Source organism: Mastigoproctus giganteus, chromosome 8, assembly GCF_048544385.1.
Source record: "Mastigoproctus giganteus isolate SK-2022 chromosome 8, ASM4854438v1, whole genome shotgun sequence".
NCBI lineage: Eukaryota > Metazoa > Arthropoda > Arachnida > Uropygi > Thelyphonidae > Mastigoproctus > Mastigoproctus giganteus.
Window position 1 is genome coordinate 167,407,862 of NC_143582.1, and position 246,254 is coordinate 167,654,115.

At 37.2% G+C, this 246,254-nt stretch overlaps 1 protein-coding gene across 1 annotated transcript; it reads right to left on the bottom strand.

Annotated features, from left to right (window-relative positions):
* Nucleotides 1-22,416: 22,416 nt before the first annotated feature.
* Nucleotides 22,417-230,303, bottom strand: wcd (U3 small nucleolar RNA-associated protein 18 homolog wicked). The gene is made up of 14 exons (XM_090379888.1): nucleotides 230,216-230,303; nucleotides 226,076-226,122; nucleotides 224,578-224,785; nucleotides 201,335-201,462; nucleotides 188,508-188,597; nucleotides 167,174-167,235; nucleotides 142,345-142,484; nucleotides 114,687-114,770; nucleotides 94,387-94,561; nucleotides 54,027-54,127; nucleotides 41,411-41,501; nucleotides 30,180-30,303; nucleotides 26,206-26,380; nucleotides 22,417-22,560 (listed from the first exon to the last, which is right to left on the bottom strand). The coding sequence occupies exons 2-14, from the start codon at nucleotides 226,105-226,107 to the stop codon at nucleotides 22,417-22,419; spliced, it is 1,554 nt and encodes a 517-aa protein (XP_090236014.1). The 5' UTR covers nucleotides 226,108-226,122; nucleotides 230,216-230,303.
* Between the last annotated feature and the right edge of the window lie 15,951 nt (nucleotides 230,304-246,254).

A 246,254-nucleotide genomic window follows, 5' to 3' on the forward strand; every position in this document is an offset into this window, starting at 1 on the left:
ACTATATGGCTCCGAGACATGGACACTGGGAGAGAAGATTAGACATCTAGAAGCTTTCGAGATGTGGTGTGGAAGAGAATGGAAAGGGTGAAATGAGAAATGAGGTTTTGCGGAAAGTAGAAAAGAGAACGTTTGCAAAGAATTAAGGGAACAAAATAACTTTATAGGACATGTATTGAGAAGAGAAAGCATGCTGAGGAAGGAGATTGAGGGGTAGATGTGTGGGAGGAGAACTGCTGGGAGGAGAATTGGAATAATGGATTGGGCGGTAAGAGGAAATTATGCAGGAATTAAAAAGTATAGCACAAAATAGAGAAGCATGCGTCAATGAAGCCCTGAACCTGCCTGAGGGCAGAGAACTTGAAGAAAAAGATTTTATAGCTGCAATATATAAATATGAAACACAGATCCAGATAAGCAAATTAATGTGCCTGGAATTTCATGTACTGTATTTTCAAATGAATTATTTGCATGTCATGTTGAATACTGGTAAACGATGGAAGTCGTGTTGATTGTATAAAACCAATCAGATGAGCAGTGTGACTTCTGGGTATGTGGGACAAGCGGTTGAATAGGTTTTAAGAGGTAACAGTAAGCTGTAGAATGGTAATCCCTTTGGCTCTTAATTCATGCTTAGCAGCAGCACTAATTGGCTCAATAGCCTCAACTGAATAAATGCGAGCAATGCGTTCCCAGTAGTCTCTCATAATCCATCCGTTATATAAAATTTTCTTCATTCTACTGAAACTATTATAAATGTAATTACCCACGGGAATTAAAAAAATTGGAAATAACAAATTTCTCTATAAAGAAGTTTGTTAATCAGAAGTCCAACTTGTATACGTCAAATTTTTTTGGTTCCCTCCTGATCTGCCGCCTGTGATGCTCACCTCGCCTACTCACTTGTGGTAGCCCTGCCTCTACTGTCTTGACCATACATTAAACTTTTTAGGCTCAAAAAACATCCTAATTATGGCTGACGTTAATGCAAAGTCCCATTTCTGGCACAGCCAAGTTCCTGATCCCCGAGGACTGTTGCTGGAAGATCTTATCCTCACCAGGAATTTAACCATCCAGAATCTACCAAACCAACTACCTACATATTGCAGTTCAATAGAACAGTCAAATATTGATGTAACCATTACTATCAATGATCTCAGAACACACATACAGGCCTGGACAACCATCCCAGACTGGATGATTAGTGACCACAGGGTCATATGTTTCCACATTACCAACCGCCAGTCCCTCTCCATGAACAACTGCCTGGCTTTGTCCGATTCTCCATGAAAAAGGTAGATTCGGCAACATTTGAGGAATCCATTAAACAGGACTTTCCGGAATCAGACTCCTCTCATCTCAGTGCTTTTGCCTTAAGAACTGGCAGATACCATCTAAATAGCCATTACCAAGGCATCCTACAGGTCGGCAAGTAAGAAGAGAGTTTGCACCAGACCCTGTTGCTTGGTAAACAATGGAATTGTCCAATCTTAGGAGAGATGTCCACAGAGAGCAAAAGCAATATGACTCAAAGAGACTAGCCAGCTCCTGATGTCACCTGGCTCTATAGAGACTACACAAATAATAAGAAAAATACATTTACCAGGAAAATAGCAAAAAGAAAAACAGGATCTTGTTCAACTTTGTAAAAGAATCAGGTAATGCGAATCCATGAGGATTACTATAAAAGTTAACACGAGACAAGACTGTTGCAACTGACATCTTTCGAACCATCAAAGCTGGTCAGCAGGAAACCTCTAACTGGGCTGACTCAATCAACACCATTCTCAACAAACTCTTTACTGATGATAACCCCCTGGAAGACCTTCCAGATCACAGTACAATCAGAAGAGACAATGAAAAATGCCAAACTTCAGTGCAAACTGACCCATTCACAAAACAGGAACTTGAAGTAGTTCTTAAGATTAACATCAAACAATGTCCAGGCCTAGACAGTGGAATATGTTTTCATCATTATGTTACATTAAATTAAACCTGAGCTCCTGCTACTGTTATACAACAAATGTCTCTCACTCTTGTTTCCCACAAATCTGTAAGACTAACTGCCAAGCCCAATAAACCAATTACAGAGCCAAGCTCCTTCAAACCCATGGAATTTATGGCCAACTTGGGGAAAAATCCTAGAACAGTTAATAGCTCTACATATTACAAATCTGTTTCTTGGAATCTGATTTCACCTACACAATACTGATTTACCCCAGGTAGGTCTTGAGGCCCTCTTGGTCCTGGTCCTGCATCTGGAGATGTCCAATTACAAGTACGACATGGCCCTGTTCATTGATTTTGAGGGGGCTTTTGACAATGTGTAGCGGGAAAGCACCCTGGAAAGCCTCAGATCGGCAGAATGCCCTCACAATCTCTACTGGTTAATCCAAAGCTACTTTTCAGGGCGATTGATCATCATAAAATCTAAATAACAACAGATCCAGAGGTTTACCGGGAGTGTCCACAAGGGTCAGTTCTGGGATCCCTGGTCTGGAATATGGTGCTTCAAAACTCACTACACAAAATATTTGAATATACTAAAGTCACTGCATTTGCTGATGATTTGACTGTCATCACCTCAGGTCATTCAAGATGTCCTTGATAGCCTCACCTCACTAGCGTAGCTACCCTTTTTTTGGGCCCGGAGGCAAAGAACATGTTCGGGCCCCTACTTAATTAATGAAAATTGCAAAAACAGGAGACAGCCAGACGCCGGGGCCCCTAAAGGGCCCGGAGGCAATTGCCTTGCCTGCCTACATGGTAGCTACGCCACTGCCTCACCTACGAACAAACTTCAGATTAATCCCACTGAAAACAAATATGATTTTTAAAACCAAACTTGACATAAGAACGTCTCCCCATGTCAAAATTAATGGTATCCAGCTCCCACTGATTGTGCAGGCCAGAGTCTTGGGCACGATCATAGCCCACAGGCTATCATTCCTACTTCACCTTTGTGAAAAAACCAGGACATTTACAGCCTCCATCATTAGAATTTCAAGAAATGAGAGGGACCTGTCCAGGCAGACCCTGCTCCTCTACTATAAAGTGGTATTCCTTCCCGTAGTCACATTCAGCGCTGGAACTTGGTTCCACAGAGTGGTAACCAAGAGTCTCTGCACTCGCTCTCCCACAGACATACTGTTTCTGCTGCATGCCTTTTCTACAGATACTTCCATGGGCAGTGTTCTTCTAAATTCACTTCTACAATTCCCACTCTCTCTTTCAAAATAGTTCAAACACGTGCCGCCAACATCCATTTACTGTCCAATTTCAAACTCACAGAACCAACTTTTCATCTTCCTCACTTATTTATTCAACTGCCGTTTTCTGGAACATCCTTCGTACGTATTTCTTGAAAATTAGTCTACAGAAGTTTAAATGTAATGTCAACAAATATTTTCTTTCATCTTCTCGACCTCCAACCAAAGCATGCTACTAAGCACTATAGGTTCTAATACCTCTCGTGTTTGGGGTTTTCATAAAAAAAAAAATATATATGTTATCTAGTCTTGTAAAATAATTTTGTGGGAAAATCATTTTTCAGATATTTTTACCTGATGCAATGACTTACAGGTATGCATTGATTACACAACTCGTAATATATGTCCGAAAAATGAAGGTGTACGATGAGTGCTTAACTTGGTACTGTCATTTTGAAAGGACTAACTTGTTAGCATTTTGCTGCAAGGCAAATTCTGAATTTTCCACTACTAAATTGAACACAGGACTCAACAGATAACATCTAATTTGTGAAATGTTTCAATTGTATACAAACATTTATAGGTGCATGTGAAAGTTATAAAAAAGTTAATGTATGAAGATTTATTAGAAAAACCTCTGAGTGGGAGATTAATGATTTCATTTCCCTTCATTTTCTTTTTTCTCTTTCTCTCTTCTTTGAGGGAATAAAATGTCACTCAAGACTATTAAATTATCCTCAAGAATTGAGAAAATAAGTCCTGAGTGAAAGTAAAGAAACACTAATAAGCAGTTATCAAACCTTTTTATTTGAGTTAAACAACATATATACAGATATAATATAATGAATATATACATCATTTACAGTTGACATCAGTAATGAGAGTAATGGTTCAGCCTGAAAAAAAAAAAATTAAAAACAAATATATAAAATAAAAGCAGTTAAAAAATAAAATATTCATTCACACTAATATTTCATAATACTTGTATATCGTGACAGTCAGTCTGAACATTTCTATAACGAAAGCCTATATTCCAACTTGATCTATAATACTGTCTCAAGAATTAATTGGGCTTGCAAAAATATGCTAACACGGAATACAGAGAACATGGAAATAGAAATACAGCAGTACCGAATCAGAAATACCAACCTTACTAAATTTGTTCACAATTATTTCTGACTTTTCTGCAAATGCTATTCTATATTTGTCCCATCCAAATGATATCTATAAGGATTGTTCAAAAGAAAACTAAGCATAGTGCAGAGTCATTCATTTTCCCAAAGGTGAATAAATTATGAGAAATGTCTTCTGCAGTAAAGGTTATATTAATCACATTTTTTTTTGACAAAATATGATTATTGTGGAGAGTTACACAAAGAGATGTACAATTGTCAAGAGTGCTTTATACTGAAAATACGTTTATAAGTCATCTGAGCCTTTAATCAGGACTAGCTCTCATGGTTTGATCACAAAAGGTATTTGTTTACAACATGACAATACCCATCAAAACAGTGTCTACTGCTAAGTGCTATCACACTCTCCTTAGTTCCTTAGCAGCTTCAACTGATGGTCATTATTTAGGCCAACTCAAATGGGCACTGGGAAAAAGCACTTCTACTAAGTTGAGAAAGCAACCAAAGAATTCAGGAATTAGTTTTATAATGGAAGACATGAAAAAGGGAGATAATGAAAAATAATGAGGTTCCTTACTAAAGGACAGTTTTGGTATAAGATCTCCTACTAAAGAGTGAAAAGAACTGGTTAATTTGGGTGCATCGACTTTATTCTGTAGGATACCAGAGTACCAATTGCTGTCTTATATAAAATAGCATAACCTTTGGCATGCAATATACACACATATTACATGATGGGTTTGCCATAATCAGGCTGGAATCTCTCCCCCTCTCTCTCTCTCTCTCTCTCTCTCTCTCTCTCTCTCTCTCTCTCTCTCTCTCTCCCCCCCCACACACACACACACACACACACACACACACACACACACACACACACACACACACACACACACACACACACACACACACACACTAAACTGAAGACGTGTGAAAAGCTGCTAAGGGAATATGAATAGCCTCTAATGGCTAGGGCTAAGCCAAATTAACATCTGATGTTCTGTAATCAAGTTCAGATCTCAAGAGTGCTCTAAACAGTTCAACTTCAAACTTCAACAATGAGAGGAATTTTAGAATGGTTATCTTCTTTTGACAAAACAGTCTCAGCTGTTTAATGTGTGCCAAAACAGTTTATGTTGGTGATCAAAAATGGGTGTCAGACAATGGATGCTATTTTGAACTGGAATAAACTGTTCATTTAATTAGGAATGAGTGGAGGTTATATTTGAGATAGAAATTAATGCAATTTATTTTTCTGGTGGGGGGGGGTGAGATCTGGAAACCACTGTCTCTAGGTACAGACTTATTGATCGATGGTAGCTGTCTTTCATTCGTACACTTTTTTGTTTACTGATACAATGAACAGCACTAAAGGTTGATCCTTATGGGACAACTTGAACAAAAACACCTGAGAGTAAGAGTTTTATATGTACCTGGAATGTATGAGGGCTGACCAAAAATTTTCAAGACTATTTATTTTAAAAAAAAGCCATGGAGATAGAAGGCCAAGATGATTAGTAAGTGAAGAGGAGGGGTTGCCACATTACCATTTCAAGCCATTTATTACTCCACCAAACCTGCAATTTGCAGACGTATTGTAGTTCAGACATGTTTTAGGCATCTATCTGTGAGTATGAAAATGGAATGATGAGTGTACACATCATTCTATTTTCCCACATAAGTTTTGCAAAGTAAGGGAGAAACAAAAAAATTCCTCCAAATGTTAAGAATGGTATTTAATGATTCCAACTGAAGTAAGAGTTATGTTTATCAGTGGATGAAATGTTTGCAAATAGCTAATAATCTGTCATAGAAGAACAGAGTTCAACTTCAAGCAGTCATGAGCGATGAAATGGTTGCTAAAGTGTGTGAAAAAAAAATTCATTCTGATCAGCAATTAACTGTCAAATTGGGAATTTCCTTTGAATCATGCCAGGGAATGTTGATTAAAAACCTTAGGCATATATTGGGTATCAACAAAGTTTGAAGATTGTTGAATGATGATCAAAAGGTTCATCATGTATTATTAAATGTTTTGGTTCTGTAACAGTGTACCTGAACTGCTGGTAAAAGTTATGTAAAAAATTAAGGTAGGTCAACCAAATTGAGAAATCTTAAATCAGGACATAAGAAGGAAAGCTGTTTCAGAGAATGGGAGTAGAAGGAACAAATGAAAAGTTAAGTTTGGCAAGTCTGGAGTTGCCTATGAATGAATGATGCTTATTTGATGTTCATATATGGACTTTAAGAAAGAGGTTGAATTACAGATGCTAATTCAGAAGAACAGTACCCATTAATATAGTTGTAAAATAGGCATACAGCAGAAACATAACATCTGTGTGACTGCAAATGAAGTGAGTCTGTAAGTGAGGAATCAATGATTAACCTGACTTTCCCTCTTTTTGAGAGAGCCCGGGAATTTAAGAGAGGTTTTGTGGGCACCACCCAGATTTGGGAATAATATTCTGTGGTACAGTGGACTTGAGATTTGTACAGAGTTAGTGTGTGCGTGCGCGCACACACAGTCCTAGGTAAAACCGCTATTTCATTCGAATCTTGCAGTCATTGCTTTTGTACATAGTGGTAAGGAATTCAAATTTTTAATTGAGGTAGCTAGGTAGCTCTAATGTATAATTATATAGAGTAATATGCTTCACTGTTTCTATTAGATAGCGCAGTATTGACATTTAATTAATTTAATTCATCGATCTTATTAATTTAAAGTATCATGCCCCAAACTAGAGCAGTAAACAATGGGCACAAAGTGGCAAGAGTGCTGTGACTCGGGGGAGAACTGAGGGGGCAATTCTCCAACGCATCACAGCCTAAAAAAATGTGCAACTTGTGAAATGTTTGCTGAACTCTCTGGAACGGAACATGATATTGCCATGGGGGATGTCTTTGTGTGTGTGCGTGCGATGTAAGGAGTGTAAGGAAATCAGGCGACAACTCAGCATTGTTATGGGCCTATATGAGAGTTTGAAGGACAATGTGGATGCCCTCGAAATATTTAAATTGAGGGGCCCATCAGGCTCTCAGCTGCCCACATCAACGCCAGAGCTTGCACTTGGTCATCACGCAACACAGCGGCAATCCCCAAGGCAGAATGCGCTGGTCCCACAGGAACTAGTAGTTGTTGGTGACTATTGTCAGGGAAACGAGAAACATGCTTTGTAAAAAGGATAGGTGGAACAGAACCAGGGTATGTCTGTCAGGGGCAAAGGTTGATGACGTTGTAGAGCGGATATCATCTTTTAAGGGCACAAAAGGTGATATAGTTGTACACATTGGCACTAATGATATTAAGAGTAGGAGAACGGCAGAATTACTTAACAAGTACAGGTTACTGTTAAACAAAAGCCGAGAATTAGGGTTGAATTTGAAAATGCCTGCAATTCTTCCCGGACATGATAGAAGGGAGTATATGATGAGAGCCTTGTCAATCGATTCGGCCCTGGAAAGATTGTGCAAGGCTCAAGGGATAGAATTTTTTTTCAGCCTGGACTGTACTTGTTAACAGAAGAGACTGCTTCTATAGGGATGGGATACACTTAAATAGAAAGGGTGCAAGAATATTTGCTGATGCTATCGAGGCAGTGTTAGGTGGGTCGGAAAACTGATAGCTTGGGGGGATACAAGGACTAATAGTTTAACAGTAGCCGTAGGCAGAGGTGAAGGTGATTCTTGCACAACTTCTATAAGAATAAGTAGCAACCTGGAGTGAGGGATGTTGGGAGTTTCAAGGACGGATGGCAGTCATCCTGAAATAGGTGGGTATATGGGATGTGTTAGGGTAACTAGGAATAGAAATAGGAGCATGTATGCTTGCATGTATACCAATGTTAGAAGTATAGTAAATAAATTTGATGAATTTGAAGTGCTGGTCAAGACATCAAAGGCGGATATTGTTGGGATAGCAGAGACGTGGTGTCACACAGATATAAGGAATGCTGAACTGGAATTTGGGGAGTACAATGTGTACAGAAAGGATAGACAGGACAGAAAGGGGGGAGGTGTTATGCTGTTAAGTCAGTTTGGTGTGACATAAGCACTGCGAAAGCAAAAATAAGAGGAGTGTGTTATAGGCCTAATGACTCGAATGAGTACAATGAACAATTGTACAGAGAAATAGAGTGGGCTATCGGAATGTCTTATAATGGGGGATTTTAACTTCCCAGATATTGACTGGAACTTGTGGGTTGGTCACTCACACACTAGTCAGACTTTTGTGAATTTATTGGATGATTGTTTTCTGCAGCAGCAGCATGTTTGAGAGGCAACCAGAGAAAGTAATACTCTTGATCTGGTTATCAGCAGTGATCACAGTGTACTGATGTGGGATTTTTTTTGCTTCTGTAAAGGTGAGTAACAGTGGTCTCCGACAGTTTTTAAATTCTGTACAGTGGGATCAACTGACGATGTTACCAACAGTAAATTCTAAGTGGGAAGCATTCAAGGAATTAATCGCGAAAACTACTAAAAGTTTCACACCTATTAAGAAATATTGTTCAAGGTTTAGGCCTAAATGGTCATCAAATGAACTAATGAGACTCGTGGCAGAGAAGAAGGATGCATATAAATTATCAAGCGACTCAGATGCCTATGGCAGATATAAGTTGGTCTATAATCAGGTCACAAAAGAGGTTAGGCAGGTGAAGGCAGATTACGAAAAATCCTTTGCAAAAGATGCTAAGAAAAACAGCTAGGATTTCTTTACTTATATAAACTCTAAAAGGAAGGGGGTGAATCTGATTGGTCCACTTGACATCGATGGTTCGACTGTTGATAATCCTGCTCAGATAGCAAACAAACTGAATGAGTATTTTGCATCTACATTCACACATGAGGAATTATTAAGGTTTGAAAATGGCAGAAGGTTATCAAATTGTAGCAGGATACTTAATGATTTTGTAATAACTGAAAGCAAAGTGGAGGAGAAATTGTTGAAGTTAAACATAAGAAAAGCACCTGGGGTGGATGGGATCTATCCAGTTATATTAAAGGAGGCGGCAAAGCAACTAACCAAACCCTTAGCCATAATTATGAGAGCATCCTTTGACTCAGGGGAGGTTCCCACGGACTGGAGATGTGCAAATGTATCCCCAAATCACAAAGGGGGATCGAAGGGTGACACGAGTAATTACAGACCAGTTAGTTTAACTTCTGTTCCAGGTAAAATAATGGAGTCACTGGTTAAAGATGCATTGCAGGATCATCTAGACAAGACTGTAGCAATAATTTAGACACAGCATGGGTTTGTTAAGGGAAAGTCTTGTCTGACAAATTTGATAGGATATTATGATGTGGTTACAAAGGAACTGGATGCAAAAAATAATTTTGATATCATATATTTGGATTTCAGGAAAGCTTTTGATACTGTTGCGCATGGAAGACTATTGTACAAATTGGAGGAGAATGGTATTAAGGGTAAGTTGCTACAATGTTTAAAAGGATGGTTAAGTGGGAGAAGACAGAGGGTGGTAATCAATGGGTGCTGCTCTTTGTGGACTAATGTTATTAGTGGAGTCCCACAGGGTTCGGTGTTAGGTCCACTGTTGTTTTGTATATTTATCAATGATATTGATGAAGGTATATCAGGCTTAATGTCGAAGTTTGCAGATGATTCAAAGGTTGGCAGGGTTGGTGAGGGTTGTTAATGACAGTAATGGCAGTGTGCTACTGCAACAGGATCTAGATAATTTGGGCAGGCAGATGGTGTAAGAAGTGGCAACTGAAGTTTAACCTTGACAAATGGAAAGTACTGCATATGGGTAGAAGTAACCACAGTGAAACGTACCAACTGTGCTGTACTGCACTTAAGGTGGTAGAAAATGAAAAAGACCTGGGAGTAATTGTGCAGTCAGATATGAAGTTTTCTGAGCAATGCAGATAGGCTGCCAGGGCAGGTCATGGGGTTTTGTCAATGATATATAGGAATTTTGCTAGCAGGGAGAAGGAGGTTATTGTTCCTCTGTATAAGGCAATGGTCAGGCCACGCCTTGAGTACTGCGTACAGGTCTGGAGGCCTCATTTTAGGAAGGATGTAGATTTACTTGAGCGTGTACAGAGAAGGGCAACAAGATTGGTGAGGGGAATGAAGGGATCCTCTTACCAAGAGAGGCTTAAGTTCTGCAAATTGCAGTGGCTGGAGACTAGGCACTTGCGCGGTGATCTGATTGAGGTGTATAAGGCCTTGAATGGGGTGAGCATGCTGAATTCTGATGGGATGCTTCCACTTGTTCAGATTACGAACCTAAGGGGGCATAAATTCAAATTAAGAAAGGACAGATGTAGAATAGATGTGTGGCCTTTAGCCAGCGGGTGGTTAATTGCTGGAACAAACTTCCATCTGTCGTTGTGGAAGTTGATAGGTTGAATAAATTTAAGGAGGAACTGGACAGGCATTTGGAGGGAATGGTGTGATTTTTTTTTTTTTTTTTTGGCTGATGCTGCATAAGCTCATACACTTGCTTTCTTGCATCACATGCCACTACTACTACTACATGTATGTGTGTGTGTGTGTGTGTGTGTGTGAGAGAGAGAGAGAGAGAGAGAGAGAGAGAGAGAGAGAGAGAGAGAGAGAGAGAGAGAGGAAGAGAGAGAGAGAGAGAGAGAGAGAGAGAGGGGCATCAACCATAACGCAGTGAGGGTAAAAGGGGAACAGGATACCAATTTTACAAAAAGCTAAAGGTAGTCTGTAAGGTGGATCTAAGGCTTTTGACCATGTTCAGCATAAAGTCCTTCTTAGAAGGAGTTTATGCTAATCATGGTCAAATGCCTTAGAAATATCAAGGGCAAATGCTTGAGTTTCTCCAAAATTTTATAGGGGACTCTGTCCGCAGATGAATAACATAAATCATAAATAAATCAGTAATGGAATTCATACTGGTGATGGTTAATCATATGGAGGGTTTCAAGATAATGTAAGGGCTGGTGGTTGATGGATTTCTTTACTCTGAAAAAGAGTTAAGTGCAATAGGATGATAGTTGCAAGGGATATATTTGTCACTTATTTATTATTTTTTTTTTCTTTTTAGGAATTCGCTAGATATGAGCAATTTCCATACAAAAGGGAAAACACTACTGGAACAAGAGTGTAAAAAAGAAAACAGAAACATGAAGTTACTCTGGCACACTGGCTTTAAGAACAGGTGAAGAAATGCCATCCGAACCTAAAGGCTTCTTATCCTTGAACAATTCTGATAGATTGTTCCGGTTTCTTCTAATAGTCGTCTGCAAGGAAACCAAGGGAGACTCTAATGAGATATATTTAATATGGTAGGAGATATACTGAGTATTAGAGAAATAATTTGTTTAACTGCAGTAAGCTTTAGTAGGCAGAAATTAAAATGGAACATTTCAATGTAAGCCAATTTTAATATGTTCTATTCTTACATAAAACAGCCTCAGCAACTTTGTTGGAGAACCGAGCTTTAGATCAAGGATGAGAGTTTATGACAGAATGAGGAATAAAAGACTTTTCTTTCTTTTTTCTATAAGGATAAAATCATTGACATTACCTGAATAAATATTAGGAGATTTAATACAGCAATCCCAACATGGAAAATAAATTATGCAGATAATTCCATTTACCACTGTAACACCAAACAGTGCAAGGTGGTGAATGAGCACGAGACAGGTATTAGAGGTAACTATTCCCAAGTTGTGATCTGAAGTATACAGAGGGCAGGTAATATTAACTATAATTTCAAGGGTAGTCAGTGGGATAATAAAAAATAATAATAAATAAATAAATAAAATAAAATAAAATAAAATTTTTTTTTTTAGTTGTCTAGTATTCCAGTAGGTAAAAAACTAAGTTGCATAAGATCATTGATAATAAAATAAGCATCTCTACTATATAGGATCACACAACTACAAACCTGAAGCAGAAGGGGCTAGGAAACATTAAAATCATCAAGGAAACTTATTTTACTCCTAAGAAAGTGATACCGAAAAAATTATTTCAAACAGAAAAAATCAAAAAGGTTGAGTTGTAAGGGAAAATATAAGACAAATAAATGAATTTACACAATGAAGAAAAGGAGATTTTAAGCCAAAGCACATAAAAAAAAAAAAAAAAGAAGTAAAATTCTAGATTGGTAATTCTCTGACACGAAATAGAAGAGTAGACATATGTACAAGTAATCAGCTATATCACCTGGCGGGAGGAGGGTGGGGAGAGAGAGAGGGAGAGAGAGATCATATTTTATAGAATTCAGACCAAAAGTTCACGATATCAAGTGATACATAAATAAGTTTCTTCCAAGCACAGAAACTTTTCTGGAAATCATCTTCTATAAGAGCTTTTAACACTTCAGTCATTTTTTTCTGAATATCTTAAATCAGGTCAAATAATTTATATATTTAGTTTATTTATTTGATAAAAAAATAACAAACAAAATATGTATTTTTTTTTTTTTTTGATAATACATAGACATATGCTGAACAAGCCAAGAAAGGGCATTTTTAGATTTTCAGTTTCCTTTCTTAAATTATTAATATAAAAATCTTCTTTCAATAAATGAATTAAAGCTTAGGCTGTCATTATGGTTCCACAAAACTCTTTTTGCTTTCTTTAAATTTATATAACAAAATGCTACCTCACCTGAGTTCAATTCAAAATTGAACATTCCATCAATATAAAACATGTTTATAGGTTATGCACAATTTTTTTTCTTCAAACAGAAGAATGTCTTTTTTTCCCCTTTCCAGGAAATGTAAGGAGCATATTTTTTGCTTTTACTTTTACCTACTAGTATTCTAGTAGGTAAAAGTCAAAGAAATGGAATTATAACTTTGATTATGTTATGAGTTTATGGAAAATAACAGAGCACTAAACACAAAAAAAAGAAAAAAAAAAAGCCATGCTGAGGCCCAGTTCCATTTTCAACATTTTCCTTGTAATCATTGTTTTCTTTTGCTTCCATATGTTACACTCAAAAGTTCTTATTGGCAGGAAATCATTATCTCCATTAATATTTTTGGAGAGATAATCATTTACTGGCTGCCATTTTGTGAATAGTGATTCCTGGTGTTTTTTCCCCTATAATAGTAAAACTGCAAAATTTCTATAAACTTGGTATATTAAACTTTAATATCCTATACAGTCAGTCCTCGTATAACACGTGTTTACACTACATGAATTTGATCATACACGATTTATAAATAGGGGAACGATATCTCATATAACACGAACCGAATTCGCTTATGCACGATTCGCCCTTGTGTTTACAAGAAATGGCCGTCGAATGCAGAATCACCCCAATAGAAAGCAACTCGATAGGAATGAAGAGAAGATTCTGAAAATGTATTTGTTTTTTTATTTCAGTGAAGAGGAAACACATTTCACCATAATAACCTAAAAACCAACACAATTCCAGCTATCGGTATAATCGCAAATGCAATTAGATCGAATTTACTACCAGTTTATAACAGATTCCACTCGCAGAAACGCAACTAGAAATTGTTTTTATTGTTTTATGGTAATAACCCCTAGAAATGTGCTTTAGTAAAATGTGAGGTGTTAATAGTGTATCTCTGGCTTTACGGTGTTGTTTGTTCAGTTGCTACGCGTGCAGCTTTGTTTATGTGTGTCAGATGTGCCTCCTCGTTTTGTAATTGTGCTTTATTCCCTAAAAATGAGTAAAATACTTAAACAGTGTGAAAATGAAGCGTCCTGGTGAAGACACTGCAGATTCAGAGAGAAAAAGAAAAGCAACATCGATAAACAGGGGCGGACTGGATCAAAAATTCTTACCCGGGAAAATTTATAGTGGCCTCATACTATGGTTTATGGCCAAAATCACACCGGCCTCTGACCCTGGGGTTTCCCAGTAAGGCTTATGGCCAGTCTGCCTCTGTCAATAGAGAAAAAATATGAAATTGTGAAACGCTTTGAGCGAAATGAAAGACCACGTGATATTGCACGTGCTACAGACCTAAATAGGGCAACCCCGAGAATTACAAAGAATGCAGAGAAAATAAAAACAACTTTCATAGCAGGAACAACTCAAAGTGTAATTAAAATCCATTAGATCAAGACACAAAGAACTGGAAGAGATGCAACGGCTGTCAACTGTTTGGATAGAAAATCAAACAAAAAACAAGTTTGCTTACGATAGAAGCAAAAGCATTAGCAATATTTTATTACGTAATAGTCGTAATAAAATGCGTAAGTATTTTATTCTTAAAAAATACTTACGTTTTATTTATTATATTATAATAAAATATAATATAATAATAATAAAAATATTATAAAAAATTATATTATTATTTTTTATTACGATTATTTATTGTGTTTGGTAACGTTTTGGTTACAAATGTGTGATCAATCTTGGGTGGTCGGCACCTAACCCTATTTTTCCCATAGGGCCTGTTGTTTATATTGCACGATTTTGCATTGCATGAGGGTTTCTAGGAACACAACTATCGTGCTATACGAGGACTGACTGTACTATAATTTGAACATAATGGACATACAGCGTAGGTTGGGTTAGTTTTGGGCCCAGCTTTGAAGAGTTCCTGTGGCCTTCCCATCGGCTGAACATATAAGGTGACAGTTGTCATGGCATTCCCAGGAAATTACTTAATTTTGACATATTTTTGTGACACCCTTTGTCTTATAGTTATTTTTAAGGGGGGGGGGAAGAAATTTGGCAAATTTTATTTTGCCTTCAACATTGTCCAGATTTAATAACATGGCCACTACTGGCAAATTTTATTTTGCCTTCAACATTGTCCAGATTTAATAACATGGCCACTACTGTATCTTCTAATAATATACAAACTGTATATAACAATTAAGGTGTTACCTCAAACCTTAGGTCTTTGAGGTCTTGAGGTTGTCACAGACATTCTCTCAGATATGACAGACAAGCTGTACTTCCTACCTGGGAGTATAAAATGCTGATGAAATTGATATTCGGGTGACATTCAAGTCAAGTGGACCCAATTTCGGTGAAGTCTGGATGGTCTGTGACAGCAAAATCCTCTGCTTGCACCTTCACGATGGTGGGACTGTTAGTAATCCTGGGTATAACCTCCATGCACAAGCACAAGCACATGGTGGGTGACCACCCAGGTGTGTAACCAGGGGTTGAGGTGTGACGCCCATGCCACTCCTCGGTGTTACGAGGCAATACGAGGTGGTAGATGACTCCCATCAACCAGTGCAATAACACCACTTTGCTTATTGGAGGCTTGAAGTGGTGGAACCCATGTTAAGTCACCAGAGCTAAGTTCCGGTCAACCCCTCCCCATCTCTTCCATCATGCAGTATGACTGATGACTTTTGAGGTTATGATGAACATCATGGCGAGATCCAATCTTCCTTACATTTCGAGGGTACAGCTCTAAAACGGTGTTTGTCGGCCGGCTGCTAGTTAGTACACCGGACTGAACCTATTGGTAACTCTTTAGAAGGCGTCCGGATCAGCTAGTGTATAATCTTGCTAATCCCACTCCTCTGCCAGATAGTGACTGGAGGGAGTCCGAGTAGTGCGTATGTGTGTGTGTGTGTGGTCACACACACACATACGAGGCCACATTATGTCAAGGATCTGGGTATATTCTTACGATGTGTACGCCGTATCCAAAAATTCCACTACTTCATATAGCATGCCCCCCCCCCCACCTTTTTTCTTACTATTGAGAACACCACGAATTGTCAAACTAATAGAGTAAGCTTATCTGTGAAAAGATCTTAACCGCCGAAACTCTTGCTAGTTCATTTCACATATATATGTGGCCTCAATTCTAATCTCAACGATTTCCATTTCCACTTGCAGTCTGCCAAACCCATTTACTTTTTCTTACAGAATCTCAGTTATCGGTTGATTCAACTACTGCTCATCTTAGTTGGCCAAACTATTTGCTGTATGATTCCTTTCGCCTCAAAGGTGGTACTTGTGCTTATGTCCATTCCAATATTCCCTGTCAGAGACTTGGTAATTTGGAATCTCCTCTTTTCGTTCTTCTCTGGCTTAAAATCTCTCTACCTCATTGTGTAAAATTCATCTGTTGTCTCTACTGTTCTCCCAACTCCACTAATCACTTGGAGCTCTTTGACTTCCTCTCTTTGCAACTTGACTTTCTCCAGTCCAACTTTCCTAACAGTGAGGTAATTTTCCTTGGCGATTTTAATGTTCACAACTCCAGCTGGCTTCCATTTTCTAGTCACACCGACTCAGCTGGTCGAGATGCTGAGGCTTTTGCAATTACTAATGACCTTGCACCAGATTGTTCATTTACCTACAAGAACCATACAGCCAACACGCTTGATCTTTTTCTCACAAACAACTCTTCTAATTACACAGTCAAAGTGAGTGGTCCTTTAGGCACCTCAGATCACAACTTGGTGATTGTCTCTTCTCCAATAGAGCCTTTATCTCATGGCTATTCCCAAACTCGTGTTGTTTGGCATTACAAGAATGGAAAATGGGATGACCTGCGAGATTTATTTTTTTCTTTCCCTTGGTCAGATTACCGTTTCAAAACTTCTGATGTCAACGTTTGCCCAGATCGTGAGTGAAATTATACTTGTAGGAATGGAATCCATATCTCACACTCCACTTTAAAATCTCGTCCTTTATCTAAACATTGGTTTTCGAAGAAATGTGCTAAGGTTGTTCAAGAGAAGAACAGTGCATATCGTAATTGGTTTGTTTCCAATTCTTCAATTTTATTTTCTGCCTACACCAAAGCTTGCAACAATTGTAAAGCAGTTATTAATCAGTCCAAAATAGATTTTGAACAGGCTAAGAGTAGAAAACTTGCTTCTTGCTCTAATGGTAGCCGAGCAAACTGGTCTCTTGCCAAAGCTACTCGCCGCAACTTTTGCCCATCTCTGCTCCCACCTTTGTCAAAACCAGATGGTTCTGTTGCCACTTCAGCCAAGGATAAAGCTGACCTGCTAGCACCCCCCCTTTTTTCTTCCAGCTCATGTATTAATGATCTTGGTAAAACACCTCCCACCATTCCCAACACGTTCCATTCAACGCCTCCTGTGGTCTTCAGTTAAAAGGATTTTGATGAATCTTGATGCTAAGAAAGCTCCAGGTCCTGATGGTATTTCTCCACTTGTTCTCAAAAACTGTGCTCCTGAACTTACTCCTATTCTTTGCCGCCTATTTTCATATTCCAAAGGTGTTTTTCCTTCTGCTTGGAAATTTGCTCATATCCAGCCAGTTCCTAAAAAGGGTGACAAATCCCTCCTATCCAATTATCATCCCATTGCAATTACTTCTACTCTTTCTAAAGTAATGGAGAAATCAATTAACTGCCAACTCTTAAACTACCTAGAAACCTTCCGTCTAATCAACAATCGCCAGTATGGATTCCGTCAGTGTCGATCCACTGGTGATATTCTGGCTTACATTACCCATTTATGGACAAATTCAATGGTAAAGTTCGGTGAAACACAAGCAGTTGCTCTTGACATCTCAAAGGCTTTCAATCATGTTTGGCATAAAGGTCTTCTAAACAAACTTCCATCTTATGGTTTGCCAACTGTTTTTGTAATTAGTTATCCAGTTTTCTCTCTGATCGCTCACTGAGAGTGATGGTAGATGGCTCTGTCTTCTAACTTTTCCACTAATGTTGGTGTCCCACAAGGTTCATTTCTTTCCCCCACTCTTTTCCTCTTGTATATTAATGACCCTTCTTCCACTGATTGGAAATCCTATCCATAGTTTTGCCGTTGATAGCACATTGCATTCCACTTTCCATTTTGAGAAACATTGCCCTGCTCAATCAGCTTCAACTTCTTGAATATCTGATACCAATTCCTTAAATGCCGATCTCCAGATAATTCTCCAGTGGAGCAAAGACAACTTAGTTGATTTCAATCCTTCTAAAACTCAGTCTTGTCTTATATCTCGCAAAAAGGATTCTTCTGCTCCTATGCTTATCTTTGGTGACACTCTGATTTCTAGGCAAAACGATATCTCTTTTGGGGATTACCCTAACTTCTAATCTCTCTTGACACAAGCATATTACAAATATTGCTTCCTCTGCATCTAAAAAACTTGGTTTTCTCTTTTGCTCTCGGTGTTCCTTTTCTTCCAAACAGCTGTTCGCTCTGTACAAATAGCAAATCTGCCCTACCATGGAATACTGTTCCCACATCTGGGGCAGTGTCCCAAAAACCTCTCTCTCTCAGGCTTCTAGATTCCATTCAGAAGAGGGCAGTTAGGTTAATTAATGACTCCTGTCTAACAGTGTCACCACTCGCTGTCTCATAGATGTACTGTTTCTGCTGCATGCCTTTTCTACAGATACCCATGGGCACTGTTCTTCTGAATTGGCTTCTATAATTCCTGCTCTCTCTTTCAGAACAGTCTGAACATGTGCCGCCACCAGCCACCATCCATTTACTGTCCAACTTCAAACTCACAGAACCAACTTTTCATCTACCTCGTTTATTCATTCAACTGCCGTTTTCTGGAACAACCTTCCTTCATGTCTATTTCCTGAAAATTACAGTCTACAGAAGTTCAAGTCCAATGTCAACAAACATCTTCTTTCGTCTCCTGAACCTCCAACCCAAGCACGGTACTGAGCACTATAGGTTCTAATACCTCTTGTGTTGGGGGTCCCATAAAAAAAATCCATTTTTTTTTTCTGTAAATAATGACACGTTAAACCTGGTCATTATGTTATCTTTTTGAAACCAAAACCAAATATGCTAAATTTAGTTCATACAGTTACATTTACAAAGCAATGTAGATAAAATCACTTCCAAAAAATAATAATTACAATCGATTTGAGTATAACTTTGTATTTCACTAAACTACTTTTTAGCATTATATTACAGCAATCTATAATATTTACAAGAATTTGGTTGCCATTTTGTGCTACCACTTTTATTACTACTTTCAACATAGCATAGGGAATTTTGGCAGAATCTTTGAAAGATTTGGTAGGGTAGGTGGATGCTCTAATACTGTTATTCCATGTTAGAAGGTACTGAAAGTGAAAAGGTTAATCACTTTAATTAAAAATGGCAGCCACTATATAGTAGCTGCCATTTTTACTTTCAAAAACCTAGAAACCTGGCAACTGTAGGCAGGAAAAAAGCACATGATTTTTTAAAATTTAGACTATGTCAGTGAAAAGTGAAATTAAATTTCACTTTTCACTGACAAGACATGTATTTTATATTAAGATATGCCACAATGTTGTTTCCCAGTACAGTAAGCTTTTAAACATTAGGATTTCTTACCTAAGATTTTTAATTCTGTCCTGTGGATTTCTGTATGGATTTTCCCTTAGCCTTGTCTTTTTTCAAAACTTCTTTTGGATAATGAAATGAATTCATATGAGTTAGTGCTACTAACTAGTGAATACTTGTTATATTTTTCAGTTTATGCTTCAGATATAACTTTCAAAAGTAAACTTTTTTTTTTTTTTTTTTTTTTTTTTTGTATTAGTTGTTGGCGCATCAGCTTCTATGGCCATATTGCACCTCCCAAAGTTTTTGCATTTTTTTTTTACTGTGATGCAAGCCCGAGGCGGGAATTGAACCCGCGACCTTTGGGTTGCCAGGCAGGCACTTTACCTACCCGGCTAGCCCGGTCGGCAAAAGTAAACGTATGGCTTTTCTCACCACTTCTAACATCTTTATACAGACTTGTCAGAGATTACCACTGTTCTACCAAGTTAGTTAAACATTTACCCATACATGCTTCAAAACATTTTTCACTTCAGTGGCATGCATTAATTGATAGTTTCAATTTGCCTTTCCTTTCAGCACTTATTTCTACATAGCAGTAAATATCCACCAAATATTCATCCAATTTCAGAAGAAAGAATGCAGTATGATTTTCAGCAGACAAATAAATGAGGTGACAAGAACAACCTATTTCTACCAAGTGCTTAATCTTCTCTTTTAATATCCTTGCCGGTTTATAGGCTTACCATAACAGGGGCATTATCAACACTGAGGGCAAAACTTTTCTACAAAGGAATTTCATACGCATTCAGGTTGTTGTTCAAAAGACGATGCCCAATGTTCTGCCTTGTAGAGTTATCTTATTACTGACAAGTCCTCAATGACTGTTTAGTCGACATGACACATCTACTGCTTTTTTGGAGAGTTCTGGGTTCAATTCCTGTTGACTGACTGAAGGAATTTTTAAATCCTCTTCAATCAAAGCTGTAGTAGTCAATCTCAGGAAGATGGAATATGGATGGTCCTCCCCTGCAAGTTATTGAGGTTTTTCAGCCCATACAACATTTGCCAGAAAACACACACTTGTACAAATATAATACACATATCATAAGTGTATGCTTTGGGCCATTATGCTAATATTTATTTATTTACTATTATTATTATTTTATTTATTATTACTGCAATCTGCAGTATTTGAAAATGGTACATTTTTTGAAGCCCTCACTACCTCTTATTTCCCTCTCTGTTCAAATTTACTAATTATCTGCTGCTTTTGTTCTCCCACATCCACATTTTCTTGCTATTTCACTAAAGGGAAGCATATTTCTGAGCAATGCACCTGCATGATTATCACAACTAAGAGGAAGATTATGCCCAATGATAAATAATGTTCAGCATGTATCACACTATCATACATGCTAAAATGCTAAATCTATTTGTTCTCATGCATATTTGTTTGCAAATTTCTATTTACATTGCATTTATCATATACATGGAAAATCTTGCATATATTGTCTTCCAAAATGTTGTGATGTTTCTTTGGCATCTTACTGAAGGACATTATTAATTAGCTTCACACCACTCACAAAAAATTACAGTGAATGCTATATGTAACACAGAGGAATAAAGCATGCTGTTTCATGAATTCCACATAATTTATGCAAGGTAGGTAGTCCAGCACGCACACTTGACAGCCAATTTCTTAACTACACAAAGTTAGCCAATTTGTTAACAAAAATTAGCAGAAGTTTGGAGAATCTGTTAATTTCATTTAACAATTTAAAAATTTAACAGCAAAGCCATAATTTTATTACTTTTTTTTTTTTGTGAAACAGATGGAGAAAAACTATGTTGTGATGGTAAGATGGAGATGGGATCAAAATGAGTCAAAAAGTGGAATTTCCATCATAAATGTGGAGAGTTGCAGATGTACCACATATGTAGGTAAAAGTTATCATGCAACAAATCCACTCCCATTTCTCCCATCACTTTCTGCTGATTTCATTTCTCAGATAACAAACAACTTCAACATACATTCCTTTAGTCACTATGTTGCCTTCTCGTACAAATTTGAAGAGAAAATACTTTGTAGTCAATAGAAATCTTCCAACATATTACTTTGCTTTCAATTCCATCCAGAATTTCTTAATCCTCAAATCCATACTATATGGTTACTATAATAATTTAAATGTTTTGAAGCATACCAGGCATGTGGTCTAAGACACCCTGGTTTTTTTTAAGGAGGAAAAAAATTATTAGAAGGGATGCTTAAAACAGTGGGTAAAATTTATTTATTTTACATTATAGAATTATTCTTTTTGCCCAGTCCTTCTAAAAATTGGTCCACTTCTTCTTTAACCTTTACTGGTCAACATCGGTTAATTAGAAATTTTTTGTGTCCAGTTATGGGTTAACATGTAATATTTTTTAACAGAACATAATTTACTTGTATACACTTTTTAATCATCAATATTTTCTCACTATTGGTAATTAAATGTAACAATGTGAAAACCAAAATGCAATGTGTTGCTTCATACATTGGGCATGGGCAACAATACTAACCAATCCATCAATATCTAAATGTTTTATGAACTTTTATGCTATTTCTAGATAAGTGCCTTGAATATGAGGGGATATGTATCATGTTTTCCCATCTCCAAAAGATTCATTATAATATATTTCTAGAAACTTTTATGAATGCATCTTTTAAAAGTAATAGGAAAAAAAATTATCATAAAGATGACTTATTAATAAAACAACATAAAAAGACTAAGCAGTCGCCCTGAAAATGGAAATGAAACTAAATTTGTTTCAAATAAACTTCTCACAAGTATTTTTATAATTCCTGTTAATAAGCAGATAAAAAAAATATTCAGTTTACTTTTTAAGTTTTATTTGCATATACTTACCGAAAGAGATAAGCTCTTCCAATATTGTTGCCAACAGCAAAATAGCCACTATTTAATGAAAAATCCATGCAATGTGCACGACGCAGATTCTGGTACAAAACAGGGAAGTTTGAAAACACGGTCATGCTTGGAAAATGGACCTAAGTAAATAGTGCATATAAAAACAATGAACAACATTGAAAATTCATTTTATTAATTATTTCTTCAATTACGATCATCCATTTCCTTAAACATTTCAGGGACATGCACTACTGTTCACTCTCTAAAGAAGAATAAGAATAAGTTAATTGAATAAATCAGATGGACAGTGTCCATATCTATAAAATCATATTTTTAGTGCCACATATAATATATGATTTGCATTTAAGGAATTATTTTACGTGACATGTAGCAAAGACGGTAGAAGAATGAAAGAAGTTACTGAATTTGAGACTAATTACATCAGCATTTGAGTAACTTTGTCCAACAGTTTCTGCTATCACTGGAAACCACACAGCTCTTTCTTTTCAGGCATTGGAAAGTCTAGTATATAAATATATTTCTTGAGCTTGAGAGAAATTTTGTGTGTGTAGTACAAGTACCATTAGTACTTGTACTTCTGTGCCACTTTTTTTTTGGAATTATAAAATCTTTATTGCATATACACATATATATACACAAAAAAATGTTTTTTAAGTTTTAATAATTTAAAAGGAGTAAAATAAATGTAACTAATGAATTTTGTCACATAATCTGTTCCATGGCAAAAGACCCCTGCTTTGCTCAGTTTCGATGGTTGGAAGAATTTCTAAAGTTCTCATTAATTGGGGATTTATCAGCCCATCTCAGGTTGGGCTGGGTAAATAGGGTTCTTCCTCTGCACATTATTTTGTGTTTTTTAGCTTACACAACACACATATGGGTCTGTGAGTAAATACTTTTACAGACAAATGCATATATATGTTATGAGTGAGTGCCATACCATATATATATAGTAATTAAGCTCCGATACTGTTAAAATAGTTTAGTAACTAATCATTTGAATTGGTCTTCCAGATATGTAACTTTTTTTCAGTTAAGATGCAGTTTTCAGTATCAATAAACAAAGTTGAAAGGTTTCTATTTTTAACTTTTTTTTTTCTTTTGATTAAGAGGTATCAATTTTACAGTTTCAATTTCAATATGATAATCTCACTTCTTTCTAATTAATGAACTTATATCAGAAACAGCTCATGCTCTAGAAATAAATAACCTTGTCTAATTTAATAACCAAACAAAACATTTTTTAGAAAAATACAGAAGTAAATAAACTCATTCATAAGCCACAGCTTATGCTTTAAGACAGCAATCTTTTTTCTTTTTTTTTATGAAACCCCCAAACACGAGAGGTATTACAACCTATAGTACTTAGTACCATGCTTGGGTTAGAGGTTGAGAAGATGAAAGGAGATATTTGTTGTCATTAGACTTGAACTTCCATAGACTGTAATTTTCAGGAAATACATATGAAGGAAGGTTGTTCCAGAAAACTGCAGTTGAATGAATAAACGAGGAAGATGAAAAGTTGGTTCTGTGAGTTTGAAGTTGGGCAATAAAGGATGTTGGCTGGTGGCAGCATGTGTTCGGACTGTTTTGAAAGAGAGAGCGAGAATTATAGAAGCCAATTCAGAAGAACAGTGCCCATGGAAGTATCTGTAGAAAGGGCATGCAGCAGAAACAGTACGTCTATGAGACAGCAAGTGGAGAGATTCTGTTAGAGAGGAGTCATTAATTAACCTAGCTGCCCTCTTCTGAATGGAATCTAGAAGCCCGAGAGAGGTTTTCGGGGCACTGCTCCAGATGTTGGAACAATATTCCATGGTAGGGTGGATTTGCAATTTGTACAGAGTGAACAGCTGTTTGAAAGAAAAGTAACGCTGACAGCAAAAGAGAAAACCAAGTTTTTTAGATGCAGAGGAAGCAATATTTGTAATGTGCTTTTGTCAATAGAGATTAGAAGTCAGGGTAATCCTCAAAAGAGATATCATTTTGCCTAGAAATCGAAGTGTCACCAAAGATAAGCATAGGAGTGGAAGAATCCTTTTTTTGAGATATAAGACAAGAATGAGTTTTAGAAGGAAGGATTGAAATCAACTAAGTTGTTTTTTCCCCATTGGAGAATTACCTGGAGATCGGCATTTAAGGAATTGGTAGTGGATATTTGAGAAATTGAAGCTGATTGAGCAGAGCAAGGATTCTCAAACTGGAATGCAATGTGCTATCATCGGCAAAACTATGGATAGGATTTCCAGTCAATGGAAGAAGGTCATTAATATATAAGAGGAGAGAGTGGGGGAAAGAAATGAACCTTGGGGAACACCAGCATTAGTGGATAAGTTAGCAGACAGAGAGCCATCTACCATCACCCTCAGTGAGCGAAATTTGTTTTGGATTATATATTGTTTACTTTTTTGAATGGTCCTTGTAAGATGAGTTATCATCAGCTGTTTCATTAAATGTATAGTGAGAGAAGGGTTGTGTGAAGTGGAATTTGATTATATTATGGGCATATAAGTGAAAAGATGGAAATCAGAGCAACACAAATTAAGGAGTACTTTTGTATATGTGTATTTTTTTTTTAGTTATCGGCGCATCTGTGGCCATAATGCACCTCCCAAAGTTTTTGAATTTACTCTGATCCAAGTCATGGGATTTGAACCCGTGACCTTTGGGTTGCCAAGCAGGCACTTTACCCACCCGGCTAGCCCGGTCGGCATATGTGTAATCATTTTTAGCATAAATACTCTATAAGTAGTTATTAATAATTATTGTAAATCATGACCTTTTATTTTTTTTTATAAGTGAAATATATGGCTAATCAAAAACAATGCTATCAACAATGGTCCATCAATGAAGACTAGCCATTGTTCTGCCACTTCAATCCACAGAAAATTGCCTCAAATTTGAAAGAAAAAAAAAAAAAAAAAATTTGCAATTTGCATGATTAATATCCACAGATGGTTAAAGCATTTCAAAAGGAATTATGATTTAAAAAAATAATCTAGATCAGGAAAACCAACACTAATATGCATCACTGAAAATGAATAGCTTATTGGTGAAATGATCAGATATGAATATTCCCATCACAGCAAGTTCCCAGAAATATCATTACACTTGGAATATCAAGAGGAAATCTACTAAATATTACAGACACACTAGGCTACAGGAAAGTTTGTGTCTATCTCAAAGCTTCTAACACATGAAATGAAAACATCAAGGCTTGAGCCCTTGCAACAAACAGTTGAATACTGTGTTAAAACTTACAATGAACTATGGCTAAATCATCATGACCCTAAATCAAAATTCCAAGTCATGGAATGTATCCAAAACTATTCAACAATAAAGAATTAACTAGACATTTGCAACCCTTCCAAAAAAAAAATAAAATAATAAAATAAAATAATAGCTACTGCCATTTGCGATAAACATGGGTTAATTTTTGTTCATTTATTTGATAAAGAAATGAACATCAACAAAGGGGGATACATTTTATCATAAAAAAATTTCAGAGTTACAAAAACTAAAAGATCCTTTGTAGAGGAGCATCCAATCAGTTTGCACCAAGATTGTACACAGCGCAGGAAACATTACACTTTGTTAGTTTACTTTATGAATAACTCATGTATTCATTATAAAATTTGGTGTAAAATGGAGTAACTTTATAATCAGACACAATCACAAAGAAATTATTCTAAAATTAGTGGATGGTAGGCAAATAATTTTTCTCCTCCTGCATAAATACCACTCAAACAATTTTTATTGCTTACCAATTTCACAGCATTATCTTTAAAGCTTGAGGACACTGCAAGGATCTCTGATGTGTTATTGAATTTTAAAGATGATACTTCTGTGGTAAGATTCATAATGCATTTTAGAGGCAATGGAGATACACTGTTTAACACTGATGAAGTATCATATATGTTTACTACACCTGTGTCTGACCTGAAAAATAAATTTTTCAAAAAGCATTGCATTAAGAAAAACTCAACTTTATAGAAATTTAAAACATCCTTAAAGTAGGTTATAATAAACAAATCAAATTTACAATTATCTTGTAGATACTTGTATAAAGTATTATGAATGAAATAAGGAGAAATAAGCATTTTTCCTGGTATCGGTAAGGGTATCCAATCCATGTGTTTTACAAGTTTTGCAGCTCCGGCGAATGGAAAGATTTTAGCTATATTTAGCTGCTTTATTGACTTAATTGTTATATTAAATTATTTTCTATAAGTAGCTTATAGACCTAGTCAAGATCCTTGGTTTATTCTGAATTTAGATAGCGAGATTTTGGAAGTTAATTAATACTTAGTGTCCGTAGATTTACCGTTCGTAACTTCCCACCATTGTTATACGATACAACATTATATCTCATACTAGACAGCGTTAGCTTAGTATAGTATAGTATATATATATTATCAATTAATTAGTAAAATTTATTAATCTTGTTAAACTTCATTGTCAATTAAATTGTACTTTTTTAACTAAATACATATAACGACTTAGATTTTACAAATGTAACATTATTAATTAACACAACTTGATACGGAAGTTATATAACGAAACTCGAAGATAATACTCGATACTAAAAAAAATATATATATAGTGTTATAACTGCATTGGGATATAAGTTTAGGGTTATAATTTTGTACTGAAATTGAAATTGAATCAAAATCATGACTCAGACCAGAGCAGCAAAGAAAAAGGCTAAAGCTAATGGGAGTGCTATGGTTCAGGGGAAGAACTGAGGGGGCAGTTGCCCTCTGAATCACAGCCTTTTTAAAATGCACTGTTTGTTTAATGTTTGTGGAGCGATCCGGTACAAGACATGATATTGCCAAGGGGAATGTCTTTGTGTGTGTGTGCGATGTAAGGAAATCAGATGGCAACTCAGCATTGTTATGGGGACTATATGAGAGCTAGAAGGACAAGGTGGATGTCCTCAAAGGATCTAAATTGAGGGGCCCATCATGCTCTCAGCTGCCAACATCAATGTTATTTGTTAGTTTGTTATTTGGTTTTTAGGAGCATTAGCAACTAAGGCCATATTGCTCCGGGAATATGCAGTAGTCATTCCCTTGACCTTTCCACATCCTCCGTATTTGTTGGTGACGGGCTCGAACCCTGGTCTAATCAAGAAGGATGTGCTATGCACTACTGCTCTTTCCCACCTGGCTACGGAGGCGCCCCAACGTCAATGCCAGAGCTTGCACTTGTTCATCACGAAACACAGCAGCAACCCCCAAGGCAGAATGCGCTTGTCCCACAGGAACTAGTAGATGTTGGTGACTCTATTGTCAGGGAAACAGGGAACATATTGTGCAAAACGGATAGATGGAACAGGATCAGGGTATGTCTGCCAGGGGCAAAGGTTGATGATGTTGATATCTAGAGCAGATATCTTTTAAAGGCACAAAGGGTGATATTGTGACAGGTCACTGTTGAAAAAAAGCAGTGAATTAAGATTGAATTTGAAAGTGTCTGCAATTCTGCCCAGACACAATAGGAGGGAGTATATGATGAGAGCCTTGTCAATCAATTTTTTTCAGCCTGGTCTGTATTATTAACAGGAGAGACTGCTTCTACAGGGATGGGATACACTTAAATAGAAAAGGTGCAAGAATATTTGCTGATGCTATCGAGGCAATGTTAGGTGGATTGGAAAACTGCTAGCTTGGGGGGGGGGGATACAAGGTCTAATAGAATAACAGTAGTCACAGGCAGAGGCAAAAGCAATTCTTGCACTGCTTCGATTGTAAGGAGCAGCAGCCCAGAGAGCAAGTTGCTGGGAACTTCAAGAGCTGCTGGGAGTCACTGCGGTACAAGTAAATAAATGGGTTGTGTTAGGGTAGCTAGGAATAGGAACAGGTGCATGTATACTTGCATATACAACAATGCTAGGAGTTTGGTAAATAAATTTGATGAATCTGTGGGGTTGGTCAAAACATCAAAGGCACATATTGTTGAGATATCAGAGACGTGGTGTCACACAGATATAAGGAATGCAGAACTGGAATTTGGGGAGTACAATGTGTACAGGAAGGATAGACAGGATAGGATTTTTTATTTTTATTTATTTTTTAAGTATATGCGGTTCAGTCTAGTCTCTTTAGACAAAATAACCTAAAAATTATGGCTCCCCTTCGTGCAGATCATGTGAGTGTGTATAGAGGAGAATGCCAGATTTATAAATATAGAAATAGGTGTGCCAATTTATTTTTAAAAATATGCACTTAGTATGTATTTAGAGGCTCTAAAAATAAGGTTACGGGTGCCCTGGACAACATTAATTGCATTGGGGTACTCATGACCTTTGGGGACTCTAGTGCCACTGCACTCACTAGCATTATTAATATAGGCATATTATGCAAGAAAGCAAGCTTATATAGCATCAGCCAAAAAAAAAAAAAAAAAAAAAAAGAACTTTCCATTTCATCCATCCATTCACTCCAAATGCTTATCTAGTTCTGCCTTGAACTTATTTAAGTTTTCAATTTCCACTATGACAGATGGAAGTTTGGTCTAACCATCAATCACCCGCTGGCTAAAGGCAAGTTTCCACACATCTATTTTACAACTGTCTTTCCTCAATTTGAATTTATGTCCCCTCAGGTGAGTAATCTGAGCAAGAGGAAGAACCCCATCAGCATTGAGCTTGCTCAAACCATTCAAGGCCTTATACACCTCAATTAGATCACCTCGCAGGTGCCTAGTCTCCAGAATCTGCAATTTGCAGAACTTAAGTCTTTCTTGGTAAAGCAATCATTTGTTCCACTCACCAATCTAATCTTATTGGCCCTCTCTGTACTCATTCCAGCAACTCTACATCCTTCCTAAAATGAGGCCTCCAGACCAGTATGCCGTACTCAAGGTGTGGCCTGACCATTACAATGGGACAATCACCTCCTTATCCCTGCTAGCAAACTTTCTGTATTTCACTGACAAGACACCATGAGCTACTCTTGCAGTCTGTCTGCACTGCTCAAAAAACTTCATATCTGACTGCACAATTACCTCCATATAATTTTCATTCTCTACTACCTTGAATGTAGTAGCACACAGCTGGTGCGTTAATCTGGGGTTACTGCTACCAATATGCAGTACTTAATAAATCCATCATGCTAGTGCAGAGGGAATGGATTTGTTTATTTTTGTCCCTCTCAGTGACACACTTAATAGTATGATATATACCAGGGGCTGCCAATTAATTTTCATCCTGGTCCATATCAGAAAACATGTAACTCACTATGGTCCGAATATATGGAATTCATCACAGTCTGTATTAGTCAGTAAAAATGTAATGTAATGCGATTCGTATTAATAAAAATTTATTCATAATGCTTTGAAGATTACACTGTTTATTATATAATAATGTAAATGAACATTTATTTTATCCTTTATATTATGTTCTCTAAACATTCAGAGAGTGCTGGAAAGTGGATGTGTGTTCGTCTTGTTTTTCTTATTGTATTGTCAACTTTTATCACATTTTTTATGTTGTATAAATGGAAAATGAAATTTGCTGTTTTCTTCATATATTTTATTTGTATAATTGCTTTTCCTCAACCTTCCATTTTCTATAGGACTTTATGTATTGCCAAACATGATACTTTCCAAGAATTTATTCCTTGCTATTGGGCAAGGAATACCTATATTTATCTTTAGAAAATTTACTAATGTAACCAGTAAATTTCTCCCACATTCCAAACTATTACAAACAAAATAAATAATTTCTGCTTACCCTGTAGCAAGATACTGGCCACTGGGGGAGACTGCCAAAGATGACCCATGAACACATCCTTCATCAGAAAATCTATGAAGGCACTTCCTTGCTACCATATCCCAAATGTAAACTTGCCCAGAATCTTGATAAAGAAATAGTTAGGTTATCACTAATTAATATAATTTTGGTGGAATCTAAATTAACATTCCAGACTAAGATTGTCTCTTGTATATTTGTATAAAAAATTTAATCATGCTTAATATACGTGCTGAATAAATGTGCTTCAACACATTTCAATTCAGCATAACTGAATAAATGTGTTGAAATAAAAATCTAATTGTGAAATAAGGTTCCAAATAAACAGAAGCCGACATGTTATTTATTATCAACAATCTATAAGAACCTACAGTAAAATAGTTACAAAAGACTATCAAGAATATGACTCATATTCAATTCATAATAGAGTTGGTGCTGACCTATGTGTTACTTTCACAATTGTCCTTATAGATGCAGCATGCACTGTGCAAGCACTGACACAGGCATTGACTGTATTTAGTATTAGCCATATAATGCAAGGAAGCCATGGGTTTTTGCTGCACCAGCCAAAAAAAAAAAAAAAAAAAAAAATATATATATATATATACATTGGTGTTCAAAGAAAGTGCATTGCCCCTTAAAATTGTAATTTTCATCTGGATAACATAAATATAATGCAATATTTCTTACAGATTGCATCAGATAAGATTGAAATGCATGGGTGATGAATTACGTATCAGATGAATTACGTATATTGCATCAGCTGTTACTTTCAGCGATGTAAGCACGCTCTGCTAGAGTTGCAGTCATTCCTTGCTTGTGTCAGGATGGTGAGTTACATGAGGAAGGATGTTTTTCCTATCATACTGCTTGCTTATAAAGTGTCTTGTAATCAGTCGACAGTGAGTAGATTTCTTTCCAAACTCAAGAATACTGGTTCTGCTGATAGGAAAAAAGGAACCGGATGCAAATGAGTCTCTACACCAAAACAGGACTGTGTGTCAAAGTGCTTATGTCTTAAAAACCGTAAAGCTTCATTGTCTGAGCTGAAAAGAGAATGGGAAGAACATACAGGAGTGGTAGCAAGTGCAGTAACAGTCAGAAGATTCCGCTTCAAAAATGGACTTGTAACCCGTCGTTCTAAGAAGAAGCAGCCCCTCTTCACACAAAAATGAAAAAAGGCCTGATTAATTTGGTGTAAGGAGCATGTCAAATGGACCCCCGAGCAGTGGAAGTTAGCTATTTTCTCAGATGAGAAGAAATTCAAACTGCATGGCTCTGATGGGAGACAAATGATTCGTTGTAGATGTGGTGAAGAATACCATCTAGACCAGGGGTGGGCAACAGCCGGCCCGCGACGATGTTGAATCCGGCCCCCTCGGTAAATGCATAAATATAGAAAATCCATACCTGACTACACTCGCCGTAAGCGTTCGGCTTAATTCGGTTCAATCAGGAATTGCAGCCAGTACAACAGTAACCAAGTGATTCTACGCAGCGTCAAAGAGTTATTTCCTAATTATTATTGTAGCATCAATCGAACGAAGTTCCTTTGGGTTTGACTTCTTATTGAAAAAAATAATATTGGTGCGAGATATTTTATGTTTTATGCCTTTTCTAATTATTACAATTTTTAATTTAATATAATTTATAGCCCATAAAATGAGCCAATTAAAAAAAAAAGAAAAATTGATGCCGAATGCCACATTTTCAATGATAATTGGACATTCAGATATTTAATTGCAAATATAGACAATAAAGCTGTTTGTTTGGTTTGTAACGAAACTATTTCCGTTTTTAAAGAATATAATCTAAAAAGGCATTTTTCAAAAAAAACATTTCGTAAAATATAAGCTATTTTCACCGGAACAAATGAAAATTGAAGCAGAAAATTTGAAATGTGGTTTGCGTAAGCAACAAAATACTTTGAAAATTTTGTCAAAACAGATAGAACTCTGACAAATTTAAATATTGTATTTACCTTTTTTTAAAAATACATTAATAATTTGGTAATTCAAGTAATATAACATTTTTTAGGTTCTGATTTTTTTTTATTAAATCGTTCAATCTATTCCGGCCCGCATCATGATGCGAAAATTTCATTCGGCCCGCATCATGATACGAAAATTTCAATCGGCCCGCTGACGAAAAAAGTTGCCCACCCGTGATCTAGACTGTATGGTGTCTATAGTGAAATTCTTTACCAGCCAAATGATATGGGGGATGCATTTCGTATCGCGGAGAAGGTCACTTGCAGTTTATAAAAGGTTCCGCAAATGCCAATGGATACCTGGCTATATTGGAAGGCAAATTGCTGCCAACCATTTCAACCTATCAAGTAACTGCATCTTTCAGGATGACTCTGCTCCTTGTCATCGGGCAAAAAGTGTAAGTTACTTTAGCTTCATTTCTGCATTACAGGTTGGACTGTAATGCGTTTACATTTGTTACAGGTGAAAAAATGGTCCATTACAACTCTTAGCTGGCAAGGAAACAGCCTGGACGTGAATCCCATAGAGAACTGTTGGCATTGTTTAGAATCTGCACATCTCCAGTCCACGGGGACTTCCCGCGAGTCCAAGGAAGTTTTCATAATTTTTTTTTTTTTTTTTTTTTTATGAAAACCCCAAACACGAGAGGTATTAGAACTTGCTTGAGGAATTTGCTGGATACAGCAAATTTTCAAGCAGAAGAAAAAACATCAGTAGAATAAGCCACTGTAAAAAGTTGGCACAGAACAGGAGCAAGCTTGGGAGCAGAGGTTTTGAGAACAAGTGGAAAAATGCCACCAGGACTTAGAGCTTTCTTGGCATGAAGATTGTGCAAAATTCTTCTGACATCCTTTTGATGGAAGACCAGGACATTGCGTGGAGTGTACAGGGAATGGCAGGAAATGGTTTACCAAGACTGTCAATATAAGAGTTAGAAGAAAAGTAGGACTAGTAAGACTGCTTTATCTTTAGCCAAGGGGGCAATACAGGTAGCCCTCAGTTTAGGATGGGGTTCCTTCCTGAAGCAACTCTTGCAAAAAAAAAAAAAAATTGGTGCAAAATGAACCTAATTATATAATGTAAGTCAATGAGTTAATGTTTCAGGTCTGTCTCAAAATTGACATAAGTAATATAATATTATTATACAGTTGTACCTCCATATAACGAAATTGATCATTCACCTGAAAAAATTCGTTATACAGAAATTTCGTTATAAAGAAATATGAACTTTTAAACAATGAAAAACACTGTAATTCAACTCAGAAATACAGCAAAATATGGGAAATAAATCAGAAATAATCGGGAATGAAAAATTTTTCTAACATTTTAAAACAATTAATTCATTAATACACACATATTAAGAAATGACTACTTACATGATGAGCACAATATGTTAGTACACTTAAGAATTATGTCATAAAATATTTGTTTTTTTTTTGTTGTACACTAGATTTTACTGTACATTGTTCAGAAAATGTTCGCATTTGTTTAAGCACTCAAATATATTTTCTGGCACATTTTCTTCCCACTGAAGGCCTCAACGCAGTTTCAAATGCTGCCAACATTTCATGTTTGGAAGGTTTAATATTGCCTTTCCTGCCTTCAATTTCATACAACTCATTGTCGCTATTCTCACTAGTTCTTTGAATATTCTCCAAAATGTTGGAGTCACTCGGATATTCAGCTACTATGACAGCATTATCTCCTAAAAATTCTTCAAGAACAATTTCTCCGCTGATCAAACCTCACGCTTGGAGTTCTTCCCAAGATTGCTCAATGTGCTTAATCCTTGCCAACAACTGTGGACACATAGATAGCAGTTGACCAGCACGACTTCTTGGTACAGTAAATGCTTTACAGGCAACACTAAATTGTGGAATGCTCTTAAGGATTAAATCCTTTAGCTATAAAAGCTAAAGTGATTAATTCTTAATCCTTTTAGCTCTTAATTTATGCTTTCTACAGGGTGAGCTCTATTGCCTGAAGGCCAGAGGTGCGAACAATGCATACCCAAGTCTCTCGAAATTAGTTAGTTATATAGAAATTTTCTTCGTTACAGAAACTATTTTCAATGTAATGACCGAGGGGAAATCAAAGGTGCACTACATAAAAAAATTTGCTGTATGGGAGTTTATTAAAGAGAGGTCTGACTGTTTAAAGCTCTGAAATAAATGCCATGAATGTAGAAACAGTATTTTTATGAATATAAATCAATTAAATATAATATAGTATAAAATAACAAAACTAAATATAATTATATAAAAAATTTAATTTTGTATAGTTACTTTGGTATGTTTGAAGGCCAGACCGAAAGTTTCTGTAAGCGCCACTCTAAGGCCCCATGCACTGATCTTTTTTGACAGTGCACAATTCACAGATTTTACTTCTCTGATGAAGTCCCTGGTTGAGGATCTCCCCTTTTTTTGAAGAAAGCATGCAGAGTTGACTCGAGATTTCCTCTTTTTTTTCTTTCAGAATATGGGCCAATGGATACAATTATGCTCCTTTTCACTTTCACACTTTGCTCCCAGTAGTGGTCAATCTCACAAAGATCATCAGCGAGGGTCTCCCTGGCTGAAGGATGCGCTGTAGATTGTTTGTATGCATATTCAACAATGTTTGCAAAAAAGTTTGCACCACACTCCATTCAAATAGTTTACTGACACTTCCTCCCAAGCTGCATCGATGTTATTAATGCCCTTCAAAATTTCAAATGAGTGTCAATAATCCTTGATAATTTTGTCTGACCAGTCCAAAACTCTCACCATTTCAATGAAGGTTTGACAGACATAGGCTTTAAAGGTTGCTACCACCCCCTGGTCAATTAGTTGCAAAACTGAAGTGGTGTTTGTTGGCATGTAAACAACATTGACATTCAGAGATGTTATGACTTCAGCAAGGTTTGCAGAATGGCCAGAAGCATTGTGCAAGAGAAGATGATCCTTGGCTGGTAACTCATTCTATTGATAAAAACAGAGCATAGTAGGGCAAAAATAGTTTGTGTACCAATCCAAGAAGATTTCTTACATCACCCAAGCCCTCCTGTTCCATTTCCAGTAGACCGGCAACATGGCTTTGTTTAGGCCCTTGAGAATGGTACACCGACATTGGTTTTAATTTTAAAGTGCCAGAGACATCGACACCCAGCAGAAGCGTTAGCATGTCTTTTGCAGACTGCTTTTTTTAAGTATTTTTAATTATGATACTACTCTCAGTTTATCGAGGCAATTTCATACTTCTACACACATTGGGATGTGTCTCACCATCTTCCATTCATCCAACGTGATAGATCCACGTGACTTTTCAGCAACATTAAACATCACATTCACTTGGCTTTACTGCACTTCTCTTACTAGACATGGTGGGTCTTATTTTATTAATTTAATCAACAATTTTTATTTAAATCTCACAAACTGACACTGTAGAACAGTAGTCCAACAAGCAAATTGAGGGTTCCTCTCCTATTATCTCTGGCCACCTCATGTGTGATTGGCTTAGATGGTAGAAGGGGACGCTGTTCATATCTGGTATTTATAGTTGCACATTTTTTATAGTTTTCGATATTTTTAACCTTCTGGTTTTCAAAACCGTCGCAAAACAAACTATCATAAACCGAGGGCTATCTGCAGAAACTTCAGGTTTTAACAGGAGGGGGAATGTACGTAAGCAAAAGTTGTGACCAATTGCTTGGCAAGGGACTGGAATACCCAGATACCATTTGAATAAGAAGCAAGTTTTCTGATCTAAGCCAGTTCAAAATCTAGTTTGGATTGATTTATAATTGCTTTACAATTGTTGTGAGCTTTAGTTTAGGCAGAAAATGAACCTAGAGATTCAGATACAAGCTAATTATGTTATGCAACATTTTTATCTCGAACAGCCTTAGCATATTTATTGGAAAATCAAGGTTGAGATAAAGGATGAAGATTCCAGGTGGAGTATGGAGATAAAGGATTTTCCCTAAAAGAATAATTTCACTTACATAATCTGAGAAAACATTGATTTCATAAGATTTAAAACAGTAATCCAACCAAGAAAAAGGAGTATAAATGTCTTGCAGATAATTCCATTTTACATCCTTGTAAAGCCAAACATGATGGAAACAACTATCACCAAGTTGTGATATGAGGTGCCTAGAGGACCACTCACCTCAACCATGTAATTTGAAGGGTTGTTTGTGAGAAAATAATCAAGAGTGTTGGGGATGGTATACAATCGTACGGTGTACTGACAGTGACTTGTGACATTTGGATGCAGTACACATCAAAATTTGTAATATTCCGTAATTCCAAAAAATATTGGAATTTGGTAAATTTTTTTCACATTTACCTGCTATTCAAATAAGCTTAACGTTATTTAACTAAATTTGCATTTTTTGCTGGCTATTGTTAAGATATTTTTAATATAAAACTTTATAACCATGTTTAGAATTCTAAATTACTCAGTCAAACCTCTGTTTTACAAACACCTTTTATAGTGAATTTTTTTGAATTCACATTTAAAATACAGTAGTTTCCATTGAGTGCCATGCTGGTCAACAGTGAGCAGATCAAGGGGTATTTCCAATGCTGACAATGGGCTTTGGTCAACCATCTACTGCAGTGGTGTCCAACCTTTTCCTGTACAGGGGCCATATTCAAAAAAATTCAAAGTGAGATTTCTTTTGTGGGCTGCACTGAGTGATTCGAGAAAAATTAGTGTGTTACATTTTCCATACCTTGTTACATGTAAAAGTAAAATTGAAAATATTCGAAAATTTTTATTAAGTACAATACACAATTACACTTACTGAAAAAACATTTAATGAGAAAATTTTTTTTGATAATTAACAAAATTTAAAATGCTGTTTCGGTTCACTTTCTGCACAGACCATAGATTGTACACAGTGGTGTACAAGATACACTGAATCAACTGTAAGCACTGTGAATCAACCCTGTTCAAGAATTAGGAGAGAGCAATTTTCTTTTACCCCGACAAATAATCATGTGTTGTTTCATTATCCACATTTTCCCATCTCTGTTTACATAGTCACAGTACCTGAATATCCAAATGACAGACATTTTGAACAGTAAAAAAAAAAAAAAAAAAGTTCAAATTTAAGAACTAGTGACAATATCAATGATGAGAGAAGGAAAATGAGGGCAACGAAGGTATTAATTAAACCTTCTAAACATGAAATGTTGGCATTTGGTGAAAATGAAATTAGAAAATTGTCAATTAAGTTACAGTTAAATGAAAAATATGGTTGGAAAGATGGTTTCGGAAGAATAGAAGCATTTGATGAATGCTCCGAGTATGATACCAACTTCATTAAGTGAATGAGGATTATTTTTTCAAATGAATTTGATCGTCAGCACAACCAGAGCTTTGTTGATGACAAAAACATTTCTTTACTACTATTTCTTAAAATTGTAGGTCCACCGGTGACACACTTCGATCCAGCAAATATGTCAATTCGTGGCTGCTTCGGAAATGTCATTTAGCAACAGAAAAAACAGAAGTCAGTATAGTGTCAGATGAGAACTTAATAAAAATTTGGAATATTCTACAAAAACTTTATTATGAAATTATTTTTACTTATTACTTATTTTACTCACATTATATTTATTTTTTTATATACTTGAATAATAAATTTACGCTTAATAAACCGTGTGTTAATATACTTAATTTGTTGTTCTTAATCCAAAAACATTACTACTTTTATAAAGTAACAATATCAGGAAAAAAATTTTTTGAGTACTTCTCATATCCTTTTAATTTTCAATTTTTCCTGATAGCAAAGAATGAGTATTGGCACCTATTTTTTTACAAAAAATAGCACAGAGTAAATGAATAATTTGTGCAAGGTGATTAGTAATTGCAAAAGCCACAGCATCTTGCTCAGCTGGGTCTCTGTGACCAGAAAACTGAAGTCAGCTAGGGTTGTGGATATTAAAATTGCTATGGAAAATTTCCTTACTGTTAGGAAAGTTGGACTGGAGAAATGAAGTTAAAGAGTTTTGAGTGATTAGCGGAGCTGGGAGAACGATAGAGGCAACAGATAAATTAAGCCAGAAAAGATCAAAAAGAAGAGATTCCAAATCACTTAGTCTTTGACAGGGAATATCAGAGCAGACATATGCACAAATATTTCCTTTGAAGTAAAAGGAATTGTACAGTGAATAATTAGGACAACTGAGATGAGCAGTGGTTGAGCTGACCAATAATTGGGATTATGTCAAAAAAGTAAGTGAAGTTCAGCAGACTGTAAGTGGAAATGGATACCACTGAGATCACACATTTGTGAAATGAATAAACAAGTGTTTGGGAGGTTAAGATCCTTTTGCAAATAATTTGTTTTATTAGTTTAACTATTCAGTAAAATAAAAGTAGAGTGGGGGGACATGTCAAAAGTAATGCAATTTTTGGTTATGGTGTACACACATTGAGAATATACCTAGCTCCTATGACATAACATGGTCTCAACAATGCCTCTGCATACATGTATTTGGATTCCCTTCAGTCACTATTTGGCAGAGAAGAGGCAGCAAGATTAGACGTTAGTTGATAAGGATGCCTCCTAGAGAGTTATCAATAAGTTTAGTGTGGGGGACTATTTAGCAGTTGGCCTGCAAACACCATTTTAGAGCTGTACCCTTGAAATGTAAGGAAGATTGGACCTTGCCATGATGCCTTCATAACCTCAAAAGACATCAATCATACATCATAGAAGATAAGGGGTTTCCGCAGTTTTTCTCTGGAGACTAAACATGAGTTTCATCACTTCATGCCTCCAATATGCAAAGTGGTGGTACTGCCTAGTTAATGAGAGTCAATCACTCAGTACTACCTGGTGACAGGTAGTACTTTGTACTAGGTGACTGACAATTTACATTGGTTCACAATGAGTGATCATCTCCAGTGTACTAGGTGTAGTGCTTCTGAACTTGAACATGGAAGAGGGAGTATATCCAGGGTTACTAACAGTCCCATTCTCACCATTGTGAAGGTGAAGAGCAGAGGATTTGGTTTGGAATGCCTGGACTTTGAAGTTGAGACTGCTTGGCCAATATCTTCTCACCTTATGGTGTAACCTGTTAGTAGGTGACCAGCTATATGGTTTTGGAATGAATGAGGATAAGCTGATAAGCCTGTCCTTGTTCATTTAGCAATATGAGGCTAAACTGACCAAATCAGATAAATAATTAGACTATAATGGTAGAACGAAGCAATAAAAGCTCATACTAGCTGATATATCATTGGGGTCAACAAGGTCCCTTCTTCATTTATTAGGTAATCATAATGCATAGTGGCTAAATTGCTATTGGAACAACAATCAATGTACATGCCAACAATGCTAGAAGTATAAATGACAATGGGGGTTCAAAGGTGAGAACACAAAGGGGTTTCAAAGGTGAGACAAATAATCATATACTTGTTAGTTTAATTTCTGTTCCAGTAAAAATAATGGATTCACTGGTTAAAGGAGCGATGCAGGATCACTGACAAGACTGCAGTAATAGTTCAGACACAGCATGGATTTGTTAAGGGGAAGTCTTATTTGACCAATCTAACTCGATACTACAATGTGGTCACAAAGGAACTGGATGCAAAAAATAATTTTGATATCATACACTTGGATTTTCAGAAAGCTTTTGATACTGTCGCACATTGAAGACTACTGTACAAATTGGAGCAGTATGGTATTAAGGGTAAGTTGCTACAATCTTTAAAAAGGTGGTTGAGTGGGAGAAGACAGAGAGTGGTAATCAATGGACACAGCTTTTCGTGGACTAATGTTATTAGTGGAGTCCCCCAGGGTTCAGTGTTGGGCCCATTGATGTTTTGTGTATTTATCAATGATATGATGAAGGTATATCAGGCTTAATGTCCAAGTTTGCAGATGATACAAAGGTTGGCAGGGTAATGACAGTAAAGACAGTACGCTACTGCAACAAGATCTAGAAAAGTTAGGCAGACGGACTGACAAAAGGCAACTAAAGTTTAAAATTGACAAATGCAAAGTACTGCAAATGGGTAGCAATAACTCAAGAAAAACGTACCCCCTTTTTGCTACTACACTCAGGGAGGTGGAGAATGAAAAAGATCTGGGGGTAATTGTGAAGTCAGATATGAAGTTCTCTGACCAGCGCAGGTGGGCTGCCAGAGCAGGTCATGGAGTTTTGTCAATGATATATAGGAATTTTGCTAGCAGAGACAGATGATACAAAGGTTGGCAGGGTTGTTGTTAATGACAGTAAAGACAGTATGCTACTGCAACAGGATCTAGAAAAGCTAGGCAGATGGGCTGACAAATGGCAACTAAAGTTTAAAATTGACATGGAGGTGATTATTCCCTTGTATAAGGCAATGGCAATGGTCACTGTAAATACTGCGTACAGGTCTGGAGGCCTCATTTTAGGAAGGATGTAGAGTGACTAGAACGAGTACAGAGAAGGGCAGCAAGATTGGTGAGAGGAACAAGGGGGTTCTCCTATCAAGAGAGACTTAAGTTCTGTAAGTTGCAGCATCTGGAGACTAGGCACCTGCGAGGTGATCTGACTGAGGTGTATAAGGGGGCCTTAAATGCTTTGAGCAGGCTCAACGCTAATGGGATTCTTCCACTTGCTCAGATTACGAATCTGACAGCTCATAAATTCAAGTTGAAGAAAGACAGTTGTAGAACAGATATACAGAATTTTGCTTTTAGCCAGAGGGTAATTGATTGCTGGAACAGACCTCCAAATGTTGTTGTGGAAGATAGCTTAAATAAATTTAAGGCTGAAGTGGACAAACATTTGGCATGACTGAATGGGTATTTTTTTTTGGCTGATGCATATAAGCTTGCTTTTTTGCATCATACGCCTCAAACTAATGCTAATGCTAAAATTAGTTTAAGTCAATTAAAAAGAAAGGAATGGGCTGGAGAAGAAAAGGTATTTTTGCTATAAATGACAACTGTGTTAGTAAGCAAGGAGGGAAAGGAATACAAAGAAGAGGAAGAATTAAGGGGTGATATCATGGTTAATAATTAGAGGGAAGTGATAAGGATGTTGAGGAAGAGGGGCATTTATCCACCTCATGCAGCATAAATGATTCAAAAACAAGATGTATCTGCATGCCATTGTGAAATTGTGCATACACACCCTATTTTTAACTTCTGATCTTAGTTACGCACAGGAAAATTACACTTTAAATAAATCAACATACAAGAGCTTATTTCTAAAATTGTGGATTGCTAACCTCCATGAGAATACATATAGGTTCCATCGGCATTAAATGCTACTCCAGTTACTTCACCATTCATTTTTAGTGTTGTCACCCATTCTTTTGTCTGAAAACAGATAGTTGAAAGGATAAAATAGTTAGTAAAGGTTAAAAAACATTTATAATCATGCTTATAACTTTCATTGACAATACAAAGAATACAGGACTCATTATTTAATTACTACAAAAAGTAAATAACAATATTAAGTATTACAATAAATTCTTTCACCATAAGGAATACCAATTTCAATTATCAGATGGAAATTTTCAAAATAAAGTATGAATTTTAAAATGAATTTTAGAATTATATTATTTACCATGGCTATTCACTGCATGATGTGATGGATAGCATAGCAGTGGGATCATATCAGTTCTTTTCTTTTTTTCTTTTTTTTTTTTTTTTTATGAAAACCCCAAACACGAAAGGTATCAAAACCTATAGTACTTAGTACCGTGCATGGGTTGAAGGAGAAGTATTGGGGGAGGGGGATGCCGGAAACTTTGCTCTAGAGACTAAACATGGATTTGGGAGATGTAGTACAGATGCAAGGGTTACGGGTTAACTTGTCATCATTAAATAAGGTACAGAGGTCCAGATAAATATACTTAATAAGTTCTGAAGCCTCTGAAAAGATTGTAACTGCTGTTCCAAATTTATTGCAACATTTAGCTGCAGCTTGGTATGGGGGAGTTGCCATTTAGGACTAACTGTGATTCCACTGGGAGGAATGTGGAAGATACCAACAAAATATAGGTTGAAAATTTGGTATCGATATGACTTTTTCCTCTTAGGTAATGCTCCACATCTAATACTAATACAGATTTCTATAAATGCTACTAAAATCTTCCAAAGGAAAGATATTTCATATTCTAAAAACATGCCATCAATCCAACTTTTCCTTGTAGAGCATTGACTGATCATATGAAACAAATTTAAATTTACATGCAGAGAAAATTTGAAATTTTTTGAAAAAAAAAAATTGCTAAATTTTTATTTGTCTGATTTCAATGAAATTTGGGAAGCTTCAACAAATCTAAAACACCCAAAATATAAAATTTCATTGAAATCTGTCCACCACAGAGAGCTGAGCTGTTAAATGCAAACAGTGATGAATACAAAAGATGCTTTATGCACGTGCAAATATGACAAAAAAATAAAGTTAAGTAACATATTCAGGTGTATTCAATTATTAAACTGGCAGTGGTGGCCTCATTTGTAGCAGACAGTTTTCATTTTTGGGTTTTCTTTTTTAATTCGGTTAAACAATGCCAATATTTCATCTTTTCTTAATGAATTGCAATACTCATTGAATATAACTTTTTAAGTATTAAAAAATATATAAATATTTTTAAACATGTCTGTGTTTTACACTTTGTATTTTAAAAAAAATATATAACTTTCTTTTATTGTTATTTCTGGAACTGCACATGTGTGACTATAATTTAAGGTTCTTGAACTTGTAACACTGACCACGCAGGGCACTTCTATTATCTCAACATGTAACTCAAATTTCTGACATAACATTTCATGTAAGGGGAATTAATGAGAGCTAACAATAATAACAAGTTTACGATGTATTAAAGCCTATTAGCATTAGTTGAGGCATATGATGCAAGAAAGCAAGCTTATAGAGCATCGTCAAAAGAAAAAAAAACCTTCCCATTTCACCCATCCGGTCACTCCAAATGTCTGTCTAATTCAGCCTTTAATTTATTTAAGCTATCAACTTTCACAACAACAGATGGAAGTCTGTTCCAGTAATTAACCACCTGCTGGCTAAAGGCAAATTTCTGCACATCAGTATCCCATCGGCACTGAGTCTGCTCAAACCAATCAAATCCTTGTACACCTCAATCAGTTCACTCTGCAGGTGCCTAGTCTCCAGATGCTGCAAATGACAGAATTTAAGCCTCTCCTGGTAAGCGAACCCCTTTGTTCCTCACACCAATCTTGTTGTCTTCTCTGTACTCGTTCTAGCAACTCTACAGCCTTCCTAAAAATGAGGCTCCAGACCTATAGCATTAGCATTAGTAGAGGCATTTGATGCAAGAAAGCAAGCTTATGCAGCATCAGACAAAAAAAAAAAAATAAATAAAGTAAAACAGATAAATAAAAAATAACCACTTCCACTTCACCCCTCTGTTCGTTCGAAATACCTGTCCAGCTGAGCCTTAAACTTATTTAGGCTATCAACTTCCACGACAAGGATGGAAGTCTGTTCCACCTACCAACTACTCGCTGGCTAAAGGCAAATTTCCGCACATCTATCCTACATCTGTCTTTCCTGAATTTGAACTTATGCCCTCTCAGGTGATTATTCTGAGCAAGAGGAAGAATCCCATCAGCATTGAGCATGCTCAAACCATTCAAGGCTTTGTACACCTCTATCAGATCACCTCGCTGGTGCCTAATCTCCAGACACTGTAATTCGCAAAACTTAAGCCTTTCTTCGTAAGAGCACCTATTTGTTCCATTCACTAATCTTGTCGCCCTTCTCTGTACTCGTTCCAGCAGCTCTACATCCTTTTTGAAATGGGGCCTCCAGACCTGTATACAGTACTCTAGGTGTGGCCTGACCATTGCCTTATACAAGGGAATAATCACCTCCTTATTTCTGCTAGAAAAATTCCTATATATCACTGACAATACACCATGAGCTACTCTTGCAGCCCGTCTGCACAGCTCAGAGAACTTCATATCTGCCTGCACAACCACCCCCAGGTCCCTTTCATTCTCTACCACTGTCAGTGTAGTACACAGAGTTGATATGTTGCTCTGGGGTTGCTGTTTCCCATATGTAGTACTTTACATTTGTCAATGTTAAACTTCATTTGCCACCTCTCAGCCCATCTGCTCAACCTTTCCAGATCCTGTTGCAGCAGCATAGTGTCAGTAGTGTCCTTGACAACCCTGCCAACCTTCATATCGTCTGCAAACTTGGACATTAAGCTTGATATGCCATCATCAATATCATTTATAAATACAGAGAACAATAAAGGACCCAATACTGAACCCTGAGGGGCTTCACTAATAACATTAGTCCACGATGAGCAGTGTCCATTGATTACCACTCTCTGTCCTCTCCCCCTCAACCACCCCTTTATCCATAGCAGCAATTTGCCTCCAATGCCACACTGCTCCAATTTGTGCAGCAGTCTTCCATGTGCAACAGTATCAAAAGCCTTTCTAAGATCCAAGTATATAATATCAAAGTTATTCCCTGCATCCAGTTCTTTTGTGACTGCATCATAGTATCCAATCAAATTGGTCAGGCAAGACTTCCCCTTAACAAAACCATGCTGTGTCTGAGCTATAACTGAAGTCTTGTCTAGATGATCCTGCAGTGCTTCTTTAACCAGTGCCTCCATTAATTTTCCGGGAACAGAAGTTAAACTCACAGGTCTATAATTACTTGTGTCAGCCTTTGATCCTCCCTTGTGAATTGGGGTCACATTTGCACATCTCCAGTCCATGGGTACCTCCCCTGAGTCCAAGGAAGCTCTCATAATTATGGCTAAGGGTTTGCTTACTTCCTTTGCTGCCTCCTTTAATATAACTGCATAGATCCCATCCACCCCAGGTGCCTTTCTTGTGTTAATCTTCAACAATTTCTCCTCCACTTTACTCTCAGTTATTACAAGATTCTCTAGCTTACTGCTAGAGTTGAATACACCTCTGGCATTCCCCTCCCTGAATAACTCCTCATGTGTGAATGTCGATGCAAAATATTCATTTAGTTTGTTAGCTACCTGAGCAGGATCATCAACAGTTGACCCATCGATATCAAGTGGACCAATCTGATTCATTCCCTTCCTTCTAGAGTTTACATAAGTAAAGAACTCTTTGCTGTTTTTCTTCGCATCCCTTGCCAAGGATCTCTCATAATCTGACTTCGCCTGCCTAACCTCCTTTGTAACTTGGTTACAGATCAACTTGTATCTATCACAGGCTTCTGTGTCACGTGTTAATTTGCATGTATCCCATGCATTTTTCTTCTCTGCCATATGCCTCATAAGTTCATCTGACATCCATTTAGGCCTAAACCTTGAACAATATTTCTTAGTTGGTATGTAAAGCCTAGTAGCTTCTAAGATGTTCTTTGAATGCTTCCCATTTTGAATTTGCTGTTGGTAACATCATCAGTTGATCCCACTGTATAGAATTTAAATACTGTCTCAGTCCATCGTAGTCACCTTTTTGAAAGCAATACCCCATCCCTTTACCGCTAATGGTAGTTACCTCTTTGAGTAACTCCCACTTCAGAACACTGTGATCACTGCCACCTAGTGGTTCATTTATCTGCAGATTCTTAATGCATGAAGAATCACTACTGATAATCAAATCAAGAGAATTACTCAATCTAGTTGCCTCCCGAACATGCTGATGTAGAAAACAATCATCCAATAAATCCACAAAAGCCTTGCTAGTGTGTGAGTGACCAGCCCCCAAATTCCAGTCAATATCTGGGAAATTAAAATCCCCCATTATAAGACTTTCTGATTTACTGGCCCACTCTATTTCTCTGTACAGTTTCTTATTATATTCATCAGAGTCATTAGGCCTATAGCACACTCCTACTCTCAATTTTGATCTCCCAATGCTTATGTCACACCAAACTGACTCGACACTGCACTGTATAGCGATGTCGCCTGGCTTCATTTACTTGGATTTTATGTGTTTCTTAACTAATAGCATAACCCCTCCTCCTTTCCTATCCTCTCTATAGACATTGTACTCCCCAAATTCCAGTTCTGCATTCCTTATATCTGTGTGACACCACGTCTCTGAAATCCCAACAATATCTGCCTTTGATGTTTTGAGCAATAACTCAAATTCATCAAATTTATTTACTAACCTAGCATTGGTGTACACGCAAGTATACATGCACCTGCTCTTCCTCTTAGCCGCCCTAACACAACCCATGTGTTTACTTGTACCCACATGATTCCCGGCAGTCTTTGTAATATCCTGCATCTTATTTTCCAGGCTGCTGCTCATTCCAATAAAAGCAGTGCAAGAATCACTTTCTCCTCTGCCAGTGGCTACTGTTAATCTATTAGTCCTTGTATCCTGCCAATCTAGCAGTTTTCCGACCCACCTAACACTGCCTCGATAGCATCAGCAAACATTCTTGCACCCTTTCTATTTAAGTGTATCCCATCCCTGTAGAAGCAGTCTCTCCTGTTAACAAGTACAGACCAGGCTGAAAAAAATTCTACCCCTTGAGCCCTGCACAATCTTTCCAGGGCCGAATTGATCGACAGGGCTCTCATCGTATACTCCCTCCTATCGTGTCTGGGCAGAATTGCAGACACTTTCAAATTCAACCCTAATTCACGGCTTTTTTTCATCAGTGACCTGTACTTGTTAAGTAATTCTGCCGGTCTCCTACTCTTAATATCATTAGTGCCAACGTGTACAACTATATCACCTTTTGTGCCCTTAAAAGATGATATCCACTCTACAACGTCATCAACCTTTGCCCCTGGCAGACATACCCTGGTCCTGTTCCACCTATCCTTTTTACAAAGCATGTTTCCCGTTTCCCTGACAATAGAGCCACCAACAACTACTAGTTCCTTTGGGACCAGCGCTTTCTGCCTTTGGGGTTGCCGCTGTGTTGCGCGATGACCAAGTGCAAGCTCTGGCATTAGTGTGGGCAGCTGAGAGCTTGATGGGGCCCTCACTTGTAATCCTTCGAGGGCATCCACCCTGTCCTTCAAGCTCTCATATAGGCCCATAACAACGCTGAGTTGTCGCCTGATTTCCTTACACTCCTTGCATCGCGCACATACAAAGACATCCCCCATGGCAGTATCATGTCCCATACCTGACTGCTCTGCAAACATCAAGCAAATAGTGCATCTTAAAAGGCTGTGATTCAGAGGGCAACTGCCCCCCTCAGTTCTCCCCTGAACCACAGCATTCCCATTAGCTTGAGCCTTTTGCTTTGCTGCTCTGGTTTGAGTCATGATTTCGATTTACTTTCAATAAAATTTCAATTTCAGTATAAAATTAAATCCTAAACTTGTATCCCAACACAGTTATAACGCTATATTTATGTTTCAGTAACGAGTGTTATCTATGAAATATTTATGTTTCAGTAACGAGTGTTATCTACGAAATATTTGTTTCAGTAACGAGTGTTATCTACGAAATCCATTTATATAACTTCCGTATCAAGTTATGTATTAATTATTTATTTTTGCTAATTATTTATGTTACATAACCTATGTGGTTATATGTATAGTTAAAAGTACAATTTAATTGCCAATGAAGTTCGACAAGATTAATAGATTTTACTGATTAATTTTCCCGTAACAATGGCGGCTATTTACGAACGGTAAACACGTGGATTTGATACCCTTTCCAATACTAAGTAATACCTACAAAATCTCTATCTAAGTTATTTTAAATTTAAGTACCGTAAATAGGAATATAAAGCTACTCTAGAAAATAAGTTAATATGTCAATTTAAACTAATAAAGCAGAAAATAAATCAGAAAAAACTTCTCTGTTCCAAGAGCGGCAGAAAGGCACGTCGCACCGGTAACTCTCATCCTCAGACTTGTCCTTATACGCAGTACTCAAGGTTCACTCTCGTCCTTATACGCACTACACAACCCGAACACAGCTTCATACAAAGGTATAATCACCTCTGTGTCTCTGCTAGCAAAATACCTTCATTGATATCATTAATAAATACACAAAACAACAATGGGCCCAGCACCGAATTGTGGGTACTCCATTAATAACGTTAGTCCACAAAGAGCAGTGTCCATTGATTACCACTCTGTCTTCTCCCACTCAACCATCCTTTTATCTACTGCAGCAACTTGTCCTTAATGCCATACTGCTCCAATTTGTACAGCAGTCTTCCCATGCAACAGTATCAAAAGCTTTCTTGAAATCCTAGTATATGTTATAAAAATTATTTTTTGCATCCAGTTTCTTTGTGACCACTTTGCAGTATCCAATCGAATTGGTCAGACAAGACTTTCCCCTTAACAAACCCATGCTGTGTCCAAATGTTAGCAATGATTTCTCTATATAACAACTACTTCTTTTTATTTTTCTCATATTGCTGTAAATAAAGACTGACTAGAGCACAGGAATTATTTGTCCCATTGCTTTCCCTGTTATGAATGAACAATGACCAAAATATTATTATATATTGATATGGGCACGACTTACTTATTATTAATCAACTGAATTTTAAAGAACAAATTGCAAATATATAACTGCCTGACTTAGTTCTGAATGTACTAATACAAATTCCTTGAGACTCCATATTTGGACTTATTTCTAAATTACATGGCAATATCAGTGCCAAAAAGAGAAGCATTCAACTTTCAAGGGATTTTTTTTCCAAAATGACTAACATTTCTAAACAGATTCATGGCAATATCATAAAAAACAAAGCAGGAAGACTATCAAAATTTGTAACAATGTTTGTATTAAAGATGAAACGATAAACTTGATAGAAAATTAAAGTATAGTAATACATGCATGATTTATAAATTTTCAACTTGGAAGAATACTTTCCATGGAGACATGGGCAGGTAACTGCTTCTTTTTTTTTTCTTTTATGGTAGTTATTGGTGCATCGGTTTTTGTGGCCATAATGCGCCTCCCAAGGTTTTTGCAGTACTTTGATCCAAGCCCGAGGCGGGATTCGAACCCGTGACCTTTGGATTGCCAGGCAGGCACTTTACCCACCCAGCTAGCCTAGTCAGCAGGGTAACTGCACGACCGGTCCAAAGGTAATATGTACTTCAATCACAAAGTGTTCGGTTTCTTCAGTTTCGCTAATAGAATAATTTCTACTAGAGATAATTTTTTTATTAATTATTTCTTTGAATCTAATAACTTCTATTAATTTCTATAGTAGTAGTAGCTATTTTAATTAACAGCTTTCCTATGAAGGCAACATTTATGCAATTCGAACATTCAGTGTTCAGTTTCTACAATGGAACTAGTGACCACTAACAGAATAACTTCTATCACATTTGATAACATATAATAGCTATAATGCTATAATTACATTATATATATATGTGACCAAAGTTATCATTCAATTTAACTTAACTAGAAATCTTATCTGAACTATACTCATGTGTCACAACGAGTCTATCAACTCTAAATGTCATTACCTATGTGGCCAACATTTCAGTGTGACTAAACAGCTCTACCATTTTTGTTTATTCTAAAATCAAGGAAACAGATTAATCACTGTTAAAGTATGCTTATAGTATCCTCATTATCAGATCTGCTTTCACATGTAAATTGCCATAACTAGACAAATTAAGACACACCTTTCTAAAAAGGAAAAGAACTGATATTTATTTTTCAAGTTCTTATATGTTTACAAGTGTATGATGTATTGAATATAAATAACTGGAATACAGCATAATGCTGGGGGTTTGAAGCCTTGCTGTGGGTTGTTGTGGAACAAGGAAGTATACAGCTGTGTTAAGGTAATTAAGAGTAAACACATGTGCATGTAATTGCATGTACACTAATGTTAGGAGCATTGTAAATAAATTTGATGAATTTGAAGTAGTGATTAAATCATCAAATGCAGACATTGTGGGGATATCAGAGACTTGGTGTCACTCAGATAGAAGGGATGCAAAATTTGAATATGAGGAGTGCAATGTATACAGAAAGGACAGGCAAGATTGGGGAGATGCCATTGTTTAAGAAGCACAAAAACTAAGGTAGCGCATCCAACTAACACAGATGGCTAGTGCAATGTTCAGTCAGTTTGGTGTGACATAAGCACTGGAAAAACGAAAACGAGAGTAGGAGTGTGTTATATGCCAAATGACTGTAAATTGTACAATGAACAACTGTACAGAGAAATAAAGAGTAGCCCACTAAATCAGAATATCTCATAATTCTTATAGCGGGGACATTAACTTTCCAGATGTTGATTTGAATTTGTAGATTGATCACTTCCACACTAGAAAGACTTTTGTACATTTATTGGATGACTACTTTCTACAACAGCATGTTAGAGAGACAAAAGGAGGAAGCAATGTTCTTGATTTGGTTTCAGCAGCAATTCTTCATGCATTAAAAATCTGCAAGTAAAGGACCCACTGGGTGGCAGTGATCACAGTGTACTAATGTGGAATTTAATTAAAGACATAACTACTGCAGATAGTAAAGGGAAAGGATTTTGCTTTTGTAAGAATGACTACAGTGGTCTCAGGCAGTTTTTAAATTCTATGCAGTGGGACCAAATGATGTTACCAACAGAAAATTCTAAATGGGAAGCATTCAGGGAAGTAATCACATAAGAAGTAATCATACTGTTCACGGCTTAGATCTAAATGGATGTCAGATAATGTAATGAGACATGCAGAAGAGATGAAAAATGCATGGGATGCATAAAAATTATCAGGTGATACAGAAGACTACGATAAATATTTGATTAGTCTATAACCAAGTCACAAAGAAGGCTAGACAAACTAAGACAGATTATGAAAAATCTCTGGCAAAGAATGCAAAGAACTGCAGCAGAGATTTCCATGCTTATATTAACAGTAGAAGGAAGGGGTTGTATCACATTGGGTCACTTAGTGTCAATGGGTTAACTGTTGATGACCCTGCTCAGGTTGCTGTGAAATTGAATAGGTATTTTGAATCTACATTCACACACAAAAAATTGTTTAGGGAAGTGGATGCCAGCAGTTTATCAAACTCTAACAGGAAGCTAAATGATTTTGTTAACTGAAAGGAAAGTGGAAGAGACATTGTTGAATTTAAACATAAGGTACCTGGGGTGAATGGAATCCATCCAATCATATTAAGGGAAGCAAATCCTTAGCCATAATCATGAGAGACTTGATTCAGAAGAGGTCCCTATGGACTAGAGATGTGTAAATGAATCATCAATTCACAAAGGGAGATCAACTGGTAACATAAATAATTAGATCTGTTAACTTAACATCTGTTCTAGGGAAAATAATGGAATCACTGGTTAAAGAAGTGAGGCAGGACCATCTAGACAGAAGTACAGTTATATACTTCAGTCACAGTATGGGTTTCTTGTCTGACCAATTTTATTGGATACTATGATGCAGTGACAAAGGAACTGGATGCAAAAAATAATTTTGATATCACATGCTTGAATTTCAGGGCTGGTATGGGTGCAGAGAAGGGCAATAAAAGGGTGCTCTTACCAGTTTCAGTTCTGCAAATTGTAACATTTGTAAACTAGGAACCTGCGGGGAGATGGGAAATCTGATTGAGGTGTGTAAGGCCTTGAATGGATTGAGAGCTAAATGCTGATGGCATTGTTCTTCTTACTGAGCCTACACATGGGGGAAAGGGACATTCAAGTTGATGAAAGATGGATGCAGGAAATATGTGTGGAAGTTTGTCTTCCGATGGCTGATGGATTGAAACAAATGGTTGAAAGAAACTTCCATTTGTTGTTGTGGAAGTGGGTGGTTTGAATAAATTCAAGCAAGAACTATACAAACTATTGGAGGGGATGGATAGTTTTTTCCCTTTTTTTTCGAATGCTTTATAAGCTTGCTTTCTTGCATCATTTGCCACTACTATTACTAATAACATAATGCAAATAACACAAGTATACAATCAAATTTAGTGATTCAAATTTATTTCAAGATGGCTAAATAGCAAATTGTTCCTGATTTGTAGACTTTGCAGAGAATTATGAAGAATTCTCTGAACTATAAAGAATTAATTTGTGCATATTTGTGAATGTGGATTTTTATGCTGAAATATTTATACAGCCTTGCTATGCTTTGACAGAAATGTTCTATGAAGCTAGCATAATTAATTTATTATGGACCCTTTTGCTCCTAATTTTTGAAACAGATATCTGATTAGTTCTAGCATTTTCTGAGCAACCTGTCAGTAATTTCCTATTATTTTTTTTTCACAGTGCACAGTCAATTTCAGTTTTCATTGCATTAGTATTATAATAATTCCCAGAAGATTACCTCTACCATTTTCCCAGTTATTGTTTAACTGAACAGGACAGTCTGAAATATTGCAAGAATCATGGTCTATGTCACTAATACATATTTTTCCAATCTAATTTCTCCTAATTCCTCCCACATTAGCAGTTTCCCTGAACTCCTTAAGGCTTTCTCTATGACATCAGCAAAGATTCTTGAAATTCCTCTGTTTAATTGAACTCCATTGTTACTAAAAAAAATTCCTCCTATCAATTAGTAAAGGCTAAGCAAAGAAAAATCTCTCACAGGCCTTTTAAAATTTAGAATGAAGGATAATTTAGCCCACAAATGTCTGGTTTTCTAGGAGAATATTCCTAGAAAACTTTCTATGCGACCCTTATTTGTTTTTCCCCAGTATCCTTCAATTATTGTTCATGCATTTTACTCTACATATAACTATTGTTCTCATCATAAATTATATAAAAATTTTTAAAAAATTATACTATAAAATTTTATGTAATATACATTGCCTTCCCACTTTATTAGGACCAAGAGCTAATTAGCATGTTGGACCACCATTAGTCCAAATCACTGTTGTGACATGACACTGGTTTGCTGCATGGCTAGATGATTCATGCAGAAAAACTGTCCTTAACAACTAAAGTGAAGCAGCAGAGGATTGTGCCTTTCCAAGAGTGGATGCTTCCTTTTCTTCTCCAAGCCACTCTTTTTAAACATTTTGTGCAGATAGCTGCACTGTTATCTTAGACCTCTATTCATATGGGTAAACAACCAGTATTGCCTGATCAGCTATGATTATTCAGATATGCTCTGGCTTTCAAAATGTCTTCCAATGAGGTCAAGAGACCAACGATATGCCACCAGAACATGCTTCACGCCATTTCACTTTCTCTAGTGGCTTGTGCTATTAGTACACAGCAGGATGGTTCCCATACCTTATCTGGCTTCCTCCATATGTCACACTTCCACTGGTGCTAAAAAAAAAATGCATAAATTGAGACTCATTGGGCTATGTGACTTGTGTCCAGTCTCCCATGTCCATGTTTTCCATTCTTGGATCCAACATAGTAATCTTTTCAGGCTGGTGTCAGTGGCTGCCACAAAAGTCTCCCTGCTCTCATAGTGAATTCTTTGCATAGCACAGGTACTGATGTTCCTGTATTAAATGCACTGGTTAAGTGTTTTGTTTGATAATGATTACACTTAATAATCTGCTCCAGATAAAACACACCTTGCTCTGTAACCTTATAATTTTGGGTATAGTTGCAGCTGTTTTCCATTAGTCAGAGACTCAAATGGTGCCAGTCTTTCCAAACTTACCAAGTCAAGCTGTCCTCACTGATATATCACCTACTAAATGCACATTGATAATTATATCTCTCTCTGGAAGCCTGTGACATCCTATCCATTTCTGATTATGTGAACTCATTTGGGCACTAGACAGGTCATACTGGTTTTATGGCACTTTCCTGCACAAGTCACACATTGTGTGACCTCTTCAATTTCATATTTTCACATAGACTGTTACACATAATCCAAACTTTCATGGTCCTAATAAGGCAAATGAGCACTGTATATTCAGACTATTGCTTATTACAATATAATCATAATAAATATTATGAAAAATATATACCTTGGAAGCAAGAAGATGAATATTTCCATACTTTCCAAATACAGTCATAAACTTTCCATCAGGGGATAACTGAAATCTCTGCATGTTTGCCTGTTCCAAACCTTAACAATATCATAAATGAACAGGAAATTTTAATTATCATAACATAGTAAAATCAACTGAAGCATCATGCTCTATGACAGTGGTTTTCAACCGGGGTGCCGCAATAACATTCCAGGGGTGCCACGTAATTTGGGTTTAAGTTACTTAAACTTATTATTATTTTTTAATTTATATGTTTATTTCATTATAAAAGGGTGTACAGTATCTTTTTAATTTTTTGGTGATCTATAATTTATGTTTACTTAGTACCTCTATATAAAGAATAAAATTATATACAGTACTATATATATATAATTTGTATTATGAAATGTAATTTTTATAATTATATTATTGTAATAAATATCAAATAACATATATATTTTTTAATATTATATATATATATATTCCACATATATATATATATATATATATATATATATATATATATATGAAGAATCGGATCTAACAGGCAGAAAATTGAGTAGGGGTGCCGCAAAATAAAATAAATTACTTAGGGGTGCCATTGCCATTATTAAAAAAAGGTTGAAAACCACTGCTCTATAATATCTAGAATAGTGCTGCAATTTTATTTTTAACTGTTTATACTCTAGATGAAAATTTCTAACAACTGTACTCAAAGTGAAAACTTTGATAGCCAGACTCTTCTGAGAAGCAACACAATAATATAAATGAAAATCCTATAACTCTATTTAAAGGCTAGGACATCACAAAACAGGGAGTCATTATATTACATTAATCTTCTTCACAATACTATCTTGGCTATTATTATCTAAAAATTACTCCATAAATAACACACAATTAATGAATCTGGCTTTAAATAAAGTAGTTATTCTTGTGAAGAAAAACACTTCCAGTGTGAAAAGTAATAAAAACATTTTATGTAAAATTAATTAAATCCTCAACCAATCTTCAAATACTGTGTTATACAATGTTTATTTGCACAAGCTTTTTGAGACAGCAGACACCTTCCATGTGCATTGCATTGCAAGGATGTTGCATATAGGTGGGTAGGGGAATCTGAATATGATTTTAACCTGCAGTTAGATGAAACCACCTAACAGGTTATTAGCTGGTTTACTTAACACTCCTTTTTATGTTTTCCTATATTATAATGGAAAGAAAGTTATAAAAAAAAAAAAAAACCAATAATGCAAATATAATAAAGGTCGATAGGCTGAGAAATGGCAGTCAAAGTTTAACATTCACAGATGCAAAGTACTTCATACGGGTAGCAGTAATCTCAGAGTAACTTATCAACTGTGTGGAAATACACTCAGGGTAGTTGTTGTTTGGTTTTTAGGAGCATTAGCAACTAAGGCCATATTGCTCCAGGAATATGCGGTGATCATTCCCTGATAAGTTGCAGGACAGCCGTGCAGAAGTTTGCCTACAGCCGGCAAGTGGCTGATTGTTAGAATAGGCTTCTATCTGTTGTGGAAGTGGATGGTTTGAATAAATTCAAGGAAGAACTAGACAAATTTTAGGAAGGAAATGATGGGTGACGTGTTTTTTTTTTTTGGAATGATGCTATATAAGCTTGCTTTCTTTCATTTGCCACTAATGCTAAGGCATAATAATTCTTGATAAGAACAGAAACTCATAAATTATTATATTCCGTTATAAAACAGAAATGTTTTAAATCATTATATTCCCAACTATATGCTCAAATTATTGTTGTATTCATATAAGCATTTAGTTCAGAATTTAAAAAAAATAATAATAATAAGAGTTACTGTTGCTCAACATGTCTGTACTTAGATAAATATTTCTGCCCATTGTAATAATGCTTGCACTGTTCTTTCTATCACGGGTTGATCATTTCAAATGTAGTCTGCAGCATCCAAAATTCTCTAATGCAGTGCATCTCTATCATTCAAATTTGTGTGCACATGATGCTATAAAGAATAAAATTATATACAGTACTGCATATATATAATTTGTATTATGAAATGTAATTTTTACATTTCATAATACAAATAGCAATAGTCTAAAGCAGAGGTCCCCAAACTTTCTCAGTTCATGGTGCCCATAGGCCAAAAGAGATACCTACCAGTTCCATTTATTATGTAGTTAGATCCAAACAACTTAATAAGTAATGTTGAAACTATGAGATAATGTTCAAACTACCTCGAGCTAGTAGTTTGCATGGTGTCCGACATTTGTTGAGTATCACTGTGTTTCCCTCGAAAAATCGAAATATCCTGCGGCGCCCTGTGGCACAGTTTGGAAACAACTGGTCTAGAGGAATAAGGTAGTAGTAAAGGCATGTGATGCAAGTAAGCAAGCATCTGCCAAAAAAAAAAAAAAAAAAAATCCCACATCCATTCCCACTAAATGTTTGTCCAGTTCCTCCTTGAATTTATTTAAACTATCAACTTCCACAACAACAACAGATGGAAATTTGTTCCAGCAATCAACTACCCGCTGGCTAAAGGCAAATTTCTGCACATCTATTCTACAACTGCCTTTCCTCAATTTGAATTTATGCCCCCTCAGATTCATAATCTGAGAAAGTGGAACAATCCCATCAGAATTGAGCCTACTAACCTATTCAAGACCTTATACACCTTGCAAAGTTCTTAGTCTCCAGACGATGCAATATTCAGAACTTAGGCCTTTCTAGGTAAGAGGCCCACTTTGTTCCACTCACCAATCTTGTTTCCGTCTCTGTACTCACTCAAACAACTATATTATTCCTAAAATGAGGCCTCCAGAATGTAGGCAGTACTCAAGGCATTGCGTGACCATTGCCATATACAAAGAGCACAATCACCTCCTTTTCCCTACAAGCAAAATTCCTGTATATCATTGGCAACACCCCATGACCTGCTCTGGCAGCCAGCCTGCACTGCTCAGAAAACTTCACATCTGGCAGTACAATTACTCCCAGATATTTTTTCATTCTTCACTTCTCTGAGTATACCACACAGTTGGTACATTTTTCTGGGGTTACTTCTACCCATACAGAGTATTTTGCATTTATCAATGTTAAATTTCAGTTGCCACTTCTCAGCCGATCTTCTCAACTTTTCTAGATCCTGTTGCAGCAGTGTACTGTCATTAGTGTCCTTAACAATCCTGCCAACCTTCGTATTGTCTGCAAACTTGGACATTAAGCCTGATATACTATCGCAATATCATTTATAAATATAGAAAACAACAATGGACGCAACACTGAACCCTGAGGGATTCCACTAATAACATTAGTCCATGAAGAGCAGTGTTCATTGATTTGATTACCACACTGTCTTCTCTCACTCAACCAGCCCTTTATTTATAGCAGCAATTTGCCTCCAATGCCACACTGCTCAAATCTGAGCAGCAGTCTTCGATGTGCAACAGTATCAAAGGCCTTTCTAAGATCCAAATATATGAAATCAAAGTTATTCTTTGCCTCCAGTTCCTTTGTGACTACATCATAGTATCCAATCAAATTGGTCAGACAAGGGTGTTCCCCTTAACAAACCCATGCTGTGTCTGAGCTATAACTGAAGTCTTGTCTAAATGATCCTGCAATGCTTCTTTAACCAGTGCCTCCATTAATTTCCCTGGAACAGAAGTAAAACTAACAGTTCTGTAATTACCTGTCTCCCCCTTTGATCCTCGTTTGTGGATTGGGGTCATATTTGCACATCTCCAGTCCATGGGTATCTCCCCTGAGTCCAGGGAAACTCTCATAATTATGGCTAAGGGTTTGCTTATTTCCTTTGCCGCCTCCATTAATATAACTGGATAGATTCCATCCACCCCAGGTGCCTTTCTTATGTTTATCTTCAACAATTTCTCTTCCAATTTACTCAGTTATTACAAGGTTATCTAGCTTATTGGCAGAGTTTAATACACCTCTGGCATTCCCCTCCCTGAATAACTCCATGTGTGAATGAAGATGCAAAATATTCATTTAGTTTGTTAGCTACTTGAGCAGGATCATCAACAGTTGAAGAATCGATATGAAGTGGAGCAATCTGATTCATCCCCTTCCTTCTAGAGTTTACATAAGTAAAGAACTCTTTGTTTTTTTTTCTTTGCATCCTTTGCCAAAGATTTCTCGTATTATGCCTTCGCCTGCCTAACCTTTGTGACTTGGTTACAGACCAGCTTATATCTATCATAGGTTTCTGTGTTGCCTGTTATTTTATACGTATCCCATGCATTTTATTTCTCTGTCACATGTCTAAGTAGTTCATCTGACATCCATTTAGGCCTAAATCTTGAACAATATTTCTTAGTTGGTATGAGAAGCTTCCAAGATTAATTCTTTTAATGCTTCCCATTTTGAATTTGCTGTTGGTAACATCATCAGTTGGTCCAACCATATAGAATTTAAATACTGTCTCAGACCACTGTAGTCACCTTTACGAAAGCAAAAATCCTTTCCTTTACCCTTAATGGTAGTTACCTCTTTGAGTAAATCCCACTTCAGCACACTGTGACACCTAGCGGTTCCTTTATCTGCAGATTCTTAATGCATGAAAAATCATTACTGATAATCAGATCAAGAGTATTACTCCCTCTAGTTGCCTCCCTAACATGCTGCTATAGAAAACAATCATCCAATAAATCCACAAAAGTCTTGCTAGTGTGTGAGTGACCAACCCACAAATTCAAGTCAATCTCTGGGAAAATAAAATCCCCCATTATAAGACACTATGATTTACTGGCCCACTCTATTTCTCTGCACAATTGCTCATTATACTCATCAGATTCATTAAGCCTATAACACACACACCTACTCTCATTTTTCCTTTCCCAGTGCTTATGTCACACCAAACAGACTCAAAATTGCATTGTCCCCCAACATTAATTGGATGCACTTCCTTAGATTTTGTGTGTTTCTTAAATAATAAAATAACCCCTCCTCCCTTCCTGTGCTGTCTATCCTTTCTGTACACATTGTACTCTCCAAATTACAATTCTGCACTGCTTATGTCTGTGTGATACCACCTCTCTCTGATATTCCAACAATATCTGCCTTTGATGTCTTGACTAGTACTTTAAGCTCATCTAATTTATTAACTATACTCCTAGCATTGGCACCTGTTTCTACTCTTAGTTACCTAACACAGCCCATGTATTTACTTGTTCCGCTATAACTCCCAGCAGTCCTTGGAATCCCCATTGCCTTGCTTTCCAGGCTGCTGCTCAATTGAATTTCAATAGAAGCAGTGCAAGAATCTCTTTCACCTCTGCCATCGGCTACTGTTAATCTATTAGTCCATGTATTCCCCCCCCCAAGCTAGCAGTTTTCCGACACACCTAACTCTGCCTCAATAGCATCAGCAAATATTCTTGCACCCTTTCTATTTAAGTGTATCCCATCCCTGTAGAAGCAATCTCTCCTGTTAACAAACACAGACCAGGTTGAGAAAACTTCTACCCCGTGAGCCTTGCACAATCTTTCCAGGGTCGCATTGATCAAGAAGGCTCTCATCATATACTCCCTCCTATCATATCAGGGCAGAATTGCAGAACTCACGGCTTTTTTTCAGCATTGACTTGTACCTGTTAAGTAATTCCGCCAGACTCCTACTGTTAATATCATTAGTGCCAATGTGTACAACAATATCACCCTTTGTGCCCTTAAAAGATGATATCTGCTCTACAACGTCATCAACATTTGCCTCTGGCAGACATACCCTGGTCCTGTTCCACCTATCCTTTTTGCATACCATGTTCCCCGTTTCCCTGACAATAGCGTCACTGACAACTACTAGTTCCTGTGTGACCAACGCATTCTTCCTTGGGGGTTGCCGATCAAGTGATCAGAGCTTGCACTTGATCACATGATGATCAAGTGCAAGCTCTGGCATTGATGTGGGCAGCCGAGAGCTTGATGGGCCCTCAATTTAAATCCTTCGAGGGCATCCACCCTGTCCTTCAAGCTCTCATATAGCCCTATAACAATGCTGAGTTACTGTCTGATTTCCTCACACTCCTTACATCGCGCATGCACAAAGACATTCCCCTTGGCAATATCATGTCCCGTTCCTGATTGCTCCAGAAACATCAAACAAGCAGTGCATTTCAATAGACTGTGATTCAGAGGACAACAGCAACCCCCTCAGTTCTCCCCTGAGCCACAGCACTTCCATTAGTTTGAGCCTTTTGCTTTGCTGCTCTGGTCTGAGTCATGATTTCTATTCAAGTTCAATAAAATTCCAATACGAAATATAACCCTAAACTTATATCCCAATGCAGTTATAACACTATATTTATGTATTTCGGTATCGAATATTATCTCCGAGTTACGTTATATGACTTTCTTATCCCCCTGTCAACTTATATGTATTAATTTATGATGTTACATTTGTAAAAACTAGGTCGCTATATTTATTTAGTTAAAAAAGTACAATTCAATTGACAATGAAATTTAATAACATTAATAAATTTTACTGATTAATTGATACTACTATATATTCGCTATCTAGTTTTCCGTCAAACCTTATGCTATCTAGTTTGATGAACACGTATTGTATAACAATGGCATCAAGTTACGAATGGTTAATCTACGGACACGAGGTATTATTTACTTTCCAAATCGTGCTACCTAAATTCAAAATAAACCATGGAGCTTGACTAGGTCTATAAGCTACTTATGTTGTTGTTGGTATAGAGCTTAATGACCCAAGGGCTACTGAGACCAAATTGTGTCTATTCCTGTTTATTTACAGGCAATGTATAGTTATAGATGTTAAATTATATGCTTCTGTACAGGTCAATATATTTTAGGAACATCAAAAGTTCTTCTACGTTTGCTTTTGTTTCCTATGAAGTGCGATAAATCATGAGAAATATTCAATGTGGAGAGAGAGATTTGAAAGTATTAGAGCGGATGGTTGAATGTAAGGGACAATCAACCAGAAAATGACAGACCGTAAATTGTGCCTGACGGGATGAACACTGAGGTGCATTTTCTCCCAATAGCAGAAAGAGTGTGTCCAATTCTGAGTCGTGTCAATACCACTTCCTCTCTTCTGTTTGGTTGGAAGCTAGAGAGTCACAGCTTTGGATCTTGTTTTATCTGGTAAAGTTTAAAGTTCGCGTTACTTTTCCAGATCTGTGACCAGTTGTTGTAGCACGTTTTGCGAATGATAGGCTTACAGTCGCTGTAAGGAACCTGTGGGTGTTGTGAGAAAGAGGGTTGAGGATGTTTAGCGGCAAAGTCAACACTTTCATTTCCTGGAATGCCAGAATGACCAGGTATCCAGCAAAAACTGATTGACTGATTGGACAATTTGCAGGAGATTAACTGGGAATGAATGTATTTCAAGACTGGATGGGAAGATGGGAAATTCTTTCTTATGGCAGATACAGCACTGAGGGAGTCTGTGTAAATTATGGCAGGTGAGATGGATAGTTCAATAATTTTACCAAGTGCTAATTTGATAGCATATAATTCAGCAGTGAAGATGCTGCAGGCTAATGGTAATGAGGCTGTAGCAGTAAATGAAGGAAAAACTGCAGCAGCAGCACCTACCGTACTTGCAGTTTTTGATCCGTCAGTATAGATTTTACAGGCACGGGAGTTCAGAGTAGCGTAAGATGAGTGCAACTGCCTGATATTGCAAGGTGGTATGACATTTTTCCCTCACTGAAGAAAATGTACATTGTAAGATGCAGAAACATATGTCCAAGGTGGAACAGGAGCAGTTGTGTCCTGAAAGATATCACTTAAATCAATATTCCAATTCTGAACCAGCTCTAATTCTCAGCGAAGCAGGTCTATTTTCATTTAGTTTGCTCTCGTAGAATAAATCTCACTGAGCATTATAAAGATACTTGCAACTGGGGTGAGATGGTATACTCTGGATTTTAACAGCGTATTGGAGCAACAATGTTTTCCCAAAGATGTAATGGAGGATCATGTGCTTCGATATAAAGATTTTGGATTGGAGAAATCCTGAAGGAGCCCAACATAGTCCACAGAGCAATGTGCTAAATGATATTTAGACGTTGTAAAGTAGTGCTTCTAGCAGAGTCATATACTAGACAACCATAATCTAAATGTGAACGAATTAAAGTGTATCGATCAGTTCCCCAAGACATGGACGAGACTAACCGAAGTATGTTCATATGTTTTAGACAGACATTCTTAATTGATTGATGTGAGCTGGGAAATTAAGCTTGCTGTCTAATATCAGACCAAGAAATCTGACATTAGTAGCAAGTGGGATTGCAATATTGTTGATATGTAATTCAGTATCAGGATGGAGAGCTCAACGCTTGCAAAAGTGGGTGGCAGTGCATTTCTTTTCTGATAGTCGATGACCATTCCTTAAAGTCCATAATTCAATTTTGGTTATGGCAAGTTGGAGTTCAATGGTACTGACACTTCAACTCTGACAGGAAATGGTAAGATCGTCTGCATACATATAAGTTCCGACAGTTTTTGGGATTTCACGTGTCATGGTGCTAACTGCAAAAAGTGTTGAACTAAGTATCGATCCCTGCGGGACTCCTCCTTCCTGAATGTGAGAATCAGAGAGTATGCTTTTATACCGGACCTGAAAAGTGCGCAATTGCAGGAAATTTTTTAATTATTTCAGACAAATGGCCCCTAAATCCTAGATAGTAAAGATCCATAAGAATACCATGATGCCAGGTAGTGTCAAATGACTTTTCAAGATCTAAATTGACCATAACCAGATGTTGTTTCCTGACAAAGGCATTGTGGATATTAGATTTGGCTTTGATGAGCACATCTAGGCTTGATCTATTTTTTAGAAAGCCATACTGATGTCTGGGAGGAGATTCTGTGACTCCAAGATGTAGGTGAGCCTATTATGAACCATCCTTACGAAAATTTTACCTAAGCAGCTCGTGAGAGATACGGGCCTATAATTTTGAACCAGGGTAGGATCTTTTCCTGGTTTTGGTATGGCAATAATAAAAGAATGGTGCCAGGAAGAAGGATAAGCATGTTCATAGAAAATTCGATTGTAGAAGATCAACAGAGTTAGCAATTCCTTTTCAGGTAAATGCTTCAGCATAATGTAATGAATACCATCTGGGTCTGCGGCACTATTGGATGATCTATTTAATGATTCTTTGAGTTCTGTTAACGTAAAAGGTTGGTTGTACGGGAAAGAGCGGCGTACAAAGAAGTTGATTTTATGCCGTTCTACAGCTACTTTGATATTTTGGAAGGTGGAAGCATAAGAAGCAGAAGCAGAGATTGTGGCAAACGATTCTGCTGGTGCATTAGCAACTTCTTCAGGAGTAGACATGCCTTTCCCTTTCCAATTAAGTATGGAGAGGGCATCCGAGCAAATTTGTCATTTAGGGCCTGTATCTTTCTCCAGATAAGCCGGGTGTCAGAGTCTTTGGTGATGGTTGCAAAACTCGCGTTTTGCTATCCATCTAATTTGCCTTGCTTTAGCTTTAAGTCTCTTATAAGTGATTAAGTTAGTTGTGGTAGGATACTTTCGGAAATTATTCCACGCACGGTTTTTCTCTTTTTTGGCACGAAGGCAGTCTGTATTCCACCAGTGATTCCGGTGAATGTGATATGCCTTGGATTTTGGAATAGATCCATCGGATGCTGTCAGAATCTGATTGGTTATGTATGCAGTTACATCATTAATAGGTTGTTTTCGAACATAAAGTCTGTCTAGATATATTTGGGCAGAATAGCCATCCCAGTTTGCCTTTCTAAACTTCCAAGAGGATAGTTGGTCTAGATTTATAGTTACCCTTGTTTGTAATGTGCAAATGATTGCTGTTAAAGGGATCGGTTAACACTGACCATGTCATGATTGGAAAAATTGACAAGTCAATTATTGAAGTGGATCCTGTAGGTAGGTGGATGTATTGGAAGATCCAGAGTTTAGTAAATTTAGATCATTGTTATTCAAAAACTTCTCAATCAATTTGCTTCTTGCATCCATTGTAGTGGATCCCAACAATGAATGGTGGCCATTAAAATCACCGAAAATGCAAATTGGTGCTGGGAGTTGTGTGAGGAGATTATCCATTTCTGATTGAGGAAATGGCAGAGATGGTGGAATATAATAGAAACAAGGGTAATTGAATTATCAACTTCAATATGAGCTGCTACAACTTCTAGGGAGGTTTGTAACTAGATGAGCCTTGATAGAATATTGGAATTAATAAGAACTACTCCTCCACGTGCATGAGATTTTGATATTCTATCTCGTCTGTACATGACATAATTTGAAAATTTTGGTAAGATTTGTGGTGACAGGAATATGCCTACGGGATTAAATTGCGTGACTAAATCCTACAAGTCATCTGAATGGCTTCTTAGTCCTCTGCAGTTCCACTGTATGATGTTTTGCATTATTTGGGTTGAGTTGAGGAAGATGCATCTGATTGTTTTTTTTGTACGGGGCATTTCTTCCGGTCTTTTTTTGGGGAACATGGGGCATTCAGTATCCATTGTGTTGTTGGCATGAAGTTCCAGGATGGGTTCCTCATAACCTTGGTGGTCATCCACTTCCATACTGTTAGTGGATGCTTCAGTTTTCTTAGTCTTTAGGAGTTTTCAATTTTTCTGTCTTTCGAGACCATTGGAGTATCAGTTGGAATACTGATTGGAGTGTTAGTGGCTTCACTGGTTCTAGTTTTAGGAGCGTCTTTTGCAGATGTTGATAGGGTAGCATTAACCCAGTTAGCAAGAGAAGTGCTAGGTGGAATTGACACATCCGTTTGAACTGCAGTTGATGAATATCTCCAGGTGTGAGACGCATACATTCGACTAGGCATGGTCAATGTAATCTGTCTGTGTGCCTCAGGATATGTGACTTTATGTTCAATTTTGTATTTTTGAATTTTTTTCCCAGTTTTCCACATTTCACGTGATTTGGAAAAAGCAGGGTGGCTTCCTTTGTAGTTGGGGCAAATGGGAGTTGAGGCTGCACAATCTGTTTGTGTATGGTTCTTTGATCCACAAATTGGACAGATGACATCCCCTCTGCACGCCTGCTGAGAGGGTCCATATTTCTGGCATTTAAAACATCAAATCGGGTTAGGGATGTAAGGGCGAATTCGACAATTTAAATAGCCAGCTTTTACTGCAGATGGCAATTCTGGAGTGCTAAATGTTAAGATGAGTTGGAACGAGATTTCAATCTTTTTTTGTCATTATTCGTTCAGCACTGATCACTTTTTGACTGCTAAGTTCTTGAACTATTTCTTCCTCAGAAACTGTAAGTAGGTCCACACTCTGTGATGACACCTTTAGATGAATTTAAGTTGTGGGGAGTGACAGATACTGGCAGTCCGCCAAATGTTTTTGTTTTTAACAGCCATTCAGAATGTTTAGAGGATGCTGTTTCAATCAGGAAGTCTCCCGATTGGAGTTGTTGCACCATTTTTGGTAATCCGGCGATGGATTCCAAATATCTTTGGATTAGAAATGGTGATAACTTTCCCACAGGCTGGGTGGATAGGGAGTGAATTACCAAAAAATTTGGCAAGTCATGGCATTGTGCTTCCCTACGAAGCCTTTTGGGTTGGTTCAGTTCATTATAGGTGATGTCTCTGGCTTTGAGCTTGAGGGCTCTAAAGGTGGATATTCATTTATATCCATGGCTGCTCCTTTTTGCCCCGGAGGATACCTTTCCCTCCAGTTTACCGGCCCCGCCACGTGGAGGCAGGAGCTGTGCCACCTAATGACCAAGCGGCTGGAAAAATTAGTTTGTTAGTGAAAATTGATATATATACTAAGAAAAAGAAAGGTGATTTCCCTTTCTGGGTTCTTACTTAATATCTGCTTATAATAAACTGAAATTTTGAAAAGTATTAGAAATTAAACAGAATGAGATCGCTGGGAAAATCATTCAATATATCGCTCAGGAAAAATCGCTTGGACACTAACGCTTGGCACTCGGGGCCTAAGCTACTTATAGAACATAATTTAATCTAACAATTAAGTCAATAAAGCGGCTAAATATAATTAAAAACTTTGCATTCGCCAGAGCTGCAAAACTTGTCCAACACATGGATTTGATACCCTTACTGATACTAAGTAATAACCTATGCCAATAAAAAAGCAAAAACTTCTCTATTGGCTGGAGCCGTAAAAACTTCACCTGTTCACATGTACTCTCGCACCATCTTCCCTCAGTGAAGGTGGTGCGAGTTAATCTTATCCCTAAAAAAAGACTGATCCCCAAGTCTTTTTTTGTTCTCTGCCACTTTGAGTGTGGTATCATCCAACTGACATGTTATTCTATTGCTCCTCATATGCAGGCTCTTCACAATTTTTATTTATGTTAAATCTCAGTTGCTACATCTCTCCAATTTTTATAGATCTTGTTCTAGCAGTACACCTGCAAACTTAGACATCAAGCTTGACATGTCTTCATCAGTATCATTAATAACTACTGAAAACACCAATGGACCCAGCATTGAACCCTAGGGTAATCCACTAATAACATTAGTCCAAGAAGAGCAGTGCACTTTGATAACTACTCTATCTTCTCCCATTCTACTATTCCTTTATCCACGACAGTAGCTTACCTATCCATAATGCCACACTGCTCCAATTTGTACAGTAGTCTTTCATATGGATTTCATTTCATTTCGTAGGGTACTCCACTAATAACATTAGTCCAAGAAGGACAGTGCACTTTGATAACTACTCTATCTTCTTCTTCCATTCTACCATTCCTTTATCCACGACAGTAGCTTACCTACCCATAATGCCACATTGCTCCAATTTGTACAGTAGCCTTTCATATGAATTTGGATAAAGCTGTTTGTTTGTTTGTTATTTGGTTTTTAGGAGCATTAGCAACTAAGGCCATATTGCTCCGGGAATATGCGGTGGTCATTCCCTTGACCTTTCCGCATCCTCCGTATTTGGTGGTGACGGGCTCAAACCCCGGTCTAATCAAGAAGCGTGTGCTACGCACTGCTGCTCCTTCCCACCTGGCTACGGAGACGCCTTTGGATAAAGCTTCGAAAGCTTTAGCAAAATCTAAGTTATATGATTATATATATAATTTATATGACATTAACATAACAAATTATGGATTTTATATGCAGACAAAGACACGATAATTGAAGCTGGATGGAAAAATAACTACCAGGATTTGTCAAGAATCAAGGTTCTTACGATTAAAAAGGAAGGAATCATCTTTAAAAATAAGTGAGGAGGTAGTTATATGGAAAATGAAAGGCAGGCTAAAGATCATCAGAGTGTAGCAACTAAAAAAGATAGAGAACCAGAGCATAACTGTAGAGACAGAAACATAAGTTGGAAATGATTAGGTACAATGTGAAAAATGTGATAGATGGTGAAGGTTGGGTGTCAGTTTCTCAAGATGAAAATGACCAGGCCTGAAAATAATACTTTACAGTGCGGAAAGAGAAATAACTAAGAAAGAGATGCTACAAGTTTTATAACAAAAGCTTAATTCACATGGATCTTAATAGAGCAGAAATGAATTCAGAAGTAACTGCGAGGTTTTTGAATGAGAATAAAACAAAGATAGGACTCAATACTGAGGTATCTAAATTCATCAAGAGCTTGCTACAATCATAAAGAATTTTCATTGGCTGGACATCATAACATATTAAGGAATTTTACTTAGTGATAAATCACTATAACTGTCAGGGCTTTGGGCATATGGCTAAGACTTGTAGAACTTCAGACTTGCAGAGCTCAAATGTTTGTTTGTTCGTTTCGGATTTATTAGGTGCATCGGCAACTATAGCCATAGTGTACCAGCTTCAAATGTAGTCATTGTGCTGAACAAGTACACAATTTTAGTGCCACTCACACTTGATAAAAAGCTGAATTGTTTGTACGGCTGTGATAGAAATCTGGATGTTAGCCATTTCATGAGGGACAAAAAATGTCTCAAAAATGTACGGATATTGAAATTAATAAAAGAAAGAAAGAATGCAAAACACTGTAATGGGTTCTAGTTCCTTAAGCTATATTCCCTCATCAATATGAGAGAGAGAGAGAACATTGCATGTCTCCAGGAACCACATGTAATCAATTCATAGCCAGGAGCTACCCCCTCAACTCATCCAACACACAATATCCATCGTTAAAAACAGTATTAATAACCCCACCAGACACAGTCACAAGACAAATACTTGCATAGTTCTCCCTTACCATAGTGAACTCGCAGCACAATTTCGACGTACATTCAAAGATACCGACATCTCCCTCACCTTCACCTTCTCCACTTACAATAAACTAGGTTCCCTATTTAATTCTTATAAAGATACACACAAATATCCCATCAATGATCTCAATAACATAATATATCTCATAAAATGCCAACCAAACTGCGACACCTGTTATATTGGCAGCACTACCACCAAATTCGGTTCCTCCACAACTTCCAATACCCGCGCATACTACCACTTTAACAGTTTCAAGATAAGTCAATCCTGCACTGAGTTAACAACCCATGCTCAAACCCACAACCACACCCCCCCCCTTGTTAACTTTGCCATCACTATTATTAAACTTAGATCGAGCTACGGAATTCTTCAATACGAAGCCCTCACCATCGAATGGTACCGACACCATTCCGATCTCAACATTATTAACGCTAAACTTCCCTTCAACCTTTCACTGGCTTGGAACCTCTCACGGCTAAAGTTCCCACGTGTCAAAAAGAGCATCATGGGAGTTTAGATAAACTTTAAATACAACACGCGCTTACTTCTCTTCCATTTGCCAACTGATGACGGTTTACTTATGAAAGTCCCTCGTAAGGGACTATTCCTTGTGCTCATTTTAAAATCTGTTTAAAATATTTTCACCCCATTCCCCGCCTTAGTTCTTTTTAATGCTTCTTCCAACCTAAATTTAACCACCATCTACCAAAAAAATTTATTGCAGATTTATACAAGGTGAGTACCGTTTTCTAAGCATTTGCTATTCATTTTTTTAGTCAGATTTATCATGGTATTATAAGGTTACTATAATTTCACTATGTAATGAAGGCTAAATTAATTGGTTTTCTGTTATCTCTCTGTATTCTTTCTGTTAATGACTGAAAAACTGATTTAAAATAACTTTATACAGTGAAACTTCCCTTTAACGGACAGCCATGGGGAACGAGAATTTGTCCGTTAGAGAGAAGTGTCCGCTAACAAGAAGTCTGAGGGAGAAAAAAAAAAGAAAGAAAGAAAAATCGTTAAACATTTAATGTAAAATTAAATTATATACAGATTTTGAACAATATTTTTGTAAATAATATACAATTACATACACAAGAGATAAAGAAAAATCGTTAAACGTTTAATGTAAAATTAAATTAAATTATATACAGATTTTGCACAATATTTTTGTAAATAATATACATACAATTGTGCTATGCATATTATGACTTTATCTTAAGAAAAATACATACAGTAATCACTTATTTTCTTCTGCACCTTCTTCCGGCTGATAATTTTGTTTTCAACATTTGTTTGGAGTGAAGAAACCGTCAAAAGTCCTTCAGTATCTTCTTCAGCGGCGAAAAACATTTTTAAACGATTGATTTGTATGGGCGCTTCTTCTATTTTCATCAGTGGTTCGTTATTAATATGTTCTTCGACAGAAGAAACTCCTTCCATTTCTTCATCCTCATGAGGAACATCTTGAAAAATATCGATGATAATGTTGTTGATATCTAGAGTACCATCTTCTGTAGTGAGGTTCGAGTCTATATCATTGTAGCCAGGGTCACTTGTAGCGGAAGTATCGTACATTATCAATAGATGTTGAAGTTCTTGTTCTTCTTGGTGCTCCACATTGCTGTTCACAACTTCAATTTTTGCGTTTGAGAAGCCAGACTTTACAAAACAGTTCACGACAGTTTGTTTTCTAATTGTGTTTACTGAAAAGGAAATCCATTGAATCGCATCTAGGATGCTGAGTTTCTTTGCAAGGCCACTCGCACGTGTTACATCGTTCATGTTTGCAATGAGATGTCTTAAAACACGTTTTCTGTAGTGAAGTTTAAAATTTTTTATTATCCCTTGATCCAAGGGCTGACACTCTGCAGATGTGTTTGGTGGCAGAAAAACGATTTGAATGTTGGACAATTCAATGTGCGGGTGAGATGCAGCATTATCCATGAAAAGAATAATTTTTCTGTTTTGACGAATCATGTTTTGGTTAAAGTGACTTATCCATTCGCTCATGATATCTCGTGTCATACACGCTTTTTTATTAGACTTCCAGTCAACATTCAAAAGATTCAACTTTATGCCCTTGAAACAACGAGGATTTTGTGGTTTTCCTATAACAAGAGATTGTTTAAAGTCTTCCAGCATATTTGTACACAATAGTACAGTCAAGCGTTCCTTAGAAATTTTTCCTGCCCTGGCACTTTTCGTTTTTTAGACTCATTGTTTTTTCAGGAAGAGCTTTAAAAAACAACCCTGTTTCATCACAGCTGTAAATATACTTAGCTTCAAAATCACAACATAAATCTTCCAATTTGACACTTCACTCTGTTACAACCCCAGTATCAACAGATCCACCTTCACCACTTACGGTTTTACAAGAAATTTTATGCCAAGTTTTGAACTTGTCTAGCCATCCCACAGAAGCTTTGAACTCATTTACTCCCATAGATTTCGCAACCTCCAAAGCCTTTTCCCTAATAATAGGCCCATTAATGGGAATTTTTTTAGCACATGCGCGAAAAAACCACTCATACGTAACATTGTCAATTTGAAGTCCAACAGTTTTCGGGAATGATTTTTGAATCTGATCATTTACATGTTGCCAAAATTGTTTGAGCAGTTCATTTTTTTCCTTTAAGATGTTGCTTACGTGTGTCTTCCCGATTTTGAATTTTGCAGTGAGATTGCGAACATTATTTTTTGCCAATCATACGCATTAATGAGTTCGACTTTATCTTTTAAAGTTAAATGTTTACGAGAAGACATTGTGCACTTCACACAACACTGAACAAAACTGAAAACTGAAACTCAAAAGACAAAAGGCCGACAAATTCCCCCCCCACCCCCACCGAATTCATCAGAAGTTTTACACGTGCCTTAAAATTCTTGAAAAGGGGTTTAGAACCGCGACGTAAACCTTGATAAAATTCAGAGAAACGGAAATAGAAAATAAACACACAATTGAGGCAATACGTGGAAGAAACGTTCCTAGAAAAAGGGCTGTGAGCTCACCTGCTGTCCGTTATGGGGAGATCAAATTAAGTGCTAATCTAAACGAAACAGTGCAGATTGCCTGTCCGCGTCCATTACAGAGAATGTCCGCTAGACAGAAGCTGAAAACACGTTAAAACCAATAGAGGAGAGTTGGGGAATTTGAAAATGTCCGTTGTAGAGAGATGTCCGTTAAAGAGAGGAGTCCATTAGGAGAAGTTTCACAGCAATATATAAAATGATAAAAATATAATAGCTTTCGGGGCAAGGTGTCCCTTCTTCAGCTCTAGCAGAAGATATGCAACCAAAAGCAAAAGACCTGTTTTCTAATTTCTGTTATCTGTTAGAACAGTGTAAAGAATGATGCCAATTTAAGAGGTGCAATCCCAGTGTTCAAGACAGACTTGGTATTTATGGTGATCAATGCACTTTGTGCATCATATGTACATTTGCCTTAATGCTGAATCGAATACAGGGTGCTTTTATTTACTGTTGATATACTGTAAGCATGGTGAAGATACTGAATTGTGCTTAAATTACACAGAACATTAAACAACCCGTCTTTATTTGTACAGATTCTAATGTGGAGTCAGTTGTTGTATAGTGGAATCAAAAATTAAAAACGCGGCCTCTCCAGATGAGCTAACATTAGTCGAAGAACTAGAGGTTCTCAACAAAGAGGGGGCAAGAACATACATCTGGACTGTCAATGAAGCATCAAATTCTATTGGAATGAGCAGCAGCCTGGAAAACAAGATGCAGGGTATTTCAGAGACTGCTGGGAGGTAAACAGGTAAACACATGGGTTGTGTTACGGTAGCTAAGAATAGGAACAGGTGAATGTATATTTGTGTGTACACCAATGCTAGGAGTTTGGAAAATAATTTGATGAATTTGAGGTGTTTGACAAAACATCAAAGGCAGATATTGTTGGGATATCAGAGACGTGGTGTCACACTGATATTAGGAATGCAGAACTGGAAATATGGTGAGTACAATGTGTACAGGAAGGATAGACAAGATAGAAGGGGAGGAGGGATTATGCTGTTAGTTAAGAAACACAAAATCCAAGGAAGTGCAGCCAGACGACATTGCTGGACAGTGCAGTGTCGAGTCAGTTTGGTGTAACATAAGCACTGGGAGATCAAAATTGAGGATAGGAGTGTGTTATAGGCCTAATGACTCTGACGAGTATAATAAAAACAAAACTGTACAGGGAAATAGAGTGGGCCAGTAAAATCCTCCATTATGTCTTATAATGGAGGATTTTAATATGCCGGATACTGAGTGGAATTTGTGGGTTGGTCACTCACACACTAGCAAGGCTTTTGTGGATTTATTGGATGATTGTTTTCTACATCAGCATGTTAGGGAGGCAACTAGAGGGAGTAATACTCTTGATCTGATTATGAGTAGTCATTCTTCATGCATTAAGAATCTGCAGATAAAGGAACCACTAGGTGGCAGCGATCAGTGTGCTCAAGTGGGATTTACTCAAAGAGGTAACTAACATCAGGGGTAAAGGGAAGGGTTTTTGCTTTCGTAAAGCCAACTACGGAGGTCTGAGACAGTATTTAAATTCTATACAGTGGGACCAACTGATGATGATACCAACAGAAAATTAAAAATGGAAAGCATTCAAAGAATTAATCTTGGAAGCTACTAGGCTTTACATACCAACTAAGAAATATTGTTCAAGGTTTAGGCCTAAATGAATGTCAGATGAACTAATGAGACATGTAGCAGAGAAGAAAAATGTATTGGATTCATATAAATTAATGGGTGGCATGGAAGCCTATGATAGATATAAGCTAGTCTGTATCCAAGTCACAAAGGAGATTAAGCAAGGAAAGGGAGATTACGAAAAATCTTTTGCAAAGGATGCAAAGAAAAACAGCAAAGAGTTCTTTACCTATGTAAACTCTAAAAGGAAAGGGATGAATCAGATTGGTCCACTGAATATTGTTGGTTCATCAACTGTTGATGATTCTGCTCAAGTGGCTAACAAACTAAATGAGTATTTTGCATCTACATTCAAACATGAGGAGTTATTCAGGGAGGGGAATGCAGAGATGAATTAAACTCTGGCAGTGAGCTAGATGATTTTGTAATAACTGAGAGCAAAGTGGAGGAGAAATTGTTGAAGATAAACATAAAAAAGGCACCCGGAGTGGATGGGATCTATCCAGTTATATTAAAGGAGGCAGAAAGGAAGTAAGCAAACCCTTAGCCATAATTATGAGAACTTCCCTGGACTCAGGAGAGGTACCCATGGAATGGAGAGTGCAAATGTCACCCCAATTCACAAAGGAGGATCAAAAGGTGGCACAAGTAATTATAGACCTGTTAGTTTAATTTCTGTTCCAGGGAAATTAATGGAGGCACTGGTTATTGAAGCACTGCAGGATCATCTAGACAAGACTTCAGTTATAGCTCAGACACAGCATGGTTTTGTTAAGGGGAAGTCTTGTCTGACTAATTTGATTGGATCCTATGATGTGGCCACAAAGCAAATGGATGCGGGGAATAATTTTGATATCATATATTTGGATCTTAGAAAGGCTTTTGATACTGTTGAACATAGAAGACTGCTGCAAAAATTGGAGCAGTGTGGCATTGGAGGCAAATTGCTGCTATGATTAAAGGGATGGTTGAGTGGGAGAAGTGGAGTCCCTCAGGGTTCAGTGTTGCGCCCATTGTTGTTTTCTGTATTTATAAATGATATTGATGATGGTATACCAGGCTTAATGTCCAAGTTTGCAGACAATATGAAGGTTGGCAGGGTTATTAAGGACAATAGTGACAGTATGCTGCTGCAACAGGATCTAGAAAAGTTGAGCAAATGGCTGAGAGGTGGCAAATGAAGTTTAACATTGACAAATGTAAAGTACTACATATGGGAAGCAATAACCCCAGAATAAAGTATCAACCCTGTGGTACTACACTGACAATGGTAGAGAATGAAAAGGACCTAGGGGTAATTGTGCAGGCAGATATGAAGTTTTCTGAGCAGTGCACACGGTCTGCAAGAGTAGCTCATGGTATCTTGTCAATGATATACAAGAATTTTTCTAGCAGGGATAAGGTGGTGATTATCCCTTTGTATAAGGCAATGGTCAGGCCACACATTGAGTACTGTATACAGGTCTGGAGGCCTAATTTTAAGAAGGATGTAGAGCTGTTGGAATGAGTACAGAGAAGGGCAACAAGATTAGTGAATACAACGAAGGGTTGCTCTTACGAAGAAAGAGCTTAAGTTTTGCAGATTACAGTGTCTGGAGACTAGGCACCTGCGAGGTGATCTGATTGAGGTGTATAAAGCTTGAATGGTTTGAGCATGCTCAATGCTGATGGATTCTTCCTCTTGCTCAGAATAATCACCTGGAATAGACTACCATCTTTTGTTCTGGAAGTTGATAGCCTAAATAAATTTAAGGCTGAACTGGATAGGTATTTGGAACGAACGGAGGGGTGAAATAGGAACGGTTTTTTTGGCTGATGCTGCATAATACGATGCAAGAAAGCTTGCTTTCTTGCATCATATGCCTCTACTAATGCTAAATAGTGACATTACTTTGTCTAACTCACTTGGACTGAAAATGATAGCATTTTCCTTTACAAATGACTGCTGGAACAAACTTCCATCTGTTATTGTGGAATTTGATAGCTTACATAAATTCAAGGAAGAATTAGACCAGGGATGCCAACCGTATGGCCTACAGGCACCAAGCTGCCTGTGTGAAAAATCAAAACAATTGCACCATAGATTCCCGGACCGTTTTGGATTGTAGGGTCACCACTAACCTGGGGTACACTCGGATAGGACTTTACATTTATGTTTTGCAGCAACGGCCTCCAAGTGTAATAAGCAAAGCGGTTGTAAAATGTTTTCTTTGGGGCTTTTCCAATTGTTTTAGTGTTTTTTCAGTTTTCTTTATTGCTATTTCCTCAGGTTTTCTAACCTAACCTTCCAGGTCCCAAAGTTAGGAATTCCAAAGAGAACCTGTAAATCCAGTAATTTTGTGACGTAAATATTTCAGTTTGGTAGTTTAAATCTTCATATGCATCAATGGAGGAAGCAGTGTAGGGTATCAAATTTAAGAGTTACCATTAGTATGGTAAGGTTGCAGGAAAGTGACCCAAACTTAATAGGATAACAGCCGGAAGAAACGTTAATGAGAAAAGATCACGGTTGAGTCTTCGCTTTGTCTTCATGAAAAGGGTGAATAAAGATGACCTTTAGTCTCCAGATGTAGAAGTTTTACAGAATAATGACAGTGTTTCGAGGAAATGTTTTTCTAAGAATTTTTCAAAACAGCCTGAAAAGTAAAGTATCCTTTCTGGACAGTTCCACTAAGATTTTCGTCAAAACAAGACCACTAATAAGAGTGCTGATAGTTTCAGGGTCCTTTTTGGATACAAGTGTATATGTGGGTAGCGGAAGAGATTTATTTTGTGTTTAATTGGGTGCTTTTGTGAAATTTTGACAATTTTATGTGTTAAAATAAAATCAAAAGTACATAATTCCTCGGTATAATTTTATATTATATGTTTATTTTTAGGTGGACCCCCTTCAAAAGTAACTTAATATCAGTCGAAAAAAGACAAAACCATATCATTTCAACAGTGAATGGGAAGAAAAATTCTGCTTTATCATGTGTAATGAAATGTGTTTGTTTATTGTGTTGTAATTTTGTGGCAGTAGCTAAGAAGCATAACATTGACAGGCATTTTAAATGAATCACAGAACCTTTGACACAGACTATCCACATAACTCTGCTATAGGGAAAAACAAAGTCAGTGCATTAAAATCTGAATATTCAATTCAACAGTTCCTTTTCACTAAGCATACTATTAGGCCAGCCTTCAAATGCAACAATATCAACTTTCAAAGTTGCATATGCTCTTGCAAAAAGAAAAAAGCCATTCGAGGATGGCGAACTAGTTAAGGAAGCAATGCTGTCTGTTGTAGGTTCCATTTTCACAGATTTCAGTAATAAGTCAGCCATTATTTCGTTGATTAAAGATTTACAACTATCTGCTAACACTATAAAAAGGAGGATAGAGGGAATTTCAAAAAATTTATAAAGTCACAGTTGATGATGGGTGACCTTCACACTGTGCCTACTATTCATTACAACTTGAGTCAACAGACATAACAGATACAGCACAAATAGCAGTCATAGTTTGAATGGTTTTTTTTTTGATAATTTGGTCAAAGAAGAACTTCTAACAATTCTTTCGTCGAAAGGCAATTTATCAAGCATTTAAAGATTATGCTTCCGAAAACAAAATTCCTCTTCAAAAACTAGTAGTCATTGGCAGTCAATGACCACACCGATGGTGCCCCTGCAATGGTAGATATCAGAAACAGTTTCATTACTCAGTGTAAGAAAGATACTTCATTTCCAGCCCTAATTACATACCATTGTATTATCCACCAGGAAATACTCTGTGCAAAAGTGATTAGTTTTAAGAATGTGATGACTGTAGTAACAAAAATTATAAATTCCATTCGTTCAAGTTTGCAGCATAGGCTATTTAGATTTTTCTTGAAAGATTTGACATTGCACACCACAGTATGATGGTTAAGTAGAGGGAAGATTCTGGAAAGATTCTGCGAGTTACTTCCCGAAGTTCAAGTATTTCTCGAATCCAGAAATGAGGAATATCAACAACTTAATGACCACAATTGGTTGCTAGATTTAGCATTTCTCACAGATAAGAATCTGAAACTTAATGTAGTAAATCTAAAACTTCAGGGAAAAGGCAACAATATTGCTGAAATGATTAGTTTAATCAGCGCATTCAAAGGTAAACTAAACTTGTGGGAATATGACATAAGAAAAAAGTCACTGTTACACTTCCCTTATTTGAAAAAGTTTATTATTGAAACTGCAGCTGAGAAGAGTTTTAATATTCAGCCTTTTGTGGAACATCTTGAAGAGCTAAAGCAAGAATTCAGATGGCATTTCCAGGATTTCAAGAAAATTGAACGAGTTGTGAAATATGTTCTAAATCCTTAAATAATGTAGATATTTCTGAGATTTCAATATTAATTGGAAACTTATTTAAAACAGATATGGAAGTAACTGAACTAGAAATTGTTAACCTTCAAAGTGACATGGTTTTACAATCATATAAAAAAGATAACTTCTAGAATTGGGTTTACAAGAATAAGTATCCTTTGTTAAAAATGTAGTGCTAATGGTGAATTCCTGCTTTTTGGTTCAGCATACCTCTGTGAGTCATTATTTTCTAGCATGAAGTTCATAATATATTAATTTTCTAGTTCACATCTTTCAATGATTAAACAGTTAATAAATGCATTATTCTTTTGTGCACGCGACCATTTTATATCAAAAGTAGCCTGCCATCATGTAAAGGTTGGCGACCCCTGAACTAGACTATTGGAGGAAATGAAAATGTGAAATGGGAGGTGTCGGTTTTTTTTTTTTTTTTTTTTTTTTGGGCTGATTCTGTATAAGCTTCCATTCTTGGAACATATGCCACTACTAATGCTAATATTGATGAAGATATATCAGGCTTAATGTCTAAGTTTGCAGATGATACAAAGGTTGGCAGGATGGTTAATGAAGTAATAAAGGTATGCTGTTGCAACAAGATCAAGAAAAATTAAGTAAATGGGCTGAGATATGGGAACTGAAGTTTAACATTGAGAAATGTTAAACAGAGACAGCTGTAGAAGAGATGTGCAGAAATTTGACTTTATGCAGCGGGTGGTTGATTGCTGGAACAAACTTTCACCTGTCACTGTGAAAGTTGATAGCTTAAATATATTCAAGAAAGAACTGGACAAACTTTTGGAGCGAATATAGGATGAAACAAAGTTTTTTGGTTTTTTTTTGGCTGATGCTGCATAAGCTTGCTTTCTTACATCATACGAGTCTATTAATGCACTAATGCTGAAATGCAAGTGATGCATATAGGTAGCAGTGATCCCAGAGTAACATATCAACTGTATGGTACTACACTCAGGGTAGCAAAACTGAAAAGGACCTGGGGGTAATTGTGCACACAGATTGTGAAGTTCTCTGAGCATTGCAGAAAGGCTGCCAGGACAGCCCATGGGGTTTTGTCAATGATATACTGGAACTTTGCTAGCAGGGAAAGGAGGTGATTATCCCATTTCATAATGTGGTGAAGACACATTTTCAGTACTGCACACAGGTTTGGAGGCCTTATTTTAGGAGGGATACAGAACTGCTGGAAAGGGTAAGAAGGGCACTGAGATTTGTGCAAGTAAAAAAGGCTTCAGGTCTGTAAATTGCAGCATCTGGTGACTAGCAAACCCAATGCTGATGAGATTCTTTCTCTTGCTCAGACTATGCACATGTGGGAGCATAAATTCAAATTGAGGAAGGATGGTTGCAGAATAGACGTGCGGCCTTCAGCCAACAGGTGGTTGATTTTGTTGGAACAAGCTTCCATCCATTATTGTGGAAGTGGATAGTTTGGGTAAATTCAAGGAAAAACTGGACAACTATTTGAGATGATGGAGAGGGGAAATGCCCCCCACCCCGGTTGATGTTGCATCATTTATCACTATTAATACTATTAATAGGTGAAACGTGTTTTTTATTTTGTTTTGTTGGTGCTGTATAAGCGTGTTTTCTTGCATTATTTGTCACTATTAATATTAATATGAGATCACCTCAGACATTCCAAATAAACTAGTGGCGCTTTATTGCACTCAGGATCTTGGCCATACAGTAAGAATACAGGAACTGATGGGAATGACTTCCCATTTTGTTTAATCTTGAAGCATAAATATATATATATACATCATTCTATAGGACAGCATTCAATGCTCATTTCATTCAGAAAATCACTAATATCTTTACAGAAATACATAGCATCTTCCATAACAAAATATTCTGAAAACAGTGTGCGATTTTTGATATACTGTAATTTTAGTTCCTGCTACAAGAAACTTCCACTGTTGTAACTTTGTGCCAAGGAGTTTGCTGCTCTTTACATAATTTTAAATCACAAATAAAATTATTCAACTCTTCTTGCTTAGTTAAGTGTTGCACTTTAAAATTTTGTGGTTGGTAGTCTAAATGTGTTGAAGTGGATAGTCCAGCAAAATCTGCAACAAAAGAATCCTCAATACATTCACTGCTGCTTCCTTTATCCCATGATTTTGGGGGATATGATATTGGTAGGGCATTATTTGTGGAACAGACCTTATTGAAGAAGATATATTAGGATATTTTGATGCTCTCCTTGCTCTTTCTGGACATTGTCGATATTTTTGCAATCTTCAATGTGATTCTGCAGTTCTCACCATACCATAGAAACAACAAAAGCATACTTTTTAATTTTCACAGGTAATACAGCACATATGTGGAGCCCAAGTTTTCTCCTGATTACCAGTCATGCCAACCAAAGTACAAATAATATGTGTATGTTTAGAAATACTGTAGATTTTCTAGCTCTGAGTTTTTGTTGTAAAATATTTACATATAGCAGAAATTTTCAGGATGATTCAGACACTTCCTTTGCTTTTGCTTAAATATTTTAACAATATAATGCTAAGCAAAAAACAGAAGAAACAAACAATATGCAATAGTATACAAAAAACTGTACACATAGTCACACTACAATTGTCTTTCCATTACTGAATGAGAGAGGTGGGAGGCAAACAAATAAGGTTGAACATGTTAAGCTTTCTCAACATTATGGCCATCTATGAATAAGTGCAAACATTATTATTTGCGGTAATACAACAGATCAGTGTCATATTTACTTCCCTAGACTGTCGTAAGATGTACGTATTATGGGTAAACACAAAAAGCTGTATATGTAGAAATTATGATGTGGTGTGAAATTTTTAAAATTACAGTAAAACCTCATTAATCTGGATTAACCAAGAGAGAGCGAGATCATCTGATTAAGCAATAATCTGGAGTAGTGAAGCAAAAGATGACCCTAGCTAAAGACGAAAAACTGAGAACACAAACAAATGGAAAATTTAATACTATACAAAAGTATATTTAGAGTATAAAAAAAATACCATTGTTAAGTCTTTATATAAAAACTAAAAAAAAAAAAAAAAAGGGCACAGCACATTTATTCATTGACAGAACTTGTTTGCTGAATGTAGTAATGCAGATTTGAAGAAACCATCAAGCTTTGTCTAAACAGATCTCTGCTGCTGTCCTTTAAGATTTCCTTCACAGCTCTTAGGTTTTCATAATATGCCTGCAATTCTTGATTTCATGAAGAGCCTAGAGAATTGATTACTGCATCAGTAACATCTCTTGCAGTGCTGAGATGCTTCTTAATTACAGATCCTTTTGGTTTATCTGTTTCATTTAGTTTATTATCTGATCCTTCTTCCGTAGCAGAAGCCTTAACATCTGCAGAAATTTCTTCCTCTGTAAACTGCTGAAATCCAGAGTGTGCTTCATATCAAAACAGAGTTCAAGCCAATCCTGGACATTTTTTTGCACTGTCTCAGTCTCTCCAGTTGTCCTGAGCACAATCTGAAAGTTCCCTGTTTCAAATCCTTCAAAATCAAAGTTTTCTTCAATGCAAGAGTTTTCTTTCCAGCAATTGACCAAAGTTTCCATTTTAATCTTTCTCTATGCACTGGCATAGTTGAAAATAGTATACTTGATATATTGTATGATTTGATATTTTCCACAGTTCTTCCTCTGGTGTCGTCTTCTTCATCCACTTTGTTCTCCAATACTACCACCACTTCATCAAGAAACTTGCACTTCTAGAGCCTCTTTCAGACCATAATTATGCTTTGGTCCATGGGCTGTATTAAGGCAATTGTGTTGGGCAGCAAAGCCAAGCACTTTATTTTACCATCCTTGCTGAACAGCTTTTCAACATCTGGATGCACATGGCATTGCCAAGGATTAGAAGTGCTTTAATCCAATCATCTGAATTCAACCCTTTTTTCTAATGCCTCTTGACTTTGGGTACAAAGTGGTTATGGAACCAGTTTTGTAATTTATTGCATGAACCAAGCATTTTGGGTGTTGCAGTAGACAACAGGCAATATATGCATGCAATCATTCAGTGCTCTTGGATTCTTAGCCTTGCCGATGACAACAGACATTAGCCAATGAGTTCCATCTGCACTGGCACAGCAAAGTCTGAAAACTTCTCCTTTCTCTTTTTCCGCCCTGGTGTTGACTGCTCTGTACAAGAGGCTTGTGTATTTTCTGACAGAAGATGCCAAAACAGTCCCATTTCATCAGCATTATATATTTGAGAATAACAAAGACCTGATTGTATTATTATTTCACTTAATTATTTTATAAATGGCTCAACATCTTCAATATCCACTTAGGGCTTCACCACAAATTTTTCAATTAGTGATGATTGTGCCTTTTTCTAAAATCACCACAGCCATCTTGAACTGTAAGTAAAATTGTGCAACTCCAAACATTTTGTAAACTTTTCTGTTACTGCCTGCAGCTCAACACCACACACCCCAATGCCACTTGTTCATTGCTGCATATACCCTTAAAATGCAGCTTCTTTAAGCAAAACTTCCTTTGGCTTTTTTAATATCTGCCTATTTGATATTCCTCTTTTAAGTCCCCACATCAAGTTTTAAAGCAAATACTTTTATTGCTTCTTTTTTGTTTTTTAATGTCTGAACACAGTCTGTTAGGCTATACCAAATTCTTTAGCAATTTTTTTCCCAGAAATACCATTTTCAAGTTGGTCTACACTTTTAACTTGTTAATGTATTTTTATTTTAAATCCACTTTGCAATTTTTAGAACCCATAATTATATAAAATATTTTAAATTATATAGACGAGTGCAAATGAAGCATTATAAGTACTGGAAGCGATCATCTTCAAGCGTTCACTGCCGCCTATGCAAATAGTATATAGAGTAAAAGTAATTTGTGATCAAGGTCACATTTTTTTGACATACAGTGCATTTATTAGAAAGAATTAGCATCGTAAGTCAAGGACCTACTGTACATGTGTATACACATGTATACCTGCCAAGAACAGTGACCTATAATACCCGCCTGTCCTGCCAATCCGCATTAACCAACATCTGGATTTAATTGTATTTGGACTAGTGGAGGATTTACTGTATTTCTGAAATCTATGCATAAAAATCAACTGCAAACAGCTGATATATTAGCGGAGGTAAAAAATCATGTTGGCCAGCATTATTAGGTAGACAATATGAATTCACAAGGGGATGAAAACAGATAATACTTTGCAGTGTTTTATGAAGAAAATTCAAAGCCAAAGCTTGCTGTTTATAATGTCGTAAAGGACTTTCAAACACAAAACAGCGAGTGTGAGAAGCTCATAATGACTTCAAGGTTTTGCATTTGGTTCCTCCACCAGCAATATGGAACCTCTTATTGGAGAATTGGCTATGGAGGTGTTTCTTCAAGAGCTGTTCCTCAAAGCTCCATATTTCGCTCCCTAAAGTGGAACCTTATGTTGGAGGACTGGCTATGGAAGAGTTTTGATCATACAGATATTTTAGCATACGCTGATCACTTGGTAATACTTGCTGAAGGAGCCATACAGCGACTACTGTAAAACAGAATGAATGCATAAACTCAGAGTGCCTAGACCTAAAATGAAGACCATGTTATTAAAGGGGATTTTAAAAAGACATCCACACTTCATGATTAAGGGCATGAAGTGTGGAAGCCTCAAGTTGGTTAAAAGTCTGAAGTATTTAGGAATACATCTGGATATAAATTTGAAATTCGTCAGCCATATCAATTACATTTCAGAAAGGATAAAGAACTTCATTAGAATGATCTTGTGAATTATTAGGAAGGAGATGAGGATCAAAGGTAAAGCTTTGAATTTATTATACAACTGTATTTTCTTTCCAATAGCATCTTATGGCACACCAACTTGGGTTTACACTGAAAAAAGAAACACAGAAGATACTGTCAGTACAATATTTAATGCTTTTGAAATTAGTAATTGCATGTAGAATAATCTCAACTGAGGTTCTGCAGACAATATTAGGGCACTTGCCCTTGGATCATTATCTGACATATAGAGGTAAGTGCTATCATCTTTGTTGCATGAATGCTTGTTTATCAATGAACACTGAAATCAACATGCATAACAATCCATGGGAAGAGATGAAAATTTCAAAGTTACTGGTTTTAATGGCAGCATCAGTGGGCAAGGTGGACTTGCCATGGACAAATTCCTGAAGTGAATGAGATCAGAGAGAGACAAACGGTACATGTGGCTTGTACCAACATTTGCAGCACATATTTCTGTTGAGGGGTACGAGTCCTTTACTAAATTCCATGCACTGAGAATTTCAGAGAGTGAGTGAGTGAGGTGTTGATGAAAGACAGAACTATGCCTTCTGTGTGCACAAAGAGAATGTAGATTTGTGGAAGGACTTGGAGGAATCAGCAAGCACAAAGCTTGGGTTAGAAGCTGAAATGAGGATGTGGGCATTTTTAGTAACAACACCAGTAAGTTTAAGTAAGAATAACAATACACATGCATCAGATCTTTAGAAGGTGATGATTTTTGCTGGAATGTGAAGAAAAAGAGTCTCTTCTATGAGGGACTTCAGCAATTAGAACAAATATTTTTATCAAGGCATGGGGAGACATGATTATGAGGTAATTTGTAATAATAATGGTGGGTGCTTGCTCTGTGACCAAGAACCCAAGGTCTTATACATGTGGGTCTACTGTCTTGGGAATGTCAACATGTTGCTGCCATGGACTGGACTTACGATTATACCAGATACAAGCTAATAACCTATGTGGCTCTTTCAGCTATTTAACTGACTGACTGTCAGGCAGTTCCTCGTGCTGACAACTTCATTTTCTCAGATTGGACAATATTAAGTGGAAAATTAAATGGTTATTAAGATCTTGCAGTTTTCAAGACTAAATTACCTGTTATCATATGTGTGCTTGGTTTGGTTTGATTTGATTTGGTTTTTTATGGCACATTGGCAGCTAAGGCCATAATGCGCCAAGTCAAATTTTAAAATGCTATTAAACATTTTGGTAGCCAAGGCTACCACGTCAAACAATTATTGTGTTAAAAAGGTATAAAAGTAAAAGCATAAAACTTAGATCTTTGTATAAAAATTAATAAATTGTAAAAAGTTAAAAACGTCAGACATATTGTGTCTGTCACCTATACTGAGTGTAAATGGCTCAGTCAAATTATTAAAAGCGGTAAAATACAAGCGTCGTGCGTCTATAAAAGCAGGACATTCTATTAAAATATGACGGACGATTAAAATAACATTACACATCTCGCACATAGGTGGGTCATCCGCCCTCAGCAAGTAGGAATGGGTTAGATGACTATGACCTATGCGGAGCCGAGCAAGAACAACTTCCTCTCTTTGGACCCTGCATAGACTGGACTGCCATTGCATAATTACAGGCTTGATGTGATGTAATTTATTTGTGGCCTGTCCATGCCAAGAATCTTGCCATTGGGAAAGCAGTTTAGAACGTATTATTTGCCTGTAGTCTGTATAGGGGACTGACAGGCAATGATTATCCAGGGAAATGGCTGATTTGGCAGCAGCATCAGCCGATGCATTTCCCCGGATCCCAATGTAGCTTGGGATCCAGCAAAAGCGAATATCGAATTCTAATTTCTTGAGAGAAAAAAGAATCTGCCGGATCCTGGACAGGATTGGATGAGGGTTAAAACCCACCGATACCAGAGCCTGTAAACACGCTCGATGAATCGCAATAAATCATATACCTCTGGTAGTCGCGATTTTTAATGTGATCTAGGGTTGTTTGTATTGCATGCAATTCTGCAGTATAAATGCTAGTTTCTTGTGGGATCTTATAGGATAATGTTTTGTGAGGGAGCACAACAGCAGATCTCACATGACATTCTAACTTTGAGCCATCTGTATAGATTGGCAGAAAGTCAGAATACTGCTGTCTATGTGATGCAAAGGGTTGCTTGGTAGACAGATGGCGGTGTAGTAGCCTTCTCCCAGATCTTAAAGGAGAAGTCGCAAGTTGGAAAATGAGCATGCCAGGGTGGAAAGAATTGCCTTGGTGACTGGGCAACGTTGTCTACCGTCAAGTTCAGCTCATTCAGCAGCCCTTGAATGCGAATACCAAAAGGTTTATTGGCAGTCCAACGGGTGTTGTAGAGGTTTTCCCAGTGCGGATCAAAAACGGATGGCCACGTGGGATGATCGGGCAGGGATTTTAATTTGAAGGCGTACTGTAAGGACAACTGCTTACGTTGAAGGGACAGAGAGAGAGATGGTTCATTTGCTTCAACGTAAAGGCTTTGGACAGGAGATGTGCGAAATGCTCCAGTGGCTGTCCGGATGGCTTGATGGTGGATTGGATCTAACCACCGAAGTGCACTATCTCTAGCAGAACCATAGACCTGAGACCCATAGTCGAGTTTGGAACGATCTGCGCCCCCATGAGGTTGATGAAAGGGCACGAAGGATGTTAAGCCCTTTGACACATCTTGTCCTCAGCTGACGAATATGTTGTAAGAATGTCAGCTTTTTGTCGAAAATAAGTCCAAGGAATTTGAATTCTGCTACAACTGGGATGTTATTTTGCCCAAGCCTTAATTCTGGGTCAGGATGAAGATTACGTTTGCGACAGAAGTGTACACAAACACTCTTCTGTGATGAAAATCTGAACCCATTAGCCAAAGACCAAGCTGTAAGATGGTCAATGGTTTTCTGCAGTTGCCTTTCAATGACCCTCATATTGCATGAATGACAAAATATAGCAAAGTCATCAACATAAAGGGCATTGTTTACAGTGGGTGGAAGTTGTTCTGCGATAGAGTTTATTTTGATTGCGAAAAGCGTGATACTTAGAACGGATCCTTGTGGGACTCCCTCTTCCTGAGAGAAAACTCGAGAGAGGGTGGATCCTAAACGGATTTGAAACTGGCGATTCGAAAGAAAGTTTTTAATAAAAAGAGGAAGGTTACCTCTAAGACCAAAGTTATAGAGGTCTTTTAAAATCCCAAATCGCCAGGCTGTGTCGTACGCTTTTTCAATATCAAAGAAAACTGCTACCAAATGCTCGGACGAATGGATGTTTCCAATCGGATTAAACGATCCAGAGTGGATCGATTTCTTCGGAAGCCGCACTGTGTCCTGGAAAGCAGACCATTTGTTTCTAAATACCATACGAGGTGTGCATTAACCATTCTTTCCAGGACTTTGCACAACAGCTTGTTAGAGCAATAGGATGATAGTTACTTGGATTGCTAGGGTCTTTTCCTGGTTTTGGGAAAGCAAGGACGATAGCCCTTTGCCAGGAATCCGGAAATTGTTTGTGAATAAAAATTCTGTTAAACAGAATTAAAAGGTGATCCTTAGATTGTGGTGAGAGGTGTTTTAGCATTTCGTAGTGGATGTCATCGGGCCCCCACAGCACTTGCATGCATGAGAGCGAGTGCTGCATTTAACTCTTCCTGTAAAAAGGGCTTGTTATACGATTCAAGCCCTTTTGAAGAGAAGTTCGGTGGGTTTTTCTCAATTTTCTTTTTCAGGGCCAAAAACTGCGGGAAAAGATGTTGTTGCAGAGATTTTTGCAAATGTTTCCCCTAGACTATTTGCAACTGCAGTTCGATCTGCAATTGGACATCCGTTCTGCTCGAGGATCACTGAAGGGCATGGTGGATATTTTCCCTTCATTTTCCGGATCTTATCCCAGACTACTTTTGAGCTAGCAGCCTGAGTTATGGAAGATGTAAAACGAATCCAAGATTTCCTTTGGCTCTGACGTCGTACATAACATGCTTTTGCACGTGCACGTTTGAATGATATTAAATTTTCAGTGGTGGGATATCGGCGGAATATCCCCCACGCTTTGTTTTGTGCTTTTTTTGCTGCCGTGCATTCTGAATTCCACCAAGGTTTGGGAAATAGTGGGAACCGGCTGGATGATTTTGGGATATTGCAATTGCAGCTGCTTGGACAATCGTTTCTGTGACATACATGACTGCTTCATTGATTGGTTCCTGACTGACTGTAGCAATGTCAAAATTTGCCAGATATTGAAAGGCATTCCAGTCAGCCTGATCAATCTTCCACCGCGGTAAACTAAATGGCAGACAGGGTCTACCACTAGTTAGGGTTGTTATCACAGGGAAGTGATCGCTTCCATATGGATTTTCTTCTACCTCCCAAGTAAGTGAAGGAAGGAGAGAAGGGGAGCAGATAGAAAGATCAATGGCAGAGAATGTACGGGTAGGCATGTGGAAGAAGGTGTTTGTTCCCACATTTAAGAGGGAAAGGTCATTGTCAGTGAGCATATGCTCTATGACTCGTCCCCTTCCATTGGTGTTAGTACTACCCCACAGAGTGTTATGTCCATTGAAATCCCCAAGAATTAAACATGGGGAAGGCAATTGCTTGATAACATCATTAAGGTCTGTCTGAGGGATGTCTATCCCAGGTGGCAAATAGACAGAGCAGACAGTTAATAAGAACCCCACTGAAAGGCGAATTGCTACAGCCTCAATGCTAGTTGTAAGCTGCAAAGGCTGAAATGGGATCTGGTTGCCGATGAGGATTGCGACTCCTCCGTGAGCAGGACCATCCACAATTCTATCCTTACGAATGATGGTAATGTTATGCATAGTGGGGTCGTCATTTGCCTTTAAATAAGTCTCCTGTATGCAAAAGCAAGCTGGTTTGTGCTTTTGCAGGAGTGCCTTGATGTCTTCAGTATTTTGCCGGAATCCACGACAGTTCCACTGTAGGAATTTAGCCATTATTTTGGCTTGGTGGGTCCATCAGGCGGCTTCCGAGGTGCTGAGGGCTTACCTTTTTCAGTTCTGGCCTTCTCCTTCCTGGGGAAGTATGGACGCTGTCCAGTGTCCATTTCCTCCTCAGCAAAGAGCTCCAAAACTGAGTCTTCTTGTACCTCCTTCTGCTCGACATCCATGTTTTCTTGGGTACTAGGTGGTATTTCACCTTTCTTATTCTTTTCTTTTGCATTTGCTTTTGTTATTTGTGGAGCATTAGGAGGTACCGATATAGGAGTGGCAGCTGATTGGTCCTTCTGTGCAGGTTTTTGGGAGCTTAAAAGATAACGTGCAATGGGAGTAAATGATTCTTTTGGAGGGACGGACATGTCCGTCTGAGTCCCAATCGAACACCTCCCTGCTACCTTCTGGGCGTAGGTAGGTTTTTTGATGTTAAGAGGTTTCACTGCTTTCCTTGCCTCCTGGTACAATGTGTTTAGCTCTGCCTTCAGCCGTTGAATTTCTTTTTCTTCTTTCCACCTCTGGCATGCTCGTGAGTAGGCCGGGCGTTCGCCTTCACAGTTAATGCAGGTGGGTTTCGTGGCTGAACATGCTGTTGTTTCGTGGTCCTTTGCACCACATCGAGCGCATGCAAGGACTCCACGGCAGGCCATTTGACAATGTTCATATTTCTGGCATTTAAAACACCGTAAAGGTCAGGATAACTCCTGGTTTTAACAATTTTTCCATCCCTTTGCGCAGTGATTCTCTTGATGGCAGTAACTCCCTGTGGTTTTAATTCGGAGCAGATTTCCTCCTCGGTGACGTCGAGAAGGTCCCACTCCGAAATGACACCTCTCGATGAATTTAGTGTTCTGTGTGGTGTCACTGTTATGGGTATTCCTCCGATTGATGTTACTCGGAGTAGATATTCAGACTGCCTGTCACTTTTTGTTTCAATCAAGAGGTCCCCAGAACGGAGCCTCTTAACTGACTTGGGTGTACCTGCTAACCCATCCAACCCTTTTTGTATAAAAAAGGGTGACATTTTACCAATCGGTGTTTCGTTGGTGGAATGCATTATTAAGAACCTTGGGACAGGCCCTGATGGTAGTTCGGTTTGCTGCCTCTTTGTAGCAATAATGCTATCTGCCTCTCCGTCAATATTTTCAGATAGGGAGCGGGTTGGGACCCCTGAAGGAATATGTTTATCAGGATTCATGAAGTTTTTTAAATTGTTCAGTGCCCGGGCTCCCCACCCTCCACGGAGCCCAAAGGGACGCCCACTACCCGGCATGCAATAAAAGCGCTCGGGAGTGGAACGCCAGGGCTACCCAGACACTATACCCGCACCGCCGCCAGCCTGAATCCTGTCCCTCGGACCATGAGGATAGGGGCGTGGCATTGACACGGTTGACTCTCGCAGGCGAGCCTACTAGCCGATTGATCCTAGCCGGGCCTTCCAGGACCACCCGTCTTGTCGAAGCAGAGGCCAAAGTGGTGTATTGAAGCTGGGCCCCTCAACCACCAGGATCCCCCTTTCCGAATTTCCACGGGTCGCAGCACACGGCAAACATGCCGGATTCCATTGATGTAAGCCTGGAACCTAGGCTGTGAGCGTTGGATCCCAGTGATGCTATTCTGGAAGTCCAGCAGCGTCACTGGGAGGTCCCCTCACCACGTACAGGTGCCCACGTCGAGGGGCCTTATATGTGTGCAAGGTGCTGAATTTTCAAGTAATCTGACCTTTGAGGAGAAGCAACCAAATTGACATACTTGGTAATTTGACTGCTTGTGCATATACTTGTGCATCCTATCCCAATTAGGGCAGGATGGCTGATACCTGAACTAAGTCGAAAGTGTAGGATCAGCCCTTAATCTCTTAACTCTACTCTGAGAAAAATGGAGCAGTCCTATTAGGAAGAGCAGAATGAGCACAATTAAAGATGGTAGACTAGTCTAGCTCCATGTGACAATGAAGGTAACCAAATGGCTGCAGTTTCTGTGGCCATTTGGGCTAAGTGACCATCACTCAACATGAGAAATATAACTCTACAGGACACACACAACTCTACACTGACTGGCTTTTATCTACATGGTATCTTCACACAATACACAGCAGAATTGACATAGTTTGAGCAGGGCCACATATACAATAAATAAAATTTAAAAAATGTCCTTTCTGTATACATTGTATTCACTAAATTCAAATTCTGCATCCCTTATGTCTGAGTAGCACCATGTTTCCAATATTCCAACAATGTCTACATTTGGTGACTTAACAAATACTTCAAATTCAAATTTGTTTACTATATTTCTAGCACTGGTGTACAGAAAAGTACAGCAATACTTCGCACAGTGCGGTTAATGCGTTGGAAAAAACTACCAAACTGACTGAATTAGCACTAAAAGGGGAACACGTAATCAGCCGCATATTATAAACTGCACTATAGGGAATCCCCGTACTGATTGATTCTTCCTGTGTGAGGTGTTGCTGTATATGCATGCCTGTTTTTACTTTTAGTAGCCCTGCCACAGCCCACAAGGATTTGTAATCCCATACTTTCCAGGCTGCTTCACGTACTAATAAAAGCAACAAAAGAATCAAATCACTTTCACCTCTGATTGCAGCTACTGTTGATCTATTAGTCTTAAGCATATTTGCAAATATTAAGATAAGTAAATATCCAATGAGAAAAGTTCACCCACAACTCATAATGTGCCTCTTCAAGGAGCTATACTTATTGCAAATGTAAAGAAGTAAACACTCTTCACTTAGCATCCTTCAAACACTCGTTTAGGAACTCCAAAGTGTGTTGATATTTCAAGAATATTTCTAACAGGACTGCACTGTTTACGCAAATTACATTATTCTGAACTTTGTGATTAATGTTACATCCAGATGCAACACCAAACAATCCAGTTTATGGCACATGTCATACATATTGATAAGAACCTGTTCATTAGGGACAATATGGTTGCAAATTTCCATCAGTATTCCTCAACAGTTGTTTTTAAATTACTGTTACAAAAACCATAAATAAAGCAGATGTTGATGCACTTATTTGAAAGCTTAGCTAGCATCTTTGTTAGTAAAACGATACAATTAAAAACAGTCAACTCAGTAACACACAACCAAACAATGTTTACATGTTCTTACATGCTATATAGAACTAGACTACATAATGCCACTAGATTACAACATATACACAGTCCGGTAGTGCTGCAGTTGCTACTGGAAAAATCATGAAATGGTGAGGAATAAAAAAATCATTTCATGATTTTTTTATTCCTCACCTATCTGAAATTTGATCTATGTTGATACATAGATCCTTTTTTTTTTTTTTTTTTTTTTTTGTTTAAAATCGTTCAAGGAATCATCCCCTGAAGTTTGGCTGGGACACTGTATACAGGGTGTTTCAAAAATACATACAAAAACATTCTGGGATCTGATTGATAGATAGAGAGATGGGAGACATGCAAACATGTCCTAAAATGCTTTATTTCTGAAATATTACATTAATGTTTCAAAAAGACATAAAAACACAGCAATCCTTAATTTTTAAGTTTTAGACTGACTTTGTAATATCCATTCAAGATTACATCCTTGCACTTGAATACAGACCTCAGCTACTGAATTATTGGCTACCAAATATGCTCAAACATTCCTGCTGTGGTGTGCATTGTGAAAGGAAGACTGTGACAGCTAAGCAACAGGGCCTTTCTAGCCTGTCCACCTGAGTAGATAGGTAACATCTAGGTGAAAGACTTGAGTCTCATAAAAGCCACATGACTGTTAATTGCTGATTTTCCATTAGGTGCTGCAATGTTGTTTGTTTTTGTGCAATAGTAATTAAGGCTATGGTGGTATCAGTATACTGTAACAGTGAATTGTGTGTGGCCTATAGCCAGTTTGTCTGTTTTGCCAAAAGAGAAATTTGAGATGGGGGTTGGGGGGGATGCAATCCTCACTCAAGACCAACTAAATTGTCCACTTCATTATGCAACAAATGCTATAACAGATTTTTTGAAATGCTTTAACACAACATATGTATACCTAAGAATACTACATCATCATCAGCCATTTTCAATCCACTGCAGGATGAAGGCCTCTCCAGCAACTTTCCAGTTTTTTCTGTTTTGTGCAATGGCCATCCATTTACTACCCATGAACTCGTGAATTACATCTGTCCATCTCCATTGTTGACTTTCAGGTTTTCTTTTAGGTCCTCCTGAGTACCATTTTTCTTGGTCCATCTGTCATCATGTCTTTGAGCTATGTGTCCTGCCCAAGTCCATTTCAGTTCTTTAGTTCTGATAAGAATGTCCTTTATTTGTGTTTGCTGATTAATCCATGTGTTTCTCTTCTTATCTAACAGTCTGATTCCTAATATAATTCATTACATCCTTCGTTGTGTAGTTTTCAGCTTCTCTTCCATTCTATCAATGTGCCCAAGTTTCACTTCCATATGTCATGGTAAGGAGTATACAGGAGTATACATTGGTTCATTATTTTACATTTCAGACAAATTGGGATATTGCACCTCAGTATGTGACTATATTTCCTGAATGCTATACCTTCCCTTGACTTCCAGCCATTTATCATTATTACAGCTAATGACTTGGTCCCAGATAGGTATATGAACCCACCTTTTCAATTACTGCTCCTTCAATGATTATATCCCTTCCTGTGGCATACTTGTTCATCATTACTTTTGTTTCAGACATATTCATCTTTAGTCTGAAATCCTTACTATCTCTGCATAACTGATTTAAGATTTTCCTCTAATTCTTTGAGATCGTGGCTTATGATCACAATGTCATCTGCAAATCATAAATGGTTTATGTACTCTCCATTCACATTTACTCCTTCATGCAACCAGTCTAATCTTCTGAAAGCTTCAAGGGCGGCAGTAAACAACTTCAGAGATATTGTCTCCTTGTCAAACTCCTTTCTCAATTTTAAATTTGCTACTGTCTTTGTCTAGGCTAATAAAGGAGGTAGTGTTTTCATATATTTTCTTCAATATCATGATGTATGGGGTATCTCTGCCTTGTCTTTCCAGTGTTTGAAACATTGCCTTATGCTGTATTGAGTCAAATGCATTTTCATAATCCACAAATGCCAGACATAATGGTGTTTTATATTCATTTGCTTTCTCCATTAGCTGTGATATTATGCGAAGGTGATCCACAGTTGAGAATCCTATCCTAAGCTGGCTTGCTCTTTTGGCTAATTCTTATCAAGTATTCTTTCTAATCTGTTAGTAATAACTCTTGTGAACAACTTGTAGATATGGTACAACAAGCTAATTGGTCTATAATTTCCAATTTCTGATTTATCTCCCTTCTTATGCAGCAAAATTATGACTGCATTATTCCACTCCTTCGGCATTTCCTAAAGTATTTTTTGTGAAGAGTCTTGCCAGTTTCTGCATCATGTCTCTTCCTCCAAATTTTACCAACTCTATAGTAACTTCATCTTTGCCCAGGGATTTCTGATTCTTCATTTTCTTCAATGCATGTTCTACCTCATCAGGAAGGATATTAGGTATGTCGTATGTTGCTAATTTGTGATCCAGTTTCCCCACTGCTGGTATTATTCCCTTGCTCCTTATATAATTCTTTATAGTAGTCTCCTGCTATTTGATTATGCTTTCTCTGCTATTTATAAGTACACCATCACCACCATTCTTCAGTTTCATATCATTCGTCTTTTCTGTATTACTGCTCATGACTGCTGATTTAAGTCCTTTGTTTTCCCTTAATGATTGTTCTACTTCTCTTGTGTTAAATCTTCTTATGTCCTCTCTCAGTATCTTTTTAATGGCTTTGCATAACTCAGTATACTCAATTTTATTCTTGTGCATGTTTATATTGCCCTTAATTTACATATATGTTGAGAATACAGATGTTGTATACATACATAGAAGAATATGTAGAAGAGTATGTAGAAATATATATGTAGGCTGTAGAAATACATACATAGAAGAATATGTAGAAGAGTATGTAGGATGTAGAAATACATATGTAGAAGAGTATGTAGGATGTAGAAATACATACGTAGGCTGTAGAAATACATGCGTAGAAGAGTACGTAGGATGTAAAAATACATATGTAGGCTGTAGAAATACATACGTAGAAGAATACGTAGGATGTAGAAATACATATGTAGGCTGTAGAAATACATGCGTAGAAGAATATGTAGGATGTAGAAATACATATGTAGAAGAATAGATATGTTGTATCAAAGCTTTTTTTTTTTTTTTTTAATTTCTACTTTTTTTTTATATAAACATTTAAAAACAGCACTAAAATATTATACATGTATGGAAATTTTGGGAAATAATATAACTGCAAATTTTTTCATTCCAGATGCATATTATATTTTAAATAAATGGACTAATGGACTGATTTTGTAGTGTAACTTTACCTCTGTCCCAAGGGACCTTTATAATCTTTCCAACTATCATATCATAATAAAAAAAATGTCCACGCTCTTTGGATCCAACTATTATTTGATCACCATCCAGTGTAAAGTGGGCACAATGAATTGGGAACCGATCAAAGTGCACAGACTGAATTTTAGCATTAACCTTTCCATCTACCTAATTTTGGGAGAAAGGGGGGGGGGGGGAAACAGTTTGAAGTTTTAGTCATTTTAATCAATCAATCAATATACTGCTGAAACACTGAGTATGAACAGTAACATACACAGCTGCACAAGTGACAGCTGTGTATGTTACTGTTAGAGTTGGAACAGGTTGGGTTGAAGAGCATAACAACCCAAGTATTCCTAGAGTAAATCACAAGTACAACTGGATGTGTACCATAACCAGTAGCAAAAGGCACACTCCAAAAACAGCTGAATTGCCAGAAGGGCTTACAGCATTAAAGTTGACAGTAAAAGGATTAGAAGAAAAAAATAAATACATAAAATAAAACAAAATCACCAATAATAATAATAAAATAAAATAAGATGATTAATAATTATTATAATAAAATATTTAGAATAAACATTAATGACAAAAACACGTACAGCAATATAAAACTAATTCAATAAAATGACAAATAAGTATTGTCACAAACATTAAATCTGGAGAGGAATATTCAATATAAAAATAGAGAAAAACAAAGTATAAGAGTAAATTAATATGGTATCCTATACCATATTAATTTACTTTTAATTATTAAATTAAAAGTAAATTAAATTTTACATTATTAAATATCCCTTTGTTAACATTAACTAATAGTTAATGTTAACAAAGAGATTGCTTTTGGGAGATGACTCTATACAATAAGACTGGATTACGAGTGCATTTCAACAATTCTTTTACATGTCGGGTTAAAATAAGTCCAATCAGAAGTAAGAAGGATAGGACCAATGTTTGAAGAATCAGGCAGAGCAGAAAGTGCATATTAATTTGAAAGTCTGTTAAGTAGAGAAATTAATTTATGCTTCAAACTTGTGAGATCAGTGGAGAATTTGCTGCCCAATTACTTCTCCCAGAAAAAAAAAAAAAGTCAATATTTGAGTTCTAGTTTGATGAGAGGGATATATTTGACTTCACAATTTCAAAATCTAATGAAGAGTAATTTAAGCATTTGACCATAATCGTTTTCGAGATGATATTCTCAAAATTGGCTTTGAAAAGGTCCATTTGAGAAGCCAATATTTAAGTGAGGAGAGTCTCTTAAAATTGGATTTGAAAACTCCAACCCAAACAGGGGAAGACAAAGACGGTTGGTTTTATGATCAGATTAAAATATTCAATAATTAAAATGTGCTTAGGCTATAAGCACATTTCCAGTAAACCAAGAAAATGTCAAATGACTTTTTCTTGGTTAATTACAAAAATGTTTATTACAAAATTATTTTGTAGTTAATGTTGTTTGACACTAAACCCTTGATATAATTAATATTAAATATCCCTAGCATGATTTTTTCTTAAACCTCAACATCAGTTAAAACATGAATGAGTGAAGTGAACATGAAATTTTTTTATAGTTATATATGTGATAAAAATAATAAATAAATAAATCTTTATATTGTAGATATACGTTGGGTATGATTGCAATAATACCCAATATGGCATGTAGACAAAAGGTCAACAGCTTGAAGAAAGCATGCAATGTCATGCAATGTCCAGTGAAAACATTATGATTATCTAACAAATAGTGGGTATGTCCTCCCCTTTCTGCCAGTAATATCACCACATGGTACTGCATCACAAGGTTTGTGTTCCACAGATCTGCAGTAGTCTATGGTGCAACAGCTAAATGCCAGATCTGCCAATTCATATAATCCCACAGATGTTCTATGAAATTCATAATGATGATTTCAGTGGCCAAGGTAGCACCTGGAAGTCACTTTCAAGTTTGGTAAACCATATTAGCAAAGTGTTAGAGTGCACTGTCCTGCAGGAACACACTGTGCCATCTAGGAAGACAGCCACCATCGAAGTATACATGATCAGTCACAATGGATAGGTAGTTTTTAGCATTCAGAGTGTGGTCTAGAGGTATGGGGGCTCCAAGAGGTTCCCAGAAACACATCCCCATACTAAAACACTACTGTCACCTGTCTGTTTCTGTTGGACCAGGACATTGGAGTGATTTCTCTTTGCAGCATGCCACTGTACCTCCATTTACCATCCATGTGGCATAGCAGAAAATGTGATTCATTGGAAAAGCAACCTTTTCCCAGTCATCAACAGTATGACTGGGAAAAGGTTGCATGATCTTACCACTGGTGACTGGAAAAATGGCACTGCCAGAGGCAAACTTTAGGCATCATTGGCATGATCACAGTACCTTGACTGGAGGAGGGTCCACTGGATCATGGTCTTGGAAACACTGTTGGTCATACCCAGGTTAAAGTCTACCATCAGGTGTTCCACCATTTTCAGTCTATTTACTTGCAAAAGACAGGACAGCCTTATTCACCACAACCATTGATGAGGCATGGGTGCTCACTGCTAGAGTGGTTACTGCTGCTCTGTCCACTATCCTTTAATTCTTGGATCCTTTAATCCTTTAATAAAAAGGATCCTTTAATCCTTTAATACAGCAATCTATGAACAGCTTACAAAACTTGTGGTTTCAGTAATACTTGCCACCCTTCAACCTGTACCTGACAATCATCCCTTTTTCAAAGTCTGCGAGATCACGTCCCTTGTCTATTTTGATCAGGCACTTCATATGGACTGAAAGCCACGAATCTGCCGTACCACATTTACTGGTTCTCACAGTGACACGTGTGACAAAGAGGAGAGGAACAGCTGATTGCTGAAACATGGGGGTGATCATAATATTTTGGCTGGACAGCATAAACAAATAATAAGTGAATACATGAACATAAATAATGGAATTGCAATAATATGTGATGACAATTGGACAGACTAGTGAATATCCAGTGCAAGACAGAAGCACAGTACCTGATTCACTCAGACATTGGTTCTTGCATGGATTTCCTATAGAGTAGGCCTCTAAATATTTATAATTAACTGGTTCCTTAAGAATGATGGATAATAGACTAGCAGGTTATAATAATAAATGGTTGATGCAGGGAAGTGATAAACTCAGTTTTCAGATAAATAAACACTGTTAAAAACTAGTTTAATGATAATCACTTAAAGGGTTAGTAACTTTCAATCTTCATGCCAGGAACTTAGAATCCAGTTGTTGAGGATAGAAACCAATTTTCACTGCTATAAAGAAGGTCTCTCTCTGCAATAGGGGCATCTTATGAGGCACTGGAAGATTTCTCTGCATACAGGTGCCTATGTCCTTTCATCCCTACTGATAAAATTTTTGAGAAAAGGGTTATGCCAAAGGCAAATTTACAGAATATGGATTAGATGCAGCAACATACTTGTGTTTTGGTAATAAAAAAAATTAAGATGACATCAGTTGAGCAAGTAGGTTGGCCATCAAAGCTATAAATCAATGGTTGGGATTAATAACACACACACAGAACATTTCCTCAAATTATAAATGACAATTTTTTCCTTTAAATTCGCAATTGTCACACCCAGTAAATGATTATTTCGGATAATGCTGCAAATAAAACTGTATTTGTAAGTTATAAATAAAAATTTGTTCATTAGTTGTGAATAAAAAAATTATTTGAATAATGAATAATTTATCCTTCTTAACAGAATAAATTTCATTTCAAATAACAAATTTATTTTTATTTGATTCGCAACTAACTACTTTTTATTCTTATTCATCATTTTGAATAAATTTTTCTCAGTACTGTGTGCAACTAACAATACTTCACCATATAGGTCTCCAATTTCAAACTGAACAATTCTTCCCTATACTTTTCAATTACGGCTTCTTGGGATACATGGAAAACGGTGATGTATTTAGGCCATAACTTCCCTCACACAGCATTCATACAGTAGGAACTGACTTCATGGCTAACTGCAATGTTTTCTATTGCATTCTTGAAATTGAAGAATTGCTAACATTCCCTTAAAGTGAGTGCTTTTCTCCATCAGTGGTTTCCAAAAACTTAGTGAATGTGATAATATGGTAATATTACTTCATTTAGCAATAATGTTCTGGTCCAAGATCTGTAAGATTGATTTCGTATTGGGAAAAGACACTTATCATTTCGTCTCCTTCACCCCATCACTAATTCATCTCATCAAGCTTGTCTAGGTGACCTGTAACATTGTTGAAAATACACAATGACTCTTCTGCTAAGCTGTGGTAAATCTTTACTGAAGGAAGAAATGATGGCAGAACCACTCTTGAAATAAGCCCCCAGTAACCCAATCTCTCTTATTTGACTCCAAAACCTCAAGAAGCTGAAGTCTTTCAACATTCTTGAATTCTCATAGTGGTATAGCAGTGTTGATTTCAACTTTAAATCTCAAGAGACATTGTATCGCAGTTCCCTGACAAAAGCCCACACGAAAATTCTGCACAGAAAAAACCCCACTGTCATAAATGCTCACAAGAAAAATACCCACATGGAAAATTGCTCACACGGATAAATGCTCACATTATTTTTAGTTTACAAAAAACAAATTATTTCATATATCAAAACACAACAAAACGTTGAATTTATATAGCTTATTTCTACTTCTATATGATGTATTTTAATATAACTTTTGATATAAAACTTTTATTTTAATATAAAATAGAATATTTGGATGTAAATGTTTGTAAGGGAAATTGTAGGAAATAAAATGCTCTGGTTTTACTGTAATTAAAGCCTTTTATTTTATTTATAAAAATATACATTTTTTTTTTTCTGTCTTACAAAGTGAATAGTCCACACTTTTTGGTTTTTTATCAACAAACAACTAATTCAGACATATTTCAGTGATTTATTTATTTGTCAAGGATTTGAATAAAATTTTCATTACTGTAAGTTAGCCAATCTCTAAGTATTTCAGTTTGTTTTCTACCTGCTGATATTCCTGCACAAAAGTGGCAACCAAGACATGCAGTGCATCATATCTTCTCTTTTTCACCTCTAGATTGACACTGGCTAATAGATGGACCTGCCTATGCATTAGCACAGGCAAGTCCATCTATTAGCCAGTGTCAATCTGTGGCAAGCCACGTCCCTCTTCAGTCCATCAAACAAAAACCACACGCTGGGATGACTGCAGTAGAATAGGGAATTAAGTGCAGTGTGAAATCCCTCGCAACAGTTTGTTGTTTCAGGCAACCGTTCACGAGCTGCATCATGATGATTCCATATTCTTATTGGAAACAGAGGATCTCTACCTGCTGCACCCTCAATTGTCGTTCAGTTATGAAGACAAAAGATGGCAATGTAGTACAACAACGAACCGAACATTGTAATGATTCCTGTCCTCAAAAAGCAGAAGCCAACGTTGCCAGAAGCAAAATGAGGCAACACGAGAGTAGTTAGTTCTACTCCTTGCAATGTGATGGGGAATGTGATTTCAGAGTTGAGTAACGAAGTACTGGCCCATATGCCTAAACAATCATCCACTGAGAGAAATCTTCTCAATTACAAAAAAGATAGTCATTTGTCTAATCCAACAACGATAAAATTTGACATTTCTGAGAAGTACCGTCAACTGATACTTCATGATTCAGGTGTGGATGATCCAGACAGAATTCTGGTTTTAGGTATAAAGAACTCTTGGCTGAATTGAACAAAGATACAATTTATGGAGATGGCACCTTTGATAAAGTTCCAAACATATTTTACCAACTGTATACATAGCATGCCAAGGTGGGTACTCATATCTGCCATGTATTTCTATTTTTTTTACAGAAAAAGAACTTGGATACTTATGATAGAATGTTTGAAATCATGAAGCTGTTGGTTCCAAATCTGGTGCCTCAAAAGGTTTTAGTGGATTTTGAAAAGGCTTGCATGAATGCATTGAGGATTGCCTTTCCACATGCTGAAGTCAAATGGCGCTATTTCCATCGGTGTCAGAGTCTCATCAGGAAACTCAGCAGCAATGTTGGCTTGAAGACTGAATTTTATTTTAAACTGATATAAATACAAAAACTCAAGTTGAAGTCTCTTGCAGCATTAACTTTTGTCCCAGTCCATGATGTAAGAAGTGTCTTTGATGAGCTGGCTGCCACATTTCCAGATGAAGATAGCTATAATGAGGTGCTCATGTACTTCTTTTCCACATACATTGAGGGTGCAATAGGTAGAGATCCCCAGTTTCCAATAAGAATATGGAATAATCATGATGCAGCTCTTGAATGGTCTCCTAAAACTACAAACTGTTGTGAGGGATTTCACAATGTACTTAATTTCCTATTCCACTGCAGTCATCCCAGCGTGTGGCTTTTGTTTGATGGACCGAAGAGGGACCTGGTTTGCCACAGATTGACACTGGCTAATGCACAGGCAGGTCCATCTAGAGGTGAAAAAGAGAAGGTATGATGCACTTCATGATTTGGTTGCCACTTTTGTGCAGGAATATCAGCAGATAGAAAACAAACTGAAATACTTGTAGAGATTGGCTAACTTACGGTAATGAAAATTCTATTCAAATCCTTAACAAATAAATAAATCACTGAAATATGTCTGGATTAGTTGTTTGTTGATAAAAAATAATTTATTTTTATAAATAAAATTTAATAATAGAGAGCTGTTAAGTGCTCAATAATTCCCATATTCTATTATATTGTGAAATCAACAGAGATTACCTTTATTTTTGATACTGCTATTTCAACCAACTCTCCTAGTCCAATGCTTTAAAATTTAATTGTAATGACAATATAAAACTTATAAAAAATATTAAATATCTTCCCTCACTGTGAATCAAACCCCACAGTCTCAATATTCAGCGCTCAACACAACCCCGGTTTGTAACCACCATACACCTCTGCCAGTAAGGAAAATATTACATCTATCAACATTAAATTTAAAATTTTTAAATTTCGATAATCTTAAAAGCTTAGCTGTACATGGAGCACTTTTTCTCTTCTTTCCTTAAGTTGGACTAAAACTTTTCGAAACTACATGTTCACAGGAATAAGAGCAACACAAAAATCAACCAGAAGCATTTGTCTTATGTAGTCATTTTTGTTCTTCATGCATGCACATAAATGACCAATCGTTCAATAATAAGAGTGGTCTATGGATATCAACTGAATTATTACATAACTTCATCTCTAGGGTTTCCTCAATAAGTAATTTATAGTAGTTATGTTGAATATTTATAATTTTTATTTCCTTAAAGCTGAATGAATATTGTTCATTTATTGCATGATATGATTTTTTTTTTTTTTTTTTTTTTTGATTTGGTAGTTGTTGGCGCATCGGCTTCTGTGGTCATATTGCACCTCCCAAGGTTTTTGCAGTACTTTGATCCAAGCCCAAGGCGGGAATCGAACCCGCGACCTTTGGGTTGCCGGGCAGGTACTTTACCCACTCGGCTAGCCCGGTCGGCTCCCATGATATGAAAGTTCCGAAGCATTTGCCTGACCCACCCGAACTGAAGCTTCGTGTTCTTTTGCTTGAAACTGTGCCACCCCCATGGTAGATCCTACATAAACGGTGTCGCAGTTTTTACACGCGATGCTGTCTACGAGGTTATGTTGTAAGTGGAATGTAGTAGTGTTTAGCGATCGATTTCTAAAAAACCTGTATAATTTGTTCATGGGTTTGGCTATAATTTTCATGTCAGTACGCTTGCATATTTGATTAAGTTTATTGTACCAATGCGCGACATATGGGATGGTAATGAAATGTTTTTTGTCCAATTCCGATTTTCATACAATGTGTGTTGAGAAGTTATTGTTTATTTTTTCCCCGTGCTAATGCTTTAACTTTATTTATAGAGGCTAAAGGATAACCCCTATTTCTGAATCTTCTGGTTAATTCATTTATCTCTGTTGTTAATGAAATCTGAGAGGAGGAATATTTAAAAGCGTTAAGAAATTGATTCAACATGACTGATTTTTTATACGAATAGTGGTGATAACTATGGAAATATAAAAGCATTCTCTTATTAGTTGGTTTTCTGTATATACTAAAATTTAGTTTATGATCTAATCTGTATACAGTAAATTAAGAAAATTAATGGAGTGTGTTTCTGCTTCAATTTCCAGTGTAAATTTTAATCTTGAATGGATATTATTAAAAACCGGTAGAACATTGTTTATGGTCAAATGATCTATAATAATCAGGATGTCATCCAGATATCTTCCATAATATGTGATCTGTGGTATAAATGGATCAAGATGAATCTTCTCTAATTTATCTAAGTATAGCTCAGCAATGAGTTCGCTGATGTTTAGACCGATTGGAAGGCCAAAAATCTGTCTATATATTTTTTCTTGAAAGAGAATGTAATTGGCATTTATTAATAATTTCTTATATTTCCTTACACAAAGCAGGGTACCCTGCTTTGTGTAAGGAAATATAAGCAATTTATTTATATAATCTCCTTTATCAAGAATAACTACTGTGTCACCCTTGTCGGCCTTCTGAATAATGATATCACAATTTTGTTTAAGTGTATGTAATGCATTAGCTTCTCTGTTTATTTTAGAAGATCTTGAAGGGATAGTTTGGTTTATGATGCGATTAGTCTGTTGGATCAATGTGTTTTTTTGGAGTAAATCTCTAAGTGCGAACTCAAGATTAATAATCATTTGTTTCTTAGGGAGGGTTTGTGGGGGTAAATTATAATTTAAACCTTTATTTAATAGTGCTATTTGTTGAGAAGTTCCCAATGGATATCACAACACTTGAAACGCGGATAAAAATTCTAACACCTTTCACAGTAAAATATGCCTCATATTAATGATACCTCTGTGAACAACCAAACTAATAATGTCTATTTGCACAATGGTTCATATGACGACCTTACCATATTAGATAATGTAAAGAACTGATTTGTTATGCTTACATCTCAACAAATAATGCTATTAAATAAAGGTTTAAATTATAATTGCAGAAACCCTAGAGATGAAAAGTTATGTAATAATTCAATTAATATCCATAGACCATTCTTATTATCGGACGATTAGTCATTTATGCGCATGCGCAAAGAACAAAAATGACTACATAAGACAAATGCTTCTGGCTGATTTTTGTGTTGCTCTTATTCCTGTGAACATGTAGTTTCAAAAAGTTTTAGTCTAACTTAAGGAAAGAAGAGAAAAAAATGTCCCATATGCAGCTAAGCTTTTTAGACTATCTAAATTTAAAAATTTTAAATTTAATGTTGATAGACGTAATATTTTCCTTACTGGCAGAGGTATGGTGGTTGAAGAGTGGGGTTGTGTTGAGCACTCAATATTGAGACTGTGGAGTTTGATTCACTGTTGTTCTGACAGTGGGGAAGATGTTTAATATTTTTGATAAGTTTTATATCATCATTACAATTAAATTTTGAAGCGTTGGACTAGGAGAGTTGGTTGAAATAGAAGCAATCCTATATCAAAAATAAAGGTAATCCCTACTGATTTCACAATATAAATAAAATAAAAGGCTTTAGTTGCAATAAAACCAGAGCATTTCATTCCCTGTAATTTCCCTTGCAAACATTTACATCCAAATATAAATGTTTTTGTTTATACTCCGGCATGACTACCAGGTCAGTGGAGTTTACAATAAATCATATTTAGCAGTCACAGGCTTCAACCCTGGCCCACCCAAAGAGCATGTGCTACTGCACTCGCAACCACTCGGTTACGTCAGGCCTATTCTATTTTATATTAAAATCAAAGTTTTATATCAAAAGTTATATTAAAATACACCATATAGAAGTAAAATTAAATATATAAATACAACATTTGTTGTGTTTTGAAATATGAAATAATTTGTTTTTTGTAAACTAAAAATAACGTGAGCATTCTTCCATGTGGGTATTTTTCATGTGAGCATTTATGACAGTGGGGTTTTTTCTGTGCAGAATTTTTGTGTGGGCTTTTTTTCATGTGCACGTTCATCTGGTCACCTTGTATCGCATATGAAGTCAGTTGAGTCTCAGAACTAACAGGTCTGTAATTACTCTTGTCACCATTTGATATCCCTTTGTGAATTAGAGAACATTAGCACATATCCAGTCTGTGGGGACCTCCCTTGAGTCTAAGGATACTCTGATAATCATGGCTAAGGGTTTGCTTAATTCCTTTGCTGCTTCCTTTAAAATAACTGGATAGATCCTATCGACCCCAGGTGTTTTTCTTATGTTTAACTTCAACAATTTCTCCTCCTCTGCTCTCAGTTATTACAAAATCCTTTAGTGCCCTGTTACAATTTGATAAACGTCTCCTTAATAACTCCTCATCTGTGAATGTAGTTGCAAAATATTCATTCAGTTTGTTGGCCACCTGGGCAGGATCATCAACAGTTGAACCATCGATATCAAGCTGACCAATCTGATTCATCCCCTTCTTTCTAGAGGTAACATAAGTAAAGAAGTCTCGGCTGTTCCTCTTTGCATCCTTTGCCAAAGATTTCTCATAATCTGCATTTGTTTGGCAGACCTCCTTTGTTATTTGATTACAGACTAGCTTATCTCTACCATAGGCTTCTGTGTCTCCTGATAATTTATATGCATCCCATGCACTTTTTTTTTTTCTGCCACAAGTCTCATTAGTTCATGAGCTAGATTCTTTTCTTTCTTGGTGATTCCTTTCTACTTCTGTCCCTTGTTCTCTCTTATTTATTTATTTTTTTTTTTTTGGCTGGTGCAGCATAAGCCTCAGGCTTCCTTGCACCATATGGCTAATAATAATAATAATCTGAGATCTATTTGGGCCTAAACCTTGAACATTATTTCTTAGCTGGTATGAAATAGACTCCAAGATAACTTCCGTGAATGCTTCCCATTTAGAATTTGCTGCTGGTAATATCAGTTGGTTCTACTGTATAGAAGTTAAAAACTATCTGAGACCACTCTAGTCACCTCTACGAAAGCAAAAACCCTTCCCTTTACCCCTGATGGTGGTTACATCTTTGAGTAAATCTCACATCAATACACTGTAATTAATGCCACTTAGTGGTCCCTTTATCTGAAGATTCTTAATGCATGAAGAATCACTGCTGATAATCAGATCAAGTGTATTACTCCCCCCCCACCCCCACCTCTTGATCATTATTATTGTTACATATCATTTTAAGAAACTCTTTTGGATCATCACTACTAATATTTACAGGCATACCTCGAATAACGAATAGGATGCGTTCCACGAAATTACTTCGTTAAGCGAAACTTTGTTTTCAGAGGTAAAAATACTATGGCCAGAATAGGGATACGTTCTTACGTAAAGAAAATGAAAAGCTTTTTTTTTTTGGACAAAGAAAAGTTTTATTAAATAAACAGTCAACTTACATACAAAGTGAAATCACATTTTAAAATACGAGTCTAAAGTTGATTGTATATGCTCTTTTTCTCTTTCATTTAACAATTGCCTATACGGAGTTGCATTTAACACTGATCGCTTAACAATAATACTTCTTCCTAAATCAGGATCATTTTCACTAAAAAAATTTAAAACGTTTTCAATGTCATTTAAGAACCTTTTTAAATCTTTGGTTGTTAACACTTTTTCGGCAGGAACTTCTTTAACTTCGTCTTCATTGCTAACAAGGTTTTCTAAATCTTCCACTGAAAAACCATTATCTTCTGCGTTCAATAAATTTCTAACATCCTCTTCATCGACATTTTCGAAACCTATTGATTGAGCCATCTGGATAACTTCATTTCTAATTTCTTGGATGTTATTTTCTTCTTCTAGTACAACTTCTGGCCATATTTTGCGCCAAACTCCATTTAAGCATTTCTTAGTGACTTCTTTCCAAGAACTATCAATGTTTTCAATTGCGTTTTTAATGGTGTAGTTTTTCCAAAAAGTTTTAACTGTCATTTCCTCTTTATCCTCTAGTTCAGTTAAACTGCTTAATGTTCGACGCAGATAATAAGCTTTAAATGATGCTATTACTCCCTGATCCAATGGTTGAATCAGGGAAGTTGTGTTTGCTGGAAGAAACACAACTTTGACAGGAATGCACGTATCCAACGTGTTAAGATCAGTAGGATGTCCCAGAGCATTGTCTAACAACAAAAGAGCTTTTTCTTCAAAGTTGTTTTTTTGACAATACCGTTTTACTTCAGGACAAAAGTGGTTAACAAACTAATCAGTAAATAACTCCTTGGTAACCCACGCTTTTCTATTTGCTTTCCATATTACAGGTAAAATCATTTTTATGTTACCTTTTAACGCCCTCGGATTTTCTGAATAGTAAACTAATAACAATTTTAATTTATAATCGCCAGAGGCATTTGATCCAAAGAGTAACGTTAAACGGTCTTTGGCTGCTTTGAACCCAGCAGCTGATTTTTCTTCAATAGATATGAAGCTTTTTGTTGGTAGCCGTTTACAGAACAAACCGCTTTCGTCAACATTGAACACCAAATTTGGAAAATTTTCACGTTCAATTATTTCCTTTAGTTTTTCTGGAAACTTATTTGCAGCTTCTCCTGTTAATTTTACACTATGAATCCTGGCCCGTTTTTTAAATTTCTCGAACCAACCACGAGAAGCCCCAAAGGTTACCGTAATTTCTTCAGTTTGTTTAGATTTCAGGTGATTAAACTGGAATATTTTTTTTATGTTAAATGGGGCTTGAAATTGACGACTTCGTTATATCGAAGCTTCGTTATCAGAGGTAACGTTAACCGAGGTATGCCTGTAATACTTTAATGATTTCAGCACTTCAGAAAGTTCATTGTGGTTTATATGCATCCTTTGATCATTCGTGACGAGCCACCTGCATCATTTAATCATTTGTAGTGAGCAGATGTGCTTTGTGGAACTTTTCATAGCGACCACAAATAACTATAGATAAGAGGGGATTGGTAGACCACAGGAGGAGTTCAGAGGTTATTTAGCATATTGAAAATTTTATTGTGATAAGTTTTTTTTTTCTGTAATAGTTTGATTTTTATAATATTTTAAATATAGATATTTAGTAAATTTTACAATGGTTGTTACAAGATCTGCCTTGAACACTTCGTCAGAGGGTACCATGATTTTATCCTTTGCAGAACCTGTGGCATGTATTCCAAGGTCGACCTAGTGGATAATCATAGCTCACCTGGTGATTATTTTCGTTGTTTACATTGTAAGGAGTGTACCCATTTTAAGTTAAAATTTGGTGCATTGCTAGAACAATCTGAGTCAATGAAAAAACAGGTGATTCTTCAAATAGGCCTCCGGGGTTGGGAATGTTCTGATTCATAATAACTGCAATAATACACCAACTGTATAACTGAAACTTTATTAAAATAGGAATAATATAGTATAAGACGGGATCATATTAAACTGAGAGAATAAAATATACTGACTGTACAATAAAAGCAATAAGATAAAATTAAAATAAAATATAAAGAATAGCAATTACACTATATGAAATAAAAGCAATAAAAAACAATCATAGCTTTCAGAGGCGACTGCCTCCTTTATCAATAGTAAGACTTAACTTGTCATAGTATATCCTTAAATAACTGCAGGATCACGGCTCGGATCACTTGTTACCCTAGGAGCATGGGCAGTATTTTCCACACGTGCACCGAAACCGGAAATGGCTCGGGAATGTGCTAGGCAGAACCGTTCATCCCGTCCCAGAATTACAGTTTCAAAGGGGAGGATGAATATAGATTCCCCTATTTCTATTAATGGTATTATGCTCAGAACAGCAAATCCACAAATTCTCGAGCCATTCACAGTTCCAAAATCTGTGTGAATGGTTGACTATAATGGCATCGTCAGGTGAAGTTTGGTGGTTCTCCTCCCAAAAATGTTCGGCCACATCAGATTTTCCATAATCTGCAGCCTTTATTACATTAATATGCTCTCCCATATGATCTTTAAAACGACGTTTTGTCTCACCAACATACCACTCACTACAATCCGGGCATTTAATCTCGTATATGACCCCACTTGTACCTTCCATGGGCACAGGATCTTTAACCTTTGACACTATTGGGTGCAATCTTTGCCCCGGTAGTTGCACACAGCATGTCTGACAAGCATGTAATACTCAAGCAATTCACTTAGTTAAGCCCAAATACTAGGGGATGTATGTGGTGGCAATAGGTGCAAACAGCTCTCTTCATCTGTGTTCCGCTTCCCAAACATATTTATCCAAGGGGGTACCTGCATTTCCTGAGATCTGCTGTGACATGTTTAATCTCCTCCTTTCTATCCCTGGAGGCACTACAGTGGGACCCAGTCCTATCCAACAAAGCCCTAACAACACTATCCTTGTGATTGTTGGCTTGTGCCATGTTATAATGCGTATATTGCCCCAGCACACATGGGTTTTCTATATACACTCGTTTTTATTCTTGGGCCATCTCTATACACTAACACATCAAGGAAAGGGAGGGTGGCATCCATTTCCACCTCCAAGATAAAATGAATAAAATTGTCAGACACGCTGTGTGCAACTACCAGGGTGAAAATTGCACACAGTCGTGTCAAAGGTTAAAGATCCCGTATCCATGCAAGGTACAAGTGGGGTTATATACGAGATTAAATGCCCAGATTGTGGGGAATGCTATGCTGGTGAGACAAAACATTGTTTCAGAGATTGTAAAAGATTTTGGAACTGTGAATGGCTCAAGAGTTTGCGGATTTGCTCTTCTGAACATACCATTAACAGAGGCAGGGGAATCCGTATTCATCCCCTCTTTGAAACTATAATTCTGGGACGGGATGAACAGTTTTGTCCAGCACGCTCCAGAGCTATTTCCAGTTTCAGTGCAAGTGTGGAGCATACTGTCCGTGCTTCTAGGATAACATGTGCTGCAAGCCACGACCCTGCAGTTATTTAAGGATGTACCATGACAAGTTAAGTCTTACTGTTGATAAAGGAGGCAGTCGCCTCTGAAAGCTCCAGCTGTTTTTTTGTTTTTTTATCACTTTTATTCCATATAGTGTAATTTCTGTTTTTTTTTATTTTATTCTTATTTTATCTTATTGCTTTTATTGTACTATCAGTATATTTTATAATTTTAATTTGATCTGATCTTATTTTTAATAAAGTTTCAGTTATATGGTTGGTGTATTATTGCAGTTATTATGAATAGGAAAAACGGGTGCTTGCCCTCAAGAATAATGTAACAGGGAGCTAGTTAGGGACTCTGGCAGCCTACCAAGTGATGCACTCCCGATTCGGGCCCCAGAACAGAATAACCAAGTGCAAACTACTCTGGTTCAAAAGGACTTCATTCTATTAGGAGACTTCATTCTCAGGGAAATAGGAAATATTTTTTGTAATAAGGATTGGTGGAATAGAACCAGGGTATGTCTGCCTGGAGCAACCATTAATGATGTCACAAACAGACTATCGGATTTTAACCGGGGGGGGATTAAAGAGAATATTATTATTATTTATTATTCAAGTGGGGAATTAGTTCTGTTTTATGCTTTTAAATTATAAGTTTTGATATGTTCCATTCTTGAAAATATTTGTAAAATAATAAGAGATGTTTACCTCAATATAGTACGTAGAACACTTCCGTATGATACTCTCCAGAAATTAAAACGAAAAAATTGAAAAACTTACATTAGAGTAACAAGACAGTAAGAATTAACTAGAGTAACAAAAAATCAATTTAACACAATTAAAAATCAATATAACGCAATTTAAAAATAAGAAAACTAATTAAAATAATTTAACGAAAAAAATTGCAAAACGATTCTTCTTCCTGACGCGTTGTCAGCTTCGGGAAGGAGAATCGTTTTGCAATTTTTTTCTTTAAAATATTTTAATTAATTTTCTTATTTTTAATTGTGTTATATTGATTTTTAATTGTGTTAAATTGAGTTTTAATTGTTTTTAAACTATTTGTTACTCTTATGTAAGTTTTTCGATTTTTTCGTTTTAATTTCTGGAGAGTATCATATGGAAGTGTTCTACGTACTATATTGAGGTAAACTTCTCTTATTATTTTACAAATACTGATATCAATAGAACGTATTGAGTATTACAGCTCTGGTTCATACTATCTAATTGTTGAAAATAATACTGCTTGTTGTGTTACCAGCATAGTTGTTCTAAATTTTTTTCTGTTGTAAATTATCTTTAGCATTTGATCTTATCATGAGCATAGCTTCCTGCCATTTATGGAGAGCATTTCCCTCTTGGCTTGGATTACTCTCTTCCCTGTTTTCTCTCTTATTTCTAGAAGCAAAATTCATTCAGTATTTCATCAGCAACTCTGAAATCTATGTGCAAACAGCAAACATAAGCCTATTATAAAATATGTGAATATCATAATTCACCATTCATCCTTTGTTTTCTGACATTTCTAAAAAAAAAAAGTAATAACAGACAGATAAGTAACAAGAAAACAACAGATTAATTGCATCTTTTTCAAGTTCTGGAAGCACATAGGCGCCTCCGTAGCCAGGTGGGCAGGAGCAGCAGTGCATAGCACATGCTTCTTGATTAGACCGGGGTTCGAGCCAGTGACCACCAAATACGGAGGATGTGGAAAGGTCAGGGAACGACCACCGCATATCCCCGGAGCAATATGGCCTTAGTTGCTAATGCTCCTAAAAACCAAACAACAACAACAGCTGGAAGCACTAAGCTCGCCTATTTTTAATTGTCATTTATTCTTAAGGGAGTAAAATGATCATTTATTAAAATAAGTGACGTACTGAGTTAACACAAATCAAGACAACCAGAAGACAGCTTTGAACATTGTGTTAGCTAAATGCGTACCACTCACTTATTCTATATAAATAAAACACTCACCATTGAAAAATGGTTATTATATAAAAGTAGTGGTGAATGTGAAAAATGTATACATTCAAGTTGACATTTTTATTTAGAATTATTGGTGTGATTATTAAAACTCATCATCATCAGCCATTTTCAATCCACTGCAGGACGAAGGCCTCTCCAGCAGCTTTCCAGTTCCTTCTGTTTTGAGCACTGGCCATCCATTTACTAACCACAAACTCATGAATTTCATCTATCCATCTCAGCCTTTGTCTTCCAGGTTTTCTTCTAGCTCCTCTTGGGTACCATTCTGTTATTTTCTTAGTCCATCTGTCATCATGTCTTCGAGCTATGTGTCCTGCCACTATCCATTTCAGTTCTTTAGTTTTGATAAGAATGTCCTTTACTTGAGTTTGCTGCCTAATCCACGTGTTGCTCTTCTTATCTAACAACAGTCTGATTCCCAATAAAATTCGTTCCATTCTTCGCTGTGTAGTTCTCAGCTTCTCTTCCATTTTTTTGGTGAGTGCCCAAGTTTCTTCAGTATGTGACTATATTTCCTGAATGCTATCCATCCAGAATTTATTCTTCTCTTGACTTCTAGCCATTTATCATTATTACATCTAATAACTTGTCCCAGATAAGTATATGACTCCACCTTTTCAATTACTGCTCCTTCAATCATTATTTCCCTTTCTGTGGCATACTTGTTCATCATTACTTTTGTTTTAGCCATATCCATCTTTAGTCCAAAATCCTTACTAACTGTGCATAACTGATTAAGATTTTCCTCTAATTCTTTGGGATTGTGGGTTATAACCACAATGTCATCTGCAAATCATAAATGGTTTAGGTACTCACCGTTCACATAGACTCCTTTCGTACCAGTCTAATCTTCTGAAAGCTTATTCAAGGGCAGCAGTAAACAGCTTCGGAGATAATGTGTCTCCTTGTCGAACTCCTTTCTCGATTTTAAAGTTCCTACAGTCTTTGTCTAGTCTAATAAAGGAGGTAGAATTCTCATATATTTTCTTCAAAATCATAATATGTGGGGTATCTATGACTTGTCTTTCCAGTGCCCGAAACATTGCCTTATGCTGTATGGAGTCAAATCCCTTTTCATAATCCACAAATGCCAGGCATAATGGTGTTTTATACTCATTTGCTTTCTCCATTAGCTGTGATATTACGTGAAGGTGATCCATAGTTGAGAATCCTGTCCTAAAGCCAGCTTGCTCTTTCCGTTGATTCTCATCAAGTATTCTTTCTAATCTGTTAGTAATGACCCTTGTGAACAACTTGTAGATGTGGGATAACAAGCTAATTGGTCTATAATTTCCAATTTCTGATTTATCTCCTTTCTTATGCAGCAAAACTATGATTGCATTATTCCACTGCTTAGGCATCACACCTTTTCTAATGCACTTTGTGAAGAGCCTTGCCAGTTTTTATGTTATGTCTCTTTCTCCCAATTTTAACAACTCTACAATAACTTTATCTTCCCCCGAGGCTTTCTGATTCTACATTTTCTTCAATGCATGTTCTACCTCATCAGGAAGAATATCGTTTATGTCGTATGTGTTGCTAATTTGTAATCCATCTTCCCCACTGCTGGCATCATTTCCTTGGTCCTTGTATTATTCTCTATAGTAGTCTTCTGCTATTTCAATTATGCCTTCTCGGCTGTTTATAAGTACACCATCGCTATTCTTCAGTTTCGGTATCATTTTGTCTTTCTGTATTACTGCTCATGGCTGCTGATTTAAATCCTTTGTTTCCCCTTAATGCTTGTTCTACTTTTCTTGTGTTAAATCTTCTTATGTCCTCTCTGAGTCTCTTTCTAATGGCTTTGCATAAATTTGTATACTCAATTTTCTCCATGTCAGTGTTTATCTTGCTCTTAATTTTTCACCTTTGGTTCATCATAACAAGTGTTTCTTGACAAATTTTTTCTTCTTTGGATTTCTTTTTCCTTATAGGTTTCTTGGGCTTTATCACTTTCAGAAAGTTGTAATATTCCTCATCAATAAACTTGGTCCTGAGCAGTCTGCAGAAGCTCAAACTTGTTCTTAAGTTCCAGCACATACTGCTTTTTCTCCTCTTCTGTTATCTCAAAGACCTTTGTATTATTTACTCGAGTCAGTTTTTTTCTTTCCTTTCCTTCATCTATATCAAGTGTACATCTTACCATTCTGTGATCACTTCCAACATTTACCTTATTCAGGACGGTAACATCATTCACAGTATATCTTCTGTGAGTGAGGATGAAGTCCATTTCATTAGTTGTTAATCCATTTGGACTCTTCCATGTCCACTTTCTGTTCACCCTTTTCTTGAAAAAAAGTGTTCATTACTGACAATCCTTGAGATTCTGCAAATTCCACAAGTCTTTCGCCTCTTTCATTTCTTTCACCAATTCCAAAATTTCCTATAGTTCCCCTTTCTGCGCTGTTTTGTCTTTTTCCAACCTTAGCATTGAAGTCCCCCATAATAATAGCGTAGTGGGTTTTCTGCTCATCTAGAAGACTCTCAATTTCAGTGTACATTTCTTCAACCTCTTCATCATCATGGCTCGATGTTGGTGCATAAATCATTATAAACTTTATGCTTGTACCGCTTAGAAATCTTGAGTATTAGTCTTGACACCCTTGGTGATGTACTTTTGAATTCCAAAACTCAGCATATCAGGTACTTTCACTGTAACATACAAGAGATGATGAAAAAGTTCAGGGTCTAAATGGGAAGACCGAAAGTTTGGAGACTAATGTTTGAGAAATTATGAAGCTTACTGGCTATTTGATTGGATCTCCTTCAAAGTAGTCTTCCTGACACTATTCACACCATTTCCAATGTTTCTGAAACTTCTGGAAGCATTTCTGATAGGCTTCTTTTGGAACTGCTAATATTTAATGTTGCATCCTGAATAATTTCCTTAGTTGTTGCAAATCTGTTTCCTGAATAATCATCCCAAATGATTTCCTTAGTTGTCGCAAGCTTAAAGCCACCTTTAAAGGTGGCTTTAAGCTTGCGACAACTAAGGAAATTATTGCTTAAAGCCACTTTAAAGGTGGTTTTAAGCTTCGAAAAAAAATTGAAATCACAGGGAGCTAAATCTGGTGAGTATAGCAGATGGGGACCACTCTGATGGAGTGCTTTGCAAAATATTCTTGTGAGGAAAGTGATGAGTGTGCAGGGACAGTGTCAATTAGCAAGTATGAACTGCTTAAAGTCCACTTTTTCATCCATTTTCTATGAACAGTATGCGATTGCCTCAGAACTGTTTTGCAATATTTCTGGTTCACTGTTTGACCATTTTGGGCAAATTCACAAAGAAAAATATCTTGTGGGGCAAAAAATACAATGAGCATTATTATTCATTTGATCAAGATTGGCTTGTTTTCTTGAGCCTTGGAGAAAACAGTCTTTTGCAAGGACTAAATACATCAATTCAAATTTTAAAAATTGAGAGTAAATTGATGAATGGAAGAAAGTTATGGTCACTTATAAATTGGCCCTACCTGAAATATTGTTGTTGTCCCACTAAAACCAGCAACAAGAGCAATTTGGGACCTTGGATGAAATTCGATGCTTTTAATTATAGTCTACAAAATAATAAAATACCAAAATAAGCAATAAAATTCATATTAACACACTTTCTTATTTCTTTAAGCTTCATGTCTGAGTTATTCTATAAGAACTGCTATTTTAATTTTTAAAGTGACAAATTTTTATATACACTCATGAGCCAAAAGTGTATGCATTCCACAGCATTCAGGAGTGACATCACCAAACAGTGCAGCATAGTGACAACGTAGGTAGTCTCTTTCAGTTCATCAGTATAAAGTCCACACAATGGGAAAAGGAAAAGACCTGAAAGAGTTTGAACAGGGAATAATTTGCAGCACTACGAAAGCAGAAGCCGGCATCTCAGCAACCATAGGCACTGTCGGCTGTTCGAGGGCTGCCTGCTTTAGTTAAGTTGTTGCAGAAATGGTCTAAAGGGGAACACAAAACTGCCCAACAAGGAGATCACCACTGCAGCTGCCTTGTATTGCCGGTGGTATAATACCTCACACGTTTTTAGGCTAGCTTTGTAGAGGTTCTACGCCAAAATAGATGATTGTTATTGTTATTTGGTTTTTAGGGGCATTAGCAACTAAGGCCATATTGCTCCGGGGATATGCAGTGGTCATTCCCTGACCTTTCCGCATCCTCCGTATTTGGTGGTCACGGGCTCGAACCCCGGTCTAATCAAGAAGAGTATGCTGTGCACTGCCGCTCCTGCCCACCTGGCTAAGGAGGTGCCCCAAAATAGATGAACTAAGTGGAGATGGGCTTTTGCCTAGGAGCCACCCATGATTCTGGGATACACAAACGCAATGCACCAGGAGGTCAAATATAAATGCTTATGTAAAAATGCTTATATGTGTAATGAGAATGTTAATGTATATAAAATTGTATATATATCTTCTTGTAAGTATTGTATATATATATATATGTAATAATTGTGTGTACAAATAAATGGAAAAATGACTGACAATCATGGTGAACGGTGGTTGGCACATGCTATCCAGGACAACTGATGGTTCATGCTACCTAAATTAACAGCAGACTATAACTAGGACACAGAGAGAAAGTTTCCAGGCACACCATCCAGCATATGCTTTTGCAGATAGGCTTATGGAGTAGACAACTTGTTCATGTGCCGATGACGACTAACCATCAGACATTTCCACTTGCAATGGACATGGGAGCACTGTTCCTGAACAGCGGCCAACTGGAAGAGACATCTGGTCTGATGAATCAAGCTCCATCACACTGATGAATAGATGGATGTGTATTCAGCAGTAAGAAGGTGAAGATATGCAACCTAACTGCATGACTGGATGAAAGGAGAATGCATTCATGGATACCACTGGGTATCTCCCCACTACTGAACACTCTTCACTGCCAGATTCTACTTCTGAATTGTTTAGTACTAAATTTTGCCTTACATGGTGGTCATGTATCCAGATGGCAGTGAACTCTTTCAACAAGTCAACACCCTGAGTCACAAGGGCAGTATTGGGTAGGAATGGTATGAGCAACATAACCAAGCATTTTGCATGTTCCCCAGCTGGTATGTGGTCATAATGTTTTGGCTCATGAGTGTATATCTCACAACAGCAGTTACAAATTTTTAAACTAGTATCACAATACCTTATTCCTTAAAATTTAACTCAAATAATTGAAATATTTTTATCTTAACTTTAGCTGATTTATATACTTAGCCAGATGAAGTGCATCACTTTTCTTTCAAAAGGCTGTATTACGGTGGCAGAGAAGAAAAATGTATGGGAGGCATAAAAATTATCATGTTATACAGATGCCTATGATAAATATACACTAGCCTGTAATCAAGTCACAAAGGAGGTTAGGCAGCGTACGGCTGGTTAAAAGAAGTCCCCGGCAAAGAATGCAAAGAACAGCGGCAAAGACTGCTATTCTTTATATTAACAGTAGAAGAAAGGGTTTGATTCATACTGGGCTATTTGATGTCAATGGGTTAACTGCTGATGAATGTAGATGCAAAATACCTGTTCAGTTCTGAAAAACTGAACAGGTATTTTGCATGTCCTTTCACATATGAGGAATTCTTCAGGGAAGCAGATGTCAGAAGTTTGTCAAACTCAAACAGATCTAAATGATTTTGTGACAATTGAAAGCAAAGTGGAAGAGACCAATAAAAAAGGAACCTGGGGTGGATGGGAACTATCCAATTATATTAAGGGAAGCAAATTCTTAGCAATAATTATGACATCATCCTTGGATTCAAGGGAGATATGCAAATGTATATCTCCCTTGGATCCTGGAGATATGCAAATGTATCCCGAATTCACAAAGGAGGATCAAAAGGTGACAAATAATTATTAGCATTAGTAGAGGCACATGATGCAAGAAAGCAAGCTTATACAGCATCAGCCAAAAAAAAAAACCTTCCCATTTCACTGATCCATTCATTCCAAATGTTTGTCCAGTTCTGCCTTGAATTTATTTAAGCTATCAACTTCCAAAACAACAGATGGAAGTTTGTTCCAGCAATCAACCACCTGCTGGCTAAAGGCAAACTTTCACACATCTTTTCTACAACTGTCTTTCTTCAGTTTGAATCTAAGCAAGAGGAAGTATCCCCTCAGCATTAAGCCTGCTCAATCCATTCAAGGCTTTATACACCTCAATCAGATCATTTTGCAGGTGCCTAGTCTCCAGAAGCTGTAATTTGCAGAACTTAAAACTTTCTTCATAAGAGCACTCCTTTGTTCTCTTCTCTGCCCATTCTAGCAACTCTGCAGCCTTACTAAAATGAGGCCTCCAGACCTGTACGCAGTACTCAAGGTGTGGCCTGACCATTGCCTTATACAAGGGGATAATCACCTCCTTATCAATGCTCGCAAAATTCCTGTATATCACTGACAAGACCCCCATGACCTACTCTGGCAGCCTGTCTGCACTGTTCAGAAACCTTCATACCGGACTGCACAATTTCCCCAAAGGTCTCTTTCATTCTCCACTATCCTGAGTGTAACACCACATAGTTGGTACATTTCTCTGGGGTTACTGCTACCCATATGCAGTACTTTGCATTTGTCAATGTTAAACTTCACTGCCACTTCCCAGCTCACCTACCCAACTTTTCCAGATCCTGTTGCAGCAGCAGCAGCATACTGCCATTACTGTTATTAACAACTCTGCCAACCTTTGTATCTTTTACAAACTTTGATTAAGCTTGATATATCTTCTTCAATATCATTGATAAATATATACAAAATAACAATGGGCCAAACACATAATCCTCTGGGATACCACTAATAATATTAGTCTATGTAGAGAAGTACCCACTGATCACCACTCTTGTTTTCTCCCACTCAATCATCCTTTTATCCATTGTAGCAACTTGTCCTTAATGCCATACTGCTCCAATTTGTAGTAGTCTTCCATGTGCAACAGTATCCAAAGCCTTCTTGAAATCCAAGTGTATGATATCAAAATTATTTTTTGCATCCAGTTCCTTTGTGACCAAATTATAGTATCCAATCAAATTGGTCAGACAAGACTTCCCCTTGACAAACCTATGCTGTGTAGGAATTATTGCTGCAATCTTGTCTAAATGATCCTGCAATGCTACTTTAACCAGTGACGCCATTATTTTCCCTGGAAGAGAAGTTAAACTAACAGGTCTGTAATTATTTGTGTTGCCCTTTGATCCCCCTTTGTGAATTGGAGATATATTTGCACATCTCCAGTCCATGGGGACTTACCCCCTTGAGTCCAAGGATGCTCTCATAATTATGGTTAAGGGTTTGCTTACTTCCTTTGCTGTCTCCTTTAATATAACTGGATAGATCCCATCCACCCCAGGTGTCTTTCTTATGTTTAACTTCAACAATTTCTCCTCCACTTTGCTCTCAGTTATTACAAAATCATTTAACTCTCTGTTAGAGTTTGATAAACATCTGGCCCTATCCTCCTTGAATAACTCCTCATGTGTGAATATAGATGAAAAATACTCATTTAGTTCGGCAACTATCTGAGAATGATCACCTACAGTCAAACCACTGATATCAAGTGGACCAATCTGATTCATCCCCTTCTTTTTGGAGTTTATATAAGTAAAGAGTAAAGAAGTCTTTACTTATATAAACTCTAAAAGGAAGGTGATGAATCAGATTATAGACCTGTTAACTTAATATCTTTTCCAGGGGAAAATAATGGACCACTGGTTACAGAAGTAATGCAGGGCCATCTAGCCAGAAATGCAATTATATATGCAGTCACATGAATTTGTTAACGGGACAGTCTTGTTTGACCAATCTGATTGGATACTATGATGTGGTAACAAAGGAACTGGATTGCAAAAAATAATTTTTATATCATATACTTGGATTTCAGAAAGGCCTTTGATACTGTTGTGCATAAAAGACTGCTGTACAAACTGTAGCAATGTGGAACTGTAGTAATGACACTTTCCTCTCAGCTATCCCTTTATCTGTAGCAGTAACTACAGATAGAGGGAAAGACAGATTGGGGTTATCAACTGGCATTGCTCTTTGTGGACTAATGTTATTAGTGGAGGCCCCCAGTGTTCAGTGCTGGGCCCATTCAGTATTTATTAATTATATTTATGAAGGTTTATCAGGAATAATGTCTAAGTATGCAGATGATACAAAGGTTGGCAGGGTGGTTAATGACAGTAATCAAGATATGCTACTGTAACAAGATCCAGAAAAATTGGGAAGGTGTGCTGAGAAGTGGAAATTGAAATTTAACATTGATGTGTGTAAGTCACTACATATGGGCAGCAGTAATTCTACAATATACTGTGTGGTGCTACCATTTGGGTAATGGAAAATGAAAAAGACCTGGTAGTAACAGTGCAGTCAGATATGAAATTCTCTGAGCAGTGAAGGCAGGCTGCCCAGACAGATCATGGGGTTTTGTTAATGATATACAACTTTACTAACAGGAGGTTTGGTTTGGATTTTATTGGCGCATTAGCAACTAAGGCTATAATGTGCCAGGACAATGGAATTAAGTGATTATCCCTTTGTACAAGAGCCATCGTTAGGTTACATCTTGAGTACTGAATACAAGTCTGTAAGGCCTCAATTTAGGAAGTATGTAGACCTGCTAGAATGGGTGAAGAGAAGGATAATGAGAATGGCAAAGGGAACAAAAGGGTGTTCTTACCAAGAAAGATTTCAGTTCTACAAATTGCAGTGCCGGGAGACTAAGCACCTGTAAAGAGATCTTACTGATGTCTTTAAGGCCTTCAATGGATTGAGGAATCTCTCCAGAGATGCCCTCATAATTAATTCAGTGATTCAAAATTACTGGGTATATGCCATCAACTCCAGGAGCCTTGCTTGCCTTTATTGTTCGAATGTTTATTAGAAAAAGTTTATATAATAAACAGTCAACTGTAATTTTGAAATCACTAATTTCATATGGCTTATCCTCACTCACACAGCTTCTTCTCAGCATGAAGGGTCTTTCTTCAGTAAAGCCATATGCAAAGTATATTCAGTTCATCCACAGCATCAGCTGGGTCTAAGATTTGATAAATATACAAAACAACAATGGATCCAGCAAACAAGGGTCCAATCTGATTCACTTTCTTCTTCATTGTATTCAGGTATGTAAAAAATTCCTTATCACCATTCTTTACTCTCTTAGCTAGTGCTTTCTCATATGAAAGCTTGTCCACCCTAACCTTATTTGTGGTACTATTACAAATCAACTTAACAGATATTTATTTAAAGTATACCCAGTAAAATAAAATAAAATAAAATATTTCCAGAAGCTTTCGGAACTCGTGTCCCTTTCTCAACTGACAGAATTTTTGAATACATTACAAGCAAAGTGTGGCACGTTACTCATTCGTCATTGTTGTAGCACGGACGTGTGCTGCCTTGCGCCAGTGATCATCCATCAATAAAACGGTTGTCTCCAGGATTGGATGTATACGCATGCCTTTCTGGCGATTTAATGCCTTAGGGTTGTTCATTATGTTTAGTGACTCTAGCCATAGGCGGTGGCGAAAGTGTCGCGCGTGGTCCACTATCTCAAAGTCGCGCTTGGGGTCAAGATCGTGGTTGGTAGCCCAAAAATGTTCTGCAAGCGCGGACTGGTCAGTTTCGGCAAGCCGGATTGCTCTGTCGTGTTCCGTGAGGCGATCCTGGAGACGTCTCGATGTCTCACCTACGTAGCAACTGTTACAGGCCCTACAGGTGATACGGTACACTACATTGCTGCGTAAGACAGGTGTGACAGGGGTCTTCACACTGGAGACAAGTGAACGTAGGTTCCTACCTGGTAATTGTACACATTTGATGTTGTAACTTCTCAGGATCTTCGAGATACGTCCTGACACTCCTGGATAGTACGGAATGTAGGCGGATGATATGCCGACTTGCTTCGGAGGTCTTGGGTTGGAAGTAAGTTCTTGTGCCTGTAACAAGCATCTGTTTAGTACATGGGATGGATAACCGCATCTGGTTAGGTCCGCCTTCACACGGGAGATCTCGTTACGTCTAATTGTGTCGGTGCTGGAATGGCTCCAGGCCCTGGAGAACAGGGTGCGGGCAGTGCTATTGAGATGGCTTGGAGCGTGGCCGGACCCGTAGTTGGTGAATTGACCGCACCACATGGGTTTGCGGTATACTGAGGTCTCTAGATGTGGGCCTACGCGATGCACTAGCACGTCCAGAAACGGGAGCGAACCGTCCACCTCTGATTCTACGGTAAACTTGATGAAATTGGATAGAGAGTTGAGGTATTCTAGTAGTACCGTTTCAGAACCACGTGGTATTATGGTAAAAATATCGTCGACATATCTACACCACGTTGTAATAGGTGTAGGTGGGTTCTGGTGTATCTGCTTCTCCAGATCTTCCATGGCATCGCGTAGGCCCACATCTAGAGACCTCAGTATACCGCAAACCCATGTGGTGCGGTCAATTCACCAACTACGGGTCCGGCCACGCTCCAAGCCATCTCAATAGCACTGCCCGCACCCTGTTCTCCAGGGCCTGGAGCCATTCCAGCACCGACACAATTAGACGTAACGAGATCTTCCGTGTGAAGGCGGACTTAACCAGATGCGGTTATCCATCCCATGTACTAAACAGATGCTTGTTACAGGCACAAGAACTTACTTCCAACCCAAGACCTCCGAAGCAAGTCGGCATATCATCCGCCTACATTCCGTACTATCCAGGAGTGTCAGGACGTATCTCGAAGATCCTGAGAAGTTACAACATAAAATGTGTACAATTACCAGGTAGGAACCTACGTTCACTTGTCTCCAGTGTGAAGACCCCTGTCACACCTGTCTTACGCAGCAATGTAGTGTACCGTATCACCTGTAGGGCCTGTAACAGTTGCTACGTAGGTGAGACATCGAGACGTCTCCAGGATCGCCTCACGGAACACGACAGAGCAATCCGGCTTGCCGAAACTGACCAGTCCGCGCTTGCAGAACATTTTTGGGCTACCAACCACGATCTTGACCCCAAGCGCGACTTTGAGATAGTGGACCACGCGCGACACTTTCGCCACCGCCTATGGCTAGAGTCACTAAACATAATGAACAACCCTAAGGCATTAAATCGCCAGAAAGGCATGCGTATACATCCAATCCTGGAGACAACCGTTTTATTGATGGATGATCACTGGCGCAAGGCAGCACACGTCCGTGCTACAACAATGACAAATGAGTAACGTGCCACACTTTGCTTGTAATGTATTCAAAAATTCTGTCAGTTGAGAAAGGGACACGAGTCCCGAAAGCTTCTGGAAATATTTTATTTTATTTTATTTTACTGGGTATACTTTAAATAAATATCTGTTAAACTATGGACCCCAGTACTCCAGGCCCATTTGTCACAAATCAACTTATAGGCTTATGTTCTTCTCGTCACTGTGTAACTATCCCATGCTATCTTTTTCTGCTATATTTGCCAGACAGCTCTGCATTCGTCCATTTCGGTATCCTTCTCTTGCAATATTTTCTTAATGGTATGTATGTGTTCATGGCTTCTGTGATTTTTGCTTTAAAGCTATTCCATAATTCAAATGTATTTGCTCACACTCTGCAATTCACCCAATTAATAGATGTCATATAGTGTCAGTCCCCTCTTCTGAAATTAAAACCTGTGCCTTTAACTACTGCAACATCTTTCTTCATTTTACAGTCAGTGATCATGTGATCATTACCTGACAATGGTTCCTGTACTTTAAGCCCTGTGATGTCATCTGATTCATGAGTAAATTAATTAATGACATATCTTAAGTTAATTAATGATCCATCTCTTACAAAGTCTCTCCACTCTCTATCTCATAGACATTCATCCCCTGTTGCATGCCTTTTCTTGTAGACACTTGCATGGGAACAATTCTCCCACTCTCTGCCAAACCACTCTGAACAAATACTTTTTCCTCTTCCTAATTTATCCCTTCTACTTCTATTTTCTGGCACAACTTTCCTTCATATATACTTCCTGAAAATTACAATTTACAGAAATTCAAGTTTTCTGTCTTTCTTCTCAGTCTAAAATCCATACTTGGCACTGAGTATTATAGGTTCTAATACCTTTCACAAAATGTTTCTGTGCACAGTAAAATCAAACAGAAGTGGTTAAAGAGCACATCAACATCACATTCATTACATCAGTTCACAAGTTGTGATCTCTTGTCAGTAAGTTGCAAGTTCAATATACTTAAAGTTGCACTAATTCTGCATGTTTAGAATGAACTACTCAGAAGTTTCTGAGCATTACATAAAGAACGAAGTTGCAGTCTTGTACATATATACAGAAATTGTGTGTTGGCACAGTGATAATGCTCTACCGACAGACAGTTGTCTTTTCAGCCTCCAGTGAAGCCACTGCTTTTTTTTTGTTTTTTCATTTATTTGTGGTCTGAATTTTATTTCATCTAGTATTACTTGATGCAAGATGCATGTCCCTTTTTTGTTTACATGACATGCAGTCATATTGATTGCTAGCAAAATTTATTATTCAAATCAAGCAAGTATTTCAGAAGGTATACTTCTTTGAATTAATAGCTATTGCTAGTGGTGATCTTTAGCATCAAAACCCGATATTGTAAGTACAGGTGACTCCTGCTTAATGCTAATAATTCGTTCCGGAAAAACAGCACTAAACGAGTGCCGTATTCCCATAATGTAATATACGTATTTGTGAGTCGTGGTCTATACCACACTGCAACTCACAGATAATAAACAGTAGTGAAAAGATGCCAAATGTCGGTCAAAATATTTAATATTAAAAATCTGTACATATAAAATATTCTCCGATATGTATATAATTATGTGGTAAGTAACTACATTATGCATCAAAATTAAACTTAAAATGCCAATTAATATCATGAATCTATTAATCTGATGGCCTGGGCTGTTGAGTTTTCATATCTTTGGTCAATTCTGGGTTGTATTTTGGCCTTCTTCCTAGTAAACTAAAAGGGGTTTTACTTTAAAATTCCCCGCAGAGTTACCACTCAACAATAAAGTCAACCGATCCTTCGTCACTTTGAAGCCTGGCATGTTTTTTTTCTCTTTCGATATGAAACTTCTTTTAGGCATTTGTTTCCAAAAAAGACCTGTTTCATCTATGTTAAAAACTCATTGAGAAGTATAACATCTTCCTTCAATAATTTTAAGTTCATTTTTGAATGTTTTGGCTCTTCCTTGATCTACACTTATGGCTTCTCCCTGAAATTTAAATCTATCGAACCAGCCCTTACCAGCTTTAAGTGGTTCTACATTTTTTTTTTTTTTTTTTTTAAGGTGAACTTTCTTCAGATCATCATATAGGCTAATCGCTTTTTAGTTAATAAAATTTAACTTAACGGAACTGTGCATTGGATATTCAATAAAATTATTTAGAAATCTCTCCATTTCAATTATAATAGCCAGCCTAGCCATAACTAATTTAGTTGCTTGTAGTGGAACAGCTGTCTTTCCCATTGCAAAAATTAATTCTTTATTTTTTATAATTGTTCTTACAGTTGAATCTGCCAGTCTTAAATGATTGCACACATCCACTTTCGTTTAACAGATTCGGTTTGCTTCAAAATATATAATTTAATTTTCAAATTCAATCTTTTTCTCACCTTAATAGGCTTCATACCGACTCCAGACATTGTTGCTTTTTAATTCTTATCTGCCATTATTCATTGTTCGAAAATGTAACTGTGCTGCATTAATTATTAGACCATGTTCAAGTAAACTGTCCTGAGTGATGACTAAACGTTGGATAAATGCATATAACTCAAATATTACAAGCAATATACTTGATAATTTTTTAAAATGTTGATCTAGGAACTACGTAACAAGCCACTGTATTCAAATTAAATTAGTTTGGAAGAAAATTTCACTAAGTGTGGGAAAAATTTTGCAAGTTGGCGTAGGAAGCTTTTTAATGCTGTTTTTCTATCAACTACATCAGATGAAATGTTTTTGTTAAACATGCCAAAAATTGAATCTGTATGCTGATAAAAGAGCATTATAGTAAGTTGTGGCAGCGTTAAAGCTATTGCTTTAATGCTGGGTTATGGGTTATAATATAAGAAAAGCATTATAGCGAATCAGCGTAGAGTGAACTGCGTTATAACAAGGGCCTGCTGCAGCACTTCTTTGTGTAATTATGAATAATATATTTAGCTGAATATAAATAGTATTGTTTCTATTTTGTAGACTGGTAGTTTACAAAACAGACTATAGTTTAGTAGTACTTTAGTAGTAATTGAAACCATTAATCAGGGTAGTAGAAGTAGTGGCAAATGATGCAAGGAAGCAAGCTTATATAGCATCAATTAAAAAAAAAAAACTGCACACTTCACCCATCCATACCTTCCAAGAATTTGTCTGTCTTCCCTGAATTTATTCAAACCATCCACTTCCACACATCTCTCCTGCAACCATCATTCCTCAACTTAAGTTTATGCCCCATCGTGTGTGTGTGTGTGTGTGTGGGTGTGTGGTGTGTGGGTGTGTGTAGCCTCAGTAAGTGGAAGAATGCCATTAACATTCACCTTACTCATTTTTTTACTAGGTGGTAGATGACTCTCATCAACCGGTGAAATACCACCACTTTGCTTATTGGAGGCTTGAAGTGGTGGAACCCATGTTTAGTCTCTAGAGCTAAGTTCCGGTCAACCCTTCCCTATCTCTTCCATCATGCAGTATGATTGATGATTTTTGAGGTTATGATGAATGTCGTGGCAAGATCCAATATTCCTTACATTTCAAGGGTACAGCTCTAAAACGGTGTTCGCAGGACGGCCGCCAGTTAGTACACCGGACTGAACCTATTGGTAACTCTCTAGGAAGCTTCCGGATCAGCTAGTGTATAATCTTGCTACCTCTACTCTGCCAGATAGTGACTGGAGGGAGTCCGAGTAGTGTATATGCGGGGAGCATTGTCGAGGCCACGTTATGTCAAGGATCTGGGTATATTCTTACCACATGTACGCCATATCCAAAAATTTCATTACTTCATACAGCATGTCCCACCCACTTTTTCTTACTATTGCATACACCATGAATTGTCAAAATAATAGAGCAAGCTTATCTGCGAAAAGATCTAAACCTCCCAAGGACTTCCTAATTCATTTCACAAATATACGTGGTCTCAATTCTAATCTCAACGATGTCCATTTCCACTTGCAGTCTTCCAAACCCCATGCACTTTTTCTGACTGAATCTCAGTTATCAGTTGAATCAACTACTGCTCATCTCAGATGTCCAAATTATTTGCTGTATGATTCCTTTTGCCTCAAAGGTGGTACTTGTGCATATGTCCGTTCTGATATTCCCTGTCAGAGACTTGGCAATTTGGAATCTCCTCTTTTTGATCTTCTCTGGCTTAAAATCTCTCTACCTCATTGTGTAAAATTCATCTGTTGTCTCTACCGTTCTCCCAACTGCACTAATCACTTGGAGCTCTTTGACTTCCTCTCTTTGCAACTTGACTTTCTCCGGTCCAACTTTCCTAACAGTGAGGTAATTTTCCTTGGTGATTTTAACGTTCACAACTCCAGCTGGCTTCCGTTTTCTAGTCACACCGACCCAGCAGGTCGAGATGCTGAGGCTTTTGCAATTACTAATGACCTAGCACAGATTGTTCATTTACCTACAAGAATACCGGACAATCCTAATCATACAGCCAATACGCTTGATCTTTTTCTCACAAACAACCCTTCTAAGTACAAGGTTGAAGTGAGAGGTCCTTTAGGCACTTCAGATCACAACTTGGTGATTGTCTCTTCTCCAATGGAACCTTTATCTCATGGCTATTCCCAACCTCGTATTGTTTGGCATTACAAGAATGCAAAATGGGATGACCTGCGAGACTTCTTTTCTTCTTTTCCCTGGTCTGATTACTGTTTCAAAACTTCTGATGTCAACGTTTGCTCAGATCGTGTCAGTGAAATTATTCTTGCAGGAATGGAATCCTTTATCCCACACTCCACTTTAAAATCTCGTCCTTTATCTAAACCTTGGTTTTCCAATAAATGTGCTAAGGCTGTCCAAGAGAAGAATGTTGCATATCGTAATTGGCTTGTTTCTAATTCTTCAGTTTCATTTTCTGTCTACACCAAAGCTCGCAACAATTGTAAAGCAGTTATTAATCAGTCCAAACTAGAGTTTGAACAGGCTAAGAGTAGAAAACTTGCTTCTTGCCCTAATGGTAGCCGAGCATTCTGGTCTCTTGCCAAAGCTATTGGCCGCAACTTTTGCCCATCTCTGCTCCCACCTCTGTCCAAACCAGATGGTTCTGTTGTCACTTCAGCCAAGGATAAAGCTGACCTGCTAGCATCCCATTTTTCTTCGAACTCATGTATTTGTGATCTTGGTAAAACACCTCCCACCATTCCTAACACGCTCCATTCAATGCCTCATGTGGTCTTCCGTCAAAAGGATATCAGAAGGATTTTGATGAATCTTGATGCTAAGAAAGCTCCATGTCCTGATGGTATTTCTCCACTTGTTCTCAAAACCTGTGCTCCTGAACTTACTCCTATTCTTTGCCGCCTTTTTTCACTTTCTTATTCCAAAGGTGTTTTTCCTTCTGCCTGGAAATTTGCTCATATCCAGCCAGTTCCTAAAAAGGGTGACAAATCCCTCCCATCCAATTATCGTCCCATTGCAATTACTTCTACTCTTTCTAAAGTAATGGAGAAATCAATTAACCGCCAACTCTTAAACTACCTAGAAACCTTCCGTCTGATCAACGATCGCCAGTATGGATTCCGTCAGTGTCGATCCACTGGTGATATTCTGGCTTATGTTACCCACTTATGGACTAATTCAATGGAAAGGTTTGGTGAAACACAAGTAGTTGCTCTTGACATCTCAAAGGCTTTTGATCGTGTTTGGCATAAAGGTCTTCTAAACAAGCTTCCATCTTATGGTTTGCCAACTGTTTTTAGTAATTGGTTATCCAGTTTTCTCTCTGATCGCTCACTGAGGGTGATGGTAGATGGTTCTCTGTCTTCTAACTTCTCCACTAATGCCGGTGTCCCCCAAGGTTCAGTTCTTTCCCCCACTCTTTTCCTCTTGTATATCAATGACCTTCTTCCATTGACTGGAAATCCTATCCATAGTTTTGCCGATGATAGCACATTGCATTCAACTTTCCATTTTGAGAAACCTTGTCCAGCTCAATCTGCTTCAAGTTCTCGAAAATCTGCTGCCAATTCCTTAAATGCCGATCTTCAGGTAATTCTCCAGTGGGGCAAAGACAACTTAGTTGATTTCAACCCTTCTAAAACTCAATCTTGTCTTATATCTCGGAAAAAGGATTCTTCTGCTCCTATGCTTGTCTTTAGTGACACTCCGATTTCTAGGCAAAATGATATATCTCTTTTGGGGATTACCCTGACTTCTAATCTCTCTTGGCACAAGCACATTACAAATATTGCTTTCTCTGCATCTAAAAAACTTGGTTTTCTCTTTCGCTCTCGGCGTTACTTTTCTCCCAAACAGCTGCTCACTCTGTATAAATCGCAAATCCGCCCTGCCATGGAATATTGTTCCCACATCTGGGGTGGTGCCCCCAAAACCTCTCTCAGGCTTCTTGATTCCATTCAGAAGAGGGCAGTTAGGTTAATTAATGATTCATCTCTAACAGCGTCTCTCCACTCGCTTTCTCATAGACACACTGTTTCTGCTGCATGCCTCTTCTACAGATACTTCCATGGGCACTGTTCTTCTGAATTGGCTTCTATAATTCCCACTCTCTCTTTCAAAACAGTCCGTACACGTGCCGCCACCAGCCAACATCCATTTACTGTCCAACTTCAAACCCACAGAACCAACTTTTCATCTTCCTCATTTATTCATTCAACTGCCGTTTTCTGGAACAACCTTCCTTCATACGTATTTCCTGAAAATTACAATCTACAGAAGTTCAAGTCCAATATCAACAAATATCTTCTTTCGTCTTCTCAACCTCCAACCCAAGCACGGTACTAAGTACTATAGGTTATAATACCTCTCGTGTTTGGGGTTCTCATAAAAAAAAAAAAAATCCTTTCAAGGCTTTAAACATCATAATCAGATCTCCAGGTAGGCCTAGTTTCAAGATGCTGCAGTTTGCAGAACTGAAGTCCTTCTAGGTAAGAGCACCCTTTTGTTCCCTTCACCAATCTCGTTGGCCCTTCTCTGCACTCATTCCAGCAGATTTACATCCTTCCTAAAGTAAGGCCTCCAGATCTGTATGCAGCCTAACCATGGCCTTGTACATAGGAAGAATCATCTCCTTATCCCTGCTAGTAAAGTTTCTGTATAACATTAACTAAACCCCATGAGCTGTCCTCGCTGCACGCCTGTACTGCTCAGATAATTGCATATCTGACTGCACAATTACCTTCCCCCCTAGGTCTTTTTAATTTTTCACTACCCTCTGGGATTACTGCTACCCATATGCAATACCTTGCATTTGTCAGTGTTAAACTTTGGTTGCCATTTCTCAGCTAATCAGCCCAATTTTCTTAGATTTTGTTGCAGTAGCTCACTTTGATTACTGTTGTTAACAACCCTGCCAACCTTTGTATCATCTGCAAACTTAGACATTAAGCCTCATATACCTTCAGCAATGTCATTAATAAATACCGAAAACAACAGTGGACCCAGCACCGAACCCTGGAGACTCCACTAATAATATTAGTCCATGAAGAGCAGTGCCCACTGAAAACCACTGTTTCTTCTTTCACTTAACCAGACCTGTATCCACAACAGTAACTGGCCCATAATGTCACATTGCTCCAGTTTGTATAAGTCATTTTATGTGCAACAATATCAAAAGCTTTTCTAAAATCCAAGTATATGATATCAAAATTATTTTTTGAATCCAGTTCTTCGGTAATTGCATTATAATAACCTATCAGACTGGTTAGACAAGACCATCCCTTAACAAATCCATGCTGTGATTGCAGTATAATTGAATTCCTGTCCAGATAGCCCTTCATTACTTCTTTAAACAGCAATTCCATTATTTTCCCTGGAGAAGACATTAAGTTAACAGGCCTGTAATTATTCGTGTCACCTATAGATGCCCCATTATGAACTGGGAATACATTCGCACATCATCTTACAATAATCTACAACAGGATATTCAAATTACTATAAAAAACTCTACAACTTTTTAAAAAAATATTCGCAAATCGTTCGATACAAAATTTTAAAATAGGATATTATACTGTAAGACACTTTGTTAAAACTCTTTAAAATCATTCCAACTTTCAGATTTAATGATGAAGAATCTGCTTTTTTTGACTTTATGTGACCCCATTTCACTGTCATGACCTAGTTTTTCTCTGTCTTTTTCTTTTCATAAACAGTAACACTGCATTAAAATCAAAATTTTATAAAAATGATATAAATTTCTGCTTATTTTCATTAACAACTTGACAATTAGCTGTGCTAATCTACATTGTAAAATAGGAACTTAGGAAAACCGCATTGTTCTTGTAATATGTGGCCAAATAGTAGTAGTAGTAGTAGTAGTGGTGGTGGCACATGATGCAAGAAAGCAAGTGTAGGAGCTTATGCAGCATCAGCCAAAAAAAAAAAAAAAAAAAAAATCACACCATTCCCTCCAAATGCCTGTCCAGTTCCTCCTTAAATTTATTTAACCTATCAACTTCCACAACGACAGATGGAAGTTTGTTCCAGCAATTAACCACCCGCTGGCTAAAGGCAAATTTTCGCACATCTATTCTACATCTGTCCTTTCTTAATTTGAACTTATGTCCCCGTAGGTTCGTAATCTGAACAAGTGGAAGGATCCCATCAGAATTCAGCGTGCTCAACCCATTCAAGGCCTTATAGACCTCAATCAAATCACCGCGCAGGTGCCTAGTCTCCAGCCACTGCAATTTGGAGAACTTAAGCCTCTCTTGGTAAGAGAATCCCTTCATTCCCCTCACCAATCGTGTTGCTCTTCTCTGTACACGCTCAAGCAAATCTACATCCTTCCTAAAATGAGGCCTCCAGACCTGTACGCAGTACTCAAGGCATGGCCTGACCATTGCCTTATACAGAGGGACAATCACCTCCTTTTCCCTGCTAGCAAAATTCCTATATATCATTGACAAAACCCCATGACCTGCCCTAGCAGCCTGTCTGCATTGCTCAGAAAACTTCATATCTGACTGCACAATTACTCCCAGGTCTTTTTCATTTTCTACCACCTTAAGTGTAGTACCACACAGTTGGTACGTTTCTCTGGGGTTACTTCTACCCATATGCAGTACTTTGCATTTGTCAAGGTTGAACTTCAGTTGCCACTTCTTAGCCCATCTGCCCAAATTATCTAGATCCTGTTGCAGTAGCACACTGCCATTACTGTCATTAACAACCCTGCCAACCTTTGTGTCATCTGCAAACTTCGACATTAAGCCTGATATACCTTCATCAATATCATTGATAAATACACAAAACAACAGTGGACCCAACACCGAACCCTGTGGGACTCCACTAATAACATTAGTCCACGAAGAGCAGCACCCATTGATTACCACCCTCTGTCTTCTCCCACTTAACCATCCTTTTATCCATTGTAGCAACTTACCCTTAATACCATTCTGCTCCAATTTGTACAATAGTCTTCCATAGTGTCAAAAGCTTTCCTGAAATCCAAATATATGATATCAAAATTATTTTTTGCATCCAGTTCCTTTGTAACCACATCATAATATCCTATCAAATTTGTCAGACAAGACTTTCCCTTAACAAACCCATGCTGTGTCTAAATTATTGCTACAGTCTTGTCTAGATGATCCTGCAATGCATCTTTAACCAGTGACTCCATTATTTTACCCGGAACAGAAGTTAAACTAACTGGTCTGTAATTACTCGTGTCACCCTTCGATCCACCTTTGTGAATTGGGGACACATTTGCACATCTCCAGTCCGTGGGAACCTCCCCTGAGTCCAAGGATGCTCTCATAATTATGGCTAAGGGTTTGCTTAGTTGCTTTGCCGCCTCCTTTAAAATAACTGGATAGATCCCATCCACCCCAGGTGCCTTTCTTATGTTTAACTTCAACAATTTCTCCTCCACTTTGCTCTCAGTTATTACAAAATCATTAAGCACACTGCTACAATTTGATAACCTTCTTCCATTTTCAAACTGTAATAATTCCTCACGTGTGAATGTAGATGCAAAATACTCATTCAGTTTGTTTGCTATCTGAGCAGGATCATCAACAGTCGAACCATCGATGTCAAGTGGACCAATCATATTCATCCCCTTCCTTTTAGAGTTTATATAAGTAAAGAAATCCTTGCTGTTTTTCTTAGCATCTTTTGCCAAAGATTTCTCGTAATCCGCCTTCGCCTGCCGAACCTCCTTTGTGACCTGATTACAGACTAGCTTATATCTGCCACAGGCTTCTGCATCACCTGATAATTTATATGCATCCCATGCATTTTTCTTCTCTGTCACGAGTCTCATTAGTTCATTTGATAACCATTTAGGCCTAAACCTTGAACGATATTTCTTAATCGGTATATAAAATCTAGCAGCTTCCACGATTAATTCCTTGAATGCTTCCCACTTAGAATTTACTGTTTGTAACATCGTCAGTTGATCCCACTGTACAGAATTTAAAAACTGTCTGAGACCACTGTACTCCCCATTACGGAAGCAAAAACCCTTTCCTTTACCCCTGACGGTAGTTACCTCTTTGAGTAAATCCCACTTCAGCACACTGTGATCACTGCCACCTAGTGGTTCCTTTATCTGCAAATTCTTAATACACGAATGATCACTGCTGATAACCAGATCAAGAGTGTTACTTTCTCTGGTTGCCTCTCGAACATGCTGCTGCAGAAAACAATCATCCAATAAATCCACAAAAGTCTGACTAGTGTGTGAGTGACCAACCCACAAGTTCCAGTCAATATCTGGGAAGTTAAAATCCCCCATTATAAGACATTCTGATTTACTGGCCCACTCTATTTCTCTGTACAATTGTTCATTGTACTCATTCAAGTCATTAGGCCTATAACACACTCCTACTCTTATTTTTCCTTTCGCAGTGCTTATCTCACACCAAACTGACTCAACAGAGCACTGTTCGTCTATATTAACTGGGTGCACTTCCTTTGATTTTATGTTTTTCTTAATTAACAGCATAACACCCCCTCCCTTTCTGTCCTGTCTATCCTTTCTGTACACATTGTACTCCCCAAATTCCAGTTCTGCATTTCTTATATCTTTGTGACACCACGTCTCTGCTATCCCAACAATATCCGCCTTTGATGTCTTGAGCAACACTTCAAATTCACCAAATTTATTTACTATACTTCTAGCATTGGTATACATGCAAGCATACATGCTCCTATGCCTATTCCTTGTTACCCTAACACATCCCATATACCCAACTATTCCATGATGACTGCCATCCGTCCCTGAAACCCCCAACACCCCTCACTCCAGGTCGCTTCTTATTCTAATAGAAGTTGTGCAAGAATCACCTTCACCTCTGCCTGCGGTTACTCTTAAACTATTAGTCTTTGTATCCCCCCAAACTAGCAGTTTTCCGACCCACCTAACACTGCCTCGATAGCATCAGCAAATATTCTTGCACCCTTTCTATTTAAGTGTATCCCATCCCTGTAGAAGCAATCTCTCCTGTTAACAAGTACAGTCCAGGCTGAAAAAAATTCTACCCCTTGAGCCTTGCACAATCTTTCCAGGGCCGAATTGATCGACAAGGCTCTCATCATGTACTCCCTCCTATCGTGTCTGGGCAGAATTGCAGACACTTTCAAATTCAACCCTATTTCATGGCTTTTAATAAATTAAAAATCCCATAATAAATCCAGTGGTAAACTGAAAAAAGTCTCTTTTCTTACCGGTTGATGGTTGGTTAGTTGATATGATGTTTAGTGGCACAAGGGCTGCTAAGGCCATATTGTATTTTCCTACTGAACACAACCCATAATGTGTTTTTCAAATTTTTCAAGGATTTCAGATAAATAGTGTATTTTATTAAATTATACTGTAGTACTTTATGCCGATGCTTACCTGTTGGGCTTTGGGTTCCAATCCCAGTTTTCTGCAAGTACCAATTTTTCAGCAATTTTTCATTATTTTTCAGCATGATGAAAGATGGTGAGCTTAGAGCATGGAAAATGTATGCTGGCCAACTTCCTCAGAGTCTGACAGCTGATGTTTTTTTTTCCCTCACTTCTCCATTTTTCCTCCTGCTCACGATCTGCATTGGTTAATTAGAAAATGTGTATATGTTGAGCCTCTGTAGAATAAAATGATGTCTTACCACTTATCATCTAAGTTGATAAGGGGGCACATTGCTCCGAAAGCTTCTTAATGTATATTTTGATCTTATCGCTTTTAGTACAGAAAGTATAAAATAATAAAGTTCTATTTTATACTTTCATGTTTTGTCAGTAGCAATAAGATTTTAGTATACCTACTCCTGATGCACAAGGCCTTTTTTAATAAAAATTAACTTGCCACAGTCCAGAAATATGAGCCAGAACACTGCCGCCTCTGTCAATAAATTAGTTAAAGCTGGCTTCCTTCTCAGTTATTGTAATACAAGACAAATGACAGCTGAATACAGAATCAGTACATCATCAGCCATTTTCAATCCACTGCAGGATGAAGGCTTCTTCAGCAACTTTCCAGTTCCTTCTGTTTTGTGCAATGGCCATTCATTTCCTACCTAGAAACTTGAGAATTTCATCTGTCCGTCTCCATCATTGTCTTCCGGTTTTCTTCTAGCTCCTCTTGGTTATTTTCTTAGTCCATGTTATCATGTCTTTGAGCTTTGTGTCCTGCCCAAGACCATTTTAGTTCTTTGGTTTTGATGAAAATGTCCTTTATTTGAGTTTTCTGCCTAATCAATGCATTTCTCTTCTTATCTAATATTCTGATTCCTAATATAATTTGTTCCATTTCTCACTGTGTAGTTCTCGGCTTATCTTCCATTGTTTTGGTGAATGCCCAAGTTTCACTTCCATAAGTCATGGTGGGGAGTATACATTGGTTAATTATTTTACATTTCAGACAAATTGGGATATTGCTCCTCAGTATGTGACTATATTTCCTGAATGCTATCCATCCAAAATTTATTCTTCTATTAACTTCCAGCCATTTATCATTAATATAGTTAATGACTTGTCCCCAGAAAAGTATATGAATCCACCTTTTCAATTACTGCTCCTTCAATGATCATATCCCTTTCCGTGGTCTACTTGTTCATCGTTAGTTTTGTTTTAGCCATATTCAGCTTTTGTCCAAAATCCTTACTAACTCTGCATAACTGATAAAGATTTTCCTCTAATTCTTTGGGAATCAGAGGAAATTTATCAGAGGATAAATTTCCTCTGATTTTTGGCTTATGATCACAGTGTCATCTGCAAATCGTAAATAGTTTCGGTACTCTCCAATCACATTGACTCCTTTCTGCGACCAGTCTAATCTTCTGAAAGCTTCCTCAAGGGCAGCAGTAAAGAGCTTCGGAGATATTGTGTCTCCTTGTCGAACTCCTTTCTCGATTTTAAATTTGATACTGTCTTTGTCTAGTCTAATAAAGGAGGTAGCACTCTCATATATTTTCTTCAAAATCATAATACATGTATATGGGGTATTAATGCTTTGTCTTTCCAGTGCCCGAAACTTTGCCTTATGCTGTATGGAGTCAAATGCCTTTTCACAATCCACAAATGCCAGACATAATGGTGTTTTATATTCATTTGCTTTCTCCATTAGCTGTGATATTACACGAAGGTGATCCATAGTTGAGAATCCTGTCCTAAAGCCAGCTTGCTCTTTCGGTTCATTCTCATCAAGAGTTCTTTCTAATATGTTAGTAATGACCCTTGTGAACAACTTGTAAATGTAGGATAACAGGCTAATTGGTCTATAATTTCCAATTTTTAATTTATCTCCTTTCTTATGCAGCAAAAGTATGATTGCATTATTCCACTCCTTAGTCGTCACACCTTTTCTAATGCATTTTGTGAAGAGTCTTGCCAGCTTCAAGTGTCATGTCTCTTCCTCCCAATTTTAACAACTGTACTGTAACTTCATCCTCCCCTGGGGCTTTCTGATTCTTCATTTTCTTCAATGCATGTTCTACCTCATCAGGAAGGATATCGGGTACGTCGTATGTGTTACTAATTTGTGATCCATCTTCCCCATTGCTGGTATCATTCCCTCGCTCCTTATATAATTCTCTATAGTAGTCTTCTGCTATTTGAATTATGCCTTCTCTGCTATGTGCAAGTATACCATCGGTATTCTTCAGTTTCAGTATCATTTGTCTTTGTATTACTGCACATGGTTGCTAATTTAAGTCCTTTGTTTTCCCCTAATGCATGTTCTACTTTTCTTGTGTTAAATCTTCTTATGCATAACTCAGTATACTCAATTTTATCCTTGTTGGTGTTTATCTTGCTCTTCATTTGTTGTCTTTGGTTCATCATGACAGGTGTTTCTTAACTACTTTTTCTTCTTTGGATTTCTTTTTTACCTATAAGTTTCTTGGGCTTTATCACTTTCAGAAAACTGTAGCATTCCTCGTCGATATCTTGGTCCTGACAGTCTGCAGAAGTTCGAACTTGTTCTTAAGTTCCAGTATATACTGCTTTTCCTCCTCTTCTGTTATCTCAAAGATCTTCGTATTATTTACTCAAGTCAGTTTTTTTTCCTTTCTTTTCTTACATCTATATCAAGTGTGCATCTTACCATTCTGTGATCACTTCCAACATTTACCTTGTTCAGGACTGTAACATCATTCACAATATATCTTCTGTTAGTGTGGATGAAGTCGATTTCATTAATTGTTAATACATTTGTTAATACATTTATGTTCACCCTTTTCTTGAAAAACGTGTTGATTACTGACATTCCTCGAGATTTTGCAAATTCCACAAGTCTTTCACCTCTAATTTCTTTCGCCAATTCCAAAATTTCCTATAGTTCCTTTCTGCACTGTTTTTTCACTAAACCATCAACAAAACATATTGATGGATGATGAACTGAATAGTAATATGTTGCAACATTTATGGCACACTTCATCAATGTAATTTGATTGTTGATATGATTGAGTGAAGTATTATAACTTCAACTATTTAACACACTTACAGCAGAAGCAGTAAGTGTGTCTGATTTGTGAATAAATTTGGTAAAACCAACAGTTTGGTTTTATGAATTTGTGACTTTTTATGACTTTCATTTTTTTTATGACTTTCTATTGCTAAATAGAAACAGACTTCATTCTTATGAATTCATGACTTTCTGTCATAAATTCATAAGAATGAAGTCTATTTCCATTTAGCAGTAGAAAGTCTTATGGTTCCAAACAGCATTCATACATAGCAAGTTGTCAACTGATTTTTCAGAAGCATGAAGTTAAATATTTTACTTGCACTTAAATATAATCATATTGGGAGAGCTACTTTGTCTTCTAGTAGCCCTGTTTTGAACAAAGTTTTTTGAAACAAATTGAAATGAATCATTTTTGCTGAAAAAAAGTTTTCAATATCTTCATCATCGAAGATAAATAAAAATTGACAAATCTTTCATAATAATGAAAGAATAAAGAACTGATGTACATTGTCCATGGTTTGGGAACTGACAGATGCATGAGAAAGCCTGAAATATAACAAATTATCCAAAATCATGCTTTGTGTTTTAACAGTTCCTTATAATGTCCTCCATGACAATACTAGTAAAGTTTTGCCACTTTTCACTTGTTTGGACAGGTTTAAATTTGAATCCCATCAGTGACTGGACAAATTTCTAAAAGGTCTCTTCATCTGGGGGATGTACTTAGCCAATCTCAGGTGGAGAGAATAGAGTTTTTTTCTCCGTGGGTTATTCCAGGTTTTTCAGCCCACAAAACATGCAAATCAGCCTTCGAACACACTAATATAGACATAATGCACAATGAATCACTTTTAAGTTTATCAAGTGGAAATCTGCTGTACACCAATGGAAACAGTGAAAGGAGTGAAGGTGGAGTTGGGTTTCTGGTCCATAAAGATTTTAAAAACAACATTTTGGAATTCAAAAGTACATCATAAAGGGTGTCAAGACTAATACTCAAGATTTCTAAGAGGTACAAGCTAAAGGTTATAATGATTTATGCACCAACATCGAGCCATGATGACGAAGAGGTTGAAGAAACGTACACAGAAATTGAGTGTTCTAGATGAGCAGAAACCCACTACACTATTATTATGGGGGACTTCAATGCTAAGGTTGGAAAAACACAAAACAGCACAGAAAGGGGAACTATAGGAAATTTTTGAATTAGTGAAAGAAAAGAAAGAGGTGAAAGACGTGGAATTTGCAGAATCTCAAGGACTGTCAGTAATGAACAGTTTTTTCAAGAAAAGGGTGAACAGAAAGTGGACATGGAAGAGTACAAATGGATTAACTACTAATGAAATTGACTTCATCCTCACTAACAGAAAATATATTGTGAATGATGTTACCGTCCTGAATAAGGTAAACGTTGGAAGTGATCACAGAATGGTAAGATGTACACTTGATATAGATGTAGGAAAGGAAAGAAAAAAACTGACTCGAGTAAATAATACAAAGGTCTTTGAGATAACAGAAGAGGAGAAAAAGAAGTATGTACTGGAACCTAAGAACAAGTTTGAGCTTCTGCAGACTGCTCAGGACCAAGATATCGACGAGGAATATTACAACTTTCTGAAAGTGACTACTAAGAAATAACAACTAAGAAATATTGTTCAAAGTTTAGGCCAAAATGGATGTCAGATGAACTAATGAGGCATATGGCAGAGAAGAAAAATGCATGGGATACTTACAAATTAACACATGACACAGAAGCCTATGATAGATACAAGTTGATATGCAACCAAGTTACAAAGGAGGTTAGGCAGGCGAAGGCAGATTACGAGAAATCCTTGGCAAGGGATACAAAAAAAACAGCAAAGAGTTCTTTACTTATGTAAACTCTAGAAGGAAGGGGATGAATCAGATTGGTCCACTTGATATTGATGGGTCAACTGTTGATGATCCTGCTCAGGTAGCTAACAAACTAAATGAATATTTTGCATCGACATTCACACATGAAGAGTTATTCAGCGAGGGGAATGTCAGAGGTGTATTCAACTCTAGCAGTAAGCTACAGAATCTTGAAATAACTGGGAGTAAAGTGGAGGAGAAATTGTTAAAATCATAAGAAAGGCACCTCGGATGGATGGGATCTATCCAGTTATATTAATGGAGGCGGCAAAGGAATTAAGAAAACCTTAGCCATAATTATGACAGCTTACTTGGACTCAGGGGAGGTACCCATGGACTGGAAATGTGCAAATATGATCTCAATCCACGAAGGAGGGTCAAAGGGAGACACGAGTAATTGCAGACCAGTTAGTTTAACTTCTGTTCCGGGTAAAATAATGGAATCACTGTTTAAAGATGTATTGCAGGATCATCTAGACAAGACTGCAGCAATAATTCAGACACAGCATGGGTTTGTTAAGGAAAAGTCTTGCCTGACTAATTTGGTTGGATACTATGATGTAGTCACAAAGGAACTGGATGCGAAGAATAATTTTGATATCATATATTTGGATCTTAGAAAGGCTTTTGATACTGTTGCACATGGAAGACTGCTGCACAAATTGGAGCAGTGTGGCATTGGAGGCAAATTGCTGCTATGGATAAAAGGATCGTTGAGTGGGAGAAGATAGTGGTAATCAATGGACACTGCTCTTCGTGGACTAATGTTATTAGTGGAGACCCCCAGGATTCAGTGTTAGGTCCATTTTCTGTATTCATTAATGATATTGATGATGGTATATCAGGCTTAATGTCCAAGTTTGTAGATGATACAAAGGTCAGCAGGGTTGTTAATGACACTAATCACAGTACGCTGCTGCTGCACCAGGATCTAGAAAAGTTGAGTAGGTGGGCTGAGAGATGACAACTGAAGTTTAACATTGACAAATGTAAAGTACTACATATGGGAAGCAGTAACCCCAGAGTAATGTATAAACTGTGTGGTACTAGACTGACAGAAGTAGAGAGTGAAAAGGACCTGGGAGTAATTATGCAGGCAAATATGAAATTTTCTGAGCAGTGCAGACGGTCTGCAAGAGTAGCTCATGGTGTCTTTTCAATGATATACAGGAATTTTTCTAGCAGGGATAAGGAGGTGATTATCCCCTTGTATAAGGCAATGGTCAGGCCACACCTTTAGTACTGTATACAGGTCTGGAGGCCTCATTTTAAGAAGGATGTAGAGAGGTTGGAATGAGTACAGAGAAGGGCAACAAGATTAGTGAATAGAACAAAGGGTTAAATTTTGCAAATTGCAGGTACCTAGTCTGGAGACTAGGCACCTGCGAAGTGATCTGATTGAGGTGTAAACCATTCAAGGCTTTAGCCTTGAATGGTTTGAGCATGCTTAATGCTGATGGGATTCTTCCTCTTGCTCAGAATAATCTCCTGAGAGGGCATAAATTCAAATTGAGGAAAGGCAATTGTAGCATAGATGTGCGGAAATTTGCCTTTAGTCAGCGGGTGGTTGATTGCTGGAACAAACTTCCATCTGTCATAGAAGTTGATAGGTTAAACAGATTCAAGGCAGAACTAGACAAACATCTGGAGTGGGTGGATGAGTGAAATGAGAAGTGTGTGTGTGTGTGTGTGTGTGTGTGTGTGTGTGTGTGTGTGTGTGTGTGTGTGTGTGTGTGTGTGTGTGTGTTTTGCAGATGCTATATAAGCTTGCTTTCTTGCATCATATGCCCTTGCCAGAGCTAATGCTAAAAGCCCAGTAGCTTCCAAAATTAGTTCCTTGACTACATTCCACTTAAAATTTGCTGTTGGTGACATCATCAGTTGGTCCCACTGCACAGAATTTGAACTGTCTGAGACCACTGTAGTCTCTTTTACAGAAGCAAAAACCCTTCCCTTTACCCCTGATGGTAATTATAACTTTAAGTAAATCCCACATCGGTACACTGTAATTACTGCCACCTAGTGGTTCCTTTATCTGCAAATTCTTTATACCCGAATAATCGTTGTTTATAACCAAATCAAGAGTATTACCCTCTCTGGTTGCCTTGCGAACAAGCTGCTGCAAAAAACAATCATCCCATAAATCCACAAAAGTCTTGCTAGTGTGAGTGACCAATCTCAAGTTCCAATCAATATCTGGGAAGTTAAAATCCCTCATTATAACATAATCTGATTTACTTGCCCATTCTATTTCTCTGTACAACTGTTCATTGTACTCATTAGAGTCATTAGGCCTACAACACACTCCTACTCTCATTTTTGCTGCAGAGACGCTGAAGACCTACAAAAGTCACCCAAACTTCTTAGAAGTAACAATGGTGAAATCAAGTCAATGACAGAGGGAAAGGCCTACAAATAACTAGGAATGGTGCAGGCTCATCAACTAGAACACATTTCAATGCCTGCCTGACTGAAAAATACCATCAGAGACAAATACCTACACAAATCCTGGTACTAATGTACTTTTCAGGATCATAGAGTGGACTAACACCAAGCTGAGAGAGAGATCATGAGAATTACCATGACCAAGAACCACGAACACCAGCCCATTGAGAGACTGAGCACAGCCTAGAAAGTAGGAAGGGTGTTTGGCAGACCTCATCAAACAACAGAATAAAGCAACTAAGAACCTGAGGGATTACTCCCAGAAAAATACAGCACAAATGTATAAAGCCATACAGAAGATAGACAAGTGGCACATCTCACTCAACCTCAATGAAGAGATCCACCCAGACAAAATAAATTAAGAAAAAAAAAAGATAGGCAGAGAAGGCACTACAATGACCTTCAAAAAGATTACATAGATAAGAAGGCTTCCAAATGCATGGCTCATCAGCAAGGTGCTCATCTGAGACCAAAACATTCATGCTCACTATCCAAGACCAAGTAATTAACACCATAATTCAGAAGTACAGAAAATACATCACTAAGGACCTCAAGCACCCAAATAATTATAACAATAATGTAATAAATCATAATAGTGATGAAAGGGCATGCTGTGTGTATTAATCGAAGTCTACATTAAAGCAAAGAAGACAAAAAAAGAATTTCTGGAATTAATAAGAATGCATACCCCATCTCTGCTTTCATCATTTAAATTGTGACATCTGTTTATCTGAATAGTATTTCTTGTCAGAGATTTTGACTTCTTAAGTAAGTTTCCTGCTGACTCCAATATATCATCACCTCTCTCCTCCTCCATGTCACTATATTCTAGAATATACAAATATCAATAAAGAAACACAAAACTTAAGCTCCAGCATATTTTAATCACTAAGTTTCCAGAAATTCTTAAAATACTGATAATTTAAATTTACCTGCACTCAAAAATATTTCAAACATTAGTTAAAAATAAAATATAAAATACTAACACTGTCAAATAATCATAATTCACTTCTCCAAACATCCAAAAATAGAAGGAAATTTTTTCTGATTATAGTCTATTCCAATATATATATATATATATATAATAAAAGAATAATAGTATTAAGAAGCTAAGTAATCATAGAGGAAAGATAACGTTGATTACAGATCATGGACACTGCATTAGCAAAACGTATCCCTACAGCCATAATGTGTGTAGTATGTAGAAAGTGTGAAGAAGTAAAACTAGAGAGAGAAATATGTATCACTGCATAAGGAAACTGTTAGCATAATAGTGTTATCAATTAATCAATAAAATTTATTAGTCTTATTAAATTTCATTGTTAATTAAATTGTATTTAAATGTAAATCATGACTCAGACTAAAGCTGCGAAGCAACGTGCACAGATTAGCAGAAGTGCTGCGGCTCAGGGGAGAATATCACAGTCTCAAAAAATTTGCAAAATGTGAAATGTTTGTGGACATTTCTGGAATAGGACATAATCTAGCCAAGGAGGATGTCTTTGTGTGTGTGCTAGGTGCCTAGGGTGTCAAGAAATTAGATGCCAACTCAGCGTTCTGATGAGCATCTATGAGAGTTTGAGGTGCAGGGTAGATGCCCTCAAAGAAATTAATATGAGGGGTCCATCAAGCTCTCAGCTGCCCAACTCAATGCCAGAGCTCACTCCTGTGCATCAGGCAACACAGCGGCAATCTCCAAGGCATAATGTGATGGTCCCACAGGAACTAGTTATTGTTGGTGATTGTACTGTCAGGGAGACAGGGAATATATTATACAAAAAGGATAGGCGGAACAGGACCAGGGTATATCTACTAGGGGCAAAAGTTGATGACATTGCAGAGCAGATAGCATCTTTTAAGGGCACAAAGGGTGATATTGTAAACGTTGGCACTAATGACATTAAGAGTAGGAGATATGTGGATTTACTTAACAAGTATAGGTCAATGTTGAAAAAAAGTTGGGGGGAGTTAGGATTAAATTTGAAAGTGTCTGCAATCCTGCCCAGACAGCAGAGGAGGGAGTATATGATGAGAGCCTTGTCCATCAATTCGGCCCTGGAGAGATTGTGCAAGGCTCATGGGATAGAATTTTTCTCAGCGTGGTTTGTGCTTGTTAATAGGAGAGAATGCTTCTACAGGGATGGGATGTTAAATAGAAAGGCTGCAAGAACATTTGATAATGTTATCAGGGCAATGTTAAGTGGGTCGAAAAACTGCTAGCTTGGGAGGATTCACAGACTAACAGATTAACAGTAGCCACAGGCAGAGGTGGAAATGATTCTTGCACTGCTTCTTTTGGAATGAGCAGCATCCCAGAAAGCAAGTTGCTGGGGCTTTCAGAAACTGCTGGGAGTCATGAAACAAGTAAATACATGGACTGTGTTAGAGTAACTAAGAGTAAGAACAAGTGTGTGTATACTTGCATGTACACCAATGCTAGGAGTATAGTAAATAAATTTTATGAATTTGAAGTGCTGGTCAAGGCATCAAAGGCAGATATTCCTGGGATATCAGAGACATGGTATCACACACAGATATAAGCAATGCAGAATTTGAATTTGGGGAGTACAATATATACATAAAGGCTAGACAGGACAGGAAGGGAGGAGGAGTTATACTGTTAGATAAGAAACACATAAATCTAAAGAAGTGCATCCAACTGACACTGGTGGACAATGCAATGCTGAGTCAGTGTGGTGTGACATAAGCACCAGGAAAGGGAAAATGAGAGGTGTGTGTTATAAGCCTAATGAACCTGATGAGTATAATGAGCAATTGTGCAGAGAAATAGAGTGGGCCAGAAACTCAAAATGTCTTATAATGGGGGATTTTAACTTTCCAGATATTGACTGGAAATTGTAGGTTGATCACTCGATAAGGCTTGCACACTAGCAAGACTTTAGTGGATTTATGGGATGACTGTTTTCTACACCAACATGTTCGAGAGGAAACCAGAGTAGGTAATACTCTTGTTCTGATGATCAGCAGTGATTATTCATGCATTAAGAATCTGTATATAAAGGAACCACAGGGTGACAGTGATCAGTGCACTGATGTGGGATTTACTTAAAGATGTATCTACCATCAAGGGTAAAGTAAGGGTTTTTGTTTTTCATAAAGATGATTACAGTGGTCTCAGGCAGTTTTTAAATTCTGTACAGTGGAATTAACTGATGATGTTACCAAAGGTGAATTCTAAATGGGAAGCCTTGAGGGACTTAACCTTGGAAGCTTCTAGGCTTTTCGTACCAACTAAGAAATACTGTTCAAAGTTTAGGCCTAAATGGATATCAGATGAATTGAGGCTCGTGGCAGAGAAGAAAAATGCATGGGATGTATATAAATCAGTGGATTTCAACCGGAGGGCTGCAACAACATTCCAGGGGTGCCATGTAATTTGGGTTTCAGTTACTTAACCTATTATATTTTTGAAATTTATATATTTATTTCACTTAAAATGGTGGATGTTATCCATTGTACCTAGGGCTTACAATACCGGTCAAAATCTTAATACCAGTATTTCGGTATTTTTAATTTATGAAACCGGGATACCAGTATTCCAAAAACAAACATTTCTCTCAATAAATTTTGAAGACAGTTAGGCGCAATAAAGTAAGGAAAAAACAAGTACTGTAATTACTTAAATTCAAGTTTTAAATTTCAATAATAAATATTCTGAAAAAAAACCATTAAAAATACAGTTAACAAAAAAATACATATTGTTACTGCAAAGTTCAGTTATGTTTAAGCATCCACACTACCTGTCTGAATAAAGTGAGCTCTTAAGAAACATAAGAAATCAATAGTATGATTGTTTAAAATGGATCTAATTTTGGTACATATTGATTAGTGGTAGAAAACACCCTTTTGGATTCTATTGTGGTACTATTATACTGAGATAATCGTAAACAATCTCAGTCCATATTTTCTAGGCTTTGAACTTTTTTTAGCAAAAATAATTAAAGTATTTCATTAATTTCCGACTCAATTTCATCCTTTAAAATCTCATTGGAATCAAGCATTTTTTCTTATTTTGGAAAGAATTTGCAGAACACTGATGTTCTGTTCCATGGGTGAATCATGTTCATCATTTTCTGAAGGAGAAAGACATTTTATTCATTGACGTATAATTTTCACTATAGTATCTTTACCGAGTCTGGAAGAGAGCAAAGAGTGGGGATAAGGAATAAAGAGAGTAAAGAGGAATTCTTCACATATATAAATGCAAAGAAGAGAAGGACAAATCAGATCGGATGCATATGTAATTGCGTGGGATAGTATTAGATACCCTAACTGATATTGCAGATGAACTAGACAGTTACTCTGCATCGGTATTTACAGAAGAAAAACCTTTCATGCCAATGTGAAATTATGGGAGTGAAGTTGAAAAAAATGTAATTAATGATGTTGAAATTTCACGTGTTGATTTAATGAGAAAACGTTCGTGCCCACAGGCAAGTATGGCTCCTGTGGTTGATGGCATATACCCTATAATCTTAAAGGAGGCGGCAAATGAGTGTATCGAACCATTAAGGCTAGTTATGAGAGCACCACTGGATTCAGGAGAGATTCCATTGGATTGGTGTAAACTGGAACATAAAGGCGGTTCTAGGAGTGTAACAGGAAATTACCGACCAGCCAGTCTAACTTCAGTAATAGGGAAAATCATGGAAGCAATGATCAAGGGTGGAATTCAGGATCGTTTAGATGGAAATGGAATTCTGTAGGATACATAGCACGGTTTTGTAAATGGAAAATAATGTTTAACAAATCCAGTTAGCCGTTTTGACAGGTCACTCGTGAGCTGGATTTAGAAAATAATTTCGACGTTGTTTATTTGGATTTCAGCAAAGCATTCGACTCAGTCCCACATGAGGCAGTTACTTTATAAGTTGGAGCAGGCTGGAATCATAGGGAAAATCCTTAGATGGATAGCAGGGTGCCTTCATGGCAGGAGGCAGAGGGTTGTGATAAATGGTTATTCCTCAGATTGGGTTAATATAAGAAGTGGGGTTCCCCAAGAATCAGTATTGGGACCACTTGTTTTTGATTATCTTAAATGACATCTATGAAGGGATATAGGGTGTGATATCTAAAGTTGCAGATGATGTAAAGATCAGTAGAGTAGGTAATGATCGCCACCAAGCAGAGCTTCTTCAGAGTAACCTAGATAGACTTCCGGGATGGTCAGAAAAGTGGCAGCTATTCTTTAATTCAGCAAAATACAAGGTCTTACACCTGGGGAACAGCAACCCCAAAATAACTTATACACTTGGTGGAGTTGAACTAAAGTCAGCAGTGGAGGAACGGGACTTGGGAGTTACATGAAGTTGTCCGAGAATTGTGGACAGGTTGCAATGTTGCATGGTGTTCTATCGATGATTTATCGAACATTTACTAGTAGAGATAAGGACATCATAATCACATAAAGTTGATTTTATAACCTTCTTGTGATTAAATTATAAAATATATTTTTTTAAATTAGTACCGAAAAACAACTATTTTTGTATCAATACCGGTATCTGAATACCTGGAAAAAAAGGCTGGGATCCCGGTATTCGGATCTCGGTATTGTAAGCCCTAATTGTACTAAATCTTTTTAATTTTGTGGTGATCTATAATTGATGTTTATTTAGTACCTCTATATAAAGAATAAAATTATTATATATGTATGTATAATTTGTATTATGAATTGTAATTTTGTTTAAAATTATATTATTATAATAACTAACATATAACATATATATTTTTAATATTACACACAAACACACACCGAGAATCGAATTATTAAAAAGGTTGAAAACCACTGTGTTAGGGATTTATTTTGGCCTAGGGACGCCGTGAAAAATTACTGGGATGCTAAGGGTGGCGTGAACCGAGAAATTTTGGGAACCTCTGATATAAATTATCAGGCAACACAGAAGCCCTTGGCAGAGATAAGCTAGTCTGTAATCAAGTCAAAAAGGAGATAAGGCAAGCGAAGGCAGATTACAAGAAATATTTGGCAAAGGACGCTGAGAAAAACAGGAAGGATTTCTTTACTTATATAAACTCTAGAAGGAAGGGGATTAGTCCACTTAATATAGATGGTATGATTATTGATGATCATGCTTAGGTAGCTTGATAAACTGACTAAGTATTTTGCATCTACATTCACACATGAGTATTTATTCAAGCATGGGAATGCCATAAGTTTAGAAACCCATATACCAGTGCTAGAAGTATAGTAAATAAATTTGATGAATTTGAAGTGCTGGTCAAGACATCAAAGGCGGATATTGTTGGAATAGCAGAGACGTGGTATCACACAGATATAAGGAATGCAGAACTGGAATTTGGGGAGTACAATGTGTACAGAAAGGATAGACAGGATAGGAAGGGAGGAGGTGTTATGCTGATAATTAAGAAAAACAAAAAATCAAAAGAAGTGCATCCAGTTGATATAGATGAACAGTGCACTGTTGAGTCAGTTTGGCGTGACATAAACACTGCGAAAGCAAAAATAATAAGAGTAGAAGTGTGTTATAGGCCTAATGATTCGAATGAGTACAATGAACAATTGTAGAGAAAAATAGAGTGGGCTAATAAATCAGAATGTCTTATAATGGGGGATTTTAACTTCCCAGATATAGACTGGAACTTACGGGTTGGTCACTCACACACTAGTAAGACTTTTGTGGATTTATTGGATGACTGTTTTCTGCAGCAGCATGTTTGAGAGGCAACCAGAGAGGGTAATACTCTTGATCTGGTTATCAGCAGTGATCATTCGTGTATTAAGAATTTGCAGATAAAGAAACCATTAGGTGTGATCACAGTGTAGTGATGTGCGATTTACTTAAAGATATAATTACCATCAGGGGTAAAGGAAGGAGTTTTGCTTTCGTAAAGGTGACTACAGTGGGCTCAGACAGTTTTTAAATTCTGTACAGTGGGACCAACTGATGATGTTACCAACAGCAAATTCTCAGTGGGAAGCATTCAAGGAATTAATAGTGGCGGCTACTAAACGTTTAATACCTATTAAGAAATATTGTTCAAGGTTTAGGCCTAAATGGTTGTCAAATGAACTAATGAGACTCGCGGCACAGAAGAAAAATGCATGGGCTGCATATAAATTATCATGCGACACAGAAGCCTATGATATATATAAGCTAGTCTGTAATCAAGTCACAAAGGAGGTTAGGCAGGCGAAGGCAGATTACGAGAAATCTTTGGTAAAGGATGCTAAGAAAAACAGCAAGGATTTCTTTACTTCTATAAACTCTAAAAGGAAGGGGATGAATCTGATTGGTCCACTTGATATCAAGTGGACCAATCTGAATGAAACTGAATGAGTTTTTGCATCTATATTCACACACGAGGAGTTATTAAGGTTTGAAAATGCCACAAGGTTATCAAATTGTAACAGGATACTTAATGATTTTGTAATAACTGAAAGCAAAGTGGAGGAGAAATTGTTGAAGTTAAACATAAGAAAAGCACCTGGGGTGGATGGGATCTATCCAGTTATATTAAAGGAGGCGGCAAAGCAACTAAGCAAACCCTTAGCCATAATTATGAGAGCATCCTTGGATTCAGGGGGAGGTCCCCACAGACTGGAGATGTGCAAATGTATTCCCAATTCACAAAGGATGATCGAAGGGTGACATGAGTAATTACAGACCAGTTAGTTTAACTTCTGTTCCGGGTAAAATAATGGAGTCACTGGTTAAAGATGCAATGCAGGATCATCTAGACAAGACTGCAGCAATAATTCAGACACAGCATGGGTTTGTTAAAGGAAAGTTGTCTGACAAATTTGATTGGTTATTATGATGTGGTTACAAAGGAACTGGATGCAAAAAATAATTTTGATATCATATACTTGGATTTAGGAAAGCTTTTGACACTGTTGCATATGGAAGACTACCGTACAAATTGGAGTAGAATGGTATTAAGGGTAAGTTGCTACAATGGATAAAAGGATGGTTGAGTGGGAAAAGACAGAGGGTGGTAATCAATGGGTGCTGCTCTTCATGGAATAATGTTATTAGTGGAGTCCAGCAGGGTTCGGTGTTGGGTCAACTGTTGTTTTGTATATTTATCAATGATATTGATGAAGGTATATCAGGCTTAGTATCGAAGTTTGCAGATGATACAAAGGTTGGTAGGGTTGTTAATGACAGTAGTGGCAGTGTGTTACTGCAGCAGGATCTAGAAAATTTGGGCAGATAGGATGAGAAGTGGCAACTGAAGTTTAACATTGAAAAATGCAAAGTACTGCATATGGATAGAAGTAACCCCAGAGAAACGTACCAACTGTGTGGTACTACACTTAAGGTGGTAGAAAATGAAAAAGACCTGGGAGTAATTGTGCAGTCAGATATGAAGTTTTCTGAGCAATGCAGACAGGCTGTCAGGGCAGCTCATGGGGTGTTGTCAATGATATACAAGAATTATGCTAGCAGCGAAAAGGAGATGATTGTCCCTCTGTATAAGGCTGGAGGCCTCCAGACCTGCACACACTACTTAAGGCCACGCCTTAAGTAGTGTGTGCAGGTCTGGAGGCCTCATTTTAGGAAGGATGTAGATTTGCTTGAGTGTGTACAGAGAAGGGCAACAAGATTGGTGAGGGGAATAAAGGAATCCTTTTACTAGGAGAGGCTTAAGTTCTGCAAATTAGGGCAGCTGGAGACTAGGCACCTGCGAGGTGATCTGAGGTGTATAAGGCCTTGAATGGGTTGAGCACGCTGAATTCTGATGGGATTCTTCCACTTGTTCAGATTACAAACCTAAGGGTGCATAAATTGAAATTGAGGAAGGACAGATGTAGAAAAGATGTGCAGAAATTTGCCTTTAGCCAGGTGGTTAATTGCTGGAACAAACTTCTATCTGTCGTTGTGGAGGTTGATAGGTTAAATATTTTTAAGGAGGAACTGGACAAATATTTAGAGGGGATTGTTTTGTAATTTTTTTTTTTTTTTTTTTTTTTTTTTGGCTGATGCTGCATAAGCTCATACACTTGCTTTCTTGCATCACATGCCACTACTACTACTACTACAACTCTAAAAGGGAGCTAAGTGATTTTGTAATAACTGAGAGCAAAGTGGAAGAGAATGCTAATTCCAGTTATATATTAGCCTTATGAGAGCTTCCTTGGATCAGGGGAAGTCCTAATTGACTGGAGGTGTGTAAATGTATCCCCAATTCACAAAGGAGGTTCATGACGTGACACAAGTAACTATAAACTGTTAGTTTAACTTTTGTTCTCGGGAAAATAATGGAGTCACTGGTTAAAGAAGCATTGCAGGATCATCTAGACAAGACTGTAGTAATAGTTAAGACACATCATGGGTTTATAAAAGGGAGGTCTTGTCTGACCAATTTGATTGGATTCTATGATGTGGTTACAAAGGAACTGAATGCCAAAAATAATTTTGATATTATCTACTTGGATTTCAGGAAAGCTTTTGATACTGTTGCACATGGAAGACTGCTGTACAAATTGGAGAGGTATGGCATCAAGGGTAAGCTGCTACAATGGATAAAAGGATGGTTGGGTGGGAGACAACAAAGAGTGGTAATCAATGGACACTGCTCTTTGGTGGACTAATGTTATTAGTGGAGTTCCCCAGGCGTTGGGCCCATTGTTGTTTTGTGTATTCATCAATGATATTGATGAAAGTATATCAGGCTTAATGTCCAAGTTTGCAGATGATACAAATGTTGGCAGGGTTGTTAACAACAGTCAAGACAGTATGCTACTGCAACTGTATCTAGATAAGTTGGGAAAATGGGCTGAGAAGTGGCAACTGAAGTTTAACATTGAGAAATGCAAGGTATTGCATATGGGCAGCAGCAACCCAAGAGAAACATACTAACTGTGTGGTACTACACTCAGGGAATTGTGCAATATGTAGTTTGCTGAGCAATGCAGATGGGCTGCCAGAGCAAGTCATGGAGTCTTGTCAATAATATATATAAGAATATTGCTAACAGAGACAAGGAGGTGATTACCCCGTGGTACAATGCAATGGTCAGGCCAACATGAGTACTGTGAACAGGTCTGGAAGCCTCATTTTAGGATGTGTGTGTGTGTGTGTGTGTGTGTGTGTGTGTGTGTGTGTGTGTGTGTGTGTGTGTGTGTGTGTGTGTGTGTGTGTGTGTGTGTGTGTGTGTGTAGAGATAGATACTAGAAAGAGTACAAAGAAGAGGAAACAAGATTGTGAGGGGGGAAAAAAGGTGTGTTTTTATCAAGAAAGGCTGAAATTCTGCAAATTGCAGCACTTGGAGACTAGGCACATGCAAAGTGATCTTAATAAGGTGTATAAGGCCTTGAATGGGTTGAGCAAGCTCAATGCTGATGGGATTCTTCCTCTTGCTCAGATTATAAACCTGAGGGGGACACAGATTCAAATTGAGGAAAGAAAGTTGTAGAATAGATGTGCAGAAATTTGCCTTTAGCCAGCGGGTAGTTGATTGGTGGAACAGATTTCCATCTCTTGTTGTGGAAGTTGATAGCTTAATTAAATTTATGGGTAAGCTGGACAGGCATTTGGAGTGAATGGATGTTGTTGTTATTTGGTTTTTAGGAGCATTAGCAACTAAGGCCATATTGCTCCGGGATATGCAGTGGTCATTCCCTGAATAACCTTTCCGCATCCTCCATATTTGGTGGTGACAGGCTCGAACCCCGGTCTAATCAAGAAGCGCGTGCTACGCACTGCTGCTCCTTCCCACCTGGCTACGGAGGCGCCGGAGTGAATGGATGGGTGAAATGGGAGGTGTTTTATTTTATTATTTTTTTTTAGATGATACTGCATAGTATGTCTCAACTAATGTTAATGCTAATGCTAAATTCAAACTGAGGAAAGAAGTTGTTGAATAGGTGTGCAGAAATTTGCCTTTAGCCAGCTGGTGGTCGATTGCTGGGATAACCTTTTGGAGAAAATGGATGGGTGAAATGTGAATTGGTTTTTTTTTTTGTTTTTTCCTGATGCTGTATAAGCATGCTTTCTTGCATCGTATGCCTGTACCAATGCTATGATAATTATGATAAATTCACTACTAAAAAGTATAAAAAAGGGCTGGCAACCACCAGGGCTTATTAATATTAGCAAGACAGCTCTCTGTAACATTAGTAACATCAGGAAGATATCAAAATAATGCTTACAGTTAGGTGATTTGTAAAATAAAACAGACATAACATGGAAAATTCTAAACACAAATTGTGCCAAACAGATTCCAATAATGAAAGACAACATTAATATACAAGAAGGGCATAGCTTCATTTTATATGCTAAAATTAGCAAATCAAGTTTGCTACTTAGTGCATCAAACTTATGTCATGGAGAAAAATGCCTCTAAACTTGTATTATACAGCTACCTCTATAATACAAGTTTACTTCAGTTTATTATACATAGCAGAAATAACTAACTTTCATTGCAGAGCTACCTTAGATACACTAGCATTGATTGTCAGTGATAATACGAAGGTTACCTCTAATGGCAGATGTTCTGAGTCCAAATAAATGCTTACCAATGTTAAAAAATCAGAAAATGAATGATCTAATCAGGCATCTTACTGAGTGAAAGAAATGGTAGTTCTTCAGGACCAAAGAAGATGTTTGCCCAAGTGCTGGATAACATTTATAAGGATGGAAACATTTATTTTGAAATCAATTTAAAATCTCCAACACAATCTTATCTTGATAGATGATAATAGACAAAAAATCATAGACTAAAATCCTTCAACACTTGATCAGTAATAAGAGAGGGAGAGAGTACACTACCAGTAAAAGAGATGTGAAACAGACTGACCTGAACAGATATAGCTCAATGAATTCAGAGCACTGAGTACAAGAATTGAAACTTTACCATCCTCTTTCACCTCATTAAAAACAAAGATAAAGTAATAATCAAAATTATTCACAAGTGGCTATAAATCATTTTCCTTAGAAAGTCAAGTTTCCATAGTAGCCAAAAAATAAAAAATAAATTTCAGTTTATTCTCTAGATGGCTGAGGCCAGAAGGAGCGGACAGATTTTTTCCCCCCCTTGATGCCACATTTCACAAAAGGCTATGCATTTTTGTTGTGGCAAGAATATGGGTTTGAATCCAGAACCTATTTACAAATTGCTGTGCACACTAACCACTGGATCATGGCCAGCCTGGGCATTAAATCATAACAATTTAATGATAAGACCTGTATTAATTTGGATAACTTAATTTGATAATTCTAGCACTGTGAATAAAATACAGTTTTTAACAGATTTCATGAATTTGCATTGAAACTGGTTGAAGGCAGGAAACAAATTTTATGCAGCTGCTGTGTACATCATCTAGTTCTTCAAAAAATTTTTAAGAATTTTAGACCAGAACATGCTTCCTTAGAAATAATATTTCCAAGTTGACATTATTGAAGACTTAGATGGCACAACATTATTATAAACTAACACTTAATTAGCATTAGCATTAGTAGAGGCATTTGATGCAAGAAAGCAAGCTTATGCAGCATCAGCCAAAAAAAAAACCCACTTCCACTTCACCCCTCTGTTCGTTCAAAATATCTGTCCAGTTGAGCCTTAAATTTATTTAGGCTATCAACCTCCACTACAAGGGATGGAAGTCTGTTCCACCAACCAACCACCCGCTGGCTAAACGCAAATTTCCGCATGTCTATCCTACATCTGTCTTTCCACAATTTGAATTTATGCCCTCTCAGGTGATTATTCTGAGCTAGAGGAAGAATCCCATCAGCATTGAGCATGCTCAAACCATTCAAGGCTTTATACACCTCTATCAGATCCCCTCGCTTGTGCCTAGTCTCCAGACTCTGCAATTTGCAAAACTTAAGCCTTTCTTCGTAAGAGCACCCCTTTGTTCCATTCACTAATCTTGTTGCCCTTCTCTGTACTCGTTCCAGCAGCTCTACATCCTTCTTGAAATGAGACCTCCAGACCTGTATACAGTACTCTAGGTGTGGCCTGACCATTGCCTTATACAAGGAAATAATCACCTCCTTATCCCTGCTGGAAAAATTCCTGTATATCATTGACAATACTCCATGAGCTACTCTTGCAGCCCGTCTGCACTGCTCAGAGAACTTCATATCTGTCTGCACAACCACCCCCAAGTCCCTTTCATTCTCTACCACTGTCAGTGTAGTACCACAGAGTTGATACGTTGCTCTGGGGTTGCTGTTTCCCATGTGTAGTACTTTACATTTGTCAATGTTAAACTTCATTTGCCACCTCTCAGCCCATCTGCTCAACCTTTCCAGATCCTGTTGCAGCAGCATAGTGTCAGTAGTGTCCTTGACAACCCTGCCAACCTTTGTATCGTCTGCAAACTTGGACATTAAGCTTGATATACCATCATCAATATCATTTATAAATACAGAAAACAATAATGGACCCAAGACACTGAGCCCTGAGGGACTCCACTAATAACATTAGTCCACGATGAGCAGTGTCCATTGATTACTACTCTCTGTTTCTCCCCCTCAACCACCCCTTTATCCATAGCAGCAATTTGCCTCCAATGTCACACTGCTCCAATTTGTGTAGCAGTCTTCCATGTGCAACAGTATCAAAAGCCTTTCTAAGATCCAAGTATATAATATCAAAGTTATTCCCTGCATCCAGTTCTTTTGTGACTGCATCATAGTATCCAATCAAATTGGTCAGGCAAGACTTCCCCTTAACAAAACCATGCTGTGTCTGAGCTATAACTGAAGTCTTGTCTAAATGATCCTGCAGTGCTTCTTTAACCAGTGCCTCCATTAATTTTCCTGGAACAGAAGTTAAGCTCACAGGTCTATAATTACTTGTGTCAGCCTTTGATCCTCCTTTGTGAATTGGGGTCACATTTGCACATTTCCCGTCTATGGGTACCTCCCCTGAGTCCAAGGAAGCTCTCATAATTATGGCTAAGGGTTTGCTTACTCCCTTTGCTGCCTCCTTTAATATAACTGGATAGATCCCATCCACCCCGGGTGCCTTTCTTGTGTTTATCTTCAACAGTTTCTCCTCCACTTTACTCCCAGTTATTTCAAGATTCTGTAGCATACTGCTAGAGTTGAATACACCTCTGGCATTCCCCTTGCTGAATAACTCCTCATGTGTGAATGTCGATGCAAAATATTCATTTAGTTTGTTAGCTACCTGAGCAGGATCATCGACAGTTGACCCATCAATATCAAGTGGACCAATCTGATTCATCCCCTTCCTTCTAGAGTTTACATAAGTAAAGAACTCTTTGCTGTTTTTCTTTGCATCCCTTGCCAAGGATTTCTCGTAATCCGCCTTCGCCTGCCTAACCTCCTTTGTAACTTGGTTGCATATCAACTTGTATCTATCATAGGCTTCTGTGTCATGTGTTAATTTGTAAGTATCCCATGCATTTTTCTTCTCTGCCATATGCCTCATTAGTTCATCTGACATCCATTTTGGCCTAAACCTTGAACAATATTTCTTAGTTGGTATGTAAAGCCTAGTAGCTTCCAAGATAAGTTCTTTGAATGCTTCCCATTTTGAATTTTCTGTTGGTAACATCAGTTGGTCCCACTGTATAGAATTTAAATACTGTCTCAGTCCATTGTAGTCGCCTTTACGGAAGCAATAACCCTTCCCTTTACCCCTAATGGTAGTTACCTCTTTTAGTAAATCCCACTTCAGCACACTGTGATCACTGCCACCTAGTGGTTCATTTATCTGCAGATTCTTAATACATGAGGAATCATTGCTGATAATCAAATCAAGAGTATTACTCCCTCTAGTTGCCTCCCGAACATGCTGATGTAGAAAACAATCATCCAATAAATCCACAAAAGCCCTGCTAGTGTGTGTGTGACCAGCCCCCAAATTCCTGTCAATATCCGGGAAATTAAAATCTCCCATTATAAGACTCTCTGATTTACTGGCCCACTCTATTTCCCTGTACAGTTTCTTATTATACTCATCAGAGTCATTAGGCCTATAGCACACTCCTACTCTCAATTTTGATCTCCCAATGCTTATGTCACACCAAACTGACTCGACACTGCACTGTCCAGCGATGTCGACTGGCTTCACCTCCTTGGTTTTTATGTGTTTCTTAACTAATAGCATAACCCCTCCCCCCTTCCTATCCTGTCTATCCTTTCTGTAGATGTTGTACTCCCCAAATTCCAGTTCTGCATCCCTTATATCTGTGTGACACCACGTCTCTGATATCCCAACAATATCTGCCTTTGATGTTTTGAGCAATACATCAAATTCATCAAATTTATTTACGAAACTCCTAGCATTGGTGTACACGCAAGTATACCTGCACCTGTTTCTATTCTTAGCTACCCTAACACAACCCATGTGTTTAATTGTACCGCAATGGCTTCCAGCAGTCTCTGAAATATCATGCATCTTGTTTTTCAGGCTTCTGCTCATTCTAATAGAAGCAGTGAAGAGTCTCTTTCACCTCTGCCAGTGGCTACTGTCAATCTAATGGTCTTTGTCTCCCCCCAAGCTAGCAGTTTTCCGACCCACCTAACACTGCCTCGATAGCATCAGCAAATATTCTTGCACCCTTTCTATTTAAGTGTATCCCATCCCTGTAGAAGCAATCTCTCCTGTTAACAAGTACAGTCCAGGCTGAAAAAAATTCTACCCCTTGAGCCTTGCACAATCTTTCCAGGGCCGAATTGATCGACAAGGCTCTCATCATATACTCCCTCCTATCGTGTCTGGGCAGAATTGCAGACACTTTCAAATTCAACCCTAATTCTCGGCTTTTGTTCAGCAGTGACCTGTACTTGTTAAGTAATTCTGCCAGTCTCCTACTCTTAATATCATTAGTGCCAACGTGTACAACTATATCACCTTTTGTGCCCTTAAAAGATGATATTCGCTCTAATTAATTCGCTCTTAATTAATTAATTAAGAGAAACAAACTAAAAGTCATCAATTGCAGTGACATTGACAGTTTCAAGTAGTTCAAACAGAAAAGTACAAAAACTTGCTCTCATGCGCTGTCTACAAAAGAAAATAACTGAGTAACTTTGGTATTGTAACAAAATTGGACAACTTGCTTCTCACAATCTGCCTTTGGCAAGCAGGCAGAACTGCTATGTTCAAATATGCTAAGCAGCAAAGAATTCTTTGCTTCTTAATGTTAGAAGGAAAGCGATGAAACACACTGATCCACTGGATATGAATGGCATAAGTAGTGATGATCCTGTTTATTTTGCTAACAACTGATATTGAGAAAGGTATATAAAGTTTAAAGGCTTACTCTCAAACTTTTGAGAGTAAGCAAACCTTCAGCCATAATTATGAGAGCACCTTTGAATGCAGGGGAAGTCTCTACACACTGGAAATGAATGATCTGGATATGTGCAAATGAATAATTACAGACCTGTAAGCTTGACTTTTTGTGCCAGAGAAAATAATGGAGCCATTGGTCAAAAAAAGCAATGCGATATCACCTTGACAGGAAAATAGTTATATGGTAATCATAGCATATGTTTGTTAAAGGGAGACCATGGCTTACCAATGTGATTAGCTACTATGGAGTTATAACAAAGGAACTTGATGCAAAAAATAATTTTGATATTATATACTAAGATTTCAGTAGCACTTCTGATACCATTCCATGTGAATGAGTGATGTACAACTGGAGCAGTATGTTAGAGGTAGGATACTGCAATGGATAAAGGGATGGCTGAGTGGCTGGAGACAAAGATTGGTTATTAATGATTACTGCTCTTCATTGAATAATGTTATTAGCAGAGTCTCTCAGGGTTCAGTGTTTGGCTTACTGTTTTCAATATTTATTAATCACACTGAGGAAGACATATCAAGTTTAATGTCCAAGAAAGCTGATGATACAAAGGTTGGCAGGATTGTTAATGACAGTAATCAGGGTATGCTACTCCAAGAAGACCTGGATAAATTAGGTATATCGGCTGAGAACTGATGCTTAACATTGGTAAATGCACCTTGGGCAGCAGTAATCCCAGAAGACACCAAATGTGTGGTAGTACTACACTGAAGTGGAAATAACAGGGTTCTGTCAATGATATACAGAAATTTTGTAAGTAAGCACATGATGGTTATCCCTTTGTATAAAGCAGGATGGTTAGTCTGCACCTTGAGTATTGCATATAAATCTGAATGCCTAATTTAGAACATACATAGAGCTGTTGGAATGGGTGCAGAGAAGAACAAGATTAGCAAGGACCTGAAAGGGTTCTCTTACCAAAAAATTACTAGTGTTCTATAAATTACAGTGTCTGGAAACTAGGCATTTGCAAGGAAACCTGATTGAAGTGTTTAAAGCTTTAAACAGATTTAAAAGTATAAGCTGATGGCATTTTTCTCTTCCTTAGACAATACACATAAATGGACATAAATCTAAGTTAAAAAGGATGACTGAGTGTCAAAACAAACTTTTCCATCTGTTGTTGTGGAATTGGGTAGTTTGAATAAATTTAAAGAAGAATTAGACATATTAGATGGGGACTGACAGGTGATAAGGGAAATGTTTATTTGACTGATGTTTTACAGTCAGGTATGCTACAACGAATGATGCTACAATGAATGAATACAACAGCAAACAGTTTTTATCAATAAAATCAGGATACTACAATGAACATGGAAGAATACTATCGGCCGACATAGTATGCGCGTGTGCATGACATGTTGATTGGAGTGCTTCCTGCTCTAATTTCCTGCTTTGATTAGAGCATCAGTTATCATCTTTGTTATCATTTGTAAGGTTCAGTTATCTGCTTATTTGCCCTTTAGCAGTGAAAATATATTTTTTAATTATTCTGCTATATAATTTTAGCCATGAGCCAGCAAAACAGAGTGAGAAAGCTAATTAACTTTTAGCATTAGCATTAGAGGCATATGATGCAAGAAAGCAAGCTTATTCAGCATCAGCCAAAAAAAAAAAAAAAAAAAAACAACAACCACTACTCCCATTTCACCCCTCCGTTCGTTCGAAACACCTGTCCAGCTGAGCCTTAAATTTATTTAAGCTATCAACTTCAACAACAAGCGATGGGAGTCTATTCCACAAACCAACTGCCCGCTGGCTAAAGGCAAATTTCCGCACATCTATCCGACATCCGTCCTTCCTCAATTTGAGTTTATGCCCTCTCAGGTGATTATTCTGAGCAACAGGAAGAATCCCATCGGCATTGAGCATGCTCAAGCCATTCAAAGCCTTATACACCTCTATCAGATCACCTCGCCGATGCCTAGTCTCCAGGCTCTGTAATTTGCAAAACTTAAGCCTTTCTTCATAAGAGCAACCCTTTGTTCCATTCACTAATCTTGTTGCCCTTCTCTGTACTCGTTCGAGCAGCTCTACATCCTTCTTGAAATGAGGCCTCCAGACCTGTATACAGTACTCAAGGTGTGGCCTGACCAATGCCTTATACAAGGGAATAATCACATCCTTATCCCTGCTAGAAAAATTCCTGTATATCATTGACAAGACACCATGAGCTACTCTTGCAGCTCATCTGCACTGCTCAGAGAACTTCATATCTGCCTGCACAACTACCCCCAGGTCCTTTTCATTCTCTACCACTGTCAGCGTAGTACCACAGAGTTGATACGTTGATCTGGGGTTACTGTTTCCCATATGTAGTACTTTACATTTGTCAATGTTAAACTTCATTTGCCACCTCTCAGCCCATCTGCTCAACCTTTCCAAATCCTGTTGCAGCAGCATAGTATCAGTAGTGTCCTTAACAACCCTGCCAACCTTGGTATCGTCTGCAAACTTGGACATTAAGCCTGATACACCATCATCAATATCATTTATAAATACAGAAAACAACAATGGACCCAACACTGAACACTGAGGAACTCCACTAATAACATTAGTCCACGTTGAGCAATGTCCATTGATTACCACTCTCTGTCTTCTGCCACTCAACCATCCCTTTATCCATAGCAGCAATTTGCCTCCAATGCCACACTTCTCCAATTTGTGCAGCAGTCTTCCATGCGCAACAGTATCAAAAGCATTTCTAAGATCCAAATATATAATATCAAAGTTATTCCCTGCATCCAATTCTTTTGTGACTACATCATAGTATCCAATCAAATTGGTCAGACAAGACCTGCCCTTAACAAAACCATGCTGTGTCTGAGCTATAACTGAATTCTTGTCCAGATGATCCTGCAGTGCTTCTTTAACCAGTGCCTCCATTAATTTTCCTGGAACCGAAGTTAAACTAACAGGTCTATAATTACTTGTGTCAGCCTTTGATCCTCCTTTGTGAATTGGGGTTACATTTGCACATCTCCAGTCCATGGGTACCTCCCCTGAGTCCAAAGAAGCTCTCATAATTATGGCTAGGGGTTTGCTTACTTCCTTTGCTGCCTCCTTTAATATAACTGGATAGATCCCATCCACCCCTGGTGCCTTTTTTATGTTTATCCTCAGCAATTTCTCCTCCACTTTCCTCTCAGTTATTAGAAAATAATCTAGCTCCCTGCCAATGTTTACTTCCCCTACGACATTCCCCTTCCTGAATAACTCCTCATGTGTGAATGTAGATGCAAAATACTCGTTTAGATTGTTAGCCACCTGAGCAGGATCCTCAACTGTTGAACCATCAACATCCAGTGGACCAATCTGATTCATCCCTTTCCTTCTTGAGTTTAAATAGGTAAAGAACTCTTTTCTGTTTTTCTTTGCGTCCTTTGCCAAGGATTTCTCATAATCTGCCTTTGCCTGCCTAATCTCCTTTGTGACTTGGTTACAGACCAACTTATATCTATCATAGGCTTCCATGTCACCCATTAATTTGTATGTATCCCATGCATTTTTCTTCTCTGCCATATGTCTCATTAGTTCATCTGACAACCATTTAGGCCTGAACCTTGAACAATATTTCTTGGTTGGTATGTAAAGCCTGGTAGCTTCCAAGATTAGTTCCTTGAATGCTTCCCATTTTGAATTTGCTGTTGGTAACATCATCAGTTGGTCCCACTGTATAGAATTTAAATACTGTCTCAGACCATCATAGTCACCTTTACGAAAGCAAAAACCCTTCCCTTTGCCTCTGATGGTAGTTACCTCCTTGAGTAAATCCCACTTCAGCACACTGTGATCACTGCCACCCAGTGGTTCCTTTATCTGCAGATTCCTAATGCATGAAGAATCACTACTGATAATCAGATCAAGAGTATTACTCCCTCTAGTTGCCTCCCGAACATGCTGGTGTAGAAAACAATCATCCAATAAATCCACAAAAGCCCTGCTAGTGTGTGAGTGACCAACCCACAAATTCCAGTCAATATCTGGGAAATTAAAATCCCCCATTATAAGACTCTCTGATTTACTGGCCCATTCTATTTCCCTGTACAGTATCTTATTATACTCATCAGAGTCATTAGGCCTATAGCACACTCCTACTCTCAATGTTGATTTACCTATGCTTATGTCACAACAAACTGACTCGACACTGCCCTGTCAATCAATGTCGACTGGCTTCACTTCCTTTGATTTTATGTGTTTTTTAACTAATAGCATAACCCCTCCTCCCCTCCTGTCCTGTCTATCCTTTCTATACACATTGTACTCCCCATATTCCAGTTCTGCATTCCTTATATCTCTGTGACACCATGTCTCTGATATCCCAACAATATCTGCCTTTGATGTTTTGAGCAATACCTCAAATTCATCAAATTTATTTACTAAACTCCTAGCATTGGTGTACCCGCAAGTATACCTGCACTTGTTTCTATTCTTAGCTACCCTAACACAACCCATGTGTTTACTTGTATCACAATGACTTCCAGCAGTCTCTGAAATATCCTGCATCTTGTTTTTCAGGCTTCTGCTCATTCCAATAGAAGCAGTGCAAGAATCTCTTTCACCTCTGCCAGTGGCTACTGTTAATCCATTAGTCTTTGTCTCCCCCCAAGCTAGCAGTTTTCCGACCCACCTAACACCGCCTCGATAGCATCAGCAAATATTCTTGCACCCTTTCTATTTAAGTGTATCCCATCCCCGTAGAAGCAATCTCTCCTGTTAACAAGTACATTCCAGGCTGAAAAAAATTCTACCCCTTGAGCCTTGCACAATCTTTCCAGGGCCGAATTGATCGACAAGGCTCTCATCATATACTCCCTCCTATCGTGTCTGGGCAGAATTGCAGACACTTTCAAATTTAACCCTACTTCACGGCTTTTTTTCAACAGTGACCTGTACTTGTTAAGTAATTCCGCTGGTCTCCTACTCTTAATGTCATTAGTGCCAACGTGTACAACTATATCACCTTTTGTGCCCTTAAAAGATGATATCTGCTCTACAACGTCATCAACCCTTGCCCCTGGCAGACATACCCTGGTCCTGTTCCACCTATCCTTTTTACAAAGCATGTTCCCCGTTTCCCTGACAATAGAGTCACCAACAACTACTAGTTCCTGTGGGACCAGCGCATTCTGCCTTAGGGGCTGCCTCTGTGTTGCAAGATGACCAAGTGCAAGCTCTGGCGTTGATGTGGGCAGCTGAGAGCTTGATGGGCCCCTCAATTTATTTCCTTCGAGGGCATCCACCCTGTCCTTCAAGGTCTCATATAGGCCCATAACAACGCCGATTTGTCGCCTAATTTCCTTGCACTCCTTGCATCGTGCACACACAAAGACATCCCCCATGGCAGTATCATGTCCCGTACCCGATTGCTCCGCAAACATCAAGCAAACAGTGCATCTTAAAAGGCTGTGATTCAGAGGGCAACTGCCCCCCTCAGTTCTCCCCTGAGTCACAGCACTCCCATTAGCTTGAGCCTTTTGCTTTGCTGCTCTGGTGAGAGTCATGATTTCGATTTAAATGTCAGTAAAATTACAATTTCAGAACAAAATTAAAACCTTAAACTTGTATCTTAACACAGTTATAACGCTATATTTATTTTTCAGTATCGAGTGTTATCTACGAGTTCCCTTTATATAACTTCCGTATCAAGTATGTATTAATTATTTGTTACGTTTGTACTCTAAGTGGTTATATATATATAGTTAAAAGAACAATTTAATTGACAATGAAGTTTAACAAGATTAATAGATCTACTGATTAATTGACAATATTATATTATGCACTATACTATACAAAGCTAATGCTATCGAATTCCGGATATGCTGTATCGCGTTTCAGTAATGAGTGTTATCTACGAAGTCCCTTTATATAACTTCCGTATCAAGTTATGTATTAATTATTTATTTTTACTAATTATTTATGTTCCGTAACCTAAGTGGTTATATGTATAGTTAAAAGTACAATTTAATTGCCAATGAAGTTCGACAAGATTAACAGATTTACTGATTAATTTTCACGTAACAATGGCGGCTGTTTATGAACGGTAAACACGTGTATTTGATACCCTTTCCGATACTAAGTAATACCTACAAATCTCTATCTAAGTTACTTTAACTTTAAGTATCGTAAATAGGAATATAAAGCTACTCTACAAATAAGTTAATATGTCAATTTAAACTAATAAAGTAGAAAATAAATCAGAAAAAACTTCTCTGTTCCAGTAGCGGCAGAAAGGCACGTCCGCACAGGAAACTCTCGTCCTCAAACTCCAACTTAGAGATTAAGAAAGAAATAATTTCCAAGCGATAAAGTGGAAAAAGTGTAGGAGATCTAAGTGCTGAATATGGTATGGCTAAATCAACAATCAGTACAATTTTAAAAAACAAGGAAGAAATAAAAAGTGCACAGGTCTCTAAAGGAATCTCTAGGTTAAGCAGTTCACGTTGTAATATCACGGAAAAGATGGAAACTCTTCTATTAGTGTGGATTAACGAAAAACAAATGGCAGGTGATAGTGTCAGTGAGGTGATTATTTGTGAAAAGACCACACAATTGTTTGAGGAACTTGGTGCTAAGGTAGTTGTTGGCGCATTGGCTTCTGTGGCCATAATGCACCTCCCAAGGTTTTTGCAGTACTATGATCCAAGCCCGAGGCAGGATTTGAACTCGCAACCTTTGGGTTGCCAGGCAGGCACTTTACCCACCCAGCTAGCCCGGTCGGCTTGGTGCTAAGGCTCCTAGTAGTACTGGTTCTGTGAAGGAGTTTTTTGGCACCAAGGGGTGGTTTACTAGATTTAGGAAAAGGACTGGATTACACATTGTTGTGAGGCATGGTGAGGCTGCCAGTGCAGATAGGGACGTGTGTGAGCAACATTGTGAGAAATTTAAGAAAATAATTAAGGATGGAGGCTTTCTTTCCCAGCAGGTGTTTAACTGCGATGAAACTGGCCTTTTCTGTAGAGAATGCCACACGAAGGAGGAGACCACCTTGCCTGGTCATAAGCCAATGAAAGACTGGCTTACATTGCTCTTTTGTGCCAATGCTTCGGGTGACTGCAAGGTCAAACCACTGCTCGTGTACCATTCAGAGAACCCCAGAGCTTTTAAAAACATCAGGAAAAACTGCCTGAGTTTTGTGGCATTCCAACCATAAGGCTTGAGTAACCAGGAGTCTTTTTTCCAACTGAGGTGTTTGGCCCCACTGTCCGTGATTACCTTAGGGAGAAGGATCTTCCACTGAAGGTTCTTTTGGTCATGGACAATGCTCCAGCCCATCCTCCTAATTTGATGGAAGAATTACCAGATCAGTACAGTTTTATCAAGATTCACTTCTTGCCACTTAATACGATGCCTCTCCTCCAGCCTATGGACCAGCAGGTGATCGCAAATTTAAAAAAAAACAAACTCTACATTAAGGCACTGTTTAGGAAATGTTTTGGGGCCACTTCTTCCAGTGAAGTGACTCTGAAGGACTTTTGGAAGGGTCACTTCAATATAGCGGATGCTGTTTTCCTAATTGTTGTTACTTGGAAGGAGGTTTCTGTTAGGTGCTTGAATTCAGCTTGGAGGCCACTGTGGCTCCAAGGGACTTTGAAGGCATTCAAAAATCGGAGGAAGAGCCTGTTGTGCAGGAAATTGTGTGTCTGGGCAGTTCCATGGGCCTGGAGATCGATAAGGAGAATGTGGAGGACCCCAGGAAGAAGCTATCATTTGAGGAGCTAGCAGAGTTTCACAATGAAGAGGCAGAGACACTGAAGAAGAGGAAAGCTTTCGGGGATGAGAAGGATGAGGACAAGGAAAAAAGTCACAGCATTCCAGCTGAGGACCTTAAAGAGGTGTTCTCTTGCCTGAATAAACTATCCAAACTTATAAAAGATTATCACCCAGATATTGCTGCTGTGGAAATGGGCCTTAATAATTTTAATGACACCTTGATGGCCCACTTTTGGAGGGTCCAAAAATCCAGGATAAAGCAGTCAACTGGATTCATTCTTCAAAAAGGTGGACAAACGCCCTTCAACTGATGAACCTCCCACAGAACAGTCACCCAAGATGAGTAGAAACAATGACTCCTCTCCTTCCACCTCTATGTGACTTTTTATGATTTTTATTAGGGAAAGTTTGTTTATATTTTCATTAGGGGAACATTATTTATGCTTTTCAAATTATGTCCAGTGTATAGAAGTTAAATAAATTAATTTTATATTATTTTTACACTTTATTTTTCATTTTGTATTATATTTTTCCTGTTTAAATCATTGTATTGGATGGTAATTTTGCTCCAGACTGCGGGCCTGGAACGGATTACCCCTAAATACATATACTGTATTTCAATGTATGCTAGAACGAACGAGGTGCTAGAACAAATTACGTTTGTTCTAGCATACCACACTGTATATGCGTGCTTCTTTGCATCATTTGTACTAATACCAATATACTTCCCATACACTGCTTAGCACTAATATCAATATACTATCCATGCACTACTTGGCTCTTTACTTAAGACAAAATACATCATTAATAGTTTAGCATATGTTCACTAAAAAGAGGACACCTTCCAGCTGGTCAAATGTCAGAAAGCTTCAAAACAGAGGCACCTCACACCTTTAAATGCATGGTAAATTTGTTTCTTCTGGTAATGCTGTATGGTTTAAAAATATACATTCAAGTTAGGCACAACTTGGGATTAAGTCACACTTAATCCCAAGTTTGGGATTAAGTCACACTTAATCCCAAACCTTGGCAGATGAAATCTCTGTCCTTAGTCTTTAAGTAGAAGCAAAGATCTTTCTGTGATAAAAATCAAATGTGATAGGATGCATTTGACTTTTATCACTGGAATGCAAGGTCTTATTCAAAGGTAGAGAAATCTTTATATAAAATACATATTATCTTAGTAAAGAGGATTAGATAGACAATGCTAAAATACTGTGTAAATTTTTAAATGAAATATAAGAATCAAAGTACACAATTTCAGAGATAATTAAGCTTAAGTATTCTATTTTAAGATGTGTCCACCATTATAAAATTTTTATGAATATTCCTAGCGACTTTCTGCAAAATCTCAGATTGTTCTTCAACCTCAACAAATTATAATGTAAGCAGATAGGACATAACACCATACTTAATATATTTTTAAAATTATTATTCATTGACAGTTTTAATATATAACATTAAGGAAATGTTTGTTTGTGATATCTTTTCACATCAAACCTACCTTTCTTTTTTAGTTTATTTTCAATTCGAGCCCATTTTGGAACATCAGCAAATTCTTGGAACCTACAGAAGTATGTATATTTTAATAAACAAAACTACTTATATGAACAGGATATTTAGATTATTTTGTCTATTTGGAATATCAATCCCCACAGAGGCAATTTCAGATGTAAAAAAAAAAAAAAAAAGTTCTTGTTTATACTCCGGCACGACCCACAAATCAATCAATACAAATTGTTAATCATATTTAGCAGTCACTGGCTCGAACCCGGTCCACTCAAAGAGCGAATGCTACTGCACCCGCGCTCCTGACCACTCAGCTACGTCAGGCCCAAAAAAACAATACATGAAATTTAAATTCAATTGCATAGCATGAAAATCTTGCAAAATGCATAGAATACAGGTAACCCTCGTATAACATGGTAGTTAGGTTGCTATAAAATCTTGTGTAGTGCGAAACCGTGGACTAAGAACAGTACAAAAATGGGGGTTACATTACAAAAGCTAACAGAGATACACATTTTTTTTTTTAAATAATTATCGGAAACTTAATTTTTATTAAAAATAGCAATAACAAATTTCTTACGAACTGTGATACACAGATGTCAGATAATGTATGTTCATTTAATTTTCTTCCCTTCATCATTGCTAAGTACAATCCAGAACATTTTCCCCGTTGCAGGATACCTTCACCTTCTGAAGCAACTAGATTTCAGGTGTCTTTTGCTCTAAAAAATCAGTAATCTGGGTTCATTTGATTTTGCTTGACAGATCCTTGTAAATTTCGTGGCATGGAGCTAAGCATTTTTGAAGCTCCCTTTTGAACTTCGTGCTCCTTTCAGTCGAAGGATCTGATTCAAAAAAATAAGATTCTAATTTGCTCAGCTAAGTTTATGCTTTCTCATAAGCTTTTTAGTGTAAAATTTGGAACTTTGGAATTTTCATTTGCCCTATCATCCTCTGAATTGATTTGGTTTACCTCCAATGCTATTTCCACTAAATCTGCTTTGCCAGCCTCTTTTTCTACCAGTAATACTTGAACTTCTTCATGAGTCATAACATCAAAACCTTCCCCTTCTACCGATTTAGGGCTGGAATTTAATTCAAAACAAAGAAATTATTCCAATACAGTTCTTAAGAACAACGTTTAGTAATACATACCCAGAAAAATTTATAAACAATCAAATAAAAACCAAAATAACCTTACAAAAACCTTAAGTCATGAACTGAACACTTTGAAGTTACAATTTTTTATGATCTGAAACAGGCACAAGTTCAATCTAACACAGAGAATTCCAAACTTTTTTTTTTTTTTTTGCATAACAACTAGCGAGTCAACAGCAGGGATTAGGAAAAAAGAATGGAAACGTTGAAAAATTACATCCAGCAGGTGGCTTTCCCCGCACAAAAACTCAAAAATACTGTGTTATGCACAGTTGTTGTTGTTCTTGTTATTTGGTTTTTAGGAGCATTAGCAACTAAGGCCATATTTCTCTGGGGATATGCGGTGGTCATTCCCTGACCTTTCCACATCCTCCATATTTGGTGGTCACAGGCTCGAACCCCAGTCTGATCAAGAAGCATGTACTACGCACTGCTGCTCCTGCCCACCTGGCTACGGGGGCGCCTTCATGTTAGAGCAAAACTGTGTTGTAGAAGTACTGTATTATATGGGGGTTGCCTGTAGTGGCAAAATGTGCATCACTGTACATGTCATTCACGGGCAGATTTATCCAGAAAACTGTAAATATTCTCAAGAACAGTAAGAACTGACAAGCAGTGTATTGAAGTGTTATAAATTCTATAAATAAAAAGCCTTAACTTGAAAACTCTAGCATGGATGAATGGATAAAAATAAAAAAAAAAAAAAAAAACTAGGCCAATGCCAATAAAGAGATTAAGATGTGCGATGGCCACAGTGCATCAGTTCTTATGGTAATGAATGTCCTTATTTATACTCCATCATGACCACTAGGTCAGAAGAATTTACAATAAATCATGAATACAATGGTTAATTGTATTTAGCAGTCACTGGCTTAAATCAGTCTATTCAAAGAGCATGTCCTACCACATTCTTTCTCCTGATCACTTGGCTATATCAGGCCAATGGGCTGTGTGTGTGTGTTTGTGTTTTCTGGAAGCTAAAAAATCCCAGAGTACCTCGCAGGGAGACTCCTATTCCCTTCACCTTGGATTTCCTGTCGCTCAAGGGATGTGAACCAAAACATCTCCAAAAAAAAAGTAACAAGGCTATCATACTATCACAAAAAACAATGGACACACCCTGCCAAACTTTTTGCAATAGTTAGTGAAAGCAGAGAGAGAGAGAGTGCACATTTATACCTTCAAACCATAAACTTTATCAATATTAACTTAAAACCGGATTTGAACTATGCAAGCTGTGAAGTATGCCCCTTGTGGAGAGGCTGCTAACATTATAATATTCACACCAGAGTGTACTCTGTTGTGGATATTATAATAGAGTACACCACAGTGATTCTAAGTAATTTTTTTTAACAGGTGCTTGCAGATTATCACAAATTATATTAAAAACCTGAATAAACACAAAAAACCTTTATATATGGCTATAGAATTTATGATACAGTAATTATTTTACAGAAGTTAACCAATTAGTATGTCATAAAATAAGAGTTAATAGACATGTCTTCCTCGTGAATCAAAAAAACCAATTTTTAAGTTTTGATGATAAAGGGTGGTTCAAAAGGTGCACAACAACCCAGTATGAAGGAGCTAATTTCTCTCATTTTGATAAATGAGATTTGTAGCAACACTACATTTCCACATTAGAACAGTGGTTGTTAAGTTACACTTACTCATACATATTAATTTGTTTTGGTAAAGCCATCATGATACATTCCCTGTCTGAATGCGAGTTTACAATCAAAATATAATTCTATCACATGTAAACATCCAAACTGAATTTCAAGAAAAATATTCATATTCACTAATTTCAAGATTAGTAACCTGTTTTCATAAAACAGGCAGTATTTGTGACAAAAAAAAAAAAAAAAAAAAAAACCTGAATAAAGTAGTCAGTTATCCAGAATAATTAATGTCAGACCTCTTCCAGATAACCAAATTTTCCAGATAATCGAACATAAGGTAAGATTAAATAAATTCTGTTATAATGTATTAAGGTAAAAGGAAAAAAAAAACTTTAAATATTGTGAAAAAAAAAAAAGTTTATTTAATAAAAAAAATAATAATTTATACATAAAAATGCACACATTTATATATTCAGATAGGTAAAAAGGTAAAAGTGCAGCCATTATCAACCCACTACAGGATGGAAGCCTCCTCAACAATTCATGCTGAGGGAAATGGACCATAATCTGCCACGCTGGTCCAGTGCAGGTTGGCAGATTGACCATATTCAGCAGTCAGGGGCTTGAACCCCGGTCTACTCAAAGAGCATGTGCTACTGCACTCACGCTCCTGACCACTCGGATACGGATTCAGATAGGTATTTTACTGCAAATTTTATGGAAAAAAAAATTTTAAGTAATTTTTTAAAATAATGTTCGATCGTTTTTTGTGACTTTTTTTTTTTTTTTTTCTACTAAATCTCAAGTTCCTTAACAATATCACTTTAATCATAACACATTATTCCTGTTTTTCTGCCCATTTTAGTGCTGGTTCTTTTCATTGACATTTTACTGTAAAAAAAAACAGAAAAATAATACATTGCACAGTTTCAGGCTGATATTATTCTTAACGAATCTAAACTAAACAATGTGAAATTCATTGAAAAGGCCTCTGGAGTCAGCAACTCTAATTCATCTGTAATGCTACTAAATAACTCTGACTCAAATCTGTAAAACGTCTTTATTATGATAAAATAAAATACGTATACTGTTTGTATAACTATATGTTAAAATATTAAAACAAAATAAAATAAACGTTGTATAACAAGAATAAAATTCAATAAAATATATAAGTTTAAAAGTGATAAAAGTTGTTTAAAACCACTAATACAGGAGCTTTCGGCAGCAACGGCCGCCTTCATCAGCTATAGTGGTTGCAGGATGACGTGTGTGTGTATACAGAGAAGGCCGACACTTGAAAACTAAGGTTTACAGAAAACCTATGTGTTGGGGCCAATACACACACTTCAAAACAGCTCAGGCCAGTTGTCACAAAAGTAGTGTGGTTAAGGCCTTATTGGAAAGGGTGGGGTCCCACTGCTCCTTGTCTGAAGAGAGAGGCAAGGAGATTAAACGTGTTACAGCGGACCTAGTGCGGTTACCCCCAGAGCATTATTGAGAGGTGTTTAAGAGGTATGAACAACAGTCACAGGGATGCTTTTACACCTGTTTCCACCGCATACATTTCCTACTATCCGGGCATTTCAGAACCCATTTCCCGTATCTTGCGTTCGTGTAAGATACGCTGTGTGCAGCTGCCAGGTCGGAGGCTGCACACAGTGTCTGCAACTAAAGATCCTATTGCGGGTAATGACACTAGTGGGGTGAAATTGAGTGTCCTGATTGTGGGGGGCATTATGTGGGGGAAACGAAATGCAGATTGTAGGATCGCCTGGGGGAACACAAAGAGCCCTTAAGACTGCAAATTATGGAGGTTCAGCTGTAGCGGAACATGCCTGGGAAACTGGGCATGGCATTACTGCTAAAGAAGCCGTGATCGTGGATAAGGCATATGGCTTTTGGAACCGGAAATGGCTGGAGAGTTTAAGAATATGTTCGTCTGAGCACTACAGTCTTAATAGGGATAAGGGCTGTCGCATTCATCCACTCTTTGAAGCCCTTATCCTATCCTACGAAGAGACGAATGGTTTAGAGTGGCCCGCCAATTTTCCGGTTCCAATGTAAGAGAAGTGAACCGTGCGCAGACTCCATAGTTCATGTGGCAGACCTGCTGAGATGTGTGGTACATATAGATTGTTGGTCATCCTGCAACTACTATAGCTGATCAAGGCGACCGCTGCTGCCGAAAGCTCCTGTATTTATTAGTGGTTTTAAACAACTTTTATCACTTTTAATCTCATATATTTTATTGAATTTTATTCTTGTTATACAACATTTATTTTATTTTAATATTTTAATATATAGTTATACAAACAGTATGCATGTATTTTATTCTATTTTATTTTATTTAATCATAATAAAGATGTTTTACAGATTCGAGTCAGTGTTATTTAGCAGCATTACAGATGAAATAATGTGAAATGAAGAGGGAAAAAAATGTCATGGAAAATTGGGTTCACGAATGCGACTGACTAAACTATCACTCGTGGTTTCCTAATCCAGATATAATACATGGTTCGCTGATTCAGACATACAAAGTAAAAAAACAAACAGAAATACTCTCGTAAAATAATAAACATTTGTCTCAAATACAAAAAAAGAAGAAAAATCAGCCTTCCAAATTATTCCAGATAACTGACGTTCTGGATAACTGACTTCCGGATTACTGACATTCAACTGCATTCTTTGTTAATAATCAAAGAAAAACTAGAAGATACAAATTAAAGTTTATTGCTGCCATCTGGTGGAAGCCCTGCATGGATTGCTACATGCAAAACAGTATTTTTAGATTATACTTACACAACTCATCCATACCACTTTGTTCATGATAAAGCCATCATGCCAAATACACATTCTGTCTGAAGGTGTGTTTATAGTTGAACAGTACTTTTGTTCATGATTATATGAAAATATCAAAGCCAAAATTTGAGTAAAAATATTCTGAATGTACCAAATGACTCAAAATCACAATTAGTAATGCATTTTGATAAATTAAGTAGCATTTGTGACAAAAAAAAAAAAAAAACGGGATGGCATTCATTGCTAAGCAAAGATAAACAGAAAATATTAATCAACATTAATTGCTGTCATCCAAAAAATTCACAGAGAAGACTCTCAGGCTGCAGCCAAAGCAAGGATCATCTTTAATAGACCAGCGGCCCTCTTCACACTTTGTGAACCACTGAAAAGTTTTCAAATCTTCAAACACGCAGCATCTTTTTCAAAAGCTGTTTTTAACACTTGTGTTTCTGCTGCACTTTTCCCAAATTTGAAATAAAATTAAATTTTATGCAAATTTGCTACTTACTAAAATAACCCACTTTAAAATGTAATAAAACACATAAGACACCTATTTAATGCACACTAATTCAGACTGATTAAAGATATGTGGGTGAATCACGTATCACCATATCTAGATGAATTACCAAACTTGTTGCAACAAGGTGCAACTTGCTAGAATGCCAAAATTTTAAGATACAAATCAATCATCAACCATTGTGTATAAAATCACAAAAATTCTAAATCTGGAATGCCTCAGTGGAACTATAAGCAGAAGAAAAATAAAAGATTTTTCTTTTTTTTAGTTAAAGCATGTGGAAAACAGGAGATTTTTTTAAAATTCACACACTACACCAGAAATTAAATTTCTTTGATAATATATGTACTTTATATTAAAATACAGCCATAGAACTGTTTACCAATGCAGTATGCTTTTGAATATTAGCTTACTCAGGATTTTTTTTGTGCACGTGGATTCTTGTTTTGATTATCTGTTGGACACCAAGTGATTATGACTGATTCAAGAAAGATACTATTGTGGTCTTTGCCCTCTTCAGGAATGTTGAGTCCAAGTTTTGTTTATAATAATGCCCTGCTGTTTAGACTTCGCTGTCAAGAGCATTTTCAAAACATTGACAAAAAGAAAAGATCTGAATTCAGTTAATGTTTTTCTAACCTGATTATCATTTCACACTCAACACTGCTATTAAGAATTGTTAAAATGTGAAGCATGACTTAGAACAATTTGTTATATTTCAAGCTTCCCTGTGTCTGTGTCAGTTTCCTACCTGTAGCAAAACTAAAAATAAGTCATTCCTGCAAGATATGCAATGGTTCCCCATGCAATTTAACAACCAATCCAAACTGACTGTCCACTTTCCCACCACCATGTCAGTGAACCCTGCAATGCTTTACCATTGTTTTCCAACCAAGAACCACTATATTTCAATTCTTTCTTCATTCATTCATAACATTGTCTGGCAGGTTCTCTCTCTAAAATTGACAGAACTAATACTGAATCTAATTATTCGGTATTAGTTCTGTTAACATCTACTGCTTCATCTATCTCTATCTTCAATGATATTGGGAAGTACTGTAAACTTGTCACAAAAAATTTCAAAATTGAAAATGATGCATTTGATGAAATGGATAAAATTTGTTACCATAACAAATAAAAGAACATAATTTTTCAAAGAGAACTTGTGCGCCGTACTCACATGCAGCAATAAAGAACTTCCTCAGTGAACAAAGAAGAGAATCTTGTTTTACTCTCCATGATTTTGGCAGCAGAAATGTCTATGACTAAGACAGAATCATCTTTCTGGTTTAATCTGCTACAGTAATAAACTTCCAAAATGGAAGTTGATTTAAAAGCTGTTAGTATAACAATCTGCATAACATTTTTAAAGATATCTAGGATTGATGACATCAGAACACGGATATGAAGCCCACTGGATTGAAAAGCTATGTTTAGATTTTTAAATGTTGGCATAACATTTAAAAATAAACAAGCAAACTGTTTATTTTTGTTTGTTCAAGCCAGAAGAAACATGAACAGACTTTCTGCACAAATGATGAAAACATGCCTAGGGTTAACTCGCTTGGTTTTTAAGATTACTTTCAAAAGGTGTGCGATTCAGAAGTTCTTTTTCTTAAAGGGTTCATTAATTTGTCTTCCTTCAAAGCTTCTTTTATATCATGAATTGGATTTGGAGAAGAATCAGTGTCACTCACCAATGACTGTTTGTTGTAGTATTCAATTTGGTAACTCTATAAAGTATCCATGAGGCTTTTATCACTACTTCCAACATTTTTCCTTAAATAACTTATGAGAGGTTTCCAATGTCCTACCAGCTTACTTAAATTTACTCAAAGACAGCCAACATGTACACAGTATGTATGCTTTAATATCTTTATTACTTTCATGACATACATAGTTGAAACTGTTTAAATCTATATATAAATAGACATTAGTAAATTTCCAGCAAACATTCCTACACTTTCACAGGAGAGCATGCAGCCCCTTTCAACACAAATTAATGAGATGACAAGGAGAGCCTGCAGAACCAACCTTCCAATGCTAGTACTGAGAACAAACCACTCTCTGACAATTATTTTTATTATAGAAAAGTCACCACAATGGAACATAGCTTAGACTGACTTTGATAATGGCAAATGTAAATGACAATTTTTAGAGCTATCACCACCTCTTCCTTTCTTATCTGCACATAATTTTACCAACAATACCTGATGTTTTTGTTCTTCCACAACTATTTTTTTTTTTTTTGCTATTTCACTATCATGAAACATATCTCTAAACAATGAGCCTGCATTGTTAGCATAACTCAGAGGAACATTGGTTCTATCAAAAACATGTGAATAAACATTTGGTATGTATGACATCATCATCATCACTGTGAAATGTTACATCTAGTTTAGCATTTCTTTTTCTGCACTACATGTTATCTTTATGCTTATTTGAATAAAATGACTATATCACATATCCCTCCACTTGAAATAAGGTCGACATACAGTAAAAAAAGCAAATGTGATTCTCCTGCTTGCCACACTAAAGCATTTCAGTTCCTTTATATACTATACTGTCATCATGATTTGCTAAAATTTTACAACATATGGAAAATTTTGCATATACTGTATTTCCCCATGTATAAGACGCACCTTAATTTTGGGGGCCGAAATTTGAAAAAAAAAAAAATGTATTACATAAAGTTATTGAACTCAAGTTTTATTCATCATAAAATTCATACAACTCATCACTGTCAAAACTCCCATCCATTAGCTTGTCCTCATCTGTGTCTGATGACGAATTACTGTCTTCATATATTGCCTCATCCTCAGTTCCATCTATGGCATTTGAAATGCCACACTTCTTAAATGACTTGACAATGATCTCAATCTTGATATTATTCCAGGATCTTTTCACCCAGGTACAAACTTCTCCTATAGTTGGTTTCTTCACTCTTCCTGCTGGTGTCAAATTGTCCCCAGAAGACTTCATCCATTGGTTCCATTCGTCTCTCATGGCAGCTTTGAAGGGTTTGTTAATGCTGACATCAAGTGGTTGGAGCTGGGATGTCAAGCCTCCAGGTATGATGGCAAGTTTTGTTTTTTGCTCTGCAGCAATCTTCTTTGTATTTTTTGTTATGTGTGCCCCAAACTGATCAAGCACCAATAGGGCAGGTTTGCGTAAGTGCCCACCTGGTCTCCTGCTCCAAACTTTCTCAAACCAGATCTTCATCCCATCCTGATCCATCCAACCCTTGTCGTGAACGTGGACAATCACTCCTCGAGGAATGTCTTCTTTTGGCATTGTTTTGCATTTGAAAATAAGCATAGGAGGCAGCTTGGTTTCGTCAGCACAACAAGCTAGAACAACTGTATAATGGCTCTTTTCGTGTTCACTTGTCTTCACAGTCACAGTTTTCGCCCCCTTCTTATCAACAGTTCTGTTACTTGGGACACCAAATTGAAGGGGGACTTTGTCCATATTTGCAATCGGTCCCAACTCAAACTGAGGTGTCTTCCAACATTGAAAGACAAAACGATGAAATTCAAGGACCTTCTGCTCATAGCTTTCAGGCATCTTTTGGGCAAGTCTGGTGCGTGTGCGCATGCTTAGTCCATTCCGTTTCATGAACCTGAAGCCCCAATTGTGTCCTCCTTTGAAATCCGTAACTTCTTTTTTATCAGCAATTCTTCTTGCCTCATGCTGAACCATCTTTGTGGACACAGGAATTCCAATTGCCCTTTGTCCTCAATCCATATCTTCAATTCCCTCTCTAAATCAGGCCATTCTGCTGATTTGCCTCTAATGGCCTTCTTCTGCCGTGGCATTTTCAGTAGGGTTTCTTCTTCCCGTAGCCAGTCTTGGATTGTTTTCTAAGTTGGAGGAGGAGGACCAAACTTACATTCAGCAGCACGATTTCCATTCACTTTTGCAAACTGGATCACTTTTAACTTGAAATCAGCTGTACGAAAATATTTTTTGAGCCATTTTTGGGCAGAACGTGGCAAAACGTAACCTAATATACCGGTAACAAGTGTGAAACAATGAGCGCAAAGACAACAAGCACGAAAAAGCGGGAAATGCAAGTTAAAAAAATCTACAACCACTGTATAAGACGCACCCAGTTTTTATACCCCAAATTTTTCGAAAAAAGGTGCGTCTTATACATGGGGAAATATGGTATATCTTCTGAAATTTTAGGTCATATTTTTTTTGTCATCTTACTTAAAGAAATTGTTAAGATGACAGAAAGAAATTGTTAAGATAACTTCATGCCATACAAGTTCAAGGAGGCAGTAACATATTACAGAGAACATTATTGTGCATTACTGTTTTACAACATATATTAGCACAACTGATGGCCAGTTAAGTAGAAATTTTCATAATTTTTTTTAAAAAAAATTCTGATTTTAATATAGTTTTACTATTTTTTTGTGAAAAGAAAAAGATAGAGAAAAACTGTTACAAAATATGTTAAGGCAGCGACATAGAGAAGGGGGTCAAATCTACTGAAAATGTCAAATTCTCCATCATAAACCCAGTGTTGGCAGCTATAAGAGAAATGATTCTTTTGGATTTTAATCCACACTAGGATTTTAGCTCCTTTATATGCCATATTTTGTAACATCATGATCTGCTAAAATTTCAATATCTACTTTTTTTTATAAAATGACCCCCTCCACTCCTATTAGAACTATCTATCACCTAACATAATCATGTAAATTGTATACACCACTTCAGAGAAAAATGAGATATTTTAAAAATGTCTTTTTTCTCATACTGTTAATAAAACAATGCCATTTAGATCAAATGACATTGTTTTATCAATGACATGGCCACTTTATTAGGTATGCCTACCCTTCTTCAGTAACAGCATTGAATATTTTTACTATGTGACACAAAGCAGGTGGTCAGATAAGCAATTTGGCACAAGAACAAACATGATGAAAAATTGTGACTCTGAGCATGGCAAAGTAGCAGTGCATAAATGTGTCAGTATAATTATCTCAGAAACTGCCACTCTGCTTGCGTTCTCATGTATGACCCTGTCCTGCATGTATCAAGATTGATCCAATAACTAAATAGCATCCAGTCAATGTTGCTCCTGTGATCAGAAATGGCTTGTTGATGTGAGAAGCCAATGGACTGTAAATAATAACAGAAAGGCTACGGTCAGTCAAATAACAACCCAGTACAACAATGGTAATTAAAGTGGCATTTCAGAATGCACAACTTGTCATACCTTGTCATGGATGGAGTAACACAGCTGATGCTGAACAAGGTTCCATTTGTATTAGCAAAAAATTGCTGTTACAAATGGAACAAGTACAGTTACAGTGGGTTCGAGAACACCTGCATTGTTCACATATCCTGTCATGTGTGAACAATGCAGGTCACAGGTGGCAGCATAATGCTGTGGGGAGTGTTTGCGGTGTGCACTGGGCTCCTTGATACCAGTAAAGCAACATTTGGGTACCACTCTATTGTGTAGGACTGTAACTACTTACTAAATAGTTTATTAAGTAATTTTTATTACTGTAAAAAATCCATAGAATCATCCTCAAAAAAGTAAGGGACTAGTTCTCATTCTCTGTGTCTGTACCAAGAGAAAAACGTCCTCCCATGTGCTAGATTTTTTGACTTCAGTCTAGAACTAAGGCGTTCTGCAGATTCCTTTGGTAAATGTAAATCTCTTACCAGATCACTGAGTTCATGTGGTAAAAACAGTTGAGCACCAGACTCAAGGTCACCAGGCATGTAGGCTTCAGTTTCATCTTCAGAAGCTTCACTTTCAACACTCTCTGCTGCTATATTTTCCAATATAAGTGGAGAGAATAGAAGCTGCAGGTTATCTCCATGTGGGACTGGTCTAATGGTAGATGGAACATTAGGATATATAATGCCCTTCTTACTCTTTGCATTATATCTCTCTACATTAACTAAGCAAAAGTAACAGTCATCACAGTAGTTTGTAGGTTCCCCCCAAATCATGGGAACTGCAAATTGCATAAGCCTTCTTTTTACCATTTTTCCACAATCTCAGTGCTTCAACACAGGTTCGGCAACCTTTATATGTGGAGCCCATTGTTTATCTTGGGGCAATGAATTTCACTACAAAATAAGCACAATGCACATTTTTTTTTACAAATTTTGTAATATCTTGTCTTTGGATTGGTCAAACACTTGTGTGAAGACATTTCTCACTTTTCAGCACAAGTTTAACACGATAAACTCAAAAATAACTGAGCTCACATTGATAAACACTGCTGCATGAAGCTCTGAAATTCAACAAACAAATGACTGAAGGCAATGTTTCCAACATGTGAAGATTAAGTTTACAAATTCCCAACATTTACTCTTAACTTAATATATTCAATAATAAAACTCATAACATTAACTTAAGTGATCTATGAAAAAACTATACCTGATAAAAAAAATAAATAAATAATATTTCTGAACTCAAGTTAAAAACAGCTATTAGTTTACAAACATTGAAAAATAAGCAAAGTGGTGTAATTACATCAATATATTTGAATAATAAATAAATAGTATTGTAATAAAATAAATCAGGAGTCAGAGGTTTTTGAATCATATTTTACTGAACTTCTTTCTGTCCTATTATATTTTAATCAATAAAAATAAGAGAGCTGTTCAATAAAGAATTATCAAATTCTTTTTCAAAATATACCTTCATTAATCATCTGTATTTTGATGGTCCTTTTCAAAGCAGTCCCCATTTGATGATATGCACTTCCTCCAATGTTTCTGCCATACTTCAAAACATGGTGGAATCCATTTTTTGATGTAGTAGTAGGACTTCTTCTGATGACTGGAAATGCTTCCTCATAGCTCATTCTTTAACTGTGGAAATAAAAAAATCACAGGGTGCAAGGTCAAAGCTTTAGGGGGAGCAGATGAGGAACACATTTGACATTAATGTGGCTAAGTACTTGACAACAGTATGAGCAATGTAAGATCTCACATTTTCATGATGCAGCATCCGCCCAGCTATGTGCAGTTGTGGTTGTTTGCAACGAATGTCATCCCGCAAAGTGTGAAGTGTGCAGTACAGTTCTGTAGAAGAGTACCATAACAGTCGTATGACATGGCACAACATGCTGGTAAAACCATTCCTTGAATGTCAAAAAAGAGACAACCATAACCTTTCCTGTAGAAGTCACAACCTTTTTGCTTTTTTCAGCATTGGCAATGATATAGACTTTGCCAAAACAGAGCTTTGTTGCTTACCCTCTAAATGACTTCAACATAGCTTCATCATTTTGAAGTCATTTGTTGCTTACTGTCTAAATGAGTTCAAAATGATGAAGCTATGTCCCATCTGCCATTATCACCTTGTGTAGAACTTCCCATCTTCAGTAATCATCCGGTGCAGCTCTTGACAAACCTCCATGTGAACTTGCTGTTGCTTAGGGCCAATTAGTAGTGGAACCCTGAGTGAATAAACAAGTGTCACATCCAAATGATCATGGAGAATACCATGCATGCTTCCTACTGATATTCTCAACATCTCTGCCAGTTGCCTTATTGTTATGCAACGATCTTCTCTCATGATTACAGCAGCAGTGTTTGTTGTTATGGTGACAGCAGTGGCTGGAGCTCCAGGACCACCACTTTGTGATAAAATCACATCCAGCTTTAAAAATTATAAACTACCTGCAAACTATGCTATATGGAAGCATGGATTCACCATAAGCCTCTTTTAACATTTCATACACTTCAGCTGATGTTTTCTTGAGACGAAAACAATATTTGAAAGCAGCATACTGTTCCTTGTGTGTCACAACCATTGTTACACAGGCAAAACTGAACAGGCATAAATTTCACCAACCACCAAGGTCATGCACATGGGCAGACTACACAGTTTCTATGTGATGCAGCTTGGTGGTATGGTCTTAAATTCCACAGCTCAGCTAGAAATAGCAAGCAGTACAGTTGTTTATGAAAAATTATGATACTTTTTTATTGAAGAACAGCCCTCATATTTACACATTAAATTTACATAACATAATGACATTAATGGTTTTTACATCCAAAAAATTTTGTCTATCTGACCAATGAACACTGATATGACAAGGCAATATTCTAAAAGGAAACTTTAATTAATGTGCTCTGTTAAAACTATATTCCAAGAAAATAAATTTTCAGATTTTTCTAAAATATAATTTGAGAACTTGATAAGTGTGGCAGAGCTGAGTGGCAGCCAATTATAATAATTCTGAATAATGATTCATGATTTATCAAAAACATTCTTTCAACGTTTCTTATGTGCTGGAATGGCAAAGCCTTCAATTTGAATTAATTGAAGGTTTCAGTCCATTTTTCTAAGCACTCAGAAGCAATTTTATACATATCAAATATTCCATATTTAAATATCATTTCTTCACTATGAATCTGTGGTCAGCTAATATTTCACAAGCAATTGGGAGAACAAATTTTTATTCAGTGCACAATTTCAGCATTTCACTTATCGACGTACATATCTTATGACTTCTTTTGGGCAATTCTCAATTTGAAGAACATTCAGCATCTAGTATTTGCTTATTGGATATATCAAATACACTATAAATAGCATGAAATTAGGAGTCACTTAATGGCAATTCAAAAATTTTATAATAAATTTCTGTGTCTTTTCTTCTGAAAGAATAAATGCCTTCAATACTTTGCAATTTGCAAATATTTCAATTTAAATATTTGATTGCTTGTTAGTATAAACTTAATTAACAAGTTTTTGAATGTAGTAGTAGTAGTAGTAGTGGCACATGATGCAAGAAAGCAAGTGTAGGAGCTTATGCAGCATCAGCCAAAAAAAAAAAAAAAAAAAAAATCATCACACCATTCCCTCCAAATGCCTGTCCAGTTCCTCCTTAAATTTATTCAACCTATCAACTTCCACAACGACAGATGGAAGTTTGTTCCAGCAATTAACCACCCGCTGGCTAAAGGCAAATTTCCGCACATCTATTCTACATCTGTCCTTTCTTAATTTGAACTTATGTCCCCGTAGGTTCGTAATCTGAACAAGTGGAAGGATCCCATCAGAATTCAGCGTGCTCAACCCATTCAAGGCCTTATAGACCTCAATCAGATCACCGCGCAGGTGCCTAGTCTCCAGCCACTGCAATTTGCAGAACTTAAGCCTCTCTTGGTAAGAGAATCCCTTCATTCCCCTCACCAATCGTGTTGCTCTTCTCTGTACACGCTCAAGCAAATCTACATCCTTCCTAAAATGAGGCCTCCAGACCTGTACGCAGTACTCAAGGCGTGGCCTGACCATTGCCTTATACAGAGGGACAATCACCTCCTTTTCCCTGCTAGCAAAATTCCTATATATCATTGACAAAACCCCATGACCTGCCCTAGCAGCCTGTCTGCATTGCTCAGAAAACTTCATATCTGACTGCACAATTACTCCCAGGTCTTTTTCATTTTCTACCACCTTAAGTGTAGTACCACACAGTTGGTACGTTTCTCTGGGGTTACTTCTACCCATATGCAGTACTTTGCATTTGTCAAGGTTGAACTTCAGTTGCCACTTCTTAGCCCATCTGCCCAAATTATCTAGATCCTGTTGCAGTAGCACACTGCCATTACTGTCATTAACAACCCTGCCAACCTTTGTGTCATCTGCAAACTTCGACATTAAGCCTGATATACCTTCATCAATATCATTGATAAATACACAAAACAACAGTGGACCCAACACCGAACCCTGTGGGACTCCACTAATAACATTAGTCCATGAAGAGCAGCACCCATTGATTACCACCCTCTGTCTTCTCCCACTTAACCATCCTTTTATCCATTGTAGCAACTTACCCTTAATACCATTCTGCTCCAATTTGTACAGTAGTCTTCCATGCGCAACAGTGTCAAAAGCTTTCCTGAAATCCAAGTATATGATATCAAAATTATTTTTCGCATCCAGTTCCTTTGTGACCACATCATAATAACCAATCAAATTTGTCAGACAAGACTTTCCCTTAACAAACCCATGCTGTGTTTGAATTATTGCTGCAGTCTTGTCTAGATGATCCTGCAATGCATCTTTAACCAGTGACTCCATTATTTTACCCGGAACAGAAGTTAAACTAACTGGTCTGTAATTACTCGTGTCACCCTTCGATCCAACTTTGTGAATTGGGGACACATTTGCACATCTCCAGTCCGTGGGAACCTCCCCTGAGTCCAAGGATGCTCTCATAATTATGGCTAAGGGTTTGCTTAGTTGCTTTGCCGCCTCCTTTAAAATAACTGGATAGATCCCATCCACCCCAGGTGCCTTTCTTATGTTTAACTTCAACAATTTCTCCTCCACTTTGCTCTCAGTTATTACAAAATCATTAAGCACACTGCTACAATTTGATAACCTTCTTCCATTTTCAAACTGTAATAATTCCTCACGTGTGAATGTAGATGCAAAATACTCATTCAGTTTGTTTGCTATCTGAGCAGGATCATCAACAGTCGAACCATCGATGTCAAGTGGACCAATCATATTCATCCCCTTCCTTTTAGAGTTTATATAAGTAAAGAAATCCTTGCTGTTTTTCTTAGCATCCTTTGCCAAAGATTTCTCGTAATCCGCCTTCGCCTGCCGAACCTCCTTTGTGACCTGATTACAGACTAGCTTATATCTGCCACAGGCTTCTGCGTCACCTGATAATTTATATGCATCCCATGCATTTTTCTTCTCTGTCACGAGTCTCATTAGTTCATTTGATAACCATTTAGGCCTAAACCTTGAACGATATTTCTTAATCGGTATATAAAGTCTAGTAGCTTCCACGATTAATTCCTTGAATGCTTCCCACTTAGAATTTACTGTTGGTAACATCGTCAGTTGATCCCACTGTACAGAATTTAAAAACTGTCTGAGACCACTGTACTCCCCTTTACGGAAGCAAAAACCCTTTCCTTTACCCCTGACGGTAGTTACCTCTTTGAGTAAATCCCACTTCAGCACACTGTGATCACTGCCACCTAGTGGTTCCTTTATCTGCAAATTCTTAATACAGGAATGATATGTGTTAATAACTTATAGGCTTGACATAGCTGAGTGGTCAGGAGCACGAGTGCAGCAGCACATGCTCTTTGAGTGGACAGGAGCTCAAGCCCGTGACTGCTAAATACGATTAACATTTGTACTGATTGATTTATTGTAAACTCCACTGACCTGGTGGTCGTGCCGGAATATAAACAAGAACATCATTCAAACCACATTATTGTGGCAACAACACCAGGTGGAGTAGCGGAGCCTAGGTCAGCAGGTAGGTTGTCTCGTGCCATTTCATTAGCAATGGGAGAAGTGAACCACAAAATATTGAGCTTTCATTATTGAAACCTATTTCAAGGATGCCGACTCTGTTATCATGACACAGTGGTTGTTTCGCATTCTCTTCAATATCCCTTGTTGTGGTTCAGTTCCCAACCATAACACAATAAAACTATTGGTACAGAACTTTTGGCAAGTCTTCTGCAGTGAAGAAGAAACCACCAGGTGTCGTGCAAAGAGTATGAACACCGAAGAATGTTGAAAATGTGTTATCACAATGCAACGGTTATTTTGCATTCTCTTCAATATCCCTCATCATAGCTCAGTTCCCAACCATAACACGATAAAGCTATGGGTACAATTGGGTTTTGTGCAAAAAGTACAAATGGCAGAGAATGTTGAAAATGTGAGAAGGGCTGTCCTTTGGATTCCTTGCTGTTCAGCCAGAAGCAAGCTGCTATCCAGAGAATTTCCATTCAAAGCTTGTGCAGAATTTTGCATAAGGATCTCAATTTTCATCCGTACAAAATGGCAATTGTTCAAGAGTTATAGAGATTTGGCTATTTGCCTGAATTTTGCCAAGCAATTCCTTCAGATTATGACTGAGGAAGATGTTGAGAATGTTCTGCTTATGACAGATGAGACACATTTTGAATGTCATGTTGCATCAACAAGTAGAATTTTTGCTATTGGGTAGCTGAAAATCCAAAACAGCTCCATCAACGTCCTCTTTGCAGTGGGAGAGTTAGTGTCTGGTGTGGGGTTGTATCATTTGGAATCATACGCCCTTAATTCTTTGAAGACAATGGAGGCGGTACAGTTATGGTTACATTAGATCGCCACATGGAAATGCTATCAATTTTGTGGAGCCAGAATTGATCTTAATACTCTATGGTTCCAGCAAGTTGAGGCAACTGCTCATAAGGCAAGGACAACAATAAGTGTGTTGCATGAAATGTTTCCAGGGCATGTGGTCTCACAGAATGGTGATGTTCCATGACCAGCACATTCTATGGATTTAGCTGCTTATAGCAGCTGGCTGTGGGGCTACCTTAAGAGTAAAGTATATGCCCTATACCCATAAGCATTGAAGAATTAAAACAAAGTTGCAGAGATTACAGGAGAAATGATCTAGAAAGTGATGAGAAATCTTCAACGTGTACTGGAACAATGTGTGGGAAATGATGGGAGACACCTCACTGATATGATCTTTAAAAAATAAAATGGCATCAAATGTAATTCCTAGTGATAGTAATCATTAAATACAGAATTTCAGTGCATTATTTCATTTCAAAAATCATCAGGTTTCTCTGCCCCACGCTGTACATACATCTCCTAAAGAACAATTTCCTCAGAATTACAAAATTACAAAATAACAGTACACCCTTTAAGCAGGATCAAATTTGCATGAAATTTGCATAGCTGACACTGTCCATGTGGAATACCATCTTTTAGCACACAGGAGTGCTCTGCAAGATGGTACAGCAGGTGCACTCAAAATCTAAACCATACCATTAAGACCACTTGGAGAGAGAATAAAAGAAAGGGAAATATTTGCCATCTTATTTTCTTAGAATCAACCCAAGAAGCTGATTCTAAGAAAATTCTTAGAAGTATGAAAAGTTGAAAAGCTTCCTATGCTAGAGCAGTGGTAATCTGCTTCTGGTTGTGCAAGTCACAGTGATAAAGAAGCAGTTATGGGGCACAGTAAAGATATCACAGAATTTCATAGGGTCATGATGTGGAAGCCATGCATTGAGTGCTTCCACAACGGAAACAGCACGTCTTATCAGTAACTCACAGACCATTTTGGTTAAGGTGTACAAAGAATGGTGTCGAACAGGTGAAACAATTTCCTGTTGACAGAACTGTAAAGGATTATGCAAGGTGGAAAAGCAAAGAGTGCACTGCATTGTACAGGCTCAATGGCAGGTCACTATGTGATAGTTGACATTGCAATACAATATGGGGACTGCAAGAACAATATCCCAAATGACAATGCACCACACACTCAGACATATGGGTTTCCGCAAGAGACAACCCAACCTCACCAGTGATTATCGTCAAGTGAATGCTGTGGTGTCAACAACACACCGGTCAGACACTAGGAGACTGAAAATGAGCGTGTTGTTAGGATGATTGCAAATATTGCAATGTGCTGATGAACACTTTCATGTGTGGTGCAAGCAACATGTTCAGGGACCCATTATGCATGGTGCCCACTATCCAGGCAGGTGGCAGTGACTGCTTAATATGGACCAATGTTTCACTGGTGAGGTGTACTGGCAACTCTTAAGAGATCATGTGCACCCTGCCATGCTGCACTTTTTCCCAGACAGAAAAGCACCATATCATCAGACCTGCACTATGCACGAGGAACACAGTGAAGATTTCTATAGATGTCTGTAGGGATCTGCAAGTTTCATAGCTTGCACATCCCTGCAGACATCTATAGAAATCTAGTGGAGTCACTGCCTAGGCAAATACAGCTGTTGTCTGTGCGAATGGAGACCCAAAATGGTATTAGGCAACACTGCAGCCATTACCAACTCACTGCAGGATGGAAGCCTCTTCAACAATCATGCTAAGGGAAATGGACCATAATCTGCCATGCTAGTCCAGTGCAGGTTGGCAGATCGATCATATTTAGCAGTCAGGGGCTTGAACCCTGGTCTACTCAAAGAGCATGTTCTACTGCACTCCTGCTTCTGACCACTCGGCTACAGAGGCCGTGGTCATAATTTCAGTGATTACTTGGTGTATTTCCTTTGGTAATTTGTGTACAGAGCATTCAAAAATAACATCCAATTTTTTACATCACATACAGATTTTTTATTTTTTTATTTTTTTATTTTTTTAACAAAACAATGTTTTTATGTTTTTAAATAAAATAAGTAAATGTGATGTAGTAGCATTTTTTTATTGATTACAAAGTTGGTAACCACCAGTTACTGGTTTTTTTAGTACTATCCCAAACAAAGAACCATCCAAAAGTGTTGAGAATACACAGAAAAATAGGAGATTAATATATAATTGAATATATTTTTAGGAAACTTCATTCTTTGTACTGCTTTAGTTTGTATGGTACATGCCAAATAAACCAGTGTTTGTTTCTGAGTTTCTGTTCTATAGTACAGTACAGCAACAAGAAGCTGCATAAATAAACCTGATGCATTTTACTACATTTGTAACGCATTTGTTTCAAAAAAAAAAAAAAATTGTAAAATGTTGCAAATACATTTAACTACAAATGTAGTAAAATCCATTTGTGGTGCACAAAAAAGAAAGGTAAAAACATGACAGAATTTGTTAAAAAGGCATATTGTGCATATTCTTCAATGAAACTTAGGAATCATGATAAACCATGGGAAGTCTGTTAAGAAAAAGTTTTAATGAAGAAGCCACACAGTTCAATGCCAGTTTTTTTTTTACCTAAGGAACAAGGCTATAACGTTATAAACTAGAACATTTCTTATCACAAAATCTATCTGCTATTAGATTCTTTGTGTACAGACTTGATCTGCCTATGCCTTCTCCATCATAAACTCAGAATTACAATTTCATCATCAGATTCTCAATATAATATATTAAATATGGTGACAACGGCTACTCCCAGCTTGAAATGTATGCTGAAATGTAAATGTAAACCTCAACAGTTCATAAAAAATGAGCTAAATGATTTGGTGAAAGATGTGGGTCTTCCAAAAGTTTGCCAATCTCAGGCAGAGGGAGCAAGGTCCTTGATGTTATACTGGGTTTTTTAGACAATAAAGATCATGTCTACTATGATATGAAATGGTGAATTATGACTAAAGTAGTCAATGCACCAAGGAACTTCCAACAGTAACCAACCTAAATTTATTAAAATTTCAAATAAACACTGCACTTTCATTGTGATTAATAAAGTAACTATTATTCTTATCAAAAAAGATGTAGTTTATCTACTTACTTTGCCCTTAGGTGTTTTGAATATTTCTCATTCTGTTTAGAGATTGTCAGCTTCGTGACCTTTCTAAAAGATTTTACTTTATCTTCCAATCTAATATGAAAAAATGAAATGTGTTAGCTTATAATCAGTAAAAGAAAAGTAATGCAGAAAAATAATTGATTTTACTCTTGATTTTAAAAACTTCCATTCAATGAGGAAAAAAATTTAACTTGCACCAAAGTGCAAGTTAAATCTATGTGCTCATAAGATAGGGAAAATGGTAACATGGGTCATGGCAGCTGCCTGCAAGCATCTCACTCTGTTCATGAACATGCTCTTTACCAGTTTTCTTAGGGCTGTATCATCACAGCCCTAAGAAAACTGGTAAAAAGAGAAAATATGTGCATCTGAGTGTTGTACAATTGAAACTGCTAGAGAAGTCAGACTCTGGTGTGTCTGTTTCCCATGTCTATGAGGAATATGGTGTTATACTGTTATATGGAGTTATATGGTATTATGGTGTAAAAAACACAAACTACGTTGATGTTGTTGTAAAAAACAAAGCTAATCTTAAGGAGTCTGACTCTGAAGATTCACCAGTATCTCAACTTCAGCTTTTTAACTCCAACTCTGAATAACGTTTTTCAAGGCACTACTATATGATCACAGTGAATTATATTCTTCTACGTATTATGTATCAAGCAATAAAGTCAAGGTAATTAAGTTTTTTATTGTCCAATTTTATTTTAGTGTTTCAAATGCATACATATACAAAGTAACTGTTTCAATTATCAATTACATGGGGTACAAATGAGCTTTTAAAAAACTTTAATGCCCCCATCCCGTGAGTATGGGCTTGGCACACCCAGGGTCCTTAGCTGGATATCATCATTCTTCTCTTTCTTGGTGATTCTTTTCTACTCTTGTTCTCTCTCTCTCTCTCTCTCTCTCTCTCTCTCTCTCTCTCTCAGGGTAATTCTGAAATTTTTATTGGCTGGTGCAGCATAAGCCTCAGGCTTCCTTGCACCATATAGCTAATAATAATTAGTCCATAAAATCTAGGCTTTGCCATAATGCCAATTAACAGATATTCTTCATTATACCTGACAAAATGTGTTGATTTGATTCTTAATGGTAATGTATGCATTCATGGCCTCTGTGGGCCTGACATAACCAAGTGTCAGGAGCATAAGTGCAGTAGCACGTGCTCTTTGAGTGGACCAGGGTTCAAGCCCGTGACGGCTAAATACGATTAATGTTTGTATCGATGATTTATTGTAAATTCCACTGACCTGGTGGTCGTGCTGAAGTATAAACAAGATTTTTTTTTTTTTATGTATTCCTCCATTATGTGCTGGATCTCCATTATCTTGCTCGGAAAACACACGAGGTGGGCATAAATTTAAATTGAGGAAGGATTGTTACATGATAAATGTGCAGAAATTTGCTTTCAGAGAGTTCTTTTTGGCTCGTGTTATATAAGCCTGCTTACTTGAATCATTTGCCATTACTAGTACTGAATAGAAGAATAGAATGGAAAATGAGCCATATTAGTACCTGGTATGATTTTCCCACGAGGGCTGTTCAGTTTCTAGTCTTATATTTATTAAGGATCCAAGCAGGGAAGCCACAAGCAAACTTGCATGTATCCTATTTACCTCCTGCTCCTTGCTCCATTTTCACTGCAATGTGACTAGGTCTTGGTCACACTGTAGTGAATATATTAATCTTATGTGCAGTGTACGAAAGGTAGAACAGTAAGCAAATCTGTGTACAAAAATTTACAATATACTACAATAAATACCTGGGGCTCAGCACCACAAACCAACACATCCAAAAATGAATAGATGCCAACTTTTGATTTTGAAGAACTGGAGATTGAAGAATTATAAGCAGGGGGAAAGTAGGAGATTTTTTAAACAAAACAAGTAGAAAACATGCTTTTTCTTGCAGAAAAGAGCAAAGCAGATTTTTCAGAAAATGTATGAGGTAAGTGCACACAGCAGTTAACTTGAGAAATGTCAAGTTGATTAACTTGACAATTGTCCTCTTCAGAAATGTTGAGTCAAAGCTCTGTTTGTAATAATTCCTGCCATCTTGGCCGCCAAGAACATTTCCAAAGCTTTACCAAAAAAAAAAAAAAATCACATGAACTCAATTATTGTTTTTCTCATCTGGCTGAACATCCTCTCATGAGGGAATATCAATACTTTCTTCTTTCATAATAGCTTCTGGTAGAATATCTTCACATTGAAATTAACAGAACTTATAGTTAATACAAAGCAAACATTGCTTCATCTTCAATGATATTCAGAAGTACTGTAAACTTGTCCACAAAATATTTCAAATTCTAAAATGATGCACTGCCAATTAATGAAATTTGTGCTATCTCAGCATTTATAAGATAATTTTTCCATGGGAACTTTTGAGCACTATAGTTGCATATATCAATAAAGTACCTCCTCACTTAACAAAAAAGGAAAATCTCCTACTCTTGTTTTAGACTCCCCACAACCATGGCAATATAAATGCCTATAACTGAGTCAGAATCACCCATCAAGTTTAGAGTGCTATGGTAATCAACTTCAAAATGGAAGCTGAAGACATAAAAAATGATGGGATAAATAACAAATCTGCACATAAAATTCTTCAATGCATCTAGAAATAATGACCTCAGTATACAGATGTGAAGTACATCAGATTGAAGCTTGCCTTTCACCAGTCCAACTTTCCTAACAGTGAGGTAATTTTCCTTGGTGATTTTAATGTCCTCAACTCCAGCTGGATTCAGGTTTCTAGCCATGCAGACCTAGCTGGTCGAGATACTGAGGCTTTTGAAATTACTAATAACCTCACACGGATTGTTCATTTATGCTACCAGAATACTAGACAATGCAAATCAAACAGCCAACCCTCTATATCATTTTCTCACAAACTTCCAAGTACGTAGTTGAGTTAAGTCATCCTCTAGGGACCCCAAATAACTTAGTGATGGTCTCTTCTCCAATGGAGCCTTTCTCTCATAGCCATTCTCAGTCTCATCTTGTTTGGTATTACAAGAATGCAAAACGGGATGATATGCGAAATTTCTATTCTTCTTTTCCTTGATTGGATTACTGTTTTAAATCTGCTGTCAGTGTTTGATCAGATCGTGTCAATGAAATGAAATTATTCTTGTACGGATGAAATCCTTCATTCCACACTCCACCTCCAAATCTCATCCTTTATCTAAACCTTGGTTTTCCAAAAGTGTGCTAAGGCTATTCAAGATAAGAATGTGGTATATTGCCTTTCATCCAAATCGCCAAGTTCATTTTCTGCCTACATCAAAGATCACAACAATTACAAAGTAGTTATTAATCAGTCCAACTTTGAACAGGTTAAGAGTAGAAAAATTATTTCTTGTCCAAATGGTAGTCGAGCAATCTGGTCTCTTGCCAAAGCTATTGGCCGCATCTTTTGCTCATCTGTATTCTCAACTCTGTTAAAATGTAGTGGTTCTATTACCACCTCAGCTAAGAATAAAGCTGACCTACAAACATCTTACTTTTCTTCAAAACTCTTATATGTTGAGGATCTTGGTAAACCAGCTCTTACCATTCCCCGTACACTCCACTCAATGCTTCCTCTGGTCTTCCATCAAAAACACATCAGAAGAATTTTGAAAAATCTTGATGGCAAGAAAAGTCCAGGTCATGATGGTATTTCTCCACTTGTTCTCAAAACCTGTACACCTGAACGTACTCCTGTTCTGTGTTGCCTTTTTAAACTTTCTTATTCCACTGGTGTTTTTTCTTCTGCTTAGAAATTTGTTTATATCCAGCCAATTCCTAAAAAAAGGGTGACAAATCCTTCCCATTCAATTATCATCCCATTGCACTTCTATTCTTTCTAAAGTAATGGAGAAATCCATTACCTGCCAATTCCTAAACTACCTTGAAACCTTCTATGTGATCAATGACTGTCAATATGGGTTCCATCAGTGTCGATGCACTGGTAATATACTGGCTTATGTTACCTATCTATGGACAAATTCATCAGAAAAGTTTGGTGAAACTCAAGCAGTTGCTCTTGACCATGCCTAGCATAAAGTCTTCTAAATAAGCTTCCATCTTATGAATTGCCAACTGTTTTGTTTTTCTTCTAACTTCTCCACTCATGCTGGTATCTCCAAGGTTCAGTTTTCTATCCCACTCTTTTTTTCATGTATATTAATGACCTTCTTCCAGTGACTTGAAATCCTATCCATAAATTTGCTGATAATAGCATGTTGCATTCCACCTTCCAGTTGGAGAAACCCTGCCCTGCAAAAACAGCTTCACTTTTTTGAATTTCCACTACCAATTCTTTAAATGCTGATCTTCAGGTAATTCTTCGTGGGGGGAAACTACATTAGTTGCTTTTAATCCTTCTAAAATGCAGTCCTGTCTTTTTTCTCTCAAAAAGGATTCTTCTGCTCCTATGCTTATTTTCAACAACACTCAGATTGCCAGACAAGATCACATATCACCATAGGGATTACCCTGACTTCTAATTGCTATCTTGGCATAAGCACATCACAAATATTGTTTTCCTTTGCATCTTAAAAATTGAGTTTTCTCTTTTGCTCTCAGCATTACCTTTCTTCTGAACAACTATTTACTATGAACAAATTTCAAATCCACCCACATTATGGTGGCACCCCATAACCTCTCTCAGGCTTCTAAAACCCCATGTAAAAAAAAGCAGTTAGCTTAATCCACAAATCATCTCTTACAAAATCTCTCCACACTCTGTCTTACAAACATTCTGTTTCTGCTGCCTTTCCTATAGATACTTCCATGGACATTCTTCTGAATTGGATTCGAAAATTCCCCCTCTCTTCCAAACCAGTCACTACTGACAAGGACACTACTGACACTATGCTGCTGCAACAGGATCTGGAAAGGTTGAGCAGATGGGCTGAGAGGTGGCAAATGAAGTTTAACATTGACAAATGTAAAGTACTACACATGGGAAACAGCAACCCCAGAGCAACGTATGAACTCTGTGGTACTACACTGACAGTGGTAGAGAATGAAAGGGACTTGGGGGTGGTTGTGCAGGCAGATATGTTCTCTGAGCAGTGCAGACGGGCTGCAAGAGTAGCTCATGGAGTATTGTCAATGATATACAGGAATTTTTCCAGCAGGGATAAGGAGGTGATTATTCCCTTGTATAAAGCAATGGTCAGGCTACACCTAGAGTACTGTATACAGGTCTGGAGGCCTCATTTCAAGAAGGATGTAGAGCTGCTGGAACGAGTACAGAGAAGGGCAACAAGATTAGTGAATGGAACAAAGGGGTGCTCTTACGAAGAAAGGCTTAAGTTTTGCAAATTACAGTGTCTGGAGACTAGGCACCAGCGAGGTGATCTGATAGAGGTGTATAAAGCCTTGAATGGTTTAAGCATGCTCAATGCTGATGGGATTCTTCCTCTAGCTCAGAAAAATCACCTGAGAGGGTATAAATTCAAATTGAGGAAAGACAGATGTAGGATAGACGTACGGAAATTTGCCTTTAGCCAGCGGGTGGTTGGTTGGTGGAACAGACTTCCATCCCTTGTGGTGGAGGTTGATAGCCTAAATAAGTTTAAGGCTCAGCTGGACAGATTTTATGAACGAACAGAGGGGTGAAGTGGAAGTGGGTTTTTTTTTTGGCTGATGCTGCATAAGCTTGCTTTCTTGCATCAAATGCCTCTACTAATGCTAATGCTAAAATGCAGTCAACATGCGCTGTAACCAGTTAGCATCCTTTTACTGTCCAACTTAAAACTCACAGAACCAACTCTTCTTTCTGTTTTCGGGCACATTTTCCTTTTACACTTATTTCCTGAAAATTAAAATCTACAGAAGTTCAATTCTAATGTCAACAAGTATCTTCTTTCATCTTATCAACCTTGAAATCACTCAAAATATTAAGTACTATAGGTTCTAATACCTTTTGTGTTTGGGAGTTTGATAAAAAAAAAAAAAAAAAAAAAAAAAAATGAAGTTCTCTGATTAGTGCAGACAGGCCAGGACAGCACATGGGATTTTGTCAATGATATACAGGAATTTTGCTGGCAGTGAAAAGCAGGTGATTTTCCCATCATATAAAGCAATGGTCAGACCACATCTTGAGTAGAGCATACAAGACAAAGCCTCATTTAGGAGAGATGTTGGGCTGTAGAACATGTATAGAAAAGGGATGCGCTCTTTCCAAGAAAGGCTTCATTTCTGCAAATTGCAGCATTTGCAGACTAAACCCATGTATGGTGATCTGATTAAGGTATTTATGGCTTTGAATGGATTCAGCAAGCTCCACACTGATGGGATTCTCCCTCTTGCTCATGTTATGCACACGAGCAGGCATAAATTCAAACTGAGGAAGGATGATTGCAGAACAGATGCGCAAAATTGTGCCTTCAGTCAGCAGGTGGTTGATTATTGCAACAAACCCAGCTGTTGTGGAAGTGGATACCTAGTGAAAGGACTAGATAAACTATTGAAGGAGATGGACAGGTGATGTGAGAAGGGGGTTTTTTGATGATGCTATATAAGTTTGCTTTCTTGCATCATTTGCCACTCACTATTAAATCAATAATTTGCACATGAAGTGATTATTTTAGTTTTGTAACTTTGTAAGTTTCCTTAATTTGACATGCAACACTTAAAAAAAATCAATCATAACATTATACTAAATATGCCTTATGTTTTACAATAAGAGGAAATATATATAAAAGAAAAATAAATATTATTTTTTATTTATATAAAAAGAAAAATTTTATATAAGAGGAAATATAAAATTAATTTACATTTGGCTAATTTTAGGCCAAAAAGTGATCTGGATCATAATTTTTTTTTTTTTTTTTACTAATACAAAGCAATAGGTTACCTGTTTTCTAATATGGACCCTGTGGGGACCCCTAGAACCAAGACACATGTGACCTTATTTTTAGAGCCACTAAACATGTATACCAGGATCCCAAACTACTTAGATCTGGTAATGCTCTCTAAACTCATCTATGTGATTTAGGGGATGTGGAGAATTATAATATAAAGCACGCACGCACACACACACACAAAATATATATATCTTACTAATTAATTACTTAACTGATAGCCTTTACTAAGTTATGGAAGTTACATGCCTGGATATATTTCAACACTCTGGGTTATTAGGCTTAGGCAAAGAACTATTTTTGCCATCATTTATGAAAATTCTATACAATTACCTGTGACAATAGCACACCATTTAGATAAAATAAATACATATAGTGAGAATATATATACCTACTTCAAGCTCTCTCTCTATGCAGTATTGAGCAAGACATGCTAGGTAGTCTTACTCTTATAATGGACCACTCTAACACAGGATATATAGAAATTAGAAAAATCTAATATACTTTAGACAAAAGACAAATAAACACACACACACACACACACACACACACACACACACACACACACACACACACACACACACACACACACACATTAAATTAAATTTAATTTAATTTAATTAAGAACAGCATCTTGAGTTACCACTGTGTTAGTGTTCGTGCTCAACAAATTACAATATGCACCAAAAACTGATTATACCTAAAAGTATATACAGTACTTTATATACCCAGTTCCACTTGCAAAAATAATTTATGGCAATGTTAAAGGGAAATTATTTATTACTATATACCATAAATAAACTTCGACAAAAATGTAATATAAAAATTTTTATTGTTTCAGTTCACATATTCAAAAAAATTTGAGAAAAAATTAACAGAATTTGAGGTTGTCTTCAAATTCATACATAACACACAAATAGTGATTTAATGAAAAAAAAAAAAATTTATTTCTAATCTCTATAACCAGGGCCAGTGAAAGCAGGCCTGCACTGCAGGCGTGTGCCACTACAAGGTGGGCACCATTTCAAAGTGTTAGTATGAAGTTTCATTCTTTCTTTAAATTTTTGTAAACAAATTAAGTAATAATAATTAGGTAAGTCAATATAATTGCTGCAAATTTACATATTCTGCATAAAAATAAATAAATAAATTGCCATTTGTTTAGGGGCACTCATTTCAGCTTTGAAGGCAGGCGACGTCCAGCCTAGTGCTGGTACTGTCTATAACAAACAACTAAATAAGATTTTAAAATCTTTCCAAAAGTTAGCCATATTTATGAGAACATCCTGCCTTCATTATTCCTATATTATTTTTTACTAGTTTGTAGAAGTTATCACATGGCATCATGTAGTTATATAAAATAAAAACTGTGGAATTCAGAGATGAAATTTCCAGCCTGTTTCAATCATCAGTCCATAGTCCATTGATTAATAGGAAAATACTTTCTGTATTTGCATTATGAGCCAGTAATGCAAATAAATAACTGCAAACTGTAAAAAGCTCACTCTTCTGTTTGCTGCACTTGATCAAATCAAAAGCTCTTGCCATTTCTCAATGCATGATTTTGAGGCCTATTTTGTTTTATCATTTTTTATTTTTCGAATACAAACTTTTTTAAGACAGAGAATTGTTGGACAAGTTCATATCCATTCTCAAGTTCACGAGAAACAGTAATACACTTTGTACCTTCTCCCGCATTAGAATCTTTCCTAGCAGCATTCACTCAAATATATTGTATTTATTCAATGGCACAGACCAATCTTTCAGATTATCTTTAATTGATTGATAGCAGTCTTTAACTTCACCATAAAACAAAATTCTTAGTCTTTCAGGCACTTTAGTTTTCTGAAATATTTCTTTTACTTTTAGACAGAATGAAATTTTTAACTAAATTTTCCTGAATTGATTTTATTACTTCAATATGGCTTTTTCCTTTTTATTACTTCATTTATTTAAATTTGTTCCTTTTCAATGTTTTCGATTTGATTGTGAACAGGAATTATCACAGAGTACACAAACTAACACTCCCTTAAAGGATTATCGAAAAAAAATATCTGAGAAACATTTTTGTGCTTTTTCTTCTGAAAGATAGATTTTCAAAGCTTAAAAATGTTTCAATATCCTATCAATAGCTGAATGTAATGACAGTCAAGGCATTTTAGAAAGCAACGTTAATTCTTTGTATTTGATATCCACAAATGAACAAAATTCTTTCAGACATTCTGTCCTTACAGTATGGTTAGAAAAATTGGAAAATACCTTAATAACAAGAACTTCGATATTGCAAGATAATCTCCCTAGTCTACACTGAATTCCATTACGCAAAACACAAGCAGAACAACCAACCTCTTGAATATCAACACGAACTTGACTTCTCAGTGTTTGTATGACATCGTTTTTAACTTTACATTTCAATCCACTAAAATTTGTGTTTGTATTGCCTGTTCTAAAATCAGTGCATCTCTTTAAGTCAATATCTTGTACCAATAATATATCAAGTACAAAATGTGCTAATTTAATTTTCACTTCAGCCTCTTAAGAAAAATAATACACTACAAATAAAACAATTTTTTCTGCCTTGTAGTTGATGGTATTAGTAGATATACTATTTTAAAAAAAAAACATTTTAAAATCTTCAACTTCATTACGGCAAAATGGAGCAAAAGTTCCTTTAATTAATTGCCAATATTTTAGTCAGCCTACAGGAAAACCTTTTTGCTGTGTTAGAATCGGAAAATATTTTACAAAATATTCTTTTATTCCCTTTTATTCTGCTGATTCTAAAGCATCAATTGTCCCTTTTATTCTGCTGATTGATCAGCAGAATAAAAAGGGCAATTGATGCTTTAGAATATGATAAGCTGAGGTAATTTCATTAATCATTATACTGTCTTCCTCAGCAGAATCTTTCTTGTCAAAGTAAGTGGCAATATCTTCCTGATGTACCTGGACAATTTAAAATTGAATATTGATGTTTCTGTGATGATATATGCTGCTTAATGTCCAATTTTCCTCTATAGTCCATATTTATGTAACAATTATGTAAACCACACAGCTTCTTCTGCATTCTGGCCTTTTTTAACAAAACTCCATTGCTTCCTGCATTCCTCTCCGTACCTGCATAGTCTTTTTATTGAAAATTGATAAATTTAAAAATAAAAAAATAGCACTAAGTTTTTAAATTAAAACTGTAATCTACTCTGAAGATATTTTAATAAAATAATTTAAGAGTATGTACTTAGTATGTATGGATTTCTAAATTAATGAGAAGTTAGCTTTTGATAATGAAACTGTGGAAGAATTGATGCTTACACCCAATAATTGGAATCATAAAAGTTCTTACATCTTCATTTTCAGTTGATTGGCCATGTTTCAACCTTGATAACAGCATTAAAGCAGTGTAATACAGAAAACTTGTAAGACTTGAACTGAAACAATGTGTTCTAATAAGCAAGCACATAATACTTGCTTAATCACTGCATGCAACTTTCTGGTAGGTGAAGCTGAAATGTCACTAGCCTATTACATTATTTCAATGTGTATAGATGCCCAGAAGACGAATACTGAATTAGTCACAAAGCAAAAATGAAATTTAATTTAAAGTTCTATGTAGATTCAGTCACTCATCGAAGAGAGTTTTGCCTTGTTGCTGCACGATTACTCTCTTCTTTCATATGGGGATAGTCCATTTAAAATGTTTTTGTGAAAAATGAACGAGAAACAAAGTAGACAACATTTCCTACATTGAAGCTATTACTTTTTATTCATATTTAATCATAAAGGTTCCTGAAATGTTGAAATATGGGACATTCCTATGTCCTGACAATGCTTTTCAGGAAACCAGAAGAAAAATGCTGAAAAATGGGATGTCTGGTCACCCTAAGTAAGACTGAAGGTCTGACTATATCAAAAGCCACTGACAGGTAGAAATAAAATTTGTTCCAACAGGGATTTCTAGAACAAACTTCCACCTGATGTTAGAGAAGTGGATTTAAATAAATTTAGGGAAGAATCAGACAAATTATTAGAGGGGATGAACAGATGACATGGGTAGATTTTTTTGGCTGATAACATATAAGCTTGCTTGCATCATTTGCGACTGCTGCTAATACTAATACAATCACCACCTCCTCCACTACACAATTCTTTTTCTGGATCAGCTCTCAATCCCTACCCAATTATACTGTGCCACCACTAGCCCCAAACACCCTCAACGGCACACTCTTGAATGCCTAAAATATGCCTAAAACACTCCCGATTTTGCTTTCCCTAATTCCCCTCAAAAGATGACCTCAACTTGTTGCTACCCAATTGTATTAGCTTGAATCACCTGCATTCAAGTCCCACAAGGAAACCTACACTATTCTTGAGTCTACCTACTGAGACTAGTTACTTGATAGCTGAGTCCAACTATCATCTGGGCCCCTCCCACACCCAGGGAATATGGGGGTTAGGTAGACCCCTCCCCACCATTGCCCTTTGCAGACTGTTTGTTCCTATAGTGTAGACTGCCATTTGGCACTGCACCTTCCTACACTCACTCACTCACTCACTCACTGAAGCATCACATGACTACGTGGACAAGCTAATCCTATTATCCTATGAACCACCATATGTGAAACCTCATAAGAGCAGTGCGCAGAAATTAACACATGACACATACCATCTACTAATCCTGCTGAATAGTAGAACTGTTTTTTACCCCCACCTAGAAAGATTAAGTGAATGGGGGAGATCTATCCATAATTAACACACTAATCTTACATAGAAGTACCCTGTTACCTACACGCGTGCGCACACACAAAGAATGAATGTGCAAGTGAATGGCCTTAATCTGAGACTGAATGAAATCCCAACTAACCCTACCTCTCACTGCTTCCTTGGTTTTCCTTTCCCCATCTGGTTGGGATACAAAACATGAGTATTCACCACTAGCAGACAGTTAAGGGAACACAGCCAGAAGCATAGTAAGCATCACTGAAAGACGAATATTTCCCTCATATACAATACCCAGAATAGTAACCATCCATAACAAAGGAAAATAGAAAAGCCATTTGGAAAACAAAATTAGTATTTAACTTGGTGACCATGGCCAGCCTGTGTAAAATTGGTGTGGGGGGGGGGGAATAGCCAATTACCCAAACATGACATTACATGAGGCCCAATGGTGAGGATGAGTTTTATCCCAGCATTCCTGGCCATACACTACTCCAACAGAGCATTCATACCTGCCTGGCAATTGCTGTTAAACAGCTGGTACTACAGAATAGGCACCTCCGTAGCCAGGTGAGAAGGAGCAGCAGTGCGTAGCACACGCTTCTTGATTAGACCGGGGTTTGAGCCCGTCACCATCAAATACGGAGGATGTGGAGAGGTCAGGGAATGACCACCGCATATCCCGGAGCAATATGGCCTTAGTTGCTAATGCCCCTAAAAACCAAATAACAACAACAACTACAAAATAGTGCATAACACTCTGGCATTGTGATTTCCTCTGTTTGTCCTACTTGCACCTGCCAAGCAGAAGCCATCTCAAAGAATGTGAATATTGTCAAAATAGAAATGCTGTGGCTGCATGTTACACCCAATTCTGCATGCTCTCCCAGAGTAAGTCTCTACATGGCATGGGAGTAAGTCTCTACATGGCATGGGATGGGAACTAGCCAGCAAATTTCCAGAATATCTGGTGGCTGCCTGCTAACAGGCCAGTCATACAGCAAAAACACAATGTTAAATAACACACATACATGACTGGCTATGCAGAGATGTTATAACACAGATGACATTGGTGGATGAAGGAAAATTTCTGGACAGTGAATCCATATTCCACATGTTATTCTGGTATATTAGCTGCAATAAAACAGTTACAGTGAAATTATTAACCTTTTCTGGCTACAGTGGCCTGCTGAGTACAAACGGAAATTTATTTATGCACAATTTAACTTACAAGATTGTTTCATCATCTTCATCTCTCCATACAGGTCTCTTTTCATACTCCTCTGAAACAGTAATGCTATCTTGAAAGTTTATATCCAATTCTTTTGCTACCTGTTTGTTATCTGATTTATTCTTTAGCTGAAAGGAAAAGATAAAAGCTATAAAGAAAAGTTTTGATTGAAAAATAGTAAAACTACTTCTATATGAATGATGTTCTAAAATAAAAAAAAAAAATAAAAATCACCTATTAATCTTATAATAGTGAACAGATTTCATCATATATCTTGAAACTATTAACAATTTTAATCTGCTGGAGGGTGTATAATTTTTTGAAATGTAAAGCATGTGGGAAATGAGCCAATCCTCAATTTTAAACTCTTATATCGTGACCTTTAATATTTTGTACTCATTTATTTCACACTAATTACCAACACTAAATGAACTCAATACAAAATATCATTTTTTTATTGCTTACAATTTTACTTATTTTTTAAATACAATTCCTAAAGGGATTTTTTGGCAAATTTTACACCTCAATTTTAAAAGCAAATAGTGCAAAAGAAGAGGAATATAGTCTTTCACATCATATTCATATCTATAGTACATTGGACCCATGCTTTCTGATATTAATCCATTCAAGAGACACCATCATATCATGAAATTATTGTAATCTAAACCCAATAACACATCGTTTTTTAGTAATTCGTTCCAAGACCTCGGAAGTTAAAATTTTTGCTATATAACTAAGCTATTTATTTCTCTAAAAGGTCATTTTTAATGAAAATTGTACATATTGATTAAAAAATTGATTAAAGCACAACATAGAAAATCACTTCAACTAAAGGATGCAGAAACAAAATACACAGCCAACATATCTACAAATGCTGCTATTCACTGAGAGGAAGGACAACATGATCTGGTCAGATACAATCATAAGCTTGTCTAAGTAAATTAAGTAGGTGCTGGTTAACATGATCACTGATTAGTACAATCAACCCTTTATAGAAAGAAATTTCAAAAAACCAATTCAAATCATTAAAATGCACTAAACTTTCATCATTATCATATGTTTGATTATAAGAATCGATTTTGAATGCCTTTGCGATATTTTTCTAAAGCACATTTCTGGAGGTCACTACCATAAAACAAAAACAATTTGCAGTTTATTAGGCTTTTCTGTTAGTGCAATCTATTATAAACAGGTAGTCGATGTTATTGCATTTGTGATAATACCAATACCGAATTCTGTAAGGTTTTATGTCGTTATGGGGAAATGTGTTTCCCCTTCACTGAAATCTTCAATCATATAAATACATAAATAAATTGTCAGAATCTTCTCTTCATTCCTATTTTTTAAGAAAACTTTGTAAACCCGTTATGCCATATCTCACTTGCACGTGTCATTAGTTGCAATTTGTGTGTGCCATGTTCTTTGTTATTGATTGCAGAAGGGAACAGGTATCCTGTGTGTTATCAGACACTCAGCCTAAAACAATGATGGATCCAATATCTCTCTAATACAGAAGATTTAGGAGAAGTCTGGTTGGCCTGCCTCCCTAAAATCCACTCATGCACACCTTCTCAATGGTAAGCCCTGTTATGTCACTTAGGTGGCAACGAACGTGTAGAGTGGTTCTCTCAAGACGCCTGGGCAGCGTGAAGAGGAAAAGACCAAACCTTCCAGCATATGACAACATGACAAAACAAATGGCCCTCAGTCCCCAGCAGCTTTCACTCCCCCTCTTACGGCAGTGAGAGGATCAGAGTGGAAGCAGAGGGTGCTAAGAATCTCTGGGTACGACCAGGCTGCCATGCATGGAAACTGAACTTGGCCTGTTTTACGTAAGATCACTCATCTGTGAAGACAGGATATTAGAGCTAGAAAAGGAATTAGAAAATGTGAATTGGAATATCATCAATTTAGCTGAAACAAGAAGAAGAAATGAATCACTTATAAGTTTATCAAGTGGAAATCTGCTGTACACCAATCGAAACAGTGAAAGGAGTGAAGGTGGAGTTGGGTTTCTGGCCCATAAAGATTTTAAAAACAACATTTTGGAATTCAAAAGTACATCACCAAGGGTGTCCAGAATAATACTCAAGATTTCTAAGAGGTACAAGCTAAAGGTTATAATGATTTATGCGCCAACATCGAGCCATGATGATGAAGAGGCTGAAGAAATGTACACCGAAATTGAGTCTCTAGATGAGCAGAAAACCCACTACACTATTATTATGAGGGACTTCAATACTAAGGTCGGAAAAAGACAAAACAGCGCAGAAAGGGGAACTATAGGAAATTTTGGAATTGGTGAAAGAAATGAAAGAGGCGAAAGACTTGTGGAATTTGCAGAATCTCAAGGATTGTCAGTAATGGACACTTCTTTCAAGAAAAGGGTGAAGAGAAAGTGGACATGGAAGAGTCCAAATAGATTAACAACTAATGAAATCAACTTCATCCTCACTAACGGAAGATATACTGTGAATGATATTACCGTCCTGAATAAGGTAAATGTTGGAAGTGATCACAGAATGGTAAGATGTACACTTGATATAGATGTAAGAAAGGAAAGGAAAAAAACTGACTCGAGTAAATAATACAAAGGTCTTTGAGATAACAAAAGAGGAGAAAAAGCAGTATGTACTGGAACTTAGAATAAGTTTGAGCTTCTGCAGACTGCTCGAGACCAAGATATCGACAAGGAATATTACAACTTTCTAGAAGTGATAAAGCCCAAGAAACCTATAGGAAAAAAGAAATTCAAAGAAGAAAAAATTAGTCCAGAAACACTTGTCATGATGAATCAAAGACGACAAATGAAAAGCAAGAAAAACACCGACAGGGAGAAAACTGAGTATACTGAGTTATGCAAAGCCATTAGAAAGAGACTCAGAGAGGACATAAGAAGATTTAACACAAGAAAAGTAGAACAAGCATTAAGGGAAAACAAAGGATTTAAATCAGCAGCCATGAGCAGTAATACAGAAAGACAAAATGATACCGAAACTGAAGAATAGCGATGGTGTACTTATAAACAGCAGAGAAGGCATAATTCAAATAGCAGAAGACTACTATAGAGAATTACACAAGGAGCGAGGGAATAATGCCAGCAGTGGGGAAGATGGATTACAAATTAGCAACACATACGACATAAACGATATTCTTCCTGATGAGGTAGAACATGCATTGAAGAAAATGAAGAATCAGAAAGCCCCGGGGGAAGATGATGTTACTGTAAAGTTGTTAAAATTGGGAGAAAGAGACATAACACAAAAACTGGCAAGGCTCTTCACAAAGTGCATTAGAAAAGATGTGATGCCTAAGCAGTGGAATAATGCAATTATAGTTTTGCTGCATAAGAAAGGAGATAAATCAGAAATTGGAAATTATAGACCAATTAGCTTGTTATCCCACATCTACAAGTTGTTCACAAGGGTTATTACTAACAGATTAGAAAGAATTCGTGATGAGAATCAACCGAAAGAGCAAGCTGGCTTTAGGACAGGATTCTCAACTATGGATCACTTTCACGTAATATCACAGCTAATGGAGAAAGCAAATGAATATAAAACACCATTATGCCTGGCATTTGTGGATTATGAAAAGGGATTTGACTCCATACAGCATAAGGCAATGTTTCGGGCACTGGAAAGACAAAGCATAGATACCCCACATATTATGATTTTGAAGAAAATATATGAGAGTGCTACCTCCTTTATTAGACTAGACAAAGACAGTAGTAAATTTAAAATCGAGAAAGGAGTTCGACAAGGAGACACAATATCTCTGAAGCTGTTTACTGCTACTCTTGAGGAAGCTTTCAAAAGATTAGACTGGTTGCAGAAAGGAGTCAGTGTGAACGGAGAGTACCTAAACCATTTACAATTTGTAGATGACATTGTGGTCATAAGCCACGATCCCAAAGAATTAGAGGAAAATCTTAATCAGTTATGCAAAGTTAGTAACGATTTTGGACTAAAGATGGATATGGCTAAAACAAAAGTAATGATGAACAAGTATGCTACAGAAAGGGAAATAATGACTGAAGGAGCAGTAATTGAAAAGGTGGAGTCATATACTTATCTGGGACAAGTCATTAGCTGTAATAACGATAAATGGCTGGAAGTCAAGAAAATAATAAATTTTGGATGGATAGCATTCAGGAAATATAGTCACATACTGAAGAGCAATATCCCAGGTTGTCTGAAACGTAAAATAATGAACCAATGTATACTCCCCACAATGACTTATAGAAGTGAAACTTGGGCACTCACCAAAAGAATGGAAGAGAAGCTGAGAACTACAAAGCGAAGGATGGAACGATTTATATTGGGAATCAGACTGTTAGATAAGAAGAGAAACACATGGATTAGGCAGCAAACTCAAGTAATGGACATTCTTATCAAAACTAAAGAACTGAAATGGTCTTGGGCAGGACACATAGCTCGAAGACATGATGACAGATGGACTAAGAAAATAACAGAATGGTACCCAAGAGGAGTTAAAAGAAAACTGTATTAAGAATTTGCAGATAAAGGAACCACTAGGTGGCAGTGATCACAGTGTACTGATGTGGGATTTACTTAAAGATTTAATTACCATCAGGGGTAAAGGAAAGGGTTTTTGCTTCTGTAAAGGTGAGTACAGTGGTTTCCGACAGTTTTTAAATTCTGTACAGTGGGATCAACTGACGATGTTACCAACAGTAAATTCTAAGTGGGAAGCATTCAAGTAATTAATCGTGAAAACTACTAAAAGTTTCACACCTATTAAGAAATATTGTTCAAGGTTTAGGCCTAAATGGTTATCAAATGAACTAGACTCGTAACAGAGAAGAAAAATGCATGGGATGCATATAAATTATCGAGCGACTCAGAAGCCTATGGCAGATATAAGCTAGTCTGTAATCAGGTCACAAAGTAGGTTAGGAAGGCAAAGGCAGATTACAAGAAATCCTTGGCAAAAGATGCTAAGAAAAACAGCAAGGATTTCTTTACTTATATAAACTCTAAAAGGAAGGGGATGAATCTGATTGGTCCACTTGACATCGATGGTTCGACTGTTGATGATCCTGCTCAGATAGCAAACAAACTGAGTGAGTATTTTGCATCTACATTTACACATGAGGAGTTATTAAGGTTTGAAAATGGCAGAAAGTTATCAAATTGTAGCAGGATACTTAATGATTTTGTAATAACTGAAAGCAAAGTGGAGGAGAAATTGTTGAAGTTAAACATAAGAAAAGCAGACATTGCTCCTTAAAGCTCTTCAAACAGAGAAGTTTTTCCTGATTTATTTTCTGCTTTATTAGTTTAAATTGTCATATTAACTTATTTTCTAGAGTAGCTTTATAGTAGAGTTTATTATAGAGTAGCTTCCTAGTTACGATACTTAGTTTAAAGTTTAACTTAGACAGATATTTCGTAGATATTACTTAGTATCGGTAACGGTATCAAATCCACGTGTCACAAATTGAACGAGAGGTCTTTTAACCAAATTTAGTCGATTTATTAACCAATTGTTATATCAAATTATCTTCTATAAGTAGATTATAGACCTAGTCAGGATCCTTAGTTTCTTCTAAATTGAGATAGCGAGATTTCGAAGCTAATCAATACTTACGAGTCCGTAGAAATACCGTTCGTGAATTTCCGCCATTTTTATACAATAACATAAGCTTAGTGTAGTATACTGCATAATATAATATTGTCAATTAATCAGTAAATCTATTAATCTTGATAAACTTTATTGTCAATTAAATTGTATTCTTAACTCTATAAATATAAATAACGACTTAATCGTAACAAATAATTAATACATAACTATAGTGGTACACGTGATACGGAAGTTGTATAAAGGGAACACTAGATACCGAAAAAAAAAAAAAAAAAAAATATATATATATATATATATATATATATATATATATATATAACATAACTGTTTTGGGATATAACTTAAGGATTTAATTTTTGTTTTTAATTTTATTGAATTAAATTGGAATCATGACTCTGACCAGAGCAGCAAAGCAAAAGGCTCAAGCTAATGGGAGTGCTGTGGTTCAGGGGAGAACTGAGGGGGGCAGTTGCCCTCTGAATCACAGTCTATTAAAATGCACTGTTTGCTTGATGTTTGCGGAGCAGTCGGGTACGGGACATGATACTGCCAAGGGGGGTGTCTTTGTGTGTGCACGATGTAAGGAGTGCAAGGAAATCAGGCGACAACTCAGCGTTGTTATGGGCCTTTATGAGACCTTGAAGGACAGGGTGGATGCCCTCGAAGGAAATAAATTGAGGGGCCCATCAAGCTCTCAGCTGCCCACATCAACGCCAGAGCTTGCACTTGGTCATCAGGCAACACAGGGGCAGCCCCCTAGGCAGAATGCGCTGGTTCCACAGGAACTAGTAGTTGTTGGTGACTCTATTGTCAGGGAAACGGGGAACATGCTTTGTAAAAAGGATAGGTGGAATAGGACCAGGGTATGTCTGCCAGGGGCAAAGGTTGATGACGTTGTAGAGTGGATTTCATCTTTTAAGGGCACAAAAGGTGATATAGTTGTGCACGTTGGCACTAATGATATTAAGAGTAGGAGACCGGCGGAATTACTTAGCAAGTACAGGTCACTGTTGAAAAAAAGCCGTGAATTAGGGTTGAACTTGAAAGTGTCTGCAATTCTGCCCAGACACGATAGGAGGGAGTATATGATGAGAGCCTTGTCGATCAATTCGGCCCTGGAAAGATTGTGCAAGGCTCAAGGGGTAGAATTTTTTTCAGCCTGGACTGTACTTGTTAACAGGAGAGATTGCTTCTACAGGGATGGGATACACTTAAATAGAAAGGGTGCAAGAATATTTGCTGATGCTATCGAGGCAGTGTTAGGTGGGTCGGAAAACTGCTAGCTTGGGGGGAGACAAAGACCATTAGATTGACAGTAGCCACTGGCAGAGGTGAAAGAGACTCTTCACTGCTTCTATTAGAATGAGCAGAAGCCTGAAAAACAAGATGCATGATATTTCAGAGACTGCTGGAAGCCATTGCGGTACAAGTAAACACATGGGTTGTGTTAGGGTAGCTAAGAATAGAAAGTATTGCTCAAAACATCAAAGGCAGATATTGTTGGGATATCAGAGACGTGGTGTCACACAGATATAAGTAATGCGGAACTGGAATTTGGGGAATACAATGTATATAGAAAGGATAGACAGGACAGGAGGGGAGGAGGGGTTATGCTATTAATTAAGAAACACATAAAGTCAAAGGAAGTGAAGCCAGTTGACATCGATGGACAGGGCAGTGTCAAGTCAGTTTGGTGTGACATAAGCATAGGGAAATCAAAATTGAGAGTAGGAGTGTGCTATAGGCCTAATGACTCTGATGAGTATAATAATATATTGTACAGGGAAATAGAGTGGGCCAGTAAATCAGAGAGTCTTATAATGGGGGATTTTAATTTCCCAGATATTGACTGGAATTTGTGGGTTGGTCACTCGCACACTAGCAAGGCTTTTGTGCATTTATTGGATGATTGTTTTCTACATCAGCATGTTCGTGAGGCAACAAGAGGGAGCAATACTCTTGATCTGATTATCAGTAGTGATTCTTCATGCATTAAGAACCTGCAGATAAATGAACCACTAGGTGGCAGTGATCACAGTGTGTTGAAGTGGGATTTACTCAAGGAGGTAACTACCATCAAAGGTAAAGGGAAGGGTTTTTGTTTTCGTAAAGGCGACTATGATGGTCTGAGACAGTATTTAAATTCTATACAGTGGGACCAACTGATAATGTTACCAACAGCAAACTCAAAATGGGAAGCATTCAAGGAACTAATCTTGGTGGCTACCAGGCTTTACATACCAACTAAGAAATATTGTTCAAGGTTTAGGCCTAAATGGTTGTCAGATGGACTAATGAGACATGTGGCAGAGAAGAAAAATGCATGGGATACATACAAATTAATGGGTGACATGGAAGCCTATGATAGATATAAGTTGGTCTGTAACCAAGTCACAAACGAGATTAGGCAGGCAAAGGCTGATTACGAAAAATCCTTGGAAAAGGATGCAAAGAAAAACAGAAAAGAGTTCTTTACATATTTAAACTCAAGAAGGAAAGGGATGAATCAGATTGGTCCACTGGATATTGATGGTTCAACAGTTGAGGATCCTGCTCAGGTGGCTAACAATCTAAACGAGTATTTGGCATCTACATTCACGCATGAGGAGTTATTCAGGAAGGAGAATGATGTAGGTAAAGTAAACATTGGCAGTGAGCTGGATGATTTTGTAATAACTGAGAGGAAAGTGGAGGAGAGATTGTTGAGGATAAACATAAAAAAGGCACCTGGGGTGGATGGGATCTATCCAGTTATATTAAAGGAGGCAGCAAAGGAAGTATGCAAACCCCTAGCCATAATTATGAGAGCTTCTTTGGACTCGGGGGAGGTACCCATAGACTGGAGATGTGCAAATGTAACCCCAATTCACAAAGGAGGATCAAAGGCTGACACAAGTAATTATAGACCTGTTAGTTTAACTTCTGTTCCAGGTAAATTAATGGAGGCACTGGTTAAAGAAGCACTGCAGGATCATCTAGACAAGAATTCAGTTATAGTTCAGACGCAGCATGGTTTTGTTAAGGGCAGGTCTTGCCTGACCAATTTGATTGGATACTATGATGTAGTCACAAAAGAACTGGATGCAGGGAATAACTTTGATATTATATATTTGGATCTTAGAAAGGCTTTTGATACTGTTGCACATGGAAGACTGCTGCACAAATTGGAGCAGTGTGGCATTGGAGGCAAATTGCTGCTATGGATAAGGGGATGGTTGAGTGGCAGGAGACAGAGAGTGGTAATCAATGGACACTGCTCAACGTGGACTAATGTTATTAGTGGAGTTCCTCAAGGTTCAGTGTTGGGTCCATTGTTGTTTTCGGTGTTTATGAATGATATTGATGATGGGATATCAAGTTTAATGTCTAAGTTTGCAGATGATACAAAGGTTGGCAGGGTCGTTAAGGACACTACTGACGCTATGCTGCTGCAACAGGATCTGGAAAGGTTGAACAGATGGGCTGAGAGGTGGCAAATGAAGTTTAACATTGACAAATGTAAAGTACTACATATGGCTAACAGTAACCCCAGAGCAATGTATCAACTCTGCGGTACTACACTGACAGTGGTGGAGAATGAAAAGGACCTGGGGGTAATTGTGCAGGCAGATATGAAGTTCTCTGAGCAGTGCAGACAAGCTGCAAGAGTAGCTCATGGTGTCTTGTCAATGATATACAGGAATTTTTCTAGCAGGGATAAGGAGGTGATTATTCCCTTATATAAGGCAATGGTTAGGCCACATCTTGAGTACTGTATACAGGTCTGGAGGCCTCATTTCAAGAAGGATGTAGAGCTGCTGGAACGGGTACAGAGAAGGGCAACAAGATTAGTAAATGGAACAAAGGGTTGCTCTTACGAAGAAAGGCTTAAGTTTTGCAAATTACAGAGTCTGGAGACTAGGCACCGGCGAGGTGATCTGATAGAGGTGTATAAGGCTTTGAATGGTTTGAGCATGCTCAATGCCAATGGGATTCTTCATCTTTCTCAGAATAATCACCTCAGAGGGCATAAATTCAAATTGAGGAAGGACGGATGTCGGATAGATGTGCGGAAATTTGCCTTTGGCCAGCGGGTGGTTGGTTGGTGGAACCGACTTCCATCACTTGTTGTTGAAGTTGATAGCCTAAACAAATTTAAAGCTCAACTGGACAGGTATTTCGAACGAACGGAGGGGTGAAATGGGAGAGGGTTTTTTTTTTTTTTTTTGGCTGATGCTGAATAAGCTTGCTTTCTTGCATCATATGCCTCTACTAATGCTAATGCTAATGCTAAAGCACCTGGGGTGGATGGGATCTATCCAGTTATATTAAAGGAGGCGGCAAAGCAACTAACCAAACCCTTAGCCATAATTACGCGAGCATCTTTGGATTCAGGGGAGGTCCCCACGGACTGGAGATGTGCAAATGTATCCCCAATTCACAAAGGGGGATCGAAGGGTGACACGAGTAATTACAGACCAGTTAGTTTAACTTCTGTTCCGGATAAAATAATAGAGTCACTGGTTAAAGATGCATTGCAGGATCATCTACACAAGATTGCAGCAATAATTCAGACACAGCATGGGTTTGTTAAGGGAAAGTCTTGTCTGACAAATTTGATAGGATATTATGATGTGGTTACAAAGGAACTGGATGCAAAAAATAGTTTTGATATCATATATTTGGATTTCAGGAAAGCTTTTAACACTGTTGCACATGGAAGACTATTGTACAAATTGGAGCAGAATGGTATTAAGGGTAAGTTGCTACAATGGATAAAAGGATGGTTAAGTGGGAAAAGACAGAGAGTGGTAATCAATGGGTGCTGCTCTTCGTGGACTAATGTTATTAGTGGAGTCCCACAGGGTTCGGTGTTAGGTCCACTGTTGTTTTGTATATTTATCAATGATATTGATGAAGGTATATCAGGCTTATTGTCGAAGTTTGCAGATGATACAAAGGTTGGCAGGGTTGTTAATGACAGTAATGGCAGTGTGCTACTGCAACAGGATCTAGATAATTTGGGCAGATGGGCTAAGAAGGGGTAACTGAAGTTTAACCTTGACAAATGCAAAGTACTGCATATGGGTAGAAGTAACCCCAGAGAAACGTACCAACTATGTGGTACTACACTTAAGGTGGTAGAAAATGAAAAAGACCTGGGAGTAATTGTGCAGTCAGATATGAAGTTTTCTGAGCAATGCAGACAGGCTGCCAGGGCAGGTCATGGGGTTTTGTCAATGATATATAGGAATTTTGCTAGCAGGGAGAAGGAGGTGATTGTCCCTCTGTATAAGGCAATGGTCAGGCCATGCCTTGAGTACTGCGTACAGGTCTGGAGGCCTCATTTTAGGAAGGATGTAGATTTACTTGAGCGTGTACAGAGAAGGGCAACAAGATTGGTGAGGGGAATGAAGGGATCCTCTTACCAAGAGAGGCTTAAGTTCTGCAAATTGCAGTGGCTGGAGACTAGGCACCTGCGGGTGATCTGATTGAGGTATATAAGGCCTTGAACAGGTTGAGCATGCTGAATTCTGATGGGATCCTTCCACTTGTTCAGATTACCAACTTAAGGGGGCATAAATTCAAATTAAGAAAAGACAGATGTAGAATAGATGTGTGGAAATTTGCCTTTAGCCAGCAGGTGGTTAATTGCTGGAACAAACTTCCATCTGTCATTGTGGAAGTTGACAGGTTAAATAAATTTAAGGAGGAACTGGACAGGCATTTGGAGGGAATGGTGTGATTTTTTTATTTTATTTTTTTTATTTATTTATTTTTTTTTTTTTGGCTGATGCTGCATAAGCTCTATGCAGTTGCTTTCTTGCATCACATGCCACTACTACTACTACAAAGGCAGAGATGGACAGATGAAATTCATGAGTTTGTGGGTAGTAAATGGATGGCTAGTGCTCAAAACAGAAGGAACTGGAAAGTTGCTGGAGAGGCCTTCATCCTACAGTGGATTGAAAATGGCTGATGATGATAATCTTTTTTTTTAGTTTTAAATTTTAAAACCAAAAAAAAATGTCAGTGAACAGATATATCAATTAGATTACAGTATTAATTAATCTAGGTACATGAGTATAAATTTATTTTTATTTTGCTAACCTCTCAAAAATATTCTTCCGATTTTCACATATCATTTAATAGTAAGGTGTATATATATCTATTTTCTTTTCTAAAATTTATTTTCCAAAACTATTTTCTTTGTTTTTTTCTTGCACTAAAAGCTATGCATAATTGCTGCAGCTTAAAAAACAGAATTGACTGATATAAACATCAAGGGACGATGAATATATCTCCTGTTCTTGAAATATTGATTCATAAAGGAAGTTCACTGATGATTTTTTTTTTAAAGAGGAGTATTTCCATTTGCAATGGGAATACTCCTCAGCCTACAAGTAATTTTTGGGGGATTTTTTACCACCAGAAAGTGCGATTCAAGGTGTCATCGTCAGTTAGACCTCGAGCTATCATGCACTCCTGTACTCAATCTATCCATATCCTCTTAGGTATTCTCCTTCCTGGAGGTCTCCATTCCAGGATTGCCTTTGTATATGTGGTTTCCTGCATCAGTTTTACATGTCGATACCATTTTAAATGCTTCACTTCAATAGAAGCAATGATATCCTTTTTTGTCTTTGATTTCAGGGGAGGGAGAATTCAACCCATAAATGAAGCAGCAACGAAATTGATCTATTATTTAGTTTAAAATTATATAGTGAAAAAATACTACTTTTCTTCCTAGTGCATTTGAAGAAAAGAAAGATTTAAATAATTGCACATGCAACAGTATATTTAATTTTTTTCCCCTTAACTATAGAATACTGAACTTAAAACCGGGGCCTGTTTCCTTTGATTACATAATAAATGGGATATTTTTTCCTGTTACCGAAACTCACTCTCAGTCATCCCCCTGGATCTAACACTGATCTTAAGAATGTTACCCCCGTCCGATTGATACCTATTCTCATATTCCTAATATGGTACCTCATCATTAGAACTGTTAAACATAATATATTTAATATATTATATTTAATATATATTTAACATAATATATTGTATATGTTATCATCATATTATACTTAAAATATTTTTATAATATATTATTTTTTTATTATATTTTTATATACTTTTCAAATAATTTTTTTTTTTTTTCAGCGTCACTTCAATTGTACATTTAAATAAATAAAAAACTTCAGTTGCAAGTAATTTAGAAATATGATTCTTACTGATCTCGGCAATAAGAACAGAGAGAGAGAGAGAGAATAGGGTATCCTCTTCTATACCTTCATACAATTCTAAGGAAGTGGCACTACAGTGAAAGCGATCTTTCTACCAAATGCACGTCAGCGTACCACTTTCCATACATTTGTAAAATGCTAGAGAATTGGCACTACACTGGAGGTATCCATTCTAGGATTTCCTTTGCATATGTGGTTTCTTGCCTCCATTTTACATATCAAACCATTTTAAACACTTCTCTTCAATAGAGGCAATTATATCCTTTTTCGCTTCCATTTTCACTCTTATGTCTTCATTCCGTGTTCTGTCCCTCCTAGAAGTTCTTGCTGAGCATCTCCAAAAATCCATTTCTGTTGAGAGCAATTTGTTTTCTCGTCACCTTTAAAAGTCCAGATCTGAGCTACATATAATAAAACACTTTGTACTATCGTTTGAAATTTAAGTTTCTTTGTTTCATTATTTAGAATATTTGTGCTCCATAAAACAGAATTTAACAAGCCAATTGCGATTCTGCCGTCAGTAATTCTCTCACTGATTTCTGCTTGGGATCACCCGTTGCTTTGTAAGATAGTATTTGAATTTATCGACTAGTTTAATTTGGAAACCTTTGATGTTTAGAATGTGTCCTGATCCTGAAGACATTTCAGTCTTGCTAAAATTGAAGACCACACCGTTTGTATTCCTTGTAACAGTTTACAACATGTGTAGCCTGCATCTTCTGTATCTTGCACAACCACACCACCTTCGTAAATGAATTGTTTTCACAGATATTTAATAACAACAAAAGAAAATTATAATTACATATTCATTCAAACAAGGAAAAGAAATTCATCAATAATTGGTCACAGCTTTCATCTGGGACAAGCATGATTTAATCTAGGACTGGCAAACAGCACCGGATCAAGGTATTTCAGCACCCATTTTTAAGTATATACTGTATATATTTAAGTATATACTGTGTATATATATTATACAGTATGAATCAGAGCTGTACTACTCAATATGTTCTGTGTTGATAATAATCTCGATATAGTTCTACGCACTATATTGAGGAGTTTACCTCAATATAGTGCGTAGAACACTTCCCTATGATACCTTCCAGAAATTAAAACGGAAAAAACGAAAAAAACCGACAACTTACCGGTACATTAGAGTAAAATATAAATAATCGATTTAACACAATTCAAATCAATTTAAAACAATTAAAATCAAATTAACGCAATTAAAAGAATCTAATGAAAATATTCAAAACGATTTTCCTTCCTGAAGCTGACAATGCTTTTCGACCGTATGTCGTGATCACAGGAATGAAAATTACCGAATCGAGTTAAACCTGATACTTAAATAGAGATTATTTGTCTTCACACATGCTCGTAAAGGTCCACGCATCGGAGATCAAACCGAATTCTCTTGTAATTTAATTTCAATGATTTCTGCAATTAATAGTCGCGTATAATTACGTTGAACGGTAAGTATTTTGACCTTGTTAAATAAAAAAGTGTTTTTCGTTAATGGCATGAAAGGCGCTGCTGAACGAGAAGCACAAACTGAGGCTTCATGTTGATTTACACGAATATTAAGAGAAAATTGGGTTGAACCTTGATAAGTCACAATCACCGCAAGAAATGTTGTATACCAGATCATTAATTTGTGTTGCGAATGCTGAAAGAACTGAGCAATTGTTCAGTATAGTGTGTAACTTCCGTATTGGCCTAGCTACCATTTTAAATTTGGTATCTTTAAAGAATCTGTTAAGCTGTTTGTGCCACTGTTCAACATATGGGACAGAAATAAAGTATTTTTTGATATTACTATTGTTGATTGGTGTAGTATTTTGTATCCTATCCTTAGCTTGTACCCTAATTCGGTTTATTGTGGTAATGGAATAACCCCTGTTTAAGAATCTCCTAGTTAATATTTGTATTTCTGAGTCCAAAGCAGAATCCATCGTTGAATATTTATAGGCATTAAGAAATTGACTAAAGATAATCGATCTTTTGTAGGTGAACGGGTGATAGCTATTATAATGTAGAAGCATACCGATGTTTGTAGGTTTTCGATAGATGCTAAATTGTATTTTGTTCGAATCCCGGGTAAGCGTGAAATTTAGAAAGTTTAATGACTTTGTATCCGTATCTTCCCTTTCCAATGTAAATTTGAGTCTAGAATGAATATTATTAAACGAATGTAAAATGTCTTGGATAGTATTACCATCGGTAATAACTAGAACATCGTCTAAATACCTCCCTAGTATGTAATATGGGTTCGAAAAGGTGTCAAATGTATCAATCGTTGAGAGATAGATCTCTGATATTAAGCCACTCAGGCTCAAACCCATAGGTAATCCAAAAATTTGTTTGTACACCTTGTCTCAAAAGGTGATGTAGTTAGCCTCAACTAACAGTTTAATTAAGTGAAAAATTTCCTTAATGGGTAGCTTCGTATAATTAATCGGTGTCGAGTTTTTATTTAACATATCCCAAATAATATCTAATGTGTATTCAACGTTTACATTCGTATATTCTAGTTATTACTGATAGTAATACTATCCAAGACATTTTACATTCATTTAATAATATTCATTCTAGACTCAAATTTACATTGAAAAGGGAAGATACGGATACAAAGTCATTAAACTTTCTAAATTTCACGCTTACCCGGGACTCGAACAAAATACAATTTAGCATCTATCGAAAACCTACAAACACCAGCATGCTTTTACATTATAATAGCTATCACCCGTTCACCTACAAAAGATCGATTATCTTTAGTCAATTTCTTAATGCCTATAAATATTCAACGACGGATTCTGCTTTGGACTCAGAAATACAAATATTAACTAGCAGATTCTTAAACAGGGGTTATTCCATTACCACAATAAACCAAATTAGGGTACAAGCTAAGGATAGGATACAAAAAACTACACCAATCAACAATAGTAATATCAAAAAATACTTTATTTCTGTCCCATATGTTGAACAGTGGCACAAACAGCTTAACAGATTCTTTAAAGATACCGAATTTAAAATTGTAGCTAGGCCAATAAGGAAGTTACACACTATACTGAACAATCGCTCGGTTCTTTCAGCGTTCGCAACACAAATTAATGATCTGGTATACAACATTTTTTGCGGCGATTGCGACTCGTCTTATCAGGGTTCAACCCAATTTTCTCTTAATATTTGTGTAAATCAACATGAAGCCTCAGTTCGTTCAGCAGCATCAGAATTAGCCTTTCATGCCATTAAAGAAAAACATATTTTTTTATTTAACGAGGCCAAAATACTCAACGTTCAACGTAATTATACGCGACTATTAATTGCAGAAACCGTTGAAATTAAATTACACGAGAATTCGGTTAATGTTCGGCGGCCATATTTGATCTCCGATGCGTGGACCTTTACGAGCATGTGCGAAGACAAATAATCTCTATTTAAGTATCAGGTTTAACCCGATTCGGTAATTTTCATTCCTGTGATCACGACATACGGTCGAAAAGCATTGTCAGCTTCAGGAAGGAAAATCGTTTTGAATATTTTCGTTAGATTCTTTTAATTGCGTTAATTTGATTTTAATTGTTTTAAATTGATTTTTAAACGATTTTTTCGTTTTAATTTCTGGAAGGTATCATAGGGAAGTGTTCTACGCACTATATTGAGGTAAACTCCTCTTATTATTTTACTAATATATATTATACATATGTTTTTTTTTTTTTTTTTTTTGCTTCATTGTTCTGTTTTTTGGCACCACGGGCAAGGACCCTGTTAACCCGTACCTTGATCAGGTACTGCTGGCAAATCAGTATAGAAATAAAGACAGCCAAGTTGTAAAAAATGGATGCATTGTATGTTAAAGGGGTACATCCCCCCCCCCCAACATGAAATTTGTGAAAACTGTTTCATCTTTGATTTTGGGGGGAATTCAACCCATAAGTGAAGCAGCAACAAAATTGGTCTATTATTTAGTTTAAAATTATATAGCAAAAAAATACTTTCCTTCCTAGTGCATTTGAAAAAAAGAAAGATTTAAATAATTGCACATGCAACAGTATATTTAATTTTTTTTTTCTTAACTATAGAATACTAAACTTAAAACCCAGAGCCTGTTTCCTTTGATTACATAATACATGCGATATTTTTCCCCAGATATTATTTCCACAGATATATTTTCTATGGATATTTTTTCCTGTTACTGAAACTCAACCCTGGTCATTACCATGGATTCAATACTGATCTTAAGAATGCAACCCCATCCGACTGATACCGATTCTGATCGTCCAAATAGGATACCTCATTGTCAGAACTGTTAAACATATTTAAACACACTAATGCTTCTGATGGATGGATGGAAGGGGTAGCAACATATTCTCAAGGTAAAAAAAAAAATTATAATTAAAGAATAATTCTAATATCGTATATGTTATCATCAAGATTATACTTAAAATATTTTTATAATATATTATTTTTTACTATACTTTTATATTTTTCATTTTTTTTTCCAAACAACATCACTTGGATTGTACATAAAACATTGAAATAAATATAAAAAAAGCAAGTAATTTATAAATACGATTCTTATGGACAAACACGGAGAGAGAGAGAGAGAGAGAGAGAGAGAGAGAATAGGGTATTGTTTTTCTATACATTCTGGAGCTAGGGGAGTGGCGGTACAGTGAATGCAGAAGATTAAAAGGATTTTCATAAGAGTGTACCCATTTTATGGATTTTTTTTTTTTTTTTTTTTCCTTACGTGTGTGTTTTAATCTAAAAAGAATGTTAACTTTTATAAGCAGTTATCTCCTCCGGCATGTAACCAGAAAAAATAAAAAATCCACAGAAGGGGGACACCCCTGTGAAAATCCTTTTAATCTTCAGCATTCAGTGCAGCACCCCTTCTTTAGTATTCTACAAATGTATGCAAAATGGTACACTCTCATGCAGTCGGTGGAAAGAGGGAGTGCACTGTATCGCCACTTCCCTAGAATTGTACGAATGTACAGAAAATGGTACCCTCTGTGTGCTTGTCGCTGAGATCCGTAAGAATCGTATTTTGAAATTATTTGCAACCAACTTCTTTTTTATTTTTATTTTATTTCAATGTTCTAAGTACAATCGAAGTGACTTTGTTCGGGAAAAATAAATAAATAAATGAAAAATATATTAAGTATTAAAAGTATAATAAAAAAATAATAGATTATAAAAATAGTTTAAGTATAATCTGATGATAACATATATGATATTAAATTTATTCTTTAATTAATAAAAATTTTTTAACCTTGAGAATATGTTGCTACCCCTTCCATTACTGTGTTTGAATATGTTTAATGGTTCCGACGATGGGGTATCAGAATAAATACCAATCAGACGGGGTAACATTCTTAAGATCAGTGTTGAATTCATGGGGGTGAACGGAGTTGATTTTCGGTAACAGGAAAAAATATCCTATTTATTATGTTATCAAAGGAAACAGCCCCCGAGTTTTAAGTTTAGTATTCTATAGTTTAGAGAAAAAAATTAAATATACTGTTGCATGTGCAATTATTTAAATCTTTCTTTTTCTTTCAAATGCACTAGAAAGAAAAGCGGTATTTTTTCTCTATATAATTTTAAAATAAATAATAGACCAATTTTTGCGGCTTCACTTGAGTTGAATTCCCCCTGAAATCGAAGATGAAACAGTTTTCATTAATTTCATGTGGGAGTAAACAAACAAGGCATCCATTTTACACCTTGGCTGTCTTAATTTCTATACTGGTAAAAAAAATTGCCAGCAGTACTGGATAAAGGTACGGGTTAACAGGGCCCAGGGCTCTTGCTCAGGGTGCCAAAATACCTTGACCCAGCGTTGTTTACCAGTCCTAGATGTTTTATTTTCTAAAATCATGCTTGTCCCAGATGAAAGCGGCAACCAATTATTGATGAATTTCTTTTTCTTATTTGAAGAAACATATAATTATAATTGCATTTTTTGTTGTTGTTAGATATTTGTGCAAAAAAATTCAATTACGAATGAATTGTTCACCAATTCAAATTAATATTTGAAATTATGTGGAACATCTTTGATAATATCAACACTCAAGAAGAAGGAGGACATGGATAGATTAAGTACGAAGTGCATGACTGCTCAAGATCTAACTGACCTTGAATTGCACTTTCTGGAGGTAAAAAATTACCACAAAAAATTACTTGTAGGCTGAGGAGTATTCCCCATTGCAAATGGAAAATACTCCTCTTTAAAAAAAAAAATCATCACTGAACTTCCTTTCTGAATCAATATTTCAAGAACAGGAGATATATTCACTGTCCCTTGATGTGTATATCAGTCAATTCTGTTTTTTTTAAGCTGCAGCGATTATGCATAGCTTTTAGTGCAAGAAAAAAACAAAGAAAATAGTTTTCATAAGAGTACCTCTCCTGTGGATTTTTTTTTTTTTTTATCTTAAGAATGTTAATTTTTACTAGCGGGTATCCGTTCTGTGGATTTTTGATGTGTTTTATCCTACGCAGTCTTTGATTGATGGGTTTGCCTTTTAGTGCCGATGAATGTGTGTCCATGTCGGCAGGCAGTCAGTGGAAAAGCAGCTTTCACTACAGAGCAATTCTGCGGCATTCTACGAAGGTATAGATGTGGGTACCCTTATTCTCCCTGCTTGTTGCCAAGAAAGATCCGAGGTGAGCACCGACATGTCACATGACCAGTGTATGACACCACATGACCAGCTTGTGAAACTTTAGTCAGTTCTGTGGATATACATGTGTATATATTTACAACGTATATATATGTTACAAAGAACTCTGTATATATTTATGAATATTAAAATAAAAGAATATGAGAAAAAAATAATCACAGTTTAATAATACCAAAATCACAGATAGCACAGAATCATACTAATTATAATCAAACATTTAAGTACTATAATAATCTTATTCATCTTTGCTTTTTCTTTGCATATGTATCAATGACATTATTAATATTTCTCATAATGCAATGCTGCCATATTAAAATAAAAATTCCTATTTTTTGCCAGATGGGAGGAATATGATCTACCAGAGATTATTATTATTATTATTAACATCTACAAACAGCAATCAAACGTGCCTGAGGGTGCAACTACAAAGCATTATTACACAGCTTCAAAGCAGAAGCTCGGAGTATACATTTCCAAAGTAAAGGGAGAAGTAAATGTACATAAGACTAGTGAATTGAAATGTACAGATAAAAATAAAACTAAATAAATAAAAGTAGGACTGATCCGTCCTATTTAAGTGAACAGGTAGGAGTAAGGCAGAGCACCGGTATTTCTTCACACTCATTACACAATCAGAGTCTTAGAACTTGCAAGAAGAGTTCATTTTAAGGTCAGGTAACGGATGAGGTTAGCAATTTCAGTTACTTCTTGAAGTGTCTGGGGGTGTCAAATATCTCCGCATTTGCTTTGTTCGTTGATCTTGCAGTCCTGATGTAGAAGTTGTAGTATCCATAATTTGTTCTCGCATAGGATGGTTTCAGCAGTGGATGGTTTCTTAATGTTCTTGTCGGTGCGTTGAAATTTATTTGTGAGGTGAGATGAGATGAGATGAGATGAGGGCAATTCAAGGTACCATTTAACAGCTGGTTAAGAAGGAGTAAGTCGGCTTTATATCTTCTTTTTTCCAGCATTTCGAGTCCAAAGAATACACACCACTTTTGGTAGGATTTCTCATTATATTCAAGGCCACTTTTAAAAAGTGGCCACGAAACTCGCCCCCAGTCATCTTCCATGATTTGACACTGAGCAAAAAAATTTTTCCTTGAAATTTTATAAGATCAAGCAGATATGTATAGTTTTAAAGGGAAGAAGAGAAAATTGGAATTTTCCAGATTCGTGAGTTTCATCCCCAGTGGAATAAAATCTCCCCTCTCCCCGGGTGCAAAATAGTAATTTTTATTTTAATATCCTTTCCAAGACATCAAACGCTGAAATTGTCACCATATATTTTTTTAAAATTTTGATTGAAATTTTCTTCTTATACTGCGCTTTTTATGGCCATATCAGTTTACACGATGTTGTAATTAAAAAAACACGAATTCAATTTTATGTAAAATAAACAACACAAAAAACCACATCAACAGACAACAATAACATATAAATATATTTTAAATATTAAAAGGATTTTCACAAGAGTGTACTCCTTCCGTAGATTTTTGCTTTTTTTTTTTTTTTTTAATCTCAGTGTGTGTTTTTATTTTAAGAATGTTAATTTTTAGAAGCAGGTATCCCTTCCATGGATTTTATGTGTTTTTATCCTAAGTATTCTTTTTGATTAATGTGTTTTACTTTTTTGTGCCATCGACTGTGTGGACAGCTAGTGCCATCGACAGTTAGAAAAAAGCAAAAATCCAAAGAAGGGGTACAGATCCTTTTAATCTTCAGCATTCCTTCTATTTTGCATATTGTAACCTTCATATTGGTTCATACCCTTCATATTGGTATGTTTTAAATCTTGGGAATATGTTATCCTGTCTATCCGATGCGTAGCGAGTTTTTATTTTAAGAATTTTTACTTTTATTGTAAGAATATTAATTTTTACAAGAGAGTATCCCTTCTGTGGATTTTTGATGTGTATCCTAATCAAAGAGAATATTTATCCGAAATATTCTCTTTGTTGTGTTTTCCTTTTTGCGCCACCAAATGCGAGCCATGCTGGCTGTCAGTCAGGGGAAAGTGGCATTCACTGTAGAGGACTTTCGTGGCATTCTACGAAGGTATAGATGTGGGTACCCTTATTCCCCCTGCTTGTCGCCGAAATCCGAGAAAGCAACGGCATGTCACATGACCAGCTTATGTGTATGACGAATGACACCACGTGACTAGCTTTCAAAACTTTAGTCAGTTCTGTGGATGTATGTGTGTGGCAGGCACGTAGCCTGTGGAAAGAATGCATTCATTTTAGTGCTACTTTGCTATCGTTCTTCGCATGTGTACAAGAGAATGCCGCATTTTCTCAGACTGCTGGTTGCTAACATCCGAGGAAAGCAGCAGTGGAATAGCACCATTGACGTACATTCTCTCAGACTGCCTGTTGCTGAGTTTGAAGAAAAGCTTGGCATAACGCCATTGATGTCATGTGACCAGTTTACGATGGCAATGCGCAGTCTTGGCAGTTGATATACGTTTCATGAGTGTAGCTTGAAGTAATTCTGAATAAAAAAATATCAAAATAGGAAACATCATTTATAGACACCCTGTATTTGTATTGTTGCAGTCATATGACAAATACCTGCAATCATACTTACTGCAGTAGTAACTGCAGGAAGTATGATTGTGACATCATACTATGCAAAAATTCTCAAAAGATAGAAATCAAGATCTCTTTGATTTCTATCGTACTTGTCATGAAAAATGCGTCACGTGCTCTAATCATACTAGTGGGTGCTCCATACAGACTAGTGGTGTGAGCGTGGGAAGCATCTCTGGCAGATGCTGCGGATGACATCACTTCCGTGACCAATCAGATTTACTCGGTAGGTACCTCCCCAAAGGATGTTTCACATCAAAAAGTTGGCAAAAGTGTGAGCTCATTGTTAAAATATTCACAGCTCGCAACTGGTTGTAATCCATTAGTAAAAGGACAGACATTGATAAACTTCAAGCAGAACAAAGAAGAACAAAACTTTTTAAAAAATAAAAAGGTGGCTCTCAGGCCTTACATTACCAACTCCGTTACAATTGTGGGTGCCAATGGCTGATGGGTTAATAAAATAAGGGTGATAGTTTACAATGAAGAAAACAATTTTAGTGAAACTAAAATTGTTTTCCTCATTGGAGCTTATTTAGTTCTTTAAATGTGGTAAATAATTGAGCCTATTTCAATCATGATTCAAGGTAGTATACCAAAATAAAAGTAACCCCATTGGGACTCCTTAGACTGCCTCACACAAATTCTAATGAGTAGTGCATATAATTTGAGTGGCTTCCATTCTTGAAATGGGATCAGAGAGAAATAGCTCACCGCAATGCCTGAGACCACACTACTAATGTACTGTGTATTTCGTTTATATCAGAACTGTAACTACGAGTTCTAAATAACTGATATGTTAATATCAGCTATTTAATTTATTATATATCAACATTCTGAAATTAAGCTGATATATTAATATCAGCTTAATTTCAGAATGTTAAATTATTATTATGTATTTATCACCTGCTTTGAAATGATGGATCAAAATAAAGATGCTCCATCAGCAAAACCCAGAATTCCTCTGCCCCCAACCACTGATACTGTAAATTTAACTCGATTTGGACAATAAATACAAATGTTATTAGGAAAGGCGTGACATAATGATCTTGAAAGGCCCCCTCCATTTTTGAGAAGTATGGTAAAAAATAAAAAAGCTCTTTTACATCAAAACATTTATAATTACTTACTTTTTGCTTTTTGCACTTTAAATTGTATACAATATCTTCCTCACCACCAAAGACAAGCTTTTCCAATCTTCTCTCTTCCTCATCATCCATTTCGATTCTCTCAGTGCAAAACTTCTTATTTCCAAAATGATCAGATGCTATAGTTATATCTTGCTTTCTCTTTGCAATTTCTTTGTAGCTCTGGTTAACTTGCTTATTCATTATTAAACTAAAACAAAAATATTAATTTTCAATGTAAATAGAATGTTTTGAAATTTTACTTGTGCATATTATGTTATACCAATCATTAAATATTTATTATAAGTAACTAAAATCAAATTTTTAAATTATGTTAAAAGGATGATATTTGATATTTGGTTTTTTAGGAGCATTAGCAACTAAGGCCATATTGCTCCAAGAATATGCAGTGGTCATTCCCTGACCTTTCCGTATTCGGTGGTGACGGGCTCGAACCCCGGTCTAATCAAGAAGCGTGTGCTACGCACTGCTGCTCTTTCCCACCTGGCTACGGAGGCACCTATGTGTTAAAAGGAAAATGTGGCCTTGAAGTAAAAACAAGAAATCAAACCTAATAGAAATACTAGAATTTCTAATTTCATCTAATTTAAATAAAGTAAGCCATGCTCTTTGGTTACTAACATGTTCGCTGGCACCTAAATATAATTCTTGATTAGACCGGGGTTCGAGCCCGTCATCACCAAATACGGAGGATGCGGAAAGGTCAGGGAATGACCACCGCACATCCCGGAGCAATATGGTCTTAGTTGCTAATGCTCCTAAAAACCAAATAACTAACTAACCTAAATATGACACAACTCATTCAATGTACCATAATTTTCAGAAGAATGTTAAAAAAAATCAATAGTCCGACATTCCCAGCACTGAGAAAATTCAACATAACAGTTGCAAATTAAAAGTTTGGAATTCATTGCTAAAAGTGAACATTTACTTTTGTGCTGAGCTGTAAATCAGAACAAATCTTAAATTTTATGAAAGTTTCTCCATGTATATAAACTAACACCCAACCAAGAAAAAAAAAATAAAACAAATAAACCTGTGTGCCAAGTCTTAAACAAAAATCAAGCATTACTGCAAAGCATTCAATCAGCGTTCCAATACTGAGTAGTTGTTAATTTCATGTGCCTTTACATTTACAGCACTCCCTGCTTTACCATTTAAGAATGACTGCTTGTATGCATTATGGCACACTACACAGGTGCATTCTGAACAGACATGCCTTATGGCACATCACTCCTAGTGCAGTTTTATGCATATAGGTAGCAACGGCATTAAATGTCATCTTATAACAAAAGAACTTCCAAACCTTAACAAATAAAAGGAACTGCAAATGAAATATTACAGCTCTTAAAAAAATTCTGCAAAGCAATGTCAAATTGATGATGAAAACATTTAACATTTATTTGTATCTCATTAGAGAGAGAATCATTATTGTAATATTTGATTGTAACTGTTTACAAGGTTAAGTATTGCAACTTACCCTTCACAGCCAAAAGGACAGGCATAGGTCATCGTATTTATAAGAGACTGGAAATGGAAAATTTTATGAAACAGCATGCTCATTAACAAAATGATTATTAAAAATAAGTTAATTATATATACAACATTTACGAGGCATACAACGAACTGGGAGAGCATTCTTTTATGCTCCAGACCATTTCAAACACCTTAACAGCAGAGTTCAACAAGTGAAGTGTGAAAAATTCCACTGTCAGTCAGGAAAAATAAAATTTCACTGGGTGATAAAGTTTATAAATGCTAATTTAGTCTAAAGAAATAGTGATCAACCTTTGTTCGACTGCAGGCTAGATGAAAATTTTTTGAATTTCCACAAGCTAGTGCTCTAGATGAGTATATTATTATTCTATTCTTATAAATATATATATATATATATATATATATACAGTATATATATATATTGTGTTCTTACTGAAGACTATAAAAATTATATTTGGTAAAGTTTACCATAATATGTCCATGTCAGATGTGCAATGTAATGCTATTGCACACGGGGAAATTACGCATTATATTAGTCAATTTTATTTTAATAAATAAAATTGACTAATATATATATATATGTTTAGTGATAAGGCCAATGGGAAGAAGAGAAAAACAGAAAAATCATGTAGAGTGAGCATAATTAGTTTAGTGATAGCAAAAAAAAAAAATTATATAATACAAAATGAAATAAGCAAAAAAGGCACTGCCATATGATGTGTGCAACATATGCATTACCTTTCAAGAACCAACCATCAAGACTACAAATAAAAGTGATATCAAACCTCTGCATCTGTTTCGGATAGAAAATAGATGCCATGGTTTTAACATTATGTTTAAACCATAAAATGTAAATAAAGTTGGACCTCTATATAATGAAATCGATCATTCACTTGAAAAAATTTCTTAAACAGAAATTTCATTATACAGAAATATGACCTTTTCAACAATTAAAAATACCGTAATTCAACATTCAGAGACAGTAAAAGATGAGAAATAAGTCAGAAATAAGTGGGAATGAATAAATTTTCTAACATTTTAAAACAATTAATTTATTAATACATACATATTATGAAATGACTACTTAAAAAATGCGCACAATATATTAGTACACTTTTTAAGAATCATTTTGTAAAATTTTTGGTTATTTTTTCTTGTACACTGGATTTTACTATAAATCGTTCATAAAATTGTTTGCATTTGTTTTAACACTCAAATATATTTTCTGGTGCATTTTCTTCCCACTGAAGGCCTCGATGCAAAGTTTATCAAATGCTGCCATTTCGTGTTTGGAAAGTTTAATATTGCCCTCATTTTAATCCAACTAATTGTTGATATTGTCACTAGTTCTTTGAATACTTTCCAAAACGTTGGAGTCACTCGGATATTCAGGTACTACAACATCATTATCAATTCCTAAATATTCGTCAAGGGCAATTTCTCCACTGATCAAACCTCTCGTTTGGAATTCTTCCCAAGATTGCTCAATATCTTGTGGTAGTTTATCTTCTCGTCACTGTTAATTGGCATTTTAGCAAAACCTGCTTTTGGAAAACAATTCCTAATTGTTGTTTCTGTCACATCGACTCACATTTTCACCAACTCTGATATTCACATACGCAAATCTATAATAGTGTCTATAGGTTGGTTGGTTTCTATTCTCAGTATGCACCTTCAGTAGTGCATTTTCAAATTCTTGATAATGCCGTGGTCCATTGGCTGCAGTTCATATGAGGTATTCGGACGGAAAAAAACAAGCTTCACACTTGTAAGTTTAGAAATTACTAAGTGAAGGTGAGTAGGGCAGTTGTCAAACAATCAATACAATTTGTCTGTTTTCTTTCGTCACCTTTCTATCAAAATTAAAAATCCACTGTTCAAAAATTTCACTTATCATCCAAGATTTTCTGTTGTAATTGTAGTCCAACTCTAACGACTTCACTCCTTTTAAACATAAGTTGTTTACTTGTGCCTATCCAAAAGCTTCAGTTTTTCATTACCGGCCATATTTGCCAACCAGGATTGTAATTATCTCCTTACTATTTTTTACCACCTAAACATTTATCACCTTTAAAAGTCAGTGTCTTGTTCGGCAAACATTTAAAAAACAGACCTGTTTCATCAATGTTGAATATGCTTTAGGGATCATAGTCCTCCATAATTTTTAAATTGCTTCTTTCCAATGGGTACAGTCTTCTTCACTTACAATTCAACTTTCAATAGAAATAACTTTTTTGAGTAAGTCATGGCAGTTTTTTAAATTTGTCCAGGCAACCAGAACTAGCTTTGGAATGTTTTATGCCCCAGAAAAGATATGTATTCCATAGCCATTTCTTTTATTAATGGCCATGATATTGGAATGTTTCGGTCTCGAATCAACTTCACCCACTTAAAAATGGCTTCATCTATATCTTCGTACAGGCATAATTTGCATGCTTCAGAATGGATCCCATTTCCTAAAACAGTTTGAGAATAGAAATATGGTTTTCCAGAATGGTTGGCACATTTTAAAGGATTTCTTTTTTTTTTTTTAATGCCCCAACATACCCTATTAAGCACTTCCACTTCTTCCGCTATGCTCAATGATTTCCACTTAGACTTTATAAGGTTACTTGCACAGCAACTAAAACAAAACTGATTTAGGGATCACTTGTACCTACAGAGACAGGTGAAATTTAGTGAAAGTGTGAATGACTCATTTCTGCGAAACAACAGATGAATTTCCAGGATAAATGAAAATCACGATCTCCTAATTCTCTAATAGGGTGCTTACAGTATAAAACAGGCTGACCAGACCCATATCTGTGTCGGGAATATGCCTTAATCTTTGCCAACGGCTGTGGCCACATAGATAGTGGACCAGTGTGCCTTCTCGGTACAGTAGAGGCAGTTGTATAAATTTTATGGGCATCCACTAAATTGTGGAATGTTTTAGATCCATGCTTTCTTGCTCTATTGGTGGTTGTTGTTGTTGTGGTGGCAGTGTTTTCTGGTGCAAGGGCAACTTATGCCATATTGCACCTCCCAAATCAATAGACTTTAAATAGAGGAACTGCTTGTACAGCAGTTAGAAACAGTCATACATTTGAATTTGTTTTAAATAGAGAAAGGATTCAGAGAGATTTGCTTCTTTACCTATGATGCTATTGAGAGACAGAGGTTGTTGCAGATCTGAGATGAAACTAAAAGCCATTCGTCAGGCATTGTTAAACAAGCTACATTGCCTAAAGGCCAGAGATGTGAACAACGCATACACAAGTCTCTTGAAATCAGTTTGTTATATGCAAATTTTCTTTGCTATATAATGACCAAGGGGAAATCAAAAAAAAAAAAAAAAAGTTCATTAAAGAGATGTCCGGCAGTAATTTGAAATTAAGGCATTAAGAAAATTAAACTGCAGTGGAAATTAATGACCAAACGGAAGTAATAAATGGGAGGGGGGGGGGGGTTATATGCATGAAGTTTATAAGAAAGTTACAGGGTCATTTTTTTTTTTTACAACCGTCCTGATTTTTCTTTCTTCTAAAATTGGACACCTCGAAACAGCACAAAATTTATAGTGTCCAGATTTCAACTCTAGAGCGTAATTACTTTATCCTGAATTGGTATATTTGCTACACCAAACACTAGACATAAGTTAGCTAAATATCACTGAAATATTTCGTCACTCAGTTGTCCCAGTTACCCAACTATGAAGAGATTTCTGAAACGGCCATGTCAGTAATGCTAAACATTGCAAATAAACGGCAACATACTTATCTAGAGATATGTGTTGTTATTTATTGGCGCAAAACCAAGGCTGCTTCGCAAGGGTCCTGAGCTCGATATCATCATTCTTCTCTTTCTTGGTGACTCCCTTCTATTTCTGACTCTCTCTCTCTCTCTCACGGGTAACTCAGAATTTTTTTTTTTTTTTTTTTTGGCTGGTGCAGCAATAGCCTCAATCTTCCTTACACCATATGGCTAATTATAATAATAGTAATATTATTATTACACTGGCGCAATTTTTACAAACTTAGTTTGCCCTACGGTATGCATACAAAACGGCCAACGGCCAGATACAAATTACAGCCCCAGTGAAAAGCAGATATTTGTCAACAGCCCATTCTGAAATGAAATTTACCTTTACCGAATTCTTGATCAGCTTGGCAATACAATAAATACAAAACTTAACATTTATTTGCGACACACACGATAATACAACATGTTCAAAGAATCAGCGCCACCTTATTTTCGAAAGCAATATTGTGATTGAATAAACGATGTGATGCTATGCACACAGCGACACTGAAACACCCCAAATAAAAGAAAAGTGTGCTTTGAGTTCGGCGTAAGTAAAACGACAAATATCAATGTAGACAGAAAATTAAAATTTTTCTGCATAAATTCAGCAATATTTAATTATGAAAGTGCTATACACATCATTATGAAGTATGGCATACAGAAACAACGACAATCAAGGCCAAACTTCGAAGTAGGGAATCGAAAAGGTTGAAAATGCCAAATTCGAAGTAGGGAATCGAAAAGGTTGAAAAGGCAAAACTTCGAAGTAGGGAATCGAAAAGGTTGAAAAGGCCAAACTTCGAAGTAGGGAATCGGTAAAAACTGAGCCATACATTTTGCACTTGTGATATGAGTTTGGAAACAGTGCTGATAGTGATGGGACTTAGGTTAGTGAACAATTCAGCATTTCCCAAAAAAAGTTGATCAGTGAGAAACCTGGTAAATATGCAAGCCAAAAAAGCATAACCACATCATGCAGGCGCTGTCAAGATGTGAAAGCCATGAAATGTCAGGTACTGTCCTGTTCGGAAATAGCGTAGAAAGGGTAGAAGCGCTGAACATAGAATGGTTTCAACATAATGTCTTGGCCTCAATGTGGATTTCATTATTATTACAGATGAACAGCTAATGTAATTAATGCCTTCCCTTACCATAACCCCAGGGGCTCACGTCTGGTGAGTATGGGCTTCGCACATCCAGGGTCCTGAGCTGGATATCATAATTTTTCCATTCTCTCTCTCTCTCTCTCTCTCTCTCTCTCTCTCTCTCTCTCTCTCTCTCTCTCTCTCTCTCTCTCTCTCTCTCTCTCACGGTAACTCAGTAATTTTTTTTTGGATGGTGCAGCATAACCCTCAGGCTTCCTTGCAGCATATGGCTAATAATAATAAGGAGGGCCGCGATGGGACAGTGATAACGAAACTGCAATACGAGCCTGATGGACCCGGGTTCGAGTACTGCCTTGGCGGAAGCGAAATTTGACAGTGAAGCAAAATTAGGCAGTGAGAAACTGACAAGACATATCCATTTCAGATATACAGGGTGTCTCAAAAATATTGGTACAAACGTTTAGGGGAGGTAGGCAACATCTAAAGGAATGTGAATCGCATAGGAACCCATCACAAGAAACGTAACCGTAAGTCGGTACACGGCGTTCTTCATCAGTTCGCGAGAGGGAAATTTTTTCTGGTATACTCATTCAAGCAGTAGTCGCCGCACGAAGAGCATGCATCGATATACGAACTGTGAGCTGACAGACATGCACCTAGTGTATGGATTAGCAGAGGGCCCAGACGGTGTGTACCACCATGCGGCACAACATCGCTTCGCAATAAATATGTGGGCAGGTATGGTCGGTTACTGCTTAGTCGGCCCATACCTGTTACCATCCCGCATGAACTCCGCTAAATATCGGATCTTTCTTGAACAAGTTCTACCAGGGTTACTTGATGATGTTCCAGCAAATGTGAGACGCAACATTTGCTTTCAACATGACGGGGAGCATGCCCATTATGGAAGGTGTGTTCGTGACCATTTAAACAGGCATTTTGGGCATGTCGATGGATTGGCTGTGGTGGACCCGCTGCTTGGGCCCCCACACTCACCTGATTTATCGAGCCTTGATTTCTTTCTGTGGGGGGGCCCTCAAATCTACCGTGTGTGAATCGCTTGTGGAGACGGAAATGGATATTGTGGCGAGACTCCTCTGCGCTGCTGCTACTTTCAAAGAAACTCCAGGTGTGTTCGACCGTGGCCGCCAATCCATGTTGCGTCGGTGTCACGCATGCATCGCGTCTCATGGTGGAACTTTCGAGCATCTGTTGTAGCATCATCAAATGCATCCATTTCGTACTCCATTGTTAATATTATGTCAAATAAATGTTTGCCACTAATTACTGTCTTGTGTAATTTCTGCTTCTTGTGCCTCTGCTACAACTTTCCCGTGACGTTCCCGGTTATGGGTTCCTATGCGATTCACATTCCATTAGATGTTACCTACCTCCCCTAAACGTTTGTACCAATATTTTTGAGACACCCTGTAGAAACATGCGACAAACGAGATTCCATAATCATACATTTTTGAAATCTGTGATATTTTTACTATTCACCGATGAGTCGAAACATTATGGCCACCTACCAAGCTCCTACGTCAAAGATAGAAACGTACTACAACTCAGAACGGCTTCCTGCACAGAACCAAGTTGGATTTAGGAGAGACCGATCCACCAATAACCCACTCGAAAGCATTATTTCGAAAACATTATTCGCAGCTGAAAACTGTCAAAGAAAATACATCCTCATCGTCTCAGTCGATTTTGTGGGGACGTTCGACACCCTCTGGTGGCCCAGCGTCCTTGCGTGACTAAGGCGATCAAATCTTCCTAAGAAACTTCTGTACAACTGCCTGCAGAGTTATCTCACAGAGAAAAGAGTGTTGATGCAGGAACCTTATTCTACAGCTGAAAGACAGACCTACAGAGTGTAGAGTGTGTTTAGTGTCAAACGGCACCAGGGGTTTCCACCCAACTCCGCGTAGTATACATTGTGGATGTAGTAGTAGTAGTAGTAATGGTGTATGATGCAAGAAAGCGAGTGTATGATAGTTTAAAGTAATGAGAACACAAAAACCACTTTGCCTAAGTTTCTTTTGTTATCCAACCGTTCTGTTCTGTGTTGAAGTGTTTTGTGAACATTGTAGCTTGTTAAACCAGTGCCAAACATAAGTCTAATGAATGAATAGTTCCGGTGATACTAAAATCCAGTATGTTATAAAGATGTTTTTTGCTAATACAACATTATAATCCTGAACAGATTCATGTTGTTGTTATGAACGGAAACCTGAAAGTAATATATCTACATATCTTTACTTTTACTAGATGGAGTGCAAGTCTGTACACATGAACAAATACGAACCAATTAAGGTTAAAGCGGAGAATCGGACGACGTTCTGTGATCGCCCCATCTACAAAAATCACAACGCAATCCAATTCTACAGCAATCAAGTGTTAGAACAGCCCTTGATTTGCCGAGAGCACAGGTTTTTGTCGTAGCCTGACGATCATCTCGGTCAGATTAATCATCATAGGAAAAGTAACATAGCCATAAGTCAAGGAGAATAAACAAGAAAGAGAGAAAACCACAGAGAGAGCAACCCCCTGACACTATTGTATTTATTTTTTAAGCAACAATGTTGCTTGTGGTAGTTGTTTGTTTTTCATCCAGAATCCTTTTGTGAGTGACATGGGCTATGAGAGTTAAAAAATATATATTTTATATTTTATTATTTAATTTTTTTTGTTATTCAACCAATCATCAATCATGAAAGTGCCAGAAAGAAAAATGTCGACAGTATCTGGATGAAAATCTTACATTCAGGGAAATGGAGTGGGCCAGTAAATCAGAGAGTCTTATAATGGGGGATTTTAATTTCCCAGATATTGACTGGAATTTGTGGGTTGGTCACTCGCACACTAGCAAGGCTTTTGTGCATTTATTGGATGATTGTTTTCTACATCAGCATGTTCGTGAGGCAACAAGAGGGAGCAATACTCTTGATCTGATTATCAGTAGTGATTCTTCATACATTAAGAATCTGCAGATAAATGAACCACTAGGTGGCAGTGATCACAGTGTGTTGAAGTGGGATCTACTCAAGGAGGTAACTACCATCACAGTAAAGGGAAGGGTTTTTGTTTTCGTAAAGGCGACTATGATGGACTGAGACAGTATTTAAATTCTATACAGTGGGACCAACTGATGACGTTACCAACAGCAAACTCAAAATGGGAAGCATTCAAGGAACTAATCTTGGTGGCTACCAGGCTTTACATACCAACTAAGAAATATTGTTCAAGGTTTAGGCCTAAATGGTTGTCAGATGAACTAATGAGACATGTGGCAGAGAAGAAAAATGCATGGGATACATACAAATTAATGGGTGACATGGAAGCCTATGATAGATATAAGTTGGTCTGTAACCAAGTCACAAACGAGATTAGGCAGGCAAAGGCTGATTACGAAAAATCCTTGGAAAAGGATGCAAAGAAAAACAGAAAAGAGTTCTTTACATATTTAAACTCAAGAAGGAAAGGGATGAATCAGATTGGTCCACTGGATGTTGATGGTTCAACAGTTGAGGATCCTGCTCAGGTGGCTAACAATCTAAACGAGTATTTTGCATTTACATTCACGCATGAGGAGTTATTCAGGAAGGAGAATGATGTAGGTAAAGTAAACATTGGCAGTAAGCTGGATGATTTTGTAATAACTGAGAGGAAAGTGGAGGAAAGATTGTTGAGGATAAACATAAAAAAGGCACCTGCGGTGGATGGGATCTATCCAGTTATATTAAAGGAGGCAGCAAAGGAAGTAAGCAAACCATTAGCCATAATTATGACAGCTTCTTTGGACTAAGGGGAGGTACCCATAGACTGGAGATGTGCAAATGTAACCCCAATTCACAAAGGAGGATCAAAGGCTGACACAAATAATTATAGACCTGTTAGTTTAACTTCTGTTCCAGGTAAATTAATGGAGGCACTGGTTAAAGAAGCACTGAAGGATCATCTAGACAAGAATTCAGTTATAGCTCAGACGCAGCATGGTTTTGTTAAGGGCAGGTCTTGCCTGACCAATTTGATTGGTTATTATGATGTAGTCACAAAAGAACTGGATGCAGGGAATAACTTTGAAATTATATATTTGGATCATAGAAAGGCTTTTGATACTGTTGCACATGGAAGACTGCTGCACAAATTGGAGCAGTGTGGCATTGGAGGCAAATTGCTGCTATGGATAAGGGGATGGTTGAGTGGCAGAAGACAGAGAGTGGTAATCAATGGACACTGCTCAACGTGGACTAATGTTATTAGTGGAGTTCCACAGGGTTCAGTGTTGGGTCCGTTGTTGTTTTCGGTGTTTATGAATGATATTGATGATGGGATATCAAGTTTAATGTCCAAGTTTGCAGATGATATAAAGGTTGGCAGGGTTGTTAAGGACACTACTGACGCTATGCTGCTGCAAGAGGATCTGGAAAGGTTGAACAGATGGGCTGAGAGGTGGCAAATGAAGTTTAACATTAACAAATGTAAAGTACTACATATGGGAAACAGTAACCCCAGAGCAACGTATCAACTCTGCGGTACTACACTGACAGTGTTGGAGAATGAAAAGGACCTGGGGGTTATTGTGCAGGCAGATATGAAGTTCTCTGAGCAGTGCAGACGAGCTGCAAGAGTAGCTCATGGTGTCTTGTCAATGATATACAGGAATTTTTCTAGCAGGGATAAGGAGGTGATTATTCCCTTGTATAAGGCAATGGTTAGGCCACATCTTGAGTACTGTATACAGGTCTGGAGGCCTCATATCAAAAAGGATGTAGAACTGATGGAATGAGTATAGAGAATGGCCACAAGATTAGTGAATGGAACAAAAGGTTGCTCTTACGATGAAAGGCCTAAGAATTGAAATTACAGTGTCTGGAGACTAAGCACTGGCGAGGTGAACTGATAGAGGTGTATAAAGCCTTGAATAGTTTGAGCATGCTCAATGCTGATGGGATTTTTCTTCTTGCTCAGAATAATCACCTGAGAGGGCATAAATTCAATTGAGGAAAGACAGATTTAAGATAGGTGTGCGGGCATTTGCGTTTAGCCAGCGGGTAGTTGGTTGGTCGAACAGACTTCCATCCCTTGTTGTGAAAGTTGATAGCCTAAATAAATTTAAAGCTCAACTGGACAGGTATTCCAACAAACGGAGGGGTGAAATGGGAGTGGTGTGTTTTTTTTTTTTTTTTTCTTTTTGTGGCTGATGCTGAATAAGCTTGCTTTCTTGCATCATATGCCTCTATTAATGCTAATGCTAATTCAACTCAAGACAACCCATGCGTCTTTAGCTTTAGCATTAGTAGAGGCCTATGATGCAAGAAAGCAACCTTTTGCACCATCAGCCAAAAAAAAAAACTGCCACTTCACCCCTCCGTTCTTTCCAAATACCTGTGCAGTTGAGCCTTAAATTTATTTACGCGCTATCAACTTTCACAACAAGGGACGGAAGTCTGTTCGACCAACCAACTACCCGCTGGCTAAACGCAAATGCCCGCACACCTATCTTAAATCTGTCTTTCCTCAATTTGAATTTATGCCCTCTCAGGTGATTATTCTGAGCAAGAAGAAAAATCCCATCAGCATTGAGCAAGCTCAAACCATTCAAGGCTTTATACACCTCTATCAGTTCACCTCGCCAGTGCCTAGTCTTCAGACACTGTAATTTCAATTCTTAGGCCTTTCATCGTAAGAGCAATCTTTTGTTCCATTCACTAATCTTGTGGCCATTCTCTATACTGATTCCATCAGCTCTACATCCTTCTTGATATGAGGCCTCCAGACCTGTATACAGTACTCAAGGTGTGGCCTGACCATTGCCTTATACAGGGGATAATCACCTCCTTATTCCTGCAAGAAAAATTCCTGTATATCATTGACAATACACCATGAGCTAATCTTGCAGTCCGTCTGCACTGGTCAGAGAACTTCATATCTGCCTACACAATTACCCCCAGGTCCTTTTCATTCTCCACCACTGTCAGTGTAGTACCACAGAGCTGATACGTTGCTCTAGGTTGCTGTTTCCCATTGGTAGAACTTTACAATTGTCAATGTCGAACTTCATTTGCAACCTCTCAGCCCATCTGCTCAACCTTTCCAGATCCTGTTGCAGCAGCATAATATCAGTAGTGTCTTTAACAAACTTGCCAACCTTTGCATCGTCTGCAAACTTGGACATTAAACTTGATATACCATCATCAATATTATTTATAAATACAGAAAACAATAATGCACTCAACACAGAAACCCAAGGGACTCCACTAATAACATTAGTCCACGATGAGCAGTGTCCATTGATTACCACTCACTGTATTTTCCCACTGAACCACCGCTAAATCCATAGCAGAAATTTGCCTCCAATGCCATACTGCTCCAATTTGTGCATTAGTGTTTCATGTGCAAAAGTATCAAAAGCCTTTCTAAGATCCAAGTATATAATATCACAGTTATTCCCTGCATCCAGTTCTTTTGTGACTGCGTCATAGTATCCAATCAAATTGGTAGGGCAAGACTTCCCTTAACAAAACTATGCTATGTCCGAGCTATAACTGAAATCTTGTCTCGATGATCCTGCAGTGCTTCTTTAACCAGTGCCTCCATTAATTTTCCGGGAACAGAAGTTAAACTCACAGGTCTATAATTACTTGTGTCAGCCTTTGATCCTCCTTTGTGAATTGGGGTCACATTTGCACATCTCCAGTCCATGGGTACCTCCCCCTGAGTCCAAGGAAGCTCTCATAATTATGGCTAAGGGTTTGCTTACTTCCTTTGCTGCCTCCTTTAATATAACTGGATAGATCCCATCCACCCCAGGTGCCCTTCTTGTGTTTATCTTCAATAATTTCTCCTCCGCTTTACTCTCAGTTATTACAAGTTTCTAGAGCTTACTGATAGAGCTGAATACACCTCTGGCATTCCCCTCGCTGAATAACTCCTCATGTATGAATGTCGATGCAAAATATTCATTTAGTTTGTTAGCTACCTGAGCAGAATCATCAACAGTTGAACCATCGATATCAAGTGGACCAATCTGATTCATCCCCTTCCTTCTAGAGTTTACATAAGTAAAGAACTCTTTGCTGTTTTTATTTGCTATGTTTGTTTCTTCTTTGGTTGTTAGAATCATTAGCAACGAAGGCCATATTGCTCCGGGATTATGCGGTAGTCATTCCCTGACCTTTCCGCATCCTCCGTATTTGGTGGTCAGGGGGGGGGGGCTCGAACTCCGGCTAATCAAGAAGCATGTGCTAGGCACTGCTGCTCCTGCTCACCTGGCTACGGAGGCGTCCTTGTTTTTCCTTGCATCCCTTGCCAAAGATTTCTCGTAATCTACCTTCGCCTGCCTAACCTCCTTTATAACTTGGTTACAGATCAACTTGTATCTATCATAGGCTTCTGTGTCACGTGTTAATTTGTATGTATCCCATCCATTTTTCTTCTCTGCCATATGTCTCATTAGTTCATCTGACATCTACCTAGGCCTAAACCTTGAACAATATTTGTTAGTTGGTATATAAAGCCTAGTAGCTTCCAAGATAAGTTCTTTGAATGCTTCCCATTTTGAATTTGCTGTTGGTAATATCATCAGTTGGTCCCACTGTACAAAATTTAAATACTGTCTCAGTCCATCGTACTCGCCTTTTCGAAAGCAATAACCCTTCCCTTTACCCCTAATGGTAGTTACCTCTTTGAGTAAATCCCACTTCAGCACACTGTGATCACTGCCACCTAGTGGTTCATTTACCTGCAGATTCTTAATCAATGAAGAATCACTACTGATAATCAAATCAAGGGTATTACTCCCTCTAGTTGCCTCCTGAATATGCTGATGGAGAAATCAATCATCCAATAAATCCACAAAAGCCTTGCTAGTGTGTGAGTGACCAGCCCCCAAATTCAAGTCAATATCTGGGAAATTAAAATCCCCCATTATAAGACTCTCTGATTTACTGGCCCACTCTATTTCCCCGTACAGTTTCTTATTATACTCATCAGAGTCATTAGGCTTATAGCACACTCCTACTCTCAATTTTGATCTCCCAATGCTTATGCTTATGTTACACCAAACTGACTCGACACTGCACTGTCCAGCAGTGTCGACTGGCTTCAGTTCCTTGGATTTTATGTATTTCTTAACTAATAGCATAACCCCTCCTCCCTTCCTATCCTGTATATCTTTTCTGTAGACATTGTACTCCCCAAATTCCAGTTCTGCATTCCTTATATCTGTGTGATACCACGTCTCTGAAATCCCCAAATATCTGCCTTTGATGTTTCGAGCAATACCTCAAATTCATCAAATTTATTTACTAAACTCCTAGCATTGGTGTATACACAATCTTCTCTGCCATATGTCTCATTAGTTCATCTGACATCCATTTAGGCCTAAACCTTGAGCAATATTTCTTAGTTGGTATGTAAAGCCTAGTAGCTTCCAAGATAAGTTCTTTGAATTCTTCCCATTTTCAATTTGCTTTTGGTCACATCATCAGTTTGCTTTTGGTAACATCATCAACAATGATCCTTGAAGTTGTTTGTTTTTGATCCACAGTCCTTTTGGGAGTAACATGGGCTATGAGAGTTAAATAAATATAGTTTCTATTTTATTATTTAATTTTTTTGTTATTCAACCCATCATAAATCATGTCAAGTGCCTGAAAGAAAAATTTCGTCAGTATCTGGATGAAAATCTTAGAGGAGGTCAAAACAACCCATGCGTCTTATGTGCCCTAGCGATCATATTTGCTTTGCGTCATAGCAAATTTATTTATTGTTTAATTGTTTCCTTGTGGAAGTTGTTTATTTTTGATCCATAGTGCTTTTGTGAGTGACATGGTTATGAGAGTTAAATGAAAATAATTTATATTTTATTATTTAATTTTTTTGTTATTCAACCCATCATCAATCATGTCAAGTGCCTTAAAGAAAAATGTCGACAGTATATGGATGAATATCTAGCTTCAACTCAAAACAACACACGCGTCTTATGTGCCCTAACGATCATATGGTGTTTGCGTTGCTATGCGTCATAGCAAATGTGATTGCATTTTCAGAAAGTTTTGAGTTGATAATTCAAAACAGTATGTCACGCTTCTTTTACATATAGAAATTAGACGGCTTTCTAAAGGAAACTGTCTAACAAGATTTGTAAACCTATTTGACACAATAATTAGTTTTTTTAGAAAGTGAGAAGACAGATTTAGCAAAGGAGATCAGCAAACACAAAAACAGCGTATACTCTATGGCCGGATATTTTGAAAACTTAATGAAGTATCACTTCAACTTCAAGGGAAATTATTTACGGTGATAGACTGCAAACGCGTATTAAAAGCCTTCATTGCAAAATTGGCAATATTTGAAAGGAATTCGGTGAGAAAACAATTTCATGGTATGCAAGAGTTACCTGAAATCAATGAATCTCTCACCAACAATGTTCATAATATTTATTTGGATCATTTGTGTTCTTTAAAAGGTGAAATGAAAAATAGATTATCCGATATATTTTCTTTTGAAGTGGAGTTTATTTTGAAGAAGTCATGGATTTAGATCCAATTGGATGCAATTCTGGGTCTTCTAATGAAAAAATTCAAGAAGAACACATGGAAATTAAAATGTAATGAAGAATTTTTTATTTTTATTTTATTTTTTATGAAAACCGCAAACACGAGAATTATTAGAAACTATAGTACTTGGTACCGTGCTTGGGTTGGAAGTTGAGAAGACGAAAGAAGTTATTTGTTGACATTAGACTTGAACTTCTGTAGACTGAAATTTTCAGGAAAAACGTACGAAGGAAGGTTGTTCCAGAAAAACAGCAGTTGAATGAATGAAGGAGGAAGCTGAAAAGTTGGCTCTGTTAGTTTGAAGTTGGACAATAAATGGATGTTGGCTAGTTGTGGCACATGCTGCTGCAACAGGATCTGGAAAGGTTGAGCAGATGGGCTGAGAGGTGGCAAATGAAGTTTAACATTGACAAATGTAAAGTACTACACATGGGAAACACCAACCCCAGAGCAACGTATGAACTCTGTGGTACTACACTGACAGTGGTAGAGAATGAAAGGGACTTGGGGGTGGTTGTGCAGGCAGATATGAAGTTCTCTGAGCAGTGCAGACGGGCTGCAAGAGTAGCTCATGGAGTATTGTCAATGATATACAGGAATTTTTCCAGCAGGGATAAGGAGGTGATTATTCCCTTGTATAAGGCAATGGTCAGGCTACACCTAGAGTACTGTATACAGGTCTGGAGGCCTCATTTCAAGAAGGATGTAGAGCTGCTGGAACGAGTACAGAGAAGGGCAACAAGATTAGTGAATGGAACAAAGGGGTGCTCTTACGAAGAAAGGCTTAAGTTTTGCAAATTACAGTGTCTGGAGACTACGCACCAGCGAGGTGATCTGATAGAGGTGTATAAAGCCTTGAATGGTTTGAGCATGCTCAATGCTGATGGGATTCTTCCTCTAGCTCAGAATAATCACCTGAGAGGGCATAAATTCAAATTGAGGAAAGCAGATGTAGGATAGACGTGCGGAAATTTGCCTTTAGCTAGCGGGTGGTTGGTTGGTGGAACAGACTTCCATCCCTTGTAGTGGAGGTCGATAGCCTAAATAAGTTCAAGGCTCAGCTGGACAGGTATTTTGAACAAACAGAGGGGTGAAATGGAAGTGGGTTTTTTTTTTTCTTTTTTTGGCTGATGCTGCATAAGCTTGCTTTCTTGCACCAAATGCCTCTACTAATGCTAATGCTAATGTTTGGACTCTTTTGAAAGAGAGAGCGGAAAAATAGAAGATAATTCAGAAAGACAGTGCCCAACGAATTATCTGTAGAAATGGAATGCAGAAGAAACAGTATGTCTATGAGAAAGCGAGTGAAGAGACGCAGTTAGAGAGTAGTCATGGAATCTAGAAGCCTCAGAGTTAAATTGGAGTCGCCCACCAGATGTGGAAAAAATATTCCATGGTACGGCGAATTTGCGATTTGTACAGAGTGAACAGCTGTTTGTAAGAAAAGTAACGCCGTGAGCGAAAGAGAAAAACAAGTGTTTTAGATTCAGAGGAAGCAATATTTGTAATGTGCTCAGGCCAAGAGAGATCAGAAGTCAGGGTAATCCCCCAAAAGAGATATATCAACTTGCCTAGAAATCGGAGTGTATCAAAGGTAAGCATAGGAGCAGAAGAATGCTTTTTGAAAGATATAAGACAAGACTGAGTTTTAGAAGGATTGAAATAATCTAAATTGTCTTTGCTCCACTGGAGAATTACCCGGAGATCGGCATTTAAGAAATTGGTAGCAGATATTCGAGAAGTTGAAGCTGATTGAACAGGGCAAGGATTCTCAAAATGGAAAGTGGAATGCAATGTGCTATCATCGGCAAAACTATGGACAGGATTACCAGTCAATGGAAGAAAGTCATTAATATACAAGAGGAAAAATGTGCGGGAAAGTACTGAACCCTAGGAGAGACCACCATTAGTAGAGAAGTGAGAAGACAAAGAGCCATCTACCGTCACCCTTAGTGAGCGATCAGAGAGAAAACTGGATAACCAATTACAAAAAACATTTAGTAAACAATACGGTGGAAGCTGGTTAAGAAGACTTTTATACCAAGCACGTTCGAAAGGCTTTGAGATGTCAAGAGCAACTGCTTTTGTTTCATCTCAAGTTTTTAATTGAATTTGTCCATAAATGGGAAATATAAGCCAGAATATCACCAGTGGATCGACACTGTCGGAACCCATACTGTCAATCGATGATCAGATGGAAGGTTTCTAGGTAGTTTAAGACTTGGCGGTTAATTGATTTCACCCTTACTTTAGAAAGAGTAGAAGTAATTGCAATGGGACCATAATTGGATTTCAGGGATTTGTCACCCTTTTCAGGAAATGGCTGGATATGAGCAAATTTCTAAGCAGAAGAAAAACCATCTTTGAAATAAGAAAGTGAAAAAACTCAGCAGAGAACAGGAGTAAGTTCAGGAGCACGGGTTTTGAGAACAAATGGAGAAATACCATCGGGACCTGAAGCTTTCTTAGCATCAAGATTCGTCAAAATTCTTCTGATATCTTTTGACGGAAAACCACAGGAGGCATTGAATGGAGTGTGTTGGGAATGGTAGAAAGTGTTTTACCAAGATCATTAATACATTAGTTGGAAGAAAAATGGGATGCTAGAAGGTCACCTTTATCCATGGCTGAAGTGACAACAGAACCATCTGGTTTTCACAGAGGTGAAAGCAAAGATGTGGAAACGTTGCGGCCAATAGCTTTGGCAAGAGACCAGAATGCTCGGCTACCATTAGGGCAAGAAGCAAGTTTTCTACACTTAGCCTGTTCAAAATCTAGTTTGGACTGATTAATAACTGCCTTACAATTGTTGCAATCTTTGGTGTAGGCAGAAAATGAAAATGAATTAGAAACAAACCAATTACCATACGCAAAATTCTCTTGAACAGCCTTAGCGCATTTATTGAAAAACCAAGGTTTAGATAGAGGATGAGATTTTAAAGTGGACTGCGGAATAAAGGATTCCATTCCTGCAAGAATAATTTCACTGACACGATCTGAGCAAATGTTGACTTCAGAAGTTTTGAAGTCGTAATCCAACAGAGGAAAAGAAATCTCGCAGGTCATCCCATTTTGCATTCTTGTAAGGCCAAATACGAAGTTGGGAATAGCCATGAGAGAAAGGCTCCATTGGAGCAGAGACAATCACCAAGTTGTGATCTGAGGTGCCTAAAGGACCTCTCACTTCGACCATGTACTTAGAAGGGTTGTTTGCGAGAAAAAGATCATGCGTAGTAGCTGTATGTTAGGATTGTCCGGTATCCTTGGATGTAAATGAACAATATGTGCACGGTCATTAGTAACTGCAAAAGCCTCAGCATCTCGACCAGCTGGGTCGGTGTGAATACAAAACGGAAATCAGCTGGAGTTGTGAACATTAAAATCACCAAGGAAAATTGGACTGGAGAAAGTCAACTTGCAAAGAGAGGAAGTCACAGAGCTCCAAATGATTAGTGGAGTTGGTAGAATGGTAGAGACAACAGATGAATTTGACACAATAAAGTAAAGAGATTTAAAGCCAGAGAAGATCGAAAAGAGGAGATTCCAAATTACCAAGTCTCTGACAGGGAATATCAGAAGGAACATATGCATAAGTACCACCTTTGAGGCGAAAGGAATCATGCAGCGAATAATTTGGGCGGTAGTGTTTGGTAGGTTTAGATCTTTTCGCAGATAAACTTACTCTATTAATATGACAATTCATGGTGTATTGAATAATAAGAAAAAGCGGGTGGGACATGCTGTATGAAGTAATGAAATTTTTTAATATGGAGTACACATGGTAAGAATATACCCAGATCCTTGACATAACGTATCCTCGACAATGTCCCCCGCATACATACAACTCGGACTTCCTCCAGTCACTATCTGGTAGAGTAGAGGCAGCAAGATTATACACTAGCTGATCTGGAAGCCTCCTAGAGAATTACCAATAGATTCGGTAAGGTGTACTAACTAGCGTCCGGCCTGGGAACACCGTTTTAAAACTGAAATCTCCAAATGTAAGGAAGATTGGAACTCGCCACGGTGTTCATTATGACCTTAAAAGTCATGAATCATACTGCATGATGGAAGAGATGGGGTAGGGTTAACCGGAACTTAGCTCTGTAGAATAAACATGGGTTCCACCACTTCAAGCCTCCGATAAGCAAAGTGGGGGTATTGCACCGGTTGATGAGAGTCATTTACCCCCTGGAACTGTTCCTTTGCGATTCAGGTTTGTGCACCGCACATTATCCTACTGGAAGTAGCCGTCTGACTGAGGATAAACTGTCAACATGAACGGATGCACTTAGTCAGCAACGATGTTTAGGTACCATGTGGCATTCAGACGTGAATCTGTGGGAATCAATGGACCCAACGTGTCCATAGAAGGGAATCACCAAGAAAATATTCCACACACCATAAAACTGCCCCCACCACCTTGCACAATAGTCAGCCTTGATGGGTCCATGGATTCATGTTGATTTTCAAAAAATTCTTATCCTTTCATCATGATGCACCAGGAACCTCACCTCGTCAGACCAAGCAACGGTTTTCCAATCCTCTATAGTCCACTGCTGGTGTTACTGTGCCGACAGGAGGCATGCTCTCTTGTTCTTCATTTATAACAAGGTACACGATGTGGCCGTCGGCTATTGTAGCCCTTTTCCGTCAAAGCGCGACTAGTGGTCTGTTGCCATATTTTGTTCTGTGCACCAAGGTTGTTCTGTGTACCAATTCTGACGTGATGTGCGACATTGTGGCTCGTCTATTTGCTTGCACAATTCTAGCCATCTTCCTGTGACTTCTCTCTCATCAACAAGCGATTTTCTTCCAGAGGAGTGCCGTTCAGAGGATGTTTTCTGTTCGTTGCACCATTTTCAATATACCCTTGAAACTGTGGTGCGTGTAAAGTTCAGGAGAACTGCCGTTTCAGAGATGCTTTGTCCAGTACGTCATGCACCTACTACCAGGCGCCTACGTAGCCAGGAGCAGCAGTGCGTTGCACACGCTTCTTGATTAGACCGGGTTCGAGCCCGTGAGCCACCAAATATGGCGGATGCGAAAATGTCAGGAATGACCACCGCATATCCCAGGAGCAATATGGTCTTAGTTTTGCTAATGCTTCTAAAAACCAATAACGACAAAAACCTACTACCATGCCACGTTCGAAGTCCGTTAATTACTCCTTTTCCTCATTCTTGCTACGGTTTGTACCCTTAACTGATACTAGAAAGGTTGTTCTGTTTCATTTATATCCACAACTGTGATAATGTGGTTTGCAACGTTTTGGGACAAACCCTTTGTGTGCACAGCAGTGGTGCACTTAAAAAAGTGGCAGCACAGTGTACAATTTTTATATTATGCTTACTTTGTAACGTTTTACATTCTACTTCACTTTTTTTTATTTATTTGTAACGTTTTAAGGCTCAGGTAACAAACTCTTTTATTTCAAAAGACCTCAAAAATACGACAGATATTTGTACGTAATACAGAAAAAATATTATTATTATTATTTTTTTTTTTTTTATTATTACTGCAGAACAGCCGAAACCTTACAGAGTAGGAATATAACTATAAAATTACAGATTTATTTACAGTCAATAAATAAATGAGATATATAATACAACATATACAATGGAATATTATATATTATAGGCGATTTGCATTTAGGCAAAGCTAGGATGACAGAGATTTGTGTATTTCCAACACCTTTGTTATTACGTTT

What these genes read in the sequence shown, in the direction of transcription:
- wcd (XM_090379888.1), bottom strand. Translation starts at nt 226,107, where the DNA reads ATGACCTATGCCTGTCCTTTTGGCTGTGAAGG. An exon ending in AAAGGTCCCTTGGGACAGAG is followed by an intron (nt 54,128 to 94,386) that starts GTAAAGTTACAC and finishes GATATTGTTAAG; the next exon opens with GTTTGGAACAGGCAAACATG. An exon ending in AAGATAATGCTGTGAAATTG is followed by an intron (nt 22,561 to 26,205) that starts GTAAGCAATAAA and finishes CTATTTACTTAG; the next exon opens with GTCCATTTTCCAAGCATGAC.